This window comes from Diospyros lotus, chromosome 7, assembly GCF_014633365.1.
Source record: "Diospyros lotus cultivar Yz01 chromosome 7, ASM1463336v1, whole genome shotgun sequence".
NCBI lineage: Eukaryota > Viridiplantae > Streptophyta > Magnoliopsida > Ericales > Ebenaceae > Diospyros > Diospyros lotus.
This window is the reverse complement of record NC_068344.1, coordinates 33,140,284-33,428,641: the sequence shown is the minus strand read 5'-3', so window position 1 is coordinate 33,428,641 and position 288,358 is coordinate 33,140,284. Positions and strand designations below refer to the sequence as shown.

The 288,358-nt window shown below is 34.4% G+C and overlaps 15 protein-coding genes and 4 long non-coding RNA genes across 35 annotated transcripts; 11 read left to right on the top strand and 8 right to left on the bottom strand.

Annotated features, from left to right (window-relative positions):
* Positions 1-844: 844 nt before the first annotated feature.
* Positions 845-15,698, bottom strand: LOC127806243 (topless-related protein 4-like). Of its 2 annotated transcripts, none has more exons than XM_052343396.1 (26): positions 15,571-15,698; positions 15,095-15,196; positions 14,675-14,854; positions 14,423-14,536; positions 14,145-14,303; positions 13,875-14,058; positions 13,651-13,774; positions 12,812-12,945; positions 11,537-11,705; positions 11,300-11,409; positions 11,140-11,209; positions 10,929-11,002; positions 10,709-10,804; positions 10,540-10,635; positions 6,339-6,466; positions 5,993-6,227; positions 5,739-5,903; positions 5,528-5,620; positions 5,183-5,329; positions 4,366-4,476; positions 4,084-4,263; positions 3,507-3,635; positions 3,202-3,297; positions 2,147-2,335; positions 1,614-1,780; positions 845-1,536 (listed from the first exon to the last, which is right to left on the bottom strand). In XM_052343396.1, exons 2-26 carry the CDS (start codon positions 15,172-15,174, stop codon positions 1,338-1,340), a joined length of 3,429 nt encoding a protein of 1,142 aa, XP_052199356.1. In that variant the 5' UTR covers positions 15,175-15,196; positions 15,571-15,698; the 3' UTR covers positions 845-1,337. The 2 variants fall into 2 exon arrangements, with proteins under 2 accessions (XP_052199356.1, XP_052199357.1); XM_052343397.1 differs by having other exon boundaries at positions 12,833-12,945; positions 15,571-15,696.
* Positions 15,699-24,958: 9,260 nt separating this feature from the next.
* On the bottom strand, positions 24,959-36,886 carry LOC127805506 (uncharacterized). Of its 2 annotated transcripts, XM_052342267.1 has the most exons (4): positions 36,697-36,886; positions 27,042-28,161; positions 26,834-26,954; positions 24,959-25,215 (listed from the first exon to the last, which is right to left on the bottom strand). In XM_052342267.1, the coding sequence occupies exons 2-4, from the start codon at positions 28,111-28,113 to the stop codon at positions 25,119-25,121; spliced, it is 1,290 nt and encodes a 429-aa protein (XP_052198227.1). In that variant the 5' UTR covers positions 28,114-28,161; positions 36,697-36,886; the 3' UTR covers positions 24,959-25,118. The 2 variants fall into 2 exon arrangements, with proteins under 2 accessions (XP_052198227.1, XP_052198226.1); XM_052342266.1 differs by lacking the exon at positions 24,959-25,215 and having other exon boundaries at positions 26,418-26,954.
* Positions 36,887-38,818: 1,932 nt separating this feature from the next.
* On the bottom strand, positions 38,819-39,603 carry LOC127805692 (receptor-like protein 35). Its single transcript, XM_052342448.1, has 2 exons — positions 39,369-39,603; positions 38,819-39,138 (listed from the first exon to the last, which is right to left on the bottom strand). Exons 1-2 carry the CDS (start codon positions 39,601-39,603, stop codon positions 38,819-38,821), a joined length of 555 nt encoding a protein of 184 aa, XP_052198408.1.
* Positions 39,604-40,655: 1,052 nt separating this feature from the next.
* LOC127806781 (serine/threonine-protein kinase rio2) lies at positions 40,656-48,869 on the bottom strand. Its single transcript, XM_052344295.1, has 14 exons — positions 48,251-48,869; positions 47,255-47,347; positions 47,024-47,070; positions 46,206-46,276; positions 45,987-46,100; positions 45,722-45,897; positions 45,553-45,641; positions 45,083-45,200; positions 44,827-44,900; positions 44,630-44,677; positions 44,027-44,201; positions 42,136-42,264; positions 41,298-41,405; positions 40,656-41,076 (listed from the first exon to the last, which is right to left on the bottom strand). The coding sequence occupies exons 2-14, from the start codon at positions 47,336-47,338 to the stop codon at positions 40,888-40,890; spliced, it is 1,422 nt and encodes a 473-aa protein (XP_052200255.1). The 5' UTR covers positions 47,339-47,347; positions 48,251-48,869; the 3' UTR covers positions 40,656-40,887.
* Positions 48,870-50,444: 1,575 nt separating this feature from the next.
* Positions 50,445-67,682, top strand: LOC127807017 (UDP-N-acetylglucosamine transporter UGNT1-like). Of its 3 annotated transcripts, XM_052344682.1 has the most exons (10): positions 50,453-50,745; positions 52,772-52,848; positions 54,119-54,280; positions 54,375-54,508; positions 55,181-55,311; positions 55,400-55,444; positions 55,582-55,679; positions 56,972-57,079; positions 67,129-67,185; positions 67,348-67,682. In XM_052344682.1, exons 1-10 carry the CDS (start codon positions 50,625-50,627, stop codon positions 67,420-67,422), a joined length of 1,008 nt encoding a protein of 335 aa, XP_052200642.1. In that variant the 5' UTR covers positions 50,453-50,624; the 3' UTR covers positions 67,423-67,682. The 3 variants fall into 3 exon arrangements, with proteins under 3 accessions (XP_052200641.1, XP_052200643.1, XP_052200642.1); XM_052344681.1 differs by lacking the exons at positions 67,129-67,185; positions 67,348-67,682 and adding an exon at positions 57,161-57,710 and having other exon boundaries at positions 50,445-50,745; XM_052344683.1 differs by lacking the exons at positions 67,129-67,185; positions 67,348-67,682 and adding an exon at positions 57,761-58,311 and having other exon boundaries at positions 50,450-50,745.
* Positions 67,683-77,908: 10,226 nt separating this feature from the next.
* On the bottom strand, positions 77,909-81,369 carry LOC127806596 (serine/threonine-protein kinase PBL35-like). The gene is made up of 6 exons (XM_052343981.1): positions 81,227-81,369; positions 80,208-80,527; positions 79,941-80,076; positions 79,060-79,193; positions 78,851-78,974; positions 77,909-78,571 (listed from the first exon to the last, which is right to left on the bottom strand). Exons 1-6 carry the CDS (start codon positions 81,345-81,347, stop codon positions 78,117-78,119), a joined length of 1,290 nt encoding a protein of 429 aa, XP_052199941.1. The 5' UTR covers positions 81,348-81,369; the 3' UTR covers positions 77,909-78,116.
* LOC127806597 (uncharacterized) lies at positions 80,364-81,490 on the top strand. The gene is made up of 2 exons (XR_008024448.1): positions 80,364-80,510; positions 81,269-81,490. It is a non-coding gene; the product is annotated as an uncharacterized LOC127806597 (long non-coding RNA).
* Positions 81,491-84,771: 3,281 nt separating this feature from the next.
* On the top strand, positions 84,772-94,119 carry LOC127806432 (uncharacterized). Of its 3 annotated transcripts, none has more exons than XR_008024413.1 (6): positions 84,772-85,430; positions 87,079-87,232; positions 90,549-90,757; positions 92,602-92,775; positions 93,279-93,670; positions 93,826-94,119. XR_008024413.1 is itself a non-coding variant. In XM_052343726.1 (5 exons), the coding sequence occupies exons 1-5, from the start codon at positions 85,209-85,211 to the stop codon at positions 93,363-93,365; spliced, it is 846 nt and encodes a 281-aa protein (XP_052199686.1). In that variant the 5' UTR covers positions 84,772-85,208; the 3' UTR covers positions 93,366-94,119. The 3 variants fall into 3 exon arrangements, 1 of the variants encoding a protein (XP_052199686.1); XR_008024412.1 differs by having other exon boundaries at positions 93,819-94,119; XM_052343726.1 differs by having other exon boundaries at positions 93,279-94,119.
* Positions 94,120-95,196: 1,077 nt separating this feature from the next.
* On the bottom strand, positions 95,197-96,445 carry LOC127805815 (calmodulin-like protein 6). Its single transcript, XM_052342601.1, has one exon. The coding sequence runs from the start codon at positions 96,413-96,415 to the stop codon at positions 95,591-95,593; it is 825 nt and encodes a 274-aa protein (XP_052198561.1). The 5' UTR covers positions 96,416-96,445; the 3' UTR covers positions 95,197-95,590.
* Positions 96,446-136,069: 39,624 nt separating this feature from the next.
* LOC127806594 (uncharacterized) lies at positions 136,070-136,882 on the bottom strand. Its single transcript, XR_008024447.1, has 2 exons — positions 136,469-136,882; positions 136,070-136,358 (listed from the first exon to the last, which is right to left on the bottom strand). It is a non-coding gene; the product is annotated as an uncharacterized LOC127806594 (long non-coding RNA).
* A 10,853-nt stretch (positions 136,883-147,735) lies between these two features.
* LOC127806124 (uncharacterized) lies at positions 147,736-150,285 on the top strand. Of its 2 annotated transcripts, none has more exons than XR_008024349.1 (3): positions 147,736-148,083; positions 149,507-149,571; positions 149,678-150,285. It is a non-coding gene; the product is annotated as an uncharacterized LOC127806124 (long non-coding RNA). The 2 variants fall into 2 exon arrangements; XR_008024348.1 differs by having other exon boundaries at positions 149,708-150,282.
* A 1,402-nt stretch (positions 150,286-151,687) lies between these two features.
* LOC127806122 (uncharacterized) lies at positions 151,688-186,684 on the top strand. 9 transcript variants are annotated; one of them, XM_052343169.1, is made up of 11 exons: positions 173,895-174,170; positions 174,384-174,519; positions 175,653-175,729; positions 176,532-176,558; positions 177,949-178,079; positions 178,158-178,284; positions 181,020-181,133; positions 184,356-184,554; positions 184,643-184,688; positions 185,138-185,213; positions 185,870-186,684. In XM_052343169.1, the coding sequence occupies exons 5-11, from the start codon at positions 177,969-177,971 to the stop codon at positions 186,193-186,195; spliced, it is 999 nt and encodes a 332-aa protein (XP_052199129.1). In that variant the 5' UTR covers positions 173,895-174,170; positions 174,384-174,519; positions 175,653-175,729; positions 176,532-176,558; positions 177,949-177,968; the 3' UTR covers positions 186,196-186,684. The 9 variants fall into 9 exon arrangements, with proteins under 9 accessions (XP_052199136.1, XP_052199129.1, XP_052199128.1 ...); XM_052343168.1 differs by having other exon boundaries at positions 176,532-176,645; XM_052343174.1 differs by having other exon boundaries at positions 173,896-174,170; positions 177,949-178,025.
* LOC127805691 (uncharacterized) lies at positions 156,359-157,150 on the top strand. The gene has a single exon (XM_052342447.1). It carries the CDS (start codon positions 156,359-156,361, stop codon positions 157,148-157,150), a length of 792 nt encoding a protein of 263 aa, XP_052198407.1.
* LOC127806121 (zinc finger BED domain-containing protein DAYSLEEPER) lies at positions 167,964-173,030 on the top strand. Of its 2 annotated transcripts, none has more exons than XM_052343166.1 (2): positions 167,964-168,309; positions 170,818-173,030. In XM_052343166.1, exons 1-2 carry the CDS (start codon positions 167,979-167,981, stop codon positions 172,851-172,853), a joined length of 2,367 nt encoding a protein of 788 aa, XP_052199126.1. In that variant the 5' UTR covers positions 167,964-167,978; the 3' UTR covers positions 172,854-173,030. The 2 variants fall into 2 exon arrangements, with proteins under 2 accessions (XP_052199126.1, XP_052199125.1); XM_052343165.1 differs by having other exon boundaries at positions 170,815-173,030.
* Positions 186,685-197,273: 10,589 nt separating the features above from the next.
* On the top strand, positions 197,274-207,093 carry LOC127806119 (receptor-like protein Cf-9 homolog). The gene is made up of 7 exons (XM_052343163.1): positions 197,274-198,302; positions 198,388-198,444; positions 199,213-199,284; positions 201,384-201,455; positions 202,194-202,265; positions 204,740-206,228; positions 206,599-207,093. Exons 1-7 carry the CDS (start codon positions 197,327-197,329, stop codon positions 206,603-206,605), a joined length of 2,745 nt encoding a protein of 914 aa, XP_052199123.1. The 5' UTR covers positions 197,274-197,326; the 3' UTR covers positions 206,606-207,093.
* A 1,577-nt stretch (positions 207,094-208,670) lies between these two features.
* On the bottom strand, positions 208,671-210,709 carry LOC127806123 (uncharacterized). The gene is made up of 2 exons (XR_008024347.1): positions 210,392-210,709; positions 208,671-209,519 (listed from the first exon to the last, which is right to left on the bottom strand). It is a non-coding gene; the product is annotated as an uncharacterized LOC127806123 (long non-coding RNA).
* Positions 210,710-223,571: 12,862 nt separating this feature from the next.
* LOC127805690 (receptor-like protein Cf-9) lies at positions 223,572-227,086 on the top strand. Its single transcript, XM_052342446.1, has 2 exons — positions 223,572-224,610; positions 225,509-227,086. The coding sequence occupies exons 1-2, from the start codon at positions 223,572-223,574 to the stop codon at positions 226,996-226,998; spliced, it is 2,529 nt and encodes an 842-aa protein (XP_052198406.1). The 3' UTR covers positions 226,999-227,086.
* Positions 227,087-242,746: 15,660 nt separating this feature from the next.
* LOC127805689 (receptor-like protein Cf-9) lies at positions 242,747-268,452 on the top strand. The gene is made up of 7 exons (XM_052342444.1): positions 242,747-243,971; positions 244,060-244,131; positions 251,376-251,501; positions 267,346-267,459; positions 267,560-267,632; positions 267,749-267,799; positions 268,188-268,452. The coding sequence occupies exons 1-7, from the start codon at positions 243,086-243,088 to the stop codon at positions 268,450-268,452; spliced, it is 1,587 nt and encodes a 528-aa protein (XP_052198404.1). The 5' UTR covers positions 242,747-243,085.
* Positions 268,453-271,133: 2,681 nt separating this feature from the next.
* LOC127805688 (receptor-like protein Cf-9 homolog) lies at positions 271,134-281,893 on the top strand. Its single transcript, XM_052342443.1, has 5 exons — positions 271,134-272,175; positions 272,267-272,338; positions 273,903-274,510; positions 279,670-281,036; positions 281,408-281,893. Exons 1-5 carry the CDS (start codon positions 271,134-271,136, stop codon positions 281,412-281,414), a joined length of 3,096 nt encoding a protein of 1,031 aa, XP_052198403.1. The 3' UTR covers positions 281,415-281,893.
* Positions 281,894-288,358: the final 6,465 nt, after the last annotated feature.

Here is a 288,358-nt window from a genome sequence, read left to right as displayed (position 1 = left end):
CTGTCGTCGATAGCCTTCTCCGATCTTTATCCCTTGCCTCCCTACAATAGTGCGATGCCTGTCTTTTGACTCTTTTCTTCGTCTTTTTTGATGATGCTGATCATCTCCTCATTTTTTTGTCATTTCTCTCTCTCACTACCATCCCTTATCAATGGCAAAGAATAAGACAAAAGCCAGAGACGAAGACAACGCCGATGACCCATTTGGTAAGTTTTCCGACTACTTCTATTTTATATTAAAATCTAGATCTACTAAAATTCAATAATTAGATGCTTTTGATTTTAGCATATGTGGATCACTGTGGTTAGAAAAATTAGATCATCAGTTCCAATCATCAGAATTACTGGCTAGCTAGGTGGCCGACGACAACAGCAAGGCCAAACTAATGTTCGATCTCTTGGTTATTTTATGTTCCAATTCAATTTTTAATTCAATTCAATTATTACGATTTAGGTGTTGATTAGTTCAATTTCAATTAATTCGGTTTGTTAGGGTTAGTTGATCAGTTCAGTTATTACATATGATTCGTATGCATAAGAGATCTTTTAAAGAAATATATATATATATATAATTATATATTTTCATTTAAAATATAATAAGAAAAAAAGGGGGTTTTTTTGCCAATTTATATTTAGTTACCAAGCATTTAACTTTTGATTGGCAAAACCCACAAATACACGAGGCCAGTTTTTATTGTTAAAACTGTGAAAACAACTGGGAACAAAAAAAAACCTATCAAACGGGCTCTTAGAGAAGGGAAATGCAGAAACCTTATAACAGCCCATCTGAAGCCACAGACACAGCACAGCATCCTAATCCTATCAACAGAAAGAACACAAAGAGGGAAAGAAAACAGTCCAAGCCTGCTTAATACATTTAACTATAAAAGAACAAATTAATAACTTTGTATTCTTCTTTTATGAGTAAGAACAAAAACTAGGGCTAGCAATCAAGCCAATTCACATTTCCTGCCCAAGTTCCTTGAGGATCCAAACAGACTTCCATGGATACTGCTTATAGATTTTTTACACAAACAGATCTCAACTTGCTGAAAATGGTCTTTTTAATGAGAGATCAGCACCTCTGTCTAGGGTTTAATAAAATTTGAAAGCCACTGATAAATAACCCTTAAACTAACTCTACTAGGTCTGCTGCCCTCTGAGTATGCTACATCTATGAGACCTAAATTTTGCAGATTCACTTCCCAACAAAAAGAATGTTCAAGCTTCCCCATTGAGAATAAAATCATGGTGGGATCCATGGTAGGGAGTGAAACCACATGTAAGAGATGGATTGTGTCTACAAGCTCGGAGACAAACATTCATGCATATTGGATTTCACCTTTGGGGTTGATCTGGATTGGCGGCACCAGAGGCTGCGCTAGGGCCGGCACCATTTTCAAGTGGGGGGGAGGTGCCCCATCTCCCTTCTGTTTCCAGAGGCTCAATGACATAGACTCCACCATCGGTTAGTCCTAAAGCAAACTGATTAGGTTCAGTTGGATGTGTGGCGATGACAAGAGGATAAACTCCCATGCTGTGAAGGTCAAATTGTTAGATACTAAAAAGGAAGGTAAAGAAAAAGAGCCTGCAAGTATTTAGACAAGAACTTGCCTTGGGTTGTTAGGTATATAGGCAGCCTGGCTAATTCGGCATCTCAATCGGAGTGTTGAAGCAGTGAACACTCCAACACTAGCATCTTCAAAGCTGACATATATGGATTGGCTATCACAGGAATACGCAGCATGTGTGATTGGACCATTTGCTTCACGGGTAACCCACTATTTGAGAAACACATGTTGGAAATAGAAATATCAGAAGCTAGAACTAAGGACAAACCCCTGCTTGAACTGATAATATAGGCATCAAACAATCAGGACCCAAATTTGTTTAAAATCAGGTTTACTCAATAATATTGTGGCATACAGACTATAGGTTGACTGACGATGCACAGAACAATGCAAATGAAAAGCACTATTAATTCAGTATAACAAGAAAGATCCAGTTTCAAAACTTTTAAGAGTATCTGGAAGAACAAATGCATCTGACACTTTACTCTCTCTTTTGTTGATAAGATCTGACAATTTACTTTCTAGATAGCCAGGATGTATGATAAATTTGAGTAGGAGAAAACTTAGATTCTTCACCTGCTTAAGGCATTCTAGCTTAGATGCTTCATATATGGCTATCTGAGTTTCATGGACTGCCAGCACATGAATCTGATCTTGGTGAAATTGCACGCGTGTATCTGCAAGAGGACTCAGAGTACGTCCACTTGGAATCTGCAAGTATTTACTGGTTTGCTTGTCCCATCCATCTGTGCTCCAAACACACAGCTGTATATATACAAGTGGTCATTACTGGCCAGAATAAATCTGACGTAATATTTTGCCAATTTATGCAAGCATTTTTGGGAGCAAAGAGCAATAATGCACTGAATAGCTGCTTAAAGGGGGTCCTATGGTTGTTTCTACGAACAACAGCATTTGCACGCTAGAAATAGTACATATTCTTTGTTTTGCCAAGTAAAGATAAACGGGAAAGGGGAAATTACAAGGATAAGCGGAGCTGAATAGAGACCATGTAAGCACATAGAAGTGGGCCTACTGAACTTCCACTTGCAAGCAAATGCTAACTGGAAGGGAAACCATGACCCCCTTATATGCACACACAAGTCCCTGGTCCTGGCAGATGTGGGATAGTTTAGACAATCTATTTTGCAAGATAATAGGGAAGGGGAAATCACACGGCACATAAGCAGAGCTTAATAGACCATGTAGCACATAAAAGTTAAGCCCCTGAACTTCCACTTCCAGGCAAATTGCTGACTGGAAGAGAGCCCATGACACCTTTATATGCATATTTAAGTCCCCAGTCTTGGCCATCGAGGGTTGGCCTAACCAGTTTTTTTTTGTGAAGTAAACAATGGGGAAAGAGGAATCGCACAGCATAAGCAGAGCTGAATGGAGGTTAGAGACCACATAAACACACAGGGAAGTCACACAATTGAAGTATAGATTTTAAAAGTAGTGCTGTGAGGTCCTTAATCAGGTGGCCTCATGCCATAGCTCGTGCTAAGAGTAAGAAGGCTAAATACCAGCTGAGATAGTATCATTGAGTGTGTCTTTACTAATTGGCAGATGTTTTCTGCCGTTTCAGTAACAAGTATAAAGATGTCAAACAATGGCCCCAAAACTCCTACCTGGGAATCAGCACCTGAGGAAACCAGCACATTAAGAACAGCAGAGAAGGCAAGGCCTGTTATTCTTTTTTGATGGCCTTTGAGCTTTGTTTTAACCTGCAGAAACAGAACAGATAATGTTAACATGGAGGCCCCCCTGTAACAGTTTTTTCACATACTTGATATGGGTCCAAGATTGATTGGCACCAGTGGCTGGACTTATCAAGTGGTTTATAATAATCTAAACATATGGAATGCACCTTGGCAGATAATTAATAGGAATATTTAATTAGCAAACTTAAGCTATAGTGCAAACAGATTACAACCTCATCAACTCGGACATTATATATTTGGATAGAAGAGTCCTCCATTCCTATTGCAATGATATTATTGTCTTGAGGATGGAATGCTAAAAATGTTGCTGCAGGTGGTGGAGGCATAAAAGTTGTCATTGTCTGCAGTGAAAAGCGAAACTAAGCATCACAAGAAAGAACAAAAAGTGACAGAATCACAACAGAAGTGAAGCCTACTAGAAATGTTTTCACACTTACCAAGATACTCTTTCCTAGTGACAATTTGTTCTTCACTCACATTTTTCCCAAAATTCATCCTTTCTGAAGACTTATTTCAGGTTCTACTCCTATAACTTTCTTTTTTTTTTTTTTTTGGTAATTCTACCTCTTTTAACTTTCATCATCCCATATTTACAACTTTTTTTTTTTTTTAACCAAGAGTATTAACCAGGAGATCAAAGAATAAATGTATTAATTTAGAAACGAGGATAGTATAATTTTTTCTAGAATTACAGGTTCTGACTACCATACCTTTTAGTTAGTCAATAAATTAATCAACAAGAAGAAGTCATTTTCAGAAAACATAAAGAGAGTGCCAATAGCCATTTACCTTGAATGTCATCATATTGAATAATGAGATTTTCCCTCCTGAAGCTGACATGACGTAAGAGTCATTCTTTGAGAGAGCAAAGCATGGAACAGCATCTTCAGGGTTTGTATCACTGATATCATTTGTCATCAATATTCCACTAGAGGGTTGCCAAAGCTGGGGCGCAACAGTAGCAGTAGCCTACAACAGGCAGATAAATGAATACAACTGTGCCATGACTTATGCTTATGAATATTAATGTCAAGGAAAGGCAGCAAGCTTCTCATTCAGATAACTCAGTACCTTGCCAGTTATATTTCTATCATTTCTCTGCCATTTCCAAAGCTTGTGCACTGCATTGGCTGATAGTGCCAAAATGGCAAACGCTGAATTTGTGTACATCAACCTAGAAACCTGAAATGGGGAAGGAAAAATAAAGGGACCAAACATAGAACTTCAAACATTAAGAACAGAAAGGAAAAGAAAACAGAAGCTATCAAGAAATGAAAATTGGATCTTCAAATTGCTACACCCAATAATCTCAAGTCAGAAGCTATCAAGAAATGATTTTCAGCCTCCTAGGTACAGATAATTCAGCCAAAACCATTATACTCTCTACTGGCGGTGCCCCTTCTTGACATTAACTAGATTGTCTTTTTAAGGCCTATAGGCATAAAGTAACCAAAAAATATGATGACCTACCATGAAAATTTTTGTAAAGACAAAAGCAAAAGCAACTGAGCAAATTAAAAGTGCTGCAAATTCAGCAATGGAATTTCTTTACAAAAGAATTTTTTTAGATAAAAATATGAAATATCTTAATTAGCAAAGAAAACCTTTTTTGGAGAATAACAAATATCAGAGTTTCAGAACTCATTTAAATATTATAGTTTGAATACATGAAAAAGGATGTTACTATTGTTTCAACAACATAATTAAGCAAACTGACAGAAGACAGAAGAAAAGAATGAACCCAGGCAAATTAACATTTCACCAGCAACATAAGCAGTTGCAACACAACCAACGAAGTCTATATTGCAATCAATGTAGAGAAGATTGTAAGAGGTTGACGTAAAAAAATCAGTAATTCCTAAAATTCTTGAACAGGTTCAGCCCAAACCTTTGTTGGCGCCAAATTATCTGGAAGCCTCAGGGATCGACATTGTGACGGTTCATTTATTTCTGTCAGTTTCCAGATCCTAGATTTGTCTGCAGACTCTTCTGTGATTCTGGGTTTTACATCTACCAAACTTCGATTATCGCCATTCTACAGCAACTCAAAAAGAAAAGGTTAATCATTGAATAGACAACATCTTTAGGAAAGCAAAAGGCAAGCATGTGAAGCACACTTTTCTAACAGTGAAATAGAACAGTATGCATAATTGCATCAAACAAATCCAGAAATAAAAATCAGTGGTGCTCCATTTAAGAACTACATTCCCCAGACTGAGACAGCAACACTAACCAATGCAACAATGGATGCCACAGGAGCAGCACGGTCCATAATGCTAGGTCCAATGGATGCATTAGGCGTACCAAATGCTCCCATTGCAGGGGCCTGTATACAGATGAGACATTTTTTCTGGTTAAGTAAAAATTCTTTGGGAAAGCAGATGACATGTTATTCAATTGTTTAGTTCAATGATATCTGCTGGCAGTTACAAGTTAATTTTTACCTTCACAACAGCTGCAGGTCCAACTTTAGAAGCATCAAATGGACGGCTTTCAACTGTCCGCAATAATCTAATCCCATCTGCATTTGCTAGAATTTTGACACCATTATCATTCGCTGACACAGCCAACAGTATCCCTTCCTTGTTGAATCGAATACAAGGAGAAGCCTGGAGATGTATTTCAACAAGGATGGTTGGTTAGAAAGAGGGATCTGGGTGGAAAGATCTATGTTCAGTAACTCATTTCAAATATTTACCGGCAGTCCACCATCTGCATCTGCAGTTGTCAATAAATTAACACCGTCCACATCCCAAAATTTGACCGTGTACTCATCACCAGCTGCCAAGAACCGGTTCTTTGTTGTATCAAATTGCACAACCCCCGCAGATCGTTTTCCAAGACCATGATATGTACGCTTGACGGCTCCCTCACTTTCATTCCATTCCACAAGGTAAGAATCTCCTTCTTTATTGGTTCCACAGGAGAACAACCTATCAGGTGACAATTAGATGCTTTAGTTGAAAAAAGTACATACCACCTTAGTACCCCGTGCCAAAAGAATAAGGGAACAAGAAACTGGAAAGTAGGAATGTTAATTGAACCTGGTCCCATCGGCACTGTATGCCATTGTGGTGGATGAATGACCTGGAGCGTCATAGTCAACTCTAGAACCCAAGTTGTCATACAACCATGCCTTTATTTTCCCATCAGTTGCCGTTGAGAAAATAAACTGGGATAAAAAATAAAAAAAAAGTTACAAAAATTTTAAAAGATAAATGCAAGAGTAATATAGTGCAAGGAAAAAAAAAAAAAGAAAGTAACCACATGTAGTCCATATAATATATAAATTGGAGAAAAATTAAAACAGAAATCCACATTTTAAACAAATGTAAAACTAAAGCAAACATACACAGTTCTAATGTCTGGTTAGATATCTCGAAATGAACTTTAATGATGGCATGTCTAATGTTGATGTCTTTGTTAATTTTAGGTGGGCATACTTGAAGTGAGAATGCTTTTTCATTTCTTTTTATCCTTTTGGATCATTTTTTATGCACGAATATTGACTAATATTTTTAAAAGGGTTTTTCTATTCTATGCTCTTAGGCACATGATAAGGAGTAACAAATATACCTCGTCTTCAGACAAAGTGTATCTGTTACACCTTTTTTAAGGCTCAAAGCACTCTTATTGGTTAATGATAAATACACATCATTCTCTGTAACGCCCCGTTTTGGGTATTTTAATTATGGGACTGTTTAGCCTAAATAGCTACGTTATTTATTGCCAGGGACCGAGAGTATTTGATGATTAGCCCGGGAACTCGATAAAGCGGTAGCAGAGAGGCCGAGTAAGTGGAATTTCATGTCCTATTAATTCCAATCATTTATAGGATTTTAATTGAGTAATATGGGAAACATTAAATTTTAAGTTAATTAGGTATGCTTGAAAATACAAGTTCATGAGAATTGGGGTCTATGTTGAAAATTCTAAGTCAAAGAGGTGAGTGGTGATGTGGTAGTCAAGTGTTCAAACTGGGCATTGAAAAGTCAAAATGGGAAAGGAGAAATTTGAAATGCATTCTCGGATGGCTTAATGAAACCATTAGGAAGGCCTTCTAGAAACATGAAGTTGGAGAAGGCAAGAGCCAAAGTTTGTGGGCTTGGAGAAGACTTTCTAGAAGCCTTAAGGGTGAAAATTGGGAGTGGAAAACAGCTGGAAATGGGGTATATTTAAGGTGTAAAACACCTATAACCTTTGAGTTAAGAGCAAAATTAGTGGTGGAGCAATTAAGTAAAATTTAATGGAAAATATATAAACATAAAATCTGAAATTTTAAGAGAAAAAGGAGGCATTTGGTAAGAGCTCTTGTGGGTCTCTTCCCTTCCAAAATCTAACATCTCTTCTTCAATTCTCAAGCAAGATTCTTCCTCTCTAAAGGCTCCAAATCCATCAAGTAAGGAAGCAAGAAGTAAAAAAGGCAAGTTCCCTTTCTTTTCTTCCATTATGGGCATTTAATTCCCTTTTGGGGGCTTGGTTTGGGAAATATTGAGTTGTTAAATCCTCTAATTTGAGGTCTTGAAGTGAGAAATTGAGGGCTTGTGAGAGTAGTAAACTATGGGGTTCTAGTATTGGTGATAGTTTTGGGGAGATAACCAAGTTTTGGGAGAAGAGGGGTTTTGGATTTATTTTGGTTGATTCTTGAATTTGATGATTTTAAATCCTTGTCGAGTCTTGTTGATGGCCTAAGTGGGGCTTGTTTTACCCCATGATTTTTAAAGGAATGGTGGTTATTGAATCACGATAAAGCATGGCAAGAATTGAATCTCTTGCATGCCTTGTGTTCTATTTCCATTCTAAATCTCTTGCATGCTTCATGTTCTATTTTAAATTGAGAAAATGTTCCCGAACCAATCCCTAAGCAATCTTATTACATCCTCAAGTTTCCCCAATATCCTTGAGTGTATTAAAAGAGGGGATTGGCCTTGGTGCAAATGTGAAAATGTTTATGGCATTAAAGTGATGAATCTTGGCACGGAATGACATGAAATGGGTGATATGTGTGCATCATGGACATGGCTTTATGCATGCGTGTGAGCTTGCATTTATCATGAATAACAGTGAACATGCTTTATACTTGTTGAGCATGCTTCATTGTATGTGAACATTAAGGTGATGCATTGCATGAAAAGTTAACGCACGCTTGGGATATATCCCCCAACAACCAGTGGGCTTATGTTATGCCTGAATGGCGTTTTATGCTCCTTCGGTGACGACTGGGGGGCGTGTCCATTGGTGACGACCATGGACGACAGTATATACATATTTATTTGGTTATAGCCAACAGTTAAGATAGGACCATTGGTCCCCTGAGAGATCACTGTTTCTTTGGATGTAGGTTTTCAACCACGAGCCAATATGTGTTATTATTTACTATGTGGGGCCTCACGGCCATATACGTGTTTACTGGCTTATGTATGCATGTTGCATGGCATAATTTACATTGGGTGGATGAGTGGTTGTCCTAATCATATTGCCCCTTTGTGGTTCAAATATCACCCACCATATATCCATTATGCCTTGAATTCAGCTATGTTGTTCTTCTTATATTTCATACTTGTTAAGTCTTGTGGCTCATATTTGTCTTCTTCACCATTCCAGATAAAGACAAAGAGGTAGCCGACGAGGGTCCGGGTAAGGCGGTTGGGTAGTTATGTGTGTCGGGGTACCCTCAAACAAAGATCTTGGGAGTATTTTGAGAGACTAGTGCAATATGGTTTTTCTTATAAAGTGAATGTAATGTGTTGATTGATGTATGTTTTGTAAAATGATGAAAGTCTCCATGCATGGTTTAGGTTGTACAATGAATGGATGCCATGTATGGTTTGATATTTATTTTAATGTTCCCTCTTGCATGCAGTATTGTGATTGTTGGGTTTCCTATCTTTCCATTTAACGCTCCTTTTTCGGGGCTCCCTGGGTGTTGTGATTGTCTACGAGAGGGGGTGTTACATTCTCACACATCACCAACCGTGTTGTTCGATCCAAAACACTCCTACTAGTTAGTGATGTGTGAGAATAATGGGTATTATCATCAACCAATAAGAGTGATTTGAGCCTTAAATAAGGTGTAACAAAAACACCTTGTCAAAAGATAAGGTGTATTTGTTACTCATCTTGTGCCTTAAAAGGTGAGTAACAATGTGTAAAAATGCGTCACGCACTGTTCATGGAAGTCTAATCAGTCTTAAATAAACAAGCTCCTCTTAGCTCTCACTTAATGAAAGAGTTGGAACATCTAGTGGAAAAATGTAGGCTTTGATATAACTTCAGAACATGTTACGAAGATGAAAATGCCATTTGGGCACTTAGTTGTGACACTCGTGCATTGATGTATTTATTTTGTGTCATGTCAAGGCAAATGTACAGCATATTAATGCACAGAGTATCACTAAAAGTGTCACAACTAAGTGTTCAAATATCATTTCCGTTACAAAAAATCTTGAACAGGTGGGTCACTTTTACTTGTTGTACAACAATATATTTATTTCTTTACAAAAGATCAAACCTATGTATACAGAATGTGACAGGCAATTCATTAGTTTTAATGTCTTCACATGTGGGCATGGTTGACAAACTATTAAACCTCACACTGTCATTATACACAAGGCTGAAAACAGACCTAGCCGAGTTCCACCCATTCATTAGCAAGCTCCAAAAAAAGTTTGTGCTCAGACAATCTTTGAATTTGTCCTTTCCTACTTATATAATAAAAAAATTTCTATTGGGTGACAGTTAGCCATGGATCAGAAGATAGTTCAAACAATAGGACAAGTATCCTGCACAAGCCGACACGCATACCATGATCCCTGATATATGTCGAGCACATGGACCTAAGAGTTTTATATTATTTTCTAAATCTTGTTGGACCCTGACAAACTTCTAGCACTTGGACAGGTGCCAAAAGTCCAAATCCACTTGAGGATATTATGATTGAAATCTACTCCTCCCCCATTATTTTGGAGAAGCAACCACGTCGTAAAACAACAGTATCTCACACAGATTCTATATCCATCAACCACATGATGACTTCAACATTTTGAAACACACATATATCATGGAGAATATATTGCCAGGTTCCTCATTGGAAATGAAGAGAAGGCAGATTATGATTGTTTACCGTCTTTGTTTTTTAAATTAATATACTTACTACCTTGCCTTGAATCCAAGTCCATAAAAGGAAAGAAAATAACTAGGTTTTCCCATCTTTCTTTAATAAACTATATAGTGAAATGATGATACCTGAATGTTTTCCTTGTGATGTGGACATACAGAATAGACAGGCGCATCATGACCCTCAAAAATATACTGCTTTGCCCCTGTAACTGCATCCCACACCTGTAAAAACTTAAATTTCATGACCAAAGTTGCAAAATCTGTCTACTTGTAAGGTAATGACATGGAAACAGACCTTGATAAATCGATCCTCCCCACAGGTGACAACGGAAAGTTGCTTGTTTGGATAAGAGAAAGCAAGATCATTAACACTACCAGCATGAGCATCAATCTGTAAACCCAAAAATATAAAGCTATTTTTTATATGTGTTTAAAAAGATTGAGAAGCTGCTATAAACTTTGGAGATAGAGAGAGAAAGCAACAAACTCCGAGGTGCTTGTTTGATGGCACAAACCTCTAGATGGTTCCGTACATCTTCACCACCATGGTAGGTATATATGTGCACAATGTGTTTGGAATAAGCAACACCTACATAAGGAAGCAATGTTAGAACCGATAGCATCCCATCTTAATTCACAGCACTTTTATTGCACTGCCTCATCAAGTGACAACATGCAGAAATTAATAATAGTGGATGGTTCAACATAAAATTTCTTGCAACATACCAAACAGGGTACCATCTGGACTCCAAATCACACGATTGATTGAAGCAGTGTAATCAGTGGACAGACTTCCCTGATTCACAACCACAAAATGATATTGGCAACTTTAAGAAACATCAAACCTATATTCATGTTTACACAAGTTGGAACATTGGTGGCAAACCTGCAGAGGCACTGAACATTTTCCGAGGTCCCAAACCTTGAAAATCCTATGAGCAAGCCTCTCTCGGCTACCTAGATCCCATAGTATGATTTCTCCGGTGTTTGTTCCAACTACAATAAATTAACAAATGTGAAGGCATGGAAATAGTGAAAAAAGTAATAAACAAGCAAACATCCAGTATTCATACGGCTAATCAACCAAAATAGCATAGGAAAAGTGGGTGTGCCAGGAGCTAACCAAGCAGTAGAATCTGTTGAACTGGATGGAAGTCCATACTCTTCACAGATGAAGCCTGATTTAATGTCATCACAACATCCTTGGGCAAATCATTAGAAGAGTATGAACTCTGACCATGGGTCTGAGCCGGATAACCAACAGGCAGGATATTGACAGGCAGATTATTGACCTGTTAATAAGCTTACAAAATGTAGGGTCAACTAAACTCAACTTACAACACAAAAAACACATACTAAGCTAAAGGCTCAAAGTTAGGATTCCAAATGGACTGAAAACTCGTGGCTGCCCCTCCTCAAACAGAGAACATGCACAGAATTAGAACTTCAGAAGTAAAATAAGCAAAAACAAAACACAGTGGCAAGCACAATTCCACACATATATTCAGACCGTAAAATTATGTCAACAAAATAAATGTAGATAAAATATAAAAAGGTACAATCTGGATGTACCGGCCAAGCATAATAGATATTCAATTCTTAAAAATTCATACAAGCAAACAGCAGATATCAACTGAAGTGCAAATCTCTTGGCACATCCCTTTTTTATATTTTTAAGCTTCAGGTAAGTGCATAAATATTTCTTTTTATTTCAACTAGTATTATTTTGATTTTCTCATCGTGAGTATTCTCCCAAACATAAAGAATTTCAAAACCCTAGAACAAGATACTGTCGCTTACCATGCAAAACTTTAAGGCAAAGCTAATGCAGATAATAAATGGTTGCATGTCCAACTAATTCAAATACCAGTGTGCAATATCACCCATTATTTTTCTTTGTCATTAGATAAGATTTTTTTCATTTCAAAGCACTAGTTGCTTCAACTGCTCCAGGGAACAAGATTCTAAATCCCTAATGCTGAAACTCATTTTCAAATTCATAACTGCCGACTCAAAACCAACACTCAATTGCAAATTAACAATTGAAATAAGAAAACTAAACTATTATAAACCCATTATGCAACAATTGATGACAAGTCCATTGATTACTAACATTCCAAGTTAAAATGGTCTACGAGTGTAATAGAAAGGCAACAAAAGTCAACCATCCACTCATGTGCACAATTTCAAGAAATTATAATTCCAATCATACTTAAAAAATTAAAGACTCAGTAGAAAAAAATAATCCACCATTACCTATTAAACAAATATCACAGCTGACACCATCTAAAAGCTTCAGAGAACAGAAAAGGGAACAAATATAAATTTAATTTTTGGTCATAATGCTTGTAAAACTAACAGTATTAGCTTAGATTTCCATCAAATGCAAGAGAAATACAGAGGAATTGTTATGCAGTACTTCGTCTGACATTCCAAAAGGCCTTGATCTTTTCAACACATGTTCAGAATCTGCTGTCTGATAGTCCATAGCAGCATTATTTGTTGGAGGAGTCCTTGGGCGCTTTATAATAGCTGATACAAATGAACACAAGCACAGAAGGTAAAAATCCTTCAGCGATGAAAGAGCTCAAGTAAAGCAGTGTGAGAGGAAGAATCAGCAAAAACTAGTGCAAAATTTGAACTAAAACAACATAAGATCAAATCCTGAATAATAATATGAAACTTAGGGCTTAAGAAAACCTAAAATGTTGAGTCATGGTCAACGGCTGCCTACAAATGTCTTAAAATGTTATTTATACTAAGGTTGCAACAATAATAGATCCTAGCCCTTGATCACAAAGGAATCCTTCTAACCTTAGCTATCCATCTATACTAAAAGTAACATGCTATTCACAAAACTATTTATTAAAGCTAATAATGTAAAATACTTTCCAAAACCTAATAACTTAAATACTAACCATAACTAAACAAATAGAGAAATAAAAGCACTAATAAATCAAAGAATACGCTCCTGCATCATTAAGTCAAATGAGGGAGAAGAAACTTGAATCATAAAAATTCTACTTCAGAAAATGCCATGCAGAGGTTTTTTGGTAATCAGTGAACGTTATCTCAGATACATCTCACCACTAAGATCCCAGTGCATTTCTAAATTTCTCATTTTATACCACCAAATAGTTGAAACTGACAACCACTAGGTAGTAATTAGGAAAGGATTCATATAATATCTAAAGTAAAGAGAATGTTCTTTTTTTTTTCTTTTGATAAAAAAATTACCAGTATTATTAGGTGTAGCAAAGCCCATAGGCCCAGCAGAAGCAGAGGGGTGAGGAACTGGAGATGGATTAGCCATCCATCCCGCAAGTGATGCTGGCAGAGGAGCTGGTGCTGGCTGGAATGGCTTAAAAATAGAAAAAACAAAAAAAACACAGAAAAACTTCATGAAATGATATTTTCAAAGAATAAACCATAAGTTGGAAGAACTTGCTACTTCCACTTACACCATGAGCACCCAGAGGTGGAAAACCCCCAGGCTTAGGAACAGCACCCATTAGTTGATTGGTCACAGGAGAAGGAGCACGGGCACCATTTGGCTGCGACTGTCCACAAGAATGGTCTACAAACAGGGTTTTTATGTCAGGGTTAGGCTTTGGGTTCTTGCAAAGCTGGTGCTGCCAATTCAAGCTGCAACATGTCACAGTAGAATTTCAATCAGAGATGAATGCTTCAACTTAGATAAAATTTCAACTCTAATAAACCAAGCAAATGACCTTTGGTTAATCAGCGTTCGCAATCTTGAATTCTTCAAATTAGGAAATGTTAGCTTGTCACGAAATAAGGGGTTTGCTTCAATCAACTTTTTAAGTTCAACAAGCATTATACTCCTAGCAGACTTGGTATCTCCATATTTCGATAGTTGCTCATTCTCTCTGTAAGGCAGTGTGTTTGCATTAGAAACCATCAACAAATACAATAAAAGCCCAAATATAGAAGATATGAAAGAATAAGGCAGCAAGAAAACAATAGTGCAATACTAGTTTTTCCGTACCTAAAGTTATCCAACGTCAAAAGCTGTGTAATCTCTTTAAAGAGATCTTCATTAAAAGCTGAAAAAACTTTCAAGTCCTTGACTAAAATATCAACAGCTTTAGCACGATCCTTCCTACAATTTGAGCAAAAAAGTAACCAGTTGTACCTTCAAGTTAAAAATAAGCTGCAAAAGAACTAAAGTAAAATATATCTATCTAGAAAAAGAACAACTTTGCAGAGACACCTTCAATATCATCAAATCATAACCTACCCGTCTAGGGCTTCTAGATACTTCTGCTTTCGGATCTCAAAGAAGATCTTCATGGAGTATCTGTTATCATCAACCTTTGTGAATCCGGATAAATATTTCTCCACCTCATCCCAATCCCCGTTTGTCACCATTTCCTCAAAATATCTCATGTTAAAGAAAAAACCTGATTCTTGCTCCAGTCTCCAACAGATCAACAAAAATGGAAAACATAACAATATTAGCTCGAATACACCAAGCTGCGCAACAGACACATTTATGTCCTCCATACATGCATATATTAAAGTAGCTAAAGCACCAGTTTTAGTTCACCTAAGCTATCGAAATTCCTCATTTCTAATTTCTCTTATCCTCATCTTTTTAGCAAACAAACATAATCATAATAGTCCCGAAGGAGTAGAAATGGAGACAATTGAACCTTACCTGTGAACACTATCTTTGAATTTCTCTTCATCGAGAAATTGAAGTATAAGAAAAACAAGCTCTCTGCTCAGAGAAGACATATTGCCCTTCAAACCTGCCAAACTGCAAGAAAATATTAAGCAAAAAGAAAAAAAAAAGTAAGAATCGCATGAACAGAACAAACCGACACACTTCAATCCCCAAATTACAAGCAAACTCCAGTCAACATAACCACATAAACCAGATCATACGTATACAGACATACACGTAGGCCAAAAAAGAGCAGCAAAATAAAAAAAGGGGAAACAATTAAACACCAAAAGGCAAATCTAAGAACCACCATGACATAATAATCGACAAAATTCAATCAATCCCTAAATCACTGGCGAGCTCCAGTGCACAAAGCACCACAAATCAAATCACAAATACCTACAAGACTCTGCAAATCACATAAATCTCATTTCATGCTCATATGCGATGATAAAGAGAGCTCGTACCTTGATCGAACGAGAGAGAGAGAGAGAGTTTTTTTTTTTGGGGGGGGGGGGGGGGGAGAGAGAGAGAGAGAGAGAGAGAGAAGCAGATCGAGAATGAAGAAGGAAGACGAAGACAGCGAGAGGTGCTTTCTCTCTCTAGGGATTTAAGGAAGGAGAAGAGGGCTGAAGCGAGAAAACCCAAAAGGGTCGAAGAGAAATTAAGAAACGGTTCGTTGGCGAGTGCGAGATGAGATATTATGCGGATTGAAAGTGAGGTCGGGATAAGTGATAAGAACCTTGGCTTATTGAGTGATAAGTGGGTGGAGAGTCTCGATGGTTGATAAGCACGATGACTTATATTGGCAGTAAACGCGTCTAATGTGTATTTATATGGCCGGTTTATGCGGAGCGTACGAGGAGAGGTTACGTGGGATTTGTTGCGATGCTGGAGCCTGCATAGCTGACGACGGACCCTCATGATTTTAGGTTTGACTTCTCGTTTTAGATGCTTAACCTCCCCCACTATACACACTATGAAACACATGACAAATTTGTGTATATATTTAAAAAAGTTAAACACAAAAAACAAATAAACTATTATAGCCTTCATGAGAGGGACAAATCTGCCTGTTTTAGGTTTAATTATTTTTTGAAAATATTATTTAAATATTTAAAAATAATATTTAGTATGATATTTTTACATTAATTAGACACATAATATAATACACTAATATAGAAGCGTCACTCTAAATATTCAAGCTATATTTTTATTTTTTTATTTTTTTTAAAATACTAATAATTATAAATTATTTTCTAAACCAGTATTCGATATGACTTTATAAATGTAGAGGCTTCACATTAAGGTTTTGAAAATGATGTGAAAAGGCATCATAATAGTGAATTGGGAAATGAATTTTTTTTTTATGTAGTAATAAATTAGGGGGGCAATTTCATTTAACATTTTTAAGAAATTTTATTAACATTTAATATTTATTACTAATATTGTTGGAAAATATTATTATCGGACACGCCAAGTAATTAGACTTTTTAAAAGTAGAGGTTTTTTTTTTCTTTTTTATATAATCACTAATAATTTAGTTGGTGCTTAAAAATGAGTTAGAATGAATGCCAAAGAGCTATGTATATAAAAAAAAATGTTAAAGAACTTTACCTATTAGGGTTTTTCCCTATATATAAGTCGAATTTTCAATGGTGAACAAGATTTGTGATAAGATTATCTCTTGAGATTTTAAAATTGTGAAATAAGATATTTTAAATGTAAATTGTTTTTTTAAGTAACAAAAAATATTAAAAATGTCACATGTTACATTACGATAAGCGGGACGCATGAGAGGCTATCATTAATGGGACACGTGACGTGACATGTGATAATTTATTTTTTTTAAAAAATATATTATAATAAATTTATATATGAGTATTGAATCCTTCATCGTCACTTACCAACCAAAAGACATGGAATATTAGAGTTAAATTTTAACTAAAAAAAAGTATGATTGGTAACCATTTAAGGGTATAAAATATATAATCACTATTTGACAAATTACAAATTCAAATCTTGTAGATCACTTGGTAGTTAATTATTTAATATTATGTTAAAAGCCTTAAATTTAAATTTAGTTATTTGTGAAGTAAAGCCTAGTTATGCATTAAAATGGTGTTTGTTAATCAATATATAAATCGAAAAAAATGAAATATGAAAAATATTTCGAACAAAAGTATTTTTCATCGTGTTTATTAAATTTATCTGAAAATAAATCATATGACTTCTTATTTTTTATTTTTCAAATAAATTTATCTCTCTTTCATTCGAATAAGTTATAATGATACAAATTTATTTAACTTATTTTAACAAATGCTGACTTAAGTATCGCGTGAACTCTCTGATGCTTGAGTCAATATTTGGATGAGTATAGAATGTCCGAAACAAATAGTCACTCATATCTCACTCTCTCCCATTATAACAAATTTATTGTTGTAGTTAGACAACAATAAATACAAATGTAAAAAACTTTAATGTAAAATATCAATAAAAATGATAAATTAAATATTAGAATAACAAATTCTCATTAATAGCACCCCTAAACCAAAATGATAAACTTTCTACGATAGACTCGTTGTCCTCTATTTATGGTGGCATATTTTTTATGTCCCATTTTAATAGTATTTATCTATAGAATATGAGGATGAGACCAAATATATCATTTGTATAATATTACTATGAGTCCTATCAAAGATACCAAGGTTGAGGTGGAATTGGTTGGTGGGGGTATGATAGATAGATCCTTAGCACCACCAAGACATAATTCAATTATAATAAAAAAAGTGTCACGTCTTCATGTACATGAATCTTAGGCAATAAAATATTAATAATTGAATATGATTGAAAATTATATGTAAATGTTATCGTAAATATACAATTATATAAAAAAAATATTAAAACTACAAATAAGTTACTGAAACGAGCATAGTTATTAAAATTTGATAAACTAGATTGGTGTAACTAATTAGATATCAAATTGATTCACTATAAGTCATGACTTTAAATATTTATTGTCTTCAAATATAAGTGTAATAAATTAGCCATTGTAACAAAAAATAAAAAGAATCTTTGGTTCTTTGAAAATAACAATTTATATATTTTATATACAAATGCATGCCATTTTAACTATTCAATGTCTTGAAAATTCAACTAAGCATCAAACTAAAATAGAAAAGATTTGCCTTTTATGATTGAATTGAGGTCTAATAATATTCGTCTTTTATGTTTATTAATCAAGATATAGATCGAAAAAGATAAAATATAAAAAGCATTTTAGATTTTTGTCATTTGTAATGTATTTGTTAAACTTATCTAATAATCATTGAAAAATAAATCACGTGCTTCTTATATAACATTTTTTAGATATGCTTATATCTTTTTCCTTCAAGATAAACATATTTTGGATCTTACAGATAAAAAAAAAATGACGTATATGTTTTCTAGTGCATTTTAAAAAATTTAACAAACAATTTGATAAAAATCTTGAAATACTTCATAAACTTATTTTAATTATTCCATATATTAATCTGAAAAGTTTTATAAGTTTATCTTAATACAGTCCTATCTTATTAATTTTAACAAACATTACATTAATAAGTAACTAATCTAATGAATGATTAATAATTCATATAATGAATCATCAATTGGTTTACTAAAGAACCAATACCTTAATTGATTTGATAATCAATTACATTTAATAAGGTTTAATTATTAAAAAAGTATCTTTTAATCATATTTCTAATTATATATGGAGTATTTAATTTTTTTCAATACCATATGGAATTTAGATGAGGTACATTTAGTATATCTTATTTTTAATGTCTAATTAATTATATTAGTTAATTAAATAATTTTAAATATAATATATTTTCATTAATCAATAATATTATTTAAATATTAAAAATAAAATACAATAAATATATATTACTTACAAATAAAATATATTTATTAGTGACCAATAACTTCTCGTAAAATAATAATTAGCATTATCTAATTAAGATTTAGTATATTACTTTTTTGGTAATTTGGGAGAGCGTGTAGGAAAAGTCAACCCCGTCTAGCGAGTACAAGGTTTATCCGTACCGCCGCGAGTGGGGACAAAAATGTCACTTCCAGCTGTAGCTGTCCCTTTCCCCACTTCAATTACGCGTGTCCCATAAGTACCATTAAATGGATAAAGTAAATAGTTTTTTTTTTTTTTATTGTCATTTTTGGCTGATTAAAATATAGTACTATTGACCTAATTCCATTTCCTCATCTCGCCCCTTCAATTCATCGTTTTCGCGAGATGTATCGTCGGGTTTTTCAGTTTCTCGCGTCCAAAACAATCAAAATGTCAGACATTGTCAAGTTGGTGTGACGCGACTACATGTTCCAACGTCCCGGCGGTGATCCGGTGGAACCATGTCCACCGTAAGAGCCCCTCCCAATCCGTACTCGACACGCGTCCCAGCCTATTCGTGGTTCCTTGTGAACCGGTACAATGACATTATTGCCCTCGTTGTTTTAGTTTTATTTCGGAAAAGCCGGCAATTGATTAATTGGTTGGTTGGTTGATTGATGCAAACGGAAGTCTTTTAAAAGGACAACCAAGTGTCCATTTGATTAATCCGTAGATATGATTAAATATTGAATAATTGTACCTCTGATTTGAAAAAAAATATATTTAACGTAAGTTTAACAGCAGGCAATCATCTCTTCTCTTGTCACGTATTTAAATTTTGAATAAATAGTATTTTATGATAATTATTATATAAATTAAAAGATTAAAATAGAATTATACGTAAATTTTAAAATAAAATTTATTTTCACCCATTTTTATATACCCACAACAACATGGTTGGGCAACAATATATAATTATAATTAACTTGTAATAACATGTGGACGTTATTTAGCTTACACCGTGACTTAATTAGGATTTTATTACCGAAGTTATATCAACTCTTCCACCTAAACATACGAAATTTATAATGTCAAATTACTTAAAAACATTAGTAAAATCAGAATTTTGAAACTAGAAAAGAAGCGATATTTTCAAATACTTTTAATAATCAATAGAACAGATTTATCAATTATTTTAGAAATAATGCTATTCATCTTTAGTAGAGATCGATGATTAATAGTGATGTAACAGTTCATATGAAAATATTTAATTAATATTATAAAAAATATAAAAAAATAAAATTTGTTAGATATCATTTCATCTTCTCTAAATAATAATTATTTTTAGGTGAATTATCGTAACACTATTTTATGATAATTGAGATGAATAAGGTTACGCCATTTGAAAGGATATGTTAGTTTTATTAAAGAGGGGAGGGGGTGGCGAGTAGTGATGCATCAACATCAGGTTGATTAGAATGGATGGACACATCACTTTGATGGCAATTGTTGGACCTTTTCCGGTGAGTCCTTCAACGCATCTTAGCCATCACATGACATTGAATGACAATACATGGGCAGGAGTGTAATTTCACAGGGGAGGCTAACTACCTCTCATGTTTAGTCACGAAGCCAATCAGGCCTTTATTCACCCATCAACCAAAAGCATGATAATGAAATATTGAAATGTGAATGAGTCTACCCACAACACAACATCCAGCTTGTGCCCCCAGTGACATTGGAATGTGTAAAATAATAAAAATATGATTGGCTCTTAATTGTTTGATTAATGTTAAAAGTCACGATTCAATCATGTGTCGCATCTTCATTAAAAAAAATAACTAAATATAAGAAATAATGACACGTGATCTTTTTAATTTTCTCTAATAAGGAGACGTCGCATAATTGATGATATAGACATTAGTTATGACTTTTAATATTACTTATTTATTATAGTTTTTATCTTCATAAAATTAATAAAATATCATATATATATATATAAATTTGTTATCTTAAATGCAATTATAGATAGAGTGACACATCTTTTGAAAATAAGATGTGAAAGTTACAAGTAAGATGATTTGACCATGAGAGAGAAAAGAAATTAATAAAATTCTAATGGTACAAGTAATTGAATCGAAGGAAATTATAGTCAAAAACAAAAACAAAAAAAAAATTTGATAAGAAACTATTAACCGATTAACATCACATATAATATTATGATCTCTCAGTGGACTTCATCATGGATTGTAATTCACCTAGCAAATTCCATTTAAGGGATAAGAGAATACCGGTGTTAGCGATGCACGAAGTATAGAAACAAAATAAATTATTTTTTTAAAAAAAAGTCTTTAATTTTTAAATAAAAAATTGAAAGAAAAAAAGTGGTGTCAAACAAATTAGGGGTAAGGGAGGAGAATTTTGCAAGGTTTCACTTTGAATGGAGCTTCCTAAGATGCTGCAATGGACAGGGCCACCAATAATGTCTCCTCCTCTTTTGGCATATTTCTTTGGCACTAAGTCATGCTTTCCTCTGTCAATGTTTGACACCTTTCCTTCTCAACATTTTTCTTTCCTTATTGCAAATTTTCTTTCTTGCCAAACAATAAAAAAAAAAAAAAAGGAAAATGAAAGAAAGAATTCGTTTTGTAGTTTATTTTGGGTAGATGTCACACCAGCATATAAGGTCCTAAAGTCAAAATTGCCCGCCATTTTAAACACGCAAGCATGACTCATTTGCCACATGTCAACCATGTCATCTCAAAGTGTGGCCAAGCCCAAAGACAGACTAATAGTAAATGTCTAGCTTGTCATCCTTGGTGTTTTGAATGGGTAAACCATAAAATGGGCCTTTTACCTTTCAGGCAATAAAAGACCATCCAGCTATCAAAAGTCTTCCCTCAGTCTCCACAGGTCCATAAGACCTTCTTGAATGCCCTAGTTATGAAATTGCCTCCAAATTTCTTGGGCACGCATGGACAAAGCGACATTCCTCAACTTATTGATGTGTTTGATTAACTTGTACTTGCCCTCGAGATATATATACATATATATTTTTAAATACTTGTTCTCGAAATTTACATCTAACATGTTAGAAATAACGATAAATAAAAAGTGTTTGTTGTTGCCATGTTAACGGTGCAAACCACACCCCCGCTTGGGCCCCATAACTGCCTTAGAACAAGAGACAAAACCCCAATACAAAAACAAGGATTGGATTGGTGAGTTGTATACTTTATCATGATTTGATCGATTCCACCAATAATGATTATGGTATAACATGAGAACACAAAAAAGCTCACTAAACGAGCCTATATATACCTTATAAAAAGCCTTTTACAAGTATAATTTTTTATTACACTTTTAACATATACTTTGCCACTTTTCATCTCCCTTTCTCTACTTAATACTGATTTAAGTATTAGAAATGTTTTCCTAACTACTCTTAAGGCAGTTTAATTAGTGTTCTCCTTACATGAGTCCCATTATGATATTTTTTTATAATAATTTATATTTACTGGTCTTATTCACATCATCCCCAAATATATTAATAACTCATCCCCTAATGTTATTAAAATTTTCTCTATTTGACTCGTGACATCTAAAGTCATCGTTCTTTATTTTTCTTTTTTTTAAAAGCAGTTTGCCCATGGTTCTATTCTTCTATTCTAAATCATATTTATGGTCATTTTCCTTCAATGAAATGGGTGTCTTTAGAAAAAAAAGAAAATAAAAGAAAGAAGCACAATAACCTTAACCAAGCTTGGAAAAAAAAAAAACACAAAAACCTTAAATGTTAAAAAGTCAAAAATAAAATTTACCTTTAAAATTTTAACGTTTTGACTGCATATATAAATGCATAATTTGTCACGTGGGAAGAAAGTTTGAGGTCGGTGGAGATGAGAAGGTTGGAAAAACCATTGGACCATGTGAATATTATATTCTAATTTAACTAAGAAAGAATTGGTTTTGTAGTTTCTTTTGGTAGATGTCACACTAGGACTCTTAGCATAAGGTCCTATAGTCAAAATTGACCACCATTTTAAACACTATTTTGTACAAAAATCATGGTAAGAATGACATGATAATCATGCTTTTAAAATTACAATACTAATTATATGCTAATGTTCTAATAAACTCTCGGCTATGCTATAGAATATGGGCAATGCAGTCATTTTACCTTGTGTCAAACTTAGAAAAAAATTATTAAATTTTGAGTAAATTTCAACTAGATTCCATGTGGTTTGGATTGTTTTTAAAGAGACCTAGGCATCACCATTGGCCTCATGTCCACCATGCCATCTCAAGGGGGGGGGGGGCCAAGCTCGAGACTAACGGCAAATGTCCAGCTTGTCATCCTTGGTGTTTTGAATGGGTAAATCACAAAATGCGTTTTTTGCCTTTCAAGAAACAAAATACCATTCAATTATTAAAAGTCTTCTCTCGGTCTCCAAATTTAAAATTTAAAATTGATATAAATATATCATTTTTATAATTATACATCACTTTAGTTAATTTAAATATAGAATTTTTAAGTTGAACTAACAAGTCTTCTTCTTGTTGAGATTTGTTCTATTGTTCATTTAGGTAGTGTATGTTAATTAAGACATAGGTAAAATATGAAAAATATTCTAAATTTTTGTTCATTTTGATGTGTTTATTAAATTTATCTGATAACTTTTGAAAAAGAGGTCACGTGACTTTTTATCTGTCATTTTTCATATATATTTATCCCTCTCATTTTCAAGATAAGTACATCTTGAACCTTACAAATAAAAAAAAATATGACGCATATGTCTTTCAATGCATTTCAAAAAATTTAACAAATAATTTGATAAAAATCTTAAAATATTTTTTACCTTTATATTGACCATTCCATATATTGACACAAACTTATTTTCCTTTTAGCAAATGATAACTTAATTGATTGATCTTTCTTAGGGTAGGGTTCCTTAATGTTAGATGCTAATTTAATTGACAAAATAGATAATATTCAATACTGGTGTCATAAATAAAGAACTAATATTAATTTTTTTTTTTTAAAAATTCTTCTAGTAGTCACAGACATGGCCACTCCTCCCATCCCTTTAATCACATAAAAGCTCACATGTTTTTGTGTTGTCACGATCCATAAACAATACCAGCATATCAAATCATAGGACCACATAGTTATTCTAACAAAATAATATTATTATTATAGGACCACATAGCTTTCCTCGGTTAAAGGCTTCATGCCCCCACACACATCATTTACTTTTCTAATAAAAGGTGGGACTCTTTCCATTTTTATAAATTTTTGTAATTTTTTAAGAAAAAATTAAATTTAAATTTCAAGACACGCTTATGCTTAAAATAAACATACTTAACCCTTTGCCTCGTTTGTTAGGTTAGACTTCGAGTTAATTCATACACTCATGTGTCATTCATAAGATTAACAATATCCCAAATTAAATTTCAAGTTATAAGACATGAACCCGACAACCAACTACGTCCTTAAAAAGTATTGAAAGACTTCTTAAAATAGGACTTAGATATTCGTCAAAGTAACTTATGAGTTATTATGCGTATCTAATAAATTTAGAATAATATTATATATTTTTAATAAAAATAAAAAATTATGATGTGACCATTCATGTGAAAGTATTTAATTGACATTATATATTTACTTAAAAAATATAAAAAATAAAATTTGTTGAGCATTTTTTTCAACTTCCTCAATCAAATACACTTCACTTCCACAGGAACTATCACATCATTGTTGTTCAAACATCATTCGTCATAAATTTAGGATGATACCATGTAAAAAATAGTAATTGCAAGTCTTCATATATAAATACAAAAAATATGACAATGAACTTTAGTAATCATGAATTGCTTAATTGGGTACGCGTTTTCATTTCATTGTCACATAAATATTAAGACCATTGATGGGTCCTCATTATGTATATAAATTCAATATATAATTTTTATTTGTATATGATTCGAATTGCCTTTTTTCTATTCTGAAAGAAATTTCTTCCAACAAACACATTTTTCATTGCATGAATTTCCCCACATTCTCCCCCAACCAAACACCTCTCTCTCTCTCTCTCTCTATATATATATATATTTATGTATAATATGCAATTAAATAAATAGAGAAGAAAAGAGAAGTCTTGATCCTTGCTTGCCAAACCACGAAGTGGTGATGCTGACTGTTGGCCATGGCATCATGACACTGCTCCTGATGGTGATATTCAGCCATAGAAGGAAGGACAAAATTGAAATCAAATATATGGATATAAAAAAGGCTAATTTGAATTGTAATTCTTCAATTATAAAAATAAAATTTGACTTTTCCTAAAAAAACAAAAAATAACCAGGATAACTCTCCATCAAAATATAACCCAGAACGATTTTTATTCATTATTATTAACTATATTATTTTTTTAAACTTTAAATTTCATCAAAAACATAATCATTTTTTTTTTTTTAAATATTGAATCATGCCTTTATTCGACCGACAAGGGTTTACCCCAAACAGTCCATTCAACATTCAACAGCCGGTGCTTGGTCTCAGTTCTTTGGACCAGACGGCAGACGCATCATCTTTATTTCAACTACAAAGATGACCCCAATTCACAATTATTCACCACTATGGTATTGACAAAAACATTGCAACAAAACCAACAACCAGACCGAAGCAAAAAGAAAGGAAGAAGATGAGAAAACTAGAATAATTATTTTCTTATAATTTTCTACCCAAATAGTTTGATACTAATATTTATGCAATCAGAATCCATTACAATAGTAATAGAAAAAGTTAAAAAGTATGCGGAAGTTGGCCTTTTTTGCTTAAAGAATGGTTTTCTTTTTAAGAGTAAAAAAGTACAAAAAAAGTTCAGAAAGCAAAAACAAAATATAGAGGTAAATAAATACATGGACTGGGAGATAAGATCCACCATAAAACTTTTTAGGAAAGAGATTTGCCTTCACCCTTGAGCTTTTCAAATGATTTAATTTTGAGGAAAATTTGAGCAAAATAAAAACTAACATTTCAACAGCAAGGTGACCACAAACTAACATTTTAGGGACAAAGTGAATCATTTTGGGGATAAAGTGAATCATTTTGAAAAGTTTAGAGGCTAAACTGATAAAAAAAATTCGAAAAGTTAAGGGGCCTATTTGCCCCTCTTTTCCCAAACATTCACAGAAAAATGAAACCTAAATGAGGTTACAGTATAAACTATTTTAATGGGTATTGTTTTCTAAAATGTATATAATTACACCAGTCTGCGTAAATTTTTTTTTTTTTCAGGTATGACGTCGACCTCATATCATACTCATAACAAGAAACCGAATGTGACTCCAAAAGCTTACAACAGCCAACAAGAAGACACGCTTCACAAATTCACTATATAAGTCAGCATTAGAGAAAATCAAACTCAAGATCAGAACAGCATATGTACTTGAATATCCAACATATGCCAGACATAAGGAAAACCAGAATGGAACAAGTAAAACAAACTTAATGCCAAATGCTGAGAGGTGTATAGGAATTTTCTGGAAATTTGGATGGTTCTGGTATAAAATTAAACATCATAACCAACCGGCCATATCCAATGCCTCAACTTTATGAGCAGACAAGAGATCTCGCTCAAAACTTCTCTTCACCTCAGTTAATAATCCTAGATAAGACAAAACCATGTCTAGCCTGTGTTTCCAAGCTAATCTTGATGATTGATTTTTAAACAGAACATCAGAAACAACTAAAATTGATCAGAACACAACACACTTTAGCAACCTTGGACAGAAGCATTAAACTTAAAGGTTGCAAGAAAGAGGGCATGGATTTGTAGTACCTTAATGAGCAGCTACTTGGAATAAGCCATTGAAGATAATAATATTGCATGGATAGTAATGAGCTCCCATGGGGAATAAGCCATTCAAGATAATCACATGTGCACGGACAGTAATGAGCAGCTGCGTGGAAGAAGTCATTGAAGATAAATCATAAGTGCACGGGGCAATAATGAGCAATGTGATATAAGCCTTTGAAGATAACTCAACCAGATGTGCGTAGACAGCCTCCTGGGAGGAGGAATTTATACTCGTGGGCATTCTCTAGCAAGTAAGCTGGAAGATGAACTGCAGAAGCAGATCGAGGTATTGAACCCATTTTCTTAATCAGTTCGCGAAAACTATACTCCTCAGGTAACATGTCAAAAAGATCATCTCCCTTACAAATGAGCCTCTGGATTCTAGAATGATCGAGAAATTCTTTTCGCTTCACACGGTCAGCATGGCTGTATGCAGTCATCTTGAACACAAAATCTTGTAGATGACGGAAACAAAAGCTACAATGCCACCCCGCATCAGAAAGAATAAGGTCAGTTTGTCTTGAATGCCGATAGTAGGTCCATGGACCATAAATATGGATAGTGGCCCGCCAGCTGCTGTAGTCTACAGGGAACTCAAAGGAGTACATGTAGTTTCTCAGTTCGAGATGCAACACAGGCGGGACATCATCACACCACTGAAGTAATTTCAGAGTGTATGGGCTAGGGATCTCATCAGCATCCGACATAATGAGGAGGTCCCCAATGGAAATACCTGCATGACGAAGTAATGAATTCATGGCGACACGCTGTCGTCCCTCAACTGCAAATGGGTCTTCACGTGACCCAGGGGCTGCAGTATGTCCAGGAAACACACCATGAACAATCTTCTCCTCAGCAAAGGCAAATCGATCACGATTAGAAGCAAAGAATAGAGGCTTTGGGATACCAGTGAAGGTGGTATTCGATTCTAGGATTACAAATTTTGTGACATATGGGTTGAGTTCACGCCAGCGAATCTCTAGCAAGTCCAGCTCATTGCTAAAATTGATGCCATCAAAGACCAAGCGGGGTTCAGAGCGTACTTCCCAGCCATGGAGACGACAGAGCTGGTCCATAGACACATTCTCTGCATAGTAATGAGGTAAGTGCTTGAATGGAGGAGGAGGATTATCCCAAAGTGGGCGGAAAAAATAGGAGATTTTCTGGCAATGGTTCAAAATTCCAAAAATACCAACTGATACAAGGACTGCAATGACAAGAAATTTCCTTATGGAGGTAAGGCGCTGAGGTAGGAGGGCCATGTGAAAGAATAATCACAGGGAGAAGCAACCAACATTGATCATGAACACCTGTGCATTATAGAGTTAAGTCATAATCTAGAAACGATATGATGTGTAACTTTTAAGAACATGCCAGGCAGAGGCACCAGAGTAGTATGGATCAGAATGAAGGAACATCATAAAGTGTCATCCAAGTCAATAAAAATGAACAAATTACTGTCAATGAATGCTAAGTAATTTACTTGCCACTGAAGAAAGTCCTGAGCTGTGTAAAAGATTTTTAATGACTTCAACAAGAAGATAAGGAACCAGTAGGAGGTTTCTTCTTTCTTAAAAACGATGGATCTGGTTCCAAATGGAGCAGGTGGATTGGTTTTCTGATTTATAATTTTCAATGCATCTTAGTGGGGTTCCGAAATGGTTCTTGGGTAGCTCTGGGCATCTTATACAGCGAAACCCCATCTGACCTTTTCTTTTTATTCTTGTTATGGAGGCTTGAAGCCTTGTATTGCAGCCAAGGAGGGTTTTGGGTGGATCAAGAGATTTGTGGCCGGTGATAGTTTGGCTCTCCCATTTCTCTGCTGCATCTTCTTTTTGCTGATGATACCTTGTTTTGTGGAGTGGCTGACAGATACCTTCTTTTGTTTTGAAGTCAGTTTAGGCTTGAAGATCAACTTTGCTAAGAGTGCGATTATCACAGTGGGGGAGGTCCCAGACATTGAGGGCCTAGCTACTTCTTTAGATTGTAAGGAGGGACATATCCCTCTTAGTTATCTTCGCCTTCCCTTAGGGTCCCTTTAAGTCTAAGCAGTGTGCAGTGGGGTAATTAAGCACTGTGAGAAAAGATTAGCATCCTAGAAATGTCAATATCTCTCCACAAGGGGTAAGCCCACTCTTACTAAAGAGTTCCATACCTAGCCTCCTACACATGGCCTGTTCCTTGTTCTGAGCTACTGTTATAGGACCTTTCCATTGTTTTGGGCCTCTGTTTCTTATTAGGGAGCGTTTGTTAAAATGAGCAAGATAAGAGGCATCAAAATAAGCTTGAAATGTTTTTCAAACTAAAATATGGAATGGTCAAGATAAGGCTAGAAAGCATTCAAAGATTTCTATCAGATTGTTTGTTAAATTTTTTGAAATCTACTGATAATTGTACTTTTTTCTTTTTATGTGTTTGTTAATGCATATGATAAGTACCAAGATAAATTTTTTTTTATCAAAATATCCCTATTACCAAATTCATTCAAAATTGTTTGTTAACATCAACAACAAATTTATGATTAAAATAGTATTTTATGATTAAAATGAATTGTCAAAAAAATAAAAATAAAAAATAAAAATAATGTTTTATTTTCTAAATCCATGTTCAAAAATAGATTTAAAAAGAGTTGAAAAACATATGACAATTTAAAAATGTATTAAATAATATTAATTATAAGACTTAAATGAATAAGTTCTTTTAATAAATTTAAAATTTTAAAATGTATTAAATTGCATTAACTATTCTACAAGGGGCATATAGGTAATTGAGCCTTATCTGCAAAATGTCAAATAAATTTATCTGAGGGGAGAGGTCAGATAAATTTATCTTGAAAGAGAGAGTTAAGAGGTCACGTGAGGACTTTTTCGGAGATGATTAGATAAGTTTAACAAACACATTGGAAAGGCTAAACATTCGGAATGCTTCCCATATATGACATTTTCTCCCTTTTATCTTGGTTAACAAACACACCCTTAGTAAGTTGGAGAAACTTCAAAGAGCTTTTTTTTGGGGGGGGGGTGGGGGTGGGCTAGGCAATGAGTTTAAACACCAACTTGTCAATTGTGATAAAAAGTCTATTTCTTCTGCAAGGGTAGGTTTCTCCTGCAAGGGTAGGGGCTTAGGCATTAGAAGATTGAATGTTTTCAAGAAAGCCTTGCTCAATAATGGGCATGAAAATGCTAAGGAAAATGGTTGCTCGTAGGGAAGAATGATGGTGCTAAGTATGGGTGTGCAAGACATGAGAACGATCAATTCTCCCAGGGGCCAGGAATTGGAAAGAAACTATGAAGATGTGGGGGGTAATTTTCTTAAATTCATTATATTAACAGTTAGGACAAGGGTGAAGCTTTGAGAGGACAAGGCCTGCAGCAATACTTTAATTACAGAGTAATTTATTGACCTTTTTTTCCCTTGCCTTGCTTAAAGAGGCACCCTTGCAAGTGTTTTTCTGTCTTTTCTGTTGGTGTAGTGTGGTCCCTGCACATTGTACAATGTATCCACGATGACAACAATTATCCTTTGTCAGGTCAGGGTGAGGACAGATGGGTTTGGTGCCCCATTAGAGAAGGCAACTTTACTATTCATTCTACCTATGATGCTCTCTACAAAACAGGGAGAACTGAATTTTCTTATGAAACCATCTTGAACATGTTTGTTCCTCTTGAAGTTGCCTTTTTTTTTTTTTGTTTGGACAACCAGCCTAAATGCTAAACTTTGGATAATTAAAGGAAACGCCAGCAGGTAGTCACTGATTGGTGTTTCATGTGCAAAAAAAGTGGTGAGTACACTCCTACATTATTTGGTCCTACATTATTTGGTTTCTGAAGAGGCATGGATCTTTGTTTTTATGATTTTGGGTGTATGGAGGGTTATGCCAGCTTACTATGATTTTTGTGGAGGCAAAGTTGCCCATTAGTAGCCGTTATCTAGTTTGGGCATATCTACCTTTCTATATTTTGCGATGTATGTCTAGATTCATTTTGTTTGACTTGATGAGTTTTACGCTGGTTGTTGATTACCTAACACAACTCTCCTTTATTTGGGCTTGGGACAAATTGTAAATATTTTGTGGTACATATAGTGTGACAAAAACCAGAATGTTTCTAGGATGACAATTTTTACCCTCAATAATGGATATCTGACAAATCTGGTTCATTTAATGCAGGTATGAATCTAAAATTCAATGCAATGGCAATGGGGTGAGTATGAACCACAAGAAAAATCCCCTGACTTGGTACAGGTAAGGTGATAGGTATGAGACCCCTAATCTACATATATTTAACAAATATTTTTTATTTTATTTTATACTTGTACTAGGTTAGAGTAGAAGCTCGTTACTATAATTGAAAAAAAGGGTCAACTAGGCACGTCTTTGTGCTGACTTGTGAGGCTTGTGAGACCTTGAACGGATTTTCATTGGTTTAGAAATGAATACACTAAATTTTTGTGGCTGCATTTTTGTAATCCGTTCTGAGTTTTTTTATATTTTTTTTCAGTTGAATAAAATTGCAATCTTAAATTGTTTAATTGGAATCCAGGATGCTTATTCAACTTACAGCACACACAATATTTGTACGTCTTGATCTTATTCAGCTCATAGATCTTATTTTCTCTATTTTATGATTACATTTTTCTGTTTTGAAGTTACAAAAGATATTATAAACAGATTTTTTTTATTAATTGAGTGGGTATGGGTATCTTACAGGGATAGAGATGGAGAATTAATTATATTACCCCACGTATATGGATATGGGTACGTGTATAGGGAAAGGGGTGCAGGTATGGGGATGGGGATGTGGGATGGGATACACAGTCCATTACCGTTCCTAAGTGCTTTTGAGCATGGAGAATTCTATTTTTTGTTTAAAAGGATACATCAGTGCTTCCCTTTTTACTTGGTTGAGGGTGCATTCTATTTTTTAGTATGTCCTCCTTTGTGCAATTTATTGACAATCTTCCAGGTCGAGGATAGAGCGAACTTCTGGTTTCCTATCAATTGTGTTCACCCCTTTAAAACATTTTTTCTTTTTGGTATTATATACATCATTATTTATCCAAAAAAAAAACTCTTAGATAACAGGTTTCTCATTTCTCCCTACAAATCCTATGGCTAAGAGTCTAAGTCTACAACAATTTTGTATCCAAAGAAACAGATAGCACAATCTGGTTGTGTTACAGGATATAACAGTAAAGCAAATACCACTTAGACTGCTGCCAAAAGCAACAATGAAAAGTTATAACAAAGTTACAACACTGTTTATTGAAAGAGTTAAAAGGTGCCTGCTAATTAAACATTTGCAATTTGTGAATTTAAGTATGCACTAATGAGCTTTAGAGAGACTAAATAATTGAAAGCAGAAGAGGAATGCTGCACAAATTAATTGAAACCAAAATGGGTCATAAACTGCAATGAATAGGATATTTCTTCATGATTACAACATAAGGCCGCACTCAATTTTCAACATCAGTTTTAGTGTAGGAAAAATAACTTTATAGAAAAAATGATGTGGTAATTATAGATGGAAATCACTAACATTACAGTTACTAACTGTAAAAAGAAACATTCTTATCATCACTATTATACATATTCCATTCAAAAATATCTGCCACAGCATGGTTCATCATTCCATGGATCACATATGTTCCATAATTCACATGCCCTGATATGTAGTTAGGAGTGCAACAATACAAGTAATTGTCAAACAAAGATGATGAGGCAGTTCATCAAGCTGAACATATATGATATATGATATATTCTTGATGACTTAGTAGTTCATTGCTCTCTTAAACACTAGGGACCAAGTCAAAGTGCTGCAATGGTAAAAAGATCTTTCTAACATGAATGAACCAGTCTAATAAGGCAAACAACATAAGGCAACGCTCAATTTCAGTTTTAGTGTAGGGAAAAATAATTTGATAGAAAAAATAATTTGGTAATTATAGTTGGAAACCAAAAACATTACAGTTACTAACTGTAAAAAGAAACATTTGTATCATCACAACTTCAGATTTTTGCACTCAAAAATATCTGCCATAGTACGATCCATCATTTCCACGGATCACATACGGTCCATAATCCACATGTCCTGATTTGAAGGAGTATAAGTAATTGTCAAATAACGATGAATGAAGCCGTGCATCAAGGTGAACATATGTGATATATCCACGATGAGCAAGCAGTTCACTGCTCTCTTAAACACAGGCTAAGTGCTGCAAAGTAAAAAGATCTTCCTAACATGAATAGACCAGTCTAATAAGGAATTTCTTTGTTAAAATAACATTATCTTTCTTGCTTTTTATGCAACTAGTATCGCATTTGAAATTTTTACCAAAGTACTATTGGATGTTATCTAAGCCTGGGTCGAGTGAGACTCGCCAGTTAGATTCGCGAGTCTCTCCAACTTCTCAGTGTGTGGCATAGAAAAGGCAAACCACCCAGCATAACAGGCAGGTATGCCTTTGTATAAGACCCGCTAAGCAAGGCATAAGCTCCCCCCTGATAACTTGAATATGTAGAATATCAGCTTCCATTTATTTACAGAATGGGAGTAAACTCAAGCTGTATAGTTCATAGGCTCCATAAAAGCAACAGCAACAGCAAAACAAAAACCCATGATATCATCTTCTATCAAACCAGAGAAAGAACTAAAGCCGATAGGGGTCATATGTAACAAATAGCAAGCCATTAGAATTGGAGTTCCTTGAGAATATTCTCAGCATTGGACACGTGAAACTCTCCACTTGATTCTATGTTTGCAACCTTCAACTTGAGATTGTCAACCAATAAAGCATACCTGCACGATTGAGTTCCAAGCCCTATTTCAGAGAGGTCAAGCTCAAGACCATGAGCTTTAGTATAGGTTCCTGAACCATCTGCAAGGAACTTAACATGCTTGTTCTCAGGGAATGTCTTTTTCCCATGCCTTCACAAATGGCTCATTACAAGGCATAAGCTTGCATAAGACCCATCAATTACATTGGCAGGTTTGCTTTGGCTTGCAAAAATTGATGCTTTTCAGACCAACCAATTAGACGGGCCAGTCTCTCTCAACCCAGGCTCAAAACTCATCTGATGCTACTTTAGTAAAAATTACAAAATCGATGCTAGTTGCACAAAAAACAAAAAATAAGCTCAAACCCACAGATTTTTATGACAATAGTAAAGCTATCAGCAATATTGTTCGCATCTGTTTTAACTTTGAATATATAGAAAGAGTGGCAGGAAGAAGAATAACTAAGTATGTTTCATATTAAGTGCTGCAGCCACACCTAATATTGCTCAAAAACCAACACCAATAGCCTATTTGGGCTTACAAGGAAAGAAATGCCTCTGCATCTGATTGAAAGCAAATATTGGGCCATAGTGTTCTATTATCTAACAATAAGTCAAATAAATTTCAAATTTGTAATAGGAGTACTGCTGAACCAAGACAAAACTCCTTTTCTGGTACTTAAGTCTGTTAATATGTTATTTACTAAACAAGCTAAGTAACTGATGGAGATAAAGGAATGGATGCCACATGAGAGAATAGAGATATCTAGGACAAGTTGCAAATGCCAGTAGATTCTGAAAAGCTTCATGCGCTCCCAGGAGCAGTTTACTGAGATTAACAGAAAATAGACCACTCAATCAATCTGGTTTCACCCAACTTTTTCTTAAGAGACCCCTTGAGAGCATATCCAACAAAATCAAGGGGAGGAAGATCATTCAGAATAAATAAATACCTCTCTTACAAAGTATGCATTCCCTCAACCATACGAGCTAGAATGAAGAACAAGAAATTCAATGAAATGACTTAAGGCCCATATGATGTCTATTGTGTGTGCAGTTCTAGAGATGCCATTGTTACACATATAAGAACATTGCATTTCAAAAAATTGGGTTAAGATCACTTTAAATGGCAGAAGAGTGGGAACTAAGCAGCTGAGACCTATGCAATAATCTCATACAGGTTCTCAGACAACAGGATGAAATACTCCCTTGGATCAGAGCCAAGAACAATTTCAACTGGCAACTGAAACCTTCCCATGTAGGACAGAGAAGTAGAAATAGGAATTAGTATTATTTCTTTTGTTTACTTCCTATTTTAGTTTGTTTCCTAATTTCTTTTGCTTATCTTTTAAATAATCCTTTATTTATTAGGTTCTGTTAGAATCTTAATTAGATTGGGATTATGTCTTTTAGAATCCTAATTAGGATTATGTTTATTAGAGTTTCCTATATATAGTTCCTTAGGATGTAGAGGTGAAGGTAGCCTTGATTATTGATGTTGATTTGAGTTTAGATTGTGAGACTTTTCTTGTTCTTGGTTCTCTGTCTCCTTCGGTCCATCTTACCCATACTTTCTAACAATGTAACCTTATAGGTTATCTGTCACCTAGGGGTTCTGGTTCAGATTGCTATTCAATAGGTTTTCTAAATTTATACAAAAAAGGGGTTTTGGACCAGATTGATGAACCTCAAGTTTAAACATACAAATTTTTATTACTATTGCTTTTGGTCCAAAAGCTATGACAAACATTAACTAAAAGCCTCTTAGTACCTCAGAAATCTTCCTTGCTACTAGATACTTCTTGTTTTAATCATAACTCAAAAGTCCTATTCCTCCACTGATTGCTAATTCTCCGGTGTTGCTGAGAAATGATCATCAATGACCCTGATAATCATGTCACATTAAGTGTACTCTTGAAGATGTTGCGATTTTCCCTTTGTTTTATGTCAGTTGCATCTTGAACAACTCCTATATCATAGGCAGTTTGGAAGGCTAAAAGATTGACAAAGATTTGTACTTTAAAAAGATTTTGGCATGAATTTGGAGCATGCTGTCTCCTATTTTCAAAGTTGTCTTCAAAATCACTCCCTTTTAGTACCCCAAAATTACCTCTGTGAAAAGAAAGTACCTCAAAGAAATGCAATGGATCTAACCATCCATGCATCTCCATTGATAAAATGCACCAACTCCCATAACAATGTTTATACAACTCCATCTATGCTAACTATTGAATTTTGCTTAAAATCTTATCTCAACCATCCATACATCTCCACTGATAAAACGTACCACAAAGAAATTATTTTTTAATGTCTAAATCCAAGAGAACAGGGCAGTTGAACAACACAAATAATTTGCTTTCCAGCACATTGTTCACAAATCAAATCAACTTTTTATTTCACCTTTTATTAGTGGCATCAGCAATGACAAGAGGGCGCAGGAAGATGTGCCCTCCATCTAGATTTGTTCGGATTCAAGACACAAGGACAATTTGGCCAACCCACTAGCAAGTCTATTGCCCTGTCTCTTAGCATAAGAAAAGGGACTCAGCGAAAAGATCTTAAGCAGCATCTTTGCTTCAAGAAGAGATTGCCTTCTGGTGATAAATCACAATCAGTTGACAACCAAATAGAGAGTCACCCCATTCCAAGACTCTATGCATCAATAAAAAATAAAAATAAAAAATGTGGATTCAAATTCAACTTAACAAGAAATTGAGCATGTATCAGAACACACCATCCCAGAGACATAAAATGAACGAGTCAAAGCTAAATTTGTTGAACTTTTTGGCCGGACTAACTGATGGCTAAACATTTGCTTAGAAACAAACAAAATTTTTTTTGTCATCAACAGCAACAAAACCAATTAGTCCCAAAGAAAAATTATTTCTTCGTTTGACTGTTGAAAAACATAGCATTATCATATCAGCCACCACTTCGTTTCCCACACTTCCAGACACAACAACAGGAAGAATGAGCTCAAGAACGAAGGCGGATAAACCAAAAATAGGGGCAGAATCGAAATCAAAACCCTAAAAAAATCGGAATTAATCAACGTCATATGCGGAATTACCTGTTTGAAGCTTCGGAAGCCGTGAATCGACTAGGAAGAGAGGCCATTCCACTGTATTATATTTGTCTGTGCGTGTGTATGTGTGTATATATATCCATATATACATTTGTGTATATCTGCATCGATATAGTGAGAGAGACCCCAGAGAGAGAGAAATCTCGCTCTTCGCTAACGACACACACAGAGAAGGGGGCTGGGGACAAGGTGATGAGGGGGGAAAAATCAGCTACGGCCGTTAACTGCGGGTCTCTGTGTTCTGGATGAGGAGCAACGAATGGGAGCTTGCCACGCATGCACTGAAAACCTAATTACATTTTATTTGGAAGAAAATATTAAATATTCGTGGTAGTTACGGTGTTATTTAAATTTAAAAATTAAACGAGAGCTTATTTTTATTAATTGTAAATTATTTCTAATTTAAATACATGATAACATACGTGTTTCTTCTATTTTAGATAACATTATCAAAATTAAGGGCAAAATTTTAATTTTCCCAATAATGTACATAATATAATATAAAATTATACTATTATGAGTTTTAACCTATTTGTGATTTTGAAATTGAGTTTAAAATTTACGAGTTTAAATTTTTTATTTATTAGATTACGTATTTAAAAAAAATATATACAATTTAAGATTTAAGATTTATGCATGATTAATCTTACAAAATATGCTACAAGATATTTAAATTATAATTCATGGTCAATCATATATTTTTTATATATTTAAATTGTAAATGCATGATGGTCGGTGATGTTATAAAATTTTAAAAGTTTATAATTTAAAATTTAAAAATAAAAAATTTAAATAGATCAGCTTAAAAAGAAAATAAATGAGGCAATAAATGAACAACAAAAGGCACGTACCCTTTAGGCTCTTGATGGCTTTGTATATTCTTATGGGTGTCTCCATCAACATTAGTGTGACAAAATTAATGTCTGGGTGTCATTGTCACAGACAAAACCAAGATGATATCAGCATCATTTATTTACATCATAATATATTTTAAAAATTGAAGTTAAAATGGTTTAAAATAACATAATTTTGTTTGGTACGGAAGAAGTTTTTGAATTTTTGGGATTCATAATTTTTGGGAATGTTTTTGAAAATCTTTAATTATCAGGATTTATGTAATTCTATGTTTGGTTAAGTTTAAACATTCTCAAGAACGTTGAGTATTCTTTTCTAAAAATCTTACATTCCTATGTTTGGTTTAAATGTAATATTTTTGAAAATTTATATATTTTTTTAAAATTACCTTTATTTGATTTTTTATTTAAAAATGATAAATTCTTTTTATTATATAAAATACTAAGACCCACAACATCTTTACAAAGTCAAAAAAATGTTATTTTTTATACATTATGTATATATATGCGTATGTGTATGAATATTTATTTTAATATATATATAATATTTTATAATAAATAATATAAATATATTATATATATAATATGTTTGTATGGAGTTATAAAAAAGTAAGGAGTGATTTAGTTTTTTTCTTTGTTAAAAATATTTTCAAGTTCATAAAAAATTTGGATTTTCAACCCTTCATGAAAATCTTTTTGTGGGAAAGTTATTTAAAAATCTTTCTCGAGAATCCTATTTTTGAGGATTTTTTTTATAAAAAAATTATACCAAATGTGGAAATATAGATTCTCAACCAAACATTTTTAAGAATCTTAAAATTTATTTAGTACCAAATGTTAAAGTTGTTAATAATAAAAAAGGAGAGAAAGCTAGATGAAACAAAAGGTTTCTAAAGTTCTAAGAGTTTTAATAAAAACAAGAATCATAAATTAAGGATCAGAATATGTACATGGGGATGCAATATTTTTGAGCCTCTCAATTTCTTTCCTTCTCATTTAATGATTCTCACATGCCATTTAGGCTTTCCCTGCAAAGAACATAAGAAATACTGCAACAAGCCCGACTACCAGTCCAAAACCATACCCTGACAATATGGCTTTCCAACTGAACCACCCACTTGAGGACTCTGAATCGTCTTCTTCTTTGAACACTGAGCTTCGTGGTGGTGCAATTGCGCCATTGTTGTGCATTCTTTGACAATGGAGGTCCACACAATGCCAAGTTTCAAGTGTAGGAATCCCTTGAAAATGTGTCAAATTGGTGGCCTTTTGGTATTGGCCCCTTCAGCTGGTTGTGTGAAAGGTCCTAGCCTCCTAGGACTCCAATAGACCTCAAATTGGTGAGGACTTGAGGGATGTTCCCAGTGAGCTTGTTTGGAGAGAGGTCTAGCCGTTCGAGCACACTCAAGTTCCCAAGTGAGGCTGGTGCCGGTGAAGTTGTTGCATGAGAGTTCCAACCAAGTGATTTCAGTAAGGTTACCAAGGGAAATAGGGATTGGTCCATAGAATTTGCAGTCATAAAGTAGTAATTTAATCAGAGACATGAGATTTCCAATTGAATCTGGCAATTTCCCTGAAAAACCAGTTGAGTGAGAGATCTAAGTACTGGAGGGGAGGGGACTGCTCGAGTTTACAAACTCGGGAAAATAGCCTATAAGACCATAGTTGGATGTCATGTACAACTTCAGTAGATTTGGGAGTCTGAATATTCCATTAGGGAATTTTCCAAGCAATTCGCAGCTCATGAGGCTAAGGCTCATCAAAGAAGTCAGATTAAGCATGGAACTTGGAAACACAAGATACATTCAAAGAAAAGATTTGAGTTCTCTTTATCTTGGTTTAAGTTCTGAACAATTGCTTGGGGAACTGGTTCTTCCAAATTCAGCTCATTGAGAGAGAGATCAAGTGAGACTAACTGGTTTAAGAAGGAAACTTCAAATGGGATTTTCCCGGAAAATCCTGCCTCAGAGAGATTGAGACGTGTCAATCTGGACAACTGCCCAAGCCCGGGAAGGGATGGCAGAGTCTTCCAAGTCATTGTTGGCAAGGCTGAGCTTCTGGAGATATGAGGAAAGGAGTGCAAGAAGTTATAGTGTTTCGATGGATGGAACCTTTGAAGCAGCTGCAGCTGAGGTCGAGGCCGACAATTTCGCCACTCTCAGCCCCATCCCATAAGCAACATTCATTGGTTTCATTCCAAGACTCCATTTTTGGGTAAGAAGGGCTTCCTACAATGTCACGAACATGGGAAACAGACTTGTCAAATGAGAAGTGTGATTTAAATTGAAGCAGTGCAGAGCTTTGTTCATGGCTGCATATGAATTTGGCATGCAAATATGTGGGATGGAAAGAGCAGAGAAGAAACAAGAAGAAGATGAGGTTAAGGGATGGACTGTGATGAAGCGATAATAACTGGGAAAAGGTCATGATTTCTACCAAAAGCAGAAAGACTGAGTGAATATCAAGCTAGGGGAGGCCAAATGTCTTGTATAGGCAAAAGGGTCTTCCATCGCAACGATCAACCTGAACTTTGGTATCAGATGATTGAGATTAAGGCTCATCAAAGAAATTTGTCAACCTTAATTGGTCTTTCCTACCTTTTTAATCTTAAAAATAAAAAAAGTCCTCGAAGACTAATAGAGCTATTTTAACTCATCTCAGCACAAACCCTTTTATTTTCTTGCTTTGCTCTCAAGAATTGTGGAGATTAATCAAAAGCATTTTAGTGATGACTCTATAGTCTAAAAAAGACTTAGATTTTTAAAATGACATCATTTCAGAATAATAAGTACTATTTTATAATATTAGATAAGACTTCCTCAAGTGTTCAAACTTATTCTCAATGATGGAGTCCAAAACTAAACAAAGGACGAACAACCAAAGACTGTTAAGCATCAAAATTTTTTGGCCAAAATCTTTAAATTTGAAATTACCATGACCGTAATTACGTAGTTGAACCCATCTAATAAAATTAAGACTTATTGTGTTGATAATGCCTACTAAAATGGACAATCTTGTTCTTTTCTCCAGGAGATGAATGCATCTTTAACATTTCTATAAATTATTTTAACAAAAAGTGTGTAATTTGGGTAGTGCAAAATTTTAATCATGCATAAAGTTTCCAACTCGATTACAATCTCTCAAGACAATCAGTGAACACCTCTACCATATTTGTTTAAGTGAAGAAAAATTATGTGACAAAGCATAGCTTTGCCCCAACCTTGCCATTAACAGGATAAGAAGCAAACTCATCCTGTACAAGCAGACTATTTGTATACAATATTTGATGATTTTGTAGCCTCTGTTTGTCATTGGGCATGCTTCACCAGATGCTCAATTGCTTCTGGATCTTGGAACTGTGAGAAGACCTGCCACCCTTGTCTTTGTAAGAATTTCGGGCCGAAAACCTCTTCCCTCCTCCATGTGCTGCAGCTATGGCTCGCCGCCTCTGCCGGTTCAGACGCTTGGCCAGTTCAGGTTCATCACGGTGCTTAGTTTCTTCATCCTCCTCCTAAGAGAAGCACAGAAAGAAAATGGTAAATCTAAATAGGACTTCCAGATAAATTTACCACCTTACAAGATACATCAAATGAGAAAAGGTCCCATTTGTGGGTAGCTTATTAGTAATAAGCATATCATTTTTAGGTAGCGGCAAAAGACCCCCGGCCCTATGCACGAGTTCAGTGAACCTCTACTGTAAAACTGGAAGATTACTAATGACTCGAAATCTACCTCGTCACTCGCAACCTGTGTCATGATTCCATTGCTTTGTCCTGCTTCAGCATCCCCTTGATTCCTCTCTGCATTGCTTTTCTCATCACAAGCTCCACTTTGTTCATCCTAAGTTCATCAACCAATGTCAGATCTGATGTTCAAAGCAACAAAAAGACAAGCCTAATGACACATGAAACATGATAATGAAAGTTAATATCTAAGATAAGGTGTCACATATTTCATAAGATCACATAGGAGCCAAGGCCAAAATTAGGGCACACCACATTATATTTGGATTATATAACACATTAAAGGATCTAAATATGCTTGTCCTCTTGGCTGTGGCACAACCCAAAACAATCCAACTCAGCTAAGAAATTTCAGATGATAAAAAATGCACTTCGTTCTAATGTCACAACCAGCTCCTGAAAAAGTGGTCGCATTGACTTTTTTCACATAAAGTAACAAACAGGAACATATATTTGTTTGCAGCAAGACCCAAACACCAGTCTCCATAAACAGGTCCAGATTCTAACGATAATGCTGGAAGTCAAGAGTACTTGGTGTCAATAAGACCTCATAATTCCCTAATAAGCAGGAAAAATGTATCTCAAAATTGCAGTTCAACAGTCTTCCAATTTATTCATCTCACAAACTTCACATTTGCCTGCAAGTCAGCATCCAATTCTAAGTTTAGATCAGAATCAAATGATATCCCAGCATAAACCTATCATCCTCACCCAAAAAACTGTACACTATTTTTCAGACCCTTTTGGTCATTTACTGGAAACAAGAAAAATGATCTTGTTGGCATTGGGTTGACTTGCATGGGGAAATATTTATTCTAAGAACCAACCTGATCCACCAAACTCATGGAATCAAGTTGCTTGATGTTGGAGTCTTCTGTTGCATCACAAATATATCCATCTGAAGTTTCTTCATCATCAGAATCTAGATTATCCTTCTTGCAATCTACTTCAGTTAACTGCAAAAAGTGGAAATATATAAATAAATAAAGCAAAAAACAAAATCTTTAATACACCAGGGAAATTTAGAAAATAAAGAATCTGATTTCAAAGATAAATGTTATAGGGAAGAGAGAGGACATCAGACCCAACCCAAACAAACAATAATCCATAAGAATAGGGATGCCAATCTGTACCTAACTCCAAATGGTTCCCAACAAACCTATCCATCTATGGTTTAGGCCAAAAATTTTCTCCACCAGCGAAGGAACAGGAACAATTCTTTTTCTTCGTCAGGGAAAAGCAGGGGATGAGGTTTGAGGTTCCCATCTCATCAGATAACGACATAATTTTAAATTAATTTTCTATTATATATATAACACTTATATTTCTTACTCTCTTCTCTCACTCCTCATGCATAATCCTTAACCTTTCAGTATCACTGGGAGCCACCACTGTCATTGCCAATTTTTGGCTGTCCTACTGCTAGAAGCCATATTTCAATATTTTTTTAGTGACATTAATGATATTGTAGATGTACTAACATTCAATAACAAATAATTTTCTTATTTTTTTTAAAAAAAAATCACATAAAAATTCAGTGTGCATGAGTACTCTCCACTTAACAAGAATGAAGTGAGAAACTAACTAAAACGCATCACTTGACTGATATAAGGACAGGGATGGGGAGGATACTTGATGCAGGGCAGACGCAGGAGAAGTCTACTGTCCATACCTACCCTTCCTCTACATGAATAATGTAACATACACATGGACAACATGGAGCAAGCAAAAGAAAAGATAGTAGTTGAAATGAGGTTGAACTTCACTAATGGCAAACATGGGCAATGAAGAGCTTCTCTTTACTTTTTCTTTACAGATCCCTTGTCCAAAGTTATGCAGAAGATAATGTATTTACTCATGGATGTTAACAAGGATGCAATGTATCCCATTTCTGATGTTTTCCACTGCCCTTAGTTTGGAAAAGACCAAATATTGGATGTGGTCATCTATCCCAGTGTTAGAATCAGATAATCAGAAGCCCCCTCCAAAAATTACAAGGTAGCAAATAAAGGCATTGCAAACTTTGCAGTGGTAGTTGTGAGCCATCAGCCAACAGTGGTGGGGCCCCCAGTTCATGGAAGATTGAAGATACCTATTAAACATGAAACCAATTCTTTCAGAAGACGTGCTGATTTTAAACCTACTATATGCACGGGACATAAAAGACAAGGATGGTAATCATGATCTGGAAGTTTTCAGTAGAAGTGGCATGTTCAAAGAACGTCTCAAATCTCCCTTGTAGTGTAAAGCAGTTGACATTAAAGGATGAATCTTCAGATTCCTCAGATGAAGCTGGAGATTTATTTATGATAACATATAGTAGCAGGGAAAGAGATAATAGAGTCTAATCAAGGATATGAGCTGCGCCATCAAAATAAGGTATAGAACCCCGGATAACTGAATCCAATCATTGATCTGGGATCCTTCCATTCTGGTATGATGTGAATTAACTGATTGACATTCGACACAATCCACAAAAAGCACCATCGTGGGGATGCTGTTTTTGATATTGTTACAGATGAAGAGACCAAATCACAGGAGAGGCAAATTTACTAGAATAAAGAAACATTGTACTGGCAAGGATGGACTCAAGATAACTAGAGAATGAGAAATCACATGAAACTACAATGTGCTCAATGCAAGCTGATAATAGTTAAAATCGAGGAGATGTAGATGCAACCTCTCTGCTGGCATGAACAAAACCAAAACTCAATGTACCTTTTCAATGTCTTCCTGGTCCTTTCTAGTAAAGCCACTGGCAGCAAGTTCCTTGTCTAGGAAACCAGCAACTTTTGTTATTGATGAAAAGCAAGGCCAGCCAATTTCATCTGAATCTGCATCTGAACCCTCAGACTCAGATTCTGTTGTTTGTTCTTGGAAAGACAGGTTGAACCTACATGAATGGTAAAAAAAAAATGAACAATACAAACTCATTCATCTTTTATATAGTTTTTGTTCAGAACCCATCCCCCCTTTTCGGTGGTTCTGCTCTTTAACCTTGCTTATAGGGTGTCCCCAATAGACAAGGCTCCCCATTTTGCAAGGATTAATGAGGGTTCATTCTTGTACTCAGCCTTTCCCTGCACTCTGCAAAGAGGCTATTTTCACAATTTGAACCCATAACCTTCTACTCACAAAGGAGCAGCCTTACCATTGCTACCAAGTCTCACCCTCTTATATAGAAAAGCACTATGTTTATGGAAAGCAATATTGTATAGAATGAAAATAGTATATAAGTCCATAACAGAAGCAATGGAGACTAAATTATGACTGATGTTCAAGAAGAGTCCAAATTCCAAAGCATTGGAGAAAACCTCTTACCTCTTCCTAAAAAACTTGAAGATGCATTCAACATCACGATCAAAGTACCTGAAAGATTGGAATTTAAAAATAAGTTAAACATGTTATCTAATCAATTCAGACATTAATGTGGCAGGCATTGTCAGTGCATAATTAGTTATCAAAGTTTGATATGTTGGATAAAAGACTTATAACATAAGATTGGAACTACTTCATACATCTGCGCATTATGATGAGATACTGATACCATCTGTGGGAAGTCAATCACTGTGATGACCTCGTCATCATCAATCTACAAAAGCAAAATTCAAAAATTAATGGAAAACGGCTTTTAAGTTCTTAAATAGAGACAACCCAACAATTACAACAAGCAGGGACATTCTACATAATAGAAAAACCTAAACAATAAGAAAAAATTGTAAACACAAATGTCAAATCAAACTAGATGTGTTGAAATGAGATACACCAAAATACCATAATGTTGAATTCATTGAAGTCGCAGTGAATAAGGCCATGCTCTGCCAGCCGAACAATAAGACCAATTATTGTTTCAAAAATTGTCTCTGGATTTTGCAATTGCTTTACCTGCACACTACATTGAACACAATTAAGCAACATAATCTAATTTGAAGTTCAGGTAGCTATTTCCAGAGAGATATTTACATGAAGAGGCCAAAAAGAAATATAGGAAAGAAATGCAGCATTCATATAAAATGAAATTAAGGGAAAGTGATCACAAAATGCTATCAACTCTATGATATCAACCTTCGCAATGAAAATTGCAAGATTATATTATTTATCTTTCAAGAAAATATAGTTTTTTTAAAATTTTATCTGAAAAACTTAATGTTAGAGAAATTTTCCATGTTTAAGTTTAGAAAAGAATGGAGAGTAGGATGTATTAAAATATGATAAAAAAAAATCACTTGCAAAAGAACCCTTACAGTGGATATCCTTGGACTAGTGACATAACCACACAATGCCTATTGCAGTCCACAGCATGTGGAACGGGAAAACCATGTTCCTCCAAAGCCTGTCAACCAAAGGAGATATCTCAACTAAAATAACCTAATAATATGGCAGTCCCACACAAAGTAGCAGGTGTGAAATAACCTTCATAAAAGCAAATTCTTTGATGGCAGCAAGCCGAGACAAGTAGAGCCAGCTAAAACTATTCCTGTGCCTCAAGTAATCTCGCTTAGACTTAACAGCCCTAAAAGAAGTTCTACCGAGTCTATGAAGCTTCATTGCAAAAATTGTACCGTCTTCATTAGCAACCTCAAAGATATCTAGAATACAAACAATGGTCAAAATGGCAAACGTCATTAACATTCCAATCTATTGAATTATAAAATAAGGACAAGAATTTCTATATTACCAGACTCTTTTCCAACACCAATTTGACGACCAACAGCAGAAACAACTCCTCTGTTAAGCAATGTCTTGATTGCAAGAAAATCATAACCAAGGTAAGTGAGCCGGAACCCATCATCTAGATAACAAAATAACAAAAATGTTTAATGAGGTGGGCACTCAAGACGTTGAGATATTAATGCTTAATAAATAAATCAATTCACTTGAACACACAATTACTCACATTTTGACGAGTCATGGTGCACCAACTTGTGTTTGAGCAAATTCCTCAACACCTTGTATGTGCCTCCATGCCTATATGCATAGACAGAGTTTAATAAATAGCTACAGAAAATAGAAAAATGCAATCAAAAAAATGAAAGAAAAATATAAAGGTCCCTTCAGATGAGGGGATCATCCTTGTACCATCTTGGTCTCTATACAAGAAGAGTACCATGTGCTTGCCTCAGGTATGAGAGATCTTATGGACAAGGAGTGAAGTTATCAGTATGAGAGATCTTATGGCGGCACACTAGATTTCTCAAGGTCAGATTTAAAATGGTGGATGGACACAAAGAGACTAGATCAGAGGGATTGACTACTGTGCTGATATGGAAACTTGCAAAGACATAATGGTATCCTGTAAAGATGTCTCGTGGGCAGGGTACATCGGGAAGAGGATAGCTAGTTTTCTTATTGCTAAAGGTGCAGCTTAGTCAATTTAGGAATGGGAAGAATCCCGTGGAATTCTTGTTATGAATTGGCATGATCATTCCTTTTTGTTTGAGCTTGCCTTCTATGCAGGAAGTATATAACTGACCTCTATATCCAAAGTCTACCTCAATGAGGCTAGCATTACATTCAGCCATTTCTTGTACATCCAACACCCCCCCCCCCCCCCCCCCAAAAAAAAAAAAAAAAAACAGAAAGAAAAAGAAAACTCTCAAATTGCTAAAGCAGCAGTATCACATTTTAATACATGCAAATATGCATAATTTTTATTGACAGAAAATAAAATCAAGAATCGTCAAAGAAATAAGCTATTGAGAAAGAGAAGCATACTTGAGAGCAGCTATGCGGATGATGAGCTCAGAGGGTACGATTTCATGCTGACAGAGAGTAAAAAGACATGTAGAAGGAGAATCAGTTTCAACTCCACACAGAAAACAATGCCTGATTATTCTCAATCCAATAGAAAAGCCAAAATAATTAAATAATATCCAGAAACGGATAATATGAATGTACTGAAAACTTAAAGCAACTAATAATTGACAGAGTGAGAGAGAAACGAACATTGCGCATGCCCATCTCAACAGCCGTAAGAACTCTGAAATCATCTTTGGACAGGTGGCTAAGAACATTCACATCCAGCTTCATGACTCTTACCTGTTTTAAGAGTAAAATTAATGATATAAAAGAGTAAAGTACCACTCTCTCCACAAGCTTAAGTGTTTAGACGAGCCAGTGGTTTAATAATTTAACATGGTATCAAAGCCACCAAAGGTCAAGAAGCTCAGATCTCACCACCAAAGCGACATTTATGCAGTTGCACATATTCAACAAGTTACGGAGTCAAGTCCAGCCATACATGAGAGAGCATGTTGAAAGTAAAACTAATCATATAACCAGGGGCGGATCCAGGAATTTAGGTTAGGGGGGGCTGAAATTTAAAAAATTAATGTAATAAAATTTTTATGTAATCAAAAAGTCAGTACAACATTAAACTTGTGCTCGACGAGGTTTTAAAACGACAAATTCATTAAACTTATGTTAAATTGATTTTGCTCACTATGAATTGAAATATTTTTACTAGTGTGATCATCTCTCTTTCTGAAAAAAGATAATAATATTTTTCCTTTCTTATTGTTTCATTCTAAATTCTAAGGATACACAAACAAAAAATAACACAATTTAATAATCTAACAATTAAAATATTTAATTCAAAATTTGAGGCAAATGAAAGTCTAATACAACAACTGTATTTCTAGAGTTTAAACAAGAGAAGGCAAAAGTATGGTCGATTCAAATATTCAATAACAGATTCACAATAACAAATTTCATATTTCCAGCCAAGCCAATTTCTAAGATCCTAACTAAACGTAGTAGTCAAATAGGTAAGCAGACACAAAATTAGCAGAAAATTACTAAATTAAAACTTGAAAAAAGGCAGTGATTTCAACAACAAATCAAGCATAAACAAGAAAAAAAAAATGGGCGAAAAATAAAAAAACTATCTACATTTAGCTATCAATCGAGAGAATCAAACAACTGAAAGAATAGAAAACATACCTGGGCAGCTGGGCTCGAATGAAGCAAATCTGGAAGCTTGGGGGGGTAAAACGAAGACCTGAATCAGAGGCAGGGCAGCGAGCAAGAAGGCGAAGCCGACTGGCCGAGCGAGCGTGGGGGCGAGGGCGAGGGCGAGCGAAAGCAAGAGAGAGGCAATCAGGCAGAGAGCGAGGGCGAGAGGCAGTGAGGGCGAGCGAGAGCGAGCACGAGAGCGAGAGAAGGGCAGCGAGAGCCGGAGGGCGAGCGAGAGAAAAAGAGGCAGAGAGCGAGGGCGAGCGACAGCAAGAGAGGCGGAGAGCGAGGGCGAGCGAGAGCAAGAGAAAGGCAGCGAGAGCCGGAGGGCGAGCGAGAGCAAAAGAGGCAGAGAGCGAGGGCGAGCGAGAGCAAAAGAGGCAGCGAGCGAGGGCGAGCGACAGCGAGAGAGCCGGAGAGCGAGGGCGAGCGAGAGCAATAGAGAGGCAGAGAGCGAGGGCAAGCACGAGCGGACGAACAAGAGAAGAGGAGGCAGAGAGCGAGAGGCAGCGAGGGTGAGCCGTGAGCGAGAGCGAGGTCGAGAGAGGAAGGAGAAGAGAGGTTGAGCGAGGCGTGGCTTGCAGGCAAGTGGGTGGGCTGAAAAAAATTAGGGTGGGCTGGGCTAATACTAAATAATTAAAAAATTTATTCTACAAATTTTATTTTGGTTGTGAGCTGCCTGGGTAGGGCAGCTCACACATAAATCCGTCCCTGCATGTAACAAAATCCGTCCCTGCATATAACAAACAAAGTAATCCCCCCCCCCCCCCCCCCCCCCCCCCCCCCCCTACAAGCTTAACATTTTAGATAAATTAGCGGTTAACAATTTAACACTGTCTCATAGCAGCTTCTAGATTTGGCAACGGTGAAATGGCAGCTAGCCCAACAAAGTTATCTTAGGGTTTTTAAGAAGGCTTCATATAATCATCTATTTGATATATATATATATATGTGGATGCATATATGATAGCTACAATTCAATCAAACCGATACGATATCTGAGGAGGAGAAGAAGAAGAAGAATAAAAGATTACCTGTGGCAAGCTCGACTGGCGGTGTTTCGTGGATTTCTCTCATCCTTCTCGGTCCTTTACTGTCTCTCTATCTTATGATTTTTTCTTGTTTCAATCTCTCTTATTATATCTCTCTCTCTCCCTCTCTCCACTCCCCATTCGAAGTCGTTGAAGAAAAGGGAGAGCCCTAATGGCCCCGACCTTTTGTGGGCCGAGTCTAACTACCCCTTAGCCCATTCATTATAGACCGATCCTGGCCCATTTGGAGATCTTACGCATAAACTTTGTTTTATTTTTTTTTTATCAAAAAGATAAATAATAAACTTATTGGATGTTTTTAAATTTCATCATGAACAAGTAAATAATATTTATTTGATGTTTTCTCATGTTTATTTGATAATTAAGTGTTGATATATAAATTTTCACCAAATTTTTAGAATTTTAATATATATTTTATGATGATATCTCACAAAAAACTTTATGATATATATAAGTATCAATATTATATAAAATATAAAATAAAAAATATATTGTATATACAATAAAAGTATTTTAAGTTATTAAATAGAGATCCTTTATAGGTACAATATAAATTTTATATAATATAATATATTATTTTAAATAAAGATCCTTTATATGTACCAAAATGCATGCATAGGTGCCTTAATTGCCCTAATAATTGTAATATTTCCATACCAAAATAGGAATTTCCAAATTTTTTCAATTTTAATGTTTTACCCTTTAGGCCATTGCAAAATCAAAAAAGGAAGAAAATATTTTATGATCACAAAATATGTAAATGCTTTAATTATGATTATTTTATAATCATACGATATTTTATCATTATTATTTTAAGTACTTATAATTATATATATTTATATATTAATTATTTGATGCTAACTATGCAGAGTTATTAGGGTGACGTGCTTTGATATTTTTTTTGTTAAATAAATAAATTTATTTATTAAATTAAATATTATATTTAAAAAATGTCAAATAAATTATTATTTGACATATTGCTCTAATTATTTAACACATTGAAAGTAGGTTGATTATTTGACATATTGCTCTAATTATTATCAAAATCTGGAGTTGACTTGACTCAGATTTGTTGACCCCTGAAGCTTGTAACGGCAAGGAAGCTCCCAAAGTCGCAGGTTTGCATACTCGCATTGACTGTTCCTCGGACTTGCTGCCAACTTATGATGACAAATATTATTTCTTTCTCTCTTTCTCTCTCTTTCTCACGCTCTCTCTCTTACTTTTCATTTAAGTTCTCCCCATCTTTCTCAATTTCCCCAACGCTCTGAAAACCAGAGAGGCAAAAGATACCTGGGAAGTCTTTGGCTATGGCTTCTTTGAAGTTACCGGTGTCAAGGGCCGATACGGGCGGAGGAGGAGAGCTCCGCCAGGGCTCGGCCATGACGGAGCGAGGCGCCCATGCCGCCGTCTCTTACATGGCTTGTGCAGGTTAATTATCGTCTTCCAGTACTTCTGCAGGGTCATGTAGTTTTTGTGTTTGTTTGTAGGCATGAATGACTTGTTTGATGGTCCTTTTTGATGATTTCCTCTTTGATTCTGCACTAAGATACAAATCCATGCGATGTGGTTTGCATTTGCTTGAGTGTGTATCGACAAATCTGTATCTGTGAAATATTTGACAACTTAATTAGTGGGCTTGTCTTGGATTTGTTGTTTTGGTTTTCTTTTTGTAATCTTTGGGGAAGTTGCTCTCTTTTTCCTATTGTTAGACTATGGGTAGAAAGGCAGCAAGTAGCGTTAGAATGTGCTGTTTGCATATCATGTTTTCACGTTCACGAGGTCCATGTTACCTGAATTTGGATGCGAGCGTGGTGAAAACCTTCTGGAACTCTAGATTTTAGAGTATTTAGGGATGTAGCAGAAAGTTGTCCACCTTTAAACATAGTGGCTGGATTCATCATATTATCAAAATATGAAGATGTTCAGATTAAAAAGTATAATTGGAACCAATGGAACTTCCAGGAAAATGGTATTTCTAAGCCCTGCCGCATCTGGCTAACCCAGGGAGAAGAGTTGCCCTTTGGAAGAGTGAAAAGAAAAATGTTTTTGTTTTAGGGTAATAGTTAATAGATTGAAGTACAAGAAAAGAGCCAAAAAAAACTTCGGGTTTAGCTAGGAACTCAATTAGGGGTAGCAAGGATAGCCTCCAAGTTGTACCATATATTTAGTAGTGCCCAGTGGCAACAAGCCAACTTGTTTTTTGGCACCCTGTTCCTTATGTTAGGCTGCATCTAGCTGACAACGCTTACACTCTCGAATAACGTTATACTGTTCACACCTTAGTGGCTTTGTCCTTAGTCACACGATGGGTTTCAATCTAATGTGCATGACTTAGATGATGGTAGTTCCATTCAATTGTTAGTAGTTTGCTTTCTCATTCTTGCATTTGAATATTACTGATGTAGAATTAATATTTCTGAGTTCTTTTCAGGCGGACAAGGATTTTGTTGTCATGCTGGCTTTGCTCATCTTTTCAATCTTAAAAGTACTAAAAATCTTGCATCTTCCATCTACATGATTAGAAACTATATTATTTCGAAAGAGAAGAAGAGGGAGGAATTTTATATGTATAAGTAAAACAAACTCATAATTTTTAGTTGTGGAACTAAAAGATAAAAGATTTGCAAGTGTATGGGTAGGGTAATAAGATTTATTATTCTCTGTCTTATCTCAATACCCGTATCCTATGTTCAGACATATATTCTCGTCTCTTAAAATTAATGATATTGACAAGTCCAGCCTCTAGGTACATACCCACATCCGACACCTGTACCCAAGTCCATGTAACATAGCCACTGACTCCATGATACTAAAAAAGATAGAATCCCGTGTTCTACAACCACAAAACTTCAATTTATTGGGCTTAAATATATAAATTTTGCAATCACTTGGGATATCGTACAAGCAGTATTTGGTTGTTAAATTTCAAAAAAATGACTGTCAAAAGAATGCTCTCCCTCCTAAAGATAAAAACCAAGAAAGAAGGAAGAGTGGGCGTGGTTGGGGGGTGGGGGGGGGGGGGGGGGGAAGGGTATTATGGCTGGTTGATTGCACTTGTCTTGTCATTCATTTCCTTTTTCCTTTTGTACTCTTAGCATACAGCAGAGTTCATAGCAGTAACTCCACGTTGCTTTTTTTAGTGGATGTTTCTTGATTATCAACTCTTATCACCATTCAGGTTCAAGTGGTCCCAAGTTGTAAAATACAAGTACGTAGCTTTTTCTCTATTTTAGTAGTCCAATTTTACACCTTTTTCTGTATTTGTATATGAGTGTCAGCACTTGTTATATTGGTGATTGTGATATTATAACTACGGAATGGTGGGCCAACTTTCTTGAACGACTTTACTAGCCAATATTTTTCTACTGTTCTTGCGATGCTTTCGTTTACAGTGGCTTGGGATTGCTAGTCCCATGTTCACTACTGCAATCACACTTCGACATCTTTTGTGCAGTTCTCTTGGTCATGTTCAACAAAGCAGCCATTTCCTCTTATGATTTCCCCTGTTCGAATGTCATCACACTTCTGCAGGTGACTCCCTTTGTTGAATTCTTTGAACGGAGAAGCCTGCACATTTTTGACTTTGAAACGCTTCTTCTGCTGTTGATAATTCTTGCCATTACTTGTCCACATGTTCTGCTGTTTTTATATTTTATTAATAATTCTTCACAATAAAAGCATGGTAAGCAGTGATGAATATGTACTTGATTGTCTTGTTCTTCTTTCAAATATTAACACAAAAGAGGCTGCATAGGGATTACAAGTTGCCTCACTATCCATCTCACATCTGTAGTATGAGATGTTCTTTATGGGCTTGTGAAAGTTAATGCCTGTAAGAGGAGGAAATTAAAGAATTTCTATTGGCCCATGGTCAATATTAGTATAGCAAATTCTTGGTGCTGAGGGTATTAACCTTAGTTCTGTTCACCCAAACTGGCTAGCCTGATATTTGATCCAGCATTGGCATGCTAGTTGGACCAAGTGCTTTCATTTTGTCCAAAAGTGGTCTCATACAGAACTAGTTTATTCAGTATCTAGTTTCTAAGAAATTTATAAACCTGTTTTGTTTCCACAACTTGTAGAAGAAAGCAGTTGTATTCTGTATCATGGTTGAGCTTCCATTTATTGCTTATGAAAATCACTATCTGCTTCTTTAAATATAAAATAACTATCATGGAAGAGAACGTTATAGGTTATTGATGAATTAAGCATCAAAATAGTTGAGAGCACATAGCTAATGTATAACGGTGTTACAAATTTTCTTTGAAGCACCAGAATTCTGCACATTCTAGAAGGCATAGACATTATATACAAGTCAAATCACATCCAAATTTATAGGATGACAGTCGATCCAACAGTCCTCATTAAAAGTCACGTTATTATGCCATTTGATTGCCAAGTGAAAAGTAATTAATCTGACATCTAATTTTGAAATGCTCAGATTGTCAACCATAAAGAAAAGTAGTTTCTTTCATCAAAAGTCATTAATAGTGATAATGTTTGATTTTGATGACTACTCACTAAAAAAATGAAATATACCAACATATTTTTGGCTATTATAACCAGAGCCTGCATGAAAGTTCATTTGTTTTCTAATAATAATTGCTGTTTTATGAGTTCAACTGCTTCCTTTGGTTTATCTTTATTTTGCTTATATCCACCTACTTATTTCAAGACCTTTGATTCTTAAGTGGCTTGGCAGTTTTGATGCCACATGGAATATTATTGCAAATTGGAGTCTAGTTTGATGCTTTCTTATTTTTAGTTGAAGCAATTATTTGTTAATGTAATTTTCTTGCAGCTGATGACTTCCTGCATATTTCTGTATTCATTGAGAAACTGGAAGATCATCTCATTTGCAGATGGTAATGAAGAGAGTAAAGCTACTAATCCAGCCACCCTTGTACCATTCAAGACATTGGTTCACACCCTTCCTCTCTCATTGTCGTATTTGCTTTACATGGTATGAATTGATGGTACAGAGTCATCCATTTTCTGTTAGTTGACATTAGAGTGTTCCTTGAAGACATACTAAAATGCTTCTGTGTTGTCAAAAGCTGGCATCAATGGAGTCTGTGCGTGGTGTAAGTGTTCCCATGTACACCACCCTTAGGCGCACAACAGTAGCTTTTACGATGGTCGTGGAGTATTTTTTGGTAGGACAGAAACATTCACCTCCTGTTATTTGCAGGCAAGCTCCCTAGCTTTACTGTTGCTTTCTCAAATATCTTGATCATTCATGATGTTTCTGGTAATAGAAAAAAGTACCATGCTAACTTCACTTGGGGGGGGGGGGGGGGGGGGCATTTCTTTGGCACCTGAATAAGAAATGTGACTTGAAGATAAATGTGTCTGTGACTATTGTTCTGCTGTACGCTTCAATTGATATTGCATGAATGATCAATATTTTGTACTGATTTTGAGTTTCATGTCTAGCAATTAATTGTTACCGATGATAAAGACCTTATAGAAACTAAAATTATATATATCAACAGTGAGAAAATTAGAATCTGGATCTCTTTAATAGCACCATCTAACATGCTGGTGGCATATGCATATGCTATTCTCATGTTTACCTACTACTGTCTGTCACTATGGATTAATCTTCAGACATTCTTGGGTTACATTTTCTGACCTTAGCTGAGTATATTTCTCATGAAGAAACTAAATTACAGATTTTAAATTACTGTTCTAGAGCCTCAAGTTTGCAATTGTTTGATTAGGATTGTAGGCTTCAAAGTGAACAATAATTGAAATTTTCAACATAGGTAGGTCGTCTTATCCTTCCATTTTCTGCGACTGGCTTTTATATAATCAAGTTTCTAACAACTTTCTTGGTGGAAACGGCCAAGGTATTCATCAGTGTGGCAACAATAATACTTGGTGCACTAGTCGCAGGAGCTCGGGACTTGTCATTCGACCTCTACAGCTATGCTGTTGTTTTCCTATCAAATATCTGTACAGCAATATATCTTGCTTCTGTAGCTCGTGTTGGTAATAATTTATCTTCATGGATATCTTTTCATCCTATTGTGAGTCATGGCATATTTTTATGGATACTTCTTTTCTCAAATCTTCCCAGGGAAGTCCAGTGGTCTCAATAGCTTTGGCCTCATGTGGTGCAATGGTAAAATGACGAGTCTCCAACAGAATCATTTCTTTTGAATTCCAAATTCTTTTAAGCTATGGTAAATCAAATATACTGGCTCACTGAGCTTAAAGAACTTGATCCTACAAATGTATCTTTGATTATATTTTTTGAAGGAGTGATTTGTGGACCTGTCCTGTTATTCTGGACATTCATCAGAGGTGACCTGGAGGTGACAATGAACTTTCCACATTTATTCACCCCAGGCTTTCAGGTGCTTCCTTCTTCAGATGAAGAACTGTATCTTTAAAATACATGGTCATATACAACATGATTACTCAGGACATGGTCATATACAACATGATTACTTGTATATTTTTTTTTTCTTTTGATTAGACTCTTATCTACCAGAAATGAGTTTATGGGCTTCCATGCATGAGGTGAAAAATTTTACGTGCTTGACATCCTCGATATTCTTCAGCCACTTGTTGCATCTTTGGAATCTGTTTTTTGGCCTGTTTTTGCCTTGTGTCATCCTTTACTGGATGTGTACAAGTACTTTCCTCATATTATCTTCAGCTTCTCTCCCATGACCTAACTAGAGCTAGTTTACTAATTTTGCTGATGTTCTTATTTATTTTCTGTGTCATCTTGTTCTGCACATCTGCATCCCTGGCTTTTCTCAGAATTGACTGATGTCAATGTCATTTTCTTGCTTTTCAACTTACCGGTATACTTGTTTGACCACTTTCTGTTAGCAAAGTTTGTTTGTTGTTCTCCTTTTCTTGGTCTGGCCAGATGCAAGATCTAGTCATTCATTATTGTTATTGCTAACAAGAATTACATCCTGGAGACATTGGTTATCTTCTTGTCCTTTACTGCTCCTACCATTTTGATGGGAAATATCTATTTTTTGTCCCATTCAACAAGAACATCTGTAGTTTTTCATTATATATATGAAGTGGACTATAGGTACTCGAAAAGCATTTGATATGCTATCCATGTGTCTACCATTTACATATATTTCATTTAGTTTGTCCCGAGCCCAGAAGTTCTGCTCTTTCCCACAAATCTTGTTCTATTTCCCTTTTCTGTCATAACACTTACTGATGAGAACTTTTCGAGGGGCACTGTGTGTATGAAGCATGCAAGATGTCCTGATGCACCTACATACACACTGAAAGTTTGTCTTACTGTTAAAACGTTTCTGATGTTATTTTCCTTTACCAGCCGACTTATGCCTGTACACCTATCTTTTATGGAAGTCACCAATTCACTAATTTCTGGAATCTGATTTTTCTTTTCATGGTTTATACGTAATAATCATAAAAATAAACATTATTTATATGAAATCACTGTACAGTTACAATTACGAATTTGCTTGCCTAGATATTTACTCCCCTCAAGTTTCTTGTGGTTTGGTCGGCACCTACTGTGTCTTAAATGAAATGAACTTTGTTTCTTTCCTAAATTTATCCTAAATGATGTTCAGCATTTCATGGTTGTTGATGTCAGCGCATTAACGTTTAATACCTGTTCTAATTGCTGCATTGGTTTGTTATGTAGGTCGTGATGGTGCTTTCCTGCATAATGGCTTTCCTGTTGAACTATTGCGTGTTCTTAAATACAACATTGAACTCTGCACTGACACAGACAATCTGTGGGAACTTGAAGGTTCGTCACCTCATCTAAAAGTACCTTGCATGTGTAAAGCTTGGGTCGGAATAACTTGTCCCCCTTTGTATCTCCATGCAGTTATCATCGTCTCTTAGGCTGCAAAACTGGTCTACTAGTCCTGACCATCAGGCATCAGACAGTTGTACCTTTTGGCTCAATCTGTCATCCCTTAGGCTGTTGGAACCAAATAATAAAATGTTTCTGTGTTTTATCAAAATTTTTGAAGGTTCTTGTCATCAGTCAAGCAGGAAGTACCTGTTGAGGCTAGAAATGTGTTTTCCCCCGACTGTCCCTGTCAACGTAGAATTTGAAATACCTTGTCTTGTTAGACCATGTCTGTGTCAAACAGCAATGATCCAAAACACATAGTTTCTACATCATATCTGAAATCAACTTCACATTTGATATCTGCTACAACCCAATTAAAGAATTTAGAGAATCAAAATAAGAGAAGTGTTATATTTTTGTGAAACATCAAATGAGGCCCAAAGGTTGGGGGGCCACTTGCAACTGTGGGCTGCCCTTTTTGGGCGCCCACTGGAGGGCCATTTGGCAACCACCGTTGGCCCAAGCCCAAGCCTTCTGCCTTTCGATTTTTTGTCGCATAGCCTACAGCAGATCACCCTTACACGACTTCATCTAAGCCGTTGCTGCTTCCTTTATCTTGTGTCATCGCAGTCGTCCAGTTGCCTTATTTATCGCTCGCCTCGAGATTGATGAAGGGAATCGGGAAGATGAAAGAAAAGTGAGGGGGGTTGGCCGAGAGTCTGTCATTTAGGATTTTTTACTCTCTCTCTCTCTTTGTAAATTCTCTGTACAGTCTTCGTCTTCTTCTTGTCCATGCGTGTTCTCTGGTTTGATTCAAGATAAGCTCCTAACCTGTTCAAAGTGGTTTTGAGCGTTTTGTATAGAGAACCAGGGTTGGTTTGTTTTGATTTTGTATATGGTTGTAATTGGATTGATTTATATAGTGGAGCGAGTTTTTCTCACCGGAGCTCAAGTGGATGTAACCCCTATTTGGGGTGAACCACTATAAATCGTGTGTCTCTTGTTTCGATTATGTTTTAATATTTGTTGTGTTGTTTATACTCTCGGCCATAAGAGTTGTTTATCAGCAGTGTTTGATTTTGACTGTGTAAGGAGATTTGCTATCTCTGGTTATTCGTAATAGTGGTATCAGAGCTCCCGGTTTGCATATCCTAAGGGTTTTTTTTTTTCTAAGGAGACTTGTCAGCGGGAGTTTGCTGTACAAGTCTCAGTCAGTAATCTAGGGTTTATTTTTTGGTCATTTTTCGTGCAACATGAAAATGACAACAATCCAATTTGAAATTAGTACATTCGATGAAAAGGGGGATTTCGGAAGTTGGAAAAAGAAGATGAGGGTTTTTCTCTCTCATCACAAAGTGCTTATAGCACTCGAGCCAGATGATCGTAAATGGTCACCTGGGCAGCTAGCTTGAACTGATGAAATCAAAGAAGCGGCTTTCAATTTGATATTCCTCCATCTCGGTGATTTTGTAATCCGTAAGGTTAACGATATATCTCTACCTATTGATCTTTGGAATAGATTAGAATCTTTGTATTTTGTAATGTTTGCTCCTAGTTTGGTTTATTTAAAAGGTATGTTGTTTAACTTTAAGATGAATACCTCTAAGTCTATGGATGAAAACATCGATGAATTTACTAGACTTACTTTGTTATTAAGAGGTATTGATCAGGCTTTAGGTGATACTAGTGAAGCCATGATTTTGTTAAACATATTATCTGATGATTATGATGTAGTGAAGCATGCTTTATGTTATACTGGTATAGTCCCTAGTATGGAACTTGTTATTTCTGGTATTAAGGCTAGAGAACTAGAACTTAGCACATCTAAGAAAACGGGCAATAATTTGTTTGTAAAAGGAAATGCTGATAAAAGAAATTATACAGGGAATACTGAACAATTTAATGGGTCAAGTCAGAAGGGAAAAAAGAAAGATAAGAAGGGAAAACAAAAGCAAACAAAATGGAAGTATTACCACTGTGGGAAAGAGGGACATATAAAGAAATACTGTTATGATTATTTGAAAAAACAGAAACAAAGGGGCAATGTAACTGTGGCAGCTAATAGTTCTAACTGTTTAGCTGACATGCTTAATGTATCTAGTTGTTCTGTTAAAAATTAATAGATTATGGACTCTAGCTATTCTTTTCATATGTGTCCCAATATTGATTGGTTTCATAACTTTAATAACAGAGAAAGTGGAATAGTGTATATGGGTAACAATCATTCATGTAGTGTTCAAGGTAAGGTGATATTACTCTTAAGTTGCATGACAACAAAGTAAGAACACTCACTGATGTAAGATATGTACCTGGTCTTAAAAGAAATTTGATTTCTCTCGGTACTTTTAATGAGTTAGGATTTTCTTACAAAGCTGAAAACGGTTCTATGAATGTTTTTAAAGGAGAAGATTTAATCTTAATTGGTTCAAAGAAAAATGGTTTATATGTTTTAAATGGTTGTTTTCACTCCTCTATTAAATCAAACTCTGCATGCTATGTTAACACTGATAAGACAGAACTATGGCACTTGAGACTTGGTCACATGAGCCTGAAAGGTTTGCAGGCACTGTCAAACCAAGGATACCTTGGTTCAGTGTCTGCTGAGTCCCTCGATTTTTGTGAACCATGTGTGCTAGGTAAGCAACACAGGATGAGTTTCCATAAGGGAACTCTCCTGGCGAAAGCATGCCTTGAGTACTTACATGCAGATCTGTGGGGACCTTCTTAGGTTCCCACCCATGGCGGTAACAGGTATTTTCTCTCTATTATAGATGACTTCACTAGGAAGGTGTGGGTTTTTTTTGTTAAAAACTAAAAATCAAATATTAGAGAAATTTAAAACATGGAAGATCCTAATAGAAAACCAAGCTGACAGGAAAATCATAACTCTTAGAACATATAATGGGTTAGAATTTTGTAACAAAGAGTTTGATGAATATTGCAACTCCCAGGGTATAATTAGGCATAAAACTGTTAGAAACACACCTCAATAAAATGGAGTAGCTGAAAGAATGAACCGAACCCTTCTTGAAAAAATGAGGTGCCTTCTGTTCACATCTGGTTTGCCTAAATTCTTCTGGGGAGAGACTTTAGCTACAGCTTCACACCTAGTAAATTGAAGTCCCTCTACTGCCCTTAATTTTAAATGCCCTGAAGAAAAGTGGACTGGAAGAAAATTAAACCTAGATTACCTAAGAACTTTTGGCTGTGACGCCTATGCTCACAAATCTGAAGGTAAGCTGGAACCTAGATCCACAAAGTGTGTTTTTGTTGGGTATCAAGAAAGAACTAAGGGATATAGTCTATGGGAAAGACAGTCTAAGGGTGTAAAAATTATCATTAGCCGTGATGTTATATTTAATGAAGTTGTTTTCCCTTGCAAATTATCTAACACTGAAGAAACAAACCAACATAGTAACACATATAATTTTATTAGCTTAAGAGGAACCCAAATTGAGGTGGAGCATCCAGCTATAAATGATAACCCTTTTGATGCTCTAGTTATACCGGAACCTCAACCAGAGGGTGATCCCTCACCCATATCAAACTTAGACCAGACCTTTGATCATGAGAAACAAAATGGTGAAACTGAGATTGAGGTGGAGCAACATGACTCCCCTCAACATGATCTTGGTGATTACCAATTTGCCCGAGATAGAAACAGGAGGACTATAAGACCACCTGCTAGGTATGCTTTTCCAGATTTAGTATATTGTGTCTTGGTGGCAGGTGTTGAAATGAGGAGCAGTGAGCCTTCCTCTTATGAGGAGGCTGTCAGCTCAAAGGATAGTCAGAAATGGCAGCAAGCCATGGACGAAGAAATGGCCTCCCTGATGGCCAATAGAACCTGGGTTCTTGTCCCTCGACCAGAAAATTAGAAGTTGATCCAGTGTAAGTGGCTGTTCAAACTAAAAGAAGGTATGTCTCCTAATGACCCTATTAGATATAAAGCAAGACTAGTAGCTAAGGGGTTTACACAAAGGGAAGGGATAGACTATACAAAAATTTTCTCTCATGTGGTTAAATTTAAGACAATTCGCATGATGCTTGCAGTTGTAGTTCAATTTGATTTAGAACTTGAACGATTAGATGTTAAAACTGCATTTCTGCATGGAGACCTTGATGAACACATTTACATGGTTCAACCCATTGGTTATGTTGTTTCAGATAAATTTGATCATGTCTGTTTGTTAAAAAAATCTTTGTATGGTTTAAAACAGGGCCCATGTAACACCCCATCTCGCCAGGCGTGTCACTATAAGGGTATCCCTGGGATTTCTTTTTTTTTTTTTCCTCCAAGCTCAACACGCGCGGTGTGTCAGAACAATCTTCTCATGCAGATACAAACCCCGAGAACCCCAGCCTTGCCCGTTTAACTACCAAGATCAATAATATTAAACTAAACGAGACATAATACAACGCAGCGGATACATTAATATCAAAACATCGTAGTTCTTACATTGCATTTCCTTAGCAAAATACGCAATACATATCAAATGATAACATTGCTAATATACAACTGTTCATTTACAACCTGAAATACGTATTAAAGCCTCCAAATGTTACAACGACTATCAAACTAAGCACCATTGGCCCTCAACTGGCCACGTCCTTGCCCTCGCAACAGTCCCTGGGTGGAACATTAAACGTTCCAGGGGCATAGCCCAGGTTAGATGATAAAACATTTAAGTGACGGCATGAAACAGTTTATACAATGCATGAAAGACATACAAGCATGGCATACAAAGACAACAATATGCAAGACACGTCTAGCTTGAGAAATCACCCTGGCATACTCAACCTCCCGTGAAAAACACCATTCCACACACCGTTGGGGTTGAGCTTGCCGCGACATACTTAATCCCTCGAATGCCCCACTGTGACACCCGTTCACCTGGTTTAACATTAATCCCTCAAGTGCACCGTCGTGACACCCGTTCACCTGGTTTAACATTATTCCCTCGAGTGCCCCAGTGTAACATCCGTTCACCTGGTTTAACATTGTCCCAATCTCAAGTAGACCCCATCCCGTCCCATACGGACACAACACCAACACGAATATCAATACCCCGATGATATGAAAATCACACGTCATGCACCGACTCTTTTATAAGTAAAAACAGTTGATGCAATATATCACATGTTCAATATGCAAATGATGCCACAAATACATAAGTAAAACGCCTTTACAGAACAACCCAAGTTCTGGAGGTAAAACCGCTCACTAGAACTGGTCCCAATTGTGTGTAACCTAAGTTCGGGAGGGTAACACCGCCCACCTGAACCCACTACACACCTTCCAACATATTTTCAAGATAAGGTAAAGATAGGATCAGACCACTCACCTCGAACGTATTCGAATTTGCCTCGATCCCCGTGTAACGTCTCGATTTGCGTGCCAAATCCTAGATACTTGAACTTATATACAACCTCGAGCCACAATACTTCCTAAGCACCATATTTAATTAAGAAAACATTAAAATCCATTTTTCTCAATTATTTCATAATTTCCTCTATTTTCTCCCATTTTTCACCTTGATAATTCCAAAATAATTATTTCCTCAACTATTTTTCCAAATATTTCAACACCATAATTCCTAAAATAATTAAATAAAAAATACTGAAGTTGGAATTACGAAAACACCCTTGCTCACGCGCCCTCACGCGCTTGGGGCGTGTGTGAGGGTGAAGGCTGGCTCATGGTTGCACGCACCACCGTCTTCTCCAAAAGTCCGGTCACCGGCGGTTGCTCTGATGGCTGCAAAACCGGTACCCCCTTGAAACTCTTGAAGAATCGATCCTAATGGCACCAAAATCAGGCCGAAACAACACCGTTAAGGCCTTCAAAAATCGATTTACAGGTCCAGCTTGGCGGACCACCTCTAACCCTCGGCCGATTTCGAATAACCCTCAAACATACACCAAAATGCTTCAAATCGAGCCCAAAGTGATCCTTGATGCCTCGCGACCAAAAGCCCCTTAATCACTCGCTCTAAATCATTCAAAAACTCAGTCGATTTTTGCTTTAAAAGCTCGAAACCCTCGGCCCTATTTATACTAAAATTCCGATCACCTCACGGCCAATCAACGGCCAAGCTTGGTCCCCAAGCGTTCTCCCGGCCGTATATAACCTTCCCCAAGCAAGCCTCGGCCGTCCCATCACCGGAAACGGCCTCCACGTGTGGTGGCAGTGTGGCGGCCGAAATCCCTTCGTGTTCACACTATGCCATTTTCTGTTTTTTACACTTTCACCCCCTATTTTCTTTTAATTCCATTCTAGCCCCTATCAAGACACCCATGAACTTTCCAATACTATCACTAAGGCCCACAAGTCTTGTACTATTCATTTCATCCTTGAAACTTTCGAAAAATTATCATTTTGACCTCCCTCGGGTAATTTTAGAGAATTGTACTTAGGCTCGACTAGTCGATTTGACCTTAAATCCATTCGATTTAACTCAAAATCACTTAAGGGTTGTTCTATACATAAAATATTAGTCCCTGACATGTTCCGTTGACTTTTCGGACGTCTCTTACGTCGATTCGATTTTTTTCAGCCCGGTCGACAGCTGTACCGAAAACTGTTCCTGATCCAATTTATTTCATCACTAAAAATCATAGTTTAAATCGCTCGTCGATACGATACCATTTTCCCTGGCTATCTATGGTTCGGGGTACTCTCTCCGACTAATTCGGTCGTCCAAAACTGCGTTAGTGTACCCTATAGTCTTATGTTTCTGCAAATTCCATTTATACCCTTCATCAAATATTATTTATGGCCTCGCATCATTCCTAGGTATTACAGCCCAAGACAATGGTACAAAAAATTTGATAATTTTGTTCTAGGGGCTGGTTTTGTTAGAAGTCAACATGACAATTGCTTTTACTTTATGCTCTTTGACATTCCTGTTTATCTACTGTTGTATGTAGATGATATCCTATTCATTAGCAAGTCTAAGTCAAAGATTAAGGAACTAAAATCAATGCTAAATGCAACATTTGATATGAAAGACTTAGGCCCTACTAAGAAAATATTAGGAATGAAAATTGAGAGAAATAGAAGCAATAATAGCCTCAAAATACATCAGCATGATTATTTGGTAAAAGCTGTTCATAAATTTGGAATGCAAAATTGTAAAACTATTGTAGTTTCCTTGGCTGGACATTTTATTTTATCTAAATTACAGTGTCCCACATCCAATTCTGAAATTGTGGAAATGGAAAATGTCCCTTATACAAATGTAATCAGAACAATTATGCATTCAATGATAAGTAACAGACCAGACCTTGCATATTCAATTTCATTACTCAGTCGATATATGTCAAACCTTGGGAAAATTCATTGGGATGCTTTAAAACATTTGCTTAGGTGCATAAATGGTTCTGTATGCATTAGTTTAAATTTTGAGAAAATGTTTGATACACTTGATCTTGTTGGGTATGTTGACTCTGATTTTGCAGGGGATAGAGATTCCAAAAAATTCACCACTGTCTTTTATTTTACCTTGGGTGGAAATTGTATTAGCTGGAAGTCTCAGCTGCAGCCACTTGTTGCTCCGTCCTCTACTGAGGCAAAGTACGTGGCTGTAACTGATGCCTTCAAATAAGCTATATGGCTTCAAGGTATTCTCAAGGAAATTCACTTGCTTCAAAGTAAAGTGGTGGTTTTCTCGAATAGCCAAAGTGCCATCCACTTGACCAAAAATCCTGTGTATCATGATCGAACCAAATATGTGGATGTAAAATATCATCATGTAAAGGAAATGATAGCTAATGGAACTATTGGCATCCAGAAAGTTTCTACAGCTAACAATCATGCCGACATGGGCACCAAGGTATTGACTGCAACTAAGTTCTAGCGTTGCTTGAATTTGTTGCATATCGATGATGGCTAATTCTTTAGTCATCTAGAGCAGTGAAGGTGAGAATTATAGCATGCTAAACTTATATGTCATATCTGATTACTTAGTCATTTGATGCTTCAAGGTGGAGTTTGTTATATTTTTGTGAAACATCAAATGAGGCCCAAAGGTTGGGGGGCCACTTGGCAACCGTGGGCTGCCTTTTTTGGGCACCCACTGGAGGGCCATTTGGCAGCCACCGTTGGCCCAAGCCCAAGCCCTTTGCCTTTTGGTTTTTTGTCGCATAGCTTGCAGCAAATCACCCTTGCACGACTTCATTTGAGTCGTTACTGCTTCCTTTATCTTGTGTCATCGCAGCCGTCCAATTGACTTATTTATTGCTCGCCTCGAGATTGATAAAGGGAATAAATTTGTAAAAGGGAAAACTGTCGATGGATGACCCATGTGTGGCTGATCCGAGCGATGGATGACTCTCGTGTGATGTATCTGAGTGATTGATGACTTACTTGGGAGATGGATGACTCCTTCGGGCCATGGGTGACGTGTGGATTGTCCAAACGATAAGTAATTATCGGGAGAGATGGGTGAGTCTCCCGGGGTGGAGTGACAGCGATGGATGAGCCTTCCGGGGTGTAGTGACAGCGATGGATGAGTCCCTTGGCTAGTTTGAGAGCGATGAATGACTTGTTGGAAAGAAAATCGATTAGGGGCGCGGGTGAGAATCCCCGCATGGACCCTCCGATGCTTAAATTAGTCTCTCGTAGAAGTGAAATACTTGAAGACAAAAAGTAAGTACGAGAGTGAGATGTTGCATACCAAATGAGGGCAAGAGACCTCCTATTTATAGCAACAAGACGGGCATCCATGTGTCGCGTGTCCTGAGTTTCACGGCGAGAATCTCGGAGAGGCATTGACCAAGTCTCGCGGGAGTAGTTTTAGGCCGATTCTCTTGGAGGCGTTGGCGCAAGAATATGAGGCATACGGGGGTGAGTGTGGTACCCCAAGTGACCCTCACTCGGGGGTATGTGTGAGCGCGGGGAAAGAAAGCACGAGGGGCCGTGCACGTGGGTGCACGGGGCCGGGTGCAAATTGGCCGCGCGCGGGGGTGCACGCAGGGTCGCGCGTGGGCAGATGAGCCGCGCGCTAAGGCACGGCCTCCCCCCGAGTAGGCAGGGGCGCGGCCCCCACCAGGTAGCCGCGTGCTGCCTGGTAGCGCACGCGGGGGGCCGCGCCTGGCGCGCTCGCCAAGTGTCACTTGGGGGCGCGCCCTTCTGCTACCCCCGAGTGAGCGTCCCCCTGGGTGGCCTCCTTTGGTCACCCAGGGAGCACTCGCCACGTGGCGCTCCCTCGGGCTGCCACGTGGGGCTTCCACCATTCTCTATTTTTTTTGTATTTTTATACATAACAATTGCCCGCCTCGAGATTGATGAAGGGAATCAGGAAGACAAAAGAAAAGTGAGGGGGGTTGGCCTAGAGTTTGTCATTTAGGGTTTTTTACTCTCTCTTTCTCTTTGTAAATTCTCTATACAGTCTTCATCTTCTTCTTGTCCATGTGTGTTCTTTGGTTTGATTCAAGGTAAGTCCTAACCTGTTCAAAGTGGTTTTGTATAGAGAACCAGGGTTGGTTTGTTTTGATTTTGTGTATGGTTGTAATCGGATTGATTTATATAGTGGAACGAGCTTTTCTCACCAGAGCTCAAGTGGACGTAGCCCCTATTTGGGGTTCACCACTATAAATCTTGTGTCTCTTGTTTCGTTTATGTTTTAATATCTGCTGTGTTGTTTATACTCTCGGCCATAAGAGTTGTTTATTAACAGTGTTTGATTTTGACTGTGTAAGGAGATTTGCTATTTCTGATTATTCTTAACAAGAAGAAAAGAAATATTGCTTGGTTTTTGCTAGTTACTCGAGTAATTTGTATGGCCATAGTAAACTTCTGCTGTATCTATCATCTTGTGTTTTGAACCATCTACCCTGTCAAAATATAGATATAGGCAACAAGAACATACGGATAACCATTGAATAATTTATTTACCAAGTCTCATTAAGAGGTATACACATTTCTTTCGACAATTGATTGAATTTATTTACTGATAAGCAGGGAATACTGTGACTGATAAATGATGTTCATGTAGGATCTAGTTACAATTGGACTTGGCTGGCTGCTGTTTGGCGGGCTTCCCTTTGATTTGGTGAGCACAAACTTCACTTCACTCTTCAGTTCCCTGATGCCTCCTAATTGTATTCTTAGCAGAAAAATATAATCACTTAGTTTCTTACTTTCTCCTTCAACGAGTCCTAGTTCTAAACATTGCATGAATTTCTCACTGGCTGCTCTCTTTTCTTGATCCCAGTTGAATGTTGTTGGCCAATTTCTCGGCTTTCTCGGATCCTGTTTATATGCTTACTGTAAACTGAAGGGGAAGTAAGCATTAGCATGCTTGCTGGAGCAAAAACTACCATGGGAGATGGATGTTATTATTATTCAACAGCTCCGAAATTTTGGTACAATTATCAAACTTCATAAACACTAATGCTATAAATAGTTTGTTCTCGTTCAAGATAAATGAAACTTCAGATTTGAACTCCCTGTTCTCTTGCTGTTCTTTGTTGAGTTTCATCATTTTATAGAAGAACTGAGTGCAGCCAATGCTGCAAAATTTCGATCTGACCACAGCTTGGAATTCTATTTCTTCCACTGTTTCTATAGACGCTAGGACCAGTTTGGTTGGAACTGTATGGTTTGAGATGAGAGTAATTAAGTTGTATGCATTTAGGACCGGTGATTTTACTTAATGCACATCTGAAGGGCAGTGACTGCTACTTCTCATAATCATGGATATATAGTTAAGAAAAGGGGTAAAATACACATCGAATATCTTATCAAGAACAAAGAAAAGACGCCTTTATGGGCGTAGCACAGTTGGTTCTCACATAATAGATTGCATCCAAAAATGCAGGTTCGAATCATGACAGTTACAGTGTGGGAGTTTCACCCTCTTATGGGGGTGGTTTCTTGTGGGTATCATGTATTATGTCTCTTATCTGGTGTGTTGTTATGTATCGTTATTAACCTCTCCTATGTGTGTGAAACGGTACGTGAAAAACTCTTAAGATTAGAAATTTTACCATGAACACCCGAGAATTAAACAAAGAAAAGACATTGTATGTAGTTGGAAGTAAGGAAATTATTTTCTGTTGAGGTGATTCAGCCAACCACCTTGTAAGCTTTAATGCCCTGATCTGATCGTGAAGGGTTTTATTTTTTTCTGAAAAGGAAAAGTTAAAAGAGTAGGAGAAGGAAAAGTTCACTGTCATGGAAAAGAAAAGGGCCGTCTGATATCTCACCCACTTGAGTGCAGAGAAAAGCCTTCTTCTGGGGCCTTCTTCTGGGGCCTTCCTGCATGTGGAGACAGTGAAAGCCCCTAATTCCATTTCCAACTTAACAGTGTCATGCATTTGTCGCAGTACCACTGTGTATGATGGTACTTTCAGATGCACTGACATTGCACATACAATATATACTGTACCCATAATAATTACATGGAGTTTCGTCTTTATCTCTATTGCGTGGATTCGGTTTTATAAATTTTAATTTTTCCATCAATTCTAAACTCTTATTTATACTCTTCTCTTCTATTTCTTGCTAAATACTCATTCTCTCCTCGTAAAAACATTTATTGATTTTATTTTTACATTATCAAATTATTTTTTTAATTATGTTTAAAAAGGTTCTTTGGAGACTAGATCAACCCTAATAAAGTTAGGATTAAATCAAATTATCTTAACTTTATAGTCTCATTTTTTATCCTTAAATATAAGTTAATTCGACCTTATATAAATAATCTCGTATTTAATTTTATCTTTTATTACATAATCAGGTATCTATACCATTGTGCATGTTAGATTTGACAATGACATACATGCATACATACTCATACTCTCTCTTCATATGTATCTATATATATACATATATATAATCACAGAGGGAGGTAGAGAGGTGTAACAACTCAAGTTCACAGAGAGAAAAACTGTCTCTGTTGTCTCCAGAAGCAGACAAGTGAAGTTGGGCACATTGCCATGCATGATAGAAACATATGCCCATCACAAGACCTTCAAGTTTACTTCACATCTCTTCTAATATTTTGACCCTAATTTCATGCTAAAATGTGTGCTTAATTCAAAGACACAGACGTCCAAAACCTTTGACTTCAATTGTGTTTCTTTTCTCATCAAAATCAATTCGTTTAAGGTTCAACTTCTCAAATCCAATGCTTAAGAAAGAATATTTTTTAAACTCGTAACATTCACCAAATCTGTGGCTCCAATCCACATGAATGTTCATTAATTTCGAATTGAATTGTTCAATCTCTATGCAAGTTGACTTATCCTTGATGAAATAGTTAAATTAATGAAACTGAACATACATTTGGAATATTACACATTCATATTAGACCCTCCACATTAATGAAAATAATTATTTAAAAATGATAATTTGCCGAGTTTGAATTGGCTACTTTCTCCTATTCTTATTCTCACATCTCATTTTCTTTTCTCTATCTTTATTACATAATTTATTTTATTCTCTATTAATTCTCATTTTTTATGATAATGGGTATTCATTGTAACCTATAAATAATAAATTTAAATTCAAATACAAGCAAATAATAATTGGGTCATGCTATTTGTACATCATTTATGTACATCTTGGACTATATAAAGCACATAAATGACATAAATATTTCTCACCTCATTGCACCTTACCACATTGGGTGAGGACATTTTAGACATTAGTACATCATTGTGTAGTTCAAGATGTATACAATGATGTACAAATAACATTTTTCATAACAATTTGATAAAAAACTTACAAATATTAAGAATCAAATATGAAAAGTTTTAAATTTCAAGGATCTTTGTCTTGTTTTCGGGCCAACACTTCATTCGTTTTTGTGTTATATTTTAATGTCTTATATTTTAAATTATACATACTATAATTCAAATGGATGAAATAATATGTAAAAAATAAAAACTTAAGAAAATAAAACATAATGAGAAAAGCTTCATATTGTTAAATTTAAAGAAAAGATTTAAACATTAAAATATTTTATTTTTTTTTCATTTGGTGGATTTAGCAAATAACCATTCAAACAGCTACATAGGTAGCAGGGGTATATGTAAGATATTTGAGCATTTCAAGTCTTGACCTTTCCTGAGCCCAAAGAACATAAAGCTGCTTAGGAGAGATGAAACTTGAAACCCAAATGCTACATCTATTGCATCATATTTAATATTTTGTGTAATACTTATCACTGATGATTTGTATATATATAAAAAAGAATTATCATCAATATATATATATATCACATAAAATATTAAAAATTTATATTTAAATAACATTTTCAAACGCAGAAACATGAAAGGGAGAGGCGAGAGAGAGAGAGAGAGAGAGAGAGAGAGAGAGAGCAGGGAAAAGGTGAATATAAAGCATTTTCATTTGGGTTGAGAGAGAGAGTGAGAGAGAGGCATGTTTGTGTTTGTTTGCCTTCCTGGAAAAAAGGGCAGCATTGCCTTGCCAAGCCCCAACCCCAAGACACATGAGAATGAAAGCCCCAACATTGGCCCCCACAGCTGCTGGGTCTGAGAAAAACATGGCTGTCTCTTTGTCCACTGCCTTTTCTTCCTCCATTCTCATTTCTCATTCTCAAACCTATCAATCCCCCATTTGAGACCCTTCCTATGCCTAATCCATCTCACCCCATTTCATTCAAAATTAAGCAATTTACACACCCATATATATTATATATATTCTTCAACTAAATTTTTGTACAGAAGAGAAAAAATGTTGTTGGCTCTTTTCTTGATAGTTAAAAAGTTTGTTTATCGAATCATAAAAGAATATCTTTAATATAAAAATCTTTCATTTTATGAGAATAGAGAGATTATCGTATTTGTTGTATATATTTTTATTTCAATAGTTTATATTTATTGAAATTGGGTATGGCATTTTTTTAGTGATGTCTTTTTAAAAAAAAATAAAGTTAATATAAAAAAACAAAAATGCAAAAAAATTTGACACTTTTTATGACACACTCACGCAAATGTCAAAATTCAGTGTCCTTGAGACATTTTTGAAAAGAAAATGATTCTGTCTGTGAGAGGGTCCTAGGATCTGGTGAGGAAATAAAGAAGAGTGGGATGGATGGTTAAGGCGTGGGGCATCTGTTTAATGTTAGCAGCACGCGAGCTTATCACCCAAAATCATGAGCTAGAAACTTAATTTTACAGAGAAAGGAACTATAAGAGAGTCATAGTATTTGATTGTACGTAATAGATATGTACCATGGCAATTACGTTTCATACAAGACACTATGTTGTGGTATATATCCTTATTATTTTAACTAAAATAAAATAAACAACCACCTGCACCTCATTTTTATGAGTATAGAACGATATTAATAATTATGGAATAAATGGAGTTTTGTTTTGTAACAGTAGAAATTATATATATAGTAAAAATGAAGAGAAGGGTATATCGAGTTGGGGTTCCCAAAGAAGAAGGGTGCATGTAAAGAAAAGGGGGAAGTGGAGAGGCAAAACCCAAGATGAGTGTCCCCCGGCAGAGGCCCAAGGCAGGACTGCTTTATCGCCGGTGTCGCCGCTGCCTGTGTTCCTTTCTCTTCTCTTCTCTTCTGTGGATTTTCACCTTAATATAATAATAATAATATATAGTCTCATTAGAACTACTAAAAGGTGTGTGAATTAATGTGATATATAGAATAATAGTATGCCATACTTTCTACCTACACAGTTCCGAAACTTCTTTTCTACAGTCATTATTCCTTTCCCTGCTGCTGACATTCTGCATTTTTGTTCCCAAGATTTTCTCCCTCTCTCACACGTGTTAGCCCAGTTTGGCGTTGGATTGGATCAAATACAATACAGTAGATTAAATATTTGATAAATTTGGCCCAGCGCAATACTATGCAATCTGATCAATTGCTAATGAAAAATTCAAAAATTTCTGGGTTTTTATTATATATAGTATGATGGATGGAAAATGAATTTGCCATGGGTGCTTGATTGACACTTGGCTGGATTAAAGAGCCTAGAAGCTTTCAAAAATGAAATTAGCTGAGATTAACAAAATCTTTGGGTAAAAAGTATATACCCATTTTCAAATTCAAAGCAAACTAGCTAACTGATCTTATCAAGAATAAATATAAATTGATCTTTTTGTGATTTGGTTTTAAAGGAGAAACATAACAGACGAGAGCAATCATATGATGAAATGGGTTTGCAAATAAGCCAATACGACTATCTCATGCTCTGATGAGCTCAGGATTAAACTAATGGAAACCCAAGCATGGCAGAAAAGCTAGTGCTTAAAATAATGGCGGATGGAAATGAGGGGGAAAAGACCTTGTTTGGGGTTGGGTTGGGTTTTTGGTGGAGAATATTTCAGGTGCATGCGCGAGAGAGAAATGGAGTGAGTTTGATTTTTATTTGAGTACAAAACCTAAGCATGGCAAACTCTAAAGCAAGTCTGCTCCCCCTTGAAATCATTCCCCTCACCTTCTTCCCCTTCCCATCCCGAGGCAAACCCTACCCTTCTTATACCTTCTCTTCCTCTCCTCTATCCCCTCATCTTCCTTCTATTCTCTCCTCAATCACCCTTTTTTGCTTTCTCCTTCTGTTTCGGGAGTTGAGAGATACTGTGTGGTGAAGGAGAAGGTCTGAACCCCTTCGCCTCGCCTCATTTACATTGGGCTTGGGTAGGGTGTGATGGGTGTCTCCACTCAGGTGGATGTCATCCAAGCAATCGGCATTACTCTGCTAAGCTTCAATGATTCCGGTGGAACAATCCCTTCATTGGTTGGAGAAGACGATCTTTTTTCCGGCAAAAGGTGGCAACTGGTGATGAAATGGTGTTGTCATGCAACTATATAAAGCCGGCCAAAGTGCATAAATTTTTTTATACACACACGCACACACATACATAGTTTCCATCGCTTTCTCTGATTTTTCCTCTCATTTTGCTGCCATTTTGATCACAACCCTTATTTTTTTCAATATCTTTGTCTTCATGTTCATATTGACCCTGGCAAAAGCAATGGCGGCAGCCGGCCAAAGGAACCATAAAAATCCACTTTTCTTTGGTTCCTAACTCTCCATCTCTCAAATTTTTCCTTCTCTTAGGTGACAACCCTCCATTCGCTACCTTCGTCTTCAAAACCTCGCCTAATTTTCTAGGAAAATGACATTGTTGTCTAGTCCTTGTACTTTTTTTTTTTTCTAGGAATATTTCTTTCCATGTTGCTTAAACTAGCCAAGCTTCGTGGCACCAAAAAAGTCTCGATGTAATTGGCTCAATCGAAGGAAATATCCACAAATCATGATGATTTGGAAAACCCCCCACGTCAACTTTGGCACCTCAACCACCAACAATGCCTTCATCTCCACCTCTTACTCCATTAACCTAAACTGGCTTTGTCCCCACTGATCAATGAACATGTATTATTGTGTTTGGTGCTTTCTTTTCTCTTTATTTAGCAAAAGGCGCCAAGCCTTGCAGGAGAAGGCTAATTACCCCACGTAACATTAACTCTTCCATGCACAAGGTTTTATATATATTTTTATAGCAACTTAATTACTTAGTTTACATTCAATTAATGTATAGCTTTGGGAGATTACAGATGGTTGGTGATTTAGGAAGCAAAGAAAGCGATATTGGTGTGGTTCAATCCGAAGACGGATTTACGCTTGTGAGTTGTAAACGACGATCTCAGATTGAGCCGCGCCAATATCACTTTCTTCCTCTGATTCATTTTGATCAGTAATTAATTCTCTTCCTATCACAACCTCCATGTGGTTCTCTCCTATACTGTTCGATCGATTGGGGAAAATTAATATATATGTGCCAATCGATCCATGTCTGAAATTCTTATCCTTTCGCGTTCGATGAAACAGTGCTGCTGTTTTATTCATCTTGTCGCCTATTTAGCAATTCTCAATGGCCACCCAGATTTGATGTATCGATCTCCAGGTTTGCTATCTCTTGCTACTAATCAGTTTTATATTATAATTATTTTCTGGTTTTGAAGTGTAACATATCAATGGCTGCATGCATCGCTCCATTTATGATGCAGATTTATACAATTTGGATAGAAAAATCCTGCAAAATATGTAAACCAGAATCATTTTGGGCAATCCAGCTTCTTACTTGGCAGTGATTTCTTTTAATTAATTCATATATATATATATATATTATACAAATGCCAGCATTCAGAGCAGTGAATCTTCCAGGTGTTCTTATAACAAGCTAGCTATGAACTCAATATCGGATCCACGAAGAACCAAAGCAGTTTCAGAAAGGTGGTAGCTAGAATCTGCAGCTTTGCAACTTCATGGTCTGATGGCCGTATATACTGTAATGACTTAATTTGTTTTGCTTATTCATTTGTACTTACTTCCAATTGTTAATTAGGAGAATCAAACAAAAAGTATATATTTTGTGTATTCTTGATGCTCATTTTAATTGGTTTTGAGGTGATTCTGAGAAAATTACATATCCATTAATATCTGTATCTATTATATATAATCTGGTGATTGAATAGAAGCATCCACGACATCCAAGCCCAAAATGAACTGTAACAATATTGGTCACCTGCATATGCATAATTGTACGTCTATGCTGTGATAATGCCAGTCCCCGACTCCCCGCCCTTATTGGCTAGGGTAAAGCATAAGGAAAACAATGAATACTTAAGAAGAAATTAAAGGGTGACTTGTGCTGTGTAAAAAAGAAAAATTAAAAAGATTTATTGAGTGATATTTGAAAGTAATAGTTTATTTTTTAAAGTTTTTAGACAATTTCAAATGGATGAGTTTTGCTTATAATAAAATATAACATAATATAAATATAAATAAATGAAACCTTATATATATATATTTCTAATATTGGAGATAAAGACGAATGAAGGCCTCAAACCTATGCAGATAATGGTATTGGACTACAAATATAAAAGATAGATAAAACATATATATAGAGCTGTGAAATTAACGGTTTGGGAAAACATCATAAGAGTTCTGCTAAGAACTAGAAAATAACCTAAGTGTGATGACTTACAGGGCACGGTGAAGGGCAATGAAATGACCCAAAAAGATCCCAAAAGTTTGTTGATGCAGACACTGGAAATTATGATGAATTGGATAAATATGATAGTACTTAAGATAATCATACATAAAAATTAATTTTAATATTGATGAGGGTTAAAAGATCGCTCGATTTGCAATATATTTATGCACTCTTTGGTTTCTATATAACGTCGAGATTGTCTCTTAGCACTTGTCAGGCTTGAATGTGTTTTAAACGAGCTCTTTTTGTAAAAAATGAGGATGATATTTTGTCTTCCAGTGAATTCTTCAATACTTAAGGTAGTTCCTATATTGATGTATAAATGTATAATAAATGTCGTACCTGAATCATTATACGTTGTACTTTTTATATAAGTAGTTTGTATAATCAGTTAAGTTGATGATATATAGACAGACAAATGTATTCTTAAGGTGAATTGATTATGAGCTCAAACTTGACCCTAACCCGCTTTGATGCAAGTTTGGGTTGTCTGTCAATCGACCTTAAGAAGTAGACTTAATGTTTTGGATTTTAATACACAATTCTCAAATTTAAATTATTTTAAACTTTTCAATAATGCCCCATCATCAAATATAAAAGGATAACAATTAATATAAAAACAAAATAAATTATAATAAATTTCAATTGACTAATATAAGAATATTATTTTTCTACATAATATTGTCATAGAAAGGGCTCAACGATCATAACCATAAAAATGTTTGCTCGTCGTTTTGATGACATTTTTTATACAAAAATTCTATAAGAACATATATATATGTATATATTTCTTATAATTAAATATGAATGTAAACACAGCCAGAGCTTAGAAGTCTACTGGCATTAATAATTATTGACTATTAATTGACAAATTAATAAATTGAGTCCCTTTCCTTATGGCAACTACTATTGTTCATTAATTATAATTACTAGAGTATGAAATAATTTAGGCATTATAAGATCAGAGTTGTCAATTGGGACAACACAGCCCCACATTGCCCAAGCGTGCTGCGTGCTGCCTGTTAGGTATAAGTTGGGCCTCATTGACCCAACCAACCCCCCCCCCCCCCCCTGTTCAGGCGAGGCTCATGACAAACTACAAACTATGCCAATCCAATGACTTTAATTAGAGGGTTTGTCACTTCTATTCTATTAATATAATGGCATAAAAGAAGAAAAAAAAAAGCATTTATGAGCTTAAATTTAGAGCCGATGAAATTGGTTGGCGATAACAACGAATTGTATGGACGTCTGAGGTCACTTTGGAGGTGTCGATCAAATTTGGACTTATTCCGATCCCATCGGCATCCGGCATCGCTTTTTATGTCAGCTGTGGCCATGGGAGCTCTACTTTTTATCAGAAAAGGATAAGAATGAGTTCAGGCAGGCAGAGATGACTGGCAGCACAGCAGCTCAACTTTGCAAGAATATATATATATATATGCACATATCACCTAACTGTAACTTCCCACTTACACATTCAGCGCATTAGTTAAAGTGTTGATTTAAACGGATCAAGCTTCTGAAAGGTTACTCCATCATTTCATTTGAGAGAGTATTGTTGGCTCTCTATTATATGACACCTAAATATAATATAAGTTAGTTTTATGTAAATTAATGAGTGAGTGAGTGAGTCTACTCATTTTACATGTTCTGTCCTGACATTGAAGTTGTTTAGTCTCATGGGTGACCCTTTTTATCTAGAAAAAGCAAATGAAAACAAAACAACAAAAGGGTAGTTTAGATTCTGCCCAAATTTACTCCACATCGAATCACTAATTGATATGAAAAGAAGAAAAAGTTTCCTTCCTACTTTTTGTTCAACCTCACGCCATCTTATTCTTCCTTACATTCAATTTCTTTTATTGATATATGTATATATAAATTTTTATTTAAAATATACTAAAAAAGAGAAATTTCAGGCGTCGTTTTATTATACGTGAGTTCTCAAATAGATCGTTTTATCTTAAAAAGAAAATGATATAAAATTCAGTGTAAAAAAAGAGATTTTTATTTTTAAGACTATCTTATCTAACCCACTTTCCATTTAGATTATTTCTATCCTTTCTTTACTTTTAATTTCCCTTTGAGCTATTATTTAAATCTTATTAGTTAACAAATAATTTATCTGCATTAGTCTTAAATTTATATTTTTTCTAACAAAATAATCCTAAGCCACAAAATTTTGTAGGGTTATTTTATCCCAATACCAATAACATTTACATTTAGATAGCGTTCGTTTAAAGGAGCAAAATAAAATTGTATCAATATAAAATTGAAATATTTGTTGAACAAAAATATAGAATAATCAAGATAAGAATAAAAAACATTTCAAGATTTTTACTTTGTTCAAATTTTTGAAATGTATTAGGAGCATATGAGTTATTTTTTAAAAAAAAATTATTTAAAGGGAGAAAAAATAAAATTTATCTAAATAATTTAAGATAAAAAAACATGTGATTTCTTTTTTTTAGCAGTTATTAAATAAATTTGACAAATATAATAAAAAATACTTTTATTTGAAATGTTTTTCATATCTTACTTTTTCTAATCCATATATTGATTAACAATTAAGATAGTTTTATCTTTATAATCTCCATAAATATGCTAAATTGCCTGATCGTAAGTTGGTAGAGACACTTTTGGACCATTGCATATGTGCATTTCAATATGTGAAGTTCATCTGGGAAGCCGCATATGAAAATGGAAGTTCTATCTAATTACAGCCATATCACACACACACATGTATACACATATCAATTGGAAGACAAGCAAGATGCAAAGAAGGATCCATATCAATAGTTAGATATCAATTCTAGTGTCACCATTCGGATCGATGGAAAATAATGTACTGTCTCTCACTTTAGCCTCAGGCTCTGTCAAATCCCAAGCAACCGAATAATTATAGCACAAACATGAACTATTGGCTTCACACAACCCATTTCAATGTAAGTTGAGCTGATCAAGGTAGAAACTGGCTTCCCATTATTTACAATGCTGCCTGCTGGTGTTTACTGGCGAGTCCCGCATGCTTCTAGATTGTTTGTAGCTCAGCTGGTGAGCTCCATCTGGCTTCTTCTTGCGCCGCCCCTGTTGAGATAGCCGGGAGTGGTAGGATAGTATGGCAAGGTCGTTGAGATCCTGCAACGGGTTGAGAACCTTCACAACTTCATCCATTGAAGGGCGCGATTTTGGATCTTTGCTGAGGCAGTTGTAACCAAGCTGAGCAACTTTCTGCACCCCCTTGAGGGAGTAATTCAGTTCCAACCGAGGATCAACTAGGTGGTAGACCTTTCTCTTGTCGGCTAAATATGGTCGAGCCCAGGTGACAAGGTTCTGTTCCCCACTCGGGCGTTTCTTGTCCATTGACCTCCTGCCCGTTAAAATCTCAAGAAGCACCACGCCGAAGCTGTAAACATCGCTCTTAGAAGTCAAGTGTCCTAGGGAGTAGAAGTAGAACCATGAGGACAAATTCAGGGTTGAACCAATCATTGGAGGAACAAATCTCAAAACATTCAACCTACCTCGGGTGAGATTCCTAATATTATTGTAAAGATAAAACCGATATTTTCATTTTAACAATTGATTTGAAGGCTTGTTGATTCTGCTACATTTTCTTAAGCAGATGGATTTTGTTTCCACGTAAATTCAATTTGTCAATGAAGTTTCATCTCTTAAATTGATTACTCAAACTAGTGGATACAGGTATGAGTTTATACCTGTCATTACATACTCAGGAGCAGCATAGCCATATGTCCCAACAACCCTTGTGGAAACATGAGTTTTGTCTCCCTGAGGCCCGGCCTTTGCCAGACCAAAATCTGAAAGCTTTGCGTTATATTCCTGTGAGGAAAATGTACCATTTAGTAAAAGTCTGGGTTAAGGAAAACATTTTGATATTATATTTGATCAATCCTTAACCACGTACTGAATCAAGCAAAATGTTAGATGTCTTGAAATCCCTATAGATGACAGGTTCGGGGCCTCCATGGAGAAATGCCAAGCCTTTAGCAGCACCAAGTGCAATTTTGATCCTGTTTGACCAAGGGAGAGGTATGGTCCCTTCAAGAATTTCACCAACATCGGCTTTTGTTAATGAAACAGAGTACAGTTGCACCATTAAAAAAAACAACTAAGCTTTAATCATAAGTTGGCAGATTTTTTTCTTCTTTTCTTGAATAGAAAATCAACAGTAGATTTTAACCAAGTATTGGAACAGGCAACAACTGAAATAGCGCTGGACCTTACAAAATATTGAGAGAATTATAAACCATTATAGAAACAAAATGTAAAACTCTTCACGATTGGCAAATCTGTGAAGCATCCACCTCCTCTCAGTATACTGAAAAGTAATATTTGTTGGCATCAGACTGGCATTCGCAGTTTGGGCGTTCACCCAGCAACTTCTTTCAAAGGCTTCAATCCAACTTCATTCTACAAAGTTGTGGTTAAAACAAAAGAAGGGGAGAGAAAAACAAATTTTTCATACGAGGCCGACCACCAACTAAAACTAAAGGTCCTTATCTCAACACCATCTTACAATCCAAAATTCCTACTAGATAAATAAATCCATATCATGTACATCCACGATGGATAAATTAACCCGATTAGGTGTTATCTGTACTGCATCCAAAGAGATGATGAGAAAAATCCAAAAGAAGAAAAATTGGTTCAAGATATCAGTAAAAAAGAAGATGTGGTAAATGAATAATCGTGCCAGATCAAAGTTTGGATACCACAACAGGCAGAAATAGCTAGCCAGGCAATATGATATGTAGGAGAATTAAGCAAGAAAATGTCCACACTCACTTCTGAAAAGATGGTTTTCAAGACTTCCACGTGTCATAAATTCGTACACAAGCAGCCTCTGGTCATCTTCGATGCAATACCCAATAAGTTTAACAAGATTAGGATGGTGAAGCTGTCCGAGGAAGTCTACTTCGGCCTGCAAGCAAGAAAAGTCATCTCACACACACTCCAGTTTGGCATCTCACGCGCGCGCGCGCGCACACACACACACACACACCCCATCTTCTCAACATTAATGTACTAACCCAAAGCAGATAATATACTAACCACCCATTCTCTATGGCCCTGAAGACCATCTGGCTTTAAGCTCTTCACTGCTACTGTAACCCCTGATCCGGGTTTTGCTGGTGCTGTTCCATTCTCCTCTATCCACCCTTTGAAGACATACCCAAATCCACCCTCCCCAAGAATACTGTCTGGTCTGAAATTTCCAGTTGCAGATTTAAGCTCCTGAAAGGTAAACTGGAACAGCTGGAAAGGAGATTGGCTTTCTAATGGCGGTGGTTCAGGATTATCTGTTGAGTTTTGAGCTTCATTGGGAGCACACATCTCCCGGTTGCTCGCATTAAGGTACCGCGTCTCTGTAGCTGTATTGGAGAATCTGTGTTATATAATATCTTTTCATTTACCGCAATTTTGGAAAGCGGCGAAAAAGCCCCATTGAAATAGCATAAAATCCAATACATGAGAAACCCATTTCTCATTTTGTTACATTTTCTTGGAAACCAATGAGATGAGAATATGCAGCCATGTACAGTTTGAATACAATTGGAAAAAAAGAATGAGACACAATTTCCATTTTCCAATAACATGAAAACATGAGTTGTACATCTAACATAAGGATCCCAGTGAAGAACCTGCTTGTCATAAATTTTTAACAGAATGGAGAAAAGAAAGACTAATTAGTAGATGTCCAAATTGAGATCTCCTTCAGCATCTGAAACTTGAAGAATATAGAAGGCTACTGAAATGGTTTTGAACCACTCAAAATGCAAATCCCAAGCAAAAAGTGGAACCAAGTGTAGAACCACTTTTGAATTAGAACTTACAAACAACTTTATTGGATTGTTGGGACATCTCAGAGAGAAAGGGAGAGAAAAAAGACCAAGAAAATTTCACAGAGATACAAACAAAGCTAGGCACACGAACTAGAAATTTAGGCATCATATGAATAATACGGAAAAAAACCCATAATCGGGGCGACAGATATTCAAATTTGTAATACACTGATGTGCATATATATAACATATACGCATTTATGTATTTGCTGTTATATTATGATATACCTGCATCATATACAAGACCGGTTCTTGGGATGGTGTTGGCAGAGTCTTTGGAAGCGGTGGCCTTGCAGGAGCCTCTAACACTGCGCCTGAGAGCTGCCCAGCAGCCGCACTTCTTCTCCATGGAGCTTCCCCACCACACTGCCTCTCATGGGCTGCCACTATAATTACTTAGAGATGAGACCCAGAAGAGATTCACCATGTTTATGAGGGGAAGAGGGTGAAAAAAAGAACAAAAACCCCAAGAGAGAGAGAGAGAGAGAGAGAGAGAAAAGAACAAGGAATTGTTTCTTGTTGCTGTGGGAGATTGTTGGCACAATCATCACCATCATCACAGTGTGTACAAAAAGAACTTTTCCCACCACCTTTTCTGTGGGGAATGCCAATGGGCATCTCTCTCTCTCTCTCTCTCTCTCTCAAGAAGATAATTACCAAAAGGGGGCAGTGAAGGAATATTGCAAAAATCATCTTCCATTACCAGTGGGGGAAAAATTGGGACAAATTTTTCTTTTTTCTTGCTAGTTTTAATTATAGAAGAGATCTTCAGCGACAAAAATATAACTTTGGCTTTCGGCTCCATAACTTCCTCGCTGTACTTCCCTAGTGGATACTGGAATTTTTGGATGTTGATTTGTGAAGCATCATTTTCTTGACTCCATTCTTTTTACTCTTTCTCATGTTTTCTCTTAAATCATCCATTTGCAAAGATCACAAAACATGAAAACAATCTCTCTCTCTCTCTCTCTCTCTTTTATTTTTTAGGATTCCAGTACATTTTGACAAGTCTATTAAAGACTGTTTATGATTATATTCTCCTCTCATTAAGGCAGAAAGCAAAACAAAAAATCTTTCTTTCTCTTATTGGGTGTTATTATGTTATGTGGCTCCTTTTTTTTCCTTTTATTTTCCACTCTTTCTCTCAATTAACAGGGGTTCAATTTAATTAATAATTTTCTTAAGAATTTCCAGTGTTCTAAATTTAAGGGATATTTAATTCCTGAGGCTTAATGCCTTAAAGCTTTCCTAATGAGAAGAAAATGGCTTGGATTCAATTAGCAACACCAGTTAGTATTGTTCTTTGGTCAAAACCAATGGAAAGATAGTCAAAGGCATATTTGAGTGCAATCCCATCAATCTCTCTGTCTCTCTCTAAATAGCAAAAAGCACATATTTAGTATTTTCTCTGGTAAAAATTAAAAAAATAACATGATAATAATAATAATAATAATAATATTTTAACAATCATGATATGTCGTGTTTTCTTTTTCAATATATAATCTTTAACTAATCATATTATTTCATATAAAATATTTATATAACATTTTTTAATTAAAAAAATAAAGTGATTTTTTTAATAAAAAAATATTATATCACTAAATATCTAATAAGAGATGTAACCCATCTTCATAAAATTTGAACTCAATATTTTAAACTCACCAACTATTGTTGTTTATTATCAACTGTTGTCCCTTATCACTAAGTTATAACTTTAATAATAATAATATAAAAAGACTTAAAAAGTAATGTTATCAAATTTATTTAATAAAACTCGGAAATTGTATAGCATAGAATCATCCAAATAACAAGTTTTAATCTAAACTAAATTCACAATGTTGAGTGATGTGAGTTATATATATATATATATGTAAATTATATGAATATGTATATATATATTACCACTCATGTTGATGTGTATACATATATACATTAACAAATAATTTGAGTGGCTTAAGACTCCATAATGATAAAATCACTCATTTATGATCAAAAGATTAACTTTATTTGACTCTAATAAGACGGGAAATCTCATCTATTAAAGACATATTTTCAGTAAATCAACTTTTTTTGAGGGGGGGTTGTTTTTATAAAAGAAAGAAAGGGTGGGGGTGGAGGGAGAGCTTGGTGAGAGGTCATTTCTCAACAACCATGTAAACAAAATGTATTCTATGATGCTTTGTCTGAAGAAAAGCAATGAGAGAGAGGAGAGAGATCCTATATTCCTTTTCTAAATCACTCACTGTGCGTTGCAACTTGACATGGCCTTGTTGGAAAGCATACCCATTGCCCCCACTCACTCAGTGGCTCCCCCCCCCACAGAGAGAGAGAGAGATGGGTAGATAGATAAAATAAGTTGAAATGAAGGAACCCATGGTGCAGCCCAACCCCCATTATGATTATGGGAAACAAGATATCCTGTTTTTGGAGGTATAAAGTTACCAATCCCACACAATTGGCCTAGCAAGCGGAGGCTACCATACCCTGTGCCTCTATGTCCCCCATCTTTTTTCATTAGCTGCACAATCAACTCTCTTTTGGGCCACTGATGATCATATTTTGACTGCCTATTTGATCAAGACAAAACCCACTTGTGCTTCTCCACTGTGGCATAACCCAGCAAGAGCCGCGCCCCAATGAACATTAGGGTTTTGAATTTGAGGGTCGTGTTCCATTTGTCCACCACAAATTGATGATGATGTTACTGATAGTCCAGGTATGAACAACGAAGTACTAAAATTGACGTCACAAAATTTAACTTCACAAATGAAATAAGAATTAAATGAGATTTATTTTATATAAAGTCATTTGAGATTGATTTGTCACCAAAAATAAAAAAACAAAAAGAAACAAAAAATCCATTTGTGCTGGCTACATGGTTTCCAACTTAAATAAATATCCCCATCTGCCCAAAGCTATTGGAGGAGAGGTATCCCCTGAGAATATATGATTGTCGTAAAGATGCTTTCTTGACTAATTGCCATCATGCTTTGACAGACTATCACTCAGCCACGCTTTGAACCCATTTTTGTTTGCTTCTGTCTATCTACAATCTGTCAATCTACATCCACACACACACACACACATTGATATTGCTCAATTAGCCCCAAATGTAGCAGCTTTTCTACACATTGTTTGAGCAATCTGTATGGACTGGGTTGGGCCCAGCTTCGCCTCAGCCCAATATCAGCAGCATGGGCTTTATGGATAAAGCCCAAATAAAAAACCCATTTTTAGTGGCAAGTCCAACCCCAAACACAACACCCCCTTAATTTGGGTGTATATTGAAAGTCCAAGTCAAACAAATACAGCCATTTTTTATTTGGGATTTGCATGTTTTCTCGACATTAGTGAGATCTTTTCTCAAGTAAAATATTTTTTATAAGAAAAAAACAATAAATGCCACAATGAGTAGCAGATATGAATACTAACCCACCCTCACTTGTAGACGATTGTGGAGAGTGGTATTTTTCAAAGTAGTTGTTTTAAAACATATATGTATATATATATATATATTAGTTAAATGGGTATTGGAAATCTGCTTTTGTATTAGATTCTATTATTATTATTATTATTATTATTATTATTATTCTAATAATAATTGTATAAAGAATTCGTAATAATTGACGATTGCAACAATGCCGCGCCACGTCACAAGACGGAGTGAATGGGAACCCTTTTGCAAACGTGGCACCTTATGATTGGACCGTCTGAGTTTCCAACCCAACCGCCTGTTATGTTAACCACTCTTATCTTCCATGGCAGCCCCCCCCAAAGAGATGAGGTGCTGTCGACGACGCCAAACCAATAAAGCGCGAGGGAGAGGGCGAACGAATTGCTGCAATCTCTCTATTTCTCTCTCTAAACCCTAATTTCTGGATAGAGAAGGTGTAGATATATACGTACATACATATATTCAAGGAGGAGTCTATAGGTTTTGTATCGTTAGTGTAGGATCGATTTGTCGATCTCTCAATTTCGTAGAGAGAAAGGCCCTCTGTGTTGTTGGATCGAGGACAATCTGGTGATTCGAAGACAGAGGTGAATTGGATTGTTCGTTTCCAAATCCGACTCGGATTTTTTGTGATTGAGAAGAACAGGGGGGATTGGATTGTGATTGTATCGCTGCATGAACGGTGCGGAGGGAGAGGAAGCGAATCGATCGCTCAGAGAGTAGGTTTCAGATAAAAACTGAGCAGCACTGCACAACATGTCTGCCATAGTGTGCGGTAAGAGATCATCCTTCTTCGAAGACCTCCCCTCCTCCCCGCCTGTTTCCAAGAGAATTCGCTGCTCTTCTTCATCGCCGGTCCGGTTCTCGCCTCCAAGGCCCGTCCCAAGCTCTCCTTCCGCATCTCATCAATCTCCGTTCAATTTCTCTTCCGCTGCCCTCGATCACCTTACAGCTCTCTTTCCTGGCATGGACAAACAGGTGTCTGTCGATATTTATCGCGCTTTCGTTTTTGGTTATCGGAATTGTAGTTGTATCATTTCGAAGTATAGGTTGGAGAATAGAATGTATTTCTTGTTGATGTCATAGTTCAATAATTTCTTTTAGAAAATGGATTTTGGGTTTGTTTATCTGCGTATTTTATGTGTTCATGTTTTAAGAATATATATTCCTTGATTCCAGGTCTGTACAATTGTTTGGATAAGTTTCGGTTTCATAGAGGCAAGGGGCCAAGTATTACAAATATGGTTGTTTCTGATCGGTTTTGTTCATGTAGTCTGGTTATAACATTTTGACTGTCATTCTTGTGTCATAAGATACTACATCTCCGACATCCATTTCACCAGAGAGCTTAGTTAGTTGACTGTGACCTTCCAATCGCAGGTTTTGGATTTAGAGACTATAGTTAGTTGGAGTTTAGGCATGATTAACAGATTGTGTGAGGTTGAGTTTGTTTTTTCTGGCCTTGACTTGAATGGGAAAATCTTCTCAATATAGCAGTTTTGTCCCCAAACCTTGTACTTGTTTTTATTTTTGCTACTAGAATCCATTCTCACCTTATAACAAATTTAGGTAGTATGTTTTCAGATGGCTATGCACCCAAAGGAGCATAATGGGATTGAAGACTTTTGGCATATTTGGGAGGGGCACTTTGGTCTTATGAATTATGCTAGATTCAAAGATAATTTTATGTATGAACATTTAGTTGGGCTAGGTTCAAGAAAAACAAGTAATGGATTTATTCATGTTCCATGTGGGGTGCCCCTAGTGCACAGCTCTTGGTGAGGGGTGACAAAACTGAAAGCTACAAAGTTGCAACAGCAAAGGCAATTTTTGTTTTCTTGTTGAGATGTCAAAGATAGTGAAGTTTTTATGCATTGAACCTTGTCTTTTGTTTATTTGTTTATATATTAACTTTTGGGTTCTAGATCTCAATAGCCCGACTTATTTTATGAAATACTTTAATATTTATTAGTCAGCATATAGAATACGTTACAAAGTTTATTCTCAGCCCATACTGTATGCCAGGCTGGTCACAGAATAACACTCACGATGGCAGACAAATAACCATTTAACCCGTATCTTGATAGCTTCACATTTGATGATTTCTCATTCTGTTCGGATTTTCCTTTGACGAGTTACTGAAATAGGATTGAAATTCCAAAAATAAGCCATAAACTTGATAGAAGCAGATCTAGGAGACTGCAATAGAGTTCATTGGTTGACTGCTGTAGGCCTGGTCATGGTATGAATTATCCCCTTGTCACCTAGGGCTTAATTTCTGGATTAAATAACACTTGTTCAGTATCTGTTCCTTAATCTGAACTGGTTCAGGGTTTTTCCAATTTCATTTGATCGGCTACCTCAGATGCACATGCGCTCCCAGGTGCACACAGAGGCCGGGGGATGAAGGGATTTCTTTTCCCAACCTTAAATTATTCACTTTTGATTTGATATGTTGGTGCTTTAGGAAATATACGTTTTTGTTTTGACTATAAATTTCAAGGTTTTCTTACATGAATTCATTTTTCACTTTCTATTTGACTTCATTCCTCCTTGTTTCTGAAGCACTTTGTATTTTTGTTAAACAGGACAATTTACTAACCAATTTGGAATACTGTGATTTCAGCTTCTTGAGAGGGCACTTGAAGAATGTGGTAATGATCTTGATTTGGCTATCAGAAGTCTAAATGAGCTACAATTGGGATCTACCAAGAAGTTGGGCTCCGTTGCAAGAAACTGTGATGTTACAGAGGGAGAAAATGTGCAGTCACAAGGTTCAGGTGATGACAGTGATTTCTTTTAAATGAACTAAAGTTAGTATGTGTTTTCAGGGCTTATCTTCTGCCACTGTGTGTTTGTGTATTGTTAATGTTTTTATCTCTTGTGCCCAAGTATGCATTCGTCTGTAGCTGCTTAAATGTTAGAATGTAGAGGTAAGACTTTTTTACATAACAAACCTGTAATGATGAGGAGAAACCCTTAGAAGCACCTGACTTAATTCATCATGTTTAATTATGCTGCTTCATGTAATTTGTCTAGTTTTTTTTTTGGGGTGGGGGTAAGAATTTGTCTAGCTTTTATAAGAGGGCCCAGCCTTTTTGGTTGTGCAATCCTTGGTTTACCATATTAGTTTGCCCTGCTTTCACCACATCTGGTCCGTGTGAATTTATTTAATGGTGGTTTACATATTAAATGTCATCATAAAATTGAGTTAAAGAGAATAAAAGTCAAACAGAGCTGAGGGAAACATCTGTCACTAAAGATACTACAGTCTTTACCTACTCTTAACCTGTGAGTGAGACCACATTGGCAATCTTCAGCGAGGGCCCTGGTACGGTGCTTTATTGTATGCTGCTGGATCACATTCACAGGGACAGTTCAGTTTGTTTTCTTTAGAAGAATTTTGTTGTGCTTTTTCCTTAATTATTCTTAGCCCTCTGAATAGATGGAATCAATTTCTTGCTCTTCTTGTAACCTTTTCAACTTGTGGGAGATCCTGTTAAATGTGTCTCATTTGCAATATCTGAAGACCAAGGATAATGCTGAGGCAGTGACACAATTAGATGGCCTTAAGATGTATATTAGCCATGTTCGGGCAGCCATGCATGGACTTCTAATCATGTTGTCCTTAAAAAGAAAATTTTGCTATCATTTCCTAAGTGTCCATAATAGCTCTGCCATGTCAACTAAATATTGTACTTTTAATTCATGAACTGAAGTTTCTTAATGAGCTTGCTTTGATTTTGATCTTTAGCATCAGATATTAAATTTTACATTAAGACAATTACAGTATATGGATTTGGCACCTAGTTTGAACAAGGAAATTCGAGTCTATTAATTGATCTCATAATACAATGGTCTCCCTTTTGATGCCTTAAGTAAATTTAGAAATGTCCCTGCTTGACAAAACTTAACTCCTCTATGCTGTGCTCAATGTGTACTGTGGATTACTCTTTATCAGAACGGAAGTTAGTCATATTTATCTTGTAACTTATTCTCTATGAAAAATTGTACAACTAAATACATCCATATCACAGTAGCTTGAGACTTTTAATTGAACCCAAATGGGAAAGGAAAAATGAAATAAATGTTCCACAGAGGACCAAAAAATGTTGGCCTAGTTAACTGGCATGGCTTGTTACTTGTAATTTTTGTGTTCCATGCCATCCAAGAAACAAGGAAAACCTGATGCATCTTATTTTAATAGCCTAAACATGCAATTCAAATAGTAAAGGCAAAGATAGCTTAATCCTCAGTTTGTACTGAAAGAAGCTTCAGGTTTTTCATGTTCAAACAGCCAGCAAAAAGAAAGTTTGGAGTCCCATCTTTTCTCACTAAAGGCAAGCAGAAATTTATGAGAAAAGTTCAAACCTAAACTTCAAAATAACAAATCTAAATGAACTTGGGAAAACATGATTCACAATACTTGACATCAATAATTAATTCAGGAGAATTATCGACTCTATACATGTTTTTTTTTTTTTTTTTTAAATACATATTGACTAATGAGAATTTGGAAATAAAAGCTTCAAAAGGTTAAACACTTGTAGAATTTTGAATGCAAGATTTTCTTGCTTGCATTGGTGTTATACATTATTTGAATGTTTTCTGCATGTGCAGCAATTTTCCTACAGTCAATGGAGAGAGGGGGGGAGGGGGGGGGGAGATGTGCCAATGTGGTATGCAGCCATGGAAAGATTCGATAATATATGTCTCTTGGAAGTAGTAGTTTTTGTTCACGGCTAGCACTCACATTTTGATTAAATTACCGTCAAACCTCCCTCCATATGTGATGTATGCATTAATCATCCCATTGTCTATGTATATTATGCTGAAGAAGTTTCAAATTCAAAGTAATGTTTTGCAGTTCAATGAATCTTCTACTTATTTGGTGGGATGGTTAAGAAATTATTTATGGTTAAAACTCTTCTCAACTTGCCAATGGATATTCTCCTCTTGGTATGAATAATTTATCAGTGTGGGCACGGATGTTCTTATTTGAACATCTTGTTTGGCTACTGGATTTATGATTTCTTATTGGCAAGAATTTTCAAGCAAGAAAAGAAAGAAAGGATATTGGCAGGAATTGGTTGAAGCTTTTGCATGGGCTACATGAAAATATACCTTTGGCCAATTTGATTTGATGGAGAGAGACACCATGACACCTTCCATTGTGCAATTCTTGCCATGTGGTTCCCGTTTTACTTTTGATAATTTGCTAAGGAGTAGGCAGAATATGGTAAATTGATACCATGTGGTTGGACATTAGACTTTATGTGTTAGGGGTTGGATTTGCCCATCTTTGAGTTGGGTCCAATTGGTTGGTCATTTGTTTTTGTATGGTTAGTGTTGAAAGGTAAAGTGGAGACGCAATTCATTATTTGAAGATAGGATTTCTTGTTTCTCTTTTTCTGTGGTTGAGGACAATCTATCTTCTCTTTCCTTCTCCACTGAAGTTTTGGTTGTCTCTGCATGCATGTGTAAAACTTTTTTTTTTTTTTTTATATATATCTTCCTTTGCTTGTACGGGGTTGCCCCTCAGCTTCTTTTCTATTATTTTTGCTTAAAAAAATAGTTTTGATTGATTCTTGCAGGACCTCAAATTTCTTCAGTTCGTGTGTTGCAGAGAGTATATTTGACTATATGCATCACAGAATCTCCAATATAGAAGGCTTAGTCTTTCCCTGATATATCACAATTCCAATTTGTGACAATCTTGACATTTCTTTTCTAACTTTGTGCACTGAGTTAATGAGACATAACTAGTTAATGTCAGAAGATGAGCCTGGTTTCTCTTATGAACTCTTGCAATTTATGTTCTTTTCTGAATTAAATATGAGCAAGCTAGTCATCTTTCAAATCACCCTTAAAGAATTTGTTATTGCTTTACCATTGTCATCCTTAGAAAATCCTCTATGGTTGCCCTCTTGAATTCATCTGCCCTGCTGCCTGGTCTTATTTTTGCTTTCTGTTGCTGAATTCTTAAGAACAATGGTGTTCATTATAGCACCTTACTGTGCATCTCTACCTGCTAGGATGCTACGGATATAGCTAATTGAGAATAGGAAGTGCAGTTCTCTCACATTTATGTTGCAGGTGTGATGAACGCCAATGTTGAGGTTCCATCAACAATGCAGAACCCCCCCACCATGGATGGTGCAGACTGGGTGGAGATATTTGTTAGAGAAATGATGCATGCTTCAAATATGGATGATGCTAGGGCCCGTGCATCCAGAGCACTCGAGGTCTTTGAGAAGTCAGTGAGTGCTCATTCAACTTCAGAGACAGCCCAGACCCTCCAACAGGTAGTTTTTCATATTTTTTTGGTTAATTTTGCTTAGATCCCCTGATCTATTTGTGTTATCACCCAACTTCCCCTACTGTTAACTTCTGTTGGTAATCACTGGAATAGAGGGGGCAACAAAAGTATCCTATGTATAATTTATGTTACCTGATATACTGCGTATGAGATTTCTTATATTGGCACCTAGATCCTAAGGGCCTGTTTGATTTTACTGTCGTTTTCATTTTATTATTTTTATTTCCATTTTTAGGGGAAAAAATAGCTTTGGTGCATCTTTTTGGTGGAAAAAGAAAAAAAAGCAGAATTTTCATTTTTTAGGCAGAAACAAAAACACCTGTATTTTTTTTTTCTATTCGACCAACTAGCTACCCCCTTCTCATCAACCCAACCTCCAACAGTTGACCAGCCTTGCCCTCTTCATCAACTCAACTTCTAACAACCAACCAGTCATTTTTTTTTGTACAGGGTGAGTTTTTTTTGACAATATAAAATAATTTTTTAGATATATTTAATCATCTGATAAAGTTCACTATATTTTTTAGTAAGCATAATTTCTAGTTTTTATTTTTAAAATTTTGAAAAGCGAAAAACATTATCAAAAGCAATGTTTGATTTTTATTTTTTAACAGAAAATGAAAACAAATGCAAACTACAGAAACTGAAAATGAACATATGAAATTGTGTAAAACAATAATAAAAAAGAATAATGTTGCCAGTTTTTTAATCTTCTCAGCATTTGAGTGTTTTTGCTAATGTGAAATAATGGTTAACAAAAATAATCTGACCTTTCGTGTCTATTTGGAGAAACAAGATAGGAATCGTGTTGCCAATATTTAAGTTCTTATGATTTGTAATATTATCTTAGATCTGAGTTGTGACATTGTGCAAGATATTGTCAGAAAATTGAGTTTATGTTGTCATGCAAAAACAAAAAAGAAAAAGAACCAAAAAAAAAAGAAACACAGAGAACAAATAGAGAAGAAAAACCATGTGAAATTATGTGAAATAAGGTTTGATAGAAAAACAAATTCTGCATATTGTTCTGCCAAAAATCTAACATTTTACATGTGTGAACTTTTGAAATTTTAGATATGTATGATATTTGAGTTTCTTACCTTGTGTTATGTTATGTCTGGAATTATTTGATATTTGAGTTCTTGAGAATATGTAAAAAAATGTAATTTACGTCGAGAATTAATAAAAAAAAGTGTTATTTTTTTAATTAGATTTGAATTTTTATGATTATGTGAATAAGAATTAATAATACAAAATCTTAAATTAGAGGTGCTTTGAGATTTGATTAATATGTACGTGAGAGAGGGGTATATGTGTACATATAGGTTATAGCATCTTTTGAAGTAACTAATTTTTAATTTGCAGAAAAAAAAAAAAAAGAAGTAACTAATTTTTATTGACCAAAAAAGCAACAATCAACTTTAAGGGGCTCCAAAATTATTTAAATTGGTTTAATAGCTTGGAAATCCTTCTTCGACAAAATAGTCATTTGGCTGGTCAAAGAAGATTAACAAATGAATATTGAATTAGCATTAATGGTAGTGGTCTCTCTGCCAGTAGTTTAAGCCTTGAGGTAGGGTTCTGCTTGCTTCCCAAATAATGCTAATATGGAAGACTTCAGAGGGGGGTCTTGATGAAAACTAATGTCAATTCTGTTTACTATTACCTTTATGATGCTTTTTGCCCCTTCCCCTCTCATTGGGTTATTTCCATTTCTTTACTATCCTTGTCTTTCATATTTTAATTGTGGGTCTGATGTGAGAATGTGATGGGATGGTTTTTGTTGCTGATGGCTTTGTTGTGCACTTTCTACTTGTGGTTTATGCTCAGGAGAACATTATGCTGAAGAAGCAACTAGAAGCACTGATTCATGAGAACACTGTTCTTAAGCGAGCAGTTGCTATTCAGCATGAGCGCCAGAAAGAGTTTGAGGATAGGAATCAGGAGTTACATCAACTGAAGCAGCTAGTGTCTCAGTACCAGGAACAGCTAAGAACTCTCGAGGTCAGGATGCCAAACTTGAAACTTTTGAAATATCTCTATTATTCTAAATGGCATTTGTTCATTATATTTTCCTAGATTTAGGTAAAAACCAATAAAAAGATTCATTTTCATGCTGGCCTGTCTTTTTGAAACTATTTGCTTATCTTTTCATTTTAAAAATATGAGGTTATTGCCAAGCATTTGGTCTTTTGCTAAAGCACTGTCCAAGTTTCAGTACAGTTTTATTGCTGTGGTAGAAAGATATTATCATTTGTGGTTTGTTCCCTTTGAAATTGAAATTGCACATGGCCTGGGTCTAGATCGTAATCATGTTTGTGGAATCTCTGAACGCTACTTCCATATTATCTATTAAAGAGGATTGCTGCAACCATTATGTATGGATTTTAACCAGACTCAATTCTCGCAAAGGAAGCCCGGCCATGTAGCAGTCTTTGTTATTATTCTCTCTTTTATCTACTTTCCTGGATGTGATGATTACTTTTTGACCATGCGATCATTGCCAGGTCAACAACTATACTCTGATGATGCACCTGAAGCAAGCTCAGCAAAGCAACTCCATCCCAGGCCGATTCCATCCCGATGTCTTCTAGTTTGCGAAAAGATTTATGTATCTGGTGCAAAAGCATGGGTGACATGCTATTGCTCTATAACAGCAGCGAAATCTTAAAGACGTGTTCTGTTTGAATCTTATAGGGTGTCATGCAATCACTCCTTATAATTTCAAAGAATAAGGTATATTTAGAAATTTATGAGTCCGTACTCTCTGTCAGTTTGGTCCTTCACAACACAAAATTGAGACTTGTAGTTGCAAATGTTCTCGGCGTGATTTTGCTGCTACGGGCTCACAGTAAGTAGCCGTGAAACCTTGTCATCAAAATTTCAGAACTAGATGCAGGTATTTATGAATCTTTTATGTATGTCATAGTTGGTTTCCATTGCGTGCCGATCCTCTCTCTCTTAACGTCATAATAATTGTTGACGCTTTTGTGGTGGCTGACGTTATTCTCTTCTGGAAATTATGGGTTATCCATTACTCGGCCTAGTGTACAGCCGTACCATGCCAATGCCTTTGTCACACAAAAAGGATTTTCAATTTTCGTGGTGGTCCAGTGCTTGTTCAGCCCTCTTGTTCTCGTGAACCTCTTCACCTTCTTGGTGGTGGGACGCGCAGTGGATGCAAATGGTGCGGGGTGAACCTCTCAAGTGCACTTGGTGGTCCTCTACATATTCAATGCAATCGTAACATATTATGTTATTGTATTAATATGGTATAACAGTTGAATACGTATTTTGTCATGCACTTGGCTTATATATATTTTGAATATATATCTGTGGGTTTGTTTCTGTTTTTTTTTTTTTTTTTTTTTGATAGATTTAAAAATTAAAATAAAATTTGTCCCACTCATTGTTACGTGTTTACAATTTTATATATATGACAATATGTAATTGGACAAGCGTAATGGCTTATCGTGGTTGCGTCGAATGTACTGCAGCAGTGGTGTTCAAATCTGAACCTTACATTGGAGGGGGTGATGTGGATGTTGGAGGTTGGAGGTTCTTCTATATACATTGCTTACGAGTGGAGCAGGATGCAACCAACCTGGAATGATGTTATCGTTGTGAGGTTAGCTAGCTGGGGCCGGAGGGTGGGGTGGGGACTTGATGCCAATGTTGCTACAGTAATTCTGTGAAACTCAGTGATGTATGTGGTAATTTTTTATTGGCTCCAATAAACATTAATTAAAAACACTAAAAGTTTACTAAAACTTAAGAATTCACTAGTCCCCAACATTTTTCCCAAATTGATTGTGGCCGACCCATTTTGGACAAACCAATGGAGAGATAAAGTTACTCAACTTCTTTTGCATTTGTCTATTCTCTCTTGCTTTCAACCTGACAGAGCATATTGGTATACTCCATTTTCAATCCAAGACTAGAGCAAGGATGTTTTTTATGTGAAGAAAAATTAAAACAAACAACATAATTTGATTTTATTTTTAGTTTCTATGCATTTCTTTTTATTCATTTTGAGGAGGTTTCTACTTTTTATTAAAAAAATAAACTAATCATTATATTGCTAAAAATACATAATTATATATATATATATATGTTAGGTTGATTGGTTCAAAATATTGAAGTCATGAAAAGGGTGGGCTTAATCATCCGAATGGTAAAGAAAACACCACATTAGTCCACTAATTTTTTTTTTCCAAAATAATAATGAAAATAAAAATAGACAATTGCCCCCAAAATCAAAACAGCCCCCAATTTTTCTGGTCTTTTGCATAGGCGGTTAGAAGACAAGATAGAAACAGTATATTAAGACGACTGAGCCTTATCTTATGTGCAATAATAACTATTAACTAGATCTTAAGAGCCGGTCAAATTTTCCAACCCTTTTGCACACACGTCAATCAATCATAGCAGTTAGAAGCTGGAAACTATAAATAAATTAATTAAGACTATGAACATTTTTTTTGATGTACATCCCATCAACTTGCCCTTAAATTTCCACCCAAAAGCAAAGACCAAAGACAAGAAAAGGAACAAGAGGTGGCGAAAGTGCCCAACCTGCCTGCCCCAAAGTTGACAAATCAACAACGTTCATGAACAAGAAGGATACTCAGTCCGAACAGAGAAGTGGAGTTCATTCATCGATGATAAGTCAAAAATAACTAAAATGTCTTTTGTATTTCAGCTGATTGTTAAAAATCAACTCAAAAAGACATTTTTTTGGGGGGCCATTTTAGACTATCAACTCAATCAATGAATTTGGCCTCCTCCTCCTCCTCCTCCTCCATTCAGACTGAATTATTCAAGAAATTGCAGAAAGGCCCGGCACAGCCTTCATCATCTTCTTGAACTCCTCAAAATTAACCATGCCATCTCCATCGGCATCAACCTTCCTTATCATCTCTCTGCAACTCTCCAATCTTCCCCCTTCCTTCAACCCAAGCGCACCCAACACCATTCTCAACTCCTCCACCGTTATCAGCCCATCCCCATCCCCGTCAAACACGCCAAACGCCTCCTTCAGCTCCGCCTCCCCGCCGCCGCCCTCCCCTTCCGCAGCCTCCGCCCCGACCAGCTCGTAGAACTCCTCCAGATCAATCAACCCATCCTTATTCGCATCCACCCTCTCCACCATTTCCTCCACCTCCTCCTCTGTCATGCTCATGCCAATGTTCTTGAATGAGTCTCGCAGCTCCTTCTTCGTTATGAAGCCGTCCCTGTCCTTGTCGAACGTCGCGAAGACGCCCTTCAGCTCGCCCTTGTTTTTCTGGGTGTTTCCGCTTCCGCTAGTTCTCTTCGCTTCCTCTGTTTCCATGGCTCCCGCTGGCTTCCTGCTGGCAACATCTTGTGAAGTTGGGTTTGTGAAAAGGGACTTTAGCCATGGGACGATAGGCTTCTTGGTTCGAGAATTCAATACAGTATACACAAGACTGGCTATGAAGAGAATTGACAGTAAAACTATGGCCGTAAACATCTTCTTCCTCTTCTCGTTTTGGCTATGCAACAGAGCTAGGGAGAAGGAGAGACAGTAAAGAACAAAGACAATGGGATTTGGATTGGCGGTATAAAGAACTAAAGAAAGAAGGGGTTTGCTTGTCGACAGTAGAAATGTTCCTTTCAGAACCATGGAGAAGAAGAAGACGTGCTTTTTTACGCGGTGTTTGGTGCGCTCTCAGGATTCCCCACAAAACGCGTTAACTGTAACAACCGTACAAAGAGATTCCGGACGACCGGAGGGACGGAAAATTCCGTGCTGTTCGCCTTGATCGTGACACGTGTCCACCTAGCTAACATCCCACAATAATGGATGAAAAATGGTATCTGACAAACGGTGGGTGGTGCTGGTGCGTTAATAATTTACTTATTAAAATTACTTTTATTTGTTAAAATATCATCATCACATCCATATCATTTTGCAAAATATATTCTTTTTACTTAAAATATTAAGAGTAATAGAAAAAATTTGCAAGTCAATCTTTTAATTATTAATAACAATTTATATTTTTAATACTAAAAACAAACTATATTATTTAAAGGCTGGAAAGGGATATGTTGTCTTCAAATGTTAAGGGGACACACACACACACAGACCCTGCAAGCTAAAAATTCAAGGACCCATTTACGATGAGCGTTTGCTCTTGCTATTGATGACAACAGACGATGCACGCAATCACTGCCTTGCTGTCATTCATTCGGAGTTAATGCCACAATAGCTCATAGGGCTCTGATCATGATGTTGTTCCCGATTCCAGTCAAAAGTCTGAGTTCATCCATCATATGGGTCCCCAGCCGTCCGATTGGAGGACGAAAGAAAAAGGCCTTTTGAGTGAGAGTCTCTCTCCAACGTTCAAGGCAAGGTATCCTGTACTTATCAGAAGACAAGTAAAATGATATGCTTTGTTTAAAGTGAAGGGCCCTTGACCTTAAAGAATGGGACTAAAAAGCTTGAGCTGAGAAGGCATCTCCAGTTTATTGTTAACTTAAAGTGTGAAGTAACCCTCTTCTATTGGCCGTCCTCGCTCGGCATCAGATGCCTTTCTTTCCCTCCCCCGAAGCCCCTCTCTCCACTTAGAAGACGTTATGTTTGGGCTAAGAGGACGAAGAAAGCAGAGAAAAAAGAAATGTTCTCCACTTAAGGCGTTATGTTTGGGCTAAGAAGCTGAAGAAAGCAGAGAAAAACGACAGGTGAATGCTCTTTTTCTTAAGGTAGCGGCGTTTGTTAAAGTTAAAATGATAAAGATAAAATTTTATTTAGAGAAGATTTTAATTTTAATATTTTTTTAAGTTAAAATATAAAATGATTAAGATAAAATTGATAAGAATTTTAAGATTTTTTGTTAATTTTTTTAAAATACATTAAATGACATAAGTACTATTTTTTATTATCTGTAAAGTTCAAAATATACTTATCTTAAATAGATAGTGATAAACACATATAGAAAATGATAAATAAAAAGTCATGTGACTTTTTTTTCAAGAATCATTAGATAAATTTAACAAATATATTGAAAATGACAAAGTTTTAAAATACTTTCTATATCTTATATTTTTCGATTTATATCTTGATTAATAATCACTTACTAGAAAAATATTTTTTAAAAAAATAAGATAAATTATATTTTATGTTTTTGAGATTCGACAAAAACAGACAAATTTTTTACTATTCAATTCATCTTTCTTTTGGGAAAAATAGAGGATATCTCGATCGGGGAAAAAATGAGGAAATTTCATATGACCCAATACATTTGACAAGTCACACTATACGTCAACCCAAGATGCATATTTTTCTCTAAGACTCTGACAAAAAACTTTTGGAACACCAATAGGCATGAAATAAAAAAAAATATTTTCATATTTTCTCACACACTTCATTTCTCATTCTTATATGATAAATTAATCAAAATTTGATTATTTGTCAATCTCTTTTTCTCTCTCCAATTTAGCAATAGTTTAAATATTGTCGAACTAGAAAGATAAAAAAATAAACAAAGTGTTTTAGTCAATCCGATAGATAAATGATAAAAGAAAGAAGAGGAGAAAATACGAGAATATTTTTATCAGATAGTAGCAATTTTAACAATAATAAGAAAAAAATGTATCTAAAAAATTATAGAATTAAAGGGAATTTACTATCATTTCTCAAATATTAAAGATATTTTTATTATTTCATCTAATATTGAAATACTATATGTAATTCAAAAGACTAAGAGAAATGGAACCCAATTCCTCTATTTATTACAAAATCTCTTTATCAAGGGCTTGAGAGCTAACGTGAACCTTTTTTAATTAAAAGTTCTTTCTTTGGCTTTTCTTTTGTGCTATGTATGAATTAGAATTTAAAAGATAAGGATTGAATTAAAAATTTAATATGACATTTGTATTTCTTTTATATTCACTTAAACCCTAATAGAATTCTTTTTCATTCTTCAATTAAACTTTTCAAATGAAGGGAAGGTAATTCTTCTTCCTTCCCCTACCCTCTCTTTAATTTTCTTCATTTCACCGACTCTTCTTTCTCTTATCCTTCCAAATTCATCCAAAACTCCTAAGCATAGCCTAAAGTAATAGCGATGGTTAAATGTGATGTAAACAAATGGAATCCAAGTGATTAAACAATTAGAAACAAATTCAATGTGATTTCGTTTAGGGTTTTCTATTGGCATAACCAATGACGCTTTAGAAAATCATAGGTGAGCTTGGCTTTTGATGAGCCCTTAGTGAGCTTTGCTAGTAAGACTGGCGATTATGGGTTGTACCATGACGACAAAATGAACAATTAGCGAGTTTAAATGTAATATCTTACTTTTCTCAAATGTGTATTAATTCAAAATTTTGAGAATATATATTTTTTCAACATATGCTTAACATAAATGAAATCCCGACCAGGGCTCGCTTAAGACATAGGCCAGTAAGGCCTATGCCTAGGCCCCCCCCCCCCCCCAAAAAAAAGGGTCTCAAAATTGTAGCAACAACTAGCCTTGAAGCTTCACTGGTTTAGGGGGCTGCTACAATACCGCTGAGAAGGGAGCCATAAAACTACAGCGGTAGCCAGTCTTGCTCAAAAGCTTCACTACTTCAAGAGGGTATAGCACTGCCATTGAGAGGGGGGCCTCAAAATTGCAGCGGTAGCAAGCTTTGCCCAAAATCTTCAGTGCTTAAGGAGGCTGCCGCACTGTTTCAAACTCTCGCCCACTTCTCTCTCTCTCTCTCTATATATGTATATATAGTTTCTCTGTAAATTGTATTTTTTTATAGAACTGATGAGAATGAAATTGAAATAGATGAAATTATTTATTGAATTTTTTTTTTAAAATTAATTATTTTATGTATTTAGTTTTCTTTATAACATAAAAAAGTTAAAATTACTTGATGATGGTAATTTGAAGAAAATTTGTTTAAATTTTAATTGTTTTTTAAATATGATACACTATTTGATATTAATGATTTATATTTACTTTCAAAATAAAAATTTTAAAATAAATTTTAATCATAAAAATAAAAACACCACTTGCAATATTAAATTTTATAAAAAAAGTAAATTCTTTTCTTAATGCATGGATAGTTTATAGAATATTATTAATTATTTTTGTTATTGTACCTTTAGTAAAAAGATTTTTTTTAAAATTAAAATTAATAAAATTTTATTTATGTTCAATTATGTCACATAAAAGATTAAGTAATTTGATTATATTGTCAATTGAAAAAAAATTACTTTCTAAACTAGAATACAAAATTTTAATTAATGATTTTATATCTCAAAAAATAAATTTTTAATAAATTTAAGTATTTTTTAGAAGTCCCCTAGTAATCGCCTAGGCCCCCAAAGCCCTTGAGCCGGCCCTGACCCTGACAATCTCAATTTTATCTTCTCAGTATATGAAATTTAATAATCAATAAGGTAAGACAAGTAATATCATCACATCAGCAGAAACAAGATCGAAACTCAAATGATATATAATCGTAATTCCTTTATTCATAATATATAAATTGTATCATTGTTTGACATGACATCTTCAAAACAAAATACATAGATGTTGGTCTCTTAGGATATGGCCACTCAAGAGGAGAGTGAATTGAGTGATAAATTTTTTTTTCAATTTTAATAAATATTCTTAATTAATGATTTTATTGAAAAATATATATTTGATAAATATAATAGATTATATTTGAGATTAATAATAAATGTAAGTCACAAAATATAACAAAAATAAATACAATGAGGTACAAGATAATTTATAGTGGTTCCGTGTCTTCACATACACCTAGTCCACTCTCCCAATATTTAACCACCCTTGGGGTCCCACTAAATCAAAATCACCAAGGTTTCCTACTAGTTCACCTTGGAAATTAGATACACACATATATTACAATGGGTTTTAGGCAACCACTACACCAAGGTTTTCTCCCTAGCTTACTTTGGAAACTCGATTTATTTAGATTTTAACGGATATAGAAAACCTATACAATACTCAATAATAATTTAAATGTTACAAATAATTTGTCCATACTTGGACACAAATAAGCAATAAAGAACAAATTATACAAGCCAATAATATTTAAATAAATAAATAAATTTGTAACCTCAAATGGAGAAGTTCAGATTTATCGTAAAAGACTTGAATAACTTTTCTCCTCTTGCCTTGTAGCTCTTCGGTGGATGAACAATGAATCTTTGAGAGTCTTGTAATGCTTGAAAATTAACTTAAGAGCTTTTGGAAGTTTTGGATTTGCAATATGTGTAATGGATACTCAAAAAATGAGTTTGGGGCGTATTTATAAGCATTTTAGCCACTAAAGAAAAGATTAATATGAAATTTGAAATTCAAAAAATGTTTAGATTTTCTCAAACGATAAGAAAACATGTCTCACCTTTAATTCAAAATAAATTTACTTTTTGCATAAGAAATTAGGATTTGAAAATTCAAATATAAGCTTTTGAGACATAAATGATTAAAATAAGAAAACATATCTAAAAGGAATCTCCTTTAATTCAAAATAAATTTACTTTTTGCATGAGTAAGAGAAAACATGTTTAAAACTAATTTTCTTTAATTCAAAATAAATTTACTTTTGTATGAGAAAGAGAAAACATGTATAAAAATAATTCTCCCTTAATTCAAAATAAATACACTTTTTGCATAAGTAATAAAAACATTTATCAATAAATGAAAATTCAAACATAAACTTTTGATACATAAATGATCAAAAGAAGAAAACATGTTTAAAGACAATCCACCTTTAATTCAAAATAAATTTACTCTTTGTACCCACTTTTAATTCAAAATAAATTTATTTTTTTATATGAGAAAGAAATACATTTATATCATAAAAATATTTTTGTTAATCATCAAAACTTAATTAATATGAGCAAGTTGGCTTAACAATAAAGATTAATCTCTCAGCAATCCAACTAAATACCTCAAACATAATCCAAAATATACACTAAATGTCTCCAATGTAGTCAACAACTATATCTTGATAACCTCATTTTCTTGACGTCACTGTTTTCACCTAGAACGTTTGAATATTTCAGAGACATAGTTCAAATTAGATGTTGAATTATCTAACTGACAGTTCAAAAATATTTTCATGAATATATGCAAGACCATGAAATAAACCGACATATCTTGACTGGTCCCTCCTTAAAAGAATCTCACACAGCACTTAACTAGTATCCCAGGGAAAGAGCAATCTTTCTGAAGGCAACATAACCACATTAACACATTGCCATAACACAATCCTGCTTAAGAGAGATAATCTCAACGCATTAACTCGGGTGTCATCCTACTATCATGCCAGGCATTACATCAACACTAACTCTGGCCACAAGAGGATCAATACCAACCTTGGGAATCCACATTGATCTCGACAATAATGCTATCACTCAAAGGAACCTGGGGTGGTGTCCACTCTCAACCCCGCCACTTTAGCCGATCTGGGGTGGTGTCCACTCTCAGCCCTTCCACTTGTGAACCCACCGGGGTGGTGTCTACTCTTGTCATAAGTGGGCATTTTTCCCTGACACGCTTCCCTAATATTATCACTCGAGTGCCACAACACAGGTTGATATCCCACATCTCTCATGGACAACACATAAAGATGCCAATGCCACATACCATGATTCGATGTATTATTTAAAACCAACATTTTCATGCATATAATTTAAAACACAAAATTAAATGCACGTGTAAATAACCACTTTGAATGAACCATCCACATAAAAATAACCATTCATAGGTTAAATCATTCACATGTAGCAAAAGTAATTTTTTTAAAAAAACTACTCACCTTGAATGCGATTCAAAATGCTAAATTGCGAGGAAAATCAGAATGTATAGAGCACAAGTTTTTCAAGGGAAAGCTACACGACTTGATTTCCTCGGCCAACAAACAAAATCAGACTGCGACAACTTGATATGTATAGCAAGAAAGCTCACCTCGCTGCAGTTGAATCACTTGTTTTGATTCTTTAGGCAATCAATGTGTTCGCTTTGGATTATGTCTTCTTCTTTTTCTTCTTCTTTATCTTCCTTGATCAATACATCTCCTTTGTTTTGAAGTTTTTCAATAATTATGTTGCAGTTGTTCATGGTTTCTGCATTGAGGAGAAAATGATTCTAGAGTTTGATCATGAATAATCTCAACTACCTGTTGAATCCCGTTAAGTGTAAAGATGAAGAAAGGAGAAAAAAGGAAAGATTCTCCACTTAAGACGTTATGTTTGGGCTAAGAGGCTAAAGAAAGAAGAAAAAAAGAAAGGTGAATGCTTATTTTCTTAAGGTAGTAGCGTTCGTTAAAGTTAAAATGGTTTAAGATAAAATTGTATTTAAAAAAAATTAATATTTTTCAAACTAAGATATAGACTAATTAAGATAAGATTGATAAATTTTTAAGATTTTTATCAAATTATTTGTTAAATTTTTTAGAATGCACATGTTATTTTTTTTTATCTGTAAAATCTAAGATATGCTTATCTTATAAGAAAAGTGATAAACATATATAGAAAATAGTAAATAAGAAGTCACGTGACTTCTTTTTCTAAGATCGTCAGATAACTTTAACAAATACATTGAAAATGATAAAATTTTAAAATATGATCTATATCTTACATTTTTCGATCTATATCTTGATTAATAATCACTAACTAAAAAGGTATTTTTTAAAAAATAAGATAAATTATATTTTATGTTTTTGAGATTCGACAAAAAAGGACAAATTATGTATAATTCAATTAATCTTTCTTTTGGGCAAAACAGAGGATATTTCGATCGAGGGGAAAAAACGAAGAAATTTCGTATGACCTAATATATTTGACTAGTCGCACTATACGTCAACCCAAGATTCATCTGCCACTCCAAGATTTCAAAAAGGGACTTTTGGAGCACCAATAGGCATGAAATGAAAAAACAAATAACTAAATACTATATTTTACTTTAACGTGGAAACGTATGTTATTGTTTTTAGAATAGACATTTATGACTATGACATTTGAGAAATAATAGAGATTTTTTTTAATTTTATAATTCTAATTATATTTTTCTCTTATCGTTACCCCACATAAATTAAAACTTTTAATATGATAGAAATATTTTCATATTTTCTCACACACTTCATTTCTTCTCCTTATATGATAAATTAATCAAAATCAGATTATTTATCAATCTCTTTTTCTCTCTCCAATTTAGCAACAGTTTAAATATTGTTGAACTAGAAAGATAAAGAAATAAACAAAGTATTTTAGTCAATTGATAGATAAATGATAAAAGGAAAAAAAAAGGAGAAAATACGAGAATATTTTTATCAGATAGTAGCAACTTTAACAATAATAAGAAAAAAATGTATCTAAAAAATTATAGAGTTAAAGGGAATTTACTATTATTTCTCAAATATTAAAGATATTTTTATTATTTCATCTAATATTGAAATATTATATGTAATTCAAAAGACTAAGAGTAAGGGAACCCATTTCCTCTATTTATTACAAAAATCTCTTTCCCCAAATCAAGGGCTTGAGAGCCAACGTGAACCTTTTTTAATTAAAAGTTCTTTCTTTGGCTTTTCTTTTGTGCTATGTATGAATTAGATTTTAAAAGATAAGGACTAAATTAAAATTTTAATATGACATTTGTGTTTCTTTTATATTCACTTAAACCCTAATAGAATTCTTTTTCATTCTTCAATTAATCTTTTCAAATGATGGGAAGGTAACTCTTCTTCCTTCCCCCACCCTTTCTTTAATTTTCTTCATTTCACGAACTCTTCTTTCTCTCATCCTTCCAAATTCATCCAAAACTTCTAAGCATAGCCTAAAGTAATAGCGATGGTTAAATGCGATGTAAACAAATGGAATCCAAGTGATTAAACAATTAGAAACAAATTCAATGTGATTTCATTTAGGGTTTTCTATTGGCATAACCAATGACACTTTGGAAAATCATAGATGAGCTTGGCTTTTGATGAGCTCTTAGTGAGCTTTGCTAGCAAGACTGGTGATTAGGGGCTATGCCACGATGACAAAAGGAACAATTAGCGAGTTTAAATATAATACCTTACTTTTCTCAAATGTGTATTAATTCAAGATTTTGGGAATATATTTTTCTTCAACATACGCTTAACATAAATCAAATCCCGACCAGAGCTGGCTTAAGACATAGACCAGTAAAGCCTATGCCTAGGGCCCCAAAAAAAGAAGGGCCTCAAAATTGTAGTAACAACCAGCCTTGAAGCTTCACTGGTTTAAGGGGTTGCTACAATACCACTGAGAAGGGAGCCCCAAAACTATAGCGGTAGCTAGTCTTGCCCAAAAGCTTCACTACTTCAAGAGGTTGTAGCACTGCCACTAAGAGGGGGGCCTCAAAATTGCAGCGGTAGCAAGCCTTGCCCAAAAGCTTCATTGTTTAAGAAGGCTGTCGCACTGTTTCAGACTCTCGCCCACTTTTCTCCCTCTTTCTCTCTCTCTCTCTTTTTCTATATATATATATATATATATGTATAGATAGTTTCTCTGTAAATTGTATTTTTTTATAGAACTGATGAGAATGAAATTGAAATAGATGAAATTATTTATTGAAGAATTTTTAAAATTAATTATTTTATCTATTTAGTTTTCTTTATAACATAAAAAAGTTAAAATTACTTGATGATGGTAATTTGAAGAAAAATTGTTTAAATTTTAATTGTTTTTTAAATATGATATATATTAATGATTTATATTTACTTTCAAAATAAAAAAATTTAAAATAAATTTTAATCATAAAAATAAAAACACCACTTGCAATACTAAATTTTATAAAAAAAGGTAAATTCTTTTCTTAATGCATGGATAATTTATAGAATATTATTAACTATTTTTGTTATTGTACCTTTAGTAAAAAGAATTTTTTTAAAATTAAAATTAATAAAATTTTATTTATGTTCAATTATGTCACATGAAAGATTAAGTAATTTGGTTATATTGTCAATTGAAAAAAAATTACTTTCTAAACTAGAATACAAAATTTTAATTAATAATTTTATATCTCAAAAAAATAAATTTTTAATAAATTTAAGTATTTTTTAGAAGTCCCCTAGTAATCGTCTAGGGCCCCCAAAGCCCTTGAGGCGGCCTTGACCCGGACAATCTCAATTTTACCTTTTCAGCATATGAAATTTAATAATCAATAAAGTAAGACAAGTAATATCATCACATCAGCAGAAACAAGATCGAAACTCAAATTATATTAACCGTAATTCCTTTATTCATAATATAGAAACTGTACCATTGTTTGACATGACATCTTCAAAACAAAATACATAGAGATTAATCTCTCAACAATACAACTAAATACCTCAAACATAATCCAAAATATATACTAAATGTCTCCAATGTAGTTAACGGCTACATCTCGATAACTTTCTTTCCTTGGCGCTACTGTTTTCACCTAGAAGGTTTGAATATTCTAGGGACATAGTCCAAATTAGATACTGAATTATCTAAGTGACAGTTCAAAAATATTTCCATGAATATATGCAAGACCATGAAATAAACCGACATATCTCAACCTGTCCCTATCCAAGAAAATCTCACACAATGCTTAACTAGTATCCCAGGGAAAGAACAATCTTTTTGAAGGCAACATAACCACATTAACACATTGCCATAACACAATCCTGTTTAAGAGAGACAATCTCAACGCATGAACTCGGGTGTCATCCTACTATCATGCCAGACATTATGCTCCCACTCAAAAGCATTGTGGATCACGTCAACACTTACTTTGGCCGTAAGAAGATCAACACTAATCCTTGGAATCCACGTCCATCTAGACAATAATGCTATCGCTCAAAGGAACCTGGGGTGATGTCCACTCTCAACCTCGTCACTTTAGCCGATCTGGGATGGTGTCCACTCTCAGCCCCTCTACTTGTGAACCTGCTGGGATGGTGTCTATTCTCAACCCTAGCCATAAGTAGGCCATTTTCCTTGACACGTTTCCCTAATATTATCACTCGAGTGCCACAACACAGATTTACATTCCACAAGTCTCATGGACAACATATAAAGATGCCAATGCCACATACCATGATTCGATGCATTATTTAAAACCAACATTTTCATGCATATAATTTAAAACACAAAATTAAATGCACATGTAAATAACCACTTTGAATGAACCATCAACATAAAAATAACCATTCACGGGTTAAATCATTCACATGTAGCAAAAGTAATTTTTTTTAATAAAACTACTCACCTTGAATGCAATTCAAAATGTCTCGAAAATCGTGCTCAACATTAACTCTAGTGTTAGGCTTTTAAATGCTAAATTCTGAGCCTTAATATTTCCTTGATTTAGCCTTTCAGACTTCCTCAGTATGAGTGCTCTGACCTCAAAATACGTGGCTGAATAATTTTCTGACTTCAGGTATACTCCTCTAACCCCACATAATTCCTCAAATTTTTTTAAATTTTTTTCTACTTTTTCAAAATTTTCCCTCATTTTCTCCTATTTCCTTTTTTTCTTTCTTTCTTTTTTTTTTCTTTTTTTTTTTTCCTTTTTCTTCTCTTCTCCTTCCTCTTTCTTCTTCCCCCAGCGCAGGCCTGCGCACTGCTGCCGCCGACCGCTACTTGCTGTCATGGCCCCTTCGATCGTCGCCGGCCTTCCTCGAACGGTCACCCGTGAGCATTTCTTCTCCCCTCTCTCCTTCGGTGCTCTAGGCCCCCTGCATTTCTCTATTTCTTCTTTCCCTTACCATGTTCACTTCACCCATTTATATAGGAATAGGAGACTTGGGCATCACGGCTATACCCATTGATTTTCTCACCTTATCTTCTTTTTCAAAATACATTGAACTGGATTAGGGAATGGACGACTTCATAAGTGAACCCAAGATTACTCGTTTACCTATAGAATATCAATGGATGCCTTCTACATATGCTCACTACCAGGTTTTTGGTTATAGGGCATCGGGCTACCCAAAGGTTCCTTGCCCTGTTGAAAGTATGACTCGTGGAGCGTAGGGTAAAGAGCCTACTAGGGGGACAAATATCGAGAAAGGTAGGGTGTTGCGACAAATTCGAGGGATCCTTTTAGTTAAAATGAAGCCTATCATGTGTCCTTATTTATGATTGCTAATTATGCATCTAAGGGTATCCCTTCCAAGCCTATCGAGGAAGAGTCATTGATGGCTAATCAATTTTATTCTTTCATGGAGAAGGATATGTATGTTTCCTGTCTTGGCGAATTACATATTCTTATGGATGCAATGTGTCTTGATAAGGCTAAGATTGCTATTGAACATTGCAATAAGAGAGATTGAGGGTGCAAATGCAAATTCTACTTTTGGTAGAACATAAAACTCGAGTTTTGAGTATGTTCTCATGAAATCCAAGTTCCAACTATAGAAAGAAATGAAGAAGAAAAATGCCTTTGCATTAGCAAATCAAGGCATAGGCGTAACAGGTCTAGTTATTACTGATCTAGGGTGATGTTGAGCTCGAGCTTTATCTTATCTATGCTATGAGTGTCTTGTGTTTTGTTAGCGTTGTATTTTTTCTCGTATAGTTGTTTTGTTTGTTGGACATGTCATCTTTTGTGCTTTATTTGCCTGAATATGTCCTAACATTATCTATAGATGTTTTATGATTTTCTATTAATTTATTATTATTTATACCCAAAAAAATTAATTTCCAGTCTTCATAGAAGTTTTCATTATCACGAGAATTATATATACTAATTAAAAACTCAGTATCGAACTGAAAAAGAAACAGTGTCACGAATTATATGTTATATCAATCTAAATAAAATATATTACTTTTAAGTATCAAAGGTAAGTGTCTAAGTAGATAATTATAGAAAGGAATGTAAAATCACAATGGGCTAAAATCTTCCTCAGGCTCCTAGCAGTTAAAAGTACTTTTTGGACCGAAAGGCCCAATAACAAATTTAGTGGACCAATTGCGGACTTAGGCCCAAAAAAACTTTTAAAAAAGTCCAAGTCCATTGGCATGAAGCCCGATTGGCTTCTTAAAAATATTCATGCAATACAACCAAATGCTCTACCAAATATGTCCTAAAAAAATTGCTAAAATGTGATGTAAAATTGGACAAAAATGCATTTCTTTTTGTACGTTTGTGTGTCATCAAGCTAAACATTTGACCATTCATATATACCCTTTGAATAAATATATTCTAGAGCTTCTCTGATAATATCATACGTTTCCATCCTCTTAAACACTAGATTTATATAACTAGGAAAATAAAATATTCACAAGATTTAAACTCAAAATTTCCAAATAAATCAGCCCAAGTTTATGATTTGACTTACGACCTTATAGTACTGATGAATAGTTTTAATGTTAGACAATTTTAAATTAATTTATATTCTTCAAATCAGTGTCAAATTATATTTAAAATTTAGGGATTAATTAGGGTTGCATTAATTTCACCGTAATTTTTATTATGATAACTATATATAAAAATTGAATTTAAGTTTTGTTTAGTATGATTTATAGTGTAACTTAAGTTTAGACTATATATGCTGTGGTTCTTTGCTGCAACAGCGTCACTCGTCCTTCACCCCTACACCAACATCAATAAAGAATTACTATGTAAACAATCATTAAACATCAAACCCAAGTCTAATTCCTCGTATCGGGAAGAACCCACATTACCATGCACATTATTTTATTCACAGAACTAAGTTGACAAGACTAGAGTGGAGAAGAGTAGACTAGGCTTCTCTTCCTGCTCAATCCTCGAAGGTAATAAGGGTTTTGAGCTGATGAATGCTCACATAACATAACATAAAATTGAGCCTAAGGTTAGGGTTAGGAAGGGGTTACTGAGTGACTGATTGATTTGACCCATGACCGTCCAAATTTTGGCATGTTATGTAAATCAACCGAATTGACTGAAATTACCGTTTCATAATTTATAATTTCAATCCATCAGCTTAATTCTTCCCCTAATTTCTCAATTTACAAGGTCTTTCAAAGGGAAACGTTATTTTAATATTTAATTACGATATTTTTAATAATATTTATATATTTATATATAAGTGTCATTAAAAATTTCATAATCATTTATGTTGAAGTTTATAAATGTGATAGGGTAATATGGAAAAGGTTTGATATGAAAATAATTGACGTAACATAAAAAATATATATAATATAATATAATATAAAAATAAAATAGATGATTAATAATTTAAAATATAATTTTAATTATTATCCTAAAGGTAATAATATATTTTATTTTTAGATAAATTGTATTAGTTACACGCTATTTTTAGCATTAAAATAATTCTATAAGTTAATAAAAATATTTTAAAATACAATATATTTATCACATTAAAAGTCACATTATTTAAAAATACAATAAAATGATATTTTAGCCTTCCGGATACTTTTCTCTATCCTGTCCATGTAGGAGTGGTTAGATGATCAAAATTGATGCTGTGGGCCCAGGAATGAGACTTAGAGTGGGACCGTCGATCGCAGTCGTTCATTGTACGTACGCCCAATGATCCAACGGATACCAACGACCTATCCCAAAACAAGATGGGCCCCAGACGGTGACCATGGCAGCACAAAACGACACCGTAATGGCGCTGCATCCATTTTGTCCGGTTCCCCGTACAGTTTGATTCGGTTCGGTTAGAGATATGACCGCCCAGCCCCACCCACCCCCTTCTTATCGATCCTACGAAAACTGGTTCAAAAATTGGCCTTTGAGTGAGATTTTATTATACTAAAATACTCAAAATAATTGAACAGCTTAAGCTACTTTAGTAACAATTAACAAACCTAATTACCCAAAAGAATAATTATTAAACCTATTTCCCATTAGCTCTTAGTCTCCTAAATTAAAATTAGGAGGTCCCTTTCATACTATACACGTGTGTATAAAAAAATAAAATATTTTAAATAAATGCTCATTTGATTACATTTAAATATTCTCGCCGATTTAATCTTTAAAATAATTTTATAATTAGGAGAACTCCTCTTTTTAGTTAAAATTATTTTTTTTTTAAATTTCAAGTAGAATCAATTTTTATAATAATAGAATAATTACCATTAATTTGATAATCTTTTTGATATTTGGTATTTAGAACAAGAGCAAGCTTTTATTTTGAGAGCGGAAGTGAGCGAGTTTGGTGGGTGCCAGAGTACTAGAAGTTCCAATCGAACAGGCGCCAGGCGGTAGAGAGATCCCACGTGCGATGTGTCTCGCGTGGGACCCAATCAATAATTGTCGCACAATAATACAATGATGGTAGAAACATCTTATCATTTCCCTTCCCCCCCTCCCCTCTCTCCACAGTGAATTTGGGGTCCTTTGGGTACGGTCACACGAGGGCGTGGATCCACGCTTCCTGCCCGGATCCGGTTCTGTTCTCCCCCGTCCTTTTCTTTATCTCGCCGCTCATTTTTGTTACTGTTTCATAGCTCAGTCACTCTTTTAACACTTTTTCACATTTCGCCAATTCAATTACCTTTTTTATTAAATTCAGAACCATATTTCTAATTTTCGTTATTGTTTGAGATCCAGTTATTACTAATAATAATGTTATATATATATATAAAACAGTATTATTATGATATATAGTTATCAATTGGGTGTGGGTGTGACAACTCGGCTCATAAAAAATGGTGCTATCATCATCATGTACATGTTTCTCCAAAAATCGACAAAAACTAATTAATGGAGGATGAAAAGAAAAGGGATGAGAGGACAAAATGTAAAAAAGAAAAGTTGGGTTGTCTCCACTAAATAGTAATCTCACAGTACACCTAAAAATTTAATGTTTTGCAACCCCACGGCACGCACCCATCAAAAAAAGGCTTGGGAATCTAAGGCTAGTTAGCTACCTTCAGTCTTCGTTGTGTGGTCCTTCAGTTCTGCTCATCTTGGTGCAACATCTCCTTACCCCACGTCCCTCTTGGATCACTGCTACTTCACTCACATTGCCCCCAAAATAGAATTTTCGTACACTGTAATGTCCAAACAAGAATTTTATATCATTACCATGTGAAAATATCAGTTCTGGGTTGGGTTATTTGGTGCAAAATGTGATTATGTTGACAGAATGGAGGGTGGAAATGTGGTCGATCAGCGAGATGGATGCCTGTGTCCAAACATGGAACTTTCATAGATATTCGAGTGGTTTTAGCATTCCATGGGAAAAGTGTTACCCATGAGGGAAGTACAATAATGCTTCACTCATTTTTGCACTTTAAAAGGATGTCATGGTGCAAATATGATACCATTAGAGAGTTCATGCCAAACTCTTTATGGGTGATTTTCAGTTATTTTATTTCATATGCATTTAAAAGATCGTGATTGTGTATTTTATTAATGTTAATATAAAAATTGTATATATTCAAACCAAATTACCTATCACTTTTATACGTATTTTCTTTCTTAATATTTATATTTGATGACACTTAAACTCTAAGGGTATTCAAATTTTGGTTAGAACAAAAACACTAGACCGGACAGAAAAACTTGATTTCATCCAAGATTGAATAAATTTGGTCTAGTCTTCGGTCCAAAAAATGTGAAAGATAAATTTTTTTTTGTCCCAAATTTGAACCAAAGACCTAATAAATTACTATATATATGTAATATTGTTCTTGTGTTGTATACAAGAATCGTGTTGTATTCACAATAGTATATATGTACATACAAATTAGTTTATACTGAACTAGTTCGATCCCATTCTTATGCAATCCAATATTCAATCCAAAATTTCACAAATTTTGATTTCAGTCTAATTCAATCTAGGGTCAATTTGTTGTAATCTAGACTGGTTGAACACTATTACTCAAGTCAATCAACCAAAAGAGCGAGAATGTTGATGTAACACCCACTTTCTTAGGACGTGTTATATTTCAAAAAATTTAAAATTTATTATTATTATTTATTAAATCATTTTCACGTGTTAAATTTAATTATTCCTAAAATTTCTTTAGACCTATCTAATGCAAGACCTAACAATTCATACTTTAGATTTAAGCAGAATCATATAAAGCAGAAGCTAAAATCGAACCTGATTATAGCGTCTCATACATTGATAACTGAACATAATTCCTAATACCAAATTCTCAATACAATACATAAGCTTTGAAAACATACATTCTTGATATACATAATACTTGAAATATTCATGCTACAACAAAATATGGTACAACTTGCTCATTTCTCGACAACTTGGGTCGTTACACATCTTCGATTTTCGTACCATCACTACAAGTCCCAACTGAAACTTTTGAATATTGCAGGAGCAAAAACCCAAATTAAATGATGAACCATCTAAGTAAGGGTACAAAATATTTTATCATGTGTGTATGCAATGTCTTACTCATCGTAGGGGTCAACTGCACCCTTCATGTTATCTACTATTTTTACGGTCACCTCTTTCGAAGTCGGGGTGTATGGGGCACCCTTCGTAAAGTAGCAGTGCCATTTCGTACTTCCTACGGCCACAATGCGCGTGATCAATGATATCAACGTGTACATATGCATTTCATAACATGTCATGTGTGCAGTCTACGTGATGGATACATATCAAAGCATGTCAATAAGATAAAAGTATTCCCGAAAATCGGAGTTTAAACATAAACATTTATAACTATACCAAATTTGTAATAGTACACTTACCTTTCACAGATTAAGCTGCCTCGATAAGCATGTCGACCTCGAAAGACGTGCTAGATGAGCTATTTCCAAATCCTCGAGCCTCAAGGGATCCTAAAAACATTAAATTTATTCCCGAATATCAATTTCTTTTTTCTTCATAATTCTCATAATTTTTCATAATTTCTTCTTATTTTCTAAGTCTTATATACTCAAAATTCACAATAAATATCTAAATCCTCATTTAACCCAATCTTTCTTCACTAATATTCCTAAAATAGCATTTCTAGACTTATGAAATTTTCTTATAATTTTTCATATTACATTCCTATTTTTTTTCCTATTTTCCATAATAACAAAATCACAAAATAAATAATTATTTTAACATTTTCTAGGAATTTTTTCTCAAAATAAAACATAAATTAAATTCTAAATTTTCTGAAATTTTTCCCATTTTTTTGAAATTTTCTTCATTTTTTCTTTTATTTTTTTTCTTTCCACCCGACGCGCGCGTGTAGCCCACACGCCGCCTCCCCATGCACTGGCGCGTGCCGCCACGTGCTCGACCCATTTGGGTCATCTTCTCTGACAGTTGCTTCGCCACCGACGAGCCTCCCGAGCCCCCAAGTTTCGAAACAAGCTTCCCTCCCTCATAAATCCAACCTCCCGAACCCAAATATAGCCTTAGAATTTAGAAAAAAATAACTAAAAATACCTCGTTTTGGTGTTTGAAGGCTCGACTCCGGCAGTTGCGCGATTTTCGGTGAGGCTTCGATTCCCCATTTCCTCTGTTCCTTTAGCCACCAATTTCTCTAGACTTCTTGCCCACGACTCGAGGATCAAAACCCTACTCACCAATCTCTCAAACATTGCCCTAATCACCCGTTTCTTGAAGTAAAATCTTTGATAAAATGGGCTGCTTGAACGCAGCTATTTATAGCCCAAACTGGCCACGAGTTGTCCCATCAAGGGCACCCACGCGTCCTAAGGACCGTTCCAATAGCCATTGCAGCATTAATGCCCCTCTCTCCCTCTGATTGCTTGTTGCAGGCGCGGCCAGAGCATGGCCATTGCGTTGATCTGATTTGATTTTTTTTTTATAATATACATATATACATACATATACGAATTTATATACTATTTTTTTGAAAGAAAATTCTAATTTTTAATACAAAATCTTTATCTCATTTCTGGTATTTTTTACAATAATTATGTTTATATATTTTATACAATATAAATAAATTTATATATACCTAACTCTCTTAAATCTACTAAAAAACACTAAAATTCTAATAATTTTACTATGGCTCAAAATATCAAATTTATGCTTATTATTCACGATGTACCAAGGGTATTACAATTGAATCCTTAAAAATTAAATCTCTTGTGAGAGATCGAGACTTTTTTATAAATTGAACTAAGGATTGATGGGGTGGGATATTCAAAGATAACCATTGGGATTCCTCGTTGAGAGCACAAGAGTTCAGCCCATTGCAAATCTCCTAGGTAGACCCAAAATCTTTTGAAATTTAGATTTATAAACTTTTTTTTATACGAGCTACATAAAAAACACATGTCTCTTTTTTATTGACTGTAAATAAAAATATATGTTAAATAAAGAGTGAATTATTTTTTATTAATTATTAAAAATAATCTTTTAGTCATTCTATTAAGTTATCTACTACTGTTGTGTTGAATACCGACCACTAACTTCAAAATCCAAAATTTAAGTCTTTAAAACATAAATTAAGTGGTTAGATGGCTAATATGTAAATATTAATTTGGTAGATTGGGAGGTCGATTCTTATCCTGTGTAAGGGTTAAAGACTCAATCTGTGAATTTTTTTCCTCTAACATAATTGAAAACATAAATATTATGAGTCGCACAAAAACGATCATCCCAATCCAAAATTTAAAAAGTATTGGTTAGTGTAATTATTATTTTTAAAGTAATAGGATGAATGATAGAAAAAAAAAAGCTGGCGCACGTTATCCAAAAAGGGCAAAGAGGAAAGGTTAACGGTAGAAAAATTATGAGTCAATTACCCTTTTGAATTGGTACCATTTCGGGTTGCAAGTACTCCGTGATGGACAACACAATCAGATCCATATTTTATATCAATAAAATATTAATTACTCTACTTAACTCCCCCGGGGTTCACGTGTGATAAAGTTGTCACTTAAAATCTTTTTTTTAAATTAAAAAATCAAATTTTCTCTTTGTTATTTTTAGATTATTTTTTATTTTTTAAAATAATAAAAATATGTTTATTATTTATTTTTGTAAAATATATTTTTAAAAACAAACAAATTTATAAAAAACTCAAAATAACAAAAAAATTTTGTTAGATTCATCACAAATATGTTCAAAAATTTTAAAATACGAAAAATATTACAAATAAAAAGAATACATTTTTAATAATTTTAAAACAAACATTGAAAATACAGAATTTAAAATGAATTTAAAATTAAAAACTAAAAATTAAAACACTAAAACCAAATCAAGATCAATCGCTACCATCACTCCTTATACTTTTGCATTCCATATCGCAACCCCCAACACTAATAGATGCTAGTTTGGGGGGGGGGGGGGGGGGGGGGGCGTGGCAAGAGGGGCTTAGAAACTAATTATAGGTATGTTTCGAGTTCTTGATTTGAGAAAGATGTGATGCGAGATGATGATGGGTCAATCGCGACTAGAATTGTTAGCGGAACTGTTGTTTTTGTTAATATTTCAATTTTTAATTTTAAGTTTTGAATTAATTTTTAATTTTAGGGTAAATTATATGAAACTCTCTTGCACTTAGGATTATGTATAACTTACCACCTTGTATTTTTAATTACATAAAAAAAATCCCTTACACTTTCAAAATGTTGCAATCAATATAATCTATTGTTATTTTACATAATTTTGTGCAATCTATTGGTTGATTAATGCAAAATTATGTATTTTTTTGATATATTGAAATTATCTATGTAGAATTATGTATTTTATATATAAATTATTGTATAAAATTATGTAAAATAATAATAGATTGTGACTGATTGTAACATTTTAAAAGTGTAAGGAGATTTTTTGATGCAATCGAAAGCACAGAAGATAAGTTGCACATGATCCTAAATGCAAGGAGATTTTATATAATTTACTCTTAATTTTATGTTTTGAGTGTCTTCTTTGAGTTTGCTGAAAACATATTTTTTTGTTTGTAATGTTTTTTTGTATTTTAAAAATTTTGAACGTGTTTATGATGAGAATAACTAAAATGATTTTTTGTTGTTTGATTTTTCTTTACAAATTTTTTTATTATTTTTGAAAATATAAAATTAATACATTTTTACTATTTAAAAAAATAGAAAATAAAAATAACCTAAAAATAAGAAAGAAAACTTGGCATCGTACAGTTATTCCCTTCAATGCCCAAATAAACGGGAATTCAGCACGTGCCATGCACATGAACTAAGGGAGCTTATAATTAATCATTTACACAATTTTATTTGCAACCTTAGGGGGGGAAGGACTGTGAAATGGCAGGACTGGTAAAATCTGGAAAACAGTTGGGAGATTTTTGTCCTTTCGAGGCTACAGTTAACAGAATAACTGGGGAGTGGGGGGCTGGTGATGGGTATTTTCGATTGTACAAGTGTTTTGTCCTTCATCAAGTTGAAAAGGAAAGGATGTTTAGCCAGAATAGGCCAATCTTGAGGGCTTTAACTGTGACTAAAACATTATATACGGCGGATCCCAAGTTATTTGAGTCGACTGGTTGTTTTCATTGGGACGGTGAAATAACAGATTGAGTATGGACGTTTTGAATTTCAAAATTTGGTGAATTTAGTCACAAATTGGTGACTAAATTCACCAAATCTAACATAACGTGTTAGGTTAATCACAATACTCTCTCCAATAACAAAAGTTTTAAAAGGTATTGTAATTTGTAACTAAAACGTGTTATGATTGGGTTTAAAAATTAATTAAATAAATTTAGAGTCTGGTTAATAGATTATTAAAAAATAAATTACTTATTATAATAAGAAAGGCTTAGATTGCGTTCTCTTTTCTTTTTAATTTTTAGTTTTAAGTTTTGAATTCATTTTTAGTTTTTTATTTTAGTAGTCTATTTTTAGAAAATTAAAAACGTGTTCTTTTTATCATTTTGAAAATTTATTTTTCAAAATAAAAAAAATTAGAAAACGCGTTCTCTTTGAAATTTTGAAAATATTTTTTAATGATATTTTATTCAATAAATTTGATTATTCAGTAAATTATAAATATTTAATATTAATATATTATTAAAAATATATATATTTTAAAATTAATGAATTTTGTAATATGTTTTTCAGTTACAATAATAAAATATAAATAAATAAATAAATATGTCTTGAGTTTAGGTTTATTTTAGATGAAAACATTTAAAACAATTTTTTGTTGTTTTGAATTTCTTTATATTTTTTTTATTCTTAAAAATACATTTTTAAAAATAGTAAAGAGAACGCATTTTCATTATTTTAAAAATTTAAAAATTAAAAATAACTTGAAAACAGTAAAGAGAACGCAGCCTTGTGTCTTGAAATTAATTCATCAAATTAGATGATAAAATTCATGGACATGGACATTTCAATGTATATTATGTGCTTGTTATACAACAACCCTTAGAGTAAATGCCAAACATGATGGGTAATGAGTAAGAGAACCAGAGATGTGGGCTTTAGAAAGATTTAGTATCAGTCATATTTTATAAGAGACACTTATAAATATAATTATACTAGAGCTCTCAAGAATTACTTGGTATTGCAATGATTGGAAAGAACAATACTTAATCTCGAAAACTACAATCTTTAGCTTTGGAACTGAATCATTTCTTTGTAAAACTTTACCTAACACCTCATGACAAGACCTGACAACAACCATGCACCACCTATGTTTGCATTCTTGAAGGCATGCATCTTTTTCAAGAGGGTTCGTAATATGTCAAGCCTTGGTAAGGATCTTTGCTTTGCATTGAATTATAGCATATACTCCACCGTATGTGTGGGCCCCTTGTTAGTTCCTTTGAATTTCATTTTTGCCAACGTACTCCCCAAATGAGATAATTAATGCATTAGCTATTGTATTGTACGGGTTGATATGTACAATGTAAATGATTCTCGACCATTTATTCACAAGTCACTTATATGACATGAGAGACACTCTTAAGTCAATTCGTTCTATTTTGTTAATCGAATTGAATTGTTCAATTGTGGTACCTAAGCTTTTCTTTCTATTTTATAGACACAAGCTTGAAATGGAGGCTTTTCTATGGGAGATAAAGTCTTCAAGTTGGATTTTTTTACACAAGAGTCTACTTTACTAACAACCTCAACCTCAATCCACAAGCTTTTCTATGGTGGTCCTGATGCGACCTCTAACCCTTTGTCTTGAGTCTAGGATATAAAAAATAACATCTATAAAAAGTTGCTAGAATTGGTGTCACACCAAAGCATGGCTTTTTCTTTCTCAATTGATTTTGAATCCTAGTATCCATTGTTTTCGACTAAGATTATTGGGATATCTATCTCATTCGCATTCCTATTTTTTTGTCTCTCAATATTAGTGTCACCCCAATAAAGTGCTTTCGTCGTCGTCGATATTTTTTTCAATCTTTACGCATTATTTTATTTCACTAGAAATTTCCTTTGTCCCTATCGTACTTCAACTTTGGTAGTTTTCACCACTTATCCAAGGGTTTTGATTAGGAACAAATAGTGGGAATCTTTAAATTTCTAGTTTAAGTTATATTATAAACAAATTATTTATAGCTTTTTCTCCAACCTATTATTAAATTTATTTACTTTATAATTTATCACTCTTTCATAAATTATATTTTATTGCTCCATTGTACCAATAAATGGTGCCTCTGCCCCCATCAATTTACCCAAATTGGTAATACCAAAATAAGTGTGACATATGTTATTTCTACCCTCATAGAAGCCCAATCCGCTAGCCCGCGGTAAAAAGAAAAAAAAAATCATTTATCATTTTTTTTCTCGATAATTCCCCTTTTTCTACGTGACTAAATAAATATTAAGTGTAATTGCGAAGGCTTTTATAGGGACTTGAACCTTTGACCATCATACACTCACGGGGGCAGTCGATAGAATACGAGGGAAGAGGTTGGCGTCTTGAGGGCATGTGATAATTGTTGTGAGTGGCGGGTGCTGCGCCGGCGGCGGCGGAGGGACAAAAGAAAACCACGTGAATATGGGCACGAGTGGAGCGAAAGAGACAGCCGCGGCGGATGCGACGGTGTTCCGGCCAAAATCGCAGCGGCGAATGTGACCCCCCCACTTGGGACCGCCGATGTGACCTCACCCGAGCCCTCACCTTAACGCCTCTGCATCACCAAACTAAATGACAAGCTGCCTTTTCAGTCCACCACCAAGTACCTGTAAAATTTTTGTTATTATTATTTATTTAATTATTGACATAATTAAAAAAGAATAATTTTATTTTTTACTTCTGCTCATGCTCCAAATTTTTAACTTTGTATAAATTTTTTTGAAAAGTAACAAAACAAATAGAAGGAATGATTCGGTGAGACGGGAGACTGTGGAGAAGTGGCAGCATGAGGGCATCATGATCACAATCAGAGGGTAATCAAGTGATGTAACACCACAATGAATTAATTTGTCTCCATCTCAAAAACCAGCTTGAAATATAAATATACCAACCCCTTTGTGGGCCCACTCAAAGCAGGCTACTGGAAAAAATGAGGTGGAGTAACTGCTCTGTGGGCCTTCCTCAAGCCCAATTAGGGGAAGTGTTGTGGAGCCACCCACCCACCATCCCTGGGCCCATCCTTCCTCAACCGCCACAAATCCGCCCGCCCGCCCTCTTAGATAGCGTGTGTATTTTAATAATGATGATGATGTCTACTGTCTACCCTATACCCATACCTCGTGATTAACATCATATAATTTCTTAGGCCCAGATATATATATCATACGATTTTGGGTCATGATATTTTTAGATAATTTTAAGAATAAAAATAATGTTAAAATAATGCACTGGCGCTATTTTTCTAGTTATATAGAATTTAATATTAAAATATTATTATTATAAGTAATATGATATCAATATTGATTTTTTTTTTATAATTATTAGTAATTTTTTAATAAAGAAAAGGTGTCCCCACATAAATAATAATAAAAAGAAGCATTCGGAGCCATTCTTGACCCGATGGGTCTAAACTTAGTCAATGCAGTACAAGATGTGGCCTTATATTTAATTTGATGGCTTAATACATAATTTATTCTCTAAACTAATCAAAATAATAGCTTTAAGGATATCAATTAAATTGTGCTCACTGTTCATAACAAAATAATTTATGCACTTTTGGTCCCTGACTTAATCAACGTTAACTGAGACGTTAACTTTGCCTCGTCACGCTGCCACGTCACTCCTCAGTATTATCACGTCACCACAGCTTAATGCATTTTTTAGTCCCTGCACTAATAAAAAAAAAATAACTTTAAGGATATTAACTAAATTGTGCTCACTATTCATCATTGAACAAAAAAATTGTATACACTTTTAGTCCCTGACTTAACTGACGTTAACTGAGACGTTAATTTTTGCTCATCACACTGCCACGTCACTCATAATATCCACATCTATTGTCCATATTTTTATAAAAAAAAATATCTCCACAGTTAAGCTCCCCGACCACGGCCATGGGGAGGCTGGGTTCCTCGACCTAACCGTGGCTAGGACCGGGAACCTAATGGTCGGGCGACTGGCCACCATGGCCGTCAGTTGTTGGGGGTCGAGGAACCCTAGAACCTTGGTCCTCGACCCTTAGCCGTTTCCTGATCGTTGGGTTTATGGTCTCCGACCCTCAGTCGTTCTGAGGCAATTAGCAATGGTTGAATCGACGACGGATGCAGAGGTAAGAGTAGTCCAAAACGAGGAGAGAGGGAGAAGGGGGAAAAATGGCTCCCCATGGCCGCCGGCAGCCATGGCTGGGTGTGTGTTGAAGTTGTTTTTTTTTTTAATAAAAATATGGATAGCAGAAGTGAATATTATGAGTGACGTGGTAGTGACGTGGCAGCGTGACGAGACAAAATTAACATCTCAGTTAACGTCGGTTAAGTTATGGACTAAAAGTGTATAAAATTATTTTGTTCAGGAATGAATAGTGAGCACAATTTAGTTGAGATCTTTAAAGTTATTTTCTTTATTAGTCCAGGAACTAAAAAATACATTAAGTTGTGGTGACGTGGTAGTGTTGAGGAGTGACGTGTCGATGACGTGGCAGCGTAACGAGGCAAAGTTAACGTCTCAGTTAATGTCGGTTATAAATTATTTTGTTCATGGATGAATAGTGAGCACAATTTAGTTGATATCCTTAAAGTCATTTTTTTGATTAGTTCGGGACTAAATTATGTATTAAGCCTAATTTGATTGGAAGTTAATTATGTATAAGATAATAAGAGTTTGGTAATGAATTAATTTTGACAATAATAATGAAGGAGAGAATGCAAGGGGCAGGTGAAAGTGGGGGGACCTGGGGGTAAGCCCTCCTCCCAGTAAGTGAGGGAGGGTTCTGGAAAGGGCCACAAGAGAGATCTCTAATATATGCAATTGTGGACACTCATTATGTCAATGATGAGATATATTAATGCGTGATGATGGTGATAAAAGGTAAAAACATAGAGATTGGGGGACCATCAACACCCCCATACCTTTTAATTTTCAATTTGTAAAAATTATTATTATTATTATATATATATATTTATATAAAGAGATGAATATCATCTTCACATGGTGGCTGGCATGTGACATGATGGGATGAATTGGGATGGCATATATGTCATTTGCATAATTTTCTTTCCTATCTTATCTTAATATATATATGGAAATCGAAGGGGGGTAAAGCCTAATTATAGATTGGCAATATGACAGGTTTAGGTTTGTTGTTGTAATTTTCAGAAAAAATGAAAATTCAGGGTAATAAGGACACAGTAGTGCTGCCATTAATTCAAAGACTAACCATTTATAAAAATAAAAATAAAAAAAATGTTGGAATTGTTATATCAATTAAGTGAAGTAATTGGTAAGAAAAAATGATTAGTAATAAATAAATAAAATCATATCAGACCCCCATCATCGACCAACTTCCCCCTCCCCGGCGAGGTGCCTAATACAATTAAGTATATATAAATAAATTGGTACGATCGGCCCCCGCCTAATAAAATTAAGGTAAATGACGTGGGGCGTAACTACCCCACCGCGCACTCGACATCTAAAGCAGATAATATGTGGGTAAGATGCGCCTTGTGGGAGTGAAGATAACCCAACCACCACCACATCCCTTGCCTTCTCTCTATAAAGCTGGACGACCAAGCACACATATCGTATGTGCCATAGTGTGGTCCTGCTCTTCATCTTCTTCCCTCTCTCTCTCCCTCTCTCTCTCTCTCTCTATACATATATATGTAAATATATACATGGAAGAAGAAGCTTGAGATCTGAGGGAGTTTTGTTGTTTTAGCAAAGTCCAGCCTTGCTTTTCCACAGCTTTCTTGAACTTCACCAACTGAGTTCTTCTGTTCCGGAAGTTCAAGAAAGCTGTGGGAAGACATGGCGATTCTGGACTTTAAGTGTCAGTGGGGGTGCATAATTCAGGCCAATCATGCCAGAAGCTTTTGCGAGGGCTTGGGAGACTTCGAATTCCCCATCATTCTCAGGGGGAAAAGAGAATTTCTTTCCGCAGCTTTCTTTTCTTTTCTTTTCTTCTCTGTCTGTGTAGATCGGCTGCGGAAGCTCAACAAAGCTGTGGCGACGGGGGCCTTTTTCGCAGTTGTTTGCTCCCATTCTTGGTAATTCTCTCTTCTGGTACGCGTTATTTAATCCCATTTCAAGACCAGACCTTTCTCCAACAATGATTTTCCCTGAATTTTCTCTCAGTTTCTTAAAGGGAAGTGAGGGAGGGAGGGAGAGAGAGAGAGAGTATGAAGGTGAATTACGATCTGGGTCTTGTGGTTTTAGCATTTTCCCGACGAATTCCACAAGATCAAGTCCAGCTGAGACATGTTTGATTCAATACTTTTCTGGATTTTCAGTGTCTTAAAACTATACATGTAAGTATGAAGAAAATAATTAAAATCGTGGTCAGAAATGAGTCATAATGTCCCAGAGAAGATTCCCCAGCTTTCCTGTTTACCATCAATAATGGATAGTTCATCTTCTTTGCCTTTTGTTTTTACCTTCCGATCCATCATCTCCTCCATTTCTGTGGAAAAGGTTAAACTTTGTCACTATGTGAATTCTTTTTACCTCTCTCTTTCTCTCTCTAGATCTGCCTACTAAATAATTGATTAAATTATGGAATTCACAATCATGAAGTACCTGTAGTAGAGGTGAATGTATCTATCTATCTGTGACTGCCTTGTCCCATACGCTGCTAATTGGGTGATGAAATTATAACACGCATTTATGATTTATGAAATGGTCTAGATAATTGTGTATAGCTGCTAGGCCTTTCACTTTCATTTTATGGTTGAAGCAAAGGATAACTCTCTGCAGTCCTCTTGTGCATTAAATGTTTGCACTGCATCAGATTCTCTGAACTGCTTCAAAGTTACAAATTATACTTGTCCTTTTCACAAATGTTCTGTTAGTCCCCAGAATTTTACTACTGCTATATGTATAGATATATATACATACATTATTGCTTCAGAAGTGGTTGAGATTCTGAATTTCCATTTCTCCTCCCATGCTTTGCAACCCGTTCATTTTCCCGTCTGTTATCATGCTCTTTTTTACATTTAATTGCTAGAGAACCTAAATTCCTTTCCAGGAAAATGCTACTAAAAGATCAGTAGCATGCTGTAAAAATTGTCAGCATAGTGAATTTCTATGACGATTTTCTTCTAAGTGTCGCTCAAATGGTGCCAGTAAATTACCATTTTATTGCAGTGTGCTCCATATGCTTGCCTTGTTCCAGTACTTTGGTTGCCATTGCTTGCAAACCAGAAAGCTTATTGGGTGAATTCCATGGATCTGCCATTTTTCTGGGTCCCATCTTATTAAATTCGATCGGGAAATGGAAACGAAGATTAGCTGTGAAGAAAAGCAAGCGCTGATTTTGCCAAGTTATTGCAATTATTTCTGGCTGATTGATGGAAAGATAAGTCCAAGAAAATAGTCTCAGCAGAGAGTTCTATATATCCAGCACAATGACACAATCCAATTGAATGCTTTAGCTTGTGCCTTAATATTTCTCTAATATTTTTGGCAATCAATCAAGAGCATGAACATAATATCCTTACAGATTCTTTTAGTTAGAAAACAATAATATAACGCTGTATTAATATATTTTTAGATAATATAAATCATTTGGATGCAAATTGGTTTATCACTTTGACAGAAACAGAATGTTTGTATCCATTGATGAGAAGAAGAAAAAACCATCCATAATAGCTTATAATTACAAATATACTACTGTTACATCTACAAAAAAAAAAAAAAAATGAAGGAATATCTTTTTTTTTATTATTATTCCAATTCCAAGTGAATAAACCTAGAGGCCAAGCCAATTCTTGCTGTAAACATCAATAGAATAGTACTGCATATTCCTAGCAACAGAAAGCTAGATAGCTAAGAGCTACCATCTTTGATGCAGCATGTCCTGTGGCTCTACTATTTGGCAGTGTGGTTTTGCATAAACAGGCCTGAAAACCACTGTGTCAATGGCGCGTCACTATTGTTCTCAATTTGTTTCATGCTAAACCAGCCCCGGTGAACACTGCCAGGAAAAGATATAGGGCTTTGGAATGGGTAAAATTGATTCCTTTTTTTTTTTTTTTTGCCAGGGGTAATTCAAAAATTGATTCAATTACCAGAGTGGAGAAAGCCATATGATCGGTTCTTTTTTATTTTTTTGTGATAGGCAACAACAGGAAGAGTTTGCAGACATTTAACACTACTGCCATACGATCAGCTTTAACTTTTAATTAAGTAGACTGCTTAAAAAAGCATTATTATAGTGTTTAGTGAAGGATTTGCAGAAATTAGAGGGGAATTATATGTAACCAAAAATTTGTACAAAGTTGTTTATAAAAGGTGATACTTGTTAAGATTTACTCGTTAAGAATGGAGCAAGTTATATGGCCCCTCTACAATAAGAATGTTTTGGCCCCGGCTGCCAGCTCATGTGCAACTTGATTTGGGCGTCGTGATTAATTGCTTCAAATTATATTGGTGGCTGTTTATTTTCTTTTATCCAGGTGGATTTGGCGGCTATAGCCAGTTCTAGCTAGAGAGGCCCCCTCATCAATTTTTCTCTTTGTTTCTCTGTCCTCTGGCCAAGTGAATAAGGGACCTTATGTGATAAATAAGTGGCCACATACCTCCTTTCTAGTTTGCAATTACCTAGCAGGGGGAAGGGTTGAAGTTGCTTTTTTTTTTTTTCTTCACAATGGATGGGGATGCACTGAAAGATCCCGGGCAACAAAAGGGTTCCTATAAACATGGTTCGACGACTGCTAGATCGTGGGCAAAGGAGTTACCTTTAAGGGAGTTGCCTTCAACGAAAGCCTATAATCACTGCCTTTGGAGGTGCTTCACTCTCCTTTGCTCGGGGGTACACTATTCTATTGTCTGGAGGAAATTGATGGGCAAATCGCCAGGTTCTAAACCATGTCAATTACACTTTCCACTAGCTCTTCAGAAATCATTGAGACCCAATGATTTCCATCCCAGTGTGTTGGAGGAAAACAACAGTTGCAATGCCATAAAAACCTAGCATGTGCTCAGCTGTTTGAGGGAGACATCATATGAAACTGCATAAACTATATGCCCTTGAACGTCTGGCGAAGCCTGAAAGCGCCTCATCAGCAATAATGGAGGTCTTTGTCCACCATGAAATAGACTCGAGAAAAGAAAGGGTTTCACTTGATGAAGAGCAGCAAGTTACCAATCAAACAACACCAACGACGAAAGTAGAACAATTATTAATACAGTATGAGTTCATGAAACTTGCTGTTGATAGAATTAAGGGACTGAGAATCAGAGAGAAAATTCAAGAAAAATCTCTGAGGATTAACAGTTTCTGGTCAAAAGTTTTACCTTCCCAAACTTGCAGGTCCCAATGGAGTTTCAAATTCATGCAAAAGAATCCTACTTTTGTTACCGACATTGCTCCCTGATCAGATCGCTATTTTTCTCTTCTTTTTTTTCTGGGGTAAAAACATTGAAACAAGGCAGTCGAACAATTGACTTTACAAAATAAAGATCCGCAGCTTTTGCAACAGATTAACATCACCGAGACAACAAGATCAGGAAAAGAGATCCATTTTGATTTTCACTTTCACCCATACCTGTCTTCTACCATGGATTGATAAACACAAAGATGTCTGATCCTCAGCTTTTGCAACAGCAACTTTCACTTCTTTTACCCAAAAGCAAAACTATAAACAAATCAGACAAACAAATCCAATCCAAGCTTTTTGACTTGGGATGAGTGGTGGGTTATTATTATAATTAATTAGTGAGAAATTTTAGTTTAATCAGCATAAAGATCTCAAATGTTTAACTCTAAACCTACAGTGCCACTGCAAATGAAAAGCTTGACCCTTTAAAGTGGAGCAGATGAAGGCAGAAATTATTCAAATTAGCAGGGCAATGTGCTTCCTCCATTATTAGGCATGGTAACAAAAGATAATGAGGGAATCTTACAGGAATCGGAATTAACAATATATTGAGCTAAAAGAAGATTGAAACATGGCGAAACAACATCGTAGGCGACTTGTTGGACAGATCCAGATCCCTGTATGAGCTCTGTCAATCCAGCTAAGCTTATGAACACATGCCCGGAATGCCAGATAAAGCCAAGCTGTCCCATGAAATTGGTCTGATTTGATGAATTCTTGTAATGGGACAATGAAATAGTGATTTGAAAATCAGTTTTGCCTCAATAATTTAATTTTGGGATAGATGGGTCAAGCTCTGGTTCTATTTTGTATAATGCAACACTTCCCACAAATGTAGATAAGAAGTTTTATCCATATCAGGCAAGCAACGTTTAGATCTGATAATTAATCATCACCATAACGAGGCACAGTGGAGTATATTATTTACTCATTTATTTTATGCACATTTTTGCACAAATATTTCAAAGAAAAACATCACCTATATATAGTTTTCATATTAATTGCAATTAAGTTGGTTGGGGAGGGGGGCCTCTCCATGTTGCTGATAGCCTTGTGGTCCATTTAACATTCGATAAAGCCGATTTTTTTTTTTTTTACATTATTTTGTGTTTTATTTATTCTCCCCTTAAAAACATCCACGTTAATGCCAACTGTGTTTTTAGATCAAACTTCTTCGATTTTAACATACTGAAAGAGTTTAGGAATGTGATATGAAGATTGGGCTGCTTAGAAAATGTCAGTAATTAAGAACACACTGAGAATTAAAAGAACTGTTAGCTTATATAATGCTGATAAGACTGAAGAATTCACCATTCTCGAAACCTTCTTGTTCATTCAAGTTCATATATATTTGCCAATTTTGAGTACCTTATAAATATATTGAGAACAAAGAAGCTTTGAACAGCTTTACATTAGACCAGTTAACAAATCAAGAATTAAATTGGAGATTATGCAACAATTAAAGAAATCAACAACAACCTAAACATATCTATACATAGGATGCATTCAATAATCATTTGATCTACCCTTACATGGACCATATTCCCATTCATTGTTTCACCTACTATAAATTTGTAAATGACAAGTTGCAGATCTGTATGGCTTCCAGAGAAGAGAAGCTTAGAGCTTGAAGACAACTCCAAGACTAGCTCTCATTAAACCAGAAGATGGGTTGACAAGTCAAGAGACTGGTGGAAAAAGGACAAAAACTAAACTGAGAAAGCAAGCCATAACTAGAAATAAATAACCCACAAAACTATGACCTGAAAACAACTCTATGCCCACCACGGAAAGCACATTCATTCTGAAACTTTAGGGTTTCAGAGACCAGTAGGCTTTGATTTAATAAAACAATAAAGAACAGATATTCAAAGTTAGTTACCATACAAAGCAGCTCCGATCAGCAGCATCGGATGGATTAATCTGGGAGTTTTCTTGGCCCTGTGTGTATCTTCCCACAGCTTTACTGAACCGCAAACAAACATTGAAGAATCAATTCAGAGAGATGCAGTTCAAGAAAGCTGTGGAAGAATACAAAGAGGACCATGCATCAATCAAACCCTAATTAGGGTTTCAGAGAGAGAGAGAGAGAGAGAGAGGGAAAGAAGTGGTGGTGTTGAGAAGGCAGAGGGGGCATGAGTATTTATAGGGGGAATTGAGGTCTTTTTACCATCAATCCCAAGAAGAATTTTAGGGTTAAAGAAGAGAAGAAGAAACTGAACCCCCCAACCCCTCTCTCTGAACTCCTTTTCCTCGCTATTAAAAAGCTGACTACGTTTGATCCCAGTAACCTAGAAATAATATATATTATACTACATATATATATATATGTGTGTGTGTGTGTGTACAATACAGACATGCATATAAAGTCATGAATATACGTGCGGCTGGGATGCAAGCTACCGGATCTGATGGTGGTGGTTGCCCTAATGGCGCACACCTGTGGGTCCCACCCTTATTTCAGTCCGTCGCACGGTTGAAATGCATCGCCACGCGCCTGCCCAATTTTCCTTTCCTTTATTTATTTATTTTTGATAATTTAGTCAAAAATGTGGAAGCACTGTTCAAAAATGTTATACTCAGGTGCAAATTTAATAAATAATTTCCCTAAATTTGTCATATTTATAATATTTTTATTTAAAATTAATAATAATTCATAAAATGATTAAATTCATTATTAATTTTGAAAATGGCCGTTATGAAATATTGTTAATTTTTTTGAATAAAATTATTATCAATTTTATATATATTTATGAGAATTGTAATTAAAATTTTTAAGTAAAATTATAGTCTAATTAAATTTGATAAGAATATATATATCATTTTATTTTAAGAAACTGTGTGTCACAACACTGGCTTGCCTTTGCATACAAACATGGGTTTTAATTAATGGGTTAATTTGAGCTCAATTTATTTGAGTTGATTCTATATATATACAGTACTGTTATAATATATATATATATATGATCTATTTTTTTTATAGCCCTCTCCACAATTGGAGTGGACCTTAATTATATTTGAGAGGAAAACCACCCAATTGAATTTATTAATTGTAGACAGCAAACAATCAATAATCATACCACATATACAAAATTCTAAGAAATTCAATGTTTAAAATGGGGGGGGGGGGGGGGGGGGGGGGCTAAACTGAAATTAGAGGTGAAATTGAGGGGGGGGGAAATTAAAGGGCGGATCACATGGAGGCATGTGAGGGTGACCCACTTCGAGGTGGGAAGATGTGAAAAAATGACATGCACCCCGTCTTTCCCGGACACAGGTCGCCTTGTCGGCTATGCCTTCCTGTCTCCCCCTCCTCCCCTTCGATCTTTCTATACTCTGCCACCAACCACCTCTCTCCGACCACCACCGCCACCGCCACCTCCACCACAGCCACTTACATATATACATAGAAAATTTTATATGCATATGCATAGAGACATGGGGAGGGGGGGGGGTGTGGTAGATAATGATATATAGCATCAGCATCCATGGAGTTGATAGTGGGATTCTTTGTCTAAGTTAGCTGGCAATCACTAGCTAGCCAGTTTTAGGTCAATCTTTTTCCATTAAACTAATCATCATTATCGATCCATTTTGTTTGTTTTCCTTTGATTTGATCAGAACCTCTCTCTGGTCCCTTCCCTCCTCTTGTTCCAATTCTGGGTGCACAAGCATTTTTGTACAACCTCTCTCTCTCTCTCTCTCTCACACACAATACAAAATCAATTAATTAGGTTTACAGAGGGAGAAGCGTCGCTAAACTCAGCTTTATGCTGGCGCTTCTGCCCACACTAGAGATGTATTAGCTAGGCTATAATTCTACAACCATGTCAACCTCTATAGGTGCAAACAATTTATTTATCATATATAATATACCACAAGCATGCCCATTTTATATATAGGTGAAATTATTTATTTAATTTCGATATGAACATGTCCGTAACATAAAATATATATAAATTTTGACTTCATGTTATAATATTCAACATTATCGACATTATTTTTATTAACATATGTATATATATATGTTTGTGTATGAATTCGTCTTTTCAAATATTTTAATAATTTTTATGTGTTTTTATTTGTTGAACATTGTCTCCTTTATAATACTTTTTTTTTAATTTTCTTTTTTATTTATGTTTAGCCATGAAAAAGCCGATTTTAACGGATTATAAGTCTTATAATCTTTGTCTAGAGTATCTAAATATTACGAATGTTCTAAAAAAATAATAATATCTTAAAGTTTTAATTATTATATATATGGGTAATGCTAATGTTGACAATGATTAAAGGGTAATAAGTACATATTATTTTTAAATAACATGCATTTAAATTAAAATAAAGTATAATAAATGTACATTATCTGAAAATAATATAAACTTATATATATTACAAATTTGATTTCCCATTTATTTAATTTTTTTGTTAGGTCTTTTTTTTTTAATTTTTAAAATCTACATTAAAGATGTAGAAAACCCTAGAGGCACATCATATATACATATATATATATATAAGGGCAATCCCTTCTTAATCTAAGAACATCCAAAATCCTTTTTTTTTTTTTTTAGTTAAAGTAAAATTTATTGAAAAAGCAGTATAATTAGTGCCTTTATAACCTAAAGATCTTGGGGATTACAAAACAAGGGATCATCTAACAAAAGAAAGAAATGATCAATGTACTAAAGCAAATTTAATCACTAATACACCATTAGATAAAATAGATAACTCAAATAGCTAGCAAGTAGGGCTCACAAAACATTCAGAACTCGACTTGTATAACTAACTCATAATGTATATATTAAAGTTCGATTGAGTTACATATAGTATATATAAAATATAAATTATATATTATAATATATATTAATACTACTATCATATTATAGTATATAGTAAAAATACATTAAAATAATTTAAAGCTTAGAATTTTAAGTACTATAAAATACTTTATTTGTGACTAGAAATTTAATTTTTTTTTAAATATCCTATAGAAAAATTTAATTTTCACATGATATTTAATTGATTATGATAAATTTATTAATTCAAAATTATTGCATATTTGATCATGCATATTTTTTCCCAAGTGATTGACTTTTGGTGTATTGAAATATTAAGATTTCTTTGTTTCTCTTTATTTACATTGAATTGAGTTAAAAAAGTCGAGCTATTAAACCAAGCTCATGCTTGGCTTGAGTTGGTTCGTTGGTTCATATTGGCACATTTGGGTGTTATTTGATCTAAGGAGTCAAGTTGATTAGTTTGCAAGGCTTGATTCAATTCAAGCTTGAGCCAGACTTATAGCTTAGTCATGAGTTGATCAATTAATTTTAAATGAGCCAAACTAAGGTGAACCCCCACTTGACTTGAGTTAAACTCATTTCTAGCCCTAACAACACATCAATATTAGTTCTATCAGGATACATTACAACAATCCAACGTTGAATACACAAAAGCCTTGCATAACAACAAATTCAGGGGCTAGGGAGGACCGAGAACCATGAATCAAAATTCATATGAGGGGATACTTTAGATACCTTTAAATTCTTGAAAAAGGGATAAAAATGACTATTTAGTCTATTCTTCTGAGAGGCCATGGCTATAACAATAACCTCAAGACTGGAAAACCTTACAGACTCATGATGGGGTCTTTAGGTTCTTGCAGCAGTAGACTTGGTGACTTCCCCTAGGCACTTGTTTCTCGATCATATTAGTGATCCATAAGTTTAGGTAAATCCAAAACTAAACTTCAAAAAATTAGAAACAATTAAGATTGGTTTGGATTTGGGTCTAACCCTTTGGAATCTATCAACAACTTATTGATATATATATATATATATAAATAAATAAATTAAAAATATATAATATAGATAAAAAAAACATTTTAGATAAAGAATTTAAATATATAATATCTATGATGTAGAAACAGAAACATAAACTTTCGTCTCCTTATTCTCTGTTGCAAACTGCTGGAGAGTTTGAACGTAACAGTTAAGAGCTTTAACTAGCTTACAGTTGTGCAATCTATGCTTAGGAGCAAGCAACGATGACACATTTTGCCATTTCGTATAAATATTTCATTGCTAAATGTAAATAGGAGAATAAATTGTTTGTCAAGCATCGGCGCCTATTATTATCAGAATTTATATAATGAAAATTTAAAATTAACAGATTATTTTATAAAGTTGGGACCGAGATGAAAACGGAACTAATTCGACTTTCATTGGGTTGGGATAGTTTAATTTTCTATAGTGATTGATTTGTTTTTAGACCTAATTTTATAGATCCGATCAAAATTAATGCTAATTTATATTAATATCAAACTCAGACCAGTCGGATACGATCGAGGACCCCCTATATCCTAGTCACCTAGCTCTTTGCCCTTCATTAAGTTCCCAACACTAACTCCTTGGTTAGTCTCTACTAATTAGCACTTGATTATTGCCCTTGCCTATCGATCTCAGATCCTACTAGATAGCTAGCTAGCTAGGCTGATGAGCGCAGTGAGCTTTTGGGCTTTTTCTTTATCTTTTTAGTTGGTCAATAATCTTGGTTGTTTTTACTGTTGTGTTTAATTTTGGCTCTAGCTATCTTTCTGGAGGCCTTAGTTTGGCTCAGGTGGCTCCTCCTTTGGTTTTACTTGGCTGCGACCTTGATGTAAATGTAATGTCAGCAATTCTAGTGAAGAACCCGAACAATATGCTTTAATGAGTGCTTTAATTTCAATCCAGTAAAAAGGTAAAGATCCATTTTGCAGAATATTGAAAAAATATGTGTACTATAAGATTTGCTTTCTGTCTTTCTTTCTTTATTTTGGTTGATATGTACCATAAGATGTTAAATGTAAATAAATTGCGACAGTATCTTAATTTAATCCAATCAAACAACTGAATTACTTTTGTTGCATATTAATTAGGAATATATATAATATGAGACTTTCATGCATTTTGTTTTGGCAAATCAACTAAAAGAAGCCGACAGCAATAAAATAAAATAAAAAAGGCCAATACATTTCTTCCTCGATATATGAATTAAACCCTTAGAAGGTCAAAAGTACATAAATGGAAACATTTCATTTTTCGCAGAATTTGCAAAAATATCACTGTTACAACATTCTCTAAAGGCAAATGCATCAAAATCCCATATGACATTCATGCGTGGGTAAAAATATATTTTGTTTTTGATAAAAAGTGAAAATATGATGTTCATATATTATATAGTATTGATCCAATATTTCCAATTAATGTTTATTTTCAACTAATTAAAGTTCAAACTCTGTAGTGTTTCTATTTGTATTATATAATTGCGTATACCTAAAGTTCCTTTCCAAGAACAGGGTTTGTTGAGAAGAAAAAAGCAAGGGGATCAAAGAAAATGGTGGAAAATGGTTGAGAAACCCAGCGATATTGAAAGGTAAAAAGAGAGGGAGGAAGAAAAACAAGAGCGATGGTGAAAGAGAATGAGGGAAAGAAGCTGAAAATGCAGTGATTGATAGGTAAAAGGGAGTACTTGAGATTGAAGCCAAGACAAGTGCAGAATGAGGAAAAGTTGTGTACGTGTACTGGGCAAGAGACAATTGCATGGAGATTCATGTACTCTTTTGTCAGTATATCACTGAAATCTACCCACAAACCCACATGCCCGACACAGTTGGAATGGGTTTGTCCATTTGATTTAACCCAAAACTTTGTCCTCCCCCTTTTCCAATTACTAGTAGTGTGCCCCATACTTTCCACTTTGTTTATATAACCCATTATCATCTATCTCTATTGAAATGTAGTGCCAGTATATATTATCATCCTCTTGATTTTTAATTCTGTAATGATCATTAAACAACAAAGTCAATACTGTATTTTCTACATAAAATAATGCGACTTGTTATTTAGGACCCATACATTCTTTGTTGTTCTTTGTAATTATGCACTAGATTTTTTCGTCCTGAGGATTTGGTAAAATGATTTATATACGCAATCTTATTCTTACCTTTTCATAACGGGACCATTTTCATGTTAAAAACCCTATATATATATATATATTTAATGTTAAAAAAGAGAGAGCGTACAAAAATATTGTAGTGTCACATCATTCTATAATTCTTTCTTTTTTGCTGAAACACATTATTTTGGGCTGACCCAATCAGTTCATCACTGGGTTGGCGGACAATGGCAAAATTAATTAATTTTGTCCCCGGTTGCTTTTTAATCGGGGTAAAATTGTGAGTCGATTGGATTGATCTTAAAAAATTTAGGTATTTGGTAAAAAGATGCAAATCTAAATTTTAGAAAAAATACAACTTAGTGTTCATATATTTTCAGAAGACAAAAATTCATTAAGTGACTTATAATTATAAAAATGCTATTATTTTATAACTTTGGGAGGTGACGATATTTTTGTATGAAATTGTTATAAAAATATCAGTTTGTTTTCTAGTTCACGAGGAAATGGGGAGGTAGGTGAGACAGTTGGTTCAGTACTAGGCTGAAGGCCAATGCCATTTATGAACTTGTAGAGTCTGATCATCATCTCGTCGGATTTAATTATTTAATGCATAGGGGTCAGTTAATAATTGCAATTTTGAGCTCTAATTAGGGTTGCTTTGTGGCTGTCCTTTCTCTTTCGTTGTGTGCTATACCACCTAGTTAATCTCTTTTTTCCATCTCTTGGTGCCCATTTTGGTAATTCACTACTGGTCCTTCTCACTATCACATCTATACAAATTCTGAGTTATTTTTTATAATTAGAGTCTTAAATTAATAATGCATTGCTCCACTGAAATTGGAAAAAAGAAAAAAAAAATCCCACAATGTATTTCTTCATGGGTTTTCAATAAACTATCGTATTGACTTGTATTTATGAGGGAAAGAAATAAAATTATATATTATGTATAAAAGTTTTATATAGTTACACCAATTTCCTATATATGTATAATATATATAGATAGATAGATAGTTATGAATTGTTTTCTCGATTAGATTCTTAATTTCCTTAATAGCAGGGATTTATTTATTATTTCAATGCAAAAGTTTTATTTTTACCATGCCACCACATAATTAAAAAAAAAAAAAGATGGAACTTTAATTAGCCCAAAAATAATGATAAAAGTGGGAGCTTTTGCCCAAAGCGATTGATTTTTTGGGTTCTTTTTTACTTCAGTTTTAGGGCTAATAATTAAGGGATGGTGAATTAAGCATTAATGGTTAATTTGATGGATGGTACAGTGAAAATTGAATATATTCCATGGGTTAAGGCTTCTGCTTCTTCTTATTCTTCTTGTTCTTCTTTTACCTAATAATTTCACCAAACTGGAAGCAACACATTGATTTGCATTTCACCTAAACCTCACAAGGATGTTTCTCCATGGAAGAGTGGCTCCCTCTGAGTACTTTACTGTCATCATTCTTGGCTTTGTCTATGGGCAATTAAGAAACAAATCCAAAGCGTTTAACTCAGAAAGCGAAAGAATAACCACTCAAACAAGCCACAAAACAGACTCACGGCCATTAATTAAATATCATCATCGACACACGGCCATGCCAAGAAAAGTACTGAATGTAAACTGATCGACAAAACGATCGAATTAACTCAGAAACCAACCCAAATTGGGGACAAATATATCGCAGCGATATGGGTTTCGTTTCCCTTTTCTCGCTCTCCCCTCCAACCGATCCAGAAATGTCAGGAACTGAATTTTCTCTGATTTTCCCGAGAAAACACGCAGGAAACCCTAGGGTAGAGAGATCTGGTTCGCCCGGCCTGAATCCACCGCTGAAAGATCAATCACAAAAAGAAACAAAATATTAAGAGAAAAATCAGATGATCCATGCAACAGCGAAAAAGAAAGAGAATTGAAGTAGTGGAAAGACAGAAAATTTAACAGGTCAAAGAGCGCATGCCATTGAAAAAATAGCATTAAGCGGACTGGATCTTGAAACTTTTTGACCCCCGTGGTCTGTATTATTCCACAGCTTTCTTGAATCGCAGCAGCGGGATCGGGCGGCGGCCGCCCGGATCTGGAAGATGCAGTTCAAGAAAGCCTGTGGAAGAATACAAAGAGGGCCGTCTTAGAGAAGAAGTGGTTCTGAAATCTTTCCCGGCGGAGGAGCCATGGAAGATGGAACCCTAACAGAGAAAGTTTGAGGGAGAGAGAGAGCGAGAGATATGCGGATAGAGAGAGGGAGACGAGTGGGGGGGTTATAAAGGGAAGCCGGGGTGAGAGAAGGGGGGGGGGGGGGGGGGGGGGGCTCGGTTCAGAGGCAGCAATCCCGAGAAGAATATTGGGGGCTATTCAAGAAAGAAAGAACTGAAGCAGCAGCAGCAGCAGCAGCTTTGGCAACTAAACCTATTTAAAAAGCTGACTCCTTTTCATTCATCCCTTTAACCTATGGATCAATGAATGAAAATACAATTGACTCTCATTGACACACACACGGACACATTTTTCTTTTTTTCCTTACAACTTTTTGAAAGAAAAATGCTACGAATATGAAATTTATATTTTATTTTTTTTACTATTTTGAGGGTTCTTTTTTTTTTATTATTATTAGAGATGATTGTCAAATTATAGTATTTTTGGTAATTAATAAAAAGAGTATTTTTTTAAATATATTAATTATAGTATTGAATTATTTTTTTATTAATTTATAAAATATTTTTTTCATAGCACATGTATTATCAAAAATAATATTTTTTATTAAAAATAGTTTTTTAAATATATTTTTAATATTAATTTATTAAATATTTTTTATATCATGTGTATTATCAAAAATATTATTTTCTATTAAAAATATTTTTAAATATATTTTAAATTAATTTATATAATAGTTTTATAACACATGTAACTTAAGATGAATATATCAAACTAGTTGCATCTCCTATGTCTTGAATCCTAAATCTCCATCAAGTTTCAAACCTTCTCGCCAGGTGATCTACAAATCCTCTTGAGTATTTGGGTGCACATATCAATTTTAAGTTCTATTAAGTTTTTCTGCTATAACTATCAGATTTTTGACCGTTAGAAAAGTAGTTAAAATACCTATAAATACACCAAAAACTCATTTTTTGAGTATTTAAGTATTTCCATTGCATATCCAAAGCACCCAAAAGCTCTCAAACGCTTTTGAACAAAGTATCCAAGCAATCCGAGGCTCTTGAAGCATTATTGCACATCCACCAAAGATTCACAAGACAAGAAGAGAAAAGTTCTTTAAGTTTTCTACGACAAATCCGAACTTCTCCATTTGAGACTATAAATTGATTTACTTATTTAAATATTATTATCTTGTATAATTTGTTTTTAATTACTTATTTGTGTCAAAGTGTGTATAAATTATTTGTAATATTTAAATTACCATTGTGGATTGTATATGTTTTCTAGAACCATTAAAATCTAGATAAATCTAGTTTCTAATATAAGTTAGGAAGAAAATCTTGGTATAGTGGTTGCCTAGAACCTATTATAATTTAGGTGTGAAAATCTTTGTGATTTTGATTTAGTGGAACCCAATAGTGGTTAGATCTCTAGAGAGTGGATTAGGTGTGTGTGAAAATATCGAACCACTATAAATTGTGTTGTGCCTCATATTATTTATTCTTGTTATATTTTATGGCTTGTATTAATTATTAATCTCAAATATAATTTATAATATTTATCAAATATATATTTTTAAATAATTATTAATCAAGAATATTCATTAAAAGAGAAAAAAAATTTAAACACTCAATTCACCCCCTCTTGAGTAGCCATATTTTAAGGGACCAACATAATTCTCTCTTTTTAAAGATTTTGAATTTGTCGATTTCAATTCTCTATTATTTGGTAATACTGCAATTCTTTGTTAAAGTATCATTTTATTATCGCCCATTTCAAATTCTCTCTCATAGTAGATAGTTTTGTGAAGGTTTCAAATTCTCTCTTTTAAAAGGTTTTGAATTTTTTAATTTCGACATTTTGAAGGCATTGTTCATGATGCTTATTTTCGTTTAAGCTCCTATAGTAGATGTTTGAACATAAGATTATTGTTTTAGGATTATATGTGTTTCTTTGTTATTTGTTTCATGCATCAATGTTTGTATAATGGGCTTCTTTTTAGGTTTCAAAAGGTAAAATCCCTCACCTTAAGAGTTCCCGCAGTTTAACCCTAAAATTTTTGCAGGAGATGTTAATCACGGAATCTAACAACGAGATTCGAACATAAGAACCTTTCACCTGCTATATAGCGCCTATAGTCTAGGGTTCCTTAAGTTTCAACTCATGTACAATCTCAATCGTTAGGCTATGCCTGTGGGGGCAGCTTCCTTTTATCTCTTAATTTGTTGGTTATGCAATCTTCTTCGGACTTGTGACCATGTGGCCTTCAAAAAATTAAGCATGTAAGTAATTATTTTCTTTGCCTTACAGACTTTGACCCTTAATTAGGTGTCATTTGCTTACCCTTAATTAACCAAGGGCAACCCTTTTGGCTCATTTCCTTCCAAAGACATCACGAGCCTTTAGCCCATGGCAAGATTCCTACTTTTACTCATTTCACCTAATTAGTCTTTGGTTCCTAATTAGTCATAGAAGCTAATATTTTTGTATACTTGTAGTGTCATCCTGTTGTTTAGGTTGGTTGCGCTTTCATTATCTATATATGGTCGACCTCCCTTCTCTTTTATTGGTTTAATTAAAGCCTTCATTATATTTGTAAAAAAAAAAGTGTATAAATTCATTTAGACTTTGTTTATGACTAAACCTTGTCGACATATTATATATATATATATATGATGTGTCACTTAAATTGTACTCGATGTATATATGCTCCTAATTGGGGTGATTTTATTTATGACTAAACCTTGTCGACATATTGTGTTTTTTGTTTTTGGTGTGTCGCTTAAATTGTACCCAATGTATACATGCTCCTAATTGGGGTGATTTTGTTTATAGCTAAACATTGTCAACATTTTTTTTTTGTGTCACTTAAATTGTACCCAATGTATATATGCTTTTAATTGGGGCAATTTTGATTTATGGCTAAATCTGTCGACATATTGTGTAATACCCCGAGAGCCCAGAGAGATTAGTATATATCGAGGATAGTGTAAAAAAGAAAATAACACCAGCTGGATACCTTTTGGGCTGAATGTTGGCAAAGAACTCCCAAATTAAGCGTGCTTGACCTGGGGCAATCCAATGATGGGTGACCCCCCTGGGAAGTTCGTGTAGGCCTATTAAGGTAAGTTGTTCCGGTTCTTCCTATCGCTCGAGCGGGACGTTACAAATGGTATCAGAGTCGACCCCCGAGCCTCTGAGCGCGGTGGTGGGGCAAACCTCAGCAAGGAGGCTGAGTCCCGAGGGGGGCGTGTAGGCCCCTATGGGAGGTGCGTGTAGGCACCTTAGGCGAATCCCACATCGGCCATGCAAGGGGGAGATCTGGGACCGATTGTAAGGTCGCATGACGAAGACGTCATGTGCTTAAGGGGGGGAGAATGTAATACCCCGAGAGCCCAAAGAGGTTAGTATATATCGAGGATAGTGTAAGAAAGAAATCAACACCAACTGGATACCTTTTGGGCTGAATGTTGGCAAAGAACTCCCAAGTTAAGCGTGCTTGACCTGGGGCAATCCAATGATGGGTGACCCCCCTGGGAAGTTCGTGTAGGCCCATCAAGGTAAGTTGTTCCAGTTCTTCCTATCGCTCGAGCGGGACGTTACATATTGTGTTTTTTTTTAAAAAAAATTGTACTCAATGTATACATGCTCCTAATCAGGGCGATTTATTTTATTTCATTAATATTTTGCGATGATCAACTTAAAAATAAATTTGCCAACATGTAAAATAATGAAAATACAATAAAAGGGTGCCTAAGTAAATTAAACATCAAAATGCTCCTTTCATCGTATACATGATTTACTTCTCCAACCAAATTTGGTTGCCATGTGCCACTCCCACATTCTTATATTTATTGTCCTTTTATGCCTAACCTTGTGAATTTAAATCTTTTCATATGCTTTGTTATTACAATTGTTTTCCAAATACCAAAAGAGAAAAGGAAATATTCAACAACAATATTGTTGCACTTTCCAAACCTTAATTGCTAATTAACATACATGCTTACCATTTCTTGATAATTAAATTTGTTTTCCTATTTTCTTATGAATGTATAATTACTAAATTTTTGAGTTTATAAATGGTACAAAAAATATTACCCTATTACATAAAAGAAAGTACATATTGTTGCATTTTTTTTGAAAATATAAAATTTGTAATTAATAATCAATAAATTGGAGATTTGGTAATCAATTTGTTGATTATCATCAACCAAAGTAATATCACGAAACGGAAATGTTATTTGATGTAAGGGTGTGATTGATTGCAAACATGGAATTTGGATGCAAAAAAAAGATTTTCTAAGCAATTGAATTGTCTAGAATTAAATTTTAGGAAAAATATTAATTAAACGTGTTTAATTGTCTTAATTTTTTGTCTAAAAATTATTATACTTTTCTAACTTTTGATTTTTGATTGTAATTATTTTTCATGAAAATAATCACATACACATGTAGATAATTAATAATCAAATACATAAATTAACAATCAATTATATAAAATAATCAAATATACACATATTCAAAAAATAAATCAAATATACATACACAAAATAATCAAAATAACCCACTTGCCTAGCAACTTCAGCCACAGTCGCCGTCACTTGCCCATTGCCATTGCCAGTGATGTCACCCACAGCTAGCCATCGCTACTGCCACCATGGTCGTTCAGCCACTGCCCATTGCCCATTGCCAGTGACATCCGCCACTGCTATCGCCCCTGCGCACTGCCTTCGCCGACCGCTAACATCGCCCCTGCCCATTGCCATCGTCGATGACCGCTGCAACTGCCAGTGGTGGAAGAGGAAGGTCAATGTGGTGGGTGGTGGTGGCCGGCATGGGTTTTCCATTTCCATGGAAATCAAATCTAGACCCTCCATTCCTGAGAAAATGAATTCTAGCAAAAGTGAAAAAAGAGAGTCATGTGACCAAAAGATGGAAATCATTTTCGTGAAAAATTTGGATAATCAAACACATCAAAATTTAGAATTTGGGTGAAAAATGTGGCCAATCAAACAGGGCCTAATATTTTTATATTGATGTATCGTATTATATGTTTAATTAATATAAATATATAATACAATTTTATTATGTTGTTTGCGTCAGCAACATAACATTCGTCCGACATAAATAAATTAAGAGAGAAGAGGCGTGGGCTCATTGGGGAGTGGGAATTCCCAATTTCTCTCCAACCCTTTACCCTAAATTTGGGATAAAGGAATATATACACTACAAGAAAAACGGGATTTAGCGACGGATTTTTAGCGACGAAATAGCGACGGATTTGCGATGGATTAATTTTTTTTTTTTTAGAATTAGCAATGGATTTTAGCGACGGAATATTTTTTCGTCGCTAAAAAAATAAAAAAAATTATTTTTTTAGCGACAGAAAAAATAATCCGTCGGTAATTTTAGCGACGGAAATAATTTTCCCTCGCTAAATTTTAATAATTAAAAAAAAACAAAAAAAATTATATAGCGACGAAATTTTTTTCTGTCACTAATTTTAGCGACGGAAAATATATTCTGTCGCAAAATTTAAAAATAAAAAATTAATTTTAATATTAATTTAAATAATTAAAATAAAATTTTAATTTTAAATTTTTTGTTATTAAAATTTAGCGACGGAAATAGATTTCCGTCGCTCAATTTTATAATAAAAAATTTAAAATTAAAATTTTGTTAAATAAAAAAATTAAAGCTAGGACAATCCGTCGCTTTAATTTTTAATTTTTTTTATTCAATTAATTTATAAATATCTAAATTTGGGATGAATATTTAAATATATAAATATTTAAATTTTATAAAAAATTAAATATACATTTAAACATGAGATGAATATAAAAAAATTAATTTATAAAATTTAAATAAATATATTAATATTAAAAATTATAATATTGCTAAATTCTAACTTTATCAATTAATATATTTCATGTGTATAAAATAAAAAATATATTAAATGTATAATAATTAATTATTTGTAATATTTATTAAATGTGTACAAAATATAAACAAAATTACATTTGAAAAATAAATAAAAAATTTAAAAATCATAATATTATTGAAATTTTCTTTATTTTCAATTTTAGAAATCATAAAAATAAAACAATATTGAGGAATTACATTATATAAAAAGGTGTCTAGGAGTTATTTGTCAATTTCTTATTTTTTATAAAGAGGAGAATTTTTTGCAAAACTAAAAAGTTTAAAACTATAATATATGAATGACATTGTGTACAAGACCGTAATATTTATTAAATATGTTCAAAATGTAAACAAACACTATATTTGAAAAATAAATAAAAAGTTTAAAAATCATAATATTATTGAAATTTTCTTTATTTTAAATTTTAGTAATCATAAAAATAAAACAATATTGAGGGATTACATTATATAAGAAGGTGTTTAGGAGCTATTTGTCAATTTCTTTTTCTTTATAAATAGGAGAATTTTTTGCTAAACTAAAAAGTTTAAAACCATAATATATGGATGACATTGTGTCTTATAACAATATCATATGTCACTATCTAATATATAGACATTGTAATACAATTAAATATACAATTAAGTCATTCATAATAAACAATTAGGGAAGTGAAATGTGTTGATTAAGATAACAGAGTATCAAGATAAGTTCGGAATGATTTTCGAACGAAGATATGGAATAGTTTCCTCCTTAATAGTTATACTATAAAAAAATTATAGAGGTTAATTTTTATTTTTAAATTTTAAGTGTTATGTATAAAACATTAATGTTGACCAAGAAAAAAATAAATATATCGCTTTATTATTTATACTCTTTAATTTTGTTTTTGAGATATAGATGAAATTCAGCAATTTGAAATTCATTTAATATAATTTTTATTTATAAAAAAAAATTAATTTTTTAAGATAACAAACTATTAATAAATAATTCAATATATAAAATTAATTTATTATAATTATTCGATTTATAATATAATTAAATTTTTAGATAATTACAATAATATTCTATTTAAATTATTGAATAATAAAATTTTATTTAAATTACATTATTTTTATCAATTAAATAATTATTTTTATTTAATTAATAAATATTAAAAAAAAATTGAAGAGGCGGGAAACTCCCCTGCCTCTTTCATAACCAAATCCCTCCTCCCCCTTCCCCTTCCCTTCTTTTCCCCCCCAAAAACCCTAAGTCCCCCCTCCCCCAAATCTCTAACCCTCTCTCTCCCTATCTCTCTCTAGCTTCTCGCCCCCGTCCTCGCACCCGCTTTCGCTCTCTGCCTCGCCTTCCACTCGCTTTTGCTCGATCTCACATCTCGCTCGCGACCTCGTCCTCGCTGTCTCGCTCTCGCTTTGGGTCGCTGCTTCGCCCTCGCTCGCTGTCTCGCTCTCGGTCGCTGCTTCGCCCTCGCTCGACCTCGCCTTTCGCTCGCTGTCTCGCTCTCGCTCGCGCCCTCACCCTTACTATCTCGCCATCGCTCTCGCTCTCGCTCTCCCTCGCTGCTTCTCCCTCGCTGCTTCGCCCTCGCTCGCGACCTCGCCCTCGCCCTCGCCCTAGTTGTCTCGCCATCGCTCTTTCGCTCTCGCTCTCAGTCCCTGCTTCGCCCTCACTCGATCTCGCCTCTCGCTCGCGGCCTCGCCCTCGCTGTCTCGCCATCGCTCTCTCGCTCTCGCTCTCTACATCGCCCTCGTCTCTCGCTTGCTCGCTCGCGGCTCACCCTCGTTCGCTGCCCCTCGCCCTAGCCCGCGTTGCAGCCCCTCGCCCTCGCCCTTGCCCAGGTTAATTTTTTATTTTTTATTTTGTAAATAAAATGTTAATTTTTTATTTTTTATTTTGTAGATATTTATTTTATTTTTTATTTTTAAAATTTGTTTGCAGCTCAGTTTAATTTAAGTAAATTTAAAGTATTTTCAGATGTTTATTTTTTAGATATTTATTTATTTTTTATTTTTTAGATTTTTTTTGCTGTTCATATATTTTGTATGCTTTTTTCTTTTTTTTTTGTGTGTTATTTTATTTATTTTCAGTCAATTATTAGAAGTGTTTGTTAGTATTATAATTTTATTCTATTTTTGATTATATTTAAAGTTTAAATATTTAAGTATTAATTAATTATCTTTTTTTTAATAATTTTATATTTGTTAGATTGTAGTGTAAATATTTTTTTTATTTTTTATTTTTTTTATTTATAAATATGAGTTAGCGACGGATTATATTCCGTCGCTAACATTTTTTTAATTTTTAATTTTACTTTTAAAAAATAAAAAATTATTAAAAAAAATTAAATTTTAAAAATAGCGACGGAATATTCCTTCACTAAAATAAATTTTAATTTTTTTAATAATTTTTTTTTTTTAAAATAGCGACGAAAATTTCTGTCGCTAAATTTAAAAAAAAATACAAATAGCGACGAAAAATTTTCCGTCGCTAATCCGTCGCTAAATTGGCGACGAATCTGTCGCAAAAAAATATAGCGACGATTGTTTCAACAACGGAAAAAATCTGTCGCTAATCCGTCGCTAAATTGATTTAGTGACGGATTTTTGGATTTAGCGACGGAAATATTCCGTCGCTAAAATCCGAAATTCTTGTAGTGATAGTTTATTCCTTTTTTATTATAAATATTTATTTTATTTCTAAAATTATTTACTTATTTATTATATATCAACTTAAATTAAGATTTAAAAATTACATAATTAACTAATTTTTTTAATTATTAATAATATTAGAAAATAAAAGCATTACATTTACTATCTCAATTAACAAAACATCACATTGAACACGATAAAATTAGAAGAAATGATTCAAATTTAATCATATCTAACCTCTCCTCAAAGATATTGAAAAATTTAAAGGTGATGTTAACACAATAACAATCCTTCATCGACTATGTGGAATTAATGTATCATGCATTAGCAGGAGAATCTCCAATTTAGAGTACCACTCGTCATCACAAACCAACATCTCTTGGATTGTCTTCTTTTTCTCTATATATAAATGAAAAAAGTGTTGAAGGTTTTTCCACTCAACGACCCATAGGGAAAAAAAAGGAAAAATTGAAAAGGAAAACTTGAAAAGGAAAACTAATGAAGAAAATACAAAATTTATTGAAGCTATTAAGGAAGAAAATCGATAACTTACCAACGTTTTAAAAAATAACAGCGAGAATAGACAACAGATTTACCAAATCCAGATGATTCAAGCACAAAATGAGTCAAGGAAGTTGATCGTGACTAAATATTGAGAGGAAAATAAGATTTTATTAAAATATTTGACATCCATATATAGAGGATCCGAATTAAGGGAATATTTTCGAACTGAACAAATAAAATTTTACAAAAAATGACTCAACAAAGCTAGCAGATCTCAAAGTACTCCCGGTTCCTTTAGCTAATTTTTTGATGATATTGGAGGATCCGTATGAAATTTATCATATTATTAAATTATTATCCTTGTTTATGTAGTATTTAAAATTCAATAATATTCAATTTTCAAAATGAATGATGTTATAGTATTCATTGAGCTTATTTTTAATTATCGTGTTTGTAACTTTTATTTAGTGATTATTAATTTAATGTATTTTAATAATTATTAATCAATTATTATTTAATAGTTTCTAATTTAGTGCATTCATTAATTGATTATTATAATTTATTAATATTATTTAAATATTATTAATACTAATAATAAGTAAATAAAAAATATAAAAATATATAAAGATGAGATACAAAAGGAATTAAATTTTATTATAGTTAAAATGAGAAAGGGGATCAGGAATAAACATATTACCCCAAATTTGAGGTTAATGAATATTGCAACTCCAAATTTGAGGTAATACTCTTCACAACCCCAATACCCTAAATTTGAGGTTAATGAATAGTGCAACTCCAAATTTGAAATAATACTATTCACAATCTCAAATTTGAGGTAGGATTTGTTGGTGAGTTGGGTAGGGTTTTACTCTACCCCGAATTTGGGGGTGAATTGGAGATGATCTAAGTACTTAACCTATCTATTGACAACATCGTATAAAAGAGGATAAATTAGGTTAACCACTCAAGAAATTTTCTCTAATTACATAAACTACTTTATATTTTGAAAATTACAATACCCCTTATTGTTAAAAATTAGAATAAATTGAACATTTTATTTCATTTTCTCTCTCCCCTCTCCTCTTTACTTTCTCCCTCATCTCTCTAGTTTTTCTCTCAAATTTACAAACATATTTTTAATTTCAAAAAATATTTTTTTAGTTATACAAGATACATTTTAATTATAGAAAGAATTTATAATTACAAAATTATTTTATAAAGTTTATATATAAACTCAATATATAAAATATTTCTAAAATATAGAAAATATTTTTAATTACAAAAATGATATTTTAGGTACAAAAACTTATTCCCTAATCTTTATATGTATAAAATATATTTCTGAAAATAAAAAGAAAAAAATCCTGAAAGAGAGCATTCATAGTATATATTTATTTTATAATAATTAACTTAATTTTATATTCCTACTCTCCTCTTTGAGTTAAATTAGTTCTATATTTATTTTATAATAATTAACTTAATTTTAGGTCCGAATTTCAGATACAGTCACAGTAGGATCCGGGTCCGGGTCCGGCGAACCTAATCCATAAGCATTCATAGTATTCATTCACGTTGAAATCTACGAAAAACAAGAAGAAGACAAAAATGATAAGCTGCCTGCGAAGACACTATTTTTACCCCCCCTGCTCTGTGTTAATCCAACCTAATATGTAAAGTTCATGAACCCTAATTCAAATTAAAGTGAGATTAAAGCCCAAACGGAAGAAGAACAATCGGTGTTATGGTCTCACATGGAGGCACGTGAAGCCCTCCATGCGAGGCTGCCCCCACCGGGGGAATATGCAAAGGCATTGTCCAACCTGTTTCCATGAAAAGTTTTTGGCGTTTAGTGCTTCCGCCAGTGCCTTCTGCCTTGGCGCCTGCGAACCACGATTGCCCGCACGGTCATAAACAAAGAGCGATGACTTGTTTGATGCTTCTCCCTTCATGATCATCATCATCTTTTTCTGGCAAGTTCGACAAGCATCAATTAGTTGTTAAGCATGTTTGTTGGCGTCTGATTTGACCTGCATTTATCTAATTGTTAGGTCTGCTCTGGCGAATTTGGAGCCAACCCATCATTGCTGGAAGCGGAAAGAATGCACATGACATGGTTACTACGCGTTAACAAGAATGTTTGATTGACATTTTCACATTCTACGGCTGGTTAAACTTTTCAGAGAACGGAAATCTACTGCTTCCCGGATTTACTAGAACACTAGCCTCTCCGGCCTCCTCTCCACAGCCCTTTCTCGCCGATTTGGAGCTTCGATCGGAAGAATTTGTGTTTCGAAGAGTCGGACTCTGGAGATTCCGCTGGAGATTCAGGTAAGTAATCTCCTTTATTCTTCTTTCTCCTCCGAGGTAATCAGAGGTCAGGTCTAAGGATTTTGGTGCCCTTGTTTCTATGTCTTCTTCTTCTTCAACATATTTGGTATTCGAAGGTCTAATTCTGTACGGCAGATCCCGATTAGATGTCCATTGCCAAACTCAATATGTAGCTTACAGTTGAGGAACTCGATCATAGGTATTGTCTGTTCCTCATGTCAATCTGGTCTTTGTATTGGAGATGATGGAAATAAGTTCTGGCACTTGAGGAAGTGAACATGAACAGCATAGAAATTTCAATTCAGAAAACTATCCTGGCTGATATGTATGAATGAATGTATGTATACAGATATACACAGACACAGACAGTCAAAAAGGGCCAGGGGACTTCTTTGTGGTCAAAAAGCTCTACTTTTCCCATGCTTTCCTTTATTTCCTTAAAATGATGATTACATCACAATTTTTTTCTTCGCTTTCCGTGAAAAATCATTTAGTAAACAATTTATCAAATGGATTTCATCGTAAAAAAGATCAAATCTTTCCGAAAATCAATTGACCCCAACTGACTGGAGTTTGACAAAGCTACCTGTCACAAAAAATCAGAAGAGTCCACCCACAGCCAAGGAAAGTGATCTACAATTATAGGATTTGAGATCTATTTTTCTTTCAATGGGTTCCCAATCCGTAGGGATCCTTTCAAATAGACACCTTTCAGGGTTTTCAAATCTACCACTTCAATGCTTTGAAAATTCATTTGGAGATTCCAGTGCTCCAGCTTTTGCATGATCTAGAATATTGGAAAGAAGCAGTATCAAGCCATCTGCCAATTTTTCTTGTGAAGAATATAGCATGTCTGTCTTTCTTTTGTGCAAGAAGTGCCAGATGCAATTGGAATATCCTATTGGTCCTCTAATTTGCTAACTAGAAAACAGGAAATTTACCTCAACAAAAAAAAAAAAAAAAAAAGGCAGAAAATTTGAGTAAAATGTTCACTACACTTCCATATTGGCCGTGATCTATCTGCAATTAGTGTATCCCAATTTGTATTATGATATTATCTGAGGATCCAGAATTTGGCTTGATTATGAAGCAGTTGTGTACTCTATCCTACTAAAGTCCGCGAACAACTACTTCCCTATTGGTCATGCAACACAAAAACGTCACCTAATCTTTGCCAAATCAATTGAAGAAAGCTGCAAAGGACTCTTACTACTGCTGCTGCTCCAAACCTCGAAGCTGCCAAACACTCTCTTCTTTCTGCTTGGGGTCGTGCCCTGTTGCCTTGTCCCCCCTTTTTCTCTTATTTCCAATGATACATGTAGTAAAGCCAATTACATATACCATATAAATGATACATGTTCAGCTTTTTCTTTTTCCCGTTTGTATTTCTATTTTACAAGTGTGGTTTGGCTGATGTGTTCAGGGTTGGATGGTTTGAAGACTGGACATCCTTCGGAAGGAAAAGGCCACTGAAGCTGCTCATCCTAGGTGCACTTTTCTTCATCTTCATACTTTCATCCTCTCTCCTAAGGCTTTTTTGTTTTGATAAATATTGAACAGTCTGTTTGATTTTCCTACTTTCATGGTGTTTCAGTGAAGAGGTGATAGTCATTTCTTTTGGCAGGACATATGAACAAACTGTGCTGTGCCTTATGTATGTATGACCAAACCAATTAACCTTAATTGAGCAAATCATGCTAGATGCTGAGCTACATGCTGGAATGACATATTAAGAAGATGGTTTTCTCCTCATTATGGGATGATTATTTCTAGTTATCATTATATAAATATGGCACTTGCTTATATCTATTTTTGGTGTAGCTAAACAGAGCCTCACATCCAGGTCAAGAGAAAATCTTTAACTTTATGAATCAATCTGGCGTCCCCCCAAATCAACTGATATGGGTTTTACCATATCACCATGTCACCTATAGCAGCATCTAGCTCCTGATTGTTACTGTTTGCTAAAAAACGACCTCTGTGTGTAACCAAATACTGAAGCTATAGAAAAATGTAAGCAGTATTTGGAGGCAATTAGTTGGCCAGAAGTAATAAAAATTTCAAAATACAAACACCCAGTAATCAGGAAAATCCCAGAGACACTGCTCAATTCTGTTTGTTGATAAAACATGATTAAACTTGGTTCGAGTTTTTTTGGCTATAATTTGGAAAATTAGATAAATTCAGAAAAAATTCTAGTGCTCCTAATTTTTTTTTTCTTGGTGAAAAGACACCTATTTTAGATGGCTATACTTATTGTTGAAATGTAATTTTCATGTGGAATGATTATTGAATTTCAAAATTTCTAGTCCTCTTCTTACCATGATAAGAGCTGAATTGAGTCCTTGCTTTGTACATGTAAACATTGTTGTTAAAATCTCAATTTTACGCATACGATTTTACGATTTTACGATTCGAAAACCCCCAAACGATTCAAATCCCATGTAAAATCTAATTTGGGATAAAATCCTATAAAATCTCGATTTTACATGTACGATTTTATGATTTTACGCTTTAGAGATTCCCGAACGATTTTACAATTCAAAGACCTCTATTGATTTAAGTTGTAATTTAGAGGATGCTTCCAACGTCTCAATGTCACATAGCATCTGACACTGACATTGGAACTTATGCAATGAATTGTTATATTTTGCCTCTAAATTGGAACTTGATTTAACATTGATTACATAAATTCCAATGTCACATAACATCTAACATTAATTACATAAGTTCCAATTTACTTGATTTAAATTATAATTTTTACTTGATTTAACATTGATTGCATAAGTAAATCAAGACAAACAAGTAATTAATTAATGGACCACCCAACCCTAAATTGGGATATTACTTGATTTAATCAATGTTAAATCAAGAAAAAATTACAATCTAAATTTAATGGAAGACATTGGAAGCATCCTCTAAAGAATTTTAAGCTATATTTTACCTCTAAATTACCTATATTTTTCCTCTAAATTGCCTATACCAACCTGCTAGTTTTTGAGCTATATTTGGGAAGTATCATTTTTTGAATTATAATAAGGAATAATTAAGTTATTAAATAATATTAATTTATTTTTTATAAAATTATATTATTATAAACATATATTTACAAAAATTAAAGGGTATTTTTAATTATCTCTAAAATCTTACGATTTTACGATTCGATTTTACGATCCGATTTTATGGACCCTTTATCAATCCCACTTAAAATCTCAATTTTAACAACCTTGCATGTAAATACAGTGTGAACCATCAGTAAAGCAAGTAAATAAATTTCACGTAAGCACAGAAGACTTGACAATTTCTTTAATAAGTTCTTCCAACATAAAATTAAACACTTAAAAAGCAAGTAGATGTCTGCAAAGCAGTCCCCAAATCCAAATTGTATGTCTAAACAACATTGTATCAATTTCTATTGCGGAGAACATCAACCCAGTTATCTCAAGAAATTGTATGACAATAAGATTTATATCTTTATGTCCACTCCGACAAATAAAGTGACAGGAAATTACAAGACTAGAGTTTATTTACTAATGATTTATTTCTTTCACGGCCCTTTTCACAGGCAATCTGTATGCTAGGGACGAATTTTATCTACTCTGTAAAGAAATCAGATAACAAACATAAGTAAGCAGAAAGTTCAGTTACAATTATACTGAAGTTCTTGCAACACTTACCAAAGTAAGTTCACATCTTCTGTATCTGCGGTTGTGAGATTGTCTTTTTGGCATGATCTTCACAAGCTATTGGGGCTTTCCCGTGGAGAACATAAAATATCCCATAGCTAATTTGATTTTTTTTTTTTTACCAAGAACACCATTTACCTTGCTAATTTCTCCTACATTTGTGGCCCTGAGATTGCTTGTTCTTCGTCTCTTGGGGCGTCTGTTTCCTGCGCCTCCAATCATCCTCACAACCCATCGAGGTATTCCTGTAAAGAACATTAAATATCCCATAGCAAGACCTAATACCAATCTGCATCCATAACCTGTCAATATGACTCCCCAGTCGAGCCAATTTGAAAATTGTGGATCCTCTTCTTTTGGTGGCCGTGGGCTTGAGGGTAGTTGCATGCCTTGACATCGGAGATCCACATAAGCCCAAGTTTCCGATAAAATAATCGTTTGAGAATGTATCAAAATGTCTTCCTCGAGGTATTCGTCCAACTAGTTGATTCTGCGAAAGGTTTAAAACTTCTAGAAGGTTTAAATTTGTCAGCTGTTGAGGGAGGGATCTCCCCGACAAGCTGATTTTAAGAGAGGTCTAACCATTCTAGCATTGCCAAATTCCCAAAGAGATTTCGGTGTATGCCTTTTAAGGTGGTTGTGAGACAGATTCAGCCCTCAAAGTGAAATTAGCTCTCCAGTTATTCCTGGAATTTCTCCTTCAAAAATGTTCCTTGATAGATCAATGGCTGTGAAAATGTTCAACGCTCTCTCCACTACAAGGGTTGAACCTTTGATCACCATAGTCAAGGAATCAAAATGATAATGATCATCCTGGCCTGTGTAACTGGAGTTGGAGTTGATCTCATTAATGTGACCGTTGATACAGTTATTATCCAACAGTAAGTAAGTCAACATGGCGGTTGGGTTAATTGTGAAGGAAAGAAGACCTGCCAAGTGATTCATTCCCAAATAGGCTGCGTTGGATTTGCATCAAATTATGAGAATTCAATAATTCACCGTGCAAATGAATAGAATATTAGTTTGGAAGATCCATAGAAGTTACAACCACTAGCATGTAAGTATGACAGGGGACTAAGATCTCCAATTGAGTTAGGGTATTGCCCAGAAAAAGTTGTGGACTCGAGCCTCGAGGTGCAATGCCTGTGAAAGTAGACTGCTAGAGTTAATAAACTTGGGAGAGTTACAGGTGAGAGCATTATCAAAGAGTACATAAATAGAAGCTTCAAATATGGCAGGTTGAATATTTCATCAGGAGTGAGTTGTAGGTTATTCATCATCATATGAATATAGGAGAACATTGCTCTTGAATTAAGATGAAATGATATCAAAATTAGATTGAATTTTTTCCTCTTATTTAAGTATAAATTTTTCTTGTATGATAGATACTATTCTTTTAAATATCATATAGTAGGTTGAGAAAAAAAATTAAATAGTTTAAATTGCAAGTCTATAAATTAGTGGTCGGTTATGATTTGACAATTTTAAAATTTATTCAAAACAAGTTAATTCGAATTTTATGATTATCAATTAGGAAACCAACCGACTCCCTTCTAGCCCAAAGTTTTTTATAGTTTAGATTTCAAATATATAGTCATTAATAAATTATAAATTATAAAATTAACTATTTTATTCTTATATTTAAAATTACTTTCTCCTTCTTTCAATCTCTTCTTCTCCTGTCTTTCTCTAATTGAACATAACATTTAAGAGCCATACAAAACGTACGCAAAACCCTGTTTTCATTTTCATTTGAACTCAAGAATAATGCAGAAATTATGGTTTACTAGTAGTGATTATTGAAATGCTAAGGTTTTTATAGGCAAGACTTTGAATCACTGTTGTTACAGTAACAAACAAAAGTCTTTTAACACTCTGTTTCGAATGAATTTATTTCATAAAGTTCCTGTGAAATTTATTTTTAATTTCAAATTTTTGTGTCTACAATTAAAAAAAGTTGTGAAATTGATTTGTTGAAATTAAATTCCATAGAATCCATCAAAGGCAAAGTAAATTTCATCAAATTTGATAAAATTGATAAAATCAATTCTCTCGCTTAGATTGTATTTTATTTTAAGATCAAAATCTTTTTTATTTTCTTATATTTTTAATAAGATTGTAAATGAGTCGAATTGTTTACGAACGATTCTGTGTTTGAATTATTAAAAATTCGTTGAGTTTATTTATTAAAATCCATTAACACATTTATTAGAGTTTCATAATTAGGTTTAATTAAAAATTTATAAATATATTAATAAATTTATATTTATAATTTAATAAATAATTATTTAACTAGTCAACTAGCTTGCCGACAACACATGCCAAAGGCATCACAATGGCATATCTTTATGGCCCACCCACCGATACAGTAAAGAGAATATTGTTTAGAAAAATGATCGAGAGGTTATTATATTGGGATTTGGGACACCCTTTATTATTGAATTTCAAAATTTCTACTCATCTTACTAGGATAGAATATGATCAACTTTATGTTTTGATTGGAACTGACCATTTTTTCACCACAAATTTGTTTGATTTCAGCTTGATGAATGACCAGTGAATTTGTGTTTTAATTTAGTATTTCTAAAACAACTATAAATACTACTATATTTAGTATTGTCATATAAATTTATTCGTATCATTTAAACGACAATAAATACTTGCAATAACAAATTCTCTTCATGTGAAATGAATTTAGATAAGAGAAAACATCTCATCGAGACAACTTCAAAAAATCTTTTTATAATATTTCATTAAATATGACATCCTCGGTCTCGTCCATCTCAAGTAGGGGTGTTCGCGGTGCGATTTGTCCTGTCTGAATCATTTTCAGCACGCCAAACTGCTAGTGCAGTTTTTCAACTAAATCAGACCGTGGTCTGGTTTAGGTTCGGCCAAACTACACCAAACTAGACCGCATTTGTGGTCTAGTTTGGTGCAGTTTATCGCGGTTTGAAATGCTATTTAAAATCACTAAAAAAGATATTTAAAAATGGTAAATAAAGACACAAATATTGGTAAATAAAGACAATTAAATGTAAATAAATAGAAGTAAAAAATAAAGATAAAATAGTGTAAAAAATAAATAGGATGGGCCGCCAATTATTAGATTTTTATAATAATAATTTTTTATAATTTTTTTTATTATTTTCTTGAGCAGTTCGATTTTAAACTGAACCGCAAACTGTCCAAATCGCAAACCGCGCGGTTTGGACAGAATCCAAACCGTTTTTGACCGTCAAAAAAAAAAATCGATCGGATCGTTTTGGTTCGGTTCGGTTTGGCCTATTTTCGCGATGCACCAATTTTTTTAACACCCCTAATCTCAAGGGACTTTAACATTCTTTTCAATAAAATTTTAACAAATGGTTTTACTCCTAACTAGATGGTTTTACTCCCTCTCACCAAAATTTTCATTTCCGTGTGCCAATGGAACACATGGGAGAAAGAAGTGTTGGAGGAGCTAAATATTTAAGTCATTCCACACAAAAGTACAAACAAGTTGGCAAAACAAATTCAACTTAACATATAAGAAAGTAGATGCATAATCTCATCATTGAAGTTATTATTTGACAAAATCAAGAACCAGGAGGAATACTTTATGGCAGAATATTTCCAAGTCTATATCGCTGCTTCCTCGCAACAGAGCAACAGTCAGTTCCCTGCTTCCAAGATGCCATTGTCAGACCGGGAACATTAGGATCTGCTTTCAAAGGTGGGGAATGCGACTTGTTTAAGGTACATGATGAAAATGGCTTGCTGAAGGAGGAGGTAAAGCATGATCTGAACTGAAGCTATGTTGGATTGTGTGTGTGGTTTTATTTTTAATTTTATTTTTATTTTTTGCCTGGTCTCCAAGATGTTCTAAAACAACTTTGGCCCCAAGTTCTTCTAGAAATATTTGGTCTCCAAGCACTTCTTGATTGGCTTGGTCTCCAAGTTTGGTGGGTGTCTATATATATTGGTGTGAAGTTTTTCATTCTTCACAAGTTCTCATAAGCTCTCACAAGCTCTCACATTGTTATCTCTTCTCAAGTTTTATCTCTCATATCGAGTTCTTTTCTTTGAGCTTTGGAAGAGTTTGGTATTCTCAAGTTTTTCATCACTGAGAGTGAGCCCGTCTTGAGTTCTGCTAACTCCGGTTGTTCGTGGCTGCCGTTCACCGGAGAGGTCGTTTCATCCTGCTGAAACAGTCGCCGTAGTCTGCTTGCCGCCGGTGCAGGGCGCTAGCTGTCTTCAGGACAACGCAAAGCGCGACTCGACCTACTTCTGTTCCTGCCTCTTCCACGATCCAGAAGTTTGTTCCTGATTCCTTGTTGTTCCAGCTGGGAGCGGTGCTGTTCAACCATCTTCTCTGATTTGATGTTTTAGTCTGGTAACCTCTGTTGTTGTTCATTTAATTATAAGCTCTTGTTACCGTGAATATCAGTTGTTATAATAGTGGTTAAGTATATAGTATATGTTTCTTGTACCGTAGCCGGTTAGAACTGTTTTTTTGTATTAAGCAAGTTATTTCTATATACCGTACGTATCTATACTCTCTGTATCCCTAACACTCTGAAGACAATTAGTAAGAGAGTCTAGAAAATATGAATGCCCCTATTCCTGCTGATGGTTCCGGTGCTGCTGCTGCTAGTGTTGCCTCGGGTTCAAACCCGCCCCCTGTTGTTGCCTCGGGTCTTCGCCCACCCATTGCCGTTGTTTCTGCAACAGCTTCTATGCAAGGGCTAGGTTCAGCCGTGACCAAGCCAACCCCACATGTTGAGAAGCCACCACCATTTAACGGTGAAGATTTTAAAAGGAGGCAACAGAAGATGTCATTCTATCTGACCACACTGAATCTAGCCCACATCCTCAAAGAGGATTGCCCCGTTGTCTCGGAGGAGAATATGACAACAGAGACTGTGGCTGCGAGGGAAGCATGGATGCACTCAGATTTTCTTTGTAAAAATTATATTCTGAGTGGCTTGGCCGACCCGCTGTACAATGTGTATTGCACAGCGTATGCTACTTCCAAGCAATTGTGGGAGACCTTGGAGAAGAAATATAAGCTTGAGGATGCTGGCACCAAGAAATTTCTAGTAGATAAGTTCCTGGATTACAAGATAGTTGAAACCAAATTGGTGGTCAACCAGATGGAGGAACTGCAAATCATCATTAGTGATTTGCATAGCGAGGGATTGGTCATCAATGAGCCATTCCAAGTTGCTGCTGTGATTGAGAAGCTGCCACCTTCATGGAAGGATTTCAAAAACTATCTCAAGCACAAGCGTAAGGAGCTGTCTATGGAAGATCTGGCTCTTCGTCTTCGTATTGAAGAAGACAATCGTAAAGGAGATAAAGTCTCAGACAGATTTGAAGCTAAGGCTCACTTAGCTTAGGCTCTCAAATCTCAGCCTAAGAAATAGCAAGGCAGGAGAGTAAGCGGATCGCTGGGTCCGAAGAAGTCTACTACCAACAAACGCATTCAAGGCACCTGTTGGGTGTGCGGTAAGACAGGCCATAGGGCTATGGATTGCAGACACAAGAAGGGTCAAAGCTCTGGTAGCAACCAATGCAAGTCTAAGCCTTCTTATGCCAATATGGTGGAAGATGATGAGCTCGTTGCAGTCATCACTGAAGTTTGCATGGTTGATAACGCCAAAGGCTGGTGGATCGATACAGGTGCTTCAAGGCACATTTGCAAGGATAGATCCTTGTTCTCAACTTATGAGAAAATGGATGGCACCGAAAAGGTGTACATGGGAAATGCCGCAGCCTCGACTGTGGAAGGCAAGGGCAAGGTACTGCTAAAGTGGACATCTGGGAAGATCCTGACCCTCACAGATGTATGGCATGTGCCTGAGATTCGCAAGAATCTGGTGTCTGGAACCCTGCTGAACAAAAATGGGTTTAAACTCGTTTTTGAATCTGATAAATTTACTCTTACTAAGGGGGGAATGTATGTGGGTCGATGATATCTAGATGATGGCATGTTCAAGTTGAATGTACAGGCCCAAGTGCCTAAGAAGATTAATAAGAATGACTCTTCTACTTATATTGTTGAGTCGTGTGATGTTTGGCATTCAAGATTAGGACATGTCAATTATCGTTCCCTCCAAAGAATGGTTAATCTAGGGTTATTACCTAGTTTTAACATTGATAAGGGACACAAATGTGAAGTTTGTGTTGAATCAAAGTTTACAAGAAAGCCGTTTCCATCTGTGGAAAGGAATAGTGAATTACTCGACCTAATTCACAGTGATGTTTGTGACATGAAAAGTACTCCCACTAGAGATGGAAAGAATTATTTTGTCACATTTATTGATGACTGCAGTAAATATTGCTATGTATATTTACTACGCAGTAAAGATGAGACCTTTGATATTTTTAAAACATTTAAGGCAGAAGTTGAAAATCAACTGGGAAAGAAAATTAAGGTGCTCAGATCAGATAGGGGTGGTGAGTATGAATCATCGACTCTATCTGAGTTTTGTAAATCTCATGGTATAATCTATCAGACGACAGCACCTTATACACCACAACAAAATGGTGTAGCTGAAAGGAAGAACCGAACTTTGAAGGACATGATAAATTGCATGTTAAATAGTTCGGGTTTACCCCATAATTTGTGGGGGGAAGCGTTGATTACTGCAAATTTTATATTAAATAGAATTCCACATAAGAAGTCTGGTAAGTCGCCTTATGAAGTGTGGAATAGTAGACAACCCTCTTACAAAATCCTGAAAGTGTGGGGGTGTTTGGCCAAGGTGCAGGTTCCTTTACCTAAGAGAACTAAACTTGGTCCAAAAACTATTGATTGTGTCTTTATAGGCTATGCCTCGCATAGTGTTGCCTATAGGTTCCTAGTAACTAAGTCAGAAATTCCTAACATTAATACTGTTCTAGAATCTATAGAAGTGGAGTTCTTTGAGAACATCTTCCCTTTTAAGGGAGATAAACCATGTGCAAGTGGTTCCAAGAGAACTCATGAAGCAAGTTCTTCAAAAGGCCAAGATGGGCAGAAAATTGACATCGAGCCTCGAAGAAGCAAAAGGGTAAGGAAGGCCTCTTCCTTTGGCCCAGATTTCCTAACCTTTGTGTTAGAAGATGAGCCGCAAACATGTGGTGATGCAATGTCATCTCCTGATGCTCCTTATTGGAAATAGGCTATTAATAGTGAAATGAATTCCATCTTGCAAAACAATACCTGGATATTGGTCAATTTGCCATTTGGGTGTAAACCAGTTGGGTGCAGATGGATTTCCAAGAAGAAATTAAAGGCCGATGGTACTATTGATAAGTACAAAGCTCGGCTGGTAGCTAAAGACTATCGTCAAAAAGAAGGACAAGACTTCTTTGACACGTATTCTTCGGTGACAAGAATCACGTTTATCAGGATGCTAATTGCTATTGCAGCATTATACAATTTGGAGATACATCAAATGGATGTCAAAACAACATTCCTGAATGGAGATTTAGAAGAAGAAGTCTACATGGAACAACTTGAAGGGTTTGTTGTAAAGGGACATGAAATGAAAGTTTGTAAACTAGTAAAGTCTCTTTACGGGTTGAAACAGGCGCCTAAACAATGGCATGGGAAGTTTGATCACACAATGCTGTCAAATGGATTTAAGATAAATGAGTGTGATAAATGTGTTTATGTGAAAATCATAAACCAAGAATGTGTCATTGTGTGCCTGTATGTGGATGACATGTTGATAATGGGCACGAATCGAAGTGTCATACAGTCCACAAAACAAATGTTGAACTCGCACTTTGACATGAAAGATCTTGGTCTTGCGGATGTCATTCTTGGAATTCGAATAATAAGGAATTCCGAAGGGTATGCTCTTTCTTAGTCGCATTACATAGAGAAAGTGTTGAGAAGATTTGGTCACTTCGAGAGTAAGCCAGCAATTACTCCGTTTGATCCAAATTCAAAGTTGAAGAAAAATCATGATGAAGGTGTATCTTCTCTGGAATATGCCAGAATTATTGGGAGTCTGATGTACATCATGAATTGTACTAGACCCGACATCGCCTACTCCGTAGGCAGGCTAGCGAGATACACGAGCAATCCTGGGCATGACCATTGGGGTGCATTGGTCAGGGTACTTAGGTACTTGAAGTACACCCTGGACTATGGATTGCAATATACAAAATATTCACATGTATTGGAAGGATTTAGTGATGCTAATTGGATCTTCGATAGCTTAGAGACTAAATCAACCAGTGGGTATGTGTTCACCCTAGGTGGTGCTGTTGTGTCATGGAAGTCTTCAAAACAGACGTGTATAGCACGGTCAACCATGGAGTCAGAGTTTATAGCTCTGGACAAAGCAGGCGAAGAAGCTGAGTGGCTTCGCCATTTCCTCGAAAACGTTCCATTATGGCCAAAGCCTGTTAACGCCATTTGCATATATTGTGACAACTTAGCTGCCTCAATGAAGGCTAAGAACAGTGTCTACAATGGAAAGTCAAGACACATTAGGCGCAGGCATAACAATGTCAGAGAGTTGCTCACAAATGGAATAATTTCCATTGATTATGTAAAATCGAAAGAAAATCTAGCTGATCCTTTGACGAAAGGAGTGACTCGTGAGCAAGTCAAATTTACATCGAAGGGAATGGGTTAAAGCCTTTTAAATGACTTTTCCGATGGTAACCAAACCTAGTTGACTGGAAATCCCAAGATTTAGGTTAAATTGGCCAACTGGCTGGAATAAGTCATAGTTGACACACTATGAAACTTTTAGTTTCTCCCCATGTCTCAGAAATTGAAGAGTGTGTCCTGTCGATGTTAAAGGGAATGTTGATATCTTGATATAAGAGGAGTAGTGACAAGGTACTCTTAGTCAATGCTTCCCTATATGAGAGTAGAAGTGGGGTCGCTTTTATGAGAACTGTTCAATGGCTTGGGTTCTCTAGAGCTCTCATGAAATCCAGGATGTTGTCCAGGACCAAAATGGACACAATCATATAGAACTCAATGGGTTAATCCATGTGTGTGATGTCTATTGTCTCAATTTACCTTCAAAATGATAGTTTAAGAGCTAGTCTCACTATTTCTTCGGTAAATTCGATAGACATTCACTAAGGAAGGTTCAAGTCCAAAAGACACCTTGTTGATGCATAACTTGTCTATTTGTTCTCAGTGAATCCATGTCGTTTTGTATGATTTTAGTGCACACACACTCATGTGGGGGATTATTGGATTGTGTGTGCGTGGTTTTATTTTTAATTTTATTTTTATTTCTTGCTTGGTCCCCAAGATGTTCTAGAACAACTTGGCCCCCAAGTTCTTCTAGAAATACTTGGTCTCCAAGCACTTCTTGATTGGCTTGGTCTCCAAGTTTGGTGGGTGCCTATATATATTGGTGTGAAGTTTTCCATTCTTCACAAGCTCTCATAAGCTCTCACAAGCTCTCACATTGTTATCTCTTCTCAAGTTTTATCTCTCATATCGAGTTCTTTTCTTTGAGCTTTGGAAGAGTTTGGTATTCTCAAGTTTTTCATCACTGAGAGTGAGCCCGTCTTGAGTTCTGCTAGCTCCGGTTGTTCGTTGTTGTCGTTCACCGGAGATGTCGTTTCATCCTGCTGAAACAGTCGCCGTAGTCTGCTTGTCGCCGGTGCAGGGCGCTAACTGTCTTCGCGCAACTCGACCTACTTCTGTTCCTGCCTCTTCCATGTTCTAGAAGTTTGTTCCTGATTCCTTGTCGTTCCAGCTGGGAGCGGTGCTGTTCAACCATCTTCTCTGATTTGTTGTTTTAGTCTGGTAACCTCTGTTGTTGTTCATTTAATTATAAGCTCTTGTTACCGTGAATATCAGCTGTTATAATAGTGGTTAAGTATATAGTATATGTTTCTTGTACCGTAGCTGGTTAGAACTATTTTTTGTATCAAGCAAGTTATTTCTATATACTGTACGTATTTATACTCTCTGTATCTCTAACAAGTTAGGCAGAGCTCTGTTCTGCACTACACCTCCTCATCTTTATCTCCACTTTCATACGGGTAGCAGCAATAGCAACGGCATCCGAACAAGTAGTGAAAGTGATGATTGATTAATTAGTGGAAGCCAGGACAATTAATTGATTAATTAGTTCTGTTGTTCTACCTCCTCACAAATCTTTCCTAATCTTCCCTTGTTGATACAACATGATTAAATCTTACCCAGCATATATAAGATATGTAATACCAAAGTACAATTTGTAGAAAACGACACTACTTTCAAAATTTGTGTTATTTTCTGTTTCAAAACAGAACTACATCAAAGAAAGCAAAAAAGAACTTAATCTCATAATGGATGTTATCCAAAAATAAACAAAAGAGGGAGAGGCTTTGGAGACTGAAGTCTAGGAAAGATTCAACACTACTGAGCTAAAGAAAGGTTCAAGATTGCCTAGCTTTAACCATGAACAAACAGTTCCCAGCCATCATTTAGTGTAATCAGAATGTCTTGTTGAAGGTAAAGTATGCTTCAAATTGAAGCAACATAGAGCTCTGTTCTTGACTAAACATTCTGAAAGAAGACGACGTATAAGAAAAGACTACTAGAGAGCCATAGGAGGATACAACCCATCATCGGTACAGAATGAATTCAAAATGGAAGGAAGGTTGCACCAATTATTATGAACAGAGAAGCTGCTCATGAATGTATGAAGGAAAAAACAGACTTCGTTACTTAAAACAAAAGTTACCATTATCTATTCCAATCTAAAGAACAGGTACATACAGAAATTCATGTTTATGTAATTGTTAAGTAAAAGGTAGACTTGCATAGAAAGAGACAAAATTGATCTGCGAATGTTCTTCAATAGATAATATATATTTCTTACAGTACCCCACAAGAAAGTATCAGCTTTTGCAGCTTCTCGTGAAAATTTTTCACTGCCGTGCGCCAATAAGAAATGCAGGAGAATAAGTATTGAGGAGACTAATGGGTCATGTCTCTTAAGCCCATCTAAAGATTGTAAATCCTCATCTTCTGCTGGTTGTGGTGCTTGAGGATTGGTGCATGCCTTCGACATCGGAGGTCCACATAAGCCCAAGTTTCCAACAATAGGATCACTTGAGAATGTATCAAAATGTCTTCCTTGAGGTATTCGTCCAGCTAGCTAATTCTGTGAAAGGTTTAGAACTCCTAGGAAATTTAAATTTATTAGCTATTCAGGGATCTCCCCAACAAGTTTATTGGGAGAGAGGTCTAACTTTCGAGCATTGTCAAATTCCCCAAAGACCTTGGTATATGCCCTGTAAGGTAAGGTAAGTTCAACCCTCATACTGAAATTAGCAATCCAATCGTCTCTGGAATATCTCCTTCAAATTTGTTTCTTGATAGATCAATGGCTATGAAAATGTTCAACACTTTCTCCATAAAAAGGGCTGAACCTTTGATCACCATAGTCAAGGAATCAAAATAAAAAATACTACAGTTGCTAGTGTATTGGAGTTCAAAGATTGTTTCACCATTTCTCCTCATAGCATTAAAATTTCTGAAATATGTTCTTGATAATGGACCAGTGAAACAACTTTCTAATAAGTTTATAACCCGCAAGTTGGGAAAGGAAGATTTAGTCTTGGAAGTGGAAATAGGTACGTGGAATCTGCATGCTCACAAGACTAGAACTCGCAAATTTGATAAATTTTCCAACCACTGCGGGAACTCATCAGAGAACTTGTTGCTTCCAAGATCTAGCACTTCAATCCATTTCCAATTGACTAAAGATTTCAGCACCGGTCCTTCTAATCTATTGCCATTAAATTTGACAGTCACTCTCACAAATGCATCAGGGACGATACCCCATATCAAGAACAGCTAAATTTTCACTGAGGTTTCCTACACATTCTTCAATCACGCCATTGAAGCTATTATTTGACAAATAAGAACAATGAGGAATTCTATATGGCGTGTCGTTTCAAGGTTCATATCACCGTTGAAGTTATTTGACGAGATCATCAGATGGGTAAGATTTACGATCCCGCTACAACCGATGAGTTGAGGCATCTCAACCAATGTTCCCCTCCTTCTGGATTCGAAGAAGAAACGCAAGGTGAGAAAACCGACTGGTTGACGGTAAAGTATGATTTGAACTGAAGCAAAGCAGAGCTCTGTTCTGCACTGCACCTCTTCATCTCCACTTGGGCAGTATCCGAACGAGTAATGATGATGACGGTGATAGTGATGATATGAAAGAAGTAGATGAGATAGAAGGTGAAGAAGAAAACTCTAGTACAGTTACTGTTGGAAAATAAATAAGCAGAATGGATATATATATATATATATATACACACTAGGGGTAACCCGTGCCCAAGTACCGTGTAACTAAAAAAAAATTAAAAATTAAATTTGAACGCAAAATAATCAAACATTGAATTTGGACACATACACGTGTGTGAAAACAATATATATAGTTCTTAAACATGAAATAATAAAACAATGAATATAAACATGTATTAAGTTAAAAATTGTTTGATCATTTTTATTGTCATGTCTTTAGTAAAATAAAAAGAGTCAAAATGTGGATATTCTATCAAAAATTTGATAGGATATCCTCTGAAAATATGATGAAACAGATATATCAACTTATCTACAAAACTTATATATTTCATAATCATAATCAAATCATATCATATGCACATTAAAATTCAACTATGTACTAATTACCACAACACTATTCTTTCTACACAAACAACTATATCAATACTTATAAAAATAAAAGACAAAATAAACCTATAAAATTTTTTAATCACAGAATAAAATGACATAAACTACTTCTAAATCAATCGCTATCTTAATGAATGAACAAAAACCAAATAACATGTATTGAATTACATTTTGAGTTACTAAAAAATTTGCTTAATTCAAAAATATGTAATAAGAGAGAATCCTTTGAAAATGTAAATTGACATCAATGTAAGAAATTTTCAAATTTTCAGTAAAATATCCTTTGAAAATATAATACTACATATATATCGACAGGGCATATCCCAAGGCATAGTGCCTTCAGGCATAGGTTAGTTGCATCGTGCCTTCAATTTTTTTTAGTTGCACCATGCCTTCAAGTAATGATAACAATAGTTACAACAACAACACCACAATATATAACTCTTGTAACACCAACACCAACAGAACTCAGAATTTCTGTAATCAAATTTGCACAAAAAACTAAAGGGCTGGGGTGTTCAAACCACGACTTGAATGGCGGTAAGAGGCAATAGTAGCGATCGAAGCACTGTCCTAAAGATAAATTCGCCCTACACAGTTTACTACAGGCTACAGTGTCTGGCTTAGGAACATACGGCGACCAGACCGACGATAATAACCACGACGATAGACTTTAGCAGAACTGACGAACACTGGCTTCCACGACTCAAAACCAGACAATAAGGAATAGTAGCTAGAGACTTGGATACCCAAACAATAAGGTACAACAACCTTATATAGAGCTTCAGAGATGCACAAATAGACGTTGGCATTTACTAATGGAGTGAATGTTGTCATTACGCGCGCCTCTTCAACTGGAGATAATCTCTGATTAACTGTTGGATTAAAGGAAAAAATAATGACACCAAGCATTATTGTTAAAATTCCAATTTTATGCATAAGATTTTACGCTTAAAAAACTCTCAAACAATTCAATTTCTTTGTAAAATTTAATTTGGGGTAAAATCCTATAAAATCTCGATTTTACGCATACGATTTTATGCTTTAGAGACCCCTAAATGATTTTACGTTTCAAAGGTCTTCATTGATTTAAGTTGCAATTTAGAGGATACTTCCAATGTCTAAATGTCACATAGCATTTGACATTAGAACTTATGCAATGAATTACTATATTTTGTCTCTAAATTGGAACTTGATTTAACATTGATTACATAAGTTTTAATGTCACATAACATCTAATATTGATTGCATAAGTTTCAATTGACTTGATTTAAATTGTAATTTTTACTTGATTTAACATTAATTACATAAGTAAATCAAGACAAATAGATAATTAATTAATAGATCACCCAATCCTAAATCAAGATTTTACTTGATTTAATCAATATTAAATTAAGTAAAAATTATAATTTAAATCTCATGGAAGATGTTCGAAATATTCTTTAAAGAATTCTAAACTATATTTTATCTCTAAATTACTTATATTTTCTTTCTAAATTACTTATACCAATCTATTTTAGTTTTTGAGTTATATTTTGGAAATATAATCTTTTGAGTTATAATAAGGAATAATTAAATTATTAAATGATATTAATTTATTTTTTATAAAATTAAATTATTATAAATATATATTTATAAAAATTAAAAAATATTTTAATTATTTCTAAAATCTTAAAAATCGATACGATTTTATGAATTATTTTTTTATTTTACTTAAAATATCAATTTTAACTAGTTGAGGTCAATGTTGCCAAAAACTAAAAAATTAATAATTTTATTTTTAAAATTTTTGATATATAAAATAAATATTTATTTTTCAAACTGACAGAGGCGCGGACGAATAAGGGTTTGCCCCTCGCAAAATTTAGATGTCCCTGAGACCTAATCCCAAGAGAGGTAAGGGTTTAAATACCCTTAGTGCTGTCTTTATCCCACCGCCACCGATGTGGGACAGCACTAACCCACGCACATTTACACTCACTAGATACACAGCAGGTACAACAACAACCCTTTTTAATTATTAATTTGGTACCGAAGCGAATTAATTCAAAATGGGAGCAGGAAGGTTGCACCAACAACTGTGATGAACAGAGACGGGGCCAAAGATTTTAATTTTATTTGTAGGCAAGATCAGGCATTTACAACACAAGCAGGCCCCTTCAGGCCTCATCAAAGTCAAGTCAACTACAGCTACCAGTCAGTCCAGTAAAAGCGGAAGGAAGGAAGACTGAGAGGAACAAAAGAGGGCCCACTTTAGGGCCGTGCTCTGAAAAACTCCCATGGAAAATTAAGAAGAAGAAGAAGAAGAAGATAGTACTTACCTGTGGTTCGAGTTAGTTCTTCTTCACCCAACCACAACTCGCTCTGGCCACAGTTTTTTACCGGAGACAACATTTGCTTCCCACGAAGAAATCTTTCTTCATTGTCTTCCTCTTCTTCCGATGAACCATTTTCACTGCCTGCCTTGCGGTGGCATGCAGCGATGGCAAAAGGGGCGAGGCAGTGACGGGTCAAATCGATCCGACCCAAAAACAAACATGCCCTTAACTTCACTACAATCTGCAAGAGTTGAATACCATTATAATGGGAGATTGGGAGGTGGAAAGTTAAATCATTCTTGTCAAATAGGGCAACAATTGGGTGGGGGCTAGACATGTCCAAACATACAAGATTGATGGGCACTTGGAGGCCCAATGCCATGGCCCCAATGGGGGTTGCAAATGCACAATGTCTTGCTGCAATATGTGTGCCCATTCCCTTGTGCCCTTTGCTCCTGTCCTGTAGGTGCAAATGAATGTTTTTTATTCTTTTTTTTTTTTGGTTAAATGTAGGTACAGATGAATGTTGGTCATGGTCAAGCACAATTTGCAATTTAAAAGGCATTTCATGAGTTATATAACAATTTTTTTTTTGGTGAATTTTTATAAAGTATACGTCTAAACAATCATTCGTTTTTTTTTTCTTAGCAACAAAATAAAACATGTATATAAATGAAATTGCAGTCCACAAGTTAGCTCTAATGGTAATAGTAATTTTAATAGTTACAACTAGGTATGATTGAAATTATTAAATGATGGGGTATGGTATGGACAGGTTTATATATTTTTAATGTCAAAATTTCTACAAAATTGTAAACAAGATAATAGATTAAGTTTGGTAAACTAAGATGCTTAATCGCCTAATCTAATCCAATACACAGACTTCATTAAATAAGAAATCCAAGTTTTTATTTATTTATTTATTTACCTTTTTAATTAAAAATTCAATTTAAAAAATATCTAGAAGACCAACGAGACTGGCTCCCAAGCCAAGAAGGGGGGCAAATCCCAAATGATTGAATCTTTTCGAAACACCATTGGGCTAAAATTGCACTAAAGGATTTGCCGGAAAATCTATCCCCAAGTGGGCCACCACCATAAATAGTCCACCAACTACGCTGGGCTACACCTACCCACCCTCCAATCACCATCCAAAAGGTCCCTAAAATTAACCCTAATAAAAAGATGAATGGGCTATGGCATGTGCCCACCCATCCCAATCCCTCAAAGACATACACATGGATGACCATATTATTATGTAACATCAAATTGGACCTCAAAGTCCAATCCATTTCGATTTATTTCTTTTTTTTCTCTCTCCCCCCCTCCCCTCTCTCTCTCGACCGAAACCTTATCGCTTCTAAAAAGTCCCAACTTTGCCCAACACCCTTCCCCGTCCCCCACCCCAACCCCAAAAACCAATTGGTCCAATTAGGTTTCTCGGGTTCAAGCCCAATTCCCCTTCGCCTCTCTCCCAGAAACCCTAGATCTATCGCAGTTGCTGAGGAGTGGATTTCCGCCGTCCGGTGCTGTACGACACCGTATTTTGGTCTCGCGGACTCCGATTTCTCAAGTAAGAGCTCTCAATTTTTCAGCCAAACCTAGTTTTTTAAGGGAGAAGGGGGGTGTGAAATAGTGGTTTCTCTCCTTGTTGTTTGTTTTAGGATCTGATTTTTATTTTGGGTATCATGCCGAATTGACTATATTTTTCCTGAACATGAAGTTTTGAGATTACTTTTGAGCTTTTCTACGGATTAAATTGGGGTTCCGAAGCTTATATGCGAGTGATTTGTGTTTGATCTGTGACTGTCATGGCTGGTTCTTGATCGCAGCCTTTGTTTCGACTCTCTTGATTTGGAGCCCAGATTTAACGAAACTGTAGATCTATTTCTTTGCCGTCTGTCAATGTTTTTGGCCCATCGGCGGAGAAAATACCCGGCTTAACCCTGACCTCTGTTTTTGCCCAAATGGGCTTTTGTCCATCTTGGGCCTGTTCTATCAGATCTAGATTTTTTTCCCTTTATTTATTTATTTTTCATTTTCTTCTTTCTTATTTCTCCTTGCTGGGAGGAGTATGGATGATGGACTTGGGCCAGCTCATCTTGGGCCCAGCTCATGAATTCAAAGCTTTGGAATCATGTTGGCTGATTATGAGTCAAGTATGATTGGCTCCTGTGTATTTGACAGTGGCACACTCTCGCCTAGTCTAGTTTCTATGGCAGATATTGTTCGTTTAAATTAATCAATTAATAAGTTAACATAATTACTCCGGACTTGATAGTCCTACCTGAACATGTACATGTTTTAGGATGCAGAATTTGTTAACTTGTTGTCATTCCTTGCTGTTTATGTAGCCTACATGTGTTTTAGACAATTTCTAGATGATGGTGATGGTGCATTAAAATGTTTTCTTAATATGTGGAAATTCCCTAGCTTTAACTTCAAGTGGGAGAGAAGGCGGATATGTATTTGAGAATTCATGTTATACGGACAGAAACTGAGGGGGTTTGAGCACCGGTCCCTATATGAGGTGACTTGCAGGGCCACCTTGATATATATTTAGGACAATAATACTTTTGTAGAGTTTTGGTAGAGAAATTGTCATTGGAATATTTAGCAGTGATTTTTTTGCAGTTATGAGTCAGTTTAGTAGGCTTTTTGATCCCAATGTTGAGTTGTTGACGAGTCATGTCATTTTATGGGAAAATTATGTGTAGTATATCTATTTGTGTAGCATTTTTCCTTGTATTTAAATGTTCAGTTATTTGCTAATAAAACAAACATTCAATCCTGTGTGTTGCTTGGTAAAATGTTGGTGGCTTTTCATCCAATACAACCACTTTACGGAAGATATGGTTGTGGATTGAGATGATTGGTGAGCTCAAACCCATGTTTGGTGTTATTGTTGTTGTATAATACCGAGCAAACTGTAGGATCTAGGCTGCTCCTTGTAACATGGATAGTGTTAGATAATTATGTTGTGCTTGTATCCTTGGAAAGGTTTAGATGAAGGTATCATGTTACAAATAGTTCAAATTCAAGTAAAGGCTTATTATGTATGACTGGGTTACTAAACTGGTGAAGAGGAAAAAAATGCAGCAGGCCCATGTGCTAACGTCTTGGAACTACAGAGGCGGCTACTATCTGCTAGTTTGCACTGCATGCTGCTTGTTGAGTTCTAATTCATTGTTTACAGATGATATGTACTTTTTATTCCTTTAATACCCTGTCTGCTGAATTGTGTTATTTTCCAGATTGTATGCTCCAATATTCCTAACTGTTGTTTGCTTAATCTATCAACTTATATGCCTTTCCCTGATACATAAATTGTTATGTTTGTTTGATTTTATGAACTGAACTTTGAATTTTGAAGATATGTTGCAGCTTTTAAGTTTATCTGGAGTTTAATAGAGAAAAGATAGTGACATTGGGGTTAGAATCCTGTTGGTTTGGAAAACCATGAGTTATTGCTTGCTTTGAGCACTGATTAACCTGGTACGGGGTCCAGGATTTGTAATGAATATCAAGTTAACTGAAGTTTGTTCTTACTTGACATTTATTCACCAACCAGAGCACCAGTGAACTTTTTTGCCAATGATGGATGTTGTTTGAAACTTTGAATAACATGGAGATAGTCATGGCATAGTAATTGTTGCCACATTTATTCACAGCTGCATGAAGCTGTTTCCTATAATTGTAATTGTACACTGTTTTTTTTTTTGTACAAAAGAATTCTTGTCTTTCCATCTTCATTCATTTTGTACCAGCAAGTTACTGAAGGTCATTTGAGTAGTGGAATATACAAATGCATATGTGAATGATGCTATTAATAGTGTTTCAAGTTGTAACACTTGCCCTATATAAATTCTGCCCTCTTGGTTTTTATAGTCTTGTAGATATATTGGTAACTTTGAAGTCTTGTTTGTCAAATTTAATGAAGTTTACTTTCAATCTCTTCTTGTGCTGTTTTTTCTTTCATGTAACAATCTGGTTATGTTGATGTCAAAATAATTTTTGTTCCTATTGGATTTGCTGCAATTACCTGAAATTTACTATCAAAGTGACTTCCTTTCTATAGCAGGACTTCACTTCTCATCCGAGATGTCAACGCCTATTGAGAATAATGAACTGGCCAATGTTGAAACACAGCCAAACAAGAGGAGGAAAAAGAAATCGATAGTCTGGGAACACTTCACTATAGAACATGTGGGTGGAGGATGCAGAAGGGCTAGCTGCAAGCAATGCAAGCAATCATTTGCATACAGCACTGGTTCAAAAGTTGCTGGTACAAGCCACCTGAAACGACACATTGCCAAGGGGACCTGCCATGTAGTCCTTCGTAACCAGGAGAGGAATCAGTTAACTCCATACAGTGCACCAGGCAAAATAAGTGGGACTGTGAATGGCATTGATACACCCAAGCGTCGATACAGAACTGCTGGCCCTCCTTATTTTGGGTTTGATCCTGATCTTTGCCGCCATGAGATAGCTAGGATGATCATCATGCATGATTACCCCCTTCACATTGTTGAGCACCCTGGCTTTATTGCTTTTGTCCAGAGTCTTCAGCCTCGATTTGACATGGTGAGCTTCAATGCTGTCCAAGGGGATTGTGTAGCAACCTACCTGAGGGAAAAGCAAGGTCTTCAGAGGCTCATTGAAGGAATCCCGGGACGGATATGCCTTACACTGGACTTGTGGACTTCAAGTCATACCTTAGGCTATGTATTTTTGACTGGTCACTTCATTGATATTGATTGGAAGTTGCATAGGAAAACACTAAACGTTGTTATGGAACCGTATCCTGAATCGGATGCTGCTTTCAGTCATGCTGTTGCTGCTTGCCTCTCTGATTGGAGTATGGAGGGAAGATTATTCACACTTACTATAAATCAACCCTTAAGTGAAGCTGCAATTGATAATCTTAGAGCTTTACTCTCCATCAAGAACCCACTGATGCTTAACGGTCAGCTATTGGTTGGGGATTGCCTTGCTCGTACTTTAAGCAGCATAGCCCAAGAAGCATTAAGGGTAGCGCATGATATTGTCAAGAAGATTAGGGATAGTGTGAAGTATGTTAAGACGTCAGAATCCCATGAGGAACAGTTTCTCGAGCTGAAACAACAACTTCAAGTTCCTAGCACAAAGACCCTTGTTCTTGATGATCAAACTCGATGGAACACGACATATGAAATGCTGATTGCTGCTTCTGACTTGAAGGAGGTCTTTTCTTGCTTGGACACATCTGACCCCGACTACAAGGAAGCCCCATCCATGGAAGTCTGGAAGCAGGTGGAGACTCTCTGCACATTCTTGAAGCTGCTCTTTGATGCTGCTTCCACACTGACTGCTCCAACCATCCCAACCACAAACAGATTTTTCCACGAAGCTTGGAAACTTCAGTTGGAGCTAGCACGTGCTGTCCAGGGTGAGGACCCCTTCATCAGCAACATTACCAAGCCAATGCAAGAAAAATTTGATAAATACTGGAAGGACTGCTGTCTGGTTTTGGCTATTGCAGTAATTATGGATCCTAGGTTCAAGATGAAGCTCGTTGAGTTTAGTTTCACGAAGATCTATGGGAATGATGCAGCTACATATGTGAAGCTTGTTGACGATGGAATCCATGAGCTCTTTCTTGAGTACGTCGCGCTTCCTCTGCCTCTAACCCCAGCTTACATGGCCGAAGCAAGTGGTGGGAACCCAAAGCCTGACGACGCCCAAGGAGGTTCTGGTCTTATAAACGATGAACTTGGGCTCACAGATTTCGACATGTATATCATGGAGACGACCAGCCAGCAGTCCAGGTCAGAGTTGGACGAATATCTGCAGGAATCCTTGTTGCCCCGCGTGCACGAATTCGATGTCCTGGGCTGGTGGAAGCTAAACAAGACAAAGTACCCAACTCTCTCCAAGATGGCTCGCGACATCTTGACAATTCCATTGTGCACCCTTGGCCCAGAATCCGTTTTCGATACTGTGAGAAAAGAGATGGACAGCTACAGGTGTTCCCTGCGGCCAGAGACACTAGAGGCCCTCGTATGTGCCAAGGATTGGCTCAAAGATGAACCGGTGGACACCTCGAAAGCGCTTGTGAAAATGGAATTCCCGATATAGGCAGGCAGGCTCTCTCTTAGAGTTGGATTTTGTGTATTTATTGTAGGTTGTTGAATCTCTTATTGCTAGACCTTGTAATAGAACCTCCTCCTTTCTTCACTCTGCAGTCAGATGTATTACCGTCTGGTGAAAGTACATTGTACCATTATGAGAGACAAATTCAGGTGCTTGGACATAGAGAGAGAGGGTATTATTAGTTGCTTTGTTATTTTATTCCTTTAGGCTTTAGATGACATGGTGATGGGGTTGCTGCCGCTTCACTTGTTGAATGAATGGTTAATCGTTGATGTCATTTGCAGAGGAGGAGGTCTTTGAAGGTGTTCGGTTCTCTCTCATCCCTAGGAAAGTTCACTATATCAGTTAAATGTTATCCTTGTAAAAAAAAGGTAAGAAATTGGAAGTCATTTTGGTAGATGAAAGTTCACTATATCAGTTCAATGTTATCCTCGTAAAAAAAAAAGGGTAAGAAATCGGAAGTCATTTTGGTAGATAATGCCTGAGCAATTGAAGAATATCGTGTTTTGCTCTTAGTGTGACAATATTCAAACATTAGATAATATTTTTCAAACTAAGTTGTTTGTCAAATTTATTTGTGATTATAAGCAAGAGAGTATTTGTATCTATTCACTCTTATATTTTTATTTTTAATTGAGGTTGACTATTTTTAATTTAGATTAAATTTATTATTTTACAGTTTGAGTTATGAAATATTTTTAATAATTTTTTTATTTTATATATTTTATTAAGAGATATTTAAAATATTTTATAATTTGGACTACTAGTAAAATTAAAAATAAATTTATTTTTTAAAAAAATTATTTAAAACTATTCATTATCTATTATATTAGTAATAGGATGTATTTATTAAAATAGCGTTTGATTAGGTTTTAATGTTTTAAAATTGCAACCATGAAACTAGCGATTTGAAGACTTGGAAAAAACTTCAAAGTGATTTGTTAAGTTTACTTTTACAATGAGTTTTGAGTAAAAATTATTCTCGCTCAAACAAATCAAAAAATTCCAATCATATCCCCATACCCCCAAAACCCAAAATCACATTCTTTCAATCGATTTCTCATCTTCCTTCTGTCCCCCCTCGCACCATCTCCTGTCCGTCATGTCCGGCGTCCCTCTCCGGCGCCCGTCGACTTCAAAACGAGAATCGAAGTCATTGGAATGTGAGGTGTGAGGTGAATCTCGACTTCGAAACGGAGCGACTCATTTGCAATCACGCCTCTGTTCATCTCCAGTTGGGGTCGGAAATCTAAATCGCCTGGTTTTAGCAGGAATTGTGTTCACCATTAACGCCAGCTATTGGTAAGTTCATCAACAACCCCCTCTCTCTGTATATTGTTGTGTGTATACAGATTATATTATGTTCCTTATTCTCTCCTTCAATTTGGCTTCTTCGTTTATGGATAATTGTATCCTTCGTGTTTGATCGTGTGTTCTAGTGACAAGAATGTTTGATTGTTTATACTCTATAATCCTTGAGATTTTCATATTCTACGGCTGGTTAAAACTTTTCAGCGAAAGGAAATCTACAGCTTCCTGTATTTACTAGAACCCTAGCCTCTCCGGCCTCCTCTCCACAAACCTTTCTCGCCGATTTGGAGCTTCAACCAGAAGAATTTGTGTTTCGAAGAGTCGGACTCTGGAGATTCTGGTAAGTAATTTCCTTTCTTCTTCTTCTTTCTCCTCCGAGGTAATCAGAGGTCAGGTCTAAGGATTTTGGTGCCCTTGTTTCTTTGTCTTCTTCTTCTTCAACAGATTTGGTATTCGAAGGTCCAATTCTGTACGGGAGGTCCCGAATAGATGTCCATTGCCAAATTCAATATGTAGCTTACAGTTGACATATTAAGAAGATGGTTTTCTCTTCATTATGGGATGATTCTTTCTAGTTATCATTATATAAATATGGCCCTTGCTCATATCTATTTTTGGTGTAGCTAAACAGAGCTTCACATCCAGGTCAAGAGAAAATCTTTAACTTTATGAATCAATCTGGCGTTCCCCCAAATCAATTGATATGGGTTTTACCATGTCACCTATAGCAGCATCTAGCTCCTGATTGTTACTATTAGCTAAAAAATGACCTGTGTGTGTAACCAAATACTGAAGCTATAGAAAAATAGAAGCGGTATTTGGAGGCATTTAGTTGGCCAGAAGTAATAAAAACTTCAAAATACAAACACCTAGCAATCAGGAAAATCCCAGAGACACTGCTCAATTCTGTTTGTTGATAAAACATTATTAAACTTGGTTTGAGTTTTTTTGGCTATAATTTGGAAAATTAGATAAATTTAGAAAAATTTCTAGTCGTCCTACTTTTTTTTTCTTGGTGAAAAGACACCTGTTTTAGATGGATATACTTATGGTTGAAATGTAATTTTCATGTGGAATGATTATTGAATTTCAAAATTTCTAGTCCTCTTCTTACCGTGATAAGAGCTGAATGAGTCCTTGCTTTGTACATGTAAATACAGTGTGAACTATCAGTAACGCAAGTAAATAAATTTCACGTAAGCACAGAAGACTTGGCAACTTCTTTAATAAGTTCTTCCAACATAAAATTAAACACTTAAAAAGCAAGTAGATGTCTGTAAAGCAGTCCCCAAATCCAAATTGTATGTCTAAACAGCATTGTATCAATTTCTATTGCGGAGAACATCAACCCAGATATCTCAAGAAATTGTATCCCAATAACTTTATGTCCACTCCGACAAATAAAGTGATAGGAAATTACAAGACTAGAGTTTATTCACTAATGATTTATTTCTTTCACGGCCCTTTTCACAGGCAAGTCTGGATAACAAACATAAGTAAGCAGAAAGTTCAGTTACAATTATACTGAAGTTCTTGCAACACTTACCAAAGTAAGTTAACTTCTTCTGTATCTGTGGTTGTGAGATTGTTTTTTTGTCATGATCTTCACAAGCTATTGGGGCTTTCCCGTGGAGAACATAAAATATCCCATAGCTAATTTGATTTTTTTTTTTCTTTTTACCAAGAACACCATTTGCCTTGGCTAATTTCTCCTACATTTGTGGCCCTGAGATTGCTTGTTCTGCCTCTCTTGGGGCATTTGTTTCCTGCACCCCCAATCATCCTCACAACCAATTGAGGTATTCCTGTAAAGAACATTAAATATCCCATAGCAAGACCTAATACCAATCTGCATCCATAACCTGTCAATATGACTCCCCAGTTGAGCCAATTTGAAAATTGTGGATCCTCTTCTTTTGGTGGCTGTGGGCTTGAGGATAGTTGCTTGCCTTTGACATCAGAGATCCACATAAGCCCAAGTTTCCGATAAAAGAATCGTTTTGAGAATGTATCAAAATGTCTTCCTCGAGGTATTCGTCCAACTAGAACTAGTTGATTCTGTGAAAGCTTTTAAACTTCTAGAAGGTTTAAATTTGTCAGCTGTTGAGGGATCTCCCCAACTTGGAAGAGAGATCTAACCATTCGAGCATTGCCAAATGTGAATTCTGGTTCTAACCTATTTACTCCTAAATGTGCATATTTATTCGTCATCTCCTACTTTTCCTTAATTATTACTTGGCATGTCATGGCATGATGATTTATCATTGATGCATTGATTATATATTTTCCCCCATTATAATGCTCTTTACCCCTCGCTAAGATAGTGGTAGACTTACCCCTTAACATTTTCAGATTTGTAGGCTGACATCGACTCTGGCGGTAAGGATTGCAGTAGGCGATTCTAACTGTATTTACCCTAGATACGCTCCGTGCTACAACACGTTCACTGCACTTTACAGAACTTATGTATGGGAACATTTATATTTTTTTTCTTTTGTGTTCTAAATAATTTTTGGCAATGCAATCAGAAGATGACTTGGGCACTTAAATTCTGGAATGATGGTTATGGTAATTTTTGTGGTAAACCTGAAATGTTTAAAATAATAGATGGAAAACTGTTCATGGTATGGCTTACTATTCCCTATTGGAGTCTACGGCTTCTTAGGGGGTAGTGCCAGTCATGGCCTCCAAAATTGGGGCGTGGCAATATGAGAGAGAGAGAGAGAGTAGTCAAACCCTAAAGAAAACCTGCAAAGAGGAAAAAACAGAAAATGGCAGAGATAGAATGGAGAGATAAGGAGTTGCGGAATCCTCCAAGATTTCTGCCCATGAACTCCATTACCCACTTTTTTTCTCCACTTTTCCACTTTTGCAATTTTCTTTGACTTCAACTTATTGCACAAGGCTCCTTGAAGATTCAGTGGTTTCTGGATGTTATCCTCATTCGAAACTCCTCTATTCCATGTTCAGAAACTTTCTGGTGTTACAGGGAAATTATACAGAAGCTATGTTATTTGTTATTGTTTGAAACAAATTTGTTTAAATTGTGTATTCCTTTCAATTTTTTTTTTTTTTTTTGCCAAGTTTCAATTTGTTTGTTTAGCTAATATACATGGAGCTTTTTGGTGTTTTTATTTAAATTTGTTTTTTAAGAAATAACTAGAGAATCAGGACTATAATTTAAATTATTTGTGATTTGCTGTGTTTGCAAATAGGATTTCATTTTACTTATTTTTGATTTTATGAATTTATGTACTCGTGTTGAACAATGCTTGTTGTTGAAGTATTGGTATTTTGTTGAAGTAATATTGGTTATCATTATAGTGTTCGTTATTTCTCATGTATGATTTTGTGATTTTACATTTACCATTTTATATTGCACCTTTGAAAGTTACGATTTTGAGATACCAACATATTATGAGAATGGCTTCTCTTAGTCAACTTGTAAGCTACAAACACCCCCCCCCCCCCCCCCCCCCCCCCCCCCCAAAAAAAAAAAAAAAGAAGAAAAAAATAAAATAAAAAGGAACTCCTTAAACAATCTTTTTTAAGACCAAAATTCCCTTTCAAGGAAAAAGCTTAAAACCCCTCTTTTTGCATGTTTATACTTTATGCATAGATCCTTCACTAGATTGTTAAGGTCTTTATTTATCTTTTGGCTGTTTTCTTGACATAATCTATTTTATGATATGTCTTTAGTATCTTTTAGGGTTTATTTTTTGGCTGACCCAATTTTGATTCTTTTATCCTTTTCCACATACATCATTAGGTAGCAAAATTTCTAATCCAATGGATCTCAGACCATTCAAGCAGGACATTGATGAACTCATAAATGGGTTTGCTGAGGTATCACTTCATGTTGTTCCATCGGCATTTAATTCTTTCAGATGTTACAGAAAAGTATGACTTTAGTTCTTTCGGTCCTCCTATCGTTTTCCCTCTCTGTATTTTAGTACTAATGGATTTTGATTCTTGTAGAATAAATGGACTACCTTGGCCAATATGAAGAGAGTATGGCTTTCAAGAAAATTTTCCTTCATATTTGAGGCGAGTCCTTCTGTGAACGTGGCTTTCTTTATGCAATCACTCTATTCACATTCAATTGGTATGTTTCAAGCAATTGGTTATTTATACATTTTCCTTTAAGTTTATTTTGATGATTATGGTGGTGCTAAGCTGGATTATGGGAAAAATTAAATCTTAATAGGACTAAAAGTTGGCATTTTATGCCTAAGTTTATAATTATCTCATAAACTTAATTTTATGTCAATTGCTAAAAAAGACTTTAATTTTGAATATGTTAATTATTTATTTCACTCATCACTCTATACCCAACCATCTCAAGAGAATGAATATTGACATGGATACAGATGAAACTAGATATAGATACAGGAACATGGCAATGCATAAAAATACTAAACTATGTGAACTACAGGTTCCTGATAAATTCAGATAGTTCTCTACATGTTTCCATGATGACACTGAACTCTCCCATTAGACTTGTTTCGATTGCTATTAATGGAAGAAATGATTTTAATTTTTACCCCACAACTTCCTAAAGATAGTATTATCTATGTATGTATATACTTGTATATATAAGAAGACTAAATCCACAACCCAATTTGGCACACTGTTATTACAGACGTGCCTAGGTGCAAGGTGCACCTAGGCATAGCTTTTGGCGCCTGGAAATCTCCCAGGCAAGCGCAGACCAGCCAGGTGTGCTTAGGCCCATAAGGCCCTCAAGCGCAGCTTTGGGCTTAGGTGCACCTAGCTTTTTTAATTGTTTTAGGGTTTATATTTATTGTTTGTTAATTTATTTATTTTTTACTGTTTAAAGATTATATTTATTGCTGTAATTTTTAAAAATTAACTATATCTAATAGAATCCTAATGGGGGAAGGAAATTTTTGACAATGAGTAAAATGGCTACTACTTCAAGTGCTCCAATTGAACATGATGAAGATGGAGAGGGAGATGATGTGGAAGACGAGGATATTGGAGATGATGCTTCTAATGATGAAAATGTGGAAGTCTTTGATCTTGATAATGAGGATGATTTTTAGATTATTTAAAATGCATAATTAGTTAATCTTAATTAGGATTTAAGACATATAAATTGTTTAAAATTTAATTTAAGTTGACTTAAAAACTTTTAAATTGCATCTTTTGGCATTTTTTATCATTCTTTTCATTATATATATATGCCAACAATAGATTTTAAAATTTCTTACAAAGTTTTTAACTTTTGTGAATTGTGATGCTTATATGCGACGAGTTGCTAAAATATGATGGGGATGTGCTTTTCTGAAATTTACAAGTATGTAACTTGTTTTAATATTTTTTTTTAGTTAGTATATGTTGAATTTTTTAATTTTCTTGATAACATACTTGTGAATATGTTATTAGGAGTTAGAACTTATTTTAAATCTTATTCTTCAAATAGGATATATATATATATTTAGTCAACATGCGCCTAGTATTCACCTGGCGCGCACCTTGCCTTGTGCCTCAAGCTCCAACACCCTTTGAGCCTTAGTGTGCCTTGGGCCCTTAATAACAATAATTTTGCACAACTTAGTTTAAAGTTTTTTTTTTTTTTAAAGTTAACTGAGTGGCTGAATGAACTCATCACATACAAAGCTGGATATGGACATGGCACAATATGGATAGTCCCATATAATAATTTTTAAAAAATTAGGATATCACATAACAGGGACAAGCCAATTAGTAAATTATGTACTTTATATTTATTCATTAAAATAACTCACATTCTTCTTAATAGGGAATAAATGTGGTTACAAAGTCTCAATATATATTCTCAATAACAGATAATTCTTATCATAAAACGTATTGGTATTTATTTTAACTTATGCTTTTAGAATTATAATATGGTCCTAATTTGTTTAACCAATATACAAGCAAGATCTTGTGATAGAGGTGGATGTCATGAAAGGTCCTACTGTAAGAAATATTAGAAAATAACATCATATATTTGGTTGGGCATTTTGACACACATTAATTTCAAAGTGTCCAACGAGATGTAGTGCCTAAAACAATTCTTCCCAAACATTGTTTGTGCTTCATAGCACATCTCTTGTTCCTGTGACACTCTCTCTGTAACCATGCCACCTTCCATCATATTCACCAATGTGAATCCACACTGCTATAATTTAGCCCACCAATGACCCTGCCACTTCCAGCCAAAACAAAAAAGGGGGGGGTCACCGCTGGAAATCATCAACCCAACTGAAACTTTGGGGCCACCTCCAGCCTCCAACCATTGACTATCCCACCAACGTCAACGTAGTTTGAGCATCATCTTTATAAATTGATGTACGATCAACTCTACTTTTTTTCTTTTCCTTTTTCCTTTTTCCGGTTTTTTTTTTTTTTTTTTTTTTTTTTGGGGGGGGGGGGGGGGGGGGTTGCGCTGGGGTCTGCAAACTACTATGACTTCTACAATTTTCCAGAACCAATCCGTAATATACAAAGAAATGTTCAATATAGAGGTCAGTCAAGTGTCTCAGGAGAGACCTATTAAGGGTTTCATTTAGAAAAGAGCAGAAATGTTATAGCAGAATGGTGTAGGTAATAATAGTGAGATGGTTAGCGCATACATGTTTGGACTACAACCTATAAAATTTGTATTGTTTGTTACTTGATGATTAAGCTACAATAGAGGATTAAAGTTGTATTTCCATTACCAAACTTATCAATGTTGAATCCATGCAAATAATCTCTAAGAAATTGCAATAATGTATTTTTTTTTTCTTATAGAAGATTGGAAGTGTCCTGTTCATTTGTTATATTGTTTTGTCCACCTTATTCATTTTCCAGGTTACATGATCTCCACTGCTTCCTTGTCACATAGACTGGGTGGTCTCTATTGCCTTTACTGTCTCTACGAGGTTCAACCATTCAAACCTCCATTCAAAATATATTTATCCCTTGGTATGTTAGTCTCCGATTCCTTGGTACATTGATGAGTTTTATTCTCCTTCAACATTATTTGCAAGCTCATGTTGTGATTGATTCGGATTTGTGAAAACAGAGAACGACGCATTGTTGCCCATCAATGATCAAACTGAAACCATAGAAATTTTTGAATCAGTGTTGTTATAGAGGTTCTCATGTAATTCCAAGAGGCATAATTTAATTCAGTTGGTTTTGAAAATTAGTGATGCAATTTTCACTATAAAATTCAGACCGTATATGTGTTTTAATCTTTTCTTGTACACGGTTGCAGTTTTTTTCATGCTGAGTTGCTTTAAGAATAAGACTGAAATATTTAAGGGCTAAACTTGATGGCATAAGTGTATGTCATATTAAACTACTATTTTAAACACTATAACAACACACCAAGCCTTAAATCCCACTAGGTGTCACACCTTTTAGACACCACCACAACAAGAACAACTACATGATAAGTGTTGAATCAAAGAACTTGAGAGAGAGAAACCCTAGTTGGAGGAAATAAATTCCTCATCAAACATATAGATTATACACCTATTTATACAAATACTAAATGGGTCATGACATAAGCTAAATCTCACACTTCCCCTCAAGCTGGAACATATATATCATATGTGTCAAGTTTGTTACAAATGTAGTTTATCCGAGGGCGCATGGGGGCGTTGCTGTAGAAGACAGTCGTGAGGAAGGAGGCGACGATGATAGATTGACAATACAGTGGCAACACGAGATCTGTGCAATGCACAAGATCCAAAGAAGAGGCCGCGAGATCTGAGAGTCGCGAGGATGATGGCGATGCTCCGATGTTGAAGAAAGGCCATTGATCGACCAAGGAGATGATGCTAATAGAGAAGAGGTGGCTTGGCGACGGAAAGAACGGGTCAACAGCGCATAGTTGTTAAAGGCGCACCTAGGCACAAGGTGCCAGTTCAATGCCTCACCTGGGCCTAGGTGAGGATATTTTAGCGAGGCCCTCGCCTTGCACGATGAGAAGCTGGGGCAAGAGGCGCGCCTCATGAAACCTAGGTTTTAATTAAAACCTGAGCAGCCCAATTCACGCCTAACTCCATCTTCCTCCCGACTCCAGCCGCGCCTGCATCTTTTCCTCTCCAACCTCCCTTCTTCTTGGTTCCAACACATATACATTACAACATATTTATATTTCTTTAATTTATATTTTACTTTTCATTTACTTTAATACATAAATGTAAATAAGAAAGTACCTCCCATTTAGATTCAATTAAAATATCTAAAAAATCAAAATCCATAACAATAAGAAAATAGAATTTTGGTTTTAGTACAAACTCGGGATTTAGCAATTTTACCTGCCCCAAAATACATACATACTATTTCTTGAAAAATTCATTAAAAATCAGTTTAACAATAATGAATATTAGCTATTAAAATACCGAGAGATAGTTTTTCAAAATGAAAACATTTTCTTATATGTCTCCTTATAATGCGCTAATCTTCCAGACTTGGAAAAATAACATTTTTCAAAATGAAAACATTTTCTTAATTGTGGACTTATAGTGTTTATTGATTGTGGACTTGTAGTGTTTATGTGTTTGTTTAGAACTTTGCATGATGATTGATACTTGTTTGAGTTTGAACTTTGATGATGTTTCTAGCTTAGAATTTATATGATGAATGAATCAACTTTGATGTTGTTAGTTTAAAATTTGAAGATGATGAATCATGAATGATATGCATGTGTTATTATTGATAATTTGATAGTTGTTTATGATTTTATAAGATTTTGAGTTTTTTTTTCTAAAAGGTGTGCCTCGCTTTGCAAAGGTACACCTTGCCTTGCACCTCAGGCTCCAGAACTCTTTGCGCCTCGATGCACCTATTGTCTTTCAAAACTATGCAATAGCGGCATTGGAGGGACATATCGACGGCGAGGGGTCGCGAGTAGTTGACGAGATTTGAAACCAAATTTGAGATAGCAAACCAGATATGAGATTATAAACCCAGATATGAGGAACGATGGCTGGATCTGAGAAATGAAGGCCTAATCTAAAGGATTGATGGTTGGATTTGAGAAATAATGGTTGGATTTGAGGTTCGAACCCCAAATCTGACCAATCTAAGGGATTAACGGTCGGATCTAACAAAATTATGGTTGGATCTGAAGACCGATGGCCGGATCTGACGAAATGATGGCCAAATCTAAGTTGCGACGGTCAAAGAAGCCACTCACAAAGGCCGATGGTGGCTATGGAGGAGCCAACGATAGAGACACAACCAAAGAGTGACGGAGAGGCAAATTCGGCAAGACAGGGAGACAGAGAAGCAAACAGCCGATGAGGAAGTTGGAACAATTGTGGCCAAGCGTAAGGAAGGTCGACGGTTGATCGACAATCACGGATTTGTTGGCGGAGAAGATCGATGGAGGCTGGTGTCGATGGTTGTGATTTTGAGAAATCGATGGTAGATGAACAAGATCTGAGACACGATCGCGATTCCGAGAAGTCAGCGTTGGATACCAGTGGCGGCAGCTAGATCTGAGAAATCAGAGCTGGTTGTTGGTTGAGATCTGATAGATCAGAGAAGAAACTATGAGATGTTGCTGGTCCACGCGGGATGAGGCTTGTACGGCTCGCCAGTCGTCGATGAGAAGACGAAAGAATGACACTAGTCGGAACAGTGGCGGTGGGAGCTGGAACTAGGGTTTGCTTAGGATAGGTTCTAATACCATGTTGAATCAGAGAACTTGAGAGAGAGAGACCTTAATTGGAAGAAATAAATTCTTCATCAAACATATAGATTGTACACCTATTTATACAAATATTAAATGGATCATGACATAAGCTAAATCTCACAATAAGCCTTTATCCCCACTATGTGGGGTCAACTATGTACATACACAACTAAGGTAGGAAGACTTAAGAGTTGGTTGTCTCATCATCATCACCTGCACCTTATCATAACCAAGTTAGGGTCGGTGGCACAAGCCGCACAACATTCTTAATGTCAATTGGATGTGGCACAAGATAACTTTTTCTGTCTTGGCTGTCAATATGTGCTGGGTTCTAACTATTTTCTGTGCTCAATGATCCTGAAGAATGATAAGAGTCAGCATAATGCTTGAACACATTTTGGTGTCTTGTGAATCTTCTACCACTACCTTCTTGTTTCCTTTTCTTATTTTATTTTTCCCTCTTCTAATCCCATCTTTTATTTTCAATTTGACAGGAGACCTGAAAAGGCTTAGAAGCCTAGTTGTTGATGCTAAAGAAAAGGGAATAAAGGTGGTATCTGCTTTGGTGAAAAAGATGCTTGACAGGAATGTATTCCTTTTTGGGTCTGTTGACACAAATGATGCCTCTGTAACAGAGAGGGTAAATGAACTCACAGATATACAGAATGCCCGCATTCGAGTTGCATATAAGAAGTATAGTTCAGTTTACAATTTTTTCCCCTTTAAACAAACTTCATATACAGCTTTTAGTTCCTCATTGTTTTTGCTTTTGATTTAACAGGTTGTTTTCAAATACACGTATTGAGCAGTTTATCCACATGGATTTGGTAAGTTCTAGTATTCCGGTAGCTAAATTGTGAAAAGGAAGACATGGCTTTATTAAAATGAAAGGAGGTGAATGTCAGGTGTGGGCTTACACTGTTTATGGAAATTAGTTGGTACTATTTGTGCTTGTCCAAAAATGGGAATAAACAAAAAAGAGGAACTAAAAATCATCAATTTTGTAAAATATATGCTGTCCCTACAATTAGTCACAAATTGGACGAACTGGAGGAAACTCGTATTGGTTCCTTAATTTGTGGTTTAAACTAAAGAATTCTTGTTTTGGTTTGGGGGGGGGGGGGATCTTGAGCCTATAATATTTCTTATTAATTTTTATTTCTTTCAAGTCTTTTACTTGTCTTTGTGCTTGTAAAGTAAAATATTCTTTGTTTTTCTCTCTCTTGCATTTCACTTGACATTTAGTTCTGACCTGTTCCAAGTTCACATATTCTAGGGTAAGGAACTTGAGGTTGATGTGCTAAAGAAAATGTCAACAGATTATGCAGTTGCCAAGGAACTTGCAATTGAAGGTACATTATTTTGCTCTCATCTTCTAGTTTATGGAATGGCAAGGTGTAGAATAATGTCTGTTATAGATTAACAGAAAACGATTATCTGGTATAGATATTTGAACAATTTTACTCATCATGCCACCATCTCTTGCCCTTGTACATCTTCCTGGAAATTTTGATCTTTAGCAGAAACGTGCAAGTATAATTCTCTCCTTATGAATCCTAAATGCTCTTAATATATACTGGTTGAATTAAGGTGGGAGACTAATGCCATCAACAATGTATGCAGTCCATTTGCATGTTTTAATGTAACCCGCATATGCTATGAGTAATGTACTCAGTCTAGGCATTTTAACAAACCATGGCCAAATTATACATGGGACTTTTCTAGCTCAATGTTGCACCCTGCAAATTGTGGAACAATAAGGTTTTCTTTTCTTTTTTTTTCTTTTGTCATTTTAATGTTTTGCTTCATGTGTTGATTATCCCAAATCTCTTTTTATTTTCAACTTTACACTTCTTTTTTGTTTATTTTTTTAGTTTCTGTTGTGTTTTTCTAATTCCATGTTTTCTCTTTTCTTTTATTTTTTTACCCCCATCTGCTAATATTGGCTCCAAACTTTAAAATTTTCTAGTTGGAGTCTTGGAGAATTTGACATCTGTTCATGTTGCAGAGGCTAGCGAAGTGGTGGATGTCCAAAACATAAAGCACATAAAAGGTGATCATAAATTGATTGGGGAAGTGGTGGAGAAGACTGCTCAGGACTGGAATGCAGAGAAAGACGCGTTTTATCAACAAACAGGAGTGGAACGACATGCCAGTGAAGTACCCCTACTACTGCAAGGCAATGAAATATTTGAACAAAAGGATGGTAGTAACATTGAGCAGGAAGAAACTGAACACTTTGAACAGCAAGATGATGAAAACTTTGAACTACAGGAAGATGAAAAGTTTGGTGAGGAGCTGGAAAGACAAATGCTGTCTGGTGAAGAACTGTAATGAGAGATGGCATTGGATGAAGGCATAGAACAAGAAGTTCCATTCTTTGGGGCAGAACATTGGATAACAGCTTGAGATGTCAACAAGGATTCTCTTGGCTTCCAAGTTCCTTCCATAGTGTCAACCGAGTACTCATCATAGGCGGCTAGGACAGTTGCTCCCTCGGATATAATTTGGTTCAAGAACGTCTAGCCACAAATTCCCAATTCCAGCCTATGATGGAGGGATCTTGCAGATGTTTTGAATTATGTATTTTGTGATACTTCTCATGTGAACAAATTCATTGGGAAGCTATTAGATGTGCCTGTTTGTGTAGGTCTCAATATCATTTTGATTATAGCAGAGGGAAAGTCTGGAAATTCTTGAAATGTTTTGTTGTTAGTTAAATCTAGGGATTGTTGATCTTTCTTCAGCCAATCTGTCTGTAGCCCTAGCTAATTACGTGCCTTTGATTGGAAAAACTTTGGTTTGTTCAAACGTCATTTTTAACTTAGCTGCGTTTTTCTTTTTGGTGTGGTATTGCCAAATGGAATCAGAACAGTACCTGATGTCGTACAGATTCCTTGGAATTATTTTTTAGGAGTAATTGTTTTTGGAAATGTTATACTTACGAACAAATTTAACAAATGACATTCACAAATGATAAAATTTCATAATATGTTGTGTTCTATCAATATCAAGAGGGCTTCTGTTCCAGAACGTCTAATCTTGAATTCTCCATTCCAGCGAACGATGGAAAGATCTGGAAGAGGGTTTGAGTAAGGTATTTCGTGACATTTGTTGAAAAATATTAGATGTGCACCCTGTATGTATATTTATCTTGATATTTTTTTGACTATAGCAGAGGGATGTCTGGAAATTGTTGAAATCTTTTGTTGTTATTTCACCTATCATCAGCGTACTGTTGTGTCATTCACAGGGTCTGAGCTTCTTCGGTAGCCAGCAAAAACAACAAAATTCCATCCATCTTCGGGAAACAAACATAAATTTCCTTGGTTATGTGTTTTGGATTGATGTATATAAAAGGACACTTTGATTTGTTTAGAAGTCCTTGCCGTTTTCTTTTTAGCTTTTCTGTGTTTTCCTTTTTGGTTTGTATGGAATCAGATCAATAACTGATATCATATGGCTAATATTTTTCTGGATTCCTTGGAATTATTTCTTAGGAGTAATTATCTTCCATAGTCTTTAGACTCCTCCTCTTGTTTAATTTAGGAAATATTCAATATAGGAGTAAGAAAGTTGTTAATGGAATTAAGTTCAGCTATGAAGACTGTTTTGGACTGTTCTTTTATGCATATTTAGGCAAAATCTGCCTAGTATAGGATAACATTTTCTTTTACAAGTCCAAAGAGATAAGGAAGGGGCGACTAAGTTTCGTCTCTCTTGACTCCTCTTACTGTCAGGTCTAAAGGGACATGAATGAGAGACCCGAATGGGCCTTATGTTCATTTAGGAGTAACATCACCCAACCTCTTCCTTCTACCTATACATGACTAGTTGATTATTGATGAAGTTCCTATTTGTGGATTTTTTTTCACCAGGAGTTGAACTGGTGTCAAGGGGCCCTTGTGTCCTTAATGGCTGACTTTGCCTATAAAACATTTGGCTTTGTCTCTGTTCACAGCCCTTGGGGTAACCTTCCTCCCATTTTGAATTCATTCAACACCAAACACGGTTAGTGTAGGCCTATGGCTCTCTAACAATCTTTTCTGGTCTCTCTGCTTCTTTCATATCATGCTCACTTGTTCGAATGTTGCTCAACTGGTCATGTGTAGTGAAGAACAGAGCTCAGCATTGCTTCAATTTAAAACATACTTTCCATTCAACGAGTCAGTCTCTTCATCTTGCAAAGGATATGGTGATGGTTTGAATCTGAAGATGGCGTCTTGGAGCAAGGGAATTTTGACTGTTGTTTGTGGGAAGGGATCGGTTGAAAACAATGAGACCGGTTAAGTGACTGTCATCAATCTTAGTTGCAGCTGCCTCCAAGGGACGTTCCCTTCCGACGCCACCATCTTCCATCATTTTTCTAACCTCCAAAAGCTCTTCCTTGATTATAATGACTTGCATCCCGTCCTTTTTTGGTTGGTTCACCAGATTGACGCATCTCAGCCTCTTTTCTTCTAGATTTTCAGGGGAAATCCCAATGGGACTCTCCTACTTGACAGAATTGATCTATCTCGACCTCAATTTCAATGATGGTTTGAGATTCAAGAAAATCAGAATTTGAGTTGCTTGTTTGAAACCTAACCAACTTAAGCCTCAGTTTGGTGAATTTTCAGCAGTTCCCATTTCCTTGCTCAATCTCCTCCGGTGTGGATTGCATGGATGGTTCCCTGATGGAATATTCAACTTACTGCATCTGAGGGACATGCCTATAGGATTTAATAGATCTCTCGGCGGTGACCTTTCCAGGTTTCTAAACTCAATACTTAGATCTTCAGTTCACACGTTTCTCTGGACAACTGCTATCGGACTCTTTACTGGGAATCTCAGGTCGCTGCATTCGTTCTATGCTACCGGTTGCAACTTCTATGGATCAATTCCTGCACCGCTCGGTAATATTACTTCAGTCACCACTATATTTCTTTCAGGGAACAGTTTAGCTGGTAATATTCCATTCATTTTTGCATTGAGAATTGTCATAATATGATGCAATTCTAACAAAATCTAACAATTCCACCATGGACCTTTGCTTTGGCAGCATGGATTACTTGCGTGTAAGCGAGATCAGCTCCAGTTCACTGAAGGATTCATTGATCTGCGGCACAACAACCTACATGGTTAGAGTTTAGGGTTACCCATTTGATTATCCCATCAAATAACTGCAGCGGCGATATAGGCTTGGAAGCATTCTTCATAAAAAAATCCTCTTCAAGGTTCTTCTTCTTGATCTGTCTAATAATAGCTTCAGAATTGGAGAGCTAATTTTAGTCTGAGAGGGCTGAACTTATCTCACAATATAGCCTTACAAGGCATATACCAAAGTCTTTGGCGAATCTAAACATTGTAGAATGGCTAGACCTCTCTTCAAATAAGCTTTCCGGGAAGATCCCTAAGCAGCTAACGAATTTGAAACATTCTCAAACTATTCTTTTGTTGGAACTTTGGCTTATGTGGACCTGCCTCCAATATCAAAGGCATACAGAAATCCTTAGATTGGCTTGACTGGGGAGTCGTTTTGTCAAGTTATGGATGTGGATTGGTCTTTGGTCTTTGGTCTTCGGTCTTGTTAAGGGATATCTATTGCTCTCCACCAGGAACCCTCAGCTTTTTAGGGTCGGTGAAGGTGCTGAAAACAAAAGTAGAAAGAAAGATGCAGAAACATCAAGCTCATAGTGACAACTGTAGGATAAATTAGCCAAGCAAAATGGTGATATTGATAAGTATTTTGGAAACATCAAATTAGTCTTCAGTCTTGATCTGAACTTGGATGCAGATTATGATTATGTATCTAATTTCTTAAATATCAAAGTTCATTTGCGTTGCAAGCTGTGTTAATTTTGTACTGAATCATTTAAGTAACTTAATAAGTTGTAGATTAAAAGAGATTATCGCCCTAGTCTCTTCTCCAATGTCTTGATGACAAATAACAATAAAAATTTTGTTGAGAAGTTAAAAAAGCGAACTTTTTTTTTATGAGAAACTGTTATCAATAAATATACAACTACTTAAGAGCAAAACCTGAAAAACCAGTTAACCCTCTAATCAATTTTGGCAAGAAATTTAGAATCACTCATTTGAGCCTGTTTTATCCACAATTTTGAGACATCACTTGTTTGAGGGGGCTGGGACTAGGGTTGTAAATGCTCTGGGTCTGGGTCTGGGTCAGACTTAGTTCCGTTCCAGATTTGCTACATCCAGATCCACTAAGTCATGGTCAGGTCCAGATCAATTTATATTTGGACTATACACCTCATGGTCACTGTTGAAACGCTTCCGATCGATCACTGGGGTTTAGCAAACAAAAGATAGAAGAGAGAGAGAGAGAGAGAGACTTCTCCTGAACGATCAATCATAACTGGAGCTTCTTCTTCTCTGATAAATTCCATGATTTCCAGAGTGAATTGATAACTTTCAAAGTGATCGATTGATTTACAGCAATCGATCAATCGATTGCTGTAAAATCTTAAATCCCAAATCAATTTAAAATTTCGGAACAATTCAGAAAAACCTATACACGCATTAAATCTGAACCTAAATTTGATTATAAGACGAATAAGGAGTACTACAGTGGGATGAGTGTCGACTATATCACGGTGTTGGCTTCCTGGCATCACAGTGGGGGATTCATCCACTGCTGCTCGCTCACTTACAATAATGGAAGAATCTAGCAGATGCTTTGAGGTAGGTTCTTCCGGTACTTCTCATGCTAACAAATTTCCTGTTTATTTGAAGATCGAATTATTAGATGCAAGTGTGTGTGTGTGTGTGTGTGTGTGTTTGTATGTTAATATCATTTTGATTATATTAGAGGCCATGTCTGCAAATTCTTTCAAACTAGTGATATGGATTTATTATCAGCTAGCTCTATGATTTATAGGATCGATCCCAGCTTCTTCACAAAAACTAGAAAATTGAAAATGAATCCCACCTAAAGATGAACCCTGAATCCAATCCAACCCAAAGCAAAATTTATCGATTTGCAAGTCATTGACTTGACAGAAAGTTATTTCACTAGTCCATTACCCATAACATACGCCCAAAATTGGGGAAGCCACCTTTAAGCCCCCACCACATTTGTCAGAAAGTTATTTCACTAGTCCATTACCCATAACATACGTCCAATGCAGAGTGCATGTGGATGTGGGCTCTCCTCTTTTATCGGTCTTAATTGGTTGCGTGTTAATCGTATTCCGGGCTCATGTGATGATTGGGATTTTGTTTTGATTTTTTCTATTCATCGTGGTTAATTTTCACTATTGCTAGTTACAATAATTTTTAGTTCCAAATTTATTTTGGAGAGCATTCGTTATAGATATTGCATATCTTAAGCACTCAAAAGCTCCAAAAACTCTCAAAATAATTTTTAAATATTTTAAAACTCTCAAAGATTCATTGCACATCTACCAAAGCATCACAAGGTAAAAGGAGAAAAATCTTTCAAATCTTCTAAGACAAATTCGAATTTCTTCATTTGAGATTACAAATTTATTTATTTATTTATTTATTTAAATATTATCGCTTGTATAATTTGTTCTTAATTGCTTACTTATGTTCAAGTGTGGACAAATTATTTATAATATTTAAATTATCATTGTAGATTGTATAAGTTTTCTAGAACCGTTAAAATTTAGGTGAATTTAATTTGCAAGGTAAGGTAAGGATAAAACCTTGGTGGTGTTAGTGGTTTTTCTAGAACCCGTTATAATTTATGAATATATCTAGTTTTTGATGTGAGATAGTGTGAAAATCTTGGTGAGATTAATAGAATCCCAATGGTGGTTGATATATTGGGAGAGTAGAATAGGTGTGAAAATACTGAACCAATATAAATTGTCTTATGGTTCATTTATTTATTCTTGTTATATATTGTGGTTTATAATTTATTAATATCAAACTCACGTATACATAATTATAAAATTTTAATTTTTTTAAAATTAAATAATAAGAATTTAATTAAAAAATAATTTATATATTTTTTTAAAGAAAATAATTAATTAATAATATTTATTAAAAATGTAAAAAAAATTTAAACACTTAATTTATCCCACTCTTGAGTGATTAAATACCAACAATACTTTATGGATCAACCAGCTAAAATCAAAAGGAAGAGAAAGCAATAAATTAATCTTTCCTCAAAAAAATATAAATGTAAAAAGGAAAGTAAATTTTTAGAAATTATCCTAGTAGGTAGACGAGAGCGAGAAAAAACTAAGGCATATAACATGAAAATATATGTTTAATTTATAATTATTTTTTAATTACATGAAAATTAAAAAATATATTAAAACAAGGACACATGTTTAGTTGAAGAATATATATATTTTTGTTATTTTTGAACTCTAATTTTTTATGTTTGTATTGAATAATTAAATTAATAAACTAAGACTGCATCGCCCAAAGTCTTTGCTGCTAAGACACCATAGTTAAAGGGCATCATCATGTTTAGTTTATAATGCAGACAATTACATTCCTGCGGATTTATAGCCATTATGCCTTGTTTGGGTGCTGAGGAAGCTGCTGGAGTCGGACATGGTGGAGATGTTGCCGGAGCGGTTCTTGGAGCCGATCACAGCTAAGAATCAGGGGAGGGTTTACATGAGTGAATCGTGCTAAAGAAAACTTAATTATGTGCAAAGGGGATGCAAGGATTTGCATCCCCCACGGGCTGTGAGAATGATTGTTGCCCAAATGGAGGTAGTAGAAATTAGCGAAAGTTAACTGTGGTTATTGGTAAGTATTATGAAACATCAAATTAAAGAAATCCCAATAACTTTAACTCTTGATATGAACACCTTATTCATAGAAATCGTACAATTATTTGACATGACATCTTTAAAACAAAATATATAGAGATTAATTTCTCAGCAATACAATTAAACCCTCAAACATAATCAAAATATATGCTAAAGGTCTCCAATATAATCAACGACTACATCTCGATAACTTCCTTTCCTTTGACGCCGCTGTTTTCACCTAGAACATTTGAATATTGCAGAGACATAATCCAAATTAAATGTTGAATCATTTAAGTGAGAGTTTAAAATATTGTGCTGAATATATGCAAGACCATGAACAATAGACATATCCCGACTTGTCCCAACCCAAGAGAATCTCATACAGCGTTTAACTCATACCACAGGAAAAGAACAATCCCTCTAAAAGTAACATAATCATATTGATGCATTGGCACAACACAATCCAAGTTTAAGAGGGTCAACATCAACGCATCTCTTCGACACCTTGAAAACAATTGTTACCACTCCCGACACGAGAGGGTCAATATCAATGCAGGAACCCGACTCACCACAATCACGTCAGAGATTACGTTCCTACTCAAAAGCATCTTGAAAACATTACCCATGTCCAACACATATGCCAATGCCATAATTATAACATGTAATGATGCATTGCATAAAATGATATTTCAATGCACGTATTTCAATGCATACGTAAATAAACATTTTGAATGAACCATTCACATGTCAAAACCATTATATGAAACAATATTTCAGAGACATAATCCAAATTAAATGTTAAATCTGAGAGTTTAAAATATTATGCTGAATATATGTAAGACCATAAACAATAGACATATCTCGACATGTCCCAACTCAAGAGAATCTCATACAACGCTTAACCCATACCACATGAAAAGAGTAATCCCTCTAAAGATAACATAATCATATCAACGCATTGACACAACATAATCCTAGTTTAAGAGGGTCAACATCAACACATCTCTTCGACACCTCGAAAACAATCCTTACCATTCCTAACACGAGAGGGTCAATATCAATACAGGAACTTGGCTCACCACAATCATGTCAGAGATTATGTTCCCACTCAAAAGCATCCCGAAAACACTACCCATGTCCAACACATATGCCAATGTCATAATTACAACATGTAATGATGCATTGCATAAAACGACATTTCAATGTATGTATTTCAAAGCACACGTAAATAAACATTTTGGATGAACCATTCACATGAAATCAATCATTCACATGCCAAAACTATTGTTTGAAACAAAATTAAGTATAGGGTCGAACCACCCGCAATAAACCAAGTTTTAGACTGAACACTTAAAAATAATCAAGTTTGACAAGGCAAAACTATTTGTATAGAACAAGCCAAGTTTTGATAGTAAAACAACTCACATTGAACGTACTCAGAATACCTCGATTCTCATGTCCAACCTCAATTTTCGTGTCAAGCCTCAAATAATCGTACTATTACTCAATCTCGAGTCCCAACAATCCTTGGACATCATATTTATTCAAAAAAATATCAACATCCATTTTTCCATAATTTTTGCATAAATTTCTCTTTATTTTTTTCTTATTTTTCGTCAATAATTTCAAAATAAATACCTCCTCAAGGTTTTTCTCAAATTTTCTCCACTATAATTCATAAAATATTTTTCTAAAAATATTAAAAAAATTACAAAAAATAACTCCCCCTTACGCACCACCCACGCACCTTGCGCATAAAGACTCGCACGTGCTCTGCATGCGCTGATCATCTTCTCAAGCGAGCCTCTCATCGCCGGCAATCAAAATTTTTCCTCCACCACACCACCTAGAATATCTCTTCAAGTTGGTCACGATGGTACCCTCATTTGCCTGAAAAACCCACCACCCTCGATTGACGGTTTAAAGCCTCGGCTTCGGTAACCGCTAAAACTTCCAGTCAAGCTTTGAACACCACTCAAACGAACTCCAAAATCTCTCAAATTCTCCAGAAATGATCCTCACTTTCTCAAGAACAAAAGTCCTTTATCCAAGACCTCCGAATCACTCTCAAACTTGAGCAATTTGAAGTTTAATTTTTGCATTTTTAGCTAAACCCTCTGAGCCCTATTTATACCCAATTTTGAGCCAAAATGAGCCATTCCTTGTCAAATCCGAGCCTCAATCATCATTACAACTATTTAATGGCCTCAAATCGCCCTAATCTAGCCCAGATTTGCCTCAAAAATCCACCCCCATTTTTCAACCAACGTACAACCACCATACCTCGTCATACCCTGTCAAATCACAGCAATTTCTCAGCTCATACACATCTCCAATTGATCTACCATGCCCTGGGGCCCATTTTGGACCCTAGGGTGTCCTTCTCGATGATGGCAGGCAACTGGTCGACGGTGGTAGTAGTGGCCGGTGATGGCAACAACAGTGGCTAGTCTTTTGAGAAATTTCACTTTGACCCCTTACTATTTTTCAAATTTTATTTTAGCTAGTATTTGAAGCCCCTGAACTTTCCAACTATTCCATTAAGACCCAAAAGTTCTAAACCCTTCATTTCACTACCGAAGATTTAGAAAAACTTTTTTTCAATCTCACTCGGGCAAGATTAAGAAATTACATTTAGGCCCGAATGTATGTTTTGATCACAAATCCCTTTGTTTCATCCCGAAACCACTTAAGGGTTGTTCTATCCCTGAAATTAGAGCCTCATCAAGGTTCCGTGAATTTTTCAGAAGTCCCTTACCATCATTCAATCTTTTAGGCTATGATTTAGCTATATCAGAAACTGTCTCTGTTCTGATTGCTTTTAGTTTTATAAATGTCGTCTCGAGACGTTTGTCAATAATATACCATTTTCTTTAAACATTTAAGTTCCGAGACGCTCATTATCGTCGATTCGATAACTTATTTTACTATCAAATCAATTTTTTGATATTTTAAACTCATTTAAATTACATGACAATCTCATGCCAACACGAGGTATTACATCATGGTTCTGGATCTAGTCTAGATCTATTTCTTTTTCTTTTTTTCCAAACTTACTAGCATTTTTCATTCTATATCTTGTCTTAAAAAATAAAAAGAAAAAAATTTCAAAAATAGAAAACAAAAAATATTAGAAAATAAAAAAAATTCAAGAAATAAAAAAAAAACTAGAAAATAAAAAAAAAGGAGAAAATATCAATGGGGCCAACGGTGGTCACGGCTGAAGCACATGCGATCGATCAATGAGATTTAGCAAACGAAAGAGTGAGGGACTTCTTCGTTAATGATCAATCATCACTAAAACTTCTCTAATAAATTCCTTGATTTTCGAAGTGATTTAGCTAAATTCAAAATGATTGATTGATGTAGAGATCTAAAGCAATTGATTGATCACTATAAAATTTTAAATCCCAAATCAAATTAAAATTTCGAAGCAAATCCGAATAAGAATTAAATCTGAACCTAAATTTGATTATAAGACAAATAAGGAGAAGTACAGTGGGATGAGTGTCGACTATGTCACGGTGTTGGCTTCCTGGCATCACAGTGGGGGTTCATCCACTGCTGCTCACTCACTCACACTAATGGAAGAATCTAGCAGATGCTTTGAGGTAGGTTCTTCTGGTATTTCTTATGCTAACAAATTTCCTGTTTATTTGAAGAATTATTAGATGCGAGTTTGTGTGTGTGTGTGTGTGTGTTAATATCATTTGGATTATATTAGAGGCCATGTCTGGAAATTCTTTCAAACTAGTGATATCGATTTATTATCAGCTAACTCTATGATTTATAGTATCGATCCGAGCTTCTTCACAAAAACTAGAAAATTGAAAATGGATCCCACCTAAGGATGAACCCTGAATCCAATCCAACCCAAGCCAAATTTATCGATTTGCAAGTCATTGACTTGTCAGAAATTTATTTCACGAGTCCATTACCCATAACATACGCCCAAAATTGGATTGGGGAAGCCAACTTTAAGCCCCCATTACATGTGCCATTATTGCTGTCATGATTCCATAAACATAGTGGTCAAAGGTTCAACGTTACTAAAATTTTTATAAATGTCACCCACTTTTAGGTAGCACGAAACACCTATGAGGTGTTATTTTACATTTTCGAACCCTTTTTGAATGCAACTGTTTTCTGTTTTGGACACGAAAATACTTAGGAGGTGTTATTTTTTTTAAAAAAAATATTATTTTTTCGTTTTTATTTCATTTCAAAAATATTTTCCATTTTCATTTTCCCACCTCATCATGCAAAACTTTTCAGAATTTACGTAATTTTTAATTTAATCATGTCGGGTGAACAAGGGAAGTGAGGAAAGACTTGTGACTTGTGAGGAGCTGATAAGGACGGAAATATGTCGTACGTAATTCCCACGAAAAGAGGTTAATTTGTGTTGGGCGTGTTGAACAATTTCAACTAAACTTTACAGCCACTTGAGAAACTTTTTGGGTTTTCACATGGAAATTAATTTTGAAGGCCAGAAATTTTCAAACACGTCCAATGCAATGCATGTGGATGTGGGCTCTCCTCTTTTATCAGTCTTAATTGGTTGCGTGTTAATCGTATTCATGGCTGATGTGATGATTGGGATTTTGTTTTGATTTTGCCTATAAATACATTGGGCCGGGTCTCTTCTGTTGATCGTGCTTAAGATGGATTCTTCTTGCAAAAGTGTCACTGTTTTCTTGCTGTATCTGATCTGCTTCTTTCATAGGATGATGATGCTCACTTTCACTACCTGTTCGGATGCTGCTACGGTTGCTGCCCGTATGGAAGTGGAGGAGGTGGAAAGGAAGATGAGGAGGTGCAGTGCAGAGCAGAGCTCTGCGTTGCTTGAATTCAAGTCATACTTCAACTTCAGCCAGCCAGGTCACTCATATTGCCTCCTTTATTCGCATTCACCGATGGTATCTTGGAAGGAGGGAACTGACTGCTGCTCCTTGTGGGATGGGATCACTTGTGATAACGAGACCGGTCAAGTGGTTGGCATCGACCTTAGTTGTGGTTTGCTCCAAGGGAACATCCCTCCTAACACCACCGTCTTCCACCATTTTCCTCAACTCCAGGAGCTCTACCTCGATTTCAACGACTTCGGCGGCTCTCGCATTCCCTCCTATTTGGGTCACCTTTCTAGATTGACTCATCTCGAACTTCAATATTCTGTATTTTCAGGAGAAATTCCAATGGAACTCTCTTACTTGACCCAGCTAATGCATCTTAATCTTGCTAGTAATGATGGTTTGAGGTTCAAGAAAACTGGATTTCAGTTGCTTGTTCAAAACCTAACTAAAATAAGAGGACTCCGTCTTAGTTCAATAAACATATCTTCAACCGTTCCCATTTCCTTGCTTAATCTCACTTCTTCAAACACTTTCGTACTCGATGGGTGTGAATTGCATGGACAACTCCCTGACGGAGTGTTCAACCTACCAAATTTGGAAGTATTTGATGTAGGAAATAACAGTCTTCTCACCGGTAAATTTCCAAAGTTCATAAACTCGAGCAATTCTCTCCGAATATTGGAACTTGAATTCACAAGTTTTGCGGGGCAACTGCCTGACTCAATTGGGAATCTCGGATCACTAGAGTGGTTAGATGCGTTCCAATGCAACATCCATGGAGCAATTCCTGCGTCGCTCAGTAATCTTACTTCAGTCACGACTATACAACTTTCAAACAATAATTTATCAGGTAATGTTTTATTCATTTGCTTAGTGAATGATTGAATTCTCTTACTTCAATGCAAATCTAACAAAATGGAATTATCATTTCACAGGTCCTCTTCCTTCGCAATTAACCGGACTACCTAATCTGCAATTATTAGTCTTGAATGGTAATTGTATCACCGGTACAATTTCGCCTGGAGTATTTGCTTTGTCAGCTTTAAATGTCTTGCAGCTAAGTTACAATATGTTTATTGTTGTTAAAATCACAAGTCAACTTGAACGAGTTTACAAGTTATGAGTCATAAAAAGAGTTAACTCATTTGTAGAATCAAATTTTTTACATAATCGGACCTAATTTACGAGTTAACTAGTCTACGTTTACTCGTTCAAGTTTACGAGTTTAGCGATCTAAGCTTACGAGTTTTTCATATATATATATATATGTATATATTTTTATTTGTGATGTTATCTACATGTATAAATAGGTGTAGATTCAAAAATTAATCTTAAATATGTCACAATCACATTATGGTAAGTCTAATTTTATATTAAGATTGATGATTAGCAAGAAACAAATATATCTCTTTGATATTGGTAACTTAATTAGTGTAATAATATAATATAGAAGTTTAAAAATATTTGTTATTTTTATGACTTAATATTTTTTTATATTTAACAATATTTGTTGATGATGATGGTAATATTTGTTTATGACTTAATATTTTTTATATTTAACAATAGATGAATTGATTATAAATGATAAATTTAATATTTAAAAATTTTATATTATTTAGTATTTTTAAAATAGGTATATATATTTTACTTATGAGTTAATTAATCTAATGACATAATATTTTATTTGCTTAGTAAATGATTGAATTCTCTTATTTCAATGCAAATCTAACAAAATCTGACTGGGAATTATCATTTCACAGGTGCTCTTCCTTCGCAATTAACCGAATTACCCAATTTGCAAGTTTTAGCCTTGGATCATAACTGTATCACCGGTACAATTCCACTTGGGTTATTTGCTTTGCCAACTTTGAATGCCTTGCAGCTAAGTTATAATATGTTGTGTTAAAATCGAGTCAATTTATATAAATTTATGAGTTATGAGATATAAAATAAGTCAACTTGCTTATAGGATTAGATTTTTATAAAATCAAAACCGATTCACAAGTTTACAGGCCTGATTTTACCATATATATATATTTGTGTGTGTGTACATTTTCATTTATAATGTTGTTATTTACATATATAAATTAGTACAGATCCAAATAATTAATCTTAAATATGTCACAATCAAATCATATGTAAGTATAATTTTATATTAAGATTAATGACAAGAAATAAATATACCTCTTTGGTATTAGTAACTTAATTAGTGTAATGGCGTAATGTAGAAGTTTAAATATATTTGTTGTTTTTATGATTTAGTATTTTTATTTATATTTAACAATATTTGTTAATGATAATGGTAATATTTATTGTTTGAAATTTTAATTATGGATGGATAAATAATGAATTGATGATAAATGATGAATTTAATATTTAAAAATTTTATATTATTTAATATTTTTTAAATAAATAGATAGAATAATTTTAATATAAGTACATATATTTTATTTATAACTTAATTAGTGTAATAACATAATAATTCATTCATTTGCTTAGTAAATGATTGAATTCTCTTACTTCAATGCAAATCTAACAAAATGTGATTGGGAATTATCATTCTCTTCCTTCACGATTTAACGGACTACCCAATTTGAAATCATTAGTGCTGAATCATAACTATATCACCGGTATAATTCCACTTGAATTATTTGCTTTGCCATCATAAATGAGATAAACACGCTCTGCAGTCAAAACTTTCTCAAGGTTCTTGATCTGTCAAATAATATCTTCAGTGGTGTGATTCCAAAAATGTGTGGGAAACCTCACTGAATTAGTTGTTCTTGATTTGGGAAGCAATCAATTTTCCGGGATTGTCCCTGACACATTTGTGAGACATAATCAATTGGAAACTATCAAACTTAATGGCAATGGATTCCAAGGACCAGTGCCGAAATCTTTAGTCAATTGCAGAGTCCTAGAAGTGCTAGATCTCGGAAGAAACAACTTCTCTGATATGTACCCACACTGGTTGGAAAATTTGATAAATTTGTGAGTTCTTATCTTGAGAGCCAACAGATTCCATGGACCCATTTCAATCCCCAAGACTAAACATCCCTTCCCCAGCTTGCGAGTTATGGACTTGTCAGAAAATTGTTTCACTGGTCCACTACCAACAACATATTTTAGAAATTGAATGGGAATTATCATTTCACATGTCATCTTCCTTCACGAGTAACTGGACTACCCAAATTACAAAGATTAGACTTGGATCATAGCTATATCACCGGTACAATTTCACCTGGGTTATTTACTTTGCTGGCTTTGTCTTCCTTGCAACTAAGTTATAATATATTCATTGTTATTAAAATTTGAGTTACAATATATTCATTGTTGTAGGATCAAATTTTTATAGAATCGAACTAGAATCACGAGTTTACATATCTGAATTTATAAGTTTACCGATTCAAGTTTAGGAGTTTACCATATATATATGTGTGTACATTTTTATTTGTAATGTTGTTATCTACATGTACAAATAGGTGCAAATTCAAATAATTAATCTTAAATATGTCACAATTAGATTATAGATGGGTCTAATTTTATATTAAAATTGATAATTAGCAAGAAACAAATATATCTTTTTGATATTAATAACTTAATTAGTGTAATGACATAATATAGAAATTTAACAATATTTATTATTTTTATGACTTAGTATTTGTATTTATATTTAACAATATTTGTTGATGATAATGGTAATGTGTGTTGTTTGAAATTTTGATTATGGATTGATAAATGAAGAATTGATGATAAATGATAGATTTAATATTTAGCAATTTTATATTATTTAATATTTTAAAATAAATATATATTTTTTATTTATGACTTAATTAGTGTAATGACATAATGTTTCATTAATTTGCTTTGCTTAGTTCTATTACTTCAATGCAAATCTAACAAAATCTGATTGGAAATTATCATTTTACAGGTCCTTTTCCTTCACAATTAATCGAACTACCCAATTTGCAAACGTTAGTCTTGGATCATAACTATCTCACCGGTACAATTCCATCTGGGTTATTTGTTTTGCTGCCTTTGAATGCCTTACAACTAAGTTACAATATGTTCATTGTTATTAAAATCGTAAGTTAACTCGTACGAGTTTCTGAGTCATGAGATATAAAACGAGTTAATTCACTTGTAAGATCGGGTTTTTATAGAATCGAACCCGATTCACGAGTTTACCAATCCGAATTTACGAGTTTATTGGTCCGAGTTTAGGAGTTTACCATATATATATATATATGTATGTATATTTTTATTTGTGATGTTGTTATCTACATGTACAAATAGGTGCAGATTCAAATAATTAATCTTAAAGATGTCACAATTAGATTATCGATTGGTCTAATTTTATATTAAGATTGATGATTAGTAAGAAACAATTTTTTTTTATATTGATAACTTAATTAATGTAATGACATAATATAGAAATTTAATAATATTTGTTATTTTTATGACTTAGTATTTGTATTTATATTTAACAATATCTGTTGATGATGTTGGTAATGTTTGTTGTTTGAAATTTTGATTATGGATAGATGAATGAAGAATTGATGATAAATGATAGATTTAATATTTAGAAATTTTTTATTATTTAATATTTTAAAATAAATATATATTTTTTATTTATGACTTAATTAGTGTAATGGCATAATGTTTCATTAATTTGCTTTGCTTAGATCTATTACTTCAATGCAAATATAACAAAATCTGATTGGGAATTATCATTTCACAGGTCCTCTTCCTTCACAATTTACCGGACTTCCCAATTTGCAATCATTAACCCTGAGTTATAACCATATCACCGGTATAATTTCTCTTGGATTATTTGCTTTGCTGACTGTGAATGCCTTACAACTAAGTTACAATATGTTCATTGTTGTTAAAATTGTAAGTCAACTCGTATGAGTTTATGAGTCTTGAGATATAAAATGAATCAACTCACTTGTAAGATCAGGTTTTTATAGAATTGGACTCGATTCACAAGTTTATCAGTCCAAATTTATGAGTTTACTAGTCTGAATTTAGGAGTTTACCATATATATGTGTACATTTTTATTTGTGATGTTATTATTTACATGTACAAATAGGTGCAGATTCAAATAATTAATCTTAAATATATCACAATTAGATTATGGATGAGTCTAATCTATATATATATTATAACAAAACAACTCTCAAATTTTTTTCCCCACCCATTTCCATTTTTTATTTAGATATTTTATTATATTTTGTTTATTTTTTTGCTTACCCAAAATGAAATTTTTATAGATCATTAATTAAGTCTAAATTTGTGAAAAACGTGTAATTCTTGGAACCCTGTAAATGGTTTTATTCATGGTTGAATAGTGTTTGGAGAATGTGTAAGCATACTGGTATATAAAGAGGCAAAATCTAATTCATATTATTAATTTTTAAATATTAACATAAAATTTTAATTAAAATAAATTACAGAAAAATGAGACTTTTTTAAATCAAAAGAAATATTGAGATTCAAGTAATACCGCCAAATACGCCAAGTATATTTTTTAAAAAAAATAAATTTAATTTTTTATTTTATTTCTCATAATTTACCTCTCATTCTCTCTCAATAAAGCCACCACTCAAAACTCCAAAACCCTTAATTAGTTTTAAACTATGCAAAAAAAGTACAAATCTTATATATGTTTATGTTACTACTTAATTTTGAAAAATAATTAGTTTATAGGTTATGTTAAATTTAGTTATTTAGACAAAATTGAATTGTTTTAAATAAGTTGTTTAAATTATTTTGACAAAATTAATATTTTGTATAGGCTATTTATATTTATCATATGTTGTCATATTTCTTTTGAAATTTTTATTATGTTTTATATTTTTATTATTCATGTTACTAATTTATTATATGTTGTCATATTATTTATTATTTTATATAATCTATTTATATTTATCATATGTTAAATTAATTATTAGCTTATGAAAAATGTGTAGTTCATAAAACATGTAGATGGAATTTATAGTTATGAAGTTGTCAATTTTAAATAAATTTAATACATATGAATTTTCGTGCATCGCATAGGAGATGAACTAGTTTTATATTAAGATTGATAATTAGCAAGAAATAAATATATCTTTTTGATATTGATAACTTAATTAGTGTAATGATATAATATAGAAATTAAACAATATTTATTGTTTTTATGACTTAGTATTTTTATTTATATTTAACAATATTTGTTGATGATGATGGTAATGTTTGTTGTTTGAAATTTTGATTATAGATGGATGAATGAAGAATTGATAATAAATGATGGATTTAATATTTAGAAATTTTATATTATTTAATATTTTAAAATAAATATATATATTTTATTTATGACTTAATTAGTATAATCGCATAATGTTTCATTCATTTGCTTAGTGAATGATTTAATTTTCTGGCTTCAATGCAAATCTAATAAAATCTTATTGGGAATTATTATTTCACATGTCCTCTTCCTTCACAATTAACCGGACTATCCAATTATTTGCAAACATTAGTTTTGGATCATAACTATATCACTGGTATAATTCTATCTGGGTTATTTGCTTTGCCAATTTTGAATGCCTTGCATGTAAGTTACAACATGTTCATTGTTGTTAAAATCATGAGCCAATTCGTACAAGTTTACGAGTCATGAGATATAAAACGAGTCAACTCACTTGTAAGATCAGGTTTTTATAGAATCAGACCCGATTCACGAGTTTATCAGTCCAAATTTACCGATTCGAGTTTACGAGTTTATCATATATATATATATATGTGTATGTGTATATTTTTATTTGTGATGTTATTATCTACATGTACAAATAGGTATAAATTTAAAGAATTAATCTTAAATATGTCACAATTAGATCATTAGTTAGTCTAATTTTATATTAAGATTTTTTTTTTCTGTAAATAAGAATTATATTAAAAAAAAAGGCCAAACCTACAAACGCAGGTAAGGCATACCCCGCACCAAACAACCAAAAGGAAATCACACCCTCAATAAAAGAGGAAAACCATAATGAACAAGGATAGAAGATCTAAACGCACAAAGGACTAAAATAGACTTAAGTCGAATGTATAATATGATAAATGATGAATTTAATATTTAGAAATTTTATATTATTTAGTATTTTAAAATAAATAAATATATTTTATTTATGACTTAATTAGTGTAATAACATAATGTTTCATTCATTTGCTTAGTGAATGATTGAATTTTCTTACTTCAATGAAAATCTAACAAAATCTGATCGGGAGTTATCATTTCACAGGTCCTCTTCCTTCACGATTAATCGGACTATCCAATTTGCAATATTTATCCTTAGATCATAACTGTATCACCGGTACAATTCCACCTTGGTTATTTGCTTTGCCGACTTTGTCTTCCCTGCAGCTAAATCACAATATGCTCACGGGACACGTAAATGAGATAAATTCCAGTTCTCTGAAGTTCATAAATCTGGAGCACAACACGCTAACTGGTACACTTGGGAGTTCAATGTTCAAACTCGAAGTGCTTACCCATCTGATTATCTCATCAAATAACTTTAGTGGTGACTTAAACTTCGACATGCTCTGCAGTCAAAATGCCCTCAGGGCTCTTGATGTGTCAAATAATAACTTCAGTGGTGTGATTCCAAAATGTGTGGGAAACCTCACTGAATTAGTTGTTCTTGATTTGGGAAGCAATAACCTTTCCGGGATTGTCCCTGACACATTTGTGAGACATAATCACTTGGAAACTATCAAACTTAATGGCAATGGATTCCAAGGACCAGTGCCGAAATCTTTAGTCAATTGCAGAGTCCTAGAAGTGCTAGATCTCGGAAGAAACAACTTCTCTGATATGTACCCACACTGGTTGGAAAATTTGACAAATTTGCGAGTTCTTACCTTGAGAGCCAACAGATTCCATGGACCCATTTCAATCTCCAAGACTAAATATCCCTTCCCCAGCTTGCGAGTTATGGACTTGTCAGAAAATTGTTTCACTGGTCCACTACCAACAACATATTTTAGAAATTTTACTGCTATGATGAACATCAGCGAAGCCAACTATACACTCGAATACATTGGCCAAAATACTTCTGATTATTATCTTGATTCCTTGACCATGGTTATCAAAGGTTCAGTGCTTGAAATGGAGAGAGTGTTGACCATTTTCATAGCCATTGATCTATCGAGAAACAAATTTGAAGGAGAAATTCCAGAGATAATTGGAAAGCTAACTTCAGTTCGAGGGTTGAACTTATCTCACAACAGCCTTACAGGGCGCATACCGAAGTCTCTTGGAAAATTGACAAAGATTGAATGGTTAGACCTCTCTTCCAATAAGCTTGTCGGGGAGATCCCGAAACAGCTAACAGCCTTAAATTCTCTTGGAGTTCTAAACCTTTCGCATAATCAACTAGCTGGACGAATACCTCAAGGACCACAATTTGATACATTCTCAAACGAATCTTATGTTGGAAACTTGGGCTTATGTGGACGACCGATGTCGAAGTCATGCAGCAATCCTGATGCACCCCAGCCAGCAAAAGAAAAGGATTCACAATCTTCAGATGGTTTCGACTGGGGAGTCATACTGTCAGGTTACGGGTGTGGATTGGTACTGGGTCTCGTTATAGGATATTTAATGTTCTCTACAGGAAAACCCAGAGGGGTTATGAGGATGATTGAAGGTGCAGAAAACAAATGCAGGGAGTGGCAGAAGAAGAAATCTCAGGGTCAGGGCCGCAAATGCAGGAGAAATTATGGAAGGTAAAAGATTTTCTTGGTCAGTACTATGAAACTTCAGTCTTAATATCAACACGAATGTGGAAATGTTACAGGGAAAGGATTTCATTTACCTTACTAATTTAGTTGCTAGTGTTGCAATGAACTTCAATGTGCAGAATTTTACATCAAGACCTGAGACTATACATCTACTCTACTTCTGATGTTAAGTTACTTTGGTTTTGCAACTTCTGTTTAACTTTGAGTTGAACAGTGACTTAGTTGTTAAAATTTGATTGACTATAATTTGAATCTTTCTATTAAGAGATGTATATTTTCTTTAAAATAGCTAAGGATTTGGTTTTTCACTCACTTTAAAAAGATTTTAACACCTTTGTGTTATACATGATTACAGACATTGATTGAGATGAAAGCAAAAAGAGTAGATTAATGGAGCTTGTGGATGCAACAGTGGCTTCATTTTCTGAAGATGAAATCAAGTGCATGAGAATTGTTTTATCATTTTTATGTTGAATATAATCACAAAATCAAAATATTATAACACCAAATCTAGAACCTTTGATTAATTTTTCTTCTTTTTTTTTTTTTTTTCATTTCAAGGAGTTTAGATTGGTGCTTAACAATATATGTTTATGTCTGTATGTTGTTTTATATTTGTTTTCCTTTTTACAACTTTTTGTTGGTAGGGTGAACTGTATGAAACAATGAGTTAATATGTAATTTCTTTTATAAGTTTTGTCAAAGGCATGCATGAGCCTTTGCATCATGAAGAATAGCTTCATTAGAATCACTTCAATTTTTCATAATTATGTAATTTTCAAAGTACAGCAAAAAAATACTGGAAAAAAAGATGCCTTTGGCGTTGGGTGAAGAACATAAAAGAACAATACTCTCATTGCTGTTATTGCTGCTGCTGCCCACAGCAGAGCTGCTGTGCTTTGCTTCACCTTCAACCCGTCGGTTAATTTCCTACTATCTTCTCAGTTTTTTCAAGAAAAATCCCAATGGAACTTTCTTACTTGACACAGTTATTTCATCTCCAACTCTTATGATGATGGTTTGAGATTCAAGAAAATTGGATTTGAATTGCTTGTTACATATTTCCTTAATCTCACTTCTTTAACATCCCTAGATCTTGAAGGGTGTGAATTGCATGGACGACTCCCAAATACAATATTCCAGCTGTCATATATGCTTTAACAATACTCTCATTGATAACTTTCCCAGATTTATAAACTCCAACAGTTCACATCAGCCACTGGTTCTTCTGTTCACAAGTTTCTCCAGACAATTACTTGATTCAATTTGAAATCTCAGATCCCTGTCATATAACGCTATGATGAATTTCAGCAAGGCCAACTATAAACTCCAATACATTGGCATCGGTGATGATTATTATCTTGATTCCTTGACCATGGCCAGGGGAATCTAGGATTTTTTACCGGCGGGCTTAAAAAAAAAAGAAAAAATCTATTGTAAACTTCAACAATAGGAGAATAACAAAAAAAATAATAAAAATGGATATTTAATGAACTTTATATATATATTTAAAACAATTCATTAATTTAAAAAAAGAAAGTAAAAAATAACAAAAAATATAAAAAATGTGCAATACAAATATGTTATAAAACTACTTAAAGAGACAACTTGTGATTCCCCAAAAGATCAAACTTGTCAAAGATCAAACTCGTCAGTGAGTACCTCTGTATCAATACCAAGAGTAATCTCACTCTCAATATAGATAATTATGGTGTTTGCTAGAAATTTATTCTCCATTTGATTGCGAAGCAATATTTTGACGAGATTCATTATTGTAGAAACTGAAAGAGTCAACACTAGACGAATCAACCTATCAATTAAGAAATAATGACGTGACTTTTTCGTTTCAACCAACATCTGACATAATTGAAAAAAAGAAGTAAGATTCTGAAACAGCAGATGCTGAAGTACATCAAACTTGTAATGATCCAACTGTCTCCTCAAATCTCTTATCTCTTCTTTATTAAAATCCAAACAATAAAATTCCTCAGCTAGACTACAAATAGTATCTATAGAGAATGATTTGAAACCATTAGTAGGATTTAAAGCCTTGTATAGCTTAAGAAGTTCTATTATTTTTTCCGTAAATCTATTATTCAGCTCAATCAACTGAAAATCTATTACAGCATTGAATATCTGAAAGTAATAGTAGTCTTCCATTATAAAGTTATTTTTCTATTAACAAGAATGTCTTGTCTCATCCATATAACGATCAATTAACTCTGGCACATCAACATCATGACTTCTACAAAATTGCACCACATGCCATATAAAACTTTCCCACAGATCATCATGCATCTCTTGAAGAAGAAGCTTTGTACTTGAGACAAAATCAATTGCATTCAAAATATCTTGATCTTTCATTTCCAATGCTTGACACAAAATATCAAATTTTTCTAACACTTCATGCATCAACGACAAGATAAATACAAACTCAAATGTTTTCATAACTTTCAAAACATCTTTAGCCTCCCACGTACACTGTTGTTCGACCCCTTATCAATAAGATTTTCAAAAAGTGTACAAATAGAACCAAACATCTCAATCAATTTTTTAAGAGGCAAAATGTGAACTCCAACAAGTAGCCCCAGCTCGTTGCAAAGTACAAACCTGATTAGCCCTAGAACTAGTTGGAACTTCTCCTGTCACTAAAACTAATTGTAGTCGATGAGCAAAACAATGAATGAATAAGCAGATGGGCATTCTCTAAGAAATAATGTTTGCAATCCGTTCCATTCCCCCGCATGTTGCTAGCACCATCATACCCCTGACCTCATAAATTTGTAACTAGGAGATTGTATTGACTTAATACAGTACATGTCTCTTTTTTCAAAATCAATGCATTTGCATCTTTGACAATAACAACTTCAAAAAATCGTTCTCTAACAAATCCATTGGTATCAACATATCTCAAAATAATAACCATTTGTTCTTTATATGATTCATCGCATGCTTCATCAACAATAATGCAAAATTTAGCATCTCCAATTTCTTCACGAATTTTATGTCGCACACAATCAACAATAATTTTCAATATCTCTTTCTGAATATCTGGTGATATGTACATGGCATTTTTAGCTACATTTTCTAGAACAACATCAATTTCTTCATTTGCTCTTCTGTACAATTTGATTAATTCAATATAATTCCCATGATTAGTAGAGTCAGGAGACTCATCATGACCTCTAAATAGACAACCTTTGCAATGCTAACCACTTCACACTCTCTATGGAGATCTTTACAAGCAAACGATTCTGTTTGTGCATTTTAATAGACCTATATATCACAATTAACAAAATCCGAATCAGAGCAATTCAAATATTCAATCAGAAGTAACAAATCTCAGCCAAGACAATTCAAATATTCAATTATAATTAACAAATCCCAGCCAGGGCAATTCCTAACTAAATGCAGTGGTCAAATAACAATTAGCAAAGCTAAATACAGTAGTTAAACCCTAAAATCCTATTTCCTAAACCCATCATAGGTGTTAAATTAGTCAAAACAAAATAGAAAAACACATTAAATAGAACATAATCAAATAAATTAACTTACCTGTAATCTTTTAGTCTCTAGAGTAAGAAGGGATACCCACTACATGCCTTCCAAGAACAAGAATTTTTGCAATCAACTCTTGTATATCACTATCTTTTACCAAATATCCTTAGTAGAAGAAAATTTCTATATTTATATCTTAAATGATGTGTTGACAAGATGAGTTGGGTATTGAAGCATGCTTAAATTGATGGCAATCTAAATCCTAATGATTTTTCCAGAGAAAATAAATAAGAAAATAAATAACGCTGGAGCAACAACAAAATAGAGAGCTGGAGCAACAAATAATGCTCCCGGCTCCAGCCAACTCTGCCCATTGGCTGGATAATGCTGGAGCAACAACAACTTCAAGTTAAAGAGTGAAAAACCCAATAAATAATGAATAAAATGGTTTGAGTATAAAAAGAAATAAATAAGAAAATAAATAAAACACTCCAGAAAACATATATCATGGAAAAGGAAAAAGTCGATTGAGAGAATAATAGCTGGGTACCAGCCGTGCTTGAAAGAAGACGGATATTGAGTTCTTCTATAAAGAAGAAAATGTGTAGAATATTTATATTTTTTTCCTGAAAAATGTGTAGAATATTTACAGTCAACCGGCCGGTGAAGCTCCCGCCCGGCGTGGGCCATCCCCGGCGAAACGCCCTCCAGCCATTTTCTTTTGCCGCCTCAACTTTTTCTCTCTCTCACTCTCTCTTTTTCTTTCCTTCTTTCTTGCGATCCAAACACACTTTAAACAAATTTGTACGAGATAAATGAAAGAGGTAGAGAGAAGAGATGGCTTACAATGTAAATTTGTTGAATGCTGAGGAAGAGGTGAAGATTGAAGAGAGCTGACGGCTGAGACAAGAAGAAGAGGATCGCCGCCTGGCCAAAGAGGATTTGAGTTTAGGTTTAGAACCTTTGGGTTTAGGTTTGAGAATTAGAGATTAGAGATTGGGTTGGGGCTGGCAATATAGTTGGGTTTGGCTTTGGGCTTGTTGGGGGTGGGTTGGGAAAAAAAATCATCATTTTTGGGCTAAAAATTTATTTTTTAAAAAAATTGGATGGGATCCATCCCACCCTGCCCGTGGGCTGGATCCGCCCCTGGTCCATGGGGATCAAGGGTTCAAGCATTATAAATGGAGAAAGTTTTGACCATTTTCACAGCCATTAATCTATTGAGAAGCAAATTTCAAGGAGCAATTCCAGAGATGATTGGCAAACTAATTTCAATTCGAGGCTTTAACTTATCTCACTATAGCCTTACAAGGGATATATCAAAGTCTCTTGAGAATTTGATAATGCTCGAATGGTTAGACCTCTCTTCAAGTAAGCTTGTCGAGGAGATCTTGATGCAATTAACAAATTTAAATTCTCTTGGGAGTTCTAAACTTTTCGCAGAATCAATTAACTAGACGAATACCTCAAGGAGGACAATTTGCTACATTTTCAAATAATTCTTATGTTGGAAACCTGGGCTTATGTGGACCACCAATGTCAAAGGCATGCAGCTATCCTCAAGCACCACAAGCAACAGCAGAAGAGGATTCACAATCTTCAAATGGCCTTAATTGGGTAGGCATATTGCCATGTTATGGATGCAGATTAGTTCTTGGCCTTAGGGGATATGTAATATTCATTACAGGGAAACCCCCATGGGTTGTGAGGATGATTGAAGGTATAAGACAGAAATACAGAGGGACTAAAAAAGCAAAATCACTATCACTGAAGTAGTAGAAATTAGAGAAGTTTAAATGTTGTTATTGATAAGTACTATGAAACATCAAATTAGAAATCCCAATAACCTTAACTCTTGATATGAACACCCACAGAAATGCTACAAGGAAATGGTCTCATTTCTTGCAAAGAAATTGATTTTTTTTCAGAATTTACATCAGGAGCTGAGATTACTTTATTTTTTGTCAGGTTAATTTGTTTTGCTAGTTGAGCTTAAGTTTGTGGTGAATGACTCAAATAACTTGATTAGGTAGCTTAAGACACATGATGACATTTAGTCTCCTCAATACTCCTCCTCTGGTTTGTCTTAATGGCACATGACAATGAGTATTTTAATGAGAAGCTGAAATATCCAATACTTTTTAATAAGGAATTGTAACAAATATATATCATCTTTTGAAGAACTATTAATATATAAATCTTCAAATATATGGGTTGATGCTCTTCACAAAAGAAATTGATAGAATGTTATCCGGGAGAAAATAGACGACAAAGCGAGCTTCTGCCAACTTAATATGTTTCTTTTCATAATAGTGCACATAATGTCGTGTTAGAATGTTTTGAGTAGACACCTAAACTATGTACAGTCTCGCATGGCCTGATTGGTATATTTTTTCTTTCTTTTATCTTTTCATGTTTCCCTTTCGGTAATTAATATTCTATTTGATATATGTTTTTTTTATTAGATATTGTAGTTAGCTAAAGTTTTTATTTTAAATCATGTGCATAAATACTTCGATTGGAGTGATTTTTTTGATATTTTCTCACCGATTTAATGACCTTGAAACGCGTAAAGTTTTTATTGTCAAGTATTTTTATGAAATTTCTAACCATTGGCATGTAACTTCTTTCTATATCGATTTATGTTGTCTGTTTGTCCTTTAATGTGCACATGTCCTCGCTGCCTTTATCTCTCTCTTTATATATATATATATATATATTATTAGGATATGATTAAGAATATCTAGTACTACAAATAAATAAGTAATACATATTTCATTGATCCCACAGTGCACTTCCTTGGCTTAGCAGACGAATAAGCACCAAAACCGGCCACGCCCTTTAACCTCCATCCAGACAATGGCAACCAATTCCGAGCTCAAGTTCTCAATCTTCTCTGCGGCCAATTCATTTCCTTCACCTCTATACCCATCTTCTAGTTCAGACAAATTGGCACCTGCTTTAACTTCATATTTGAGCCCTTCAATTGCTCCACCACACCAGCATTGAACATGTCAATGAGCCCCCAGGATGCGAAGCTAAAGCCAGGGACCAATACCTTGATGGGTGTAACGGTGAAGATTTCATGTTCGACGACCTTTAGGGATATGGGCATTGCAGCATTGTAAGGCAGTGTGACCAGCCCGCGGCTTAGATGGTAGTAGACTGCAAGCACTCCAATGTACTAGTTCTCATGTTCCATATCTTCAACCAAGCAAATTTTGGTCAGTAAGACAAAATAACAAAATGGCCCAAATCCCAGTCAAAACCAATAGTTCAGAATTATATGGTAAGAAGACGACTAAAACTTATTGAAATTCAATCATCATTAAAGATCAGAATTATATTTCAAGCACAAGTATAGCTAAAATAGGAGTGCTCATAGACGAGAGTCGATGCAAAATGCTCACTTAATACCATCACGGGGCGGGTTGGAGATGAGGCAATCTTTGGTGGGCCGGCCGGGTAAGCGGGCCCTGAGGATCGACCCATCGGGCAAAACGAGTTTTTTCAAGAGATCAAAATTATGCTTCCCAGGTGCATCACTGTCAAAATGAACTCAAAGTCATCTCATGTAGGTATATAATACATGATAAAGAGCAGAATGAACGGTTAGGATTCCATACCTGACGTAAACGGCTGGGATTTCTTAATAGAGAATAAATGTGGCTAAAAAGTCTCAATATATATTTTCAATAATAGATAACTCTTATCATAAAATTTAAAATTAAGAGAAGATCTGTAAATACAAATCTATGTTGTTTTTATAATATAGTTTATTTTAACTTATACTTTTAGAATTATAATATGGCTCTAATTTGTTTAACCAATATACAAGCAAGATTTTGTGACAGAGGTGAATGTCATGAAAGCTCCTATTGTAAGAAATATTAGAAAATAATATGATATGTTTGGTTGGGCATTTTGACACAAATTAATTTCAAAGTGTGCAATGAGATGTTGTGTCTAAAACAATTCATCCCAAACGTTATTTGTGCTTCATAGCACATCTCCTGTGACACACTTCCTATAACTATGCAACCTTCCATCATCTCATTCTCCAAAGTTAGACTAAACTATCATTTGGGGATCAAGACAATAATATGAATCCACGCCGCTATAATTTAGCCCAACAACGACCGCCACTGTCGATTCAGCTAACAAAAACAAAACAAAAAAAGTGACACCGCTGGAGATCATCAACCCAACTGAAACTTTGAGGCCACCTCCAGCCTCCAGCCTCCAGCCATTGATTATCCCACCAACATCAACGTAGTCTGAGCATCATTTTTGTAAATTGATCGATGATAAATTTTTTTTTTCTTTTTTTTTTTTTTCAGTTGGGGAGGGGCAATTGGGGTTTGCAATAGGGGTGTACACAGTGCGGTTTAATCGATCTGAATTATTTTCAACAAGCCAAACCGCTAGTGTGATTTTCTGATCAATCTAGACCTGTCTGGTTTGGGTGCGACCAAACCGCACTGCATTTGCGGTCTAATTTGGTAAGGTTTATCGCGATTTGAAAATAATTATTGACAATATATAATATATTATTATAACTTGTTAGAATTTATAACCTATTATAAAAATATTGAATAGAATAATTATATATTATTATAAACTATTATAATCTGTTACCACTCTCGACACGATAGGGTTAATATCACTACAAGAGGTTTGAGTTTTTCCGGCGGTTAAAAAACTGCCGGAAAAAGTAAGAAAACCGCCAGTAAAATTTTTTCCGACGGTAATTAATCTGCCGGAAATACCTCTGTCGGAAAATATTACCGGCGATTTTTTACCGTCGGAAAAAAAATTTACCGACGATTTTGTTGAACCGCCGGTAAAAATAAGAATTCCCGGCGGTTTTAGAAATCTGCCGGCAAAGTTTTAACTTTGCCGGCAGTTTAAAAACCGCCGGTAATAATATTTTACCTGCAGTTTAAAACCACCGGAAAAGGAAGAAACTTTGCCGGCGGTTTAAAACCGCCGGTAATTCTATTTTACCAGCAGTTTTCTATCGCCGGTAAAATATTATTACCGGCGGTTTTTAAACCGCCGACAAAGTTGAATCGCCCCAGAAAAATTCAAAACCATCGGTAATACTAAATTTTTTTTTTACAAATACACTGTATAACATTAATAAAATGCAATCAAAACCTGTATAACAAAAAGCTACCAACAATTTTAAAATATTCACCCACTACACACAATAAGTATAACAATTGTATATAATAGATCTATTTAAATACCATTACAATTTTAAAAGATCGATCTTATCTCGTCTCATTACACAATACCATTTTTACACATACAAATAAACCCTAAACTAAAACATGTCCAAATGACCTCAGATAACTATTTATTACACCACCATGTTGCTCCAACCAAAATTGCATATCATATTTTTTCGATCTGCATTGAAAAACAATAGATTTATAAGTATGGACATTAACTATGAAATTGCATAAAACATGATCAAAATTGCATAACAACTATATATAAAAACACTTACATCTGAGACTCTCCATGGTATCGTAGTTTTACTGTTATTAGCATCCCTCAAGACACGCATCCTAGAAAATTGTCGAGGCAATGGATATAAAGGCTTAAGCACTTTCTGAATACTAATTTCAACAAATTCATTACCTAGCTCTACTCCCCCTACAGACTTGGTCGGATCAATGGACACAATAATTGCCTCAGCAACAATGTGGCGAGGTATTCGTCTATTCATCAAGTGAACAAATTCACTAATCTGGTCATACAGAATAATAAGAATTACTTAGTATATAATATCATGAGTATCCATGAGAACAAAGCAAGGTTCAGTTTTGATTTTTCCAACTAAAAACAAAAACTAAACACAAAATTTGAAAACTTAAACTAAAAATGAATACGTGAAAATTAAGAACAAAATCAAATAGGCACTTGATCTCCAAGGACCATTCAGAATCACTGCCTATTAGTTCATTGAATAAGAAACCAAATGCTTTCTATCCTGTAATTTTAAATAGGGATGGTGCTAATTTTCAATTTTTGTGCTCCCCATTCGTTGTTTAAATCCATTCTTATTAGAGTAATTGGTTGCGTTTTACTCATGTGCCCTGGTGGGACAGAAATCTTGAATCCCAACACCATCTCCAATGGGCTGAACCCACTCTATCCCCTATCAATAATGAACAATATAATTTATAATACAGTTTTGTGTAACACAGAAATAAACACAATAATAATGGGATAAACATTGCATATTATACAAAATTTGTAAAACAGTAACGGCAAAGTCATGTTGTTATTGCTGTTTCAAAAAGAACATAAATTTCAAACTTACAATGGGCTGTTGGCAATAGTATATTGATATGAACAAAATTGCCCATGTAGAAAGTACACAGCACGTTTTCCATTGTTATAAAGTTTCCAATAACTGGACTGAGCAAATACTTTTTTAAATTTGGCAACTGGTTCTGCTAACAAGTTTACTTGGGTTCAAACATTTCAACATTCAACCTTGTTTTAAGCAAAAACAATCCACTTAAATAGCTGAACTGGAGCATGTGAAGTTCCCTCTTATGGTTTTGACAACTCCCATATGCAATTATTTGGTGACTGTAAAAGTTTAAGCGTGTGAATATGAAAATTTGTATTAAAGAAGGAAATATACATTAGCAGCTAAGGGTGGAGATGGGGAACGTACTTCCTTGTTTAAGATCTTCTTGTCCTCATCTTCATCGATATCTTCTTTATCACAAAAGGGACAGTCCTTTTGAAACCCTAACTATCCGTTCAAATTGAGGTGTTTATCGGAGAAGTAAAGGATTTGGAGTATTAAGAATTAATGTTCACCTTTATTCGATTATTATTGAAGAGATGGAAGTTGATGGAGGGATTACGAAGTGAGGCAACTGTATCTTGAGCTCTTTCCTTCCTCTTTAGAATTGGGAATAGAGAATGGTAAATGAAGTTTCTTGATATTTAAATGTCTCAAACTAGTTTGTCCTCAACTTTTAGAAGAAACGCACAAATTAATTGAGAACCAATTTTTAACTTCTACACCTCCCTTCCTTTAATAATTATGGTCTAACCAAACTAGAAAAAATAAACATTAACCTGCATTTCCCTAAATTATTATTGAATAACCAAACAAGGTACTTCTCTTTGCTTCTCTTCCATTTTCCATCATTCCTTTTGCTGCATAATTGCGTGCTCTTCTACAAACCCTAACACTTAGTTTGGAAGAGGGTTGGCGCGTGGAATGAAAGGGTACATAATAGTGAGGAATGAAAGGAGAGTAGAAGTAATGTAAAGGTTATTACTCTCCGTGTTTGGGAAGGGAGAAACATAAAAGAGGGTAATGTAACCTCACTTCATTTGGATTAAGAATGGACCAGGAGCAAATGCTAAAGTAATAAAAAATAAAATGATAATTGATGTGCAAAATAAATACATTTATAAATTTATGAGGTAGCAAAAGTTATCAATTTAATAATAGTAATTATGGTTTACTACCAAGTCATAAAAAATCCAAAAATTTAAATTTATTGTGGTCACTTAAATATATATTAGACTTTTAAAAAAAATGTCAATAAGCAAGAAATATACTGTGCAAGAGTCCGGAAACCTAAAAAAAATTATGATCTATACACAATGCATAAGTCAGTCTAAGAGAGTGACTGCAATACATAAGTCAGTATATCTTATATGCATACATAAACGCACTTCTAGGTGAACAACGCATCCAAAAACCAGTAAAGATAGAAATGGGACTTTATGTTTTAATTTTCAGAGTATATCTTATATGCATACATAAACACACTTATATGTGAACAACGCATCCAAAAACCAGCAAAGATAGAAATGTAGTCACAATTGCTGAATTAGCACAAAGAGCTTACACGTTGACAAATGGCAAGTGAAAAAAGTTAATAGAGAATCATAGTCAAGCAACAAAAGTAACTATTTTCAAATTCTGGGTGACAGCAACCTTAAATAGGTGTGGGAAATGCTAGATTAAGATAAAATGGATACATATACAAATGGAAGACATATGGCACAATGCTCCCTGCTTTGCAAGGGCCTGGGGAGAGTTAATTTTGTATGCAGCCTTACCCTTGTTTTGCAAAGAGGCTATTTCTACAACTCAAACCCTTGACTTTAATAGTCACAAAGGCACAACCTTATCATTGTTATCAAGGAACACCTCTACCCAAGGACTTCTAAAACACAAAATATACATTTGTCCTTTAGGACCTTATCAATGAAACATTTCTGAAGACAATCTCAACATCAAGCTTGATACAAGATTCAAGTATGCTAATTTCCAGATTCCACAATTGAAAAGAAAAAAAGAGTAATAAATCAATCACAATTACATTTAAAACACACCTTTTTGCATAGATCCTTGAACAATTTCGTATGTACCACATAATTCTTTAAGTTATTAATTATAACAATTGAATCCTCCATTACCACATACATAACACTTGCAGTGCAATTCTACTTTTTCATCTGTTTTAGTTTTTAATTAGTAACAGATCAAGATTTTGAAGCTATCATTGTAACTTTTCCTTTTGCAAGATAAGAAGTATCAAAATTCCCAAATTTCCACAAGCACAGATTATCAAAGCATGATTAAAGTTAATGGGTTTTAATAGTGGCAGGCTTGGTTTTTGGAAGGAATTGGGCAAGATCAATAGTGCATTTGATTTTGAAGTATATTAACTATTTGGTAGCGAATTACCTCTAAATGATGATCACATTCTGGTATCGATAATCCAGCGCATTCAGCTTCGGGTGATGGTGTGCTTGTATGTGTGGCAGAAGCACTAGCATATGAGGATGGCTATATATATTTCAAAATAGTTTAGTTAATATATATAGTAAACATGTAATTTTAAATCAAATGCACTAATGAACGACATACCTGTCTCGGTTGTGGTGTATTGTCTGGAGCTGGTGGTATATGTCCCATTGCCTCAAGTATTGCACGAACTTGCATTTGAACTTGACTTTGGATTTGAACTTGAAATTTTTCTTCTAGCTCGGCAGTAATTTGCGCACGCATTTGGTCATATTGCTCTTGAGGCACTTGATACTATTGTCTTTGTCTAACCTTAGTTGGGCATGTTCCAAGTCCTCCCATCCTTACCCTGCCATGCCCATCTTTGCCTAGTATTTGAGTAAAGACATCCTCTACCGAATCTGGGGTTTGTTCATCTGTGGGTATTTGTGACAACCTTTCATCCATTTGTTCCTCAAGAAACATTTCACAAGTTAGTTACATAAGTCGACAAGTAAAAAAAATAAAATATATCTACAACTTTCAAATTTTAGAAATACATACAATTATATATGAAGATGTAGAGTCTACTATCTCTCCGCTCTTTTTGGTGTGTGTCTTTCTAAAGAGCTTGATTCTATCTGGCTCATCTCCACTTTTAATAGTCATCTAAAAACATATATAAGATATGAAATATATTAAATGTTTAAAGTTTAGGCATTACTAATTAAATTATCAATAAATATATATAACTAATATCCATTCTATTCTTACCTGGTGTCTAACCTGAGGATGTGATCGCCTACCGCTGGTGTGACCCATCTTTTGCGTATCTCGATTGGCACGATTTGTCACACTACGTTCCTACTTGTAATATGATATTAGAACTAGGCATAGAGAATCCATCTGATATATCCACCCATACATAAATCATACATACCTATGCTTGCTCACATCCCAATACTCCACAAGAACCTTCCACTGTTCTGGGTCCACCCCAGGCGGTATTTTTGACAGGCAAGCCTCATCTGTTTCATGGCAATCATAATGTCTCTTCAAGGTGGCTTTGTATTCTCTCCACTTCTTGGAAGCATGTTGCAAGCAAATTGATCTCCATGTTGTGGGTACATCAGTGTTATCCTGCAATGATATCCTTATTAGAGTATAAAAGTTTAGAGTCAAATAACTAAGAATCAGAGAGACGTTATTTACTCACCAAGACCTCTTGCCAGATGCGCTCCTTATATGGTTCCATCCCTGGTGATCTCCAATCAGTAAATGTAAGGGGAGCAATACTCCTTACCATCATACCTAGTTGGGTTTCCAACTTAATTGCCATCTCCCCAACTGGTTGTCCTTCAGCATCAAATTCAATATGAATCTTTTCCTTTCCCCACTTTGAAATTTGTCTTGATATTCCTCCTCCTTTCTTGGCAGTAGATGACATGGAGCTTGTACCTACTAAAACGTAATAACACAATAAGTTCAGATTGAATTAGGAAAGAATAATAATATATATCAATGCAGGAACCCGGCTCACCACAATCACGTCAGAGATTACGTTCCCACTCAAAAGCATCTCGAAAACATTACCCATATCCAACGCATATGCCAATGCCATAATTACAACATGTAATGATGCATTGCATAAAACAAAATTCCAATCAACCTATTTCAATGCACACCTAAATAAACATTTTGGATGAACCATCCACATGAAATCAACCATTCATATGACAAAACCATTGTATAAAACAAAATTAAGTATAAGGTTGAACCACCCGCAATAAACCAAGTTTTAGACTGAACACTCAAAAACAATCAAGTTTGAAGTAGAAACCCTCACAAGTCAAAACTATTTGTATAAAACAAGCCAAGTTTTGATAGTAAAACCACTCACTTTGAACGTACTCAGAATACCTCGATTCTCGTGTCCAACCCCAATTTCCGTGTCACGCCTCAAATAATCTTACTATTACTCAATCTCGAGTCCCAACAATCATTGGACATCATATTTATTCAAAAAAATATCAACATCCATTTTTCCATAATTTTCTCATAATTTTTTTTTATTTTTTTTCCTATTTTTTCCTTAATAATTCCAAAATAAATACCTCCTAAAAGTTTTCCCCAAATTTTCTCCACTATAATTCATAAAATATTTTTTTTAAAATATTAAAAAAAATTACAAAAAATACCTCCCCCTCACGCACCACCCACATGCCTTACGCGTAAAGACTCGCACATGCTCTACACGCACTGATTGTCTTCTCAAGTGAGCCCCTCGTCGCCAGCGATCGAAAATTTTCACCCACCACACCACCTGGAAGATCTCTTCAAGTTGGTCACGATGGTACCCTCATTTGCCTGAAAAACCCACCACACTCGATTGCCGATTTAAAGCTTCGACTCCGATCATCGCTAAAACTTTCGGTCAAGCTTTGAACATTACTCAAACGAACTCCAAAATCTCTCAAATTCTCCAGAAATGATCCTCACTTTCTCAAGAACAAAAACCCCTTATCCAAGATCTTCGAATCAATCTCAAACTCGAGCAATTTGAAGTTTAATTTTTGCATTTTCGGCCAAACCCTTCAAGCCCTATTTATACCCAATTTTGAGCCAAAACGAGCCATTCATTGTCAAATTCGAGCCTCAATCATCATTACAACCATTTAATGGCCTCAAATCGTCCTAATCTAGCAGAGATTTGCCTAAAAAATCCACCCCGATTTTTCAACCAACGTACGACCACCATACCTCCCCATACCCCGTCAAATCACGGCAATTCCTCGGCTCATACCCATCTCCAATCGATCTACCATGCCCTGAGGTCCATTCTGGACCCTAGGATGTCCCTCTCGATGATGGCAGGCGACTGGTCGAAAGTGGTAGTAATGGTTGGTGATGGCAACGACAGTGGCTGGTCTTTTGAAAAATTTCACTTTGACTCCCTACTATTTTTCAAATTTTATTTTGGCTCATACTTGAAGCCCCTAAGCTTTCCAACTATTCCATTAAGATCCAAAAGTTCTAAACTTTTCTTTTTACTCCTGAAGATTTAGAAAAACATCTTTTCAACCTCACACGGACAAGATTAAGAAATTACATTTAGGCCTGAATGTCTGTTTTGATCACAAATCCTTTTGTTTCATCCCGAAATCACTTAAGCGTTATTCTATCCACAAAATTAGAGCATCCTCAAGATTCCGTGGATCAGTCTTTTAGGCTATGATTTAGTTATATCAGGAACTGTCTCTGTTCTGATTGCTTTCAATTTCATAAATCTCGCCTCGAGACGTTCGTCAATGACATACTCTTTTCTTTAGACATTTAAGTTTCGAGACTCTCATTATCGTCGATTCAGTGACTTGTTTTACTATCAAATCAATTTTTTGATTTTTTGAAGTCATTTAAATTATGTGACAATCTCATGCCAACATGAGATATTACATCATGGTTCTGAATCTAGTGTAGATCTATTTCTTTTTCTTTTTTTCCAAACTTACCAGCATTTTTCACTCTATATCTCGTCTTAGAAAATAAAAAGAAAAAAATTCAAAAATAGAAAACAAAAAATTTTAGAAAATAAAAAAGAACTTTCAAGAAATAAAAAAAATAGAAAATTAAAAAAGAAAAAATATCAATGGGGACAACGGTGGTCACGGCTGAAGCACATGCGATCGATCAATGAGATTTAGCAAACGAAAGATAGAGGGACTTCTTCGTTAATGATCAATCATCACTAAAACTTCTCTAATAAATTCCTTGATTTTCAAAGTGATTTAGCAAAATTCAGAATGATTGATTGATGCAGAGATCTAAAGCAATTGTTTGATCACTATAAAATTTTAAATTCCAAATCAAATTAAAATTTCGAAGCAAATCAGAATAAGGATTAAATCTGAACCTAAATTTGATTATAAGACAGAATAAGGAGAAGTATAGTGGCATGAGTGTCGACTATGTCACGGTGTTGGCTTCCTGGCATCACAGTGGGGGTTCATCCACTGCTGCTCGCTTACTCACACTAATGGAAGAATCTAGCAGATGCTTTGAGGTAGGTTCTTCTGGTATTTCTCATCCTAACAAATTTCCTGTTTATTTGAAGAATTATTAGATGCGAGTGTGTGTCTGTGTGTTAATATCATTGGGATTATGTTAGAGGCCATGTCTGGAAATTCTTTCAAACTAGTGATATCGATTTATTATCAGCTAACTCTGTGATTTATAGAATCGACCCGAACTTCTTCACAAAAACTAGAAAATTGAAAATGAATGCCGCCTAAGGATGAACCCTGAATCCAATCCAACCCAAAGCAAAATTTATCGATTTGCAAGTCATTGACTTGTCAGAAAGTTATTTCACTAGTCCATGACCCATAACATACGCCCAAAATTGGATTGGGGAAGCCAACTTTAAGCCCCCACTACATGTGCCATTATTGCTGTCATGATTCCATAAACATAGTAGTCAAAGGTTCAACCTTGCTAAAATTTTACATTTTCGAACCCTTTTTGAATGTAACTGTTTTCTGTTTTGGACACGAAAATACCTAGGAGGTGTTATTTTTTTAAAAAAAATATCATTTTTTCGTTTTTATTTCATTTCAAAAATATTTTCCATTTTCATTTTCCCACCTCATCATGCAAAACTTTTCAGAATTTACGTAATTTTTAATTTAATCATGTCGGGTGAACAGGGAAGTGAGGAAAGACTTGTGACTTGTGAGGAGCTGATAAGGACGGAAATATGTCGTACGTAATTCCCACGGAAAGAGGTTAATTTCTGTTGGGCGTGTTGAACAATTTCCACTCAACTTTACAGCCACTTGAGAAACTTTTTGGGTTTTCGCATGGAAATTAATTTTGAAGGCCAGAAATTTTCAAACACGTCCAATGCAATGCATGTGGATGTGGGCTCTCCTCTTTTATCAGTCTTAATTGGTTGCGTGTTAATCGTATTCATGGCTGATGTGATGATTGGGATTTTGTTTTGATTTTGCCTATAAAAACATTGGGCCGGGTCTCTTCTGTTGATTGTGGTTAAGATGGATTCTTCTTGCAAAAGTGTCAGTGTTTTCTTGCTGTATCTGATCTGCTTCTTTCACAGGATGATGATGCTCACTTTCACTACCTGTTCGGATGCTGCTATGGTCGCTGCCCGTATGGAAGTGGAGGAGGTGGAGAGGAAGATGAGGAGGTGCAGTGCAGAGCAGAGCTCTGCGTTGCTTGAATTCAAGTCATACTTCAACTTCAGCCGGCCAGGTCACTCATATTGCCTCGTTTATTCACATTCACCGTTGGAATCTTGGAAGGAGGGAACTGACTGCTGCTCCTTGTGGGATGGGATCACTTGTGATAACGAGACCGGTCAAGTGATTGGCATCGACCTTAGTTGTGGTTCGTTCCAAGGGAACATCCCTCCTAACACCACCGTCTTCCACCATTTTCCTCAACTCCAGGAGCTCAACCTCGATTTCAACGACTTCGGCGGCTCTCGCATTCCCTCCTCTTTCGGTCACCTTTCTAGATTGACTCATCTCGAACTTCAATATTCTGGATTTTCAGGAGAAATTCCAATGGAACTCTCTTACTTGACACAGCTAATGCATCTTAATCTTGCTTATAATCATCGTTTGAGGTTCAAGAAAACTGGATTTCAGTTGCTTGTTCAAAACCTAACTAAAATAAGAGAACTCCATCTCAGTTCAATAAACATATCTTCAACCGTTCCCATTTCCTTGCTCAATCTCACTTCTTCAAACACCCTCGCACTCGATGGGTGTGAATTGCATGGACAACTCCCTGACGGAATGTTCAACCTACCATATTTGGAAGTATTTCATGTAGGATATAACAGTCTTCTCACCGGTAACTTTCCAAAGTTCATAAACTTGAGCAATTCTCTCAAAAGGTTGCAACTTGAATTCACAAGTTTTACGGGGCAACTGCCTGACTCAATTGGGAATCTCGGATCACTAGAGTGGTTACATGCTACCCAATGCAACATCTATGGAGCAATTCCTGCGTCGCTCAGTAATCTTACTTCAGTCACGAGTATAGATCTTTCAAACAACAATTTATCAGGTAATGTTTCATTCATTTGCTTAATGAATGATTGAATTCTCTTACTTCAATGCGAATCTAGCAAAATTTGATAGAGAATTATCATTTCATAGGTCCTCTTCCTTCAGGATTAACCGGACTACCCAATTTGCAATCATTAGCCTTGGATCATAACTATATCACCAGCAATTTTACCTGGATTATTTGTTTTGCTGGCTTTAAATACTTTGCTGCTAAGTTACTCATTGTTGTTAAAATTGTAAGTCAACTTGTACAATTTTACGAGTCATGAGGTATAAAACGAGTCAACTCGCTTGTAAGATCAGATTTTTATAGGATCACACTCGATTCACAATTTTACTAGTCCGAGTTTACCGACTCCGAGCTTATGAGTTTACTATATATATGTGTGTATATTTTTATTTGTGATATTATTATCTACATGTACAAATAGGTACAGATTTAAAAAAATAATCATAAATATGTCACAATTAAATCATGGGAATCTAATTTTATATTAAAAATATTCTTAGTAAGAAACAAATATACCTCTTTGGTATTGGTAATTTAATTAGTGTAATGACATGATATAGAAATTTAACAATCTTTGTTATTTTTAATATTTAGTATTTTTATTTATATTTAATAATATTTACTGATGATGATGGTAATATTTGTTGTTTAAAATTTTGATTATGAATGGATGAATGATGAATTGATAATAAATTATGAATTTAATATTTAGAAATTTTATATTATTTAGTATTTTTAAAATTGATAAATAAAATAATTTTAAAATAGATACATATATTTTATTTATGAATTAATTCACGTAATCACATAATGTTTCATTAATTTGCTTTGCTTAGTGAATTATTGGAAATCTAACAAAATCTGATTGAGAATTATCATTTCACAGGCCCTCTTCCTTCAATCGGACTATCCAATTTGCAATCATTAGCCTTGGATCATAACCATATCACCGGTACAATTCCACCTGGGTTATTTGCTTTGTCGGCTTTGACTGCCTTGCAGCTAAGTTGCAATATGTTCACTGGACACATAAATGAGATAAATTCCAGTTCACTGGAGATGATTAATCTGCAGCACAACAAGCTAACTGGTACACTTGGGAGTTCAATGTTCAAACTCGAAGTTCTTACCCATCTGATTATCTCATCAAATAACTTTAGTGGTGATATAAACTTCGACATGCTCTGCAGTCAAAACTTTCTCAGGGTTCTTGATGTGTCAAATAATAGCTTCAGTGGTGTGATTCCAAAATGTGTGGGAAACCTCAATGAAAATTTACTTGTTCTTGATTTGGGAAGCAATAACTTTTTCGGGATTGTCCCTGACACATTTATGAGAGATAATAACTTGACAACTATCAAACTTAATGGCAATGGATTCCAAGGACCAGTGCCGAAATCTTTAGTCAATTGCACACACCTAGAAGTGCTAGATCTCGGAAGAAACAACATCTCTAATAAGTACCCACACTGGTTGGAAAATTTGACATATTTGCGAGTTCTTATCTTGAGAGCCAACAGATTCCTTGGACCCATTTCAATCTCCAAGACTAAACATCCCTTCCCCAGCTTGCAAGTTATGGACTTGTCAGAAAATTGTTTCACTGGTCCACTACCAACAACATATTTTAGAAATTTTATTGCTATGATGGACATCAGCGAAGCCAACTATGAACGCGAATACATTGGCCTCAGTACTTATGATTATTATCTTGATTCCTTGACCATGGTGATCAAAGGTTCAATGCTTGAAATGGAGAGAGTGTTGACCATTTTCATAGCCATTGATCTATCGAGAAACAAATTTGAAGGAGAAATTCCAGAGATAATTGGAGAGCTAACTTCAGTTCGAGGGTTGAACTTATCTCACAACAGGCTTACAGGGCGCATACCAAAGTCTCTTGGGAAATCGACAACGCTTGAATGGTTAGACCTCTCTTCCAATAAGCTTGTCGGGGAGATCCCGAAACAGCTAACAGCCTTAAATTTTCTTGGAGTTCTAAACCTTTCGCATAATCAACTAGCTGGACGAATACCTGAAGGAGCACAATTTGATACATTCTCAAACGATTCTTATGTTGGAAACTTGGGCTTATGTGGACGACCGATGTCGAAGTCATGCAGCAATCCTCATGCACCCCAACCACCAAAAGGAAAGGATTCACAATCTTCAGATGGTTTCGACTGGGAAGTCATACTGTCAGGTTACGGGTGCGGATTGGTACTGGGTCTCGTTATGGGATATTTAATGTTCTCTACAGGAAAACCCAGAGGGGTTATGAGGATGATTGAAGGTGCAGAAAACAAATGCAGGGAGTGGCAAAAGAAGCAATCTCAGGGTCGGGGCCGCAAATGTAGGAGAAATTATAGAAGGTAAAAGGTGTTCTTGGTCACTATTATGAAACTTCAGTCTTAATATCAACACGAATGTGGAAATGTTACAGGGAGAGGATTTCATTTACCTTACTAATTTAGTTGCTAGCGTTGCAAAGAACTTCAATATGCAGAGTTTTACATCAAGACCTGAGATTATACTTGTACTCTATTCTGACGTTAAGTTACTTTGGTTTTGGAACTTCTGTTTAACTTTGAGTTGGACACTGACTTAGTTGTTAATATTTGATTAACTATAATTTGAATCTTTCTATTAAGAGAAGTATATTTTCTTTAAAGCAGCTAACGATTTGGTTTTTCACTCACTTTAAAAAGATTTTAACTTCATTGTGTTGTACATGATTACAGACATTGATTAAGATGAAACCAAAAAGAGTACATTAATGGAGCTTGTGGATGCAACAGTGGCTTCATTTTCTGAAGATGAAATCAAGTGCATGAGAATTATTTTATCATTTTTATGTTGAATATAATCACAAAATCAAAATATTGTAACACCAAATCTAGAACCTTTGATTAGTTTCTTTCTTTTTTTTTCTTTTTTTTTTTGTTTCAAGGAGTTTGGATTGGTGCTTAACAATATATATTTATGTCAGTATGTTGTTTTATATTTGTTTTCCTTTTTACAACTTTTTCTTGGTAGTGTGAACTGTATGAAACAATGGGTTGTTAATTTAAAAGAACAATACTTAAAAGAACAATACTGGAAGAGGAGATGTCGTTGGCGTTGGGTGAAGAACATAAAAGAACAATACTTAAGTTTTAAAAAATAAGAGGGGGTGTTTTCTTCTTCTATCTCATCTTCTCAGTTTTTTCAAGAAAATCCCAGTGTTGCTTTCTTACTTGACAGTTACTTCATCTCCCACTAGAACAAAATTTGGTTTTCTCTATAGAATTTTTGGTAGCAAAAAATTCAATTTTTGGGGTAAAATCAATTAGTTACGAAAATTTATTTATAGCGAGAATCGTAGTCAAAGTCTCGTACTCGTTCCTAATAGTATTTAGGTACGATTTAACGTTTCGTAAAAAATAACACTTTTTGCTACGATTAGAGAAATATAAAGAAAGCATTAGGCTGCGTTCTCTTTACTTTTTAATTTTTAATTTTGAGTTTTGAATTCATTTTTTGATTTTTCTTTTGATAGTCTATTTTTAAAAAATTAAAAATATCTTCTCTTTGTTATTTTTAAAAACTATTTCTCAAAATAGAAAATTAGAAAAACACGTTATTTTTGAAATTTTGAAAATAATTTTTTAATAATATTTTATTAAATTAATTTAATTATTCAAAAAAATAAAAATATTTAATTTTAAATAAATAAATTAACTTGAAAAAAATAGCAAGTGCAATCATAATATAATTATAAATAGAAAATATTAAAATAAAAATTAAAGATGTGAACTAATATTATATAATGTAATTATAAATGATAAGATTGCATCATTAGAAAACATATTTACTTTAGAATTTTGAGAAAAAATTATTTTATAATATTTTATTTAATAAATTTAATTATTAAATGATGAAATTAACTCTTTTTAATAAAATGTTACTATTAAAATAAAATAATAAATTACTGACATCTAGTGATAATTTATATTAAATATTATTATACATAATATGTGTAATATACTTAATAATATACTATATGTTATCCCATATTTTTAATTATAATATAAATATACTATATTTTTTAATTTTTAAATAAATAAATAATTTTATTTTTAAAATTTAAGAATAATTTTTTTTTTCTTTTTCTTTTTTTTCCCTCTTTTTTTTTTAGAGTCAAAACATGGAAAATTATTTTCCATGTTTTGGATTTAAAAATTATTTTGGTTGAAAACAACCAAAACAACATTGAGTTTCCTTTATAAAAAATTTTGTTGTTTTCGAAAATATATTTTTGAAAATAAAAAAATAAACGTATTTTCATTATTTTAGAAAACTAAAAACTAAAAATAGAATGAAAATAACAAAGAGAACGCAATCTTAATTTTTTACTATGACATAGATGGTGATACCAATTTTTGTAATAGATAACACATCTTTAATTATGAATGCCAAATTGTAAAGAAAATGCTTGTTTTTCACTACAACAAATCATAGTTGATTGTACTAATTTTTGTAGCAAACTAATTTTTTCTAAAAAAAAAATTTATAATCAATAGTTAAATTTTCGTAATTAATTCTATTACAACTAATAAACCACTATGAAATCAGTAAATTTAATTTCATAGGAAAAGAAAAAAAATCACTTTTTTTTAGAATAATATTTTTCTCTAAACTTGCACCAACCCATACAATATAAATGAAATTTAAAACACAATATATAACTTCAAAAGCTTTCAATTAATCACATAAAATAAAATCAATATCAACCACAATCTCTAACTATTTTGAATGTGACTCTAGTACATAATATCTATAAGGCTTAACTTTTGAACCTTATTTTTTTTGAGAAGACCTAAGGGGAGCCAGACCCATATGGTTGTAGAAAGCCACTGGGGCTCCCAACTTCTCCCTTATCTTCTTCTTATTCTACCATTACAATCTTCCCCTCTCTCTCTCTCTCTCTCTCTCTCTCTCTCTCTCTCTCTCTCTCTCTCTGTGTGTGTAATACCTAAACATTGTGTGATATTTTGGTAATACCTAAACAATGTTCATCCATATGACTTGGTTTATTATGGTTGTCCAAACAGTTATTTACACATGCATTGAATTTCGTACGATAAATTGCATACATTGAGATGTTGATTTTATGCATGTTATGATTTTTCGACATTGGCTTGTTTTGTGTCGTCCATGTGGGACGTGGGTTGGTAACCTGTGACGTAGCCCAGAGTGACAGCACTCAGGATGCGTACCTAGGATTAATGCTAGGTGACCCACTTGGGACGGGGCTGAGACAGACTTCACCCTATGGGACCCAAGTGGCGGGGCTGAGAGTGGACACCACCCTGGTTGTTGGCTCAAGTGGCGGGGCTGCGAGTGGACATGACTGCACTCTCACCCTACAATTAAAACATAATAAAAACAAATCATAATAAAACTTTTATATTTTTTTTATTTTAGTGAGAGGTTTATACTCGCCAGTGTACGAGTGCAGTTGTAGTCCAAATTTAAATTTATATTTTCTGGATGAATCCAGATCGTCCATTGAGAGATTTATTTATGGAAAAAGAAAAAGAATGTCACACACACGCACACGCATTTGGACAAATTGGCAACAAGGTTTTTTTATGAGTTTTTTTTAGACAACAGATACTAGAAAATAAAGTAAGGCAGAAATTGAAATAAACATTAAACGTAAAAATATGAATTTGAATAGTGCTTGAGTTAAGACAATTTCAGTACCAACCCGTTGATTCCCAAATTTTAGCATAAAAAATTAGCAACATTAATTTAATTTCAGAAATGAGGGTTTGTTATTAAATGCAATTAGAGATGATGATAATGTTAGAACAGTAGGTTCTATGACACACACCAAGAGGGGGGGTGAATTGGATATTTTAAAAAATCTTGATAGAACTTGAAAACTTTTTGACCCAATTGAGGTTTTAGTGATTTAAAACATAGAACATATAAAATGAAAAATGTAACGCTCAATGAATGTAAAAGCAAGAAGGATAAATGACACAAAGAATTTATAGTGGTTCGGCTTAAACCAAGCCTAATCCACTACCTTAGCTCCCACTAAGGATTTTAAACCAATTCACTAAAACCTCCTACTTACACAAGTAGGCCCTCTAGCTACACAAGCTAGGAAATACACCCTCCTACTTAAACCAAGTAGGCCCTCTAGCTACACAAGCTAGGAAATACAACAAGTATAACAAAGAGAGGATCTAAGAGATAAATCTCTTAGTTACAATGTCTCTCAAAAAAAAATTATACAAGGCTTGAAGTAAATAAATACAAGTGAGGATCAAAGCCTTGAAGAGAGAAAATACAACAGTGAAGGCGCAAATATTATAAGCTCGAGTAAAAATAATTTTAACTCTTTAGATCAACTCGTTCCCATCCATTAGCCTTCTCTTGATCATCCACAACTTGTATTTATAAGCTTCCCAAAAGATTGAAGAGAAATGTAGCCGTTTGTGACCGTTGGAGTTGAAAAACTAGCCGTTGGAAGCTTTCTGTAAAAGATATAGTCGACAGAAGAAAATGCATAGTTGACTATTTTTACAAATAAAACAGAACATAGTCGACAGACAAAAACGCATAGTCGACTATCTTATAACGCAAAAATCTCATAGTCGACAGATCCTTTTACATAGTCGACTATTGTAAAAATGAGAAGAAATTTTTGAATTCTAAGAACAAAAATAGTCGACAGATGAAAAGCCATAGTCGACTATCCTTACATGATAATCGACAGACTGAAAAATAGTCGACAGATGAAAACAGCATAGTCGACTATCCTTAAATATAGTCGACTATCCTTAACAGCATAGTCGACTATTCTCAGGCATAGTCAACAGAATGAAACACATAGTCGACTATGCTTTTTATAAAAACTGAAACGATAAATGATAACATGAAAAAGAATATTTTGAATCATAAAATTCTTTAACATTGAAATCTCATAACTTTATTTCATCATCAAAATACAAATATTTTTCATCTTCAAAATTATATCAAATGTAAAACATCAGATAATTCTAGGTTAAGCAATCCCCATACATGATATGCGAGATTCTAATTTAAGCAACCACCATAAATCCAATTGCAATTAATACACAAAACAACTAAATTAATCATCTGGGTTTAGGTATGATAGCGTTTCCAGTTCTAGTAACTCTCATACATGGCATGAAAGCTCTAAGTTAGGCTTACGCTCCAATCCAAACCTAGTGATTTTTTAATAATTAATACACACTCATACTGAAATTTAAATTAATGTTACTTATTTAAAGCGCAGCTTTCTTTGGGAATCATTGGCGTTGGACACTGTCCTTGCCTTAACCCAAGATTAGATTTAACTACTCATTTTTATTTGAAAGTTAATTGACATAAATTTAAATGACGTAATTTAAATAACAGAATTTAAATGACAAGAAATTTAAAGGCATAAACTAACCGGCCATTTAGGCGGTGGATAATTAAATGACAAGAATTAAAATTGCAGAAATTTAAAGACATAAACTAACCGGCCATTTAGGCGGTGAATAATTAAATGACAAGAATTAAAATTGCAGAAATTTAAAGGCACAAATTAACCGGCCATTTAGGCGGTGAATAATAAAGTAATAATAAATGACATAAGAATTTAAAAGAAGAAAGAAAAAAAAGTAAGATTATAAGAGAAAGTACTAAAGAAAATGAGAAAGAACAAGAACAATTCTCAAAGAGAGAATTATAAGGAAACAACTAAACTTTTATTCAAGAATAATAATCACACTTACAAATGCAATCAAGTGATCGATTAAAAGGCCACAAGATGCAATACAAACCACACAATTTCAATTATTCAACTAGACATAATTATATCTAATGGGCACTCACACACTTAAAGTTAAATGGATTTTAGCTATAATACACACCTAATATTAAATGGATTTTAGCTAAAATACATACCTAATAAAGCACTCATAAAGTTAAATGGATTTTAGCTATAATATCCACCTAATAGTTAAATGGATTTTAGCTAAAAAACACACCTAATAAAGCTCTCACATAAAAAATAAAAATAGATTTCTATAAATTGGTTTTTAATCTTTATTAGGATTAAAAATAATCCTTGGGCCTTCTCCAAATAATATCTTCCATAGGTTGTTCAAATTGGGCCTTAATTCTTCATGGACTTGAATTCTTCATGGACTTTAATTTTTCATGGGTTTGATTTCTTCATATGTTTGATTTCTTCATGGACTTGAATTCTTCATGGACTTGATTTCTTCATGGATTTGAATTCTTCATGGACTTTAAGTTTTCATGGGCTTGAATTCTTCATGCCTAAAAAAAATAAAAATAATTTAATGTTATTAATAAATTATATATTATATATATGTATTACACATGGCACATATATATATTAGATTATATTATATATATATTACATGCATGCATATAATGATATATATGTATTATATATAATTTTATATATTATTATTATTTACTTTAGAACTTCATTTCATTCATCTTTCAATTTAAATTTGCATATAACCATAAAATATATATTAATATCTAATTTAAACCATTTTTAAGATCAAAAGAAGGGTATAATTATAACAATTTTTTTATAAAATTAACCACTAATCAGGACACCACCCCAGGTTCCTTTGAGCAATAGCATTAATGCCGAGGTGACGTTGATTCCGAGAATAGTGCTGATGTGGCACTCTTGGGGCTAGGGTTGCGTTGGGTTTTGAAATGCTTTTGAGTTGGAGTGTAAAGCCTAACAATGATAATGGGGTGATTCCCGGGTTCATGTGTCAAGGTTGTCCCTCTTAAGCAGAATTGTGTTTACCAATAGGCCGATAGGGTCGGGTCGCCTTTAGAGAGATTGCATTTTCCCCGGTTAGGGTTAAGTGCTATGTGGGATTCTCTTAGGCTGGTGCATGTCGGGACTTGTCGGTTTTATATATGATTTTGCATATATTCATGAAAATATTTTTGAACTCTCACTTAGATGATTCAGCATCTAATTTGGACTATGTCCCTGGAATATTCAACATTCCAGGTGAATGCAGTGGCGCCAAGGGAAAGAATGTCATCGAGATGTAGCTGCTATGATTAGTTTTCATAGGTTTCGTCTATGAATACGATGTTCAGAGGTTATGTAATATTTTGATATTTTCATGTGAAACATCGATTCGGTTATTATCTGTAAAGGAAATTGTCAGTTATATATCATTGAGGTTTCGATCTGGCTTCCGCTGATGTGATTGATATTACTTGTCTTAGCCTATTAATTATTCAATTTTGATATGCTAAGAAGGTACGATCGGGATTGTCGAGAAATGATTATGACGAGGGTATATATATCGAGGGACTTATGTTGTGTATATGATATAAAAAAATATATATTCCTGAAATCTCGAGGTAATGCACGTTGTGGGAAAACGGGGCGTTACAAGGAGTACCCTGGGACTTAGATATCTAAAAAAAAAAGTTATGTGGTTGACGATCATTTCACGACAAGATTTATGACGTCGAAAGGAATCGGATCAAAAATAATTTCCAGTACAGCTATGATTTAGGCTAAGAAACTGAATGATCATAAGGGACTTTCGACAAGTCAACAAAACCCTGAGTAGCTTCATATTTATCATGAGGAACAACTCTTATGTGGCATCGAGAATAAACAAAAAGATTTGCGGTCAAAACACAATCTTACGTATATTCGGGCCTAAGTGTAATTTATTAATTTTGGCCAAAAGCAATCAAAATGGTGATTTTTCTGAATTTTTTGGGGTGAGATGAAGGGTCTAAAACTTATGGGGCTTAATGGAATTATTGGATAACTCAGGGGCTTCAAATAAGGGTTAAAATGAAATCTTAGAAAATAGCATGGGGTCAAAGTAAAATTTCTCGAAAGACCAGCCACTACCATCGCCGGAAAGAATGTTCTAGGGGTCCAAAATGGGCCCAAGGTATGGTGGATCGAATGGAGATGAGTATGGGTCGAGGAATGACCGTGATTTGACAAGGTATGGCGAGGTATGGTGTCCATACGTTCGCCGAAAAATCAGGATGGATTTTTTAAGTAAATCTCGACTAGATCAAGGCAATCTAAGGCCATTAAATGGTTGTAAGGATGATGAAGGCTCGAATTTGACAGGGAATGGCTTGTCTTAGCTCAAAATCGGGTATAAATAGGGCTTGAAGGGTTGGCCAAATATGCAAAAATTAAACTTCAAATTGTTCGAATTTGGAAGTGTGTTTGAGGGATTGGATAGAGGGATTTCATTCCTTGTGTCAAGAGGATCAATTCTAAAAAATTTGGAGTGTTTTCATGGTGGTTTAAGTGGGTTTCTAAGCTCGCCGATAAATCAGTTAGGGTCGCCGAAGCCAGTCTATAAATGGCCGATTTGAGGCATTTTTGAAAAAGATTTCAGGCAACCAAGAGTTCCATTGGAACCGACTCAAAGTGTACTTCAAGGAGATGTAGAAAGATCGGCCATCAAATGAGGTTTTAGGTCCCGGTGGTGAAGTAACTGCTAGAGAAGACAAGGCGCATGCATCACAAGCGTAGGTTCCGCGCACACCACACGCGCTAGCACGTGAGGTCAGGGTATTTTTTCAAAAAATATATATATATTATTTTTAAAAAATTATTTTATAAATTATGGTGGAGAAAAATTTGGGAAAAACCTTGAATATAAGGTATTGGACCGTCCGAAACCAATCTCGGCCCTCTCCTTAGGCTCAATCTTGGTCCTCCCTTTGGACCCAGCCTCAGCCCAACACCAGCCTGTCACGGTATCATTGCAACCCCACTGGGTATCCACACGGTCGTCTCAGATCCCATCCATATTAATAAGGGTCTCGTCGCCACCATGCTGCCACCTGGGAACCTTCGCTAGCGCTGGATAGTCAGTCTCATCACCAACAAACGCACGACGCATGTATGTAGGAGGACACCTCATCCTCCTATATCAACCAGCTCTCTTTAGAGCCAAGGTATGTTCTGATCTCTGATCTACTGATACACTGTCTTTCTACTCTCTTACTCACCCGACCGTTGAAGTGATTGCAGGTGCCAGCCACCCCCCTGACTAACCCATCGCTAGAACCTGCGCCCCACCTCCGATTGTCCTTTTTTGGTTAGGAAGGAACATCTGGCATCCACCGTGGGGCTTGGTAAAACTCACCTACCCCATAAGCTCACAAAAAGCCTTTCGAACCAATCTCACCACTGCCACGCCATGGTGCGAACTAAAAGCACCTCCGTCCAAGAGCCAAATAATCCCGATCAACCTCCACAAAATCCAACTGTCATATAGAGGTCCTTCTTCAGACAATTCAGCAGCTCTAGAATCGAGTTGTCTGATTAACACAAAACTAGCAGCGTGACCAACACGACAAGCGAACGGACTGTGATGTAGAAGGTAATTGTCACCAACACCACCAGGCTACCCACACCCCTATAATATATGATGAAGAGCGGGATGGACGACTAGGATTTCATACCTGATGTAAAAGGCTGGGATTTCTTAATAGAGAATAAATGTGGCTAAAAAGTCTCAATATATATTCTCTATAACAGATAACTCTTATCATAAAATGTATTGGTATTTAAGATTCTTAAAATTTAAAAATTAAGAGAAGATCTGTAAATAAAAATCTATGTTGTTTTTATAATATAGTTTATTTTAACTTATGCTTTTAGAATTATAATATGTTTCTATTTTGTTTAACCAATATACAAGCAAGATTTTGTGATAGAGGTGGATGTCATGAAAGGTCCTATGGTAAGATAACAACAACAATATATCCAATCTTTATCTCACTATGTGGGGTTAGTTACATGAATTCTAGACTTTTATGTATTTTTATCTTTTGTCATATCTTCATTTAGGTTCATACACTTCATATCAAACTTTAATGTCTCTCCCAAAGTCTTCTTGGGTTTGCCTCAAACTCTTTTTTTGACTAATTGTTTCATTTCATCAATTCTCCTCATATGAGCATCTCTTTGTCTCCTTCTCACATGACCAAACAATCTTAGTCTAGTCTCTCTCATCTTCTCCTTGATTGGCACTACTCCTACCTTATTACGAATAACTTCATTTCTAATTTTATCTTTTCTTGTATGGCCGCACATCCATCTTAACATTCTCATCTCCGCTACGCTCGTCTTTTACTCATACTGGTATTTGACTGCCCAACATTTTGAGCCATACAAGAAGACTGCTCTTATAACTGCCCTATAGAATTTTCTTTTCAGTTTTAATGGGATTTTACCATCACATAACACCCCCGATGCATTATTTTAGCCAACCTGCCTTAATTTTATGTGTGACATCCTTATGAATTTCTCCATCCTTTTAAATCACTGATCCCAAATATCGAAAATTGTCTTTTCTTTGTAAGAATTGGTCTTCCAATTTTATTATAACATCCTTCACTCTTACATTTTTATTAAATTTACATTCCATATATTCTGTTTTCTTTCTACTTAATTTAAATCCCTTAGATTCTAAATTATTTTTCCACAACTCAAGCTTAGTGTTCACTCCTTCTTTTGTTTTATCCACCAACAATATGTTGTCTGCAAATAGCATACACTTTGGCACCTCTGTCTGAATATCTTTAGTGAGTTCATCCATTATTAAAGCAAATAAGTATGAACTTAGTGTCAAACCTTGATGCAGTCCTATTGTGATTTTAAACGGTTCAGTATCCTCTCCGCATGTTTTGACCCTTGTCTCTGCACTGTAATACATGTCTTTAAGGGCTTGTATATAGGCTATTCGAACTCATTTCTTCTCTAAAACCCTCCATAATACTTCTCTAGGGACCATATCATAGGCCTTTTCTAGATCTATAAACATCATATGTAGGTCCTTCTGATGATCCCGATACTTTTCCATTAGGCGCTTCAGTATGTATATAGCTTCCATTGTTAACCTACCAGACATGAAACCAAACTGATTTTCTGTGACTTCTGTTTCTTTTCTGAACCTCTGCTCTATTACTATCTTCCAGAGTTTCATGATATAGCTCATTAACTTAATTTCTCTATAATTTTCACAGTTTTGAACATCTCATTTGTTCTTGTATATAGGAACTAAAGTACTCTTCCTCCACTCATCTAGCATCTTTTTTTATTTAAGGATCGCGTTAAATAATTTCGTTAGCCAGAATATGCCCTCTTCTCCCATGTATTTTCATGCTTCTATTGGTATATTATCCGGTCCTACCGCCTTATAATTTTTCATCTTTTTTAATGCTTGCTTTATTTCATTTGAATTTATGCGTCGATAAAATGTATAGCTCACGTTCCTTTCGGAGTTACTAAGATGTCCCAACCTAACTCTTGTGTAACCACCATTATTGAATAATTTTGTGAAATACTCCTTCCATCTCCCCTTAATCGCTCCCTCATTCACTAATATATTTTAATTTTTATCTTTTATGCATTTCACTTAATTTAAATCCCTTGTTTTTTTTTCTCTTGCTTTAGCTAATTTATATATATTCATTTCTCCATCTTTTGTATCAAGTCATTTATATAGATTCTCATATATTTCTGACCTTACTTCACTAACAGTTCTTTTTGCCGCCTTTTTTGCTTCTTTATAATTTTTTAAATTTTTTTCATTGTTGCACTGATATACAGCCTTATAGCAAGTTTTCTTATTTTTAATTTTCAATAATACCTCTTCATTCCACCACCAAAACTCCTTAAGGTTAGGGGTTCTATCATTTATCTCTCTAAAGACTACATTTACCATGCTTCTCAGGGTATTAGCCATTTCTCTGCACAATTCATCCCAAACATTGTTTGTGCTTCATAGCACACTCTCTCTGTAACCATGCAACCTTCCATCATCTCATTCTCCAAAGTTAGACTAAACAATCATTTGGGGAACAAGACAATAATATGGATCGACAACGCTATAATTTAGCCCACCAACGACCGCCAGTGTCGACCCAAATCAAAAAAAAAAAAAAAAAAAGGGACACCACTGGAGATCATCAGCCCAACTGAAACTTTGGGGCCACCTCTGGCCTCCAGCCATTGACTATCCCACCAAAATCAACGTTGTCTGAGCATCATTTTTGTAAATTGATCTATGATAAACTTTATTTTTTTTTTCTTTTCCTTTTTTATTTTTTTTGGGTTTGGGGGGAGGGGGTTGCTCGGATTTGCAAACTACAATGACTTCTACAATTTTCCAGAACCAATCCATAGTATACAAAGAAATGCTCAATATAGAGATCAGTCAGGTGTCTCAGGAGAGACCCATTAAGGGTTTTGCTTAGAAAATAGCAGAAGTGTAAGGAATGTTATAGCAGAATGGTGTAGGTAATGGTAGTGAGCTGGTCAGTACATATATGTTAGGACTACAACCTACAAAATTTGTATTGTTCGTTACTTCCGATTAAGCTACACTAGAGGACTAAAATTGTTGTATTTCCAGTACCAAACTTATCAATGTTGAATCCATGCAAGTTATCTCTAAGAAATTGCGATAATGTATTTTTTTTTTTTTTCCTTATAGAAGATTGGAAGTGTCCTGTTCATTTGTTGTATTGTTTTGTCCACCTTATTCATTTTCCAGGTTACATGATCTCCGCTGCTTCCTTCGTCACATAGACTGGGTGGTCTCTATTTCCTTTCCTGCCTCTATGAGGTTCAACCACTCAAACCTCCATTCAAAATATATTTATCCCTTGGTATGTTAAGTCTCTGATTCCTTGGTACATTGATGAGTTTTATTCTCCTTCACCATTATTTGCAAGATCATGCAGTGATTGATTCTGATTTGTGAAAAAGCGAATGATGCATTGTTGCCCATCAGTGATCAAACTGAAACTACAGAAATATATGAATCAGTGTTGTTATTGAGGTTCTCATGTAATTCCAAGAGGCATAATTTATTTTAGTTGGATTTCTAAGTTAGTGATGCAATTTTCACTATCAAATTCTGACTGTATATGTGTTTTAATTTTTTCTTGTACACGGTTGCAGTTTTTTTCATGCTGAGTTGCTTTAAGAATAAGACTGAAATACTTGAAATACTTCAGTGCTAAACTTGATGGCATAAGGTATGTCATATCAAACTACTACTTTCAACGCTAAAACAATAACAAGAACAACTACATAAATAAGCCTTTATCCCACTATGTGGGGTCAGCTATGTACATACACAATTAAGGTAGGAAGAATTAAGAGTTGGCTGTGTCATCATCATCACTTGCACCTTATCATGACCAAGTTAGGATCGGTGGCACAACATTCATAATGTAAATTGGATGTCTAACAAGACAACTTTTCTATCTTGGCTGTCAACATGTGCTGGGTTCTAACTATTTTCTGTGCTCAATGAACTATTTTCTGTGCTCAATGATCCTGAAGAATGATGAGAGTCAGCATAATGGTGGAGAAACTGGAATGCAGAGAAAGACACGTTTTATCAACAAACAGGAGTGAAACGACATGCCGGTGAAGTACCCCAACTACTGCAAGGCAATGAATTATTTAAACAAAAGAAGGATGGTGGTAACATTGAGCGGGAAGAAACTGAACACTTTGAGCAGCAATATGATGAACACTTTGAACTATTGGAAGATGATGAAAAATTTGGTGAGGAGCTGGAAAGACAAATGCTGTCTGGTGAAGAACTGTAATGAGAGATGCCATGGGATGAAGACATAGAACAACAGGTACCATCTTCTTCGGGGCAGAACAATGGATTAACAGCTTGAGATGTCAACTAGGATTCTCTTGGCTTCCAGGTTCCTTCCATAGTGTCAACCGAGTACTCATCTTAGGCGGCTAGGACAGTTGCTTCCTCGGCTATAATTTGGTTCAAGAACGTCTAGGCCTGAATTCCCTATTCCAGCCTATGATGGAGGATCTTGCAGATGGTTTGAATTAGGTATTTTGTGATACTTCTCACGTGAAAAAATTCATTGAAAAGCTATTAGGTGTGCCTGTTTGTGTAAATCTCTCAATATCATTTGGATAATAGCAGAGGGAAGTCTGGAAATTCTTGAAATGTTTTGTTGTTAGTTAAATCTAGGGACTGTTGATCTTTCTTGAGGTCTGGAAATTCTTCAAAATTGATTCCAGCTTTTTGTAGAAACGAACATAAATCTGTCTGTAGCCCTAGTTAATTATGTGCCTTTGATTGGAAAAACTTTGGTTTGTTCAAACGTCCTTTTTAACTTATCTGTGTTTTTCTTTGTGGTGTCATTCACAGGGTCTGAGCTTCTTCGGTAACCTGCAAAAACAAACAAAATTCAAAATTAATTCCATCTTCGGGAAACAAACATAAATTTCTTTGCTAATGTGTTTTGGATTGATGTATATAACAGGACACTTTGGTTTGTTTAAAAGTACTTGCCTTTTTCTTTGTAGCTTTTCTGTGTTTTCCTTTTTGATCTATATGGAATCAGATCAATAATTGATATCATATAGCTAACATTTTTCTGGATTCCTTGGAATTATTTCTTAGGAGTAATTATTTTCCTTAGTCTTTAGACTCCTCCTCTTGTTTAATTTAGGAAACAAGAGGAGGAGTCATGTTCCTCTAAGTCATGGTCAGGTCCAGATCAATTTATATTTAGACTATATGACCTCATGGATCTAGATCTAGTCCAGATCTATTTCTTTTCTTTTCTTTTTTCCAAACTTACCAGCATTTTTCTCCCTCTATATCTCTGTCTTAGAAAATAAAAAGAAAAAAATTAAAAAATAGAAAATAAATTAGAAAATAAAAAGAACTTTCAAGAAATAAAAAAATAGAAAATAAATATATATATTATATAATATATATCAATGGGGCCAACGATGGTCATGACTGAAACTCATGCGTGTGATCAATCAATGAGTTTTAACAAATAAAAGAGAGATGGACTAATTCGTCAATAATTAATCATCAGCGAAACTTCTTTTCCAATAAATTTCTTAATTTTCAAAGTGATTCGGCAAAATTCAAAATGATCGATTGATGTAGAGATCTAGAGCAATTGATTGATCACAATAAAATTTTAAATTCCAAATCAAATTAAAATTTTGAAGCAAATCAGAATAAGGATTAAATCTAAACCTAACTCGGATTACAAGACGAATAAGGAGTACTACAGTGGCATGAGTGTCGACTGTATCAGAGTGTTGGCTTCCTGGCATCACAGTGGGGGTTCATCCACTGCTGCTCACTCACTCACAATATTGGAAGAATCTAGCAGATGCTTTGAGGTAGGCTCTTCTGGTACTTCTCATGCTAACAAATTTCCTGTTTATTTGAAGAATTATTAGATGCCAGTGTGTGTGTCTGTGTGTTAATATCATTTGGATTATATTAGAGGCCATGTCTGGAAATTCTTTCAAACTAATGATATCGATTTATTATCAGCTAACTCTGTGATTTATAGAATCGATCCGAACTTCTTCACAAAAACTAGAAAATTGAAAATGAATCCCACCTAAGGCTGAATCCAATCCAACCCAAAGCAAAATTTATCGATTTGGAAGTCATTGACCTGTCAGAAATTTATTTCACGAGTCCATTACCCATAACATACGCCCAAAATTGCATTGGGGAAGCCAACTTTAAGCCCCCACTACATGTGCCATTATTGCTGTCATGATTCCACAAACATAGTGGTCAAAGGTTCAACGTTGCTAAAATTTTTATAAAATGTCACCCACTTTTAGGTAGCACGCGCAAAACACATATGAGGTGTTATTTTACATTTTCGAACCCTTTTTGAATGCAACTGTTTTCTGTTTTGGACACGAAAATACTTAGGAGGTGTTATTTTTTTAAAATAAAAATATTATTTTTTCGTTTTTATTTCATTTCAAAAATATTTTTCATTTTCATTTTCCCACCTCATCATGCAAAACTTTTCAGAATTTACGTAATTTTTAATTGAATCATGTCGGGTGAACAAGGGAAGTGAGGAAAGACTTGTGACTTGTGAGGAGCTGATAAGGACGGAAATATGTCGTACGTAATTCCCATGAAAAGAGGTTAATTTTGTGTTGGGCGTGTTGAACAATTTCCACTAAACTTTACAGCCACTTGAGAAACTTTTTGGGTTTTCACATGGAAATTAATTTTGAAGGCCAGAAATTTTCAAACACGTCCAATGCAATGCATGTGGATGTGGGCTCTCCTCTTTTATCAGTCTTAATTGGTTGCGTGTTAATCGTATTCATGGCTGATGTGATGATTGGGATTTTGTTTTGATTTTGCCTATAAAAACATTGGGCCGGGTCTCTTCTGTTGATTGTGGTTAAGATGGATTCTTCTTGCAAAAGTGTCAGTGTTTTCTTTCTGTATCTGATCTGCTTCTTTCACAGGATGATGATGCTCACTTTCACTACCTGTTCGGATGCTGCTATGGTTGCTGCCCCTATGGAAGTGGAGGATATGTGGAGAGGAAGATGAGGAGGTGCAGTGCAGAGCAGAGCTCTGCGTTGCTTGAATTCAAATCATACTTCAGCCTGTCGCCGCCTGCCTTATCTTGCCGCCGTCCACCACCGACGGAATCTTGGAAGGAGGGAACTGACTGCTGCTCCTTGTGGGATGGGATCACTTGTGATAACGAGACCGGTCAAGTCGTTGGCATCGACCTGAGTTGTAGTGGGCTCGAAGGGAACATCCCTCCCAACACCACCGTCTTCCACCATTTTCCTCATCTCCAGGAGCTCTACCTCGTTCACAACTACTTCGGCAGCTCTCGCATTCCCTCCTCTTTTGGTCACCTTTCTAGATTGACGGATCTCGATCTTGGTATGTCTGGATTTTCGGGAGAAATTCCAAAGGAACTCTCTTACTTGACACAGCTAATGCATCTTTATCTTGATGATAATTATGGTTTGAGGTTCAAGAAAACTGGATTTCAGTTGCTTGTTCAAAACCTAACTAAAATAAGAGACCTCCATCTCAGTTCAATAAACATATCTTCAGCCGTTCCCATTTCCTTGCTCAATCTCACCTCTTCAATCACCCTCGTACTCGATGGGTGTGAATTGCATGGACAACTCCCTGACGGAGTGTTCAACCTACCATATTTGGAAAAACTTTTCGTAGGAGATAACAGTCTTCTCACCGGTAACTTTCCAAAGTTCATAAACTCGAGCAATTCTCTCCGAATATTGGAACTTGAATTCACAAGTTTTCCGGGGCAACTGCCCGACTCAATTGGGAATCTCGGATCACTAGAGTGGTTACATGCTGCCCAATGCAACATCTATGGGGCAATTCCTGCGTCGCTCGGTAATCTTACTTCAGTCCAGGATATAGATCTTTCAAACAACAATTTATCAGGTAATGTTTCATTCATTTGCTTAGTGAATGATTGAATTCTCTTCAATGCAAATCTAACAAAATTTGATTGGGAATTATCATTTGGCAGGTCCTTTTCCTTCACAATTAATGGGACTACCCAATTTGCAATCATTAGCCTTGATTGATAACTATATCACCGGTACAATTTCACCTTAATTATTTGCTTTGTCGGCTTTCAATGCTTTCCAGCTAAGTTACAATATATTTATGGTTGTTAAAATTGTGAGTTAATTTATATGAGTTGTTCACTTACGAGGCATAAAATGAGTCAACTTGCTTGTAGGAGTTTTTATAGAATTAGACCCAATTCTTCACAATTTTACTAATCTAAATTTACAAGTTTACTGATATGAATTTACGAGTTTATTAAGGCACAATAATTTTTGAAAATAACTAAAAAGAGTGACATTTGAATGGTTGAGATCAATTTCTGATATTTGATGGCTGACATTAAAAATCTTTCTCGCCTGCAGCTCCCTTTGTCTTTCTCTCTCTCCCTCCTTGCCTCTCTCCCATTCTCTCTCTCATATATATTGTATATATGTGTGGGTATATATCTATACACAACCCTTTTGTGTATATATTGTGTATATGAATGCGTATATATTTATATATATATATGGGTGTGTGTGCGATAGTCGTGAGGTGGGTCGGCGATGGCGGCTGACCCATCGCCAACCCAAGCTTCCTCGACCACAAGGGGTCGAGGAAACCAAGCTTCGCGGTCGGGGAACCCGGGCAATGGCAGTGGGTCCGCCACCATCGCCGACCCACCTTGTAGCCGTCGCACAGAGAGAGAAAGAGAGAGTCTCCCGATGGTGGTGGGTCAACGGCCGACCTTGGCAATGGCGATGGGTCGGCAGACTGTTTATAATATACCTTCTTTCTGTCTTCTTTCTTTCTTTCTTTCATATAATTTATATATACCTTTGTGTGTGTGTGTGTGTTCATCAGAAGAGTTGTATTCATCTTTGTTCTGAGGAGGCGAGCCCGAGGCCAAAGCCGCCAACAATGAAGGAAGAAAACGGCCAGTGTTGGAGAACAAAGGTTGTGTTAGTGGCGATGCAAGGAGGAAGATGCGCGGCGGCGCAAGAAGGAAATGAGGCAAAAAATGGGTTTTAGTTTGGGTCAGACTGGGCTATCGGGTCGGATCTGGGCCGCCCGATCTGTTAAAAGATCCATTAGTGGATCTGGGACAGCAATGAATTTATTTCAAATAGACTGGGCTTGAATTGGGCCTGGGGCATTTAAAGTGGTCCAATTTTATTTTTGGGCCTCATTTCACTATATATATTGGGCTATATTTTTATCATGGGTTTTATTTAATTTGTTTTGATTATAATTTTAGCCAATAAGTTAATATGCACCAAACAATTAAATGAGACTATTAATATTAATTATCTCAAATTTTTTAAATCAAAAACTGGGTTTATTATTTATAAAGTTCTCTTTTAAGGCATGAAATTGAAAATGTATAAAATGTAAGAGAGAGACATTTTAATGGATAAAATGAATTTTATATATTTTTAATAGTTAAGATTATTTTGTATTCTCGCCCAACAATTCCTCTCTATCTCTTTTTTCTTGTCTCTTTCTATCTTCTCTATTCTTCTTCCTCTCTCAACTTTTGCTCTTCCTCTCTATTTTTTTGCTTTTTTCTCTCTGTTTTTGGATACAAGCACACACACACATATATATATATATATATATATACAGCCCCTCTTGCTTTTATCGGGGCCGACGGCCGACAGTTGCCATCGCCCACAAACACACAGGCATACAGCCCCTCTTGCTTTTATCGGGGCCGACAGTTGCCATCGCCCACAAACACACAGGCATATATATATATATATATATATAGATATTGATATATACGCTCGGTTGGCCGTTGGTAGCGGCCAACCCATAACCCCTAATCAGCAGCAATGGGAGGCTCAACAAACCCTTGACCCGTCGCGAGTCCCTAACCCGCCACTGTCGAGGGCCCTTGAAGCCCTCAACTAGCGACGGTCGGGGGTTCTCTGAAATTTTTTTAAAAATTAATATACAATTTTTTTAATTTCTCAATATCAATACTTCATTTTATTTGAAATTTTTTAAATAAAAAAACACCAACAGTATAAGTTTTAATTTTTTTGAAAAAGAGGTTTTGATATTTAAAATTTATTATTTTTAGTATAAAACTTTATTTAAATAATATATTAAATCAGTCGTCTTCTCTGTTGAGGAATGAGACATGACTATCATTCATGAAGTCACTCCTCATAGGTCACTGGCAATTAGTCATCTTCGGCTGCTCAAATCTCCAACAATACAAGACCAATTTTTTTTTTTTATACAGAAAATATAACTAAATTTCCCTAATTCAAAAAAAGTTTACATAACGAAATTTTTTTAAAATAAGGCAAATGTAGTGACCCGATGTTGGGACTCGAAAATGATTTTGCATGTATTAATGTTAATCAAATAAGCCAAATCTAATGTTGTGGAATTTAATGGATTGGAATCTTGATGTTAGGTGTAAATTGTTTGGGTGTTATGTGTAAGTGGTGTGGGTGTGATCAACTGTACAAGGAAGAAAATGATAGTGTTTAACCTAAGCATCCGAATGAGGTTTGAGCCATTCGGATGTTACCCCGTCTCGCCAAGCGTGTCACTATAAGGGTATTCTCTGGATTTCTTTTTTTTTTTCTTCAAGTTCAACACGCGCGGTGTATCAAGAACAATCTTCACATGCAGTTACAAACCCTGCGAACCCCAGCCTTGCCCGTTTAACTATCAAGATCAATAATCTTAAACTAAACGAGACTTAATACAACGCAGCAAATACATTAATATCAAACACTGTAGTTCTTACATTGTTTCCTTAGCAAAATACGCCATACAGATCAAATGATAACGTTGCTAATATGCACATTGTTGTTAAAATCCCGATTTTATGCGTACGATTTTACGATTCGAAGACCCCCAAACGATTCAAATCCCATGTAAAATCCAATTTGGAATAAAATCCTATAAAATCTCGATTTTACATGTACGATTTTACGATTTTACGCTTCAAAAATCCCCAAACAATTTTACGATTCAAAGACCTCAATTGATTTAAGTTGTAATTTAGAGGATGCTTCCAACGTCTCAATGTCACATAGCATCTGACATTGGAACTTATGCAATGAATTGTTATATTTTGCCTCTAAATTGGAACTTGATTTAACATTGATTGCATAAGTTCCAATGTCACATAACATCTAACATTAATTGCATAAGTTCCAATTTACTTGATTTAAATTATAATTTTTACTTGATTTAACATTGATTACATAAGTAAATCAAGACAAACAAGTAATTAATTAATGGACCACCCAACTCCAAATCGGGATATTACTTGATTTAATCAATATTAAATCAAGAAAAAATTACAATCTAAATCTAATGGAAGACGTTGGAAGCATCCTCTAAAGAATTATAAGCTATATTTTACCTCTAAATTACCTATATTTTGCCTTTAAATTGCCTATACCAACCTGCTAGTTTTTGAGCTATATTTTGGAAATATCATCTTTTGAATTATAATAAGGAATAATTAGGCTATTAAATGATATTAATTCATTTTCCATAAAATTATGTTATTATAAACATATATTTACAAAAATTAAAGGGTATTTTTAATTATTTCTAAAATCTTACGATTTTACGATTCGATTTTACGATACGATTTTATGGACCCTTTGTCGATCCCACTTAAAATCCCGATTTTAACAACCTTGAATATACAACTGTTCGTTTACAACCTGAGATACGTATTAAAGCTTCCAAATGTTACAACGACTATCACATAAACACCATTGGCTCTCCGGTCTCGTCCCTGACCTCGCAGTTGTCCCTAACTAGAACGTTGAATGTTCCAGGGGCATAACCCAAGTTAGATGATGAAACATCTAAGTGAAGGCATGAAACAGTTTATATAATGCATGAAAGACACATGAGCATGGCTTACTAAACAACAACATGCATGACACGTCAAACTTGAGAAATTTCCCTGACATACTTAATCCCCGGGTGCCCTACCGTGTCACTCGGTTACAAGTCTCGGATGCCCTACCGTGTCACCCGATCACCAGTACTGGCCCCGGATGCCCTACCGTGTCACCCGATCACCAGGACTAATCGTGTCCCATTCCCAAGATGACCCCGTCCCGCCCCGTATGAACCCAACAATGCAATGAAACTTGACCCCAAATGATATGAAAATTCACACACCATGCACCAATATTTTAAAGTAAACCAGTTAATGCAATGCAGCGAATGTTGACACAGTGTTCATAAGTAAAAGCCTGGTAAAACAACCTAAGTCTAGGAGGGCGAAACCGCTCGCTAGAACTCACCACAAGCATTTTAAAACACTTCCAAGACAAGGTAAAGCTAGAATCAAACCACTCACCTCGAACGTATTCAGATCGTCTTGATCCTTGTGCAATGCCTCGATTTGCATGCCAAATCCCAAATACTTGAACTTATACTCAACCTCGAGCCACAATACTTCCTAAACACCATATTTAATTAAGGAAGCATTAAAATCCATTTTTCCTCAATTTCCCATAATTTTCTCAATTTTCTCCCCGGTAATTCCAAAATAATTATTTCTTCAACTATTTTCCAAAATATTTCCATACAATAAATCCTAAAATAAATTAATAAAAATGCTGGAAGAAAAATACCAGAATGCCCCTATCACACGCCCCCTCACGCGCCTGGCGCGTGTTTGCGCGTGGAAGCTGGCGTGTGCAGCCACGCACGTCGTCTTCTTCCTCAAGACCGGCCGGGGACGACCTCTCCGATGACCGATCTGAGCATACCCCTTTCAAGCCTTCGATGAGTCGATCCCATTGGTGCCATTTTCCGGCCGAAAGGACGCCGGAAAAGCTGCCAAATCGACAGTTGCAGGTCCGGCGAGGCGGACCGCCTCGCTTCCGCCTTGCTTCTTCGAACAGCCTCCAAATGCACACCAAAGCTCACGAAACTCTCCAAAATCGCTCGCCTTGATGCAAGGATGAAAAGCCCCCTATTCACTCTCCTCAATTCATACCAAATCACGGCCTATTTTTGTGCAAAGTTTCGGCCGAAACCCTAGGTATTTATAGTCGAATTCCAGCCAATTTCCGGCCAATCAGTGGCTGAGGCTTGGCTTACAAGCTTCCTAGCGCCGGATACTACCTTCCCCGAACCTCCCTCGGCCGTCCCATCGCCTGAAATGACCTCCACGTGCGGCGGAAGGCGGCGGCCGTTTTTGCCTTGTGCGTTCACACTATGCATTTTTCATTTTTTGCATTTTGACCCATGTTTTCTTCAAATGACAATTCTACCCTTTTTACAACACCCCTGATAAATCCAAATATACCTCTAAGTTCCACAAGTTTAGTACATCACATTTGACCCTCAAAACTCCTGAAAAAGTACCGTTTTGACCTCCATCAGGCAAAATTAGAAAACTGCGCTTAGGCCCGGCTGGTCAAATTGACCTTAAATCCATTTAATTCAACCTGAAATTGCTTAAAGGTTGTTCTACACGTTAAATACTAGTCCTTGACGCACTTCGTTGACCTTCTGGACGTCTTCTACGTTGATTCGGTTTTCTTAGTCTGGTTGACAGCTGTACTGAAAACTGTTCCCGATCCAATCTCTTTCACCACTAAAAATCATAATTTAAATCACTCGTCGATATTATACAATTTTCCTTATTCGTCTAGGGTCTGGAGTACTCCCTCGAGCCACTTCGGTCTTTTAAGACTGCAACAGTGTGTCCTAAAGCCTTATTCTTTTGATAATTCCACTTGTACCCTTCATCAAATATTACTTATGACCTCAAATCATTCCTGGGTATTACAGATGTGTTGGATGCTTGGCCACATTCGAATGAGACACGATGCATTTGAATGGCTTGGGAAATCATTCGGATGAAGAGGCCATACATTCGGATGTCACTCATATGAGTTTCTCACCCTTTGTGAACATTCGGATAGAGCATGGAGCATATTCGGATATCATTCTCATACTTTCTCTTATTTTCTCTTATGCATTCGGATGTGGGCACTATAACATTTAATATTTAATAATGATATCAAAGTAAGAAGTTTAAATCGAAATTTAGTATTTTTATCTTTAAGTGTTGAATTTTTTATACTTAAAGAAATGTGAAATTGGTTAAAAAAAATATAAAATTGAATTACTTAAGGAATTCATTTATTCGTATTATTTTTTAATTCTATTTTTATTTTATTACAATAATTTTTTAATTAAAATAATATAAAAACCAAAGGGTTCCCGACCACTCACAATCGAGAACCCAAGGCTTCCCTAACCGTGTGCGATCGGGGAACTGAAGGTTCTCTTCGACCCCAAACTGGGGTTTCCCCATTGATGTCAATAACACTAACTGTTACGTAATTTAATTTTAATTTTTTTTATATTGCAGAACACTAATTGTTGTGCATTATTTGATATTTAATTTTTGTTTGGAATTATAGAATACAGGCTGGTATGTATTATTTAATATTTAAATTTTAATTTAATTTGTTCAGATTATAGAGTACTTACTATGTGCTTTATTATATAAATTTAGTAATCTTTTTTTTATTATAAAATATTAACAAGTATACAATAACTTTAATTTCTATTTTCTGTTTAGTGTTTATAATTTTTTTTTACTTGTTCTTATATTTTGATTTGCAATATTAGTGAACATTATAAATCTTATATGTTTGTTTCACCGAAATGTTATATTTTGGCGAACATAATATATATTATTTATAATTACATTTTAATCTTAATATTATTTATACCGTGCCTTTAGGCACGAGTATACGCTAGTATATATATATGTACATATATATTTTCATTTGTGATGTTATTATCTACATGTACAAATAGGTGTAGATTCAAAGATTTAATCTTAAATATATCACAATCAAATTATAAATGAGTCTAATTTTATATTAAGATTAATGATTAACAAGAAATAAATATACCTCTTTGGTATTAGTAATTTAATTAGTATAATGACATAATGTAAAATTTTAATAATATTTGTTATTTGTATGATTTATTATTTTTATTTATATTTAATAATATTTGTTAATGATGATGGTAATATTTATTGTTTGAAATTTTAATCATATATGAATGAATGATAAATGATGAATTTAATATTTAAAAAAATTATATTATTTAATATTTTTAAAATTAATAAATAAAATAATTTTATAATAAGTACATATATTTTATTTATGACAGTAATAACATAGTAATTCATTCATTTGTAATGATTGAATTCTCTTACTTCAATGCAAATCCAACAAAATCTGATTGGGAATTATCATTTCACAGGTCCTTTTCCTTCACGATTTACCGGACTTCCCAATTTGGGATCATTAACACTGAGTTATAACCATATCACTGGTACAATTTCTCCTGGATTATTTGCTTTGTCAACTTTGAATGCCTTGCAGCTAAGTTATAATATGTTTATAGTTGTTAAAATCATAAGTCAACTTATATGATTTTACGAGTTATGATGCATAAAATGAATTAACTTAATTCCCAGTGGGACTTTCTTACTTGACACAGTTACTTCATCTCCAACTCTTATAATGATGGTTTGAGATTCAAGAAAATCGGATTTGAATTGCTTGTTACGTATTTCCTTCCTTAATCTCACTTCTTTAACATCCCTAGATCTTGAAGGGTGTGAATTGCATGGACGACTCCCAAATACAATATTCCAGCTGTCATATATGCTTTAACAATACTCTCATTGATAACTTTCCCAGATTTATAAACTCCAACAGTTCACATCAGCCACTGGTTCTTCTGTTCACAAGTTTCTCCAGACAATTACTTGATTCAATTTGAAATCTCAGATCCCTGTCATATAACGCTATGATGAATTTCAGCAAGGCCAACTATAAACTCCAATACATTGGCATCGGTGATGATTATTATCTTGATTCCTTGACCATGGCCAGGGGAATCTATGATTATTTTACCTTGGGGGCTTCAAAAAAAAAAAGAAAGATATTCTGTCATAAACTTCACCAATAGGAGAAAAATAAAAATAAGAATTTAATGAACTTTATATATATATATATATATATTTAAAATAATTCATTAACTTAAAAAAAGAAAGTAAAAAATAACAAAAAAATATAAAAAATAGACAATACAAATACCTTATAAAACTATTTAAGGTGTAACCTGTGATTTCTCAAAAGATCAAACTTGTCAATGAGTACCTCTGTATCAATACCAAGACACTACAAAAAAATAGGTATTTAGCGGCGGTTTTTAACTGCCGCTAAGTGATTTAGCGGCAGTTTTGACTAGCCGCTGGAATAATCGCCGCTAATCACATTTTTTTGTGGCGATTTTAAAACCGCCACAAAATTAGTGATTTAGCAGCGGTTTATAAAATATATAGCGGCGGTTCTTCAACCGCCGCAAAAATAAAAAAAAATTAAAAATTTTAATTTTAGAAAAAATTAAAAATTTTAATTTTAGCGGCGATTTATAAAACCGTCGCAAAAAAAAATTAAAAATTTTAATTCTGCCGCTAAAATTAAAACAAAATTAAAAATTTTAATTTCTTCCACCCGCCCGCCTGTGCCGCCCAACCACGTGGCGAGGCCTCCCCTTCTCCAAAGTTTCGATCCCGCAACCTCCACTGTGCACGTGTGTGAGCGCGACCGTCTGATCTGCCAAGCCCCCTTGTTATATAACCACATATATAAATTATATACCAAAACAACCACTACTTTCCATAATTATATTTTATATTTTTTAATATAAATTAGAAAATATTAATTAATTTATTATTTTTTAAAAGAGTAAAGGAATAAATTAAAAATAAATTAATTGAATTAAATTAACTAAATTAATTGATTAAAAATTTATTTTTAAAATTATTAAAATTTTGTTAAATTTATTTTTATTTTAATTTTTTAAATTAAATTTTTAATTAACTAGTGGTGAACCCATGTGATATATGGGAGAGTTTAATTTAAAAATAAAAAAATAAATTTATTATTTTAAATAATTTTAACAGAATTGATAATTATAATTTTTTTTAATCTTTAATCATGTTGAAAAAAATTAAGTTTACTTAATTATTCACTATTCAATATACTAATGGAAAACACTTTTAATTTAATATACTGTCATTCAATTAATGTATTAAAGAATAATTAACATATTAAATAGGTCACTTGAAAAAATACTTATAAATTTTTTTATTATATTATATTTATTTATAAATAAATATTTTCACTTAAAAACGTTCGTTATTTTCTATTTATTATATGATAATTATAAATATAAATTAAAAATCTTAAATATGAGTAAGAATAAGTTTTTTCAATAATAACAAAATTTAAAAAAAAATTATTTTGATTTCTTCCAAAGTCTTAAAAATGTGATACTTTAAATATTAATTAGCATTGAAAAACCGTAGCATTTGACAACCTTAAATAATTTTTTATGAATTTGTTAAGACATCACATTTTCAAAACTATAATATAATTATTAAGTAATTAATAATTAATTAATCACTACCTTTGATTTAATGCAAGTTTTTGAGGGAAAAAATTCATCATTGATTGACACTTGGCAAAATACTTTATTTGACTATCATATTTTAATATTATATAAATATACATAGAATAAAGTTATAAAAATAATATTTTAAATAAATGAATAATTTTCTATGACTTAATTAATAGTTTAAGTTGTCTATTAATATTTCTCATAAAACTCATGCAAATTTAATACAAAACAATTAGCATTGAAAAACTCGTATATTTAAAATTTATTATTAATTTTACAATAATTCGTACATATTAATGTAAATTATGTAAATTATTAATGTAATAAGTACTAAATGCAAATCATTAATGTAAGTTTTGGGGAAAATTTTTATTACTACTTATTATTTCAAAGCAATTGAAAATTTTAAATTATTAATGCAAATTACAAAATATAAATTATTAATACAATAAGTATTAATTGCAAATCATTGATTAATGCAAGTTTTGGGAGGAAATTTCTTTTTTCAAGACTATCCTACTTTTATATATATAAAGATACAAATTACAAAATGTAAATTATTAACGCAACAAGTACTAAATGTAAATCATTAATGCAAGTTTTGGGGGAAAATTTTATTACTACTTATTACTTCAAAGCAATTGAAAATTTTAAATTATTAATGCAAATTACCAAATGTAAATTATTAATACAATCAGTATTAATTGCAAATCATTAATTAATGCAAGTTTTAGGAGGAAATTTCTTTTTTCAAGACTATCCTATTTTTATATATATAAAGATGCAAATTACAAAATATAAATTATTAATGCAATAAGTACTAAATGCAAATCATTAATGCAAGTTTTGGGAGAAAATTTTATTACTATTTATTACTTCAAAGCAATTGAAAATTTTAAATTATTAATGCAAATTACAAAATGTAAATTATTAATATAATAAGTATTAATTGCAAATCAATAATTAATGCAAGTTTTAGGAGAAAATTTCTTTTTTCAACACTATCCTACTTTTATATATATAAAGATGCAAATTACAAAATATAAATTATTAATGCAATAAATACTAAATGCAAATCATTAATGTAAGTTTTGGGAGAAAATTTTATTACTACTTATTACTTCAAAGCAATTGAAAATTTTAAATTATTAATGCAAATTACAAAATATAAATTATTAATAAAATAAGTATTAATTGCAAATTATTAATTAATGCAAGTTTTAGGAGGAAATTTCTTTTTTCAAGACTATCCTACTTTTATATATATAAAGATTTTGTAATTAATTTAAATTAAATTTTTAATTTCTTTTTAAGATTTTATATTTCTTTTTATTAATTTAATTCAATTTAATTTTAATTTTGAATTATTTAATTATTTTAAAATTTAACTGCGGTTAAAAACTACCGCTAAATTAAAATTTTTAATGAATTTTGCGGTGATTTTTAAAAATCGTCGTTAAATTAAATTATTTAATGAATTTATAATTTAATTTTAATTTTAAATTATTTAATTATTTTTTAATTTAGCGGCGGTTTTTCAAAACCGCAGTTAAATTAAATTTTTTGATGAATTTTGTGGCGGTTTTGAAAACCGCCGCAAATATTAATTTAATTTTAATTATAAATTATTTAATTATTTTTGAATTTAACGGCAGTTTTTGAAAAATCGCCTTTAAATTTAATTTTTTAATGAATTTTGCAGAGGTTTCGAAAACTGCCGCAAATATTAATTTAATTTTAATTATAAATTATTTAATTATTTTTAAATTTAGTGGCAATTTTTCAAAAACCACCGCTAAATTAAATTTTTTAATGAATTTTGCGGCGATTTCGAAAACTGCCGCAAATATTAATTTAATTTTAAATTTTAAATTATTTAATTATTTTTAATTTAGCAGCGGTTTCTCAAAAACCACTGCTAAATTTAATTTAATTTTTTAATTATTTAATTATTTTCTAAATTTAGCGGCGATTTTCTAAAAATCGTCGCAAAATGTTAAAAAAACCGCCGCTAAAATAGTATTTTGCGGCGGTTTACAAACCGTCGCAAAATTTCATTTTTTGCGTCCGTTTTAAAAACCGCCGCTAAAAATTAATTTTTTTGTAGTGAGAGCAATCTCCCTCTCAATGTAGATAATCATGGTGTTTGCTAAAAACTTATTCTCCATTTGATTGCGAAGTGATGTTCTGAGGAGTTTCATCCATGAAAAAATCCGTTCTGTTGTTGCTATAAAAATTGAAAAAGTCAACACTAGACGAATTAACCTATCAATTAAAAAATAATGAAATGACTTCTTCATTTTAACCAACATTCGACATAATTGAGGAAGAAAAGTAAGATTCTGAAACTGCGGATGCTGAAGTACATCAAACTTATAATGATTCGATTGTCTCCTCAAATCTCTTATCTCTTCTTTATTAAAATTCAAAAGATAAAATTCCTCAACTAAACTACAAATAGCATCTATGGAGAATGATTTGAAACTATCAGTAGGATTTAAAGCCTCGCAAAGCTTAAGAAGTTCTATTGTTTTTTCGTAAATCTATTATTCAACCCCATCAATTGAAAATCTATTACAGCATTGAATATCTGAAAGTGATAGTAGTCCTCTACTGTAATATTATTTTTCTATTGACAACAACGTCTTTTACCCATAGTTATTAAAGGTGCGCCTAGGCGCAAAGCGCCAGTTTGGTGCCTCGCCTGGGCTGAGGCGAGGCGGGTTCATCAAGACCCTCGCCTTGCAAAGTGAGGCACTGAGGCGAGAGGCGCGCTTCATGAAACCCGTGCCTACATCCTTTCTTCCTCTCCTCTCCAATATCCCCTCTTCTCAGTTTCAGCATGTATACATCATTACTTATTCATATTTTACCTTCCATTTACTTTAATACATAAATGTAAATAAGAAAGTACCCCTATTTAGATTCAATAAAAATATCTAAAAAATCAAAATCTATAACAATAAGAAAATAGAATTTTGATTTTAGTACAAACTCATGATTTAGCAATTTTACCACCCCCAAAATACATACCTACTATTTCTTGAAAAGTTCATTAAAAATCATTTTAACAACAATGAATATTAGCTATCAAAATACCGAGAGATGGTTTTTCAAAATGAAAACATTTTCTTATATGTCTCCTTATAATGTCTCCTTATAATGTCCTAATCTTTCAGACTTAAAAAAAATGCGTTAATCTTCCAGACCTAGAAAAATAGCATTTTTCAAAATGAAAGCATTTTCTTGATTGTGGACTTATAGTGTTTATTGATTGTGGAGAATACTAAAACTATTCCAAAATGTTCTCCATCAATAAAACAAGAGATTGGAGAGTACATGCAAAAGAAGAAAAATAACAGGGAATCAGGGATGAGCAAAATATGGCACCGTAAGATGATGATTTTCAATTTGATGAAGGGTATGATGATAATGATGATTAAAACTTCTTTATTGATTGTAGACTTGTAGTGTTTATATGTTTATTTAGAACTTTGCACGATGATTGGTACTTGTTTGAGTTTAAGACTTTAAGTTTGAACTTTGATGATGTTTCTAGTTTAGAAATTGCATGATGAATGAATAAACTTTGATGTTGTTAGTTTAGAATTTGAAGATAATGAAACATTAATGATATGCATGTGTTATTATTGATAATTTGATAATTTTTTTATGATTTTACAAGATTTTGAATTTTTTTTCTAAGAAGTGCGCCTCACGCCTCAGGCTCCAGGACCATTTGCGCCTCGCGCCTTTCAAAACTATGCTTGTACCATCCATATAATGATCAATTAATTATGGCACATCAACCTCATAACTTTTACAAAATTGCACCATATACCATATAAAACTTTTCCACTTATCATCATGCATCTCTTGAAAAAGAAGTTTTGTACTTGAGACAAAATCCATTGCATTCAAAATGTCTTGATCTTTCATTTCCAATGCTTCACACAAAATATCAGATTTTTCCAACACTTCATACATCAACAACAAGATAAATATAAACTCAAATGTTTCCATAACTTTCAAAGCACATTTAGCCTCCCCACATTGTTGTTCGACCCCTCGTCAATAAGATTTTCAAAAAGTGTACAAATAGAATCCAACATCTCAATCAATCTTTTAATAAAGGTAAAATGTGAACTCCAACGAGTTGCCCCAGCTTGTTGCAAAGTACAAACCTGATTAGCTTCAGTACTAGTTGAAATTCTCCTGTTACTATCAAATCAACAATTTTATCCACTCGAATTGAATTTAATTGATGCTTAGTGGCTGCACTCCCACCCTGCAATTAAAACATAAAACAAAACACAATAAAAATTTTATATTTTTTTCTTTATTTAGGTGAGAGGTTTATACTCGTCAGTGTACGAGTGCAGTTGTAGTCCAAACTTAAATTTATATTTTCTGAATGAGTCCAAATCGTCCACTGAGAGATTTATTTATGGCAAAATAAAAAGAATGTCACACAAGCACACACGCATTTGGACAAATTGGCAACAAGGTTTTTTTATGGTTTTTTAAACAACAGATACTAGGAAATAAATTAAGGCAGTAATTGAAATAAATACTTTAAGTGAGAATATAAAATTGGATAGTACTTGAGTTAAGACAATTTCAGTGCCAACCCGTTGATTCCCAAATTTTAGCATAAAAGATTAGCAACATTAATTTAATTTCAAATATGAGGGTTTGTTATTAAATGCAATTAAAAATGATGATAGTTCTAGTTTAAGCAATCCCCATACATGATATGCGAGATTCTAATTTAAGCAACTACCATAAGTCCAATTGCAATTAATACACAAAACACTAAATTAATCATCCGGGTTTGGGTATGATAGCGTTTTCAGTTCTAGTAACTCTCATACATGGCATGAAAGCTCTAAGGTAGGCTTACGCTCCAATTCAAACCTAGTGATTTTTTAATAATTAATACAGACTCATATTGAAATTTAAATTAATGTTATTCATTTAAAGCGCAGCTTTCTTTGGGAATCATTGGCGTTGGACACTGTCCTTGCCTTAACCCAAAATTAGATTTAGCTACTCATTTCCATTAATTAATTGACAGGAATTTAAATGACATAATTTAAATAACAGAATTTTAATGACAGGAATTAAAATAGCAAAAACTAACCGGACATTTAGGCGGTGAATAATTAAATGACAAGAATTAAAATTATAGAAATTTAAAGATATAAATTAACCGGCTATTTAGGCGGTGAATAATAAAGTAATAATAAATGACATAAGAATTTAAAAGAAGAAATGAAGAAATAAGATCACAAGAGAAAAAATTAAAGAAAATAAGAGAGAACAAAAGCAATTCTCAAAGAGAGAATTCTAAGGAAATAACTAAACTTTGATTCAAGAATAATAATCACACTTACAAATACAATCAAGTGAGCTATTTATAAGCCACAAGATGCAATACAAATCACACAATTTCAATTATTCAATTAGACATAATTATATCTAATAGGCACTCATACACTTAAAGTTAAATGGATTTTAGCTATAATTCACACCTAATATTAAATGGATTTTAGCTAAAATACACACCTAATAAAACACTCATAAAGTTAAATGGATTTTAGCTATAATATCCACCTAATAGTTAAATGAATTTTAGCTAAAAAACACACCTAATAAAGCTCTCACATAAAAAATAAAAATAGATTTTTATAAATTTGTTTTTTAATCTTCATTAGGATTAAAAATAATCCTTGGGTCTTCTCCAAATAATATCTTCCATGGGTTGCTCAAATTGGACCTTAATTCTTCATGGGCTTGAATTCTTCATGGACTTTAACTCTTCATGGGCTTGAATTCTTCATGCCTAAAAAAAAATAATAATTTAATGTTATTAATAAATTATATATTATATATATGTATTACACATGGCACATATATATATTAGATTATATTATATATATATATATATTACATACATGCATATAATGATGTATATGTATTATATATAATTTTATATATTATTATTATTATTATTAAATTTTACTTTAAAATTTCATTTCATTCATTTTTCAATTTAAACTTGCATATAACCATAAAATAGATATTAATATCTAATTTAAACCATTTTTAAGATCAAAAGAATGGTATAATTATAACAAAATTTTTACAAAATTAACCATTAATCACTTAGCAACACTAACAAAGTTAATAATCCAACTTAATGAATGAAAAAAAAAAAAACCACACATCATGTACATCCTTACCTACTGGCTACTGCCACTAAAGCTAATTATAGTCAATGAGCAAAACAATTAATGTAATAAGCAGATGGACATTCTCTAAGAAATAATGTTTGCAGATCATTTCATTCCCCCAGCATGTTGCTACATCATACCCCTGACCTCATAAATTTGTAACTAAAAGATTGTATTGGCTTAATACAATACATATCTCTTTTTTGAAAGTCAATGCAATTGTATCTTTAACACTAACAACTTTAAAAAATCGTTCTCTAACAAATTCATCACTATCAACATATCTCAAAATAATAGCCATTTATTCTTTATTTGATTTATAAACTGCTTCATCAACAATAATGCAAAATTTAACATCTCCAATTTCTTCACGAATTTTATGTCGCAAACAATCAACAATAATTTTTAATATCTCTTTCTAAATACCAGATGATGTGTACTTGGCATTTTTAGCTGCATTTTCTAGAACAACATCATCAATTTCTTCATTTGCTCTTCCGTACAATTTGATTAATTCAATATAATTCCCACGGTTAGTAGACTCATCATGACCTCTAAATGCACAACCTTGCAACGCTAACCACTTCACACTCTCTATGGAGCTCTTTACAAGCAAATGATTCTGTTTGTGCATCTTAATAAACCTGTATATCACAATTACAAATCACAGTTAACAAAATCCTAGTTAGAGCAATTCAAATATTCAATCACAAGTAACAAATCTCAGCCAAGGCAATTCAAATATTCAGTCATAATTAACAAATCTCAGCCAGAGCAATTCCTAGCTAAATGCAATAGTCAAATAACAATTAGCAAAGCTAAATGCAATAGTTAAACCCTAAAGTCTTATTTCCTAAACCCATCATAGGTGTTAAATTAGCCAAAACAAAATAGAAAAACACATTAACTAAACATAATCAAATAAATTAACTTACATGTAGTCTCTTAGTCTCTAGAGTGAGAAGGGATGCCCACTACATGCCTGCCAAGAACAAGAATTTTTGCAATCGACTCTTGTATATCATGATCTTTTACCAAATATCCTTAGTAGAAGAAAATTTCTTTATTTATATCTTAAATGATGTGTTGACAAGATGAGTTGGGTACTCAAGCATGCTTAAATTCATGGCAATCTAAATCCTAATGATATTCCTAGAGCAAATAAATAAATAAGAAAATAAATAATGTTGGAGCAACAACAAAATAGACAGCTGGAGCAACAAATAAGGCTCCAGGCTCCAGCCAACTCTGCCCGTTGGCTGGATAATGCTGGAGCAACAACAACTTCAAGTTGAAGAGTGAAAAACCCAGTAAATAATGAATAAAATGGTTTGAGTATATAAATAAATAAATAAAACACTCCACAAAACATATATCATGGAAAAGGAAAAAGTCGATTGAGAGAATAATAGCCGGGTACCAGCCGTGCTTGAAAGGAGACGGATATTGAGTTCTTTTATAATGAAAATGTGTAGAATATTTATATTTTTTTCAGAAAATGAGTAGAATATTTATAGTCAACCGGCCGGTGAAGCTCCCGCCTGGCGTGGGCCATCCCCGGCGAAACCCCATCCAGCCATTTTCTCTTGCCGCATCAACTTTTTCTCTCTCTCACTCTCTTTTTCTTGCGATCCAAACACACACATAAAACAAATTTTGAACGAGATAAATGAAAGAGGTAGAGACAAGATATGGCTTACAATGTAAATTTGTTGAATGCTGAGGAAGACGTGAAGATTGAAGAGAGCTGACGGCTGAGACAAGAAGAAAAAGATCGCCGCCTGGCTAAAGAGGATTTGAGTTTAGATTTAGAACCTTTGGGTCTAAGTTTGAGAATTAGAGATTAGAGATTGGGTTGGGGCTGGCAATATATTTGGGTTTGGCTTTGGGCTTGTTGGGGTGGGCTTGGGAAAAAAAATCGTCATTTTTGGACTAAAAATTTATTTTTTAAAAAAATTGAGTGGGCTCCATCCCACCCTGGCCGTGGGCTGGATCCGCCCCTGGTCCATGGCGATCAAGGGTTCAAGCATTATAAATGGAGAAAGTTTTGACCATTTTCACAGCCATTAATCTATTGAGAAGCAAATTTCAAGGAGCAATTCCAGAGATGATTGGCGAACTAATTTCAATTCGAGGCTTTAACTTATCTCACTACAGCCTTACAAGGGATATATCAAAGTCTCTTGAGAATTTGATAACGCTCGAATGGTTAGACCTCTCTTCAAGTAAGCTTGTCGAGGAGATCTTGATGCAGTTAACAAATTTAAATTCTCTTGGGAGTTCTAAACCTTTCGCAGAATCAACTAACTAGACGAATACCTCAAGGAGGACAATTTGCTACATTTCAAATAATTCTTATGTTGGAAACCTGGGCTTATGTGGACCACCAATGTCAAAGGCATGCAGCTATCCTCAAGCACCACAAGCAGCAGCAGAAGAGGATTCACAATCTTCAAATGGCCTTAATTGGGAAGGCATATTGCCATGTTATGGATGCAGATTGGTTCTTGGCCTTATGGGATATGTAATATTCATTACAGGGAAACCCCAATGGGTTGTGAGGATGATTGAAGATATAGGACAGAAATGCAAATGGGCTAAAAAAACAAGATCACTATCACTGAAATAGTAGAAATTAGAGAAGTTTAAATATTGTTATTGGTAAGTACTATGAAACATCAAATTAGAAATCCCAATAACCTTGACTCTTGATATGAACACCCACAGAAATGCTACAAGGAAATGGTCTCATTTCTTGCAAAGAAAATGATTTTTTTCAGAATTTACATCAGGGGCTGAGATTACTTTATTTTTTGTCAGGTTAATTTGTTTTGTTAGTTGAGCTTAAGTTTGTGGTGAATGACTCAAATAACTTGATTAGGTAGCTTAAGACACATGATGACATTTAGTCTCCTCAATACTCCTCCTCCGATTTGTCTTAATGGCACATGATAATGAGTATTTTAATGAGAAGCTGAAATACCCAATACTTTCTATTAAGGAATTGTGACAAATATATATCATCTTTTGAAGAACTATTAACATATAAATCTTCAAATATATGGGTTGATGCTCTTCATAAAAGAAATTGATAGAATGTTATCTAGGAGAAAATAGGCGACAAAGCGAGCTTCTGCCAACTTAATATGTTTCTTTTCATAATAGTGCACATAATGTTGTGTTTGAATGTTTTGAGTCAACACCTAAACTATGTACAGTCTCGCATGGCCTAATTGGTATATTTTTTCTTTCTTTTATCTTTTCATGTTTCCCTTTCGGTAATCAATATTCTGTTTGATATATGTTTCTTTTATTAGGTATTGCAGTTAGCTAAAGTTTTTATTTTAAATCATGTGCATAAATACTTCGATTGGAGTGATTCTTTTGATATTTTCTCACCGATTTAATGACCTTGAAACGTGTAAAGTTTTTATTGTCAAGTATTTTTATGAAGTTTCTAGCCATTGACATGTAACTTCTTTCTACATCGATTTATGTTGTCTGTTTGTCCTTTAATGTGCACGTCATCGCCGTCTTCATCTCTCTCTTTATATACATATATATTTTTAGGATTTGATTAAGAATATCTAGTATTACAAATAAATAAGTAATACATATTTGGTTGATCCCACAGTGCACTTCCTTGGCTTAGCAGACGAATAAGCACCAAAACCGGCCACGCCCTTTAACCTCCATCCAGACAATGGGAACCAATTCCGAGCTCAAGTTCTCAATCTTCTATGCGGCCAATTCATTCCTTCACCTCTATACCCATCTTCTAGTTCAGACAAATTGGCACCTGCTTTAACTTCATATTTGAGCCCTTCAATTGCTCCACCACACCAGCATTGAACATGTCAATGAGCCCCCAGGATGCGAAGCTAAAGCCAGGGACCAATACCTTGATGGGTGTAACGGTGAAGATTTCATGTTCGACGACCTTTAGGGATATGGGCATTGCAGCATTGTAAGGCAGTGTGACCAGCCCGCGGCTTAGATGGTAGTAGACTGCAAGCACTCCAGTGTACTAGTTCTCATGTTCCATATCTTCAACCAAGCAAATTTTGGTCAGTCAGACAAAATAACAAAATGGCCAAAATCCCAGTCAAAACAGATAAATAGTTCAGAATTATATGGTAAGTAGACGACTAAAACTTATTGAAATTCAATCATCATTAAAGATCAGAATTATATTTCAAGCACAAGTATAGTAAAATATGAGTGCTCATAGACGAGAGTCGATGCAAAACGCTCACTTAATACCATCAGGGTCCGGGTTGGAGAAGAGGCAATCTTTGGTGGGCCGGCCGGGTAAGCGGGGATCGACCCATCGGGCAAAACGAGTTTTTTCAAGAGATCAAAATTATGCTTCCCAGGTGCATCACTGTCAAAATGAGCTCAAAAGTCATCTCATCACCCGTCCAATTAGGTATATAATACATGATGAAGAGCAGGATAGACGGTTAGGATTTCAGACCTGACGTAAACGGTTGGGATTTCTTAATAGAGAATAAATGTGGCTAAAAAGTCTCAATATATATTTTCAATAACAGATAACTCTTATCATAAAATTTAAAATTAAGAGAAGATCTGTAAATACAAATCTACGTTGTTTTTATAATATAGTTTATTTTAACTTATACTTTTAGAATTATAATATGGTTCTATTTTGTTTAACCAATATACAAGCAAGATTTTGTGACAGAGGTGGATGTCATGAAAGGTCCCATTGTAAGAAATATTAGAAAATAATATGATATGTTTGGTTGGGCAATTTGACACAAATTAATTTCAAAGTGTGCAATGAGATGTTGTGTCTAAAACAATTCATCCCAAACGTTATTTGTGCTTCATATCACATCTCCTGTGACACACTTCCTGTAACTATGCAACCTTCCATCATCTCATTCTCCAAAGTTAGACTAAACTATCATTTGGGGATCAAGACAATAATATGAATCCACACCGCTATAATTTAGCCCAACAACGACCGCCACTGTCGATCCAGCACAAAAAAAAAAAAAAAAAAAAGGACACCGCTGGAGATCATCAACCCAACTGGAACTTTGGGGCCACCTCCAGCCTCCAGCTATTAATTATCCCACCAACATCAACGTAGTCTGAGCATCATTTTTGTAAATTGATCTATGATAAAAAAAAAAAATCTTTTTTTTTTCCGGTTGAGGGAAAGGGGAGCCGGGGTTTGCAATAGGGGTGTACACTGTGCATGTTTGACCAATTTGAATCATTTTCAGTAAGTCAAACCGTTGATGCGATTTTTCGATCAAACCGGACCCTTGTCTGGTTTGGGTGCGATCAAACCGCACCGCATTTACAATCTAATTTGGTACAATTTACCACGGTTTAAAAATAACTATTGACAATATATAATATATTAATATAACTTGTTAGAATTTATAACCTATTATAAAAATATTGGATAGAATAATTATATATTATTATAAACTATTATAATCTGTCGGCAATTATAATAGTTATATATTATTATAAATTTGTTCTATATTATTATAAATATATAGGGTGATTTTTATAATAATAAGGGTTACAGGGGTTGTTGGGGTAATTTTTATAATAATATATTTTTTATATATTTGTTTTCATATTTTCTTGAACGATTTGGTTTAAAACTGAACCGCCAACTATACAAATCGCAAATCGTGCAGTTTGTACAACCATCAAACCGTTTTGTTCTGGAAAAAAAAAAAAAGAAATGACCGATTCGGTCTGGTTTAATTTAGTTTAGTTTGGCCTGTTTCTGTTGTGCACTGATTTTTTTGAAAACCCCTAATTTGCAAGTTACAATGACTTCTACAATTTTCCACAACCAATCCATAGTATACAAAGAAATGTTCAATATAGAAGTTAATCAGGTGTCTCAGGAAAGACCCAACTGATGTCCCGAAAGCCTTCTAATAACTTGTTGATTCACTCATGAATGTAGGGTTATAGGACTCAATCAATAATTCATTGATTTTAAAGAATACCGAAAAAGTGAAAAGAATTATGGAGAAAATTTCAATAGAAATTTTATTGAGAATTCTGAAATCCACTACAAAAACATCTTATAAATATAGAATTTATAGGCTACAATTCTCAATATGATTACGAAACTAAAAAATATCCCAAAATCCTAAAATTCGAATCTTACCAAAAAAGACAAATTTGAGTTTTCATTACAGAATCAAAATTAGATGGAAATAAAAAAATCCCCCAAAACGACATACTAAAATTCACTTCCTAATAGAAATTATTCCCAAATCAATTATTTCTTAAAATAGCAAAAACGCTAATTTTGAGACATTTGCCTGAAAAGGATGGATCTCACTAGCAACACTAGTGATTTTGAATCCTCAGCCCGATTCGATTAAAACTAGCCTCTGTAATCACCCGAATCACACATTTCAAACTTGTCAAAATTTACAAAAATGTCATAAAAATAATTGCCTATAACCATTGCTTTTCAAACTTTCCTTACATCAGTTCTCCTCTCGCCTTTCATAAAATGCTAAAGTCATCTCATCCACATCACCCACTAAGGGTTTTGCTTAGAAAATAGCAGAAGTGTAACAAATGTTATAGTAGAATGGTGTAGGTAATGGTAGATTGGTAGTGAGCTGGTTAGCACACATGTTAGAACTACAACCTACAAAATTTGTATTGTTTGTTACTTGCCAATTAAGCTACACTAGAGGATTAAAATTGTTGTATTTCCAGTACCAAACTTGTAACATCCCGATCGAGCGATAGGAAGGACCGGAACAACTTACCTTGATGGGCTTATGAGAACTTCCCAGGGGGGTCACCCATCCCTGAATTACCCCAGGTTAAGCACGCTTAACTTGGGAGTTCTTTGCCAACATTCAGCCCAAAAGGTATCCAATTGGTGTTATTTCCTTCCTTACACTATCCTCGATATATACTAACTTCTCTGGGCTATTGGGGTATTACATTCTCCCCCCCTTAAGCACATGATGTCCTCGTCATGCGACCTTATAATCAATCCCAGATCTCCCCCCGATGCATGGCCGATGTGGGATTCGCCTAAGGTGCCTACACACACCCCCCTCAGGGACTCAGCCTCCTCGCTGAGGTTTGCCCTACCACCGCGCTCAGAGGCTCGGGGGTCAGCTCTGATACCACCTGTAACATCCCGATCGAGCGATAGGAAGGACCGGAACAACTTACCCTGACGGGCCTACGAGAACTTCTCAGGGGAGTCACCCATCCCTGGATTACCCCAGGTTAAGCACGCTTAACTTGGGAGTTCTTTGCCAACATTTAGCCCAAAAGGTATCCAGCTGGTATTGTTTCCTTCCTTACACTATCCTCGATATATACTAACTTCTCTGGGCTCTTGGGGTATTACAAAACTTATCAATGTTGAATCCATGCAAGTTATCTCTAAGAAATCCCGATAATGTATTTTTTTTTTTTTCTTATAGAAGATTGGAAGTGTCCTGTTCATTTGTTGTATTGTTTTGTCCACCTTGTTCATTTTCCAGGTTACATGATCTCCACTGCTTCCTTGTCACATAGACTGGGTGGTCTCTATTGCCTTTGCTGCCTCTATGAGGTTCAACCATTCAAACCTCCAGTCAAAATATATTTATCCCTTGGTATGTTATGTCTCTGATTCCTTGGTACATTGATGAGTTTTATTCTCCTTCAGCATTATTTGCAAGATCATGCAGTGATTGATTCTGATTTGTGAAAAAGCGAATGATGCATTGTTGCCCATCAGTGATCAAACTGAAACTACAGAAATATATGAATCAGTGTTGTTATTGAGGTTCTCATGTAATTCCAAGAGGCATAATTTATTTTAGTTGGATTTCTAAGTTAGTGATGCAATTTTCACTATCAAATTCTGACTGTATATGTGTTTTCATGCTGAGTTGCTTTAAGAATAAGACTGAAATACTTGAAATACTTCAGTGCTAAACTTGATGGCATAAGGTATGTCATATCAAACTACTACTTTCAACGCTAAAACAACACACCAAGTCTTAAATCCCACTAGGTGTCACACCTTTCAGACACAACAATAACAAGAACAACTACATAAATAAGCCTTTATCCCACTATGTGGGGTCAGCTATGTACATACACAATTAAGATAGGAAGAATTAAGAGTTGGTTGTGTCATCATCATCACTTGCACCTTATCATGACCAAGTTAGGATCGGTGGCACAACATTCATAATGTCAATTGGATGTCTAACAAGACAACTTTTCTATCTTGGCTGTCAACATGTGCTGGGTTCTAACTATTTTCTGTGCTCAATGAACTATTTTCTGTGCTCAATGATCCTGAAGAATGATGAGAGTCAGCATAATGGTGGAGAAACTGGAATGCACAGAAAGACACGTTTTATCAACAAACAGGAGTGAAACGACATGCCGGTGAAGTACCCCAACTACTGCAAGGCAATGAATTATTTAAACAAAAGAAGGATGGTGGTAACATTGAGCGGGAAGAAACTGAACACTTTGAGCAGCAATATGATGAACACTTTGAACTATTGGAAGATGATGAAAAATTTGGTGAGGAGCTGGAAAGACAACAGGTACCATCTTCTTCGGGGCAGAACAATGGATTAACAGCTTGAGATGTCAACTAGGATTCTCTTGGCTTCCAGGTTCCTTCCATAGTGTCAACCGAGTACTCATCTTAGGCGGCTAGGACAGTTGCTTCCTCGGCTATAATTTGGTTCAAGAACGTCTAGGCCTGAATTCCCTATTCCAGCCTATGATGGAGGATCTTGCAGATGGTTTGAATTAGGTATTTTGTGATACTTCTCACGAGAAAAAATTCATTGAAAAAGCTATTAGATGTGCCTGTTTGTGTAAATCTCTCAATATCATTTGGATAATAGCAGAGGGAAGTCTGGAAATTCTTGAAATGTTTTGTTGTTAGTTAAATCTAGGGACTGTTAATCTTTCTTGAAGTCTGGAAATTCTTCAAAATTGATTCCAGCTTTTTGCAGAAACGAACATAAATCTGTGTTTGATTGGAAAAACTTTGGTTTGTTCAATCGTCCTTTTTTTAACTTATCTGTGTTTTTCTTTGTGGTGTCGTATAGATTCCTTGGAATTATTTTTTGGGAGTAATTGTTTTCGGAAATGGTATACCAAATTTAACAAACAACATTCACAAATGACAAAGTTCATAATATGTTGTGTGCTATCAATATCAAGAGGGCTTCCATTCCAGAACGTCTAATCTTGAATTCTCCATTCCAGCAAGCGACAGAAATATCTGGAAGATGGTTTTTGAGTAAGGTATTTTGTGACATTTGTTGAAGTATTAGATGTGCACGTGTATGTATATTTATCTTGATATCATTTTGATCATAGCAGAGGGATGACACTTTGGTTTGTTTAAAAGTACTTGCCTTTTTCTTTGTAGCTTTTCTGTGTTTTCCTTTTTGATCTATATGGAATCAGATCAAAAATTGATATCATATAGCTAACATTTTTCTGGATTCCTTGTTAGGAGTAATTATTTTCCCTAGTCTTTAGACTCCTCCTCTTGTTTAATTTAGGAAACAAGAGGAGTCGTCATGGTCATCCAGATCCTCTAAGTCATGGTCAGGTCCAGATCAATTTATATTTAGACTATATGACCTCATGGATCTAGATCTAGTCCACATCTATTTCTTTTCTTTTCTTTTCTTTTCTTTTTTCCAAACTTACCAGCATTTTTCTCCCTCTATATCTCTGTCTTAGAAAATAAAAAGAAAAAAATTTAAAAATAGAAAAAAAATTTAGAAAATAAAAAAGAACTTTCAAGAAATAAAAAAATAGAAAATAAATATATATATATATATATATTATATATCAATGGGGCCAACAATGGTCACGGTTGAAACTCATGCGTGTGATCAATCAATGAGTTTTAACCAATGAAAGAGAGATGGACTAATTCGTCAATAATAAATCATCAGTGAAACTTCTTCTCCAATAAATTTCTTAATTTTCAAAGTGATTTGGCAAAATTCAAAATGATCCATTGATGTAGAGATCTAGAGCAATTGATTGATCACTATAAAATTTTAAATTCCAAATCAAATTAAAATTTCGAAGCAAATCAGAATAAGGATTAAATCTGAACCTAAATTTGATAATAAGACAGAATAAGGAGAAGTACAGTGGGATGAGTGTCGACTATGTCACGGTGTTGGCTTCCTGGCATCACAGTGGGGGTTCATCCACTGCTGCTCACTCACTCACAATAATGGAAGAATCTAGCAGATGCTTTGAGGTAGGTTCTTCTGGTATTTCTCATGCTAACAAATTTCCTGTTTATTTGAAGAATTATTAGATGCCAGTGTGTGTGTGTCTGTGTGTTAATATCATTTGGATTATATTAGAGGCCATGTCTGGAAATTCTTTCAAACTAGGGATATCGATTTATTATCAGCTAACTCTGTGATTTATAGAATCGATCCGTACTTCTTCGCAAAGACTAGAAAATTGTAAACCTGGGATGTGGAATCATGTGACAACCCAAGCCAAATTTATCGATTTGCAAGTCATTGACTTGTCAGAAATTTATTTCACGAGTCCATTACCAAAATTGGATTGGGGAAGCCAACTTTAAGCCCCCACTACATGTGCCATTTTTATAAATGTCAAAGGTTCAACGTTGTGGTCAAAGGTTCAACGTTGCTAAAATTTTTATAAATGTCACCCACTTTTAGGTAGCACGCGCGAAACACCAATGAGGTGTTATTTTACATTTTCGAACCCTTTGAATGCAACTGTTTTCTGTTTTGGACACGAAAATACTTAGGAGGTGTTATTTTTTTAACAAAAAAAATATCATTTTTTCGTTTTTATTTCATTTCAAAAATATTTTCCATTTTCATTTTCCCACCTCATCATGCAAAACTTTTCAGAATTTACGTAATTTTTAATTTAATCATGTCGGGTGAACAGGGGAAGCGAGGAAAGACTTGTGACTTGTGAGGAGCTGATAAGGACGGAAATATGTCGTACGTAATTTCCACGAAAAGAGGTTAATTTGTGTTGGGCGTGTTGAACAATTTCCACTCAACTTTACAGCCACTTGAGAAACTTTTTGGGTTTTCACATGGAAATTAATTTTGAAGGCCAGAAATTTTCAAACACGTCCAATGCAATGCATGTGGATGTGGGCTCTCCTCTTTTATCAGTCTTAATTGGTTGCGTGTTAATCGTATTCATCGCTGATGTGATGATTGGGATTTTGTTTTGATTTTGCCTATAAATACATTGGGCCGGGTCTCTTCTGTTGATCGTCGTTAAGATGGATTCTTCTTGCAACCGTGTCAGTGTTTTCTTGCTGTATCTGATCTGCTTCTTTCATATGATGATGATGATGCTCACTTTCACTACTTGTTCGGATGCTGCTATGGTTGCTGCCCAAATGGAAGTGGAGGAGGTGGAGATGAAGATGAGGAGGTGCAGTGCAGAGCAGAGCGCTGCGTTGCTTGAATTCAAGTCATACTTCAACTTCAGCCAGTCAGCTCCCTCATATTGCCTCCTTAATTCGCAATCACCTATGGGATCTTGGAAGGAGGGAACTGACTGCTGCTCCTTGTGGGATGGGATCACTTGTGATAACGAGACCGGTCAAGTGGTTGGCATCGACCTTAGTTGTGGTTGGCTCCAAGGGAACATCCCTCCCAACACCACCGTCTTCCACCATTTTCCTCATCTCCAGGAGCTCTACCTCGATTTCAACGACTTCGGCGGCTCTCGCATTCCCTCCTCTTTCGGTCACCTTTCTAGATTGACTCATCTCAAACTTCAACATTCTGGATTTTCAGGAGAAATTCCAATGGAACTCTCTTACTTGACACAGCTAATGCATCTTAATCTTGCTAGTAATGATGGTTTGAGGTTCAAGAAAACTGGATTTCAGTTGCTTGTTCAAAACCTAACTAAAATAAGAGAACTCCATCTCAGTTCAATAAACATATCTTCAACCGTTCCCATTTCCTTGCTCAATCTCACTTCTTCAAACACTCTCGTACTCCACGGGTGTGAATTGCATGGACAACTCCCTGACGGAGTGTTCAACCTACCATATTTGGAAGTATTTGATGTAGGATTTAACAGTCTTCTCACCGGTAACTTTCCAAAGTTCATAAACTGGAGCAATTCTCTCAAAGGGTTGCAACTTGAATTCACAAGTTTTGTGGGGCAACTGCCTGACTCAATTGGGAATCTCGGATCACTAGAGTGGTTAAATGCTGCCCAATGCAACATCTATGGAGCAATTCCTTTGTCGCTCGGTAATCTGACTTCAGTCATGGGAATATATCTTTCAAACAACAGTTTATCAGGTAATGTTTCATTCATTTGCTTAGTGAATGATTGAATTCTCTTACTTCAATGCAAATCTAACAAAATCTGACTGGAATTATCATTTCACAGGTCCTCTTCCTTCACAATTAACTGGACTACCTAATCTACAATTATTAGTCTTGAATCATAACTGTATCACCGGTACAATTTCACCTGGATTATTTGTTTTGTCGGCTTTGAATGCCTTGTAGCTAAGTTACAATATGTTTATTGTTGTTAAAATCACAAGTCAACTTGAACGAGTTTACAAATCATGAATCATAAAAAAGTTAACTCATTTGTAGAATCGGGTTTTTTACAGAATCGGACCTGATTTACAAGTTAACCAGTCTACGTTTACTGGTTCAAGTTTACGAGTATAGCGATCCAAGCTTACGAGTTTTTCATATATATGTATATATGTATATATATATATATTTTTTTATTTGTGATGTTATCTACATGTACAAATAGGTGTAGATTCAAAAAATTAATCTTAAATATGTCACAATCAGATTATGGTAAGTCTAATTTTATATTAAGATTGATGATTAGCAAGAAACAAATATATCTCTTTGATATTGGTAACTTAATTAGTATAATAATATAATATAGAAGTTTAAAAATATTTGTTATTTTTATGACTTAATATTTTTTTTATATTTAACAATATTTGTTGATGATGATGGTAATATTTGTTGTTTGAAATTTTGATTATCTATAGATGAATTGATGATAAATGATAGATTTAATATTTAAAAAAATTATATTATTTAGTATTTTTAAAATAGGTATATATATTTTACTTATGAGTTAATTAATCTAATGACATAATGTTTTATTTGCTTAGTAAATGATTGAATTCTCTTACTTCAATGCAAATCTAACAAAATCTGACTGGGAATTATTATTTCACGGGTGCTCTTCCCTCACAATTAACTGAACTACCCAATTTGCAATTTTTAGCCTTGGATCATAACTGTATCACTGGTACAATTTCACTTGGGTTATTTGCTTTGCCAACTTTGAATGCCTAGCAGCTAAGTTATAATATGTGTTGTTAAAATCGCGAGTCAATTTATACAAGTTTATGAGTTATGAGATATAAAATAAGTCAACTCGCTTATAGGATCAGATTTTTATAAAATCAAACCCGATTCACAAGTTTATCAATCCGATTTTACCATATATATATATATATTTGTGTGTGTGTACATTTTCATTTATAATGTTGTTATTTACATATATAAATTAATACAGATTCAAATAATTAATCTTAAATATGTTCAAATCATATGTGAGTTTAATTTTATATTAAGATTAATGGCAAGAAATAAATATACCTCTTTGGTATTAGTAACTTAATTAGTGTAATGGCCTAATGTAGAAGTTTAAATATATTTGTTGTTTTTATGATTTAGTATTTTTATTTATATTTAACAATATTTGTTAATGATAATGGTAATATTTATTGTTTGAAATTTTGATTATGGATGGATAAATGATGAATTGATGATAAATGATGAATTTAATATTTAAAAATTTTATATTATTTAGTATTTTTAAAATTAATAAATAAAATAATTTAAAAATAAGTACATCTATTTTATTTATAACTTAATTAGTGTAATAAGATAATAATTCATTCCTTTGCTTAGTGAATGATTGAATTCTCTTACTTCAATGCAAATCTAACAAAATTTAATTGGGAATTATCATTTCACAGGTCCTCTTCCTTCACGATTTGCAGGACTACCCAAATTGAAATTTTTAGTCTTGGATCATAACTATATCACCGGTACAATTTCACCTGGATTATTTGCTTTGCCATCTTTATATATCTTACAGTTAAGTTACAATATATTCACCGGACGCGTAAATGAGATACATTCCAATTCACTGGGGCTTATTAATCTGCAGTCCAACAAGCTAACTGGTACACTTGGGAGTTCAATGTTCAAAGTCGAATTCCTTACCCATCTGATTATCTCATCAAATAACTTTAGTGGTGACATAAACATGCCCTGCAGTCAAAACTTCCTCAAGGTTCTTGGTGTGTCAAATAATGGCTTCAGTGGTGTGATTCCAAAATGTGTGGGAAACCTCAATGAATTAGTTGTTCTTGATTTGGGAAGCAATAACTTTTCCGGGATTGTCCCTGACACATTTGTGAGACATAATCACTTGGAAACTATCAAACTTAATGGCAATGGATTCCAAGGACCAGTGCCGAAATCTTTAGTCAATTGCAGAGTCCTAGAAGTGCTAGATCTCGGAAGAAACAACTTCTCTGAAAAGTACCCACATTGGTTGGAAAATTTGACAAATTTGCGAGTTCTTAACTTGAGAGCCAACAGATTCCATGGACCCATTTCAATCCCAAAGACTAAACATCCCTTCCCCAGCTTGCGAGTTATGGACTCGTCAGAAAATTGCTTCACTGGTCCACTACCAACAACATATTTTAGAAATTGAATGGGAATTATCATTTCACATGTCATCTTCCTTCACGATTAACTGGACTACCCAAATTATAAAGATTAGACTTGGATCATAACTATATCACCGGTACAATTTCACCTGGGTTATTTATTTTGCCGGCTTTGTCTTCCTTGCAACTAAATTATAATATATTCATTGTTATTAAAATTTGAGTTATAATATATTCATTGTTGTAGGATCAAATTTTTATAGAATCGAACTAGAATCACGAGTTTACAGGTCTGAATTTATAAGTTTACCGATTCAAGTTTAGGAGTTTACCATATATATATGTGTGTACATTTTTATTTGTAATGTTGTTATCTACAGGTACAAATAGGTGCAAATTCAAATAATTAATCTTAAATATGTCACAATTAGATTATGGATGGGTCTAATTTTATATTAAAATTGATAATTAGCAAGAAACAAATATATCTTTTTGATATTAATAACTTAATTAGTGTAATGACATAATATACAAATTTAACAATATTTATTGTTTTTATGACTTAGTATTTGTATTTATATTTAACAATATTTGTTGATGATGATGGTAATATGTGTTGTTTGAAATTTGGATTATGGATTGATAAATGAAGAATTGATGATAAATGATGGATTTAATATTTAGAAATTTTATATTATTTAATATTTTAAAATAAAAATATATTTTTTATTTATGACTTAATTAGTGTAATGACATAATGTTTCATTAATTTGCTTTGCTTAGTTCTATTACTTCAATGCAAATCTAACAAAATCTGATTGGAAATTATCATTTTACAGGTCCTCTTCTTTCACGATTAATCGAACTACCCAATTTGCAAATATTATTCTTGGATCATAACTATATCACCGGTACAATTCCATCTGGGTTATTTGCTTTACCAGCTTTGAATGCCTTACAACTAAGTTACAATATGTTCATTGTTGTTAAAATCGTAAGTTAACTCGTACGAGTTTATGAATCATGAGATATAAAACGAGTCAATTCACTTGTAAGATCGGGTTTTTATAGAATCGAACCTGATTCACGAGTTTACCAGTTCGAATTTACGAGTTTATTGGTCCGAGTTTAGGAGTTTACATGTAAGAATAGGTGCAGATTCAAATAATTAATCTTAAATATGTCACAATTAGATTATGGATGAGTCTAATTTTATATTAAGATTGATGATTAATAAGAAACAAATAAATCTTTTTTATATTGATAACTTAATTAGTGTAATGACATGATATAGAAATTTAACAATATTTGTTATTTTTATGACTTAGCATTTGTATTTATATTTAACAATATCTGTTGATGATGATGATAATGTTTGTTGTTTGAAATTTTGATTATGGATGGATGAATGAAGAATTGATGATAAATGATATATTTAATATTTAGAAATTTTATATTATTTAATATTTTAAAATAAATATATATTTTTTATTTATGACTTAATTAGTGTAATGGCATAATGTTTCATTAATTTGCTTTGCTTAGTTATATTACTTCAATGCAAATATAACAAAATCTAATTAGCAATTATCATTTCAGAGGTCATCTTCCTTCACAATTAATCAGACTACCCAATTTGCAAACATTAGTCTTGGATCATAATTATATCATCAGTACAATTCCATCTGGGTTATTTGTTTTACCAGCTTTGAATGCCTTACAACTAAGTTACAATATGTTCATTGTCGTTAAAATCGTAAGTTAACTCGTACGAGTTTATGAGTCATGAAATATAAAACGAGTCAATTCACTTGTGAGATCGGGTTTTTATAGAATCGAACCCGATTCACGAGTTTACCAATTCGAATTTATGAGTTTATTGGTCCGAGTTTAGGAGTTTACCATATATATGTATATTTTTATTTGTGATGTTATTATCTACATGTACAAATAGGTGCAGATTCAAATAATTAATCTCAAATATGTCACAATTAGATTATGATGGGTCTAATTTTATATTAAGATTGATGATTAGCAAGAAACAAATATATCTTTTTTATATTGATAACTTAATTAGTGTAATGACATAATATAGAAATTTAACAATATTTATTATTTTTATGACCTAGTATTTGTATTTATATTTAACAATATATGTTGATGATGATGATAATGTTTGTTGTTTGAAATTTTGATTATGGATGGATGAATGAAGAATTGATGATAAATGATATATTTAATATTTAAAAATTTTATATTATTTAATATTTTAAAATAAATATATATTTTTTATTTATGACTTAATTAATGTAATGGCATAATGTTTAATTAATTTGCTTTGCTTAGTTCTATTACTTCAATGCAAATATAACAAAATCTAATTGGGAATTATCATTTCAGAGGTCCCCTTCCTTCACGATTAATCAGACTATCCAATTTGCAAACATTAGTCTTGGATCATAACTATGTCATCGGTAGAATCCTATCTGGGTTATTTCCTTTGACGACTGTGAATGCATAATAACAAAGTTACAATATGTTCATTGTTATTAAAATCGTAAGTCAACTCGTACGAGTTTATGAGTCATGAAATATAAAATGAGTCAACTCACTTGTAAGATCAGGTTTTTATAGAATCAGACTCAATTCACAAGTTTACCAATCCAAGTTTATGAATTTATTGGTCTGAGTTTAGGGGTTTATCATATATATATGTGTATATTTTTATTTGTGATGTTGTTATTTACATGTATAAATAGATGCAGATTCAAATAATTATTTTAAATATATCACAATTAAATTATGGATGGGTCTAATTTATATATATATATTATAACAAAACAGCTGTCAAATTTTTTTTCTCCCATTTTCACTTTTTATTTCAATATTTTATTATATTTTATTTATTTTTTTGCTTACTCGAAATGAAATTTTTATAGATCATTAATTAAATCTAGATTTGCGAAAAACATGTAATTCTTGGAACCCTGTAAATGGTTTTATTCATGATTGAATAATGTTTGGAGAATGTATAAGCATGTTGGTATATGAAGAGGCAAAATCTAATCTATATTATTAATTTTTAAATATTAACATAAAATTTTAAATAAAATAAATTACAAAAAAAATTAGACTTTTTTAAATTTGGAGAAATCTTGAGATATTAAGTAATACCGCCAAATACCGACTGCCAAGTACATTTTTTTAAAAAATAAATTTAATTTTTTATTTTATTTCTCATAATTTACCTCTCATTCTCTCTCAATAAAGCCACCACTCAAAACTCTAAAACCCTTAATTAGTTTCAAAATCATGCAAAAAAAAATACAAATCTTATATATGTTTATGTTACTACTTAATTTTAAAAAATAATTAGTTTATAGGTTATGTTAAATTAGTTATTTAGGCAAAATTGAATTATTTTAAACAAATCGTTTAAGTTATTTTGACAAAATTAATATTTTGTATAGGCTATTTATATTTATCATATGTTGTCATATTTCTTTTGAAAATTTTATTATGTTTTATATTTTTTATTATTTATGTTACTAATTTATTATATGTTGTCATATTATTTATTATTTTATATAATCTATTTATATTTATCATATATTAAATTAATTATTAGTTTATGAAAAATATGTAGTTCTTGAAACGTCTAGATGGAATTTATGGTTGTAAGGTTGTTAATTTTAAATAAATTTAATACATATGAACTTTCATGCATCGCATGAGAGATGAACTACTTTTATATTAAGATTGATGATTAGCAAGAAACAAATATATCTTTTTGATATTGATAACTTAATTAGTGTAATGACATAATATAAAAATTTAATAATATTTTTTATTTTTATTTAACAATATTTGTTGATGATGATGGTAATGTTTGTCGTTTGAAATTTTAATTATGAATGGATGAATGAAGAATTAATAATAAATTATGAATTTAATATTTAGAAATTTTATATTATTTAATATTTTAAAATAAATATATATTTTTTATTTATGACTTAATTAGTATTATCGTATAATGTTTCATTCATTTGCTTAGTGAATGATTTAATTCTCTGGCTTCAATGCAAATCTAACAAAATCCGATTGGGATTTATCATTTCACATGTCCTCTTTTCTCACAATTAACCGGACTACCCAATTATTTGCAAACATTAGCCTTGGATCATAACTATATCACCGGTACAATTCTATCTGGGTTATTTACTTTGCCAATTTTGAATGCCTTGCATGTAAGTTACAATATGTTCATTGTTGTTAAAATCGTGAGTTAATTCGTATAAGTTGACGAGTCATGAGATATAAAACGAGTCAACTCACTTGTAGAATTAGATTTTTATAGAATCAGACCTAATTCACGAGTTTATCAGTCCAAATTTACCGATTCGAGTTTATGAGTTTATCATATATATATATATATATATATGTATGTGTATATTTTCATTTGTGATGTTATTTACATATACAAATAGGTATAGATTTAAAAAATTAATCTTAAATATGTCACAATTAGATCATCAGTTAGTCTAATTTTATATTAAGATTTTTTTTTTTTGTAAGTAAGAATTATATTAAAAAAAAGGCCAAACCTACAAATTAAACGCAGGCAAAACATACCCCGCACCAAACAACCAAAAGGAAATCACACCCTCAATAAAGGAGGAAAACCCTAATGAACAAGGATAGAAGATCTAAACGCACAAAGGACTAAAATAGACTAGAGTGGAATGTATAATATGATAAATCATGAATTTAATATTTAGAAATTTTATATTTTTTAGTATTTTAAAATAAATATATATATTTTATTTATGACTCAATTAGTGTAATGACATAATGTTTCATTCATTTGCTTAGTGAATGATTGAATTTTCTTACTTCAATGAAAATCTAACAAAATCTGATCGGGAGTTATCATTTCACAGGTCCTCTTCCTTCACGATTAATCGGACTATCCAATTTACAATATTTATCCTTAGATCATAACTGTATCACCGGTACAATTCCACCTTGGTTATTTGCTTTGCCAACTTTGTCTTCCTTGCAGCTAAATCACAATATGCTCACGGGACACGTAAATGAGATAAATTCCAGTTCACTGAAATTCATAAATCTGGAGCACAACACGCTAACTGGTACACTTGGGAGTTCAACGTTCAAACTCGAAGTGCTTACCCATCTGATTATCTCATCAAATAACTTTAGTGGTGACTTAAACTTCGACATGCTCTGCAGTCAAAATGCCCTCAGGGCTCTTGATGTGTCAAATAATAACTTCAGTGGTGTGATTCCAAAATGTGTGGGAAACCTCAATGAATTAGTTGTTCTTGATTTGGGAAGCAATAACTTTTCCGGGATTGTCCCTGACACATTTGTGAGACATAATCACTTGGAAACTATCAAACTTAATGGCAATGGATTCCAAGGACCAGTGCCGAAATCTTTAGTCAATTGCACATACCTAAGCGTGCTAGATCTCGGAAGAAACAATTTCTCTGATAAGTACCCACACTGGTTGGAAAATTTGACAAATTTGCGAGTTCTTACCTTGAGAGCCAACAGATTCCATGGACCCATTTCAATCTCCAAGACTAAATATCCCTTCCCCAGCTTGCGAGTTATGGATTTGTCAGAAAATTGTTTCACTGGTCCACTACCAACAACATATTTTAGAAATTTTACTGCTATGATGAACATCAGCGAAGCCAACTATACACTCGAATACATTGGCCAAAATACTTCTGATTATTATCTTGATTCCTTGACCATGGTGATCAAAGGTTCAGTGCTTGAAATGGAGAGAGTGTTGACCATTTTCATAGCCATTGATCTATCGAGAAACAAATTTGAAGGAGAAATTCCAGAGATAATTGGAAAGCTAACTTCAGTTCGAGGGTTGAACTTATCTCACAACAGCCTTACAGGGCGCATACCGAAGTCTCTTGGAAAATTGACAAAGATTGAATGGTTAGACCTCTCTTCCAATAAGCTTGTCGGGGAGATCCCGAAACAGCTAACAGCCTTAAATTCTCTTGGAGTTCTAAACCTTTCGCATAATCAACTAGCTGGACGAATACCTCAAGGACCACAATTTGATACATTCTCAAACGATTCTTATGTTGGAAACTTGGGCTTATGTGGACGACCGATGTCGAAGTCATGCAGCAATCCTGATGCACCCCAGCCAGCAAAAGAAAAGGATTCACAATCTTCAGATGGTTTCGACTGGGGAGTCATACTGTCAGGTTACGGGTGTGGATTGGTACTGGGTCTCGTTATAGGATATTTAATGTTCTCTACAGGAAAACCCAGAGGGGTTATGAGGATGATTGAAGGTGCAGAAAACAAATGCAGGGAGTGGCAGAAGAAGAAATCTCAGGGTCAGGGCCGCAAATGCAGGAGAAATTATGGAAGGTAAAAGATTTTCTTGGTCAGTACTATGAAACTTCAGTCTTAATATCAACACGAATGTGGAAATGTTACAGGGAAAGGATTTCATTTACCTTACTAATTTAGTTGCTAGTGTTGCAATGAACTTCAACGTGCAGAATTTTACATCAAGACCTGAGATTATACATCTACTCTACTTCTGATGTTAAAGTTACTTTGGTTTTGCAAGTTTTGTTTAACTTTGAGTTGAACACTGACTTAGTTGTTAATATTTGATTAACTATAATTTGAATCTTTATATTAAGAGATGTATATTTTCTTTAAAACAGCTAACGATTTGGTTTTTCACTCACTTTAAAAAGATTTTAACATCTTTGTGTTGTACATGATGACAGACATTGATTGAGATGAAAGCAAACTGAGTGGATTAATGGAGCTTGTGGATGCAACAGTGGCTTCATTTTCTGAAGATGAAATCAAGGGCATGAGAATTGTTTTATCATTTTTATGTTGAATATAATCACAAAATCAAAATATTATAACACCAAATCTTGAACCTTTGATTAATTTTTCTTCCTTTTTTTTTCCGTTTCAAGGAGTTTAGATTGGTGCTTAACAATATATATTTATGTCAGTATGTTGTTTTATATTTGTTTTCCTTTTTACAACTTTTTCTTGGTAGTGTGAACTGTATGAAACAATGGGTTGTTAATATGTAATTTCTTTTATAAGTTTTGTCAAAGGCATGCATGAGTCTTTTCATCATGAAGAATAGCTTCATTAGAATCACTTCAATTTTTCAGAATTTACGTAATCTTCAAAGTATAGCAAAAAATACTGGAAGAAGAGATGCCGTTGGCGTTGGGTGAAGAACATAAAAAAACAATACTTTATGTAACAGTAACAGTAGTAGTGCTTTCTTCTTCTATCTCATCTGCTTCTTTCACATCACTTGTTGGGATGCTGCTATTGCTGCTGCTGCCCACAGCAGAGCTGCATGTGCTTTGTTTCACCTTCAACCCGTCGGTTAATTTCCTACTCATCTCCTCAGTTTTTAAAAAAAAATCCCAATGGAACTTTCTTACCTGACACAGTTACTTCATCTCCAACTCTTATAATGATGGTTTGAGATTCAAGAAAAACGGATTTGAATTGCTTGTTACATATTTCCTTCCTCGAAATCAATTCTTTAACATCCCTAGATCTTGAAGGGTGTGAATTGCATGGACAAATCCCTAATAGAATATTCCAACTGCCACCTATGCTTTAACAATACTCTCATTGGTAACTTTCCCAGATTTATGAACTCCAACAGTTCACATCAGCCAATTACTTGATTCAATTGGAAATCTCAGATCCCTTTCATATAACGCTATGATGAATATCAGCAAAGCCAACTATAAACTCCAATACTTTGGCATCGGTGATAATTATTATCTTAATTCCTTGATCATGGCTAGGGGCAGATCTTGAATTTTTTACTTGGGGGCTTCAAAAAAAAATTTCCATCGTAAACTTCATCAATAGGAGAAAAAAACAAAAATGAGAGTTTATTGAACTTTACATACATATTTAAAATAATTCATTAACTTAAAAAAGAAAGTTCAAAATAACAAAAAATATCAAAAAAATGAAATACAAATACCTTAAAAAACTACTTAAGACGCAATATATGATTCTCCAAAAAATTAAACTTGTCAATAAGAACCTTTGTATCAATACCAAGAGCAATCTCCTTCTCAATATAGATAATTATCGTGTTTGCTAGAAATTTATTCTCCATTTTATTGCAAAGTAATATTTTAATGAGTTTCATCCTTAAAAAAGCTCATTATGTTGTTGCTATAGAAATTGAAAGAGTCAACACTAAACGAATCAATCTATCAATCAAGAAATAATTATATGACTTCTTCATTTCAACCAACATCCGACATAATTGAGCAAGAAAATTAAGATTATGAAACTACAAATGCTGAAATACATCAAACTTGTAATGATCCAAATGTCTCCTCAAATCTTTTATCTATTCTTTATTAAAATTTGAAGGATAAAATTCATCGACTAGACGACAAATAGCAATTATAGAGAATGATTTGAAACCATCAGTAGGGTTTAAAGTCTCGCATAGCTTAAGAAGTTTTATTATTTTCTGTATAAATCTAATATTCAACTCCATCAACTAAAAATCTATTACAACATTGAATATCTGAAAGTGATAATAGTCCTCCACTGTAATATTATTTTTTTGTTGACAAGAACGTCTTATACCATCCATATAGCAATCAATTAATTCTAGCACATCAACATCATGACTTCTACAAAATTGCTCCACATACCATATAAAACTTTCCAACCGATCATCATTACATCTCTTGAAGAAAAAGCTGTGTACTTGAGACAAAATCCATTGCATTCAAAATGTCTTGATCTTTCATTTGCAATGCTTGACACAAAATATCAAACTTTTCCAACACTTCATGCATCAACAACAAAATAAATACAAACTCAAATGTTTTAGCAGTGTGAGTGTAGTTGTAGCACAAATATAAATTCCGGACAAGTCCGGGTCGATTCACTGGGAGGTTTATTTAACAAAAGAATGGTTCATTCGGGTTGATTTATCCAAAGAGAGCTAAGTTTTCCTGATTGTGAAAAGGTTTTTTTTTTTTTTTGAATATTAAAAAGGTCTTGGGTTGAGGCGAGTTCAGAACCAATGCCTTATAAATCTCTTATAGTAATTTAAACAGCAATATTAATCTGAAATAAACAGATGATCGTTTCGTAGTTATAATTCAAGATACGAATGATTCTTAGCTAAGCAACCCTCATACATGATATGATGGTTCTGGGTTAAGATATCACTGTAAATTTTATTATACTAGAGACTATGATCTGATCGTCTGAGCTTGGGTATATCTCATCTCCAATTCTAGCAACTTTCATACATGGCATGAGAGTTCTAAGTTAGGATGATGACCCAATCCAAACTCACAAAATCATTTATACACTCAACTCGAGTTTAACTCAGGTAAATCTTGCATTCATCGAGGTTTGGCTTATCTTGAGATTCAAAAACATTGGACACTGTCCTCGCCTTAACCCAAGATTAGATTTAGCTACTCATTTCCATTTTTAAAATAAATTGGCAGGAATTTAAATGACGGGAATTAAAAGACAGTATTTAAAAGACTATTTTTTAACCGACCATATAGGCGGTATATAATTTAAAGACAATAATTGAAAGACTATTTTGACCGACCATATAGGCGGTATATAATTGAAAGATAATAATTGAAATTGCAAGAATTTAAAGGCAGAAATTAACCGACCATTTAGGCGGTGGATAATAAAGTAACAATAAATGACATAAGAATTTAAATAAGAAAAAGAAGAAGTAAGATTTGCAAGAGAAAATAAAAAAGAACAAGAGCAATTAAAACAACTAAAATTTCATTCAAGAATCATCCCCTTTACAAGTGCACCTAAGTGCTCTATTTATAGGCTAAAAGATGTAATGGAAACCACTTAATTATATAATTTAATAATACAAAATATCTAATTGATGATGTAAGCGATGATGTCATTTTAACCATGATGTAAGCGATGATGTCATCCTATCCCATGATGTAAGCGATGATGTCATCCTATCCCATGATGTAAGCGATGATGTCATCATATCCCATGATGTAAGCGATGATGTCATCCTATTTGTGGGACTTGGGCTTTTCATGTTTTTGGGTTTTGGGCCTTCTTTGTGTTGGGCTTGGGCTTGGACCTTCCTTGTGTTGGGCTTGAGCTTGGGCTTGGGCTTGTCTTATGTTGGATTCTATTTGATTGTTGGGCCAAGTGCACATGAAACATCCTCTAGACTCCATAGTTGGCCCATGATTTTGAGCAACAATAATGGGTAATCCAACGTCTTCTATTTATGCCCCTAATTAATTGTAGAAGACAGCTTTCTTGCTTCATCATGTAATAATATATAATGCAAATAATTATTTATTTTAAGCATAATTATAAAGCCAAAATAGGGATATAATTCATTAGGATATCGGAAATATTGACCCTCATCACACCCCCCAACTTGAATATTGCTAGTCCCTTAGCAATTAGATTATACACCAGCCATGATCTAATCGCAATACTTGCATGAATATAAAAATTTCAAATTCGAAACCAAAATGCGTAGAGTAGAACATTCAAAATAAGTCGAACATTCAAAATTAGATTTATGGTTAAAGGTCATACAATCTTAGGAATGGCAATCAGGATGATCAATACACAGATTTACTCCCTCGAAGTTTTGACTTTAAATCTTACTGTGGATTTTCCCTCTAATAAAACGATTCCTCAGGTGTACACACAAGGGGGTGCACCGTTATAAGAGTAAATGTATAACAAGTTCAAACTCGGTGTCATCCCAAATACAAAGAACGTATTTTCATGAAAGAACAGGGAAATTAACATAGCTTCATGACTGGAATAATGCCATAGATAAATAACTTCTGAATTTAAACAGAATTCCCTACTCCGAACTCGAATCTTGAGATCACATGATTTATAGCATCAAGAGGGACCAAACTGGGTTGTAATGGGGCTATGAGGTTAATACGGGTTGTCAAAGAAAAGGGTAAAGTGTGCAAATGGTGTGTCAGGATTTTTTTTTTTTTTTTTTTTTTTTAGCACTAATCTCAAATTAGACATATTTTTTTTTTTTTAGCATTTATTTTGAAACACTCATGCTGAAAAGCTAAGAGAACTTCCCTTTTTCTTTTCTTTTTTTTTTTTCTTTTTTTTTTCTTTTTTTTTTTTTTTATATGAAAATACCGAGATAGACTGATTCCTAGAAACACACCAGGTTGGACAAACTTCATATGGTTATAGGTTTAGACGAAGGTAAGGAAAGAAATTGTGCTAGGAACAGCTCAAATGGGCTAGTAATGGAGGTTAATGTAAAGAAAGAAAAAGGTTAATAAGCCCAAATTGAAAGAAATTGCTCCCCCTATCATACTTCTATAAAACAATGTTACTCAGTCAACTAATTCAGAGTTTGAAACCAGCCAAATTCATCCGCTATCATACTAGACATTCAAAGCTAATTGATGCTTTGAAGCTATTGAAAAGATGAGATAAACAATAAAGCATATTTAGAGTAAGTGTTATTTCACTCAAAAGTAACGATTATCAGGCTCAAACACTCACTCGGGTAATAGTCTCTACTTCTGTTGAGGGATCATGCAGTGTGCTAATCAGCTAATTACCATTGCCTTTGACTTTATGACAGATAAACCAATTTCTAATTATTGAACACCCGATGCATGCAAATCATCTATTCTAATTCCATACATATACGTTTTCAAATAAGAAATTAATGCATTCATGATTCATATTGCAAATTCAACTGGCTATCAGTGTACAATTCCAAAGCTTTAGGGATAACATTATTTAAAGCACACACATTTTTTTTTTATTTTTTTTAATTCACACAAAACTACAAGCATGCAATTGCAAATTCACAGTTAAACATAGACCAGATAATTCATAAATATACCTTACTCCCCCCAACTTGAATTGCAGTAATAAAATAGGGTTGTTAGGAATACCTGTAACTCCATAAGTCCATAGATTTACTGTGAACTGCTAAAACTCAAAACAAACAAATGAGCATACCATATATATATATTTTTATATTTTCACACCAAAATAAAAATTTCATACAAGTCATAAGATAAACAGAATGCGTCTCAAGAGTACAAAGTACTCCTTACTCAGCCATCTTATCATAGACTCGCCTAACAACATTCCACAGTTTTTTTATTTTTTTTTATTTTTAAGAACACAAGAAAAGAAATTTTGTACAAGTCATAGGAGATGCGTCTCAAGAGTACAAAAAGTACTCCTTACTCAGCCATCTTATCATAGACTTGCCTTACAGGGATAATTCTAAATTAATCGAACCTTTTTGCCGCTTGTTTTTGATTGCCTTAGACCAATCTATCCGAGGCTCATAAGGATCGTGTTGTGGAACATAAGTATGTAATTTCTCTAGCAGCTCCTCGACGGTGGATGCAGAAATAAGAATCTTTCTTGCTGAAGGAGAAATGAACTGTTGGTCCACAGCCTGATCAATAAAAGAGAGCAACCCATCGAAAAAATGGTTAACATTTAAAAGTCCAATGGGTTTGGTATGCAGATTGCTCTTGGCCCAAGAGATTATACAGAAGATTTCTTCAAGTGTACCAAAACCTCCTGGTAAAGCGATGAAAGCGTCTGACTGATAAATCTTACAAGCCATGCGCTCAGACATAGAAGTCGTTTCTACAAGTTGACCGCGTGTAATCCCAGAAATACGTGGTTCAGCCAAAGGGATTGGCATTACACCTACCACATATGATTTTCCAAAAAGTGCAGCTTGTGAAACATAACCATTCAACCCACGACTTCCCCCTCCATATACCAAATTAATCTTTTTCTCTCCTAATTTTTGGCTTAGTTGGCTTGCTGCAAGTGCGTAACAAATATCACTCCCAAGTTGAGAGCCACAAAGTACACATATGGTTTTGATTCGACGAACTAACTGGCCTTCCATGTTTGTTTCTTTTGTATGCCCTGGAAAGAGGTTTGGCGATCAAAAGTAGCTATACAACAATTCAACAAGAAATAAATACAAACAAAAATCATGCGTATGTACAAGTAGTTGTGATTGTGGCTCACATCTTCCTCTGGTTTTACGTCCAGAAACGGCTTAAACACTTTCTATGAAGCGAGGATAAGCTTCCCATCCAATTTTCTTATAGATTGGCAAACAGGGTCGTTTTTAGTCAGATTCCCAAGACTATAGCGTTGGTGGTCACTTATGAACTGGGTCCATAAAGCAAGAAGTTCTCTTTGCACTATTCCACATGGATGCGTCTCAAGAGTCAATCGGATATCATCCAATGACTCCTTACTCAGTCCATCCTTTATGAAACTAATTTTATCTTCTCGATTTACGGACGTAAACCCCACAGATTTGCATCGAGTGTTACAGGTCCAACGAGCACACTTGTGACAACCATTCACTCTTTTAGCTCTTCGTTTCTTTGCAAAACTACTCTTCCCTAAGCCCGGGAAGTGCTTAAAACTAGGTGAAGTTTCGCCAGCTAATCGAACTTTTGCTTCGATCAGCCAACGAATATCTTCAGGGATGTTATTACGCATCAATATCCTAAGTCTTTCACACCTACCAATATAAATTTGTTTCAAATCATTCATTGGGAGAGATGGATAGTACTTGCGAATTTTTGATAGTTGAAGATCCATTTTTTTTTTTTTTAAATCAAAAGACAACTATAATAAGAGAAAAG

Excerpts from the sequence above, each read along its gene's own strand:
- LOC127805689 (XM_052342444.1), top strand. The coding sequence starts at position 243,086 with ATGAGGAGGTGCAGTGCAGAGCAGAGCTCTGCGTTGCTTGAATTCAAA. Across the intron at positions 267,460-267,559 it reads CAAAATATATTTATCCCTTG|CGAATGATGCATTGTTGCCC; the intron begins GTATGTTATGTC and ends TTTGTGAAAAAG. Across the intron at positions 267,633-267,748 it reads GAATCAGTGTTGTTATTGAG|AATAAGACTGAAATACTTGA; the intron begins GTTCTCATGTAA and ends AGTTGCTTTAAG.
- LOC127805691 (XM_052342447.1), top strand. The coding sequence starts at position 156,359 with ATGAATGCCCCTATTCCTGCTGATGGTTCCGGTGCTGCTGCTGCTAGT.
- LOC127805815 (XM_052342601.1), bottom strand. The coding sequence starts at position 96,415 with ATGGTTCTGAAAGGAACATTTCTACTGTCGACAAGCAAACCCCTTCTT.
- LOC127805688 (XM_052342443.1), top strand. The coding sequence starts at position 271,134 with ATGGATTCTTCTTGCAACCGTGTCAGTGTTTTCTTGCTGTATCTGATC. Across the intron at positions 272,176-272,266 it reads TTCAAACAACAGTTTATCAG|GTCCTCTTCCTTCACAATTA; the intron begins GTAATGTTTCAT and ends ATCATTTCACAG. Across the intron at positions 272,339-273,902 it reads GAATCATAACTGTATCACCG|GTCCTCTTCCTTCACGATTT; the intron begins GTACAATTTCAC and ends ATCATTTCACAG.
- LOC127806119 (XM_052343163.1), top strand. The coding sequence starts at position 197,327 with ATGATGATGCTCACTTTCACTACCTGTTCGGATGCTGCTACGGTTGCT. Across the intron at positions 198,445-199,212 it reads GCAATTATTAGTCTTGAATG|GTGCTCTTCCTTCGCAATTA; the intron begins GTAATTGTATCA and ends ATCATTTCACAG. Across the intron at positions 199,285-201,383 it reads GGATCATAACTGTATCACCG|GTCCTTTTCCTTCACAATTA; the intron begins GTACAATTCCAC and ends ATCATTTTACAG.
- LOC127805690 (XM_052342446.1), top strand. The coding sequence starts at position 223,572 with ATGGATTCTTCTTGCAAAAGTGTCAGTGTTTTCTTGCTGTATCTGATC. Across the intron at positions 224,611-225,508 it reads TTCAAACAACAATTTATCAG|GCCCTCTTCCTTCAATCGGA; the intron begins GTAATGTTTCAT and ends ATCATTTCACAG.
- LOC127806243 (XM_052343396.1), bottom strand. The coding sequence starts at position 15,174 with ATGTCTTCTCTGAGCAGAGAGCTTGTTTTTCTTATACTTCAATTTCTC. Across the intron at positions 12,946-13,650 it reads TGCTACACCTAATAATACTG|CTATTATAAAGCGCCCAAGG; the intron begins GTAATTTTTTTA and ends CATTTGTATCAG. Across the intron at positions 10,636-10,708 it reads GGGAGGATCGATTTATCAAG|GTGTGGGATGCAGTTACAGG; the intron begins GTCTGTTTCCAT and ends AAGTTTTTACAG.
- LOC127807017 (XM_052344681.1), top strand. The coding sequence starts at position 50,625 with ATGGCTTCTTTGAAGTTACCGGTGTCAAGGGCCGATACGGGCGGAGGA. Across the intron at positions 50,746-52,771 it reads CTCTTACATGGCTTGTGCAG|TTCTCTTGGTCATGTTCAAC; the intron begins GTTAATTATCGT and ends TCTTTTGTGCAG. Across the intron at positions 57,080-57,160 it reads CAATCTGTGGGAACTTGAAG|TTATCATCGTCTCTTAGGCT; the intron begins GTTCGTCACCTC and ends ATCTCCATGCAG.
- LOC127806122 (XM_052343170.1), top strand. The coding sequence starts at position 177,969 with ATGGATCTCAGACCATTCAAGCAGGACATTGATGAACTCATAAATGGG. Across the intron at positions 181,134-184,355 it reads CAAAATATATTTATCCCTTG|GAGACCTGAAAAGGCTTAGA; the intron begins GTATGTTAGTCT and ends TCAATTTGACAG. Across the intron at positions 184,689-185,137 it reads AGTTTATCCACATGGATTTG|GGTAAGGAACTTGAGGTTGA; the intron begins GTAAGTTCTAGT and ends CACATATTCTAG.
- LOC127805506 (XM_052342266.1), bottom strand. The coding sequence starts at position 28,113 with ATGGCCCTCCTACCTCAGCGCCTTACCTCCATAAGGAAATTTCTTGTC. Across the intron at positions 26,955-27,041 it reads AGGCTGTCTACGCACATCTG|CTGCTCATTACTGTCCGTGC; the intron begins GTTGAGTTATCT and ends TCTTCCACGCAG.
- LOC127806432 (XM_052343726.1), top strand. The coding sequence starts at position 85,209 with ATGTCTGCCATAGTGTGCGGTAAGAGATCATCCTTCTTCGAAGACCTC. Across the intron at positions 87,233-90,548 it reads TGTGCAGTCACAAGGTTCAG|GTGTGATGAACGCCAATGTT; the intron begins GTGATGACAGTG and ends TTTATGTTGCAG. Across the intron at positions 92,776-93,278 it reads AACAGCTAAGAACTCTCGAG|GTCAACAACTATACTCTGAT; the intron begins GTCAGGATGCCA and ends GATCATTGCCAG.
- LOC127805692 (XM_052342448.1), bottom strand. The coding sequence starts at position 39,603 with ATGACTTGGAAGACTCTGCCATCCCTTCCCGGGCTTGGGCAGTTGTCC. Across the intron at positions 39,139-39,368 it reads CTCAAATCTTTTCTTTGAAT|GGAAATTGCCAGATTCAATT; the intron begins GTATCTTGTGTT and ends CTGGTTTTTCAG.
- LOC127806596 (XM_052343981.1), bottom strand. The coding sequence starts at position 81,347 with ATGGAGAAGAAGTGCGGCTGCTGGGCAGCTCTCAGGCGCAGTGTTAGA. Across the intron at positions 80,528-81,226 it reads CGGTCTTGTATATGATGCAG|CTACAGAGACGCGGTACCTT; the intron begins GTATATCATAAT and ends TCTCCAATACAG. Across the intron at positions 80,077-80,207 it reads AGGGCCATAGAGAATGGGTG|GCCGAAGTAGACTTCCTCGG; the intron begins GTTAGTATATTA and ends TCTTGCTTGCAG.
- LOC127806781 (XM_052344295.1), bottom strand. The coding sequence starts at position 47,338 with ATGAAGCTGGATGTGAATGTTCTTAGCCACCTGTCCAAAGATGATTTC. Across the intron at positions 47,071-47,254 it reads TTGAGATGGGCATGCGCAAT|CATGAAATCGTACCCTCTGA; the intron begins GTTCGTTTCTCT and ends ACTCTCTGTCAG. Across the intron at positions 45,898-45,986 it reads TGGTGTTGGAAAAGAGTCTG|ATATCTTTGAGGTTGCTAAT; the intron begins GTAATATAGAAA and ends TTTGTATTCTAG.
- LOC127806121 (XM_052343165.1), top strand. The coding sequence starts at position 167,979 with ATGACCATATTATTATGTAACATCAAATTGGACCTCAAAGTCCAATCC. Across the intron at positions 168,310-170,814 it reads CGCGGACTCCGATTTCTCAA|CAGGACTTCACTTCTCATCC; the intron begins GTAAGAGCTCTC and ends TCCTTTCTATAG.